The following is a 237250-nucleotide window of genomic DNA, read 5'->3' as shown; positions in this document are numbered from 1 at the left end:
AGTATTTACCCAGATCAAAGTATAACGGACATTAACGGACAATGCAGAAACCTGAACCGGCCCTTAACCCTTACATAATAGACACTTTGAAGGGCATTATCTGGCTCATACGATTGTCACAAAGAAATTAAATCAATTTTTATCACTTAATTGATCCTATTGTTTAGCTTCAAATCACTTTTTTACCAAAAAAATGTGACTATATTAAGCTTTTCTTAATCTTGCAGAATAAAATTAAATCCATATATAGGATAATATACTACCTTTGGCACATTAAAGAACTATTTTTAATTAAATATTAGTTATTTTCTTCTTTTCCAACCCGAAAGAAAGACGACTCTATCTCCGAGGCTTCGCCTTTCTCCCCTTGTGGCTGTTGCCCATTTCATGACATCATCCTAGAGCCAACCTTGGCAGTGTGTCTGCGTTTTGCCCACAAAAACATCTTTTGAAAAGATTGATGTGCATAGTGTGCACAAAAGGTAAAGGCTAGCTTCCTCTGCTAGCTCTACAGAAAAAGTGGGTGTGTTCGCCTGGGGACAGACTTGGCAGCACAGACTCTTCCAGGAAGGGGCCTTTTCTCATTTTGTGATGTCACAATAGGAGAACCCACTCGATTTTGTGGATTGGGGGCGGGTGCTCAGAGAGCATTTTTTTTATAGGAATACCCAGAGATGCATGAATGGATCAAAATACAGCTTTAGGGTTGTTGGTTTTTTTGTGAGGAATGAACATTATAACACACTTAAAACCAAAAAAAGCTGATTTTTTATGATATAGCCCATATGTGTCAAACTCAAGGCCTGGGGGCCAAATGTGGCCCGCCATGTCATTTTATGTGGCTCGTTAGAGCATAAATGTTTTTAATTTCTTAAAATAAAAAATAAAAATTGGTGTGTATTTATTCATGTCTAGGTGAAATTGGACTTGAAATATCGGATTGGGAAACCTTACCATAGAACTTAAACACTGTCCATGTAACACTGTCCATATAACCTAACCTGACGGAATCAAATTTAAAAGGATTAATGCTAGTGTAACAAGCAAACATATGTTTTCTATGTAAGGGTTAATGGCCGACGAAGTGTGCATTATCACTTTTTAACGCACGCCGTGGAAGCTGGCGTCGGACGGTTGCTTCCACGAAGTGGAACTTATTCCATGGTCACTTACAAAATAAATAAATATTAACCTGTTTCTAGTCCTTAATTCCTGGGGGGTTTTCCGATTTGGATCGCTTTTTTTACGAAAAGCTGACTATTTGTTACGTGCACAGCTGCAGTCAAGATTTGCCGATATGAAGCGATATATATGTATATATATGGTGATCGTCCCGATGCGTTAAATAAAGCATCAGTTCAGAGATAAAGTTCACCTCTTACTGCTTGTTTATGTCCAGATGATGAAACTAAATGTTGTTTTAAAGAAGCTGGCGCAGTGATACAGATTTAAGATAGGTGACCAGAACTTATTTTTGGGGTGTGCAGTTATCACTTTTTAATGCACACCCAGCAGCCAATCAGAATCGAGTATTCACCTGGACCATGGTATAAGCATGTATACCATAGTCTGGGCATATGTCTTAACATCACTGGGGTTTTTCTTAATGTGATTCATGGTTACTTTAATTTGTTGTTAGAAGAAGAAAGGCTCCAAGAGCGGGAAGGAGAAGAAGAGGATCTGACAGGTGAGATCACAATGATCCTGGATGTAAAACACTCACAGGGGAATTTCAGCACAACAATTGAGTTCAATGAAACTTTTTTAGTTGTTGAATTAGCATGAATCTGCTGCTGCCAGGACTATCGAAACTCTGTGTCAGGAGTTGCTTGAACAGTTTGCTGAAACAAGCAAATAAGGTTTATCTTCCTTCACAAATATTTTGGCTTCTTACTATCTTATTTGTCACCTGAGTACAAATAATCTATAAATATAACAAAATTCAGAAACATAGGCAAACAAGGCATTTTAAATGACAAATACAACTTACCGTATGCTAAATTTTACTCTTTGGACACAAAACCAATTGTCATCAAATAAAACCTTTTGATTTTGAAAAATGTGAAACTGCAACATGTCACCATAAACACCAGGCAAATAAAATCTATGTAATTCAATTCCTTTAGTGTGGTAAAATGTGTACTTTTTAAAACTCCCTGTTCAATGTGACTACATATGCACAGACACTTCTGCCACACTAACAGTTAATGTCCTGCCATGGTTCCATGCTAAAACCCAAACCAGATTCCTACACAACAGAGATCTGATGATCTTTCTGTTCTGCTCACTTCCTCTTTGCTTTTAAGCCCTTTCCATGACATTCAGCCGATAGCCGAAGAACCTTAAAGTGCAGGAGTAACTCTGCATCAAACTACACTGTGAAATCTCCAGACCTGGTGCTACAACGGAAGAGAGACGCTGGAGAACGGAGAGACGTACCAGATTGAGCAAAGAGACTGTCTGCTGGAGCTGGCCATCAATGATGCTGCACCACAGGACAGTGGCATCTACAGCTATGTGTGCAAAAGCCAGCCTTAAGGTTGTTGGTGCATTTGCCATTTGGTGCATGGTGAGCCCATACTGTTGCTTTTCACAAAAAATAAACAAATAAATAAAACGGCCTACACCCTACAGCACTCTTAGAAGTCAGGAAGCTACAGAAGGGAAACATGAGATGCCAAAGTTGCGCTGTCCGAGGTGGCAAAGTACGAGATGAAGCTTGAGATGAGGTTAGTGCCCAACCTGTTTTTTTAGTTCCATGCTTTTTGTAGTTCTAGAAAAAAATTGCACAAAAACAAATAAAATAGCACAAACAACAGTTTTTTATTGAATACAATATGCTTCCATAGAAATACTGTAACGACTCGGCTGGTACGTCACTTGGGGGAAGCGAGAGTCGAGCTGCCAATTATCTGGCCGAGTTGGAGATCTGTTTTTTCCCATACACCGTACAACCCCGAACAGTGTCAGAGAGGGAGTAGTAGACAAAGATGCAGATTGCCAGATCTCCTTTCTGGCATCAAAGCCCATTTATTTTGAACCCACAAACACCATAACAACATGAAGGTCACCTCTCTTCACAGCTTCCTCACTTATGGTAAAATTTCGCACTTTCCATGAGTCTTAACCCCCAGGTCGCCACAATACTTCAAAAAACCTAACGGACAGACTTTTGACAGGTATTTTTCTAAGAAGGGGAACCAGACAGGATTGTAAACTCTTACGTCTATTTTTGCTATATTTTTTTAAACCTCTGGCCGCCTGAGAGCAGTAAATGCATTAAACAAAACACACCCATCATAAAATTAGCCTTTATGTAGATGACATCTTACTTTTTCTACAAAATTCACCTTCTATCAATGAAACAATAACAATTATTAAGGAAGTCTCCTCCACCTGAGATTCAGTTGGAATAAATTTGTTTTATTATAACTGAACAGTGATGCAGAGCTAACACTCTTTGTAACAATGAAACAACAGTAAAAACTGTCCAGAGGCCTTCAGCTCTTTTCTGTTTGCTCAGCTGTTAGACAGGACAAGTCAGAATAACAAAAAAAGCGTAAAAAACTAAATTATTGGATGTTTAACCCATTTATGCCATGGATTTATTTCCAACTGTATAAAAGATATTCTGAAGTTTATTCTTGGAAAGCTGATGGTAAATGAAGTGGAGTCGGGATTTAAATGGTTTGTTGCAAATTTCTGACATTTTTTTCAAGAGTTTAATGTTTTTTCATACTTAACAGTGTAATAATCACCAGGATCAGCAATGAATGTAAATTATTCATTGATCATTTTTGGGTTCATTTCTCATTTCCTTATTTTCTTTGATGGTTGATTTTTCCTTTTTTATGTTTTTAAACGTATTGTTTTCGGTTACACTGAAAGTAGCCCGACTTTATGAGAAAAAGATGACATTTGTACCCAATGTTCTTGTAAAAGTAACTCTCCAGCCAACCCAACTCCACACTGCCTCCATTAGCGCTGGTTGACTGCATCAATGAAGTCAAATCCTGGTTCACCTCAAACGTTTCAAAACTCAATAGCAACAAAACTGAACTTCTTCTGATAGGCACCAAATCCACCCTGAGCAAAACCAATCATTTCTGTCTTTCCATTGACGGCTCCACCATCTGTCCCTCCCCTCAGGTAAAGAGTTTGGGTGTCAGTAGTCTATAAATCACTTCTCACATAAACAACAACACCCGCTCAGCCTACTTCCATCAATGAAACCTACAACGTCTCCGGCCATCCCTCACTCCTCAGTCTACTGCTGTACTTGAACACAGCTTTGTTACTTCACACCTGGACCATTGTAACTCTCTTCTGTTTGGTCTCCCCCAAAAAACCCTCAATAAACTTCAACTGGTTCAGAATTCAGCTGCTCGTATCATCACACGCACTCCATCCATCAACCACATCACACCTATCCTTCAGCAGCTTCACTGGCTCCCCATTCCATACCGCATTCAATACAAAATCTTGCTCTCTACATTCAAAACCTTTCACAACCTTGCACCTCCATATCTCTCTGACCTCCTTCATATCGTCACACCTGCCCGCGATCTCCGCTCCTCCTCCTCTACCCAGTTTTCTGTCCCTTCCACCCTTCTTGTCACCATGGGGAGCAGGCTATTCAGTTGCTCTGCTCCCCAGTTTTGGAACTCACTCCCCTCTGACCTCCGCAATACTGACACACTCCCTCATTTCAAATCAAAACTAAAAACTCATCTCTTCCAAATGGCCTATTCACTTGAACGGTAACTTTTTTATGTTTTCACATCAATATTTTAAAAAAGTCTATGTAATTAAATTGTTGTCGTTTTAACTTTTTAGTGTATTTTATATACTGCATATATGTTGTACGGCGACCTTGAGTGCTCAGAAAGGCGCCCTTTATTTAATTTTATCGTTATTATTGTTATTATTATTAATACTTTAACCCTGGAAAACACAAAAATAATTTTCTTCTGGGCTTTTAAGCTTAATCTGACATTTTTTGTTTGTTTGTCCATTTTTGAGTGGCAACAATTAAAAGCAGCCAAAAAAATCCTAAAAATAATATAATATAAAAAAATATAAAAATACATTTAAAGAAATAAAATAAAAACTTGAGCCCGTGGGTTTCTACAGGGCTAAATTTTCATCAGAAGCGTTTTAACTTTGGGTTGTAGTTGCCACTCTTCACCGCATGGTGGTGGTAATGCCCGTGAGGTTCCCTGGTTTCAGGTTTTAAAGAGCTTCTGCCCTGCATCTTCCAGGTAACCCAACTGCTCCTGGTTACCTGAATCCGCTGAATTCTGTCAATCGAACCCTGCACTCACCTGATCCAGTAAACCCTTGTGCTATCCTAGGCACTTTAACATTTGTAGTTGGGTCATCTAGACCCACTAGACAGTGCTCTGAACCTTTTTTCTTCAATGATTTGTGATCTTCACTGGTGTCCAAGGATTACATGAAATCTTTCCACCTTTATCCACCCTTGTCAAGGTAGGGAGAACACGTCAACGTATGGGTGGGGTCATCTAAGATAGCACAAGTGTTACTCAAGGGGAACCTGCCTTCATTTGTCACTATTTTTTTTATTCCAGATCGTCAGACGAGCAGAAACTGTTTCTTCGCTGACCTTCATCCTTCTGACACTTCCTTGTTTGTCTATGTTTGTTGTTTACATTTGAGTTTGTTTTGATCGATTCTTGGGACGTCTGAGCAGCTGGAGATGGAAGCAGGGGTGTTTCTGGATCCTGGGTCGGTGGTGTTTTTGGTGATTCCCTGGGGTTGATGTAGAATAATTTCAGTGATTTGCATTTGCCTTAAGAGGTTAACAGTTGGTGGTTTTAGAGGCCATGCTTGGAAAAAGATTTTTTTATTATGAAAGAAATATGTGCATTTCCGCGTTTCTCCTTTTCTTGGTGATATTAACGTTAAGCTTGTGTTGGTTTGTTTTCCCTTCATTTCTGAATCCCTTGCAGTGTTTTTGTTTGGATTTAAAGATCGCTGACTCATCATACCCACTTGGAGATCTGAAAGATTTACGTCTTGTTTGTGAGTGTGCAGGATTCAAACGCGGGCGTCTGGCCCCGTGGTGGCCTGCAGTGACAGTGCCGTCAGACGTGCACGCCTGTTATGAGCGAGCACGCCGAGACTTGTAACCATTCGACAAAAGCAACAACAACCGCTGCGTATCTGAAAGAGGACAAATGATGCATGCGCTGTTCAGCAGGGCTTCTTACACATGTGGAATGCAGCCTTTGTTGCAGAAAACAACCACCAACTGAATTTGGGATATTTATGTTCATTTTAGCCCTCTTTAGTGTAATTTCCATCATGGGGGAGTAACGAGCCATGACAACATGTGTTTTTCTTTTTCAGTCAGCAAACATACGCAGGATAACGCCCTGCATCTTCAGAGAAGGAGACTTTTCACCTGCAAATACTGAGGATGCAGAGACCAAAAGCTGAAATGATCTTTTTTCTATAATCAAAAAAATGGACAAATCAAAGTTAGCATCATCACTTTTGCTTTGTCATTTTTCTAAATCCATTTGTTTGTAATGCACTTATAAAAGCAGGAGCCACCAAAGTGCTGAACATTAAGTCAAATATGAATAAAATCACTAAACAGTAGAGAAACGAAATTAACAAGCTGGCCCACTGGATCTGCTTGCTGGAGTAAAAAGATGAGTTTTTCAAAGTGACCTAAAATCCCTGAGGGATCTGGCAGACCTCACAGAAAAGAGGAGGGCATTCCAGAGTTTGGGAGCAGTAACAGAAAAGGCTCCGTCTCTCCAAAGCTGAGTCCTGGGAACTATTGAAAGGATCTGATCTTCAGACCTCAAGACTCAAAGGGGACGGTTAAAATTTAAAAGTTTCAAATTGTTACGGCCATTGTTACGGGCGGCCGTGGTGCAGCGGTAGGGCGGTCGACCCATGATCGATTCCCGCCTTGCACGCCCATGAGTCGAAGTGTCCTTGGGCAAGACACTGAACCCCACCTTGCCTCTGGTGGTAGGCATGCGCCTGTGTTTGGCAGCGGAGCCGCCACCAGTGTGTGAATGTGTGTGTGCATGGGTGAATGGGTCTGTGACTGTAAAGCACTTTGTCCTTGTAGGAAGAAAGGCGCTATATAAGTATACGCCATTTAAGATCATAATTCAGTTTTTTGTCTGTTTTTTACTTTTAAAACGTATTTTTTTATATATTTTCTTTCAGAGTGAGAGGTCTTCCGTCTTTCTTTTTTTCTGCCATCTTTGTTTGTCCAGAGCTCCTGATTGGCAGCATCATCTTGTATTAGACCCCCCTCTGTTTACCCCTTGTGCTATCTTAGATGACCCCACCCTTACATTGACGTGTTCTCCCTACCATGACAAAGGTGGATAAAGGTGGAAAGATTTCATGTAATCCATGGACACCAGTGAAGATCACAAATCATTGAAGAAAAAAAGTTCAGCGCACTGTCTAGTGGGTTTAGATGACCCAACTACCAACGTTAAAGTGTCTAGGATAGCACAAGGGTTACACAGGCTTTGGTGCTTGAAACATCTGGATGGTTTTATAAATATATCCCACTTTGCTCTAATATCTGAGTCATTGTAGAGTTTAATTTGTTCGTCTTTTCTTTATATCACGTCCTTCATCAATTCCCTGGACCAGACATTTTTTACCCCTCCATTGTTTGCTCTCTGGCATAAGAAAAATGAATTTGAAAAATGAATCACTTAGTATTCATTTAATTTAGATTAATTAGGTTTATACATTAATGGCTGAGTGCCCCTAGGACAGTGAAATAAAATGTAAAGTTTTTACACTCCTGCTGACGTTCCACTAAGTCAAGAGGCTTTTAAAGCTTTACCATCCCCAGAATGTAGATACAACCAAAACTGTAGTAAAAACTTTGGTTTTCTCTGATCGCTCCTTTAAAGCCCAGATTTTATGCTGCACAACAACGTTTATCAGCTTTACGGAAGGGGGATTTGCTAAAACTGTTCATTGTTTATCCTATTTCTATTGAATCTCAAACCAAGTCGTGTTCAGGTCAACATCTATATAGAGGTAACCCTTGTGCTATCTTAGAATACCCCCCTCCCTTTACATTGATGTGTTGTCCCTACCATAACAAAGGTGGATAAAGGTGGAAAGAGTTCATGTAATCCATTAATACTTGTAAACTTTTGCTTTGATTTAAATCTTCAGCCAACCCATAAGTCCACCCCACAAATTGATGAGCACATTTCATTTTTTGTAGCATGTATGCAGTGTTGTATGTTTACTGGAAGTAAGTTGTTTCTGGCTTTAACCCTTGTGCTATCTTAGATGACCCCACCCTTACATTGACGTGTTCTTCCTACCATGACAAAGGTGGATAAAGGTGGAAAGATTTCATGTAATCCATGGACACCAGTGAAGATCACAAATCATTGAAGAAAAAAGGTTCAGAGCACTTTTTAGTGGGTCTAAATGACCCAACTCCCAATGTTAAAATGCCTAGGATAGCACAAGGGTTACATCCATTTTTTAACCCTAAATCCAGATCATATCTTCAGTCTTTTCATTTATTTGCTCCTTCACATCCCAGCTTTGGGAAATTAGACATTTATTCTTCGAACAAACTTCACATACAATAAATTAAATTGCAACAATGTCATTTCAACAAGTTCACCTTCATATGGACGTTTATATCTGACGCCTTTCACGCCGACTTTTTTAAACTCTAACGACACACAGAAGAAAGGAAAACTCCACAGTTCTGTGATAAACATCAGACGGTACAGTATGGAAGGGGTAACCATGGTAACCAACTATCACCTTGTGACCAAAAACAGAAACACGGAAAGAGGAATGACGGTCCAGAAAGAAAACTAAATGGAGTCCAGGGTGGATGTCGGAATGGTGGTGCTTCTACGGAGGAGTGAGGAGGCTGCTGTGTGTGGGGGTGGGTACACGTGAGAGTCCAGCTCAGGCGTGGGAAACCGGCAGGGAGGTCATGGTGTGGGCCGGCAGCAGCGGTTGAAAGATGGTTGAAGAAGAGTGGACTGCAGACACACACAGCACAATTACTGCAGGTCGGACTCACGCAAACATGGAGGTTGGAAAAACGGCGCCATGCTCACTGTCTATGAAGGAGTGCAGGGCAGACAGCATGGACCCCTCCGAGCCGCCGTACGCCGTGTACTGCAACTCCTCCGGGATGGGGGTGGACTGAGGCAGCCGGCCGGACTGCAAGGAGGTCATGGGGCTGCTGGAGGAGTGGTTTGGACTCACGTGCTTTTTGTGGCGTGCTCGGCAGTTCTGGAACCAGACCTGGAGGGGGCACAAAGTGAATGAAACGCTGCAGACGTTCAGATACAGACTTTAAACAAATGTTCCAGCGAAGGAATCACTACAAGCTTCCTGGATCTTCTCCTTACGGAGCTTTTTCTCTTAAACTCTGGATGCCTCAACATGTGAGTGGACCTTGTGATGGCTCACAGACCCGAATCAAACTGTGCCCCCTCAGCATTTTTCCATGAGGAAAAGTATCTTAAGTACTACATTAATCATGAAGTTAATGGTTTATTATGGTCTAAATCCCTCTGAGCCTCTGGTCTGCAACTTGCAGTTCTGGAGCCAAATGGGATTCTTTTACCCCTCCGTGTTACCCCGTCATCTCTGTGGTTAAAGAAATCTGTTTTTTTAAGTAACTGTAAAGTTAAAAGCAAGTGGTGATTTTTTTTAAAGTAGAGTAACTCAAACTTTAGACAGTACGTATTACTCTGCGAGGAAAAGGACTACAGTACCCATAATGCCCCAGCAATCCATCAAGAGGTGCAGCTTCTTAGTTTAGCAAAGACAAATATTTAGACACATTTGGAGGTCAGAAAGTTCAACAAGAATTCCTACTTAAGGCACACCGGATAATCAAGCCGATTTTCTGTTTTTGAACAAAATTTGAGGATTTTAAGCGAACCTTACGGTAGGGGGTCACTTAACTAGATCTAATTTAGTGCTAGTTTGTTAGATCATTAAGGGTATTCCCTTTCCGTTAAGCTTGTGCTGCATAACACGACAGCCAAAGATGGACAAGAGTATTTAATTTATATTTTTGAATGCTCATTTCAACATTAGCTGACCTGAATTTGGTTTGTATATGAATAACAAAATAAATAAATAAACGACGGAGAAAATATTAAGGAAAGCGAGCAGCTGCAAACGGAAAGGGAATATTAAAACTGGAAGTGGCACAAAAATTTTCCCTTGTTATACATTGTTGTAATTTTTATGTAGTAATACAATTCAGAAAATGCTTTTGGACTGTTTTTTTATAATGTCCACGTAAAAAAAACAGTAATAAATAACTTTTAAAAAAATCATACACGATTGGTTTTATCTTACATCCCTTTCTGTTAGAAGCCGTGTCTCTGCTTGTTGTGTTTCTGGATTTATTCATTTGTAACAGGGTTGCTTTTTGTGATGCAGTATTTGGTAATTTGCACCAGGATTTGCTGTTGTGTTTTAGTATTTGTTCACTGGGATTTGTTGTTGTATCTTAAATGTAAGCGTGTCTTTCACCTCTCGACCACCGTATAAAACAGGCCTTTTATTTTGAAAGGAAGTAACGTGAACTTTTGTCTAAAGTCATAAACTATTTCATATTTTTAAAAACGGCTATTTTCTCTTAAAGTTTGTTTTATTTATGCAAGAAAATAAAGCTCATTTATATTTATCAGTAACAATAACCTAAATAGAAATCAGAGTTTTATTTTCCTAAAGGTCGAAATCAGACTTTGTTCAGTGTCATTGTCCCGAACGGCTCTTTTGACGTTGAAGGTCGCAGAACTCTGCTGTGCGGTCACCTGATGCACGTTCATGCAGAGACCTTTGGAAGATGAAACCTGAAAATCCTTCTGACTTGCAGACTGCAGTGATTCATCCCTGAGGAAACTGCTTTTGGGTTCAGATGTTTGTCGCTCATCTGTTCCGTCATCAGTTTAGTCTGACTGACCTGGATGACTCTGCGACTGAGGCCCGTCTCCTCCGCCAGCTTCTGCAGAGTTTGAGCATCAGGGTTGTTGTCCTGAGCAAACTGAGCCTGCATCACCTGCATGGAAACACGAGCAGGAGGATCTATTGTGTGGAAGATAAAGTCCGTGTTGTGATCACTGCTGCTGCAAAAATCTGAGGAGGTTTAAAAGGACATCCATTCAGAACTTCAGAGGAACAACTATTAAGATTCTCTTTAGGTTTTTATCTCATACTGTTTTACTTTGGAGGGAAAATCCTGAATGTAGACTTTCGTTAAAAAACATGAAGGGATTCTAACAAATATAAGAACTAGAAGAAAAAAAGTCATCTGGTCCTGCAGAGGAGAACCGCTCAGATCTATTTTGTTAAAAAAGACAAGACAGTGGCTTTCTTTTTTAATGAAACCTGAATGTTTTTTTTTCTTGCAGTTCGTTAATTTTGGTAAAATATGCCAACATGTTCTCACATTTGTGGCAAAGTGCAAAAAAAACGTTAAAACCGTAAAATGATGCATAAGGATTGAAGTGGAAGAAGCTCAGGAAATCTAAAAAACAGTTTGACAGATGCATAAAGAAACTACAAGTCACAAACCAAAAGCTGAGTTTCCAAATACTTTTGCAAGATATTTAGAGTTTCCGCTTTTGTTTCATCTAAGTTTTCCTAAAAATGATGTTCATAATGACCTGTAGCTCAGGTTGGATGCTGATGATATGATCCAAAGAAGTCCAAAAGTATATCAAATCAGAATAATTATTCAATTTCTTTTATTCATTATCTACAACTGACATTTTTAGTCTTAACAGTCACATGCATGCATGAAGGTCTGTCTTTTGCAGAACTGATTTTATTTTCCTCTTTCTCAGTTTTTAAAACTTTTAATGGTTTCTGTCTGCTTTCACCAGAACCTTTCGGGTTCTGAAGCACCAGCCGTTCTCCCTGTAAGAACCATCATTCGCTGAAGCTGCTCCTCACCTGAGGAAAACGAGAACGTCACATCTTCTGTGGAGATTTTTTTACACAACTTTAAAAAAGTCTTTTAGCTTTCCACTAAAACATTTATATTTTAGTATTTTTTCTTATTTTTCTAAAAGTTTTTTAAATCAAACATTCATTTTTTCATTTAAAATGTCTTTATTTTTTAATATAAACTATTTTAAAATATATATTTCTATTTATTTTAGCAGGTTTACTTTCTCTGCTTTGAGTTTTATTAAAATTAAATGACAACATTTTAATTCATAACATTTTAATCTCCGAATTCCTTTTTTACGATTATTCTATTTTCTATTTTTTCTATTTTGTGTGTTTGTAGTTTTTTATTTTTTGTTCTGATTCATATTAAACTTTTCGTGTTGCGAATGTTTGCATGAAGAGTTAGAATTAAGTAAAGTCTGAATTCGCGTTTTCAGTCCAGAACTCACTGCTTTGTTTTGTCTTCATGGTTACATAGAAAAAGTGAATTTGACAGATAGAATTGTCGGAACAAATGGAGTTCTTTATCATCTGACAGTTAATATCTATAATTTCTATCAGGTTTTGGCAAAAACCTAAAAATAAATTAGTGAAATAGTCTGGTATGGGCGCATGCGCGTGGACGGTTCCGGTACCTGCAGCTGGTCGGCGGTGAAGCTGGTCCGGGCTCTCTTGGAAGGTTTGGGTTGGTTGATCTCTTGCTCCGTGGGAACGGCTCCCTCCATGTTCACTCCGGTTCCTGTAGACGTTCATCGGCATGCATAAACCCTTTGATCGTCCGCATCATCACCGGAGCCCGTTTTTCCGGCTCCACTATCCAGCCGGCTCACCCTTCTCCACGGCCCGCTTCAGGTTGTCCAGCATGCAGTCGTAGTGGATCCGGCAGAGCACCTTCCCCTCCACCAGTGCGAACTCTTCCCCGGTGGAGAGCTGCCTCTTGCAGGAGAAGCAGGCGAAGCAGGCCAGGTGGTACACGTTCCCCTTGGCGCGGCGAACCCAGTCCGTGGAATGGATGTTCCGGCCGCAGCACGCGCACCAGGTGCCGTATCTTCTGCAGTGCACGGGCCACGTGGAGCAAATCAGACACCGGGAGAGCCAGACGTTGAAAACGATGCTCGATCATCATTATTTTATCTAAGCCGGGACTTTGAGGCCGTTTTATTCTTAACAACCTTTTAGGCAATTCAAGGAGGTATTTGTGCAAAATGTTCGTTATTTTACAAAAAAAAATGCGCTGTTAAAAAATATGAATAAATAAATTAATAATAATACACGTTGTTGGACTTTAGTTGCACAGGAATGCAGATTCAGGCCGAACTTTCCGATTTATCCGCTGATGTGCGCAAATGTGGTGCCGTTTTCTGCTGTTATTACATTTAAATACAATTTTTCATTTTTAAAAACGAGAATAAAAGCTCGTGCACATACCGAAAGTAATCCAGTTTGCAGAAAATCTCCTTTTCTTTGATGTAGCAGCTCGCGTGGCTGCCAAGTGAAGTCTGGCACACGCTGCAGGACAGACAGCGCACATGCCAGCACAAGTCGTTAACCTAAAGCAAAGACACGATCAATTAACTGAAGACAAGTGTGGGTCGGCCTGCGCACTCCTGCGCGCGGGGCTGTTACTTCATGTCTTTTTCATCGAAACCGCAGTAATCCAAACGCAAACGCTGCTAAACGCAAAGCAAACAGAAACTTACTTTTAATAAATACTTATCCACTATTTCCTCGTTGCAGTTTGCGCACACGCTCCTGCAGTGCAAAGGCGCGGAGGCCATGGCCCGCGGGGACGCGGCGTCCTCATCCAGAACCTCCAGCGGTGCGCCCTGAGGACAACAAACCAGCCGTTTGAAGATTACGCGCAAGAACGCCTCCGACCTGGAGACCACCGTGAGCTGCGCGTTGTCGGTTCACATCCCACTGACGCTGCAGAGGAGTGAACTACATGGCGGGGAGGCTTTGTTTTTATTTCTAAAACTGCAAAAGTTTGAAATGTGTGACAGAAACGTCATCGCAGCGGCTTTAATTTAATAGGGACAATTATGCTCAGAGGAATCGAACAAGCGGCGCGCCAGCCTACCATGATGTCGCGTCTGGCCTCCCTCGAGCATTTGCTGAGCAGCTCTTCGTCTCCTTTGCAGTCCTCACACATGACGAAAAGCTGCGGCGGGAAGAGGTTGTCGGTTCGTCAGACGGTGGCAGCTGGCTTAAATGCCTCGCGCTCCTTCCCATAAATATCATGCCTTCCACTTTTCACCATGACAACGCCGCCGATTACCGCCATGACATTTGAAACGCCGGGATTGTCATTACTTACAAAAACGGACAACACTCGACCTCATACTTGGCGCACGTGCATTATGTTCTTGAGCGTGCATTTGTGCCTCGGCTGCGGCTGCGCCGTGAACCAACACACCCATTCAGACTGTCAATCACCGAAGCAGCGCGGGGCCCCAAGAAAAAGGGGGATTGATTTATTTAATAACAGCAATTAAAAGACTAAGTTCGCCACAAACGTCTGACCGGGCAACAAAAGGTGAAGAGGTCTCATTAACTACTTGAGTTTTAATTGCAGAATTCAGGAAAGTCATTTTCTGTGACATTTCTGCAAATCCTGAAATCTGCCCGCTAACCGGGGGCCGCCGCTTGCCGAGGCCCGCTCCAATTTAATTGGCCGTTTAAGTCCCCATTTGTTCTGGTCGGAGGGATGTCTGTCACTCACCTGGTCATCGGGTGACAGAGACTCGCGCTCTCTGCCTTTGACATCGCAACACTCAACTTTCGCCTCACTTTTCCAGCGCATATCTGAGTCCCGGACGCGGCAGCACCAGGTTTTCCTCTGCGGCGCTCGCGCGTCCTCCTGTCAGCCAGGTCCTCCTTTCTGCGGGGCGGATCGGTATTCCCGTTTTCCTTAGGCCCCGCCCCCTATTAAAATAAGCTGTTATGAAGTTTCATTTATGAACGTCGGCGCATCAAACTTTCGACATCTCTCTTCGTTTTCCAGCATTTTACGCACACAAATCACAAGTTCCTTATTTCAGCCTGGAGGGCGCAATCAAACTAAAGTATTTTAAAATTGTTTTTTATTAGGCTTTTATTTTTTAAGCAGGGGCACTTGCGTAATCATTTGTGTTCAGTCAGATGTGGTTTATTAACCATTGAGGAGCATTTTTGGACGCAAAACATCAGACTAAAAAAGCCTTCATCTTTGTCCTGCGTTTTTATTCTGTTATTTCCATCAGAAAAAAATATTTTACATGTTTTGGGGGAAATAAATAAATCATAAATGATAAAAAATAAAGTTAATGTCGTTAATATATTTTCGCTATTTTAAATGCATTGTTTGGATCAAATGTCAAACAGAAAAGAGAGCATTAAACAGTCAGCTGGGATAGAAATAAAAATTTCACTGTTATATTTAAAGCAAAACTTTCTAAGTCATCTTTAATGTTAAAACCTGTAAGAGGGCAACCTGTTTGAAGATAATCTACAGTTTATTACAGATGAAAAACATGATATCAGTGGTTTTCTGTACAGTAATAAAGCTGACCTTTATTTGATGTATCATTTTTCAGCTGTTTTTATCTTCTTTCTTATTTAAAAAATAATTTCATTTTAATTGCATACAAATTTCGTTGCAAAAACTAGTTGTTTTTTTTACAGAGAAATGCAAACAATTTTAGTGCAGATTTGAGCTCAAAAACAAACCTGCATTTTTGTTTTCATTTTCAGACAAATTGTTTTGCATAAAGAAAAACGTGTCAGTCTGAACCTCCAGATGGAAAATACAAGACACTGTAATTCAATTCAACCTCCTGAACTGGTGGTTTGTGAGACAAAAGTTCTTGTTCTGTTGGTGCAAAAGAGGTTCCAGTAAAGAAGAACGGAACGTCGCAGTAGCTGATATCCACCACCTGTGAAGGTGAACTATGTGCAGAGAAGGTCGTTCTTCAGGAGAGGAAGAAAATCTTTCTTTTTGTCCTTTTTTTGTTCACAGACCTGCAGTCCCACCCATCGTGCACACACACACACTCACACACACACACAAAGCGAAAGGCTATTTTGTGTTGGGCAGAATAACAGTCCAACCTGCCACAGCATGAGCCTTCATCTGTATCGCTTCATCGCAGAGGGATAAAGGAGTTAGCGTGCCTCCACCGAGATGTGTCTTGTTCCACCTGGTGGAGATGAATGTCTTCATCAGATAGCTCAGCTCCACTGCAGAGGACAAACTCCTTACTGCAGAGTTGTTGATGCTGCAGGAGAACCTTCTCCTCAGATGGCTGCTGTCAGCGCTGAGGGCGGAGGTCAGGTCCAACCTGCTGGAAGATCAGCCCCGAGCTGTGGCAGACCCAGGTGTTTGTCAGTGCAGAGGAGCTGATCCGGCTGCAGATGCAGAGAGATCGCAGCGTTTTACAGTTGTTTTCCTTTTCAGCGCTGCACGGCTGACTTCTCCAACAATTTGTGAGATCTGGACCAGACAAAAACACCGTCTTATCTGTCAGTACAACGACAAACTTGTTTCACTGCTCCTCTGAGGCCTCTGCCGCGCGTGCAGGAGGATTTATTAACACTATATCGTCATGTCTGGCCGGTACAAAGAAACGTCAGAATATGGTTGACTGTTTAGTAAAACATAGAAGACGTTTTTGTGATCACAGATTGTGAGAAGAAATACAAGCTTTGAGACTTTTTTAAAGAAACATGACACATATCTAGGCTGCAATTTAAAAAAAACACTAAAGATTTCATCACTTCTGTTTAAAAAATACGGGGTTTCCATTGAAACTGAACTCTTCCTGCATTTTGCTGATAAAAGCTAAAAATGCTTTACAGCAATACTTTAAAAAAGTGTTTAGAATTTAATCCCATTGGTGATAAAAGATGTCAGAAATTCCCTGCAACAAATAAAAAGAAAAACTAAATTTCAGGATTTTATGAGAACAGTTTAAGATTAACAGGTTAAGATTTCTTTTTTCATGGAACGCCCTTCCACTGTCGCTGCATCAGATTGACTCAGTGAAGTGTTATTAATCCAAGAGGTCAAGACGATTTATTCGGAGGAGCCTTTAGTTCATTTTATTCCTTGTGTAATGTTTTAACTTTTAATTTCACTTTTATAGGCCTTGTTAACAGTGGATTTTACTACCTCTCTAAATTTAGTTTTTATTTCATGCCATCTTTTATAAATCACTTTGTAATTCTTTTTGTGAAAAGTGCTTTAGAAATAAAGATATTCTATATTATTCTATTCTGCTCAGTTCTGCTCTGTTCTGTTCTGTTTTATTCTATTCTATTCTAATCAATATTTTGATCGGTTACAGCATCTGAAGCTGCTTTTAATCTGAACTAAATTGGAGCGAGAAAATAAAAATCATTCCATCAGGCTTTAAACATGGAAGCTGCTTCAGGCTGAGTGTGCAGTTCAGGTCATCTATGACAGTAAGAAATGAGGTACTGACCGTAAACATCAGAAACGATGTTCAAGCAAAACAGTGACTGGAATCATCGGCCTGCTGCCAACACATCGCTGGCAGACGGGCCACTTCATCACCAAACCTCAATAGATGAAAATAACCCAAGTTGGATTGTTTTTAACACAACTACAAGTTTAAAAAGGGACATTATTTCTAGATTATTTTAACAAAGAAAAGAAAAAAACCTCAGGAAAAAAACACAATTAGGTTAAAATAAAAGTACTATGACCCATAATATTAAAATTGCTCCAAGAATATATCCCAACAGGAAAAAACCCAAATTGTAGTAAAGAAATGATCAATTATTCTTCAAGAAATTAATCAAACTATTTGGCAAACTTTACATTTATATATCTGTGTTTCTACATCTTCTTTTACTTTTAATATGTTATTTTTTCAATGGATTTACAACACATTATCTAAGGTTCATATAGAAAGACGTTTATTTCTTTAGTTTGTTTTGTTTTTTAAATATACCTGATTACTGATTAAGTAAAAATGTGATAAAAAATGTCGTTTTTTTCTTTACATTTGAGCCCAAAATGGTCTCAGTTTAGTTTGAAATTTCAGAAAATCTGCAGCTCAGTGGAAAAAGGGGCTCCTTATCTTATATTCCTAAAAGTTCAAATAAGCATGCAGACATGTTTTTTTTTTAAATAAATACAAGTTAATAATGGAATTTGCTGTGCTAGTGTGACAGTATTCCCTGAAGGGGGATACAATTCACTGTGAAAATGGTTGTGAGTTCTGGAATGAAGCAGGGAAGTTCATGAGGACAGATTAATGGAGAAGATTTTTACTTTCCTTTTTTTTTTTTAAAACAACGCCAAAACCCCTCCCGAGCTTAATTTAGCATCACATTCGAATAAGGCTGCATTAGTGGACACGGATGGGCTAAACGAAAATCCACAAAATTCAGGGGGGAAAAATGGGATGAAGATTGGTCCCCAGAGCTCTCTGGAGAAATCCTGTAATCGGTAACTTCCATGTGGACCTTTGCTTTCTGAAGGACTGCAACCTGTCATTTCTTTCATTGAAATCAGTCCCATGTGAGGTGGTTTACAATTGACACAAAGAGTTTGGCGTGACCTTTTCTCCTTCCTGCAAATGGGTACTCACTGAATCCAAAGTGGCAGGGGAGGAGGCGGCGGTGTGGGGGTGTCTGTGTGTTGGGGGGAGGGAGGGGGGTTGAAATCACAGCAGTGAAAGAGGGGTCTGATTGCATTGGGGCAGCATGCGAGAGACAGCAGCGCGCTCAGCCCAATCAGAGCGGCAGAAGCAAAAAAGTGCTCTTATCAGCCCGTAATGACCCACTTGACAATCACACAGGCACAGAACGGCTCTATTTAACGCTGATTGCAAAAACCGCCGCCCCCCCATCTGAGAACGGCATGACTCCTGAGAGATCTCCCTGCCACCCCCCAGCTGAAAGGCCAGACCTTTTCTCGAATGGAATTCATAATCATCCCTCCTCCGTTTTCACTCTAATTGTTATTTTAAGACTGGCGTTGTTGTATTTGGAGCTGCAGCAACGTCTGATTACTGTTTATTGTCAGCACATCCACCTCTGCTCCACCAGCTCCGTCTGACCCTCCTGACACCTCGGCCCTCACGTCCGGCAGCAGCTGGTCGCCTGTCCTTTCTGAGGTCACCGCTCTCCCACTTCACCTGTTTGAGGTTCACGCCTCTGCGGGACCGTCCAAACCAAAGTGACTGTCAAGAATCGCTGTCATTCAAAGCGAATTCAACCTTAGGGGTGAGGATGAATTAGGAGGTCTTGCTCTGACCGCCCAAACTGGGTTTTGAACCCTCGACCCTCCTCAAAGGCTCTGAGGTAAAACAGGTTATTCATCCAGGACTTCTACGCAGAAACAAAGCTGTGAACTGTGTTTGAGCAAAAGTAATATAATATTTTGTGCTTATTTTTTATATTATATCTCGTAAAAATGTTCAATTTATCAAACCTTTTCAAAAAAAGTCAGGCTAAGATTTTTTTAAATGTTTTTTACATGTCTGAACCTAAATAATTTGGTATTTTTTTCTTATGGATTTACCCCTTGTTCTATCTTAGATGACCCCACCCTTACATTGACGTGTTCTCCCTACCATGACAAAGGTGGATAAAGGTGGAAAGATTTCATGTAATCCATGGACACCAGTGAAGATCACAAATCATTGAAGAAAAAAGGTTCAGAGCACTGTCTAGTGGGTCTAGATGACCCAACTCCCAACGTTAAAGTGCCTAGGATAGCACAAGGGTTAAAAAAAAAAGACACGTTTACCATTTATGTTTAAAAGTAATTATAGAAGCCACGTTGCTGTTAGAATTCTTTTGCCTCACTGTCACCTTGAATGTTGTGCCTTTGCAGCCATCAGAGGTACAGATATTCTTATCTCACTGTGGTTTTGTTTAATCTCCCCTCACTTATCTCAGTCAGTTTGAGTCCACAGAAGGAGATGACAGATGTTCATCTTCAAATGATCAGCACTGGGGCCCGAATGCTGGTGGCTTCTCAGAAACGCTCGTGGTCACTGAGGTAACCTCAAACTGACTAAAGTACAATTAGATAATACTGAGAAACGATGGTTGGAAATCTGATGCTGCTTTTTAAATGATTTTCTTCGTGTCTCATCATGTCTCATTGTCTTCCTCAGGTGTTCTGCAGGGTTTAGATCAGAAGAACTCTTCAGAACCGTCTGATGTTTTGTTTGTGTTTTGGATCTAAGGCGATCACGAGGACTTTTCTGACCCCATGCAGAACATTCGGCCCCAGAAGGCCTTCGTGGCTTTAGAGATTTCATCAAATCTGTTTAGATTAAGGAGTGTCAGGTACTGCAGAGCAGCCCAGATCATGATCGAGCCGCCTCCATGTTTCACAGCAGAGGCAGTTTTCAGAACTATCAAGCTGTTGTCTAAATGCTCCAGCTTGGTGCGTTCTAGGGAGTCCCTGGCTGTCTGCAGCCTGTGGACCTTTACCCTCTGTGAAGCTGTGGTCGCAGGAGCATCAAGCTGCTTGGAGATGATCTTATAGTCTTAACCATCAACGCGCTGCTTTGCAAAGTTATTTCTGATCTTCGGAGAAACTGTCCGTGTGGGACTCTGCCATGACCGCAAACAGCTTAGAAGACGCCGGTGATGCTGATCCGAGGAGTTAGCGGAGTTTGACACTTTCCTCTGGTCTTTCGTTGTTTACCCTATTTACAGAAACAGAGTTGGAACAGAATCCTTTATTGAAATTACAGCAGCATCAGATTGGCGCTCCGCGTTCTAAACAGCATAAAGGGACATAAACAGTGGGCTGCTCTTGAAACAGAATAGAAGCATTCAGACGAGACAGTCGGAGCGTCAACAGAGAATGTGTGGAGTTGTAGTGAGGAGTGATTCATGTGCATGTGCTCTGGCCTTCAGGTCTTCTTATGTAAAAACAACTAAATATGACAGTAAACCAGAGGATTCCATGATCACTACATTGAAAAATTAGTAAATAGAGAAACAAATGTTTTCATGTGAAACTAAAACTAAACTCTAATCACTGATATGATGACGAGGAGGAGGGCCTAAGCGCAGGGATGCCCAGTTTAGCTTAGTCAGTTTAGTTCAGCAATCAGCTATTGTATTTTATGACTGATTTGATGTTTTTACCGGTGTAAAGCCTGTTGAGGAGGGGGTGTCAGCATCCTAACACACCCTATTAAATTCTGAGAAATGTGTGTGAAGTTTACCTGTGCACTCCAGACCGGGTTAGCTGCAAAAGGGGTGTGAACTTTTCAGTGAGGAGAGATCTTGGTAACGATTGAAAGATATACTTGTGAAACAGAAAATGTGGATGAAATAAGTCCAAAGTCTTTGGCGGTTCGCCTCTGAGACGTCTTGCGAGCGTAGGGATGACCTTGGGCAGTGAAAAAAACGCAGAGCCCACAGATGCTGATGGTGGTTGAGGTCAGACCATGACACGGCAGAGAACCAGAGGGAGAACCAGGAGAACGGGGAGGAGGTGGGCGGCACCTGGAATGCAGATAAACAGAAACCGTCCACTGTTTGTGAATTTAAAGGCAGGAATTTGACTGGATGTGCAGATAGTGAGAACTTTAGCTATAAGTTCAGAGCGAGGACCAATTGATGAGTGGCGTGTGGCGTGAAGTAATCAGCAATAGTATGATTGTTATTTATTTATATTTGTGTGACTCCCCATTCCTCCCCCCTCAGTGAGGTTCCTTAGTGATTACAAAAGCCCACCTTAACCCACCAGTTAATCAAAAATATGAAATAAGACGCAACTTCCACACAAAATACCAGTTTATAATTTACAAGGATGTGAGATTTTCTCTTTGCCAAAATTCCAAACAAAAACAAAAGAAAGACGTGTTTCACATCAATTAGTCAGGATTTGGAACAATCTATGAAAAAAAAACAAATCAACTTCAAAAAACTGGTTAGAGAAGAACGGCTGCAGAAATACAATCAATGAATCTTATTATTTAATTCCAGGAAACGTAGAAATAAGACACAAACATGCCGGCGACTGAGCTATTCTAACCTGAATGCTTTAATGTAAAGCACAAACATACTTATATGCTACGTAGCAGTTATGCTCACATGTGTTTACACACTGTGCCTTTCTTATATTATTTATTTACTGTTTTGTCCTTTCTCCTAAGTATGTAAAAGGGGCAGAAAAATGTGTTTTTTTCTATTTCCTTTCATTTCCCAGGAATAAGATTCAGGATTTTGTGTTGGATCTCTTTGTTTTTGCTGTTTTATGGAAATGAAAGTAAGTAAATAAATAAATAATAAGTTTGCCTTTTTTTTTTTTTTTTAAACCTGTTGGATTTTTGAATAACTGTGTCAGACAAAAAATCAAAAACAATGTCAGACTTTCGAAAATTGCATTTCTGGAAATGTCTCTATGTGATTTATTACATAATATCGGTGAGCGCCGTGGGGTTTCCGTCACAGTCAGAGGCGTACCAACAGTTTGTTGACGTGAGGAAACGTCAGGAAGAGTTTTTCTGCTCTATTATCTGTTTGACCATCACAGACCAAATGAAAATGTCCCATATATAGTCTGAAAACACAAGAAGACTTATTGGTCCCACATATTTATTGTTGCTTTTGAAAAACAGATGCAGTTAATCAAGTAGCCTAAACTCATCAGAAGGGCTCCAGTGTTGGATTACCTGATTATACAAGTTATGTGTAAGATTTTTGTGTAATTACTTATGAAGTATGAGTGATATTTAGCTCTTTACATGCTCAGTAAATCTTGTATTACAGCAGACTTGCTTATTTTCTGAGCCTCTAAGTTTTTAATGTAAAATCTATAGATGTCTAAGAATATTATTTTCGCTCTAACAGACTAAACAGAACAAATCTGAGTGTTCCTGTTGCTTCCAATGCTTTCACAATATAACTATATTAAAATAAACAATATTGACCTTCAGCTAAATGTTAAATACCTTGCAGATCATTTTATAATAAACTATGTTCTGCGGGTATTATAAAGAAAAATATAAATTCTTAGATAAATCTAAAAGTGAGGGGTTACATTTGTACTAGAATAACAAGTAATCAGTACATAATACTGTTTATTTTCCCAAGTGTTTCAAAGTAAAAGTTTTAAGTTCATGTTATGTATTAATGAATGATCATATTTGCAGTTTTTCCTCCAGAGGAGATTACCTCAGATTAAATAACTTTTAAGATTATCGCTCCTCTTGCTGGTGAACTCTGGCATTCACAAATATGTAAAGTTCCCATTAAAAGAGACTTTAGTTTATCATGAATATGTTCAAAAATGTTCAAAAACACAATAAAGCAAGATAAACTTAAAATGTACACATGGTAATTCTATAGATGTTTTAATTCAATTAAGTTTAATTCAATTTTATTTACACTTCCCAAAATCACAACAACAGTCGTCTCAATGGGTTTTGTACTAATAATTGTAAAACAAACATTAAATCATAAGGATCATAAATATATAGAATTCAATAGGAAAAATCTAAACTGAACTACCTAAACAGACTACCGGTAAACTAAACTGGGCATCCCTGCCATTTGGCCCTCCTTCTCTGTAACAAAAAGCTCCTAAAAAAAGGGGAGGGGGGGGGGTATTCCGGAAAAAAAGAAGAAACCTCAGGGATATCCACATGAAGGAGGGATTCCCTCCCCCAGGACTGACAGGCGATGTACCAGAACCCGTGGACAAGAATTACCTTATCTAACTCTACAACTACACGTTTAAATAGTCCAGCAGATGGGACTCATTCATCCAGAATGAGTTGGGGGATGGCTGGGGGCGCGAGACGAGCCAGAGGTAGGATCCACAGCCAGGTGTAGGAGCAGAGACAAGCCAACAGGAATCTGGAATCGCTCCCACTCCAAGGGGAGTGGGAAAGAGGGACAGTACATGAATCGCACTGCACCAAACAGAGGCATGGAGAACTAAATTACAAATAAATGATCAAGAATAGAGGAGAGTAGAAGTAGGCGAGTTAAGTCAAACATGAAATCACGGTAAAAGTAGTTCTCACATTGACCAGCAGAGGGCGACAGAGGACCTGCACAGACAAAGGCAGGGGTCTGAAACCTGAGGCTCCCCTTGGCTCTGAAAATAAATTATAAAAATAAAAATTTGGTTTATAGTTTTTGTTAAGTCGATGAAGTTTTTTCGTCTATGTTCAGAATAATAGTATTAACTGAGATAATTAAGAAAAATGATGGCAAAATGTTTTATCTGTTTTGGGAGTGATTTATTAATAGAATTAGTTTAATGCACATAATCTCATCTCATAATTTTATTTTATTTAACACAGGGTGCACTTATATACATATTTAAAAGTTATATGTTATAAATAAATGGTTTGATGGCCACAAAAATGAAAATATAGTGAAGTTATCGGTGAAATAATTTCTTCGATTAAATGATTATGTAATGTTTTCATACAGGACGTTGTCTCAGAAAATAGCTGACTCAAAAACCCAAAGTCACAAATCGATTATTATAATCCCCTGAGTGAAAGTGTTCCGCACGCGCTCACAGCCCCGCGTGTTAGTGGGGCTTTGAAAGTGGAAACTGGCTTCGTCACGTGATCTCCCATGGCAACCGGGGAATGTCATCGGCTCCTCGGGGGTAGACGCTCCGGTCCCGCTACCGACAGCGGCTCCGACCGGACTCGGGCCCGGTTTCCGACCGGAGAGCGTGCGCGCCGCTCTGGACCCGAACTAGCGGAGAGGTTCGGAGCAGAAAGCCGCCATGAGTCACCTGAACAGCGGGTAAGAGCGCCTCCGGTCCGGGCAGCCGCCAAAGAAAGGAAACCCGCCGCGGGTTTCTGTACAGAAAACACAAACTTTAAAGTTTAACTCATAAAGTAAGACAAAAATAGTGTAGAAATCTCCGTTTGTTCATTATTTAAAACAAAAAATAAATAAAACTTAAAAAAATTATAAGGAAGGAAACATTAAACGTTTTTTTCCATATTTACACTGTTGTCTTTTAACAGAATGTATTGAATGTTTGTATAACATTAGAGTTAAAGTTAGAGTGTTCAAAATTAATTATAATAACCGATTAGTGAATAATTATTAGATAAAAACTCATATTATGAATGATTAGGCCTGTTTTTATACCGTAAGTGTTTGTTTTTCACTATCAATAAACAAAAATAATATTACATTTATTTTTTTATTTACTAATTGTTTCTTTAATTACTGGTACTTTTTCTGGCGTTTTGAAGTGACAATTTTAGTGATGTCTGTTTTGAAGTAAGAAGCTTTGTCAAACTTCATTTGTGGTCAGTGACTTTAAATTAAAGCAAAAACAAACTAAAAAACAAATATTTTTTTTTATTAAAACACTAGCCAGTTCTTATGAGGGCCGAGCCTCCCACAGGAACAAAAGCAATCGATCTCTTTGGAAAGCTCCACATGGCATTTACTGAGGGTCAAAAGCTCCTAAAAAACTTTGCAACCAGGCTTGAATACAGGACACAAAGAGGAGTTTGCCAGGGTCAAGTGTGCCATCCCCTTTAATTCATGTAGGTAATCAGACCCCTGTAACAGACACTGTATTTGTACCATCCTGTTGTGTTGTACACAAATGCTGGAGGAAATCAAATCCCCTTTGGAAAAAAAAAAGCTTCCCGTGGGACATCCGGGTCAGTGGAAGAAGAATCCTGAAAGAGGACAAATGCTAACATACCAAATCAGTGCAGTAAGATCAGGCTGAATGTGAATTTTGACAGTCACGGTTGCCTGTGTTTGTTTATCCAGGCTTCTTCTAGCCTACAACAGCCTGACGGACAAACATCTCACTGGATACTTCAGCAACACTCGAATCAGGAGACACCTGCTGAGAGCGGGCCTGGTACGTCCAGTTTCCCTGCTCGGATATGATTCCAATAAACCAGAATGTTTTCTCTGGAATGTAAAGCACTTCATTCATTCTAAAGTTTTATTTGGCAAATTCAAGAAGAAAGATGAACCAAAGCTTTGGATCAGGTGAATAACTGCAGATCAGGATCCAAACATCTTCCAGAAAAACCGAGAGGGTAACCACTTTAGCAGCAGGTTCCTCAGATCAGATGTACTTGATTAATTAGTAAGCAGCAAGTGTGAGCACCTTTGTAGAGGCCGAGCTTCGGCAGTGATCTCATTAGGGCAATTGTTGTTTACCGTCGGACTCATGAGGCATGCAGAACATCCAAAACTGTTGGGTTTTCTTCCAGAAGAAACACTTTGGGATTCCATCTCAAAATCTGATCATGAAAAAGCTACACCTTTGATCCTATGTGCCACATTTATCATAGACTAATTCAAAAGGCCTGAAAAATGTGAATTTTTCCTGAAATCTTTTCCCCCAACAGAGGAGCTTCAAGTGAAGCACGTGATGTCAAAAACGTTGTGTAGGAAAGTCCTCTCATTTTGAATTTAGCAAAAACTTCCCCTAACTTTTAAGCAGGCTGGGGCATAAGTGTGCATGGATGTGTCTAGGTGAACAAATCTGTGCAAAGGTTTTCTAGAGGTCTGCGTATGTGAGCATATGTGTACATATGTTAGCATAGGTATGCATATGTGAGCACGGGTGAGCATATGTGAACATAGGCATGCATATGTCAGCATAGGTATGCACAGGTGGGCAAATGTTAGCATAGGTGGGCATACGTGAGCATTGGTTTGCATATGTGAGCAGAGTTGTGCATAGGTGAGCATAGGTATGCAAAGCTGTGTATATGTGAGCATAGGTGGGCAAATGTGTGGATAGGTGAGGTGGATATGGTGCAGAGGTAGAGCGGTCAACCTCTAATTGGAATATGGAAGGTTTGAATCCTACCCTGTCTGCCAAAGTCTTGAAGTGTCTTTGGGCAAGACACTGAACGCCATTTTGGTCCTGATGGTTATTGGTTGGTGCCAGTGTTCGGCAGCGGAGCTACCATCAATGTGTGAATGTGTGGATGGGGCTTTGACTATAAAGCGCTTTGGAGAGAGGGTATAAGAAGGTATTGAAGCGCCACATAAGTATACGCCATTCATAGGTATGCATGGGTGTGTGTATGCGTTTCAGGTATTGTTCCTAAGAACTGCCTGAAGAGTTTTTGTCCGGTTACCTGAAGGCATCTTAATGGATGTACATGTATTGTGTGTTAATATGAGCCCATCTTAAATTAACCCTTTCCTGTCTCTGGGCGGTATCAGATCACCAGGAGTGGGCGCATTGTTCCAGACAAAGAGTACAGACACCGACTGCTCCAGAGAGCCCACCAGAAGCACGTCCGAGAATGCCTGGCCCAAGCCATTTTCCACAAGGTGCTGGAGATGGAGGTGGGAAGTGTCAGGGAGAGAAAAGCAGGCACATGCTGACAGTTCCTCTGTGATTCTTCCTCATGCTAATTTGTCCTGATGCACTCTCAGCGTCTCCACCGGACGGAGATCAAAAAGAAACTGGAGGAGTTTACAAGGAGGGAGCGAGTGCACAAGATCAAGGTGTGCAATTAACATTTAAAAAGCCCATCTAGTGTTATGCAAATTGCCTTTCATAGCATAAACAAACAAAGAAACAAGGAAACCATGAGTGCTCTGCAGATATATATATCGTTTTCATACAAACAGAGTCAGAATTATTACTATCTCCAACAACACTCAGTTTGTTCAAATTACAATGTGGTCTTTTCCATTTTTTTCTCACTTTCCTTCGAAGGTGCAGCACTCTAAAAGGTATGAAGAAGACGTGGTCCGCGTATTGTCTCCCCACCCACCCACAGGTGTCCGAGGCCCCCGCAAAAATGACTCAGGGCCTGAGGGGGAGCGCTCCGAATCCTCTTTGTCTGTGAGCAGGAAGTTCCCGGCTTTACTTTTTAACACATCACAACTTTTAATGCATCTTTGACCGCAAGTAACACAAATCCACGAAAAGCCTATGGCCTGTTCTCAGGTCGGTAAAGTACATAAGAACATGTTCCACATAGCTTAGGTTAAATAAAAAAAGGAACAAAGGTGACTAATTGAAATAAATGAATACAACAAATGTGTCATTATCTATTTAAAAGACCAATTTTATTAGAGAAATACATTTATTTATTTCACAATTTGATGAATTATTCATGTTTGGTGTTGCAGTTTTCATGATTTTATCTGTCAAATTCCCTTATCAAAAGTCAAATGGGCGTGACCTAGCACCTGACTGGTTACCCTGTCCATCAAGGGAAGGTTAACCAATCCAATGAGGCCTTCTTGATCTTGGCGTGTCTTGTGCCTATTGGACTCTGAGGTCAGAGAAGCAGTGGAGCGTTTTCTTTTCATTTGCAGCCACTGTTTGGTTAATATCTCTGTCTGAAAGTTTATAAATTATTCCAAAGACTTCAACCAATCACTATGATCACTATGTGGTCTGACTCAGAGGATTCTGCCTCCATATAATCTGCAAGATCAAAAGTGTATGAGACGGGGTTGCCATAACGCTGGTGAAGGTCCTTCATCACTGCCGTTACATCGTGAATGACTTAGCCCCGCCCACTGGCTTTGACAGGTGAGTTTGACAGATAAATTATTGGAGCGCTGCAACACCAGATCATGTAATGATATATCTATTTTACATGAAAGGAATTTGTGTTTTAATAAATTTAATGACATTTGTTTGATGTTGTATTTATTTATTTCAATTTGTAACCTTTGCATTTCCATAGAAACCAACAAATTCATGAATATTTACTACAGTCCAAGTCCCCAGCAGCTCTACTTTGTTTAGTTTGTGCTTAATAACTGTAAAATGTAAAGAGGTTTCCCTTTCACACCTGCACAGGTCACCCACTGTTCTTAAAATGTGATGTCAGCTGCACAGTGAACCCTTAAGGTCCCATTGGTCTTCTGGATGACATGGAAACCTTCAGTGTTGAAGCCAAACTGAAACCATAACAGCAATCATCACCAAAACCCAGATACATCTGAACCTTAGTCTCATGCAGGGACAGACTCTCCATGTTTGGTTACCATGGCAATGGAAAAGTTTACAAAAAAAAATGGAATCCTTATTTCAATGTATTTTTGGTGTTAATACCAAACAAAGGCTGGTCCTGCAAGCAGATTTTACAGTTCTGATCTGAAGGACGAGTCTGAAAAGCCATTTTAAAACCACACATGAGTTTTCAGACAGAGAAGATAAAAAATAAAAACAATTCAATCTGTCACAAGAACAGGCAGTCAGCTGGTTCCAAATGCAGCGGGTTTGTTAGCTCATCTAAAAGTCCACAAAGCTAAATCTGGATCAGGCAGGCAGGAGTCGATAACAGGCATAAGATCAGCCGATCGAGACGGGGTAGTCAGGATCCAGGCGGGATTTGGGGCAGGCAAATGTAGTCAAAGACAAAACAGGGTCATGAATCAGAAGATATAACACTCAGTAATGTAGGCAGAGTGGTACAAACAATACTTCGCACTGAGCTTCACTCAGTACAGTGCTGAGGTATGCTGTGATTGATGACTGAATGAGAGTCAGGTGTGCGGCATCCAGGAAGTGTATGCTGGGGTTGCTGGGAGATGTAGTGTGTTTAGCACTCTGGGCACAGCTCCCGCCGGTGACCAAAGGAGGAGACAGAGCTCTTACTTCTGTGCACTTTGCTGCTCCTTAATTTTAAACTGTAATGTTTCCAATCTTTTTGTCTTATTTCTTACGGTTATGTTTCGTGGCGTGTGCTGCTGACCTCTTGGCCAGGTCACCTTTGCAAAAGAGAGTTTGATCACAATGGTTTTTTTACCTGGTTAAATAAAGTTTTCTTCATAGGAAAATTTGACTTTTTTCTGTTGTCTTCCTTTGTTTTAAATAGCACAGACTAACTGTGTAAAATCTTAAGCTCCAATTTGTTCTATGAAAAGAAAACATCCAGATCCAGAGTTAGAAACTCTCTGTTTGCTCCAGCCAAGCTCTTCTCGACCAAACACGGCTCCAGGAAAGATGCAGAGGCCGGTGCGCCTGAAGCCTATCCACAGCAGCAGCACCACAGCTTCAGTCAGACGCAACTCTCCTTACAGACTCCATGAGTCCTCCCACGCCAGCAGCCAGCCCCTCAATCGCACAGTGAGTACATGACGGGGAGGAAATGTCTGCCGTTGAATATTACCTGTTGAATTCTGTTTTATTTGAAAAAGAACGAGTCATTTACAAAAAATCCTCAGACTCCTGTAACTTCTGTCCAGATGAACAAGGAGTCCTTCAGAGCTTCAGGCCCAAAGGAGACTTCTTTTGGCATCTCACCCTGCTACCTTCCAGTCATCAACAACTTTGTCACACCGATACCTCCTGTCACGAAGAGGAAAGACAGAAGCTCCGAGATCTCCCCGAGCATCAGAGGTCGCAGACTGCGCAACGCCACTGCCTTCAGTGGAGCAGAGGTCAGTCACGGCCGTCATTCCAGTCCGTTTTTTCGGTAGCAATCCAAAAAGACTGGACATACATCAACAAATCAGAAGAAATTACATTTGTGAAATGCTGAAAGTCACGTGCAAAGGGAGGAATAGAAAATAAGTATAACTGCATAATTCTCAACCAACCAGAAATACATCAAATCATCTGAAACCCTTCACAGACATCTGTGCACACCGACGAATAATGAACCTTATTAGAAACGCACAGACCAAAAGTTTGGACACACCTTGAATGAGAAGGTGTGTCCAAACTTTTGGTCTATACCTGGAAAATATGCTAAATGCACGCTGTGGCTGTGTGACATGACTTTAAGGTGCTCAAACTTGCTGATGAGTGAAAAGAAACAGTATTTGTGATAAGTGAGGACCAAAAGTGTAAAAATAGCTCCAGGACTCCCTGTACTTGAAAATTCCAACATATTTTTGTCTGTGCAGGACCTCCCATGGCTGAGGAGCTCCATCCACCAGAGTCAAGTGTGCATGAACATGGTGTACTTTGGGAAAACGGTGCATCTCTCCCATGACCTGCTGGACCTCAGGGATGAGGTCAAAGTCTTTCAGCAGCACTGTGGAGGAGAGAACCTGTGCGTGTACAAAGGAATGCTCCGCGAGGGAGGTGGGCGCCTGGCATTTGGGAGGGTCTGTGTTTTTGGTCGCTGGTATTGATCTCCTCCGTCTTTCCTCCAGAAACCTTCCAGTTTCTTTCAAGGCGACATAGAGGCTTTCCCTTCAGCCTGACCTTCTTCCTGAATGGGCTGCAGGTGGAACGGCTGAGCGCCTGCTGTGAGTTTAAATACAGGAAAGGCTCTCGTCTCGGTGGGAAACACGGAAACTTTGGCTTTTTGGGCGTGGAAGGAGCATCTCCGTGTTACAAGTAAGATATTCCACTTTACAGGTGGATGTGCTTCAGTGTTTCTTCATCTGACCAATTACCAGTTTGATCAGGTTCTGCTCAAACTGAAGATTAAATGTAGCAATCCCTCAGTCATGAGCAGAAATACTGCAAAAGCTGCTGCAGTTTCAGTCCTCGTCATGTTTGCTAAGGTGCATCATCGCGTTGGGGCTCGACAAAATGCCCACCCCTCCTCCAAAAAGGCTCAAAGGAGGGAAGGGTCCTGAAGTACTTGCCACGAGCCCTAAAGACTCAGCAGAGGTGGAGGCGGACGGGGGCGATGCTGCCTTTCCTTCAGAGTCTAGCCGAGCACAAAACACAGAGAATCAAGACCAAACATTCCTTGAAGAGGACAAAACCAGAGAAGGTAAAACATCAAAAACCACAGCTGACCGTCTCCTCCTGATTAGAGTTACCACTCCTGCCAAACACTAATGTTTTTAATCTAAGATTATGAAGAAGACTTTGAAGCAGATGATGAAGCTGCTGCTGAAGAGGCGAAGGAAGACTTAACTCCATCTCCATCCTCCCAAACTGAAACTCAGGGGAAAAAGAACGAAGCCTCAGAAACTGAAGATGAGAAGGATGGTGGGTGAAAACACAAACTCTTTCAAAGCATATTCAGAATTTTCATGTTTGTTAAAATGAAAAAGTATTTAACCGTCCCCTAGAGGTTTAGAGAAAGCCATTTTTGAAATGTTCTCTTTTTAAAGAAGACATAAAGTCTGACTCAGACTCAAGCTTCTCTGACAGCGACCAAGAGGAAAGCGATGTTGAAGCCAAAAACGATATCAAAGAGGAGGAGAACCCACCCATAGCGGAGCATGAGGAGAAAGCTCTCACCCCAGAAGAGGAGGAGGAGCAGAACCCAGAGGAAACTGCAGAAGAAGAGGCTGCTGCTGTGAACAGCGCTGCAGACAGCACAGAGGTCGAGATCTCCGACCCCAGAGGCCCTTCAGGAAACGAGATGAAGCTCAGCGAAGAGACGCCAGAGGAGGAAAAGATGGCGGAGGAGTGCCACAACGAGGAGGAGCAGGACAGAGGTTATTTCAGAGCATTCAGATCAAACTGAATGTAGTTTGTGAGTCTGTAGCAGCAAGGAGTCGGCGGTTATCCAGAACAGCGGTTTAGTGCATCTGTGATTATTAAAAAGACGATTTTCTGTGATTTTATTCAGTTTGGAGCTACAGGTGTACGTCTTAAAGCCGCCCCGCCAAAGTTTAGGTTAAAATATGTTTTTTGTTTTTCTTTATTTCACAGCAATGAATTAAAACAAAAAAATTTATGGTGTTTTGGTTTAATGTTTAATCTTCATGTTATGATCAATAAAATTTATATTATTTTAATAAAAGTAAAAATAAACAAATGGATAAATAGAATTTAAAAAAATAAATAAAGAATAATAATATTATTAAAGAAACATTTAACAAATAAAATACATCAAAATAAGTTTAAATTGCGTGTTCATGCAGTGAGTGGTTTCCCTTTGCTCTTGACTTGTTGCATAGTTGTTTTTTTTAGGTATAAAAATAAATTTTCTGACTCAGGAACTTTCTTTTTGTTTCTTTCTAAGCCAAATCAGTGCAGGAGAAGCTGGCAGAAGCCATCCTGAAACAGTCTCAGTGCAGCTCCGAGCCTGAACTGAGCGACACCAGCACAGAGGAGGAGGAGGAGCACAGAGATGAAGGCTCAAAGCAGGCCAGCAAAGGTAGCTGTGCCTCAGTAGTGATGTAGGAAGTGATCACAAACATTTTTCGATCAACCCTAATTTGTTCTTGCAGAGGAGGATCCTGAAGAAGAGATGGTCATGGAAGAAACCAAATGTGATGAAGGTGGCTCTGCTGAAGTGTCAGAGGAACAGAAAGAGATTCCTAAGATAGAAGGAAATGAGGAAGAACCTCATGATGATGCCAAAGAGGAGGAGACGTGTGAGGCTGAGGAGGGTGAAAAGGGAGCGGATGATGAAGCCACAGCAGAGAAAGATGAAGCAGAGGAACAGAGTGAAGCTCATCTTCCTGCAAATGGAAATGCAGCACCAGATGACAAGACCACAGATTCAGCTGAAGGAGATGCTGGTGTGGATGCAGAGAATGATGGGGAGAGGAAGGAGGAAGCTGCTGTGGAGACTGACTATCATCCTAATGAGACGGAGCAAAGGCGGGAAAGCGGAGAAGAGGATGAGTCATCAGTTTCTGAGCAACCAAAGCAGACTGATGAGGCAGCTGTGCTGGATAATGCGGAGGCGGAGGCAGCAGACGCGACAATGGAGATGAAAGCAGAGTCCTCGGAGAAGCAAGAGGCCCTCAGCTGTGAAGAGGCACCTGAAGCTGTCACAGAGGGGGAGGCGGACGCCGAGGAAGAAGCCGAAGTCACGGCCGAGAGCTCAAGCAACCAACCACAGGAGGATGGAGACACCACAGCTCATAGAACTGCAGAGGAAGGTGGCGGCGGTGAAGATGAAGAACATGTTTCAGGGGCTGAGACTGGTGCGGAACACAGTCAACAGGAAAATGATGAGCTGGAGGAGGAAAAGATGGTGGGTGGAGATGAGAAAACAGAGGAGCTGAAACCTGGAAAGGAAGTTGAGGAGGAGGAAAAACAAACAGAGTCAGAGGAGGTTGAAGAAGGTGTAAACACAGAGGAAAAAGAGAAAAGTGAAAGAAAAGAAGGGAGTAATGATGAAAGTACAGTTGACCAAAACACAGAAAACTCAGCAGAAAGTTCTGCAAAGGACACCAACGCAGAAGCAGAGGTTGAGGTGGAAGGGGAGAAAACTAAGGAGGATGAAGCTGCAACAGAAGAAAAGGAGGAAGAACCTGAAAAGACTGGAACAAACGAGGGGAATGACATTGATGAGAAGAAGAAAGAGACTAGAGAAAGTGAAAAAGATGAAGATGAAAGTGATGGAGGTGAAGACAGAAGCTCTGCAAATCTGGCTGCTGTTAAAAAAGACGACGGAGCAGAAAACTCAGAGAAAGATGGAGGAGAGGAGAACACTGAACATTATGAAACTGAAAGAAGAGAAGAAACACCTCAGGTTATAGAGGAACCTGAGCTAAGAGAAGAAAGCAAAGTCGATGAAGAGCTCGTTCAAATATCTACTGAAATACCAGCTGATGTCCCCGCAGACGAGGAGGAAACAGCCAGCATAAATCAGGCTGAAAATGTTCAAAAAGAAGATGAAAAGGGAAAGATTGAGGCCAAAAATGAGGAGATTGAGGCTCCTGAGGCCGAAGAAAACAGTTCAACCTCACATGAAAAGGACATGAAAACTGAAGGGCAGGAAGAAGAGGAAGGGAAAACAGAGGAGCCAGCTGAAGGTGAGGATCCCGAGGAAGCTCCTGAAAAAATGAAGGATGAGGTGGTCCGTGAAACATCCACTGTCGTCATAGAAACCAGTGAAAATAAAGGGGATGACAGCTTGAAAGTTTATGATGAGTTTACCAAAATGGGCTCAGAGGCATCAGGTGGAGAACCAAAGGAACGTCCGGATGAAAGCAGAGCTTGTGAGGATGGTGATCAGTCTGATGCTGATCATCAAAACACAACATCAGATCTGACAGAAAAGGACAAAGACATTCATAACTTAACTGAAACTCAGGAAAACCCGGATGCTGGTGATGTGGGCGAAGCAGAAAACTGGCCTGATGAAGAGGAGCAGGTTCTTGACGATGCAGCGGGAGATGATGCTCCTGCTGCTGATGGAGCGGACACAGAGGAGGTGAGCAAAGCCTCTGAGGAAGGAGCAAGTGTGCTGCTCAAACCACACTCTCAACACGGCGAGTCAGGTGACACAGGCCGGAGAGAAGCTGCAGAAGCTCCAGAGGTCTTTGCCCGAGAAGACAACACAGATTTGGTCACGAGCTGGATCAGCGTCCATCAGACCTCAAAGTTTTTCCAGACGTTTGTTGAGCCTCTGGATGATTTGACAGATGCAGTGGTTGCACCAAACTCTGAAAATAAAGAAACAGCACCTGAGCTGCAGAGGTCTCAGAGTCCAGGGAAGCTGGAGGCAAAGTCTGAGGATGAAGAGCACAAGCAGATGTTTAGAGATGAACTTGAGTTCTTGGAAGACGGCTCAGCCAAAACGACACGGCAAGTCGAGGAGGAGACCGAAGCCAAAAGCCCAACGTCACCAACTGAACCAGACGACAAACAGAGTCCAAAGGACATAAAGTCAGAGGAGCTCCAAGGAAGGGGGGCATCTTCTGAGGAAGATGAGGCTGGACCAGCAGAAGGACAGCACCAGGAGCAGATGGAGGTAAAAAGCACCTCAGGTTCTCATCATTCTGCCTCCACCAGCCAACCTGAGAACCAGCTTTCTGAAAATGCCACAGGTCCTGATGCCGCTGCTGTACGGACACCTGAAGCTCCTTTAGAGGCTGAAAAGAATTCCCAAACAGAGGAATCATGGGAAAATGCGTACAGTCGACAAGTGACCCAAATCACTGAGTTCACAACTTCTGTGTCTGTTGATGGAAGCAGAGAGGAGCCTAGAGAGGAGGGGGAAGAAATCCAACGCAAAGGCTTAGAAGAGAGTTTTCTGAACAAAGACATCCAGCAAACTCTACACGCAGAGAAGCTCAGCCCTTTCTCTGTGGATGAAACGCTGTTTGCTCACACCTCATATCCTCTGCTGACCGAACTGTGATGTTTGTGGCGATGGATGACCTCTGACCCCCGCCCTGGTCTTCCGTTTGTGTTTAATGCTTGTCAAAGTCTCGCCACCACTCGTGTGTGATCACCTGTAGCAGAAATTTGGGGATTTTTGCAACAAAATCAAAGACACAAAAAGCCCCCCGTCCCTACCTTTAAAAGACTTTCACAAACTAAACTCAATCAGTGAGACCTCACTAATAAATATCTCAGACCATTGCCCCGTAACTGTCAGCCCCTTCTTCCATCAGCAAACCGACGTTTCCTTCCTGCTGGCGTTGCATCATCAACAGGAGACTTCTCCACTGCTTTCCAGGACTTCCAGTGGTGACTCCCTCCATCTGGATGGTGTCATGACTTTACTCCACCTTCTCAGAGATCCTGAACACTTTTGCTCCACTTTAAAAGAGGTCGCCTAAACCAAAGGCCAATCCCCGGTTAGGCACTCGCACCATTCATCAGCACTACAGAAAGGCTGAGAGAAGGTAGAGGGAGGGCAAATTCATGAGACTCTTGAAGGTTTAATTACATCACCTGTATGGGGGGGTTGCCCCACACGGGTGCTGCAGGTTTTTGGGTTGTCCAGTCTGTGGCAGGTCATAGAGAGGAGCACCTTGAGGCCTTGAGGCTTGTACGGCCACCATTAGGGACGTCCTGAAAATGGAACGTACCATTGTTGTGCATGTGGTAAGTGTATCGTCAAGTATTTGTAAGGCTGCATCACACTGGGCATGTGATGTTCACACTGGACTGTCACTAGTGGATGTACTCACATCTGGAAGAAGAGTCTTTGTGTGAAATATCAAAGCGGTGCAAATTTGGTGAACCTTGCTCCAGGTTTTTTTTCTTCACAGCTCTTTTCCGATAAATGAAAGACTTGGTGTCGTAGAATTCCAGCAAATGCAAACGGCAGTTAATAATGCTTCCTCCATGATCTATTTTCAAACTGTTGGTACTTCTGTGTAAAGAGCCGTCATCCATACGTCGCTGCCAAATCTGAGTTTCGTATTGGTCAAAGTTCAACTGGTTTAATTTATAACGGATACACACGTTCACATAGACTTTTCATTGGAAGTGGTCTCCTGAAGCGACCACTTGCTGAAGGCGGTGTGTGTATGTAGCAGTAGGCTAATGGATGTTGCACACTCTTATGATGTTGACGTGATGGTGTCGTACGGTGTCCTTACGCCTGGTCGTTGGTGAGATCCGAGGACTGGCTCCTTACTGACCCCATGTAATGGCTGCATGCCCGGTGCGTGCACACAAACTACACTCTGATTGGCTGATTTCCTCATTTCTAACAGTCAGGCTACAGCAAGGAGCGCGCACGTGTCATGTGAACAGCGCTAGCGGACTCCATGGACAGTCTGTCAGATCTGAGAGGTTGAAAAAATAAAAAATCTGTACGACACACCTGCGTCTCCCCTACCTCTCCCTTTCTCACCCTTACTTATTGTATGAATGTCCACTACGATCTGTCGCTTGCAGCATGAATGTAGAAAAAATGTTTATGAGCATTTATCCCTACGGGTTCACTGAGCGGTCTACCACCATTTACTGCAGATCACCTGCGTGACCCGTACAGGTTTAACCATTTTTCCCACGCAGACACCTGTATCTGCGTGCAGCTGCCTTTAGCCCTTAAGGGCAGCTGGGACTAAGAACTAAGCTTAAATGTTTGGAGATCAGCATTTTACCAGACTTTCTAAAACTGCTTTTAATACTCAGTAGCTGTTGGTAAAAATGTTTTTCTTTTGTTTCATCCCTGTTTTATTTCCCTACATGTATTATATCGCCCGTCATATTGTTGTGCTTTTCTCCTTTTATTTTTCTTTATATTATTGTAAAGCACCATGGTGCTGCTGATGCTGATGTTGTAAAATGCTTTTGGACGTCAGAGCCGCTCGGCTCAGAGGGACATTCAGGGAACGCAGCGCCTTTTTAATCGATGGAATTCATCCCAAACTTCCTTTATTAAAAAGATGCGCTGCAGATTCAGGTCTGACAGCTGCATAAAATGTTTACAACAGACCAACTCCTACTGTTAATAACACTATGGAGGTATCGGGTACTGCTGCTATCACTTCCACGTGGAACCAGATGCCGCTCACGCTTACAGGTGACTGAATAATTCATGGCTGGCGGACTCCCACGTCTTTAGTCTCCTTCTAGTACATTTTACATTTACACCCATTGGATCCTAGCACCCAAGCTTCTCCTGATGCTCGTAACTGAAACTCCTCTGGACCATCCCAGTCAGTCAGCGCTCTGACCGAGTTACTCGCAGGGGCGGAGCCTGAAGGGGGTTGTTTCATGTTAACACTACCTCAGCTCAAACGTTGATGAATTATGTATTTTTATCATTGATTTAATGAATTTTTAGTTTGTTTAGGTTTGTTGAGCTTCTTTCTTTTTATGTAATCAACAGCTTGTGTGATTTGACCTAAAAAAATAAAAGAATATTAGCAGAGTGACTTCCTTCCTTTTCCTGCTCAAAAACAACCATTTCTTTTACACCATTAGCCTAAAAACAGACAATTTACAATCGTTTTACAACCAAATACTCCAAACAGATGCACTCATCACCTCACATGTTCATAAAAGCACTACAAAAAAAGTTGGTTTTGCAGATTAGTTGCTGTCTTCGAAGCTGCCGCTGCTGCTGAAGGAAGAGCAGAATCTCATGGTGCTCATGGGGTCGGACACATATCCTGAGAGACAGACGAGACCGGAGTTCAGCCTCCTTACTGGAAATGTTGTCACAGTCATTTCAAAGAAAAATACTTCTGTTTTGACAATCGTCATAATAATATTAAACTCGTGGTAACACTTTATATTAAGATTCCTTAACAAGCTTTGTTAACACATTAACAAGCATTATAAATGAATTTATAAGGTGTTAGTAAGACATTTATTAGTACAAAAAGTCTAATAAGGTTTATTAAATTACTTAGTTAACACATTTACAAGCATTATTATTAGGATGTTTTTAAGATGCTAATGATGCATTTACTGATATTATAGGTGCCTAACAAATGTGTCAGTGTTAATAAGCTTAATAAGATTTATTAACAACCTTTGTTAACAAATTAAGAAGTATTATTATTGTTTGGGGTTCTAGTAAGATATTTGTTAGCATTATAGACGTCTCACACAAGCCTAAGTGTTGATGGGCTTACCTAACACGCTAACCTGGGCAGGTAAACTAATGTCCCCATTGGCTAATGAATCTGTCAATCAAACTCATCAGCAAAACAGGCGTGCTCACTTTCAGCCAATTGAATGGCCTCTTAGACTTTGCTTTCACACAGGTGACGAAAAAAGCCCCGCCCATCTTTGATTCTGTACCGGTCGGTCGTTAGCGTGTTAGCTTTAGCATGGCTCCTGTAGGTTTATTGTCTTCGTTCTTCAAAAATTACTGGCTTGTGCAACTTTCTTGTGGACTTTGAAGCAAGGCAACAGTGGTTGAATGCAGTTGGCATTGAATGCAGAGAACTGTCTCCTGGTGATGGGATTTGCAATGGATGTTTCACTCAGGATAGATGCTAATACTTTATCCTATTACTAGCTATGATGCTAGAGTCATCCAACACCAGTCTATATGTTTTTTAATATTTTTTATTTGTCTGAATTAAATTATTATATATCTTTTACAGAACGATTTGTGTATATTTAGTCTGTTTTAATGTCATAAAGTACTTTTTACAATCTTTATGCTTTGTGGTTGTTTGTGCTAAAAAAACGTCCACACTTTAGATGAGGTGCTGCAAAACAATTAATAAACTATTAACAAAGTTAATTAAAACATTTGTAAAGCTTATAAGCAGTTTAGTAATATAGATTTAGAAGACAATGGCCTGACTTTAGATGTTAATAAATCTTATTAACACTTTCAGGTATTTGCAAGACATCTATAATGCTAATAAATATCTTACTAGCATCTTACACATTAATAAAGCCTATTAATTTGTTAAGTTAGTTAATAAAACTTATTAAGCCTATGAACACTTAGGCTTGTGTGAGACATCTATAATGCTAACAAATATCTTACTAGAACCCCAAACAATAATAATACTTCTTAATTTGTTAACAAAGGTTGTTAATAAATCTTATTAAGCTTATTAACACTGACACATTTGTTAGGCACCTATAATATCAGTAAATGCATCATTAGCATCTTAAAAACATCCTAATAATAATGCTTGTAAATGTGTTAACTAAGTAATTTAATAAACCTAATTAGACTTATTGTACTAATAAATGTCTTACTAACAGCCTATAAATTCATTTATAATGCTTGTTAATGTGTTAACAAAGCTTGTTAAGGAATCTTAATATAAAGTGTTACCAAACTCGTAAGCTTGGATTGTTGCAGGTTTGGTGTTCTAAAACTAGAATCTAAGACAATAAAACGATAAAGTGGCATTTCGGAGTAACTCAGACAAACCATTTCGATCGATGGGAGAGAACTGCATGTTTCTTCGGAGTTCCTCCAATGAAAGCCCACCTGAAGCTCGGCGACGCTCACTAAAAATAAAATCCAAATGTCTTCATTATTTCATGTTTCTGCTTTAAAACAAAATTTGAGTATGCATTGGTGCTGATAAGAGGCCCAGAAGCAGAGTCCGAATGTAGAGCCAAACCCAAAACTGTAGAATGTTTCTGCAGGAGCGTTCACTGAATGTTGGAGGTGGGGTCGAAGCAGAAATGTCCCTTATTGCTGATATTTCTGTGTAGAATCATTTGGTTGGTTGTAAGTTAGCATGTTTGAATTTGCCTGTATTGAAAGAAGTGTGGCTGAAAATATACAGGAGAATTAAAATGGGTCATGCTGAGGATCATCAGGATTATTAGATTTTAGTTTTGCACTGCAGGAAGTGATGGAAACGGTGAGCACAGACTTAAAAATAAGTAAAATATTCAATTTACTCTCTTTAAAATTCCACAAAAATGTTAAAGGTTAAATTAAATTTTTGACCATGTGAATATTCAGTGGAAAATTATTACGGGATGGCAGCAGGACCTACAAATTGGCGGCTTTTTGTGTTAAAGTGTGAAATTTGGTGATTTTTACTATTTTGCACAATTTGGGAATAGAATACTTTTGTTCGAGCGACGCTGCCAAGTTAAGTCAACAACCACAATTGAAGTTTTATGACCTTTGACATTGGGAAGAGGCCGCCATTTTGAATTTTCCACATAAATCATCTTTAGTAGCAATGACAAACTAAAAATAGAATTAGAAGTTTGTAGATTCTGAACGGTGTTCCTGCTCCTGTTGCTCGCATATTTTTTGTTGGAATATTGTAAAAATGTCAAACAGGAATCATGGGCGTGGTTAACATAAAAGCCTTTGTTGCCAAGGAAATGTAAAACTTTACTTTTGCAGATTCTTCTAAAAATGACATTGACCTGTTCAGCACCCCCAGGCGACCAAAGACTAAATATATAAATGTTTAATTAATAAATATTGACCTCCATGGATTAAAGGGGTAGATGATATGTGTGTTGGGGGGAGGGGGGTAACAATATTTTCTAAATGTATTAATTAATTTGTCATGATTTACTTTGGTGTACAAGACTTTGATAGCACCTTGCACTCTAAAAAGTGCTGTTTAAATAATGATTGACTTGATAAAAAATAAAATAAAAAAATAATATATAAACATTTATAAACATGAAAGGAAATCCCACAGCGGTTTTGAAAACATTTCTGAACGTTTTTTTTAGGGTTTTGCATTTTGAAAATGGAAAGTGAATTAAACTTCAAAATTATTAATTTTATTTAACATTTTTTATTTGATTGTTGGTAAATAAAAACGTAACCGCTTTTGGTTTACTTGTGCTCCAAACTGGTCGCTAAAACTCCAGGATAAAAACCTGTGAGTAGAATCTAGAGGCAGTCTGAGTATGAAGGGTGCGTTTGATGTGTCACACCTCTGAGTCCAGAAGGCATAGGCGCGGGTATTGAGGGCATGCTCCAGCTCGAAGCGGGAGCGCAGGGCCGCCACGTGGCTCCGGCCGGGTCCTCCTCGTGCCAGGAGGCAGTCAGAGGAGGAGGAGGGCGAGAGGGATCCGCTGCTGTTGCTGGAGGCTGGAGACATGAACTGTAACACAAACATGACCCATCATGAGGCAAAAATGCACTTACGCTGCTGAGTGGATGTATAGGGACTAACCTCGGCGTTGCACAGACATTCCTCCAGACTGGAAACCACCTCAGAAAACTCAGGTCTGTCCTGGAAAAAAAGCATTAATTCAGCCGCCATCTGAGGCACAGGTGCATCGTGGGTAGACAAAGGTGTGCTTTGTTTCTAAAAATAGCCTTTTGGATCTTCAGCTTCACAGGAAAATAACAGAGACCCCCCTCCCATCTCCACCTGACCTTTGTCCTCCAACCTGTTCAATAATTCAGGTGCATTCATTGAAACAGGAGGTTTCAGGAGATCATAACATACCCCCCCCCCCCCCCCTCCGTGAGTCTGAATGTCAGCTAGGCTTCAGAAATTACGTTTTTTTTAAGTTCAACAATAATTTTCTCCATTTGGTTGGTTCTGAACAAATTTTAAAGCAAGAAATAAGTAGTTTGGATCAAATATTTGAAATTAAAGCCACAAGTAGCATTTTGTGGCCTGCAGGCGCCACCTGCCTCCGCTACCCCATTTGACCCGCCCTCACTGGCAGGGCATCTGCTACATGCCCCTCACTCTCGCTTTCTGCCCCTGCCAGCCTGGTCAGAACTGCATGGTATCATTTCATTTAAAAAATGAAAAGGTGGAGGCTTTTCTGTTGCTTTTATCTCCATAGCAACTATTTAAGTTATTGGTTGGCTAGCGTTAATGAACAGGTTTATGTCCTTTTTAGAAGAATCTGCAAAGTTAAACTTTTGGATTTCCATAGTAATTAAGGTTTGTAATTAAACACGCCAACATTTCTAATACGTTTATATTGTATGCCATATCATTTCGTTCAAAGCATTCTAGTAAAACTCATGCGAGCAACAGGGAAATGCCACTTTTACGAGCTCGCCACGCTAACGCCATTCAAAATCGACAAACTTTAGACATTTTTTCCAAAGTAGCTTAGGATTGATGCTCGGGCAGTCAAGAGGCGATAAGTTGAAATCCTTACAGGAGGACTTAACATTTATAGAAGGTTCCAAAGGCCTTTTTTTTTTTGTTTGTTTTTTTTAGTGATGCCAGCCTCTTCCCGAGGTCAAAGGTCAACAAAACTGGTTGTATACTTAACCTGGCGCCGTGTCCGTGTCATTTTTGGTGAACAAAACAAAGGTTTTCTTTTCCCACATTGTGCGAAAATGGTAAAATTTCCCACTTTGTCTCAAAATCACCACCAAGTCATTTGATCATCCCATAATAGTTGTGAAACTTCTTTTGGATACCCCCGACTCGTGTGTTTCGGTTTCGTTAGAGGATTTAGAAATATTTTTTTGAGCCCTGTGAGAGATTTTGATCATTCAGTTTTTGATGGATTCTCCCGCTGTGATGTCATCGTCTTTTTAGTCAAAAGTTCATTTTCACCAGGTACTAGGTGCATATTTTGGTGAGTTATGTATTGTGGTGGTGACATTTTCACTCAAAAGTGAAGAATTTCAAAAAAGAAAAAAACAATCTGGTCCTTAGAGTCCAGCTCTGCTGCAGGACAAAAGGAAGTCTGGATTTGTGAAATGTATCTGCTTCAGGCCCAAATAAACAAAGCTTCTACCCAGAATAGATACATCTATACATCTGCATGTTTGAATGGATAGTTTGCTTTATAAAATGAACTCAAACTAATAAATATTTAGTTTCATTGCAATTTTCATGCAGATCTGCCACAATCTAAAGAAAACAGAGTTTCAGGAACAAAATTATGATGAAGAGGAGGAACAGAGGGAGAAAAGTCCCAGCATGCTCTCTGCTATGGAAAAATATTCCATAACAGGAGCGACAAAAACATCTCAGCTTAATTAGGAGCCTAACGGCTCAGCACTAGGACGTCCCGATCCTGCGTGCTCGGATATAAGAACAGCCTGGCAGCAATACGTCCTCCTGGGAACGTCTCCCCTCTTCTGTCGCCTCTGCATGCGTGGGAAGAATCTGCTGACTCAGCAGCTCTGCACTCTCGCTTTGCCAACAGACGGCATCACATTTTTTTTTTAAAAGAATGAAAGGGATTTTCTAGATCTGTTGCAGTACAAAGTGGAGCAGAACTCTTTCACTGTGCAACATGCAGAAAATGTTAACTTCACGGCTGGAGATCTGGGTGGTGTACCTCTGGGCAGGAGTTCCAGCCCCTCATGAGAAGAGCAGAGATGGGTTTGGGGATGGAGTATCCCAGCGGAGGCCGGATGTGATGGTAAGCCATGTCTGCAGCTGCAGCAGCTTAGAACAGGAGAATATCTGAAGTTTGGTTAAATGTCACATCAGGCTGCTGCTGAAATGAGCCAAAGAGGCACGTGAAGCGTTTTAGAACATGATCATAGGATAGCTGCGGGTTCTCCTAAATTAATCCCCATCAGTAGGTAAACGTCTGTAAGAGAGAATGTGGGAACTGAACTTCTGTTGTACTGTGAGCATCTCATGAAACTCACCTGGTTTCAGGTGAGCAAAGGGGATTTCTCCCGTGAGCAGCTCCCACAGACAGAGGGCGTAGCTGAACATGTCTGCCTTCACAGAGTAGCGCGTGCACTGCGTGAAGACCTCAGGAGCCATCCAGCGCAGGTTCTGCACCACACACAAGAGGAGACGAGGTCAGCTCGTCTGCAGGGGGAGTTCCTTCATTTGGAAAATGAACAAAAGTCCTTTTGATGTAGTCCTACCTTTAGCAGGGTAATCAGAGTACTCAGTTGGGCGATAGAAATGTGAAGCGCCTTAAAGATCTCAAACCAAATGCACAAACCACTCCCATACATCACGCACTTTTATTTTTTTTATGTTTTTCACGGTTCTTTTAAGTCCGATCATCTTCTGATCCGTGTTCAAAGCGTTCCTGGTGGTCTTTTCATTATCATTTTTAGCGCAAATCCCAAAACCTGTGTCGTTTTCTAGGACATAGTTTCTGCAGAGTGGCAGAAGTTCATTTCCCATTATCCTTTTCTTTACACTCTCTCCCGCTAGTTTACAGGCCCTCACACCCCCAACCTAACATAAGCGGTGCAACAAAAACTGCAGCAATATCGTGGCTCTCCAGTCCTCCAGTTTGGATCCAGACTCCAGCTCAGACGAGGAAAACAAAGACGTTCATGGCTCTGTTTGTCTGCAGGGGGAGGCATCAGAGTAGGGAGCTTGTGGTACCGTCCAGCATATTTTCTGCGTCACAGTCTTCCAATGGTATTTTTTCGTGTCCTCCTGACTCACAACGATTTGAAGAAAGAAATACTCAGAAATGCAATTTTTGGCTTAATTTTCAGAAATGCCTTTAGAAAATCAACAGAAAAATAGCACAAGAACCCGTTAAAAACATCAAAAACAGCATTCACACCAGAGCAAGTGTTTAAAGTTCTTAGTCCTTTTTGTTGTACAGCACATTCTGGTGTAGGAACAGAAATTTGAGGTAAAGGTTTGGTAGACTCTGACTCCCACAGCCGTGGTTTTGTGCATTATCAGAGATCAGCTCATGAATCTCCTTATTAACACACTCATGGCCTTTCCTGAAAGAACTACTTCTCGCCAACAGTCCCACCCACAACTGAATTTGTGATGAACTCCTGCCGCTCTGCAGAAATTATGTCCTTGAAAACAACTGTTTTTTTAATTTTTTATTTTGGCTTTAAACTGGATAATCCTTATTAAAAAACCACTGGAACGTTTTTAAAATAGATGAAAAGATCATCGGAGTGGGACTTTGAAAGCCAACTCCTCAGTTCTTCTCTCCTTCTCAGGTGTCTATTTGCTCCAACAGCTGAAGTTCTGATTTTAAAACAAAGACTACCCTTTAAATAATCGACCTTCTGTTCTTCTGCTTTGCTTGAGTTTCACTCCTTTGACAAAATCTACATGTAGTCTGTTACGTTTTTTGTTGTTTTTTTTTTAATAAAATCTTATCAAAGTTAATTTGAAAAAGTGAAAACATCTGCAGGTGAGATGAGGTGTCAGCCAAGCAGACACAAAGCACCACTCATCAGGTGAGACTCACTGAACGAAGCCTGAATACTGACGTATGCTAACCGGAGCGAGCTTTTGTCATAACAAGCGGCTCCCAAGAGAAGCAGCTCACCAATCATCCAACTGCCAGGTCAGCTCCGAGAAACACCAAGTCAGCATTTTTCAGACAAAACTTGCATGAAGCCAGTTTTCCTTTCAGGCTCAGAGGTAGTATTGATGGCAGCAGAAGCATCCTCTCCTTTCCTTTCCACAGTGACCTTCAACCATGGAGGCTAAAGAAAAAGCTAAAACTGTGTGTCCTCGGAGAAGCTGCACGAACCCCGGGCTGCTTGGTCATGTTATCCTCATCCACCGACTGTAGAAATCTGGACTCTGCAAGAGACACAGGAAGGGACGTCGAGGAGTTAAAAGAGTCAGAGGATGAGAAAACACAAGAGATTGTCCAACGTCCGCTTTGAAATGACTGATTCGGGCTACATTTTTGGGGATTTTTGCAGCAAAAAACCGACCAACTTTACCTCCCTCAAGTGAGTTTTTTGTACAGTTGCTTCAGGTTCATTGTGGAATTATTGTGTAATAAAACAAAAAATGTCTATCAAAAAAAATGAAAATAAAAAGCTGGGGTTATAACAAAAACATGAAAATCAAGCATGGCTTGTTAGTTAAAGATAAATTAAAATGGCAAAAGTGGTTCAGGACTTTGAAACTGCATCAGAAAAGGCCCCAAAGAGGAAACTAGACACCAATAAAATCAAATGGAGCAATAACCTACGGAGGGGGTTGAAAAGAAGAAGAGCGTCTGGAACAGAAACCTGGTATTGTGGGCTTTAGAGGCTTCATCCAGCATTATCACAGTCTGTACTGTCTGAAAAGATCCAAACTCACCCCCGAAATCAGCCACCACAGCATGACCGTCTTCATATAGCAGGATGTTGTGACTGGAAGGAAGACGCACATCATGACCAATGGCAGTGGTTACTTCAGAGCCGTGATGCCTCATTAGTGCGGCACCAACCTGTTCAGGTCCCGGTGGATGATGGGCTGGGTGAGGTTGTGCAGGTACTCCATGCCCTTGGCCACATCGATGGCAATGATGAGCTTAGACTGCAGGTCGATGAGTCTGTCCATTGACACATCATTAAAGCGGCAAACACTTAATGTCGGATCAATGGTCGCCACCAATCACCCTCAGCACTTCACGGCAATCAATGGGACAGTCAATAAAAGCAGCACCTGGCCACACATTAGGACTTCATCTGGATCAGTGATGATCCAGAAGGAAAAGCTCCTCTGGATGATAATCAGCCCTGAAACGGTCAGAGAGCCGACAACAGCCTGACCTTTAGTTTCATCTGTACAGACAGTAAAAAGGAGCCTGAATGTGCTTTTATTTTGGGATCTGCTTAGGCCATGCTCCTGTCTCCGTGGCGCTTTTGTGTCTCGCGTGTTCATTTGCATGTCTGTGGAGTGACTTTGCATCACTTTGCATTCATTAAGCATCTCTTACTGTTGGTAGCACTTTTGCATTGAATAATGAGCCTTCACATTTGATTCTTTTATGAAGGAACCTCTTTACATTCCTGTATTTTACTTCTGTCCTTCACAGCAGCTGGGCTTGTTTTGTCGCTTCTTCAGCCATTTGGACCCATTAATGTTATGTTTATGTTCAGTTTGTATGTTATTGTGTATTAATGAATGAATTTTGCTTCTGCCGCTGTTCCCTTGTCCTGAGCTTTCACCTTTGACGTCTCTGACATCAGTAGTAGGTTTTTATCAGCTGTGAGGTTTCTTTTTTCTTCATTCTTCTGGTCATTTTTTTTTACTTTTATAAGACAGAACGGTCCATCACCTCTTCTGCTCATGCAGCAGGGAAAACAAGGAGCCCCCAGAGATGTACTGGGTGACGATTGCAAACTGGCTGGGGTCATCCAGGCACGCCCCGACGAACTGGATGATGCAGGGGTGATTGAGGCGACAGAGGATGGAAACCTCTCTGCAGAACATGTCCACATCTGACTTTGAGCAGTAGGTGTTTGCTCGATAGCTGTGAAAGAGCGAAAACAGATGATTCCATCAGACCGGAGATGGGTGCAGACTCGTTTTTTTTGTTTATGCGCTTGTTGAAATACCGTTTTATGGCGACAATTTTGTTTCTGCATTTGCCTCTGTAGACCCTCCCAAAGGAGCCTAGGAGTGAAATGCATACATTCATCGATAACATGATCTGATTTGCAGGCACGTTAGCTGAAAAGGAAAACTATCAGAGATGGACCCACCAGATCCGATGATTTCGTTAAACTCCAGCTCAGACAGCTGGAGGTGGAAATGAGAAGGGAGGCTGGCCCTGAGCACCAGAACTTCAGCTTTTTCTGAAAATGAAAAAAAAAATCAGTTCATATTCCAATTTCAGAGTTGTGTTGAACATTCACATCCGCGGTTTCTCCAATATAACAGCAGGTATTTATCTGCGACCCCCCCCCACACACACATCTGCACCCATTTCCTTGGCAACAGACAGTGTGGGCAGCCTTGACGCTCGCAGGGATGTGGGAAATCTGCTGCAGTACCTTTAGTCATGCTTTTGATTTTTCCCAAAGGAGACGGAACGGAAACGTAGGATCCATCTGGGGGGAAAAAAAGGATTGTTCAACTGAAGTTGGAGATTTTGTGAATCTGGAGGACCTTTTCTCAGAATCACCTCCTCCTGGCTGAGAGTACTCATTGCATGGAGAATCATCTGGACGCTTGTAGTGTTTCAGTAAAGTCACAATAGCATCGTGACCTGGAAGAAACAAACAGAGCAGGTTTTCGCCATCTTTCGTGACAGCTCAAGCCAAAACCAGCCTACCCTTCTCGTAGGCCCACATCAGGCAAGTCTGCTCGTCCTTCTCCCCGCTGGACCGGCTTGGATCACAGGCAACCAGGTTCATGTCCGCCCCGCTGTCCAGCAGAAACTGCACCAAGCGAATGTGGCCGTGGAAACAGGCGCTGTGCAAAGCTGAGCAGAGTCAAAGGACGGCTGAGAGGCATGGAGCGCGTTTAGATCTTCTGAGCTCTTTACATCATGCTCAGCATGAGCAGACTCACCTGTGTGTCCGTCTCTGCCCTGATAGTTGATGCTCATGGCATTCTGGTTCAACAAAAACTTCACCATCTCCAGGTCTTTGCCATAGGTGCACGCACTGTAATGTGAAATCTTCATCAGTTTTAACGGATCGCCAGGATCAACCAACACATTTAAACAGCTGAACAGAACCTGTGGAGCGCCGTCTCGCTGAATATGTTCTCTTTTGGGAGACTCTCTGGACCAGAAAGCTGAACGAGTTCCTTCACTGCAGCCACTTTGCCATTATAGCAGGCCCTGAAGAAACACAACAACCGTGGCTGTGCCTCAAGTCGTTCTTCAAATGCTGGAAGAAGGTCAAACATTTACAGGTGGAGGGGCGTGTCTCCGTAGATGTTGACAGAGTGAGGTTGAATGTCAAAGTTTCCCTGCAGAAGAAAACGGATGATCTCATGGTGACCGTAGCGTGTGCAGAAGTGGAGGGGCACGTGATCCTCGTTGTCTTGGGCATTGGCTGGTGAAAAGAGCGCAAACGTCAAAGCAACACTTCTCCATCTGTGCAGCAATCAGGTGGCAATTAACCTCCTGTCGGTTCTGAAGAGGGGGAACCAGCGGGCCACGACCAAATTACAGTTCTGAAACAGCTTTCTGCTAAATGCAGGGTAAGGAAAATATACATTAACCGCCACAGTTCAGTTCCATCGACTCAATAATTATCCTCAAGTGATGCTTGAGCTGGATTCTTTAGTTGGTCTAACCGTTAGCTTTGCTTCCATCACCCATCAGCAGTTTGACGATGGCGAGAAAACCTTTGGCTGCGGCCAGGTGGAGCGGCCGGTCCCCCACCTCCCCACTGGCGTTCACATCTGCTCCAAACTTCAGCAGGAGCTTCGTCACCTGGAGGGCAAGTAGTAAGAAGACACGAAACAGTCAGAACATGCTAGTGGTGGTTTAAATGGAAAAGAAATGCTCAGATTTCAGATTTGAAGATGTCTACCTGCTCGTGACCTTTATATGAGGCAATGTGCAATGGGGTGAAGAACACAGCATCCTGAACATTGACATTGGCTCCATGCTGTAGGAGTATATCTGCTGTCTGATGGAAGCAAACGACAAAACATCAGCAAATAGATAGTCGGCCACATCTGCTGGTTGCTTCTTCTCACCTCATGATGCCCTGCCAGCGTGGCCACATGCAGGGCTGTGAGGGCGCCGTACCCCACCTGCTGCACATCGGCTCCGCCGTGCAGGAGGGCCGTCACCAGCTGAGCGTTGTCCTGTGGACGAGGACAGCACCCGGCTGCACTTTTAAAACCAACCTCCATGCAAACACTCAGGCACACCAAACCTGTGCTTGCACTCCACCGTGTGGCAAAACTCTAGAAAGACTCTCAGCCTCACAAAACCACACAAGACAAAAAACACTTTAAGACGCATTCAGTGACCTTGAAAGCAGCCAGGTGGAGAGCGGTGAAGCCGTTCCTGCTCAGTCTTGACGGACGCAAACCTTTGAGCATCAAGGTGCGTACGTGGGCTTTGCTCCCTGCATGAGAGCTAATTTCAACACAACATCCATATAAATAAAGAAAAGAAAACAAGGTAAACATGCAAAAGGAGGAAAACAAATCGAGTGACTTTTTACATTTTTAACAGCTTAAAAGATCCACTCCGATCATATTCGAGTCTATTTTTGCAAGTGTTCTTTCCAGTGGTCTTTTCATTATGATTTACATGTACAGTTGGGATACAGATTCAAGCTCAGACGAGGAAAACAAAGACGTTCGTGGATCTATTTGTCTGCATGTGGAGGCATCAAAACGGGATGGAACAGGGAGCTCGTGGCCCCGTCTGGCGTATTTTATATGTCACAAATACGGTCTTTTAAAAAATGGCTTTTTTTCATCTACTCCTGATTCGAAATTATTTGAAAAAAAAAGAAACATTAAGAAGTGCATTTTTGAGTTTAACTTTCTTTTTATTTGTCCTTAAAAACATGTTAAAAACACCAAAAACAGGATTTTCATCAGAGTGGGTCTTTAGTCTTTGACCTCCATTAAAGGTCATCTACTGACAATACTGTCAGTGGGCGCCACAGCGATCCCTCCTTCGGATTGCACAGGAGTTATTAATAGAGTGCGTGCATGCATACCTCCACACACGCAGCAGAGATGCAGCAGCGACAGCCCCTTCTCTGTCCTGTAGCTCACGTTCACCTTCTGAAAAGCCTCATCAGAGCTGAGCAACAGTCACAGAAAAAGAGATGAAACCAAGCAGAGCCCCCGGGTGGGTGACAGACACAGCACCCTTTCATGGACTTCAATGGTTTTCTCCACTTCTCAAAAGAGCGTTTGTCACCTGAAGGCGAGCTCAAGGTCGGGCAGCTGGCTTTCTGGAAGCTGGAAGTCGTCCTCCAGCTTCTCCATGATCACGGAGTAGAACTCGGCCACTTTCTTTTTCCATTCATCTACACAGCAGCGTTCGCGGTATCAGAGGGAAAAGTTTGGGTTCATCACAGGTCGTTTGAACCAAAGAAAACTCTGATTTGCTGCCCTGCATATTAAACTTAAACTTTTGAATTCAAACAGATAAATTACCTGTACACGTCTGCGATGGTCTGGATTTGTAATTTCCCATCGAAAGGTTCCTTCTGTGCACTTTTGTCCTCTTCGGTGAAACAGAAATACAGTCTGAACTGGGACACAATTACACACAGCTACAGATAAAGGAGGGGGGGGTCATGTTTGTGGGTTAAAATAAACACCCCCTCCCCAACTGGAATGCCCCTCCACTATGACAACTGATCTTCTGGCAGAGTGGAGACAATAATCTCCTCAGACAGTAGAAGTAATGTAGTCATCACTCCGTCTGTGCATGCACAGAATCTGCAAACTCTACACTGAAGTGAACCAACCAGGATTTTAACCAGGGACTTTTCGCTGAGAAGCAAAAGCGCCATCTACTGCACCATCGTGCAACCGTCTGTACATCCCCACAGATAATTATTGTCTTAAAAAACTTTAAACACAGAGTTCAAATAAATAAATAAAGCTAATTTAACTGCTATATGTATTTATTTGTACAGAATCAGAATCTTTTCCGGCACAATTAATTGAAGTTTGTTATAAAAACTTTCACTTCTCCAATTCAGTTTAACAAGTTAACACTCTGCTGAATGAAACCACCAGGACTAAAATTTAAAATTCAACATTAAATTTGGATTAATGTCAAGCAGGTTCCTGTTCTCATTTCTTTATGGTGTAGAATAGTGGATGCAAATACTAGTTTACAGATTTTAACCAGAAGGACCAGATTCCACGTGGATTCTTTCATTTATTAAGAAAACTTTTTTTTTAAACTTCTTAATTTAACAATGTTTGGAACAGAAATGTGATATTCTGCCTTTAACAGGCAGCAAACAAGGAAAGTTTTTTTTAAGGATTTTGTTAAACAGTTCAAATGCAATGTTTGATTTTCTTCACATTTTTATTTATCATCCTTTTATCTCAGTATCAGAGTGACCGTTGTGAGTTCATTCTTTCCTTTTCTATTCCGTTTAGTCCCTTTCGGGGTCACGGGGCTGCTGGAGCCTATCCCGGCCACTTGTGGCCAAAGGCAGGGGACGCCCTGGACAGGTCGCCAGTCTGTCACAGGGCCACATATCACACACCCACTCACACCTATGGACAATTTAGAGTTGCCAATTAACCTATGAAGCATGTTTTTGGACGGTGGGAGGTAGCCAGAAATTCCGGAGAGAACCCATGCATGGAGGGGGAGAACATGCAAACTCCACACAGAAAGGTCCCCCATTGATGTTGTGTTTTTCATGTCCCCCAGCCGGGACTGGAACCGGGGGCCTTCTTGCTGTGAGGCAAGAGCGCTAACCACTTCACCACCGTGCAGCCAACTGTTGCGAATTAAATAAATAAATAAACCGTTGTGAATTTTTATTGAAAATAAAGCATAAACCATTTTGTCCACATTTGTATGAAAACAAATATTTCTGCAGAAACATTTAGTTGTGTTTGTGGGAAAAAGACAGAACAGTGGGTAAGAACTCTGCATCGTAGTTTTTATTATAAAATTCTTGCAAATCCAGAGAATAAAAAAACTAAATTAGTATAAAGAATCTTTAAAGGTAAAATATTTCAAACAAAGCAGATATCTTTTTAATTACTTTAACTTATTCCTCATTTCCCACATAAAGAATGAATTTATCAGTATTTCAAGAACAAAAGCAGCTCTGACAATGCAAACATTTATGCATGACCTAACAATATGGAAGGCTGGATGTCTCACTGTCTCTTCAGCACAATTTCGTCATGTAGATCTTTCCTGAACTTCAGCATCTCCTGTAGATTCTTGCATTGTAGACACTCCTGCATGGAAAGCAGCTGTGTTTTCGCAGGAAGAGGCCTTCTAGACCCGCTGAGGATGGCCTGCAGCATCTTTAGGGACGCAGAGAAGGAGCTTTGCTGATCGGAGCACACAGGAAACAGGCGAGCGTTCCACAGACTGCAGCTGGAGGGATCTCTGGAGAACCTCAGGAGTTCGGCGTCCACCTCCCAGAGGGACAGGCACTCTGACAGGCGCGTCCCAAAAAACATCAGCTCTTCCATGCAGGCAGCAGCATCCACAGAAAGCTTCAAGCTGTCGTTGATCCCAAAAAAGACGGTAACAAACCCGGTTTGCTTCTGGTGGTTCACAGACAGCGAGTGCATGAAGGCCCCATCCGGCACGGCGAGGCCTGGACCAACCCAGCAGCTGCTGATGATGGAGCCCCGACCGACAGAAACACCGGCTTCCAGCCTGGAGTACTCCACCACTGATCCAGGTCCCACACAGCAACTGGAATCTAGAGCGCTGTGCATGATGCAGCAGCCAGAGTAGCCGTCAGAGCTCTGGTCCAGGTGGACGCTGAAGGCAGAAGACAGGAGGCCCAGCTCACTCCTCAGCTCCTCATCCTCAGTCAGGTGAAAGAGGAACTCTGACGTGGTTCCGATGTGATAAAACTTGGAGTTGTTGAGGAGTATTGCGTTCAGGGGGGTCCCCTGAAGAAGACTGAAAATCTTTTGGCGGACGCTGACCAGACTCGTCTCCTCCTTGGTCACGTTTGCGGTGTTGTTCGTGTACTCGACAGTGGCTTCAGGGCCCAGAGCCTGGAGGAAGTCCCCGTATGCGTCGATCTCACAGCTCAAAGGCCCCAGCTCTTTCAGCAGGTTCAGCAGAACGTTTGCCGTATCAAAATCAACATAATACGCGCTGTCTGTGTACACAAACTCAGCATCAGAAACAGGAATCGGACCGCTCCTCCGATTGCAAACGGCACCGCTAGCCTGCATCTGTCTGATGCTCGGCTTGTGGAGAAAACGCAGGCAGGAAACATTCTCCATTTCAGACTGAGAGGAGGTTTCCTGTTGATCCAACACAAACACGCCGTGGGTCGTTCCTACAGAGAGCGGAGAGGGGTGCGCCAAAGCAGTAAAGCCTGGTTTATCAAACCTGACCTCCTCCCCCTCGGCTACGCTATAAAGCTCGATGTCATCCGCGCAGGTCACCAGGATGCCAGGCTTCATTTTGGATGGAAAGTCCACATACATGGCCAGTTTGAGCTCCAGCATCTGGTAAATAGGGTCACCCAGTGGAACGGCCATGAAGATCTTCCCCAGAGCGCTGGCACTGGGCAAACGCTGACTGAAGCCACCTGTAGTGTTCAAAAGAGGGACAAATTTGTCAAATTAATATTAAAAAGATATGCAATGTTGTGTTTCACCTGCTCAAAACAACTGATTACATAAAATATAAAAGTTTTCTTTACGTTTTTAAAAAAGCATCATGAATCAATCATGACATAAGCTGATCTAACAAAAAAAAGGCTAAAAAAAGCCGTTCAGGACTTCAATTACTTCTTTTCCTTAAAACAGATTTTCTCACTGCTTCATGATGGTGTGATCTGTTATTAGTTTATAAAAAATTGAGCTAAATATTATATTTGAAGGGATTATTATATTAAAATTTGCTGTATTTATTTATTTCTTGTTTTAAATTACCAGCCAAGCTTTTTAAAAGAAAGTCAGTGTTTTCTAAAGTTTGGTTTGCATTGGCCTCCATGCAACAGCACAAGTGAAGATCAGGAGTAGTTTACATAAAGAATTTGGTTGATGTCTGCAAGAAATGTCTGCCATGTGCAAAATAAATAAACTAAGTAAAATAAAATATCTTTTCAAAAAGTTGAGAAGTGAAAATAAACATTTTTAATATTATTTTGGAATTACATTTGTCTAGAAAAGACTAAATAGTTCCCAAAAACAGTAGATTTTTTAACATTTGATTTTGATCATTAGAAATATATTAATTTAATATTACACACTTCTGATTCTTTATGTAGCCGAATCATTTATTCATACCAGTTTTGTTCATTCACAAAACTTCTGTTTTGAGAAGCTAAATTCAGATTTTTGCGACAAACATAAATGGTTTAATTCAAATTGAAAATCCATTTAAATCATCAACATTTAGTAAAAGGCATGAACTGTTAGTGGTAAAAACTCACCAGCATGGATGAGGATGACTCTCAGTCTGCTCAGAGCTTCTCCATACACGGACTTCAGCTGCTGCAGCGCGTGCAGGGTGGAGCCGCCGTTCCCTTTAAAATAAAACTTTAGTTCAACCTTTTTCTGGAAAAATCGTGGAGACAGAGGACTGTTAAACCCAATAGCTCCCGTGCAGTCTTACCGATTTTGGGTCCAGGAGGGTCGGAGAAGACCTTGTAGGTGGTTCCGAGAGGAAGCTCTCTCCTGTCGATCTTCTCGCTGATCTGCGCCTCATACGCCTCCTTCTGGCCGCCGTCCACGGCGGTCACCACCACCACGTCCCAGAAGTCTCCCGACTGCACCTCCCGACCTTTAAGAGATTACGGAGAAACAAGAAGCTGCTTTTTGACTGGACTGCAGAAGGACACACGCGCAGATACAGACGCACGCGGGGACTTTGAAAACTCACCGCGCAAGGAACTGAACTTCCTGATTTTTTTCCTCGTTGAGGTAGGCAGCTTACCACCACATACTTCACTCATACTGACCACGGAATCAAAAAAAACAAACTTAAATGACTTTATTTCGATTCAAGTTTCGTTTATTCGAAGCTCTCTGTGACTAAATATAAGCAATTTCCGGGTTTGGTCACGTGTTCAAATTGTTTACAACAAGAACGCATGCGCAGATTGAGTTGTGCGTTTGTGGAGATTAATTTTGAAGATTTTAAACTCAAATTTAGTATCAAAATTATGTCAAATTTTAGTGTAAGAAATAGTATTAAATTATAAATAAAATAGAATCACTTGGAATATTTTTGTTTTTCATAAATTCTACTGGAGCGCTGTTTTTCCTCCTGGCATGTCAAACACGTTCAAACACCAACAAAAACCATAACTCGGTCCTTTTCTTCTTAGGTCCATGCTGGGGACATGCTGGCATCACAAAGACACTGTCAGATAGAAGCAGCTGTGTTGTGGTAAACATGCAAATTCTTTCCTAGTGGTATCAACACAGAAAACGTCTCAAAAGTTCAGTCAGGACACTAGGCAGCTGCATGATTTCTGAGAGAAATTGTCTCCTTTTCATTGTGTCTGTCCCTTTGTTATCTGTTTTGTTAAGCAACAAACTTAGAGATAAAAAAATCTTTTTCTTAAGCCATCAAATCTGAATAAAACACAATGATGAGTAAACCCACTTTGGCCCTCAGGTCTAGTCTTGGTAAATGAATTTGACAGCAGGAGCACCAATCACTGTTTTTAACTTGAAACAAAATGTTTGTGTTACTATGGTAACAGAAGTATAACTAAATCCCCCAAACTGGTAACATACAGATCAAAAACATGAGAAAAGTACATCTTTCATACTTGTTGTCATCACCAAGCACGAATGAGGAGTGAATGAATAATGGACATATTGTAAGAGCTTTGAGCGTCTGGAAAAGCACAGATAAATCTAATCCTTTATTATATATTTTCATGTTAACTAAATGCATTCATATAAAATTAGAAGAAGAAAAATCCATAAGCAAGAACTTTCTTTCTTTTTCCACAAAATGTGCAATCTCAGTTGATTTTCATACATACTGTTGCAAATCCCTTATGGTTACATGCACCCTAATAGGGGTTGACCTGTGTGGGTGCTGCAGGATTCTGGGCTGTCCGGGCCCGTAGATGGTCTTAGAGAGAATTTGCTGCTTAGATACATTTTGCACATTTTCAACGTATGAAATTTCAGTCTTTCATGATACATTCATGATCTACGTGTCTAAGTGTTTTAGATGCAGATGTCCGCCGGGATTTCGGCCGATCAAAAATCCAAATAAAAATGAAAATCTTCACTATAAATTCATTATTATTATAGTTCACAGATTATTATAGCAGCATGCACATAAAAAAAATGTGCATAAACATTTTCTCTCTGTGGGTTCACTAAGCCATCAACGATCTTGATGTTACATGTGTACAACCTGCGTGCCCTGTACAGGTTAGCCCGTATCCACTGGTTAAGGCAGCTGGGACTACTTTAAGAAGAGCGGGCACAGACCGCTCACAGATTCATTAAGCTCATGGGCAAAGCAGAGCAAAAAGAGAAGCACCATCTGTGGATGTCAAGCTGCCTGTATGGTCTGGACATAAACAAGAAGAGTGTAGCAGTGTTCATTGCACATGGCACAGCTAATCCAGGGATGCTGTGGACAGATTTATTGACTCTAACGGCAAAACCGATTGTGTCAGCCAGCATGCAGCATTTTTGCTGCTATAGAGTTTAGCTCTGAGGATTGTGAGGGCTTGGCGGACGCTGCACCGCTGGAGTATGGTTTACCAAGTCTGGAAAGAAGCAATTGACTGAAAAGGCTGAAGAACAAAAACCAAAAACTCTGAAAGCAAAGCAAGCTATTAACTTCTTTAAATCTGTCTCGGTCACAGTCAGGGTGTCTTGTTGTGTCACTCCAGACTCCTTCGTGCTCCTCTGCTGCTCCTGCAGTCTTCACAGCGGGCTGCAAATGCCAGCTCTGCTCTGTTTTTCCTTTAATGCTTCAGGAATGGAAAGAATGCAGCGAGCCTCTGTGGGAGGGAGTTTCAGGTAAATGTAAACGACAGCATCAATCAAGTCCTTCACTTTTGGTTCTACTTTAAGTTTTTAATCTGATATCCATAATCATGTTCATGTACAATAAAAATAGTGGTCTCAAAACAAAAACAACATGTAAACACTGGCTTCTTATTTCTAATACAACATAAAATTAAATGCAGTTTAATTAGTCACAGCTTAAAACTCAGAACACTGGCACTACAGTTGAAAACGTGCTAAAAAAATCAGTTTTTAAATACGATTCATCTAGAAAAAATTAAAAAGGCTCTGAGAATTCTTTTTGGCGTATTATTAGATCAGTAAGAGGCTTAAAATGTTGTGCGGACACGTGCTTCATTGTGCACTATTGCTCAATAATCTTTCTGCAAAAACAAAACAAATCAAAACAAAAAAACAAATCCTTAAACTGGCTACTGTAGTGAAATGAAAGGAAGACAACACTAAAATAATAAAAATCATTCCTTCTGTTGTGACTTTTCTTCTTTTGAAGCAGCAGAGTCCACCACCGCAGTGTCCTCGCTGGTTTCCAGGAAGCGGCTGCAGGCAGAAAAAGTGCAATAAAAGCCAGAGGAGAGCCCGGCAATGTCTGTGGAGATGTATGGCAGGACCCCAGGAGTCGCCTGGTTGTAGTAGGTGAGCTGAAACAAAGACGAAGCGCGTGAGGAAGCAGCCCTGAGTTTGGCGCCGGCCTCAAAGAAACACGCAGAGCTGATGTGGCGAGTGTGCGTGACGCACGCTTCATGCCAACCTTGGTGACGGAGTTGGACTCCTCCCTGATTGTGAAGCCGGCACACTGCACCTCGCCCCTGGTGTAGTCCTCGGTCGGGGGGTGGGTGGGTAACGTGACTGAACGCAGAGCGATCAGATATGGGTCCCTGATAAGGACAAGAGAGGAAGGCTTTCTGAGAGTCATTGAAATGCTAAAACTCCTCTCAAAAAAACAAGTTAAATGACAGTAAATGCAGAGTATGACACTCTTTAATCCAAATGTATTTTACTATATAATATGTAAACTGCTAAAAGTGAAACTTCTAAAACCTAGATGTTTCAAGTTTACAGAACAAACACATTTTAAGAGCTAGATTTTTTTTAAAGTAAAAGAAGAGCTGCTAAAAAAGTCAACATGTCATTTTACAATACCTGGAATCACAAGGTTTCCTTCTAGATGCCAGCAAGATAAAGTCCTTCCCTTTGCCCCCTTTACTGACGGAGGGTGTAACGACCCGATAAAGAGTATCTTCTTCATCTGCCTGGATGATCACCTCACACTGCCTGCAGCAGGTTATCAACCACAAAGCGCCATCAGTATCAGTACACAAGGATTTGCATCATTCAGTCAGAATTTTTCTGGAATACAGAAAGTAAATAAAGGATGAAATGTACGGAGACGGGGTTCTGACATGGGTAAAATCAATTTTAAAAAATCATTCCCACAAAATAGTATTTTGTTCCCAAGAAATAATTAATTTGTGGGAAGAAATATGATTTCGTAGGAACAAAATTTTTTATTTTTTTTTACCCATCTCAGATCCCGGGCTCCATAGAATTGGGAAGAAAGTACATTTATTTTCAACTCAAAGCTACAGATGTTTTTTGGGCTACAATTTTCCTGATCAAAACTGAGACAAAATACAAAAGAGTAGAGAAAAGTTAATCCCAGACTGAATTCAGACCTCCACATTAGAAAAAGAAGACTATGGGACTGGATAAGTCTGTTGGTCTGGACCCAGTCCGCTTAATTTGGTCCAGATCGAGTCCTGAACCTTGCGTTTGGTCTGTATTCAGACTGCCTTCAAGCTGCCTTTCCTGTTTCGTACCAAAGCTTTTAAACAAAACCATGTGACTAATGATTTCTTCAGTCATTGGCCAGAAATTATGCGGGCAGGGCAAAGCAACGAGAGAAAGAATAACAGAAGTCCTGTGGTTTGCAGTCCTTGTTGATCCTGTTGTTTTTCACTGATTTATGACATATAGATTGTTGAGAAAACTGTATGAAAATCAATGTTGGTTTTCAAGTTTGTAGATTTTGAACGGTGTTAGCGCAGCGAGCTCTCAAAAGTGGCGTTTCCCTGTTGCTCGCATATTTTTTACCGGAATTTTGTGAAAATTTATCATGAATCGTTGGCTCAACTTGAATGAAACAACATGAAATACGATATGAACATATAAGGAATGTTGTTAACATAGAACCTCCGTTGCCAGGGAAATCCAAAAATGTACTTTTAATGGTTCTTATAAAACTTACATGAACATGTTCCCCACCCCCAGGCGACCAAAAAATGAAATCATTTCTACGGAGATAAAACCAATAGAAAGAAGCCATTTTGAAAAAAGTGGTTGAAAAAAAACCCAAATTTGTCATGTGAAGCTCAGACCAGGGTGACAGGGGCAGAAGGGGAGGGTGAGGGGCGTGTGGCAGCCGCTCGGCAAACGTGGGGGCTCTGAAGGCGGGGGCATGTGGCGCCTATACAGTGCCCAGTGCAGGTTTAATCATGGCAGCACCCACAGGACAAAAAATATATGTGCAGTTTGGCTCCTGTATTCCTGTTCAGAACTGATCTTCGCTTTTTTTTCTACACACTGCATGGACCTGCAGAGGTTCATGCTTCTGAAAGGAGTTCAGAGACTTTTTCACTCATTTCATTTTGGAGAAAAGTTTGTCGGTTAATCTGTGCTGTCCGTCATGTTGGATTTTCTTGTTCTTTTTATAGGATTGTGAAATAAAAAGAAAGTCCTTCCTGCCAGTGCCCTCACAGACGGCTGTAATGCTGTGAGTGTGCGTGTTACTGACTCATAATGGCGGTCCCACTCTTTTCTCCTCGTCAGGTCTGACAGAAGGTGGAACGACTGCTCTGCTGGAACGCTGACGTACATCTCCACTTTGAAGCACAGCATGTGGTTCTCCTCCAGCGTGTACAGCCTGACCTGCGAATGCAGCACCGGTTTCTATAAATAACCTTCACTTCAGGTGCAGACGTGTGTCAGGTGTGACTCCTCTGAAAGGCTTAGCTAAGAAGGTAGGCTGCCAATAATCCCTTTTATTGTTCTCAGCAAAAGAGGAAACATCTTTATCTACTTTATCTACGAAAACTAAGCAGCGAGTTCACGAGTCGTTTCCTTCCTCATTACAAAATAACCAACCTTATTCTTCTCTGAGGTTAACACCCAGTTGTTTCTGGTGTCCATGAGTTTTAGTGCCGACACATTGTTGTAACTCAGGTACATCTGAAAAACAAAGAGTCTCCTGAATGCACAGCTGTAGGTGCGGCTTTTCCTTCTGTCGGCTTCAATCCTACCTGGTTACTGGGATCCCAGGGCACGGACAAGGACACCTGAGGTTGTTTACAGGAGATAATGTATTTTCTGTAATGAAAGACAGCAGGTCAACCGGAGACACAACCTGACAAACTTTCACTCAAACACTAATTTATTATTTAAAAATCAATAAAAATAAAGATGTTTATGTCAGAAGTCAGAACTCTGTCTCCCCCTCTGGTCACCAACAGACATCTCCAGAGTACATCTCCCAGCAACCCCAGCGTGCACTTCCTGGATGCTGCACACCTGACTCTCATTCACTCAATCAACCACAGCATACTACACCGTCTACTCTACTGAAGCACTGCACTGAGCCACACTAAGTGCAATGTATTGTTTGTGCCACTCTGCCTTCATTACCGAGCGATAGATGTGGACCTGATCTTCTGTCTCCTGACCCTGTTTCTGGTTCTGTTTGCCTGCCGCCTGTACCGAGTCTTGCCTGGATCCTGACTACCCTGTCTCTCCTCTGATGATCCTATGCCTGTTATTAATAAACCTGCTGCATTTGGATCCAGCCGTCTGCCTGTTCTTGTGACAGTCTAACAGTTAAGCAGTCAACTTAAGGTTTATTCTCTTTCACTGTACATGTTCTGCAGGTTTGTGCGTTGGTCATGGGCCGAAGCGCCGAGCCCAACGCTCAAATTGCGACGCAGGATCCCTGGACACGCCTGACGCAGGAATCGCTTTCGGTGTGAACGCAGCTTACAGTCTGGATCAAAATGTGTTAAACTGAGATTTACAGCTCGTCATGACAGCAGGACAAATCTTTAAGCTACTGTCACAAAATGCCACAGTGCGGCGACCTAAATGCCAGTTTTTCAGCAAATTTGGCAGGTGGCCCAGTGGTGGCTGCGCGGTGGCATTTGTAATCGGCTGGCGGGAGTCGTATTCTTATACGCACTTGGGTGGCCGCTGAGGTTTTTGGAAAAAGTTCAAATTCAACAGCGACTGGACATTTTTTTGGCATTCGTCACCCACCGCCCTGGCACATTTGGAGATAGTGCAGTCGTAGTCTGGTGGCAGAAAGGTTGCCTAAATTTACATGTGTCTGTGCATGTAAATTGGGGTTGCTGACACACCACTGTCAGCAACCACCCCCCCACCACACACACACACACACACACCAAATGTGCGCAGCACGTGCTGCGACTGAGGACTTTTTCGCTTTTTTAGGGGAGGAACTTACGTAAATTGGGTGTGCACAACTCGTGTGATATTTGCATCTGAAATAAGAAGGGTAAGCTTGTTTGATGGATTTGTAACAAAATTTTCTTGTGCGCTGAGAATGTGCGAGCAGTGTGCGATTGTGCAAGAACGCACAATTGCGTGACGCATGTCACCCGATTTTGTAATGACGTTATCGCCGCCTGATTGACTGCCGCCAGACTGCCACCGTCTGCATTTGATCTCCAGAAAAAACGAGCAGCTAATTTTGAAGATTTTGCCGATGGCGCGGTGGGAGTTGTATGTGCTATTAAAGTCACTCAGTCTTTCTGAGTGACTTGTAAATTCAAATTTAATCCAACTTCTTTTAAAAATCAGGTTCCTCTGTGACATGAACATTAATCTTAGCAATCATCCTTCTTTGGCCTCTGTGAAGTCCAGTAATGACTGTCCTGCATGTTTGCAAACCTGCCCAGACACTTGTCTTTTATGGCATTCCCAGGTTTTCTGCAGGACTCGAGTTTAACCTGTGTAAACATGCAGGACAGTAGAACCACAGATGGAAAACATTGGACTAGAGGATCATTCAGGCTGAACCCCTCTGACTTGAAAAATGTCCCACAAACTAAGGTAAAGCTAGGTTAAGTTATGATTGTTGACAACAAAACCTGAGTTTTCAACAGGAAATGCCAACCTATCAAGACGGATCTTCTTTCTGGCTATAGCCTCTACATAACGTCTTTTTCCATCCTGAAAAACATAGGAAAACCTGCCATTATCGTTCAACAACATACCTGATATGGAATATCCAGAATGCAGAACTTTAGAGGCAGAAGTATAACGGCGCACTTACCACAGGCTCAGGTCGTATCCGCGGCAGCGTGCAAGGTTTTCTTTCATTGTCAAGCACCTCGAATGTCATGAAGGCACTGTTTATATGTCGCAGAGGTTCTCTGCCCTGGTAGGCCTCAGCGCAGACTCCAACCTCCATGCTACAACACAGCCCAAATGGAAGGTTTTGAAGTCCATTATCATTAGGATGAGCCGGACATTGATGAGCGGGAGCCTGACCTGTGCTTGAAGGAATTGTTAACGATGGCTTTCAGAACCAGTCGGTCCCCGATGTGGGAGGGGCCCCGAAAATGGAACATGTCGATAGTCCTCAGAGTCGGGTGGGCCTTACACAAACGGCTAGATTCAACAATATAAAAAATAAGCATGGATGCTTTGTTGTAGCTAAAAAATTGGATTTCAAACTCAATCAAACGTTCCATCCACCCATGTTCCTCCACTTATCCGGGACTGGGTCGCGGGGGCAGCAGTCTTAGCAGAAATGCCCAGACTTTCCTCTCCTGGGGGGACCCCGAGGCGTTCCCAGGGCAGCCAAGAGACATAGTCTCTCCAGCATGTCCTGGGTCTTCCCCGGGGCCTCCCCCTATTGGGACATGCCCAGAACACCTCTCCAGGGAGGCATCCAGGAGGCATCCAGACTAGATGCCTGAGCCACCACAACTGTCTCCTTTTGATGTGGAGGAGAAGCGGTTCTACTCCGAGTTCTCCGTGGGTGACCGAGCTTCTCACCCTATCTCTAAGGGAGCACCCAGCCCCCCTACGGAGGAAGCTCATTTCAGCCACTTGTATTCAGGACCTCGTTCTTTCGGTCATGACCCAGAGCTCATGACCATAGGTAAGTATTGGAAAGAAGATTGACCGGTAAATTGGGAGCTTTGCTTTTTGGCTCAGCTCTCTCTTCACCACAACGGACCGATACAGCGACCGCATAACTACGGACATCGCTCCATCCTGACTGTCAATCTCATGCTCTGGTCTTCCCTCACTCTTGATCAAGACCCCCAGATATTTAAACTCCTCCACCAGGGGCTGGGACACTCCACCCACCGAGAGATGGCAAACTACCTTTTTCCGGTCGAGAACCATGGCCTCAGATTTAGCAGCGCTGACCCTCATCCCAGCCGCTTCACGCTCGGCCGCAAACCGCCCCAATGCACGCTGGAGGTCCTGGCTCGATGAAGCCAACAGGACAGACCCCCTCTGGCCCCTGGCTGCACCTAGAAATTCTGTCCATAAAAACTATGAACAGAACTGGTGATAAAGGGCAGCCCTGCCAGAGTCCAAAATCCACCAGGAATAAGTCTGATTTACTGCCGGCTATGGGAACCAAGCTCTTACTCCGGTCATACAGAGACCGGACAGCCCTCAATAAGGCTCCTCGGACCCCATACTCCCAGAGCACCCTCCACAGGATACCACGGGGGACAAGGTGGAATGCCTTCTCCAAATCCACGAAACACATATGGACTGGATGAGCGAACTCCCACGAACCCTCCAGCACCCTAAAGAGGGTGTAGAGTTGGTCCACTGTTCAATTTGACCAAATACAGCATCAAAATTCTTTAATAGATAGAAATACATCTATATGTGAAGGGCAGAAGTGAGTGGAGCTGTAAAATCTGAAAAGGGGGATTACCAAACCAGAATTGGTCTGTTGTTTTAGAAGGACAAAGATCTGTCAGTGTATCATATCAAAAACAATCTTTGAGAACGCGAGCTCTACAAAATCTGTCACATTGAATGTGGGGGCCAGCAGGCTCCACCTACTTTTATTGAGGCATCTGATTGGCCAGTATATAACTTGAATACGTTGAACTACAGAAAAAATATAATGAAAAACATGTGGATTATCAAGCAGATATTAAAAAACGGTATCAGAGCAAGAATGGTTATTCTGTCCAATAGAATTATGGAGAAACAGCTGTTTATTTCTCTATAGAAGTCTATGGAAGTTTGGCTTCTTTGAGCCAGCGGCTACTTCCTGTTTGGAATGCCAGAGGGGAGGAGTCACTCAGTCCAGTTCTTATATGCAGGCAATGGTCTAAAATAAAGCCCACGGAAAAGTCTGGCAAAAAAAGAGCAGCAAAAATAGGTTAAAAAATGATAAAGTTGCTGCTTTATAATGACAAAAGTTATTTCCAAGCCACCATCCAAAGAACATGTGGAAAAAACCTGAGGTGTGAAGCTTATGTGAGAAAATCTGCCTGTTTAAACTGCTGAGCTCTGAGAAATGGCTTGATCTCCTTTCAGATTATGTGCTGTACTTTAGACTGCATTCCTGTCAAACCTGAAAATATGTGAGCTCAAATCGATATGCAGAGTCTATAAACGTTATGTCCATCACTGGAATTTTCATGACTCTTGATTTTAAACTAGCTTAACATTTTTCAACAAATGCAAGCACTAAGTGGATACCTTGCTGCAATTGTAGCCACATTCTCCATCCAGGCCATAATCTGACCACCGAAAGTGCTGACTTGGTGGTTGGCGTGAGGAGGAAGGACCAGCTCCACACTCTCCACCCGTGTCCGTTCGGCTGGCACCGCCCCCTCATACTCCTGACATTCTCCTGATGAAACAAGGAGCTTTTAATCAGTCTGAGTTGAGAGGGCCGTATGTTCAAAAACGCCTTGTGTCTGTACCCAGCTGAGCTGTGCTGCTGCTCAGTAGGTCTGTCATAATCTCAGCGTGGATGAGCCTCATCCGCCGCCTCTCCGCAGCCAGGCTGTACTCAATCTGCTCCATGTGTGTGCGTGGAATCACCTGCTTGAGTTGTACCTGTGTGTATCCATAAAAACAAACAATATAAAAATCAGATAAATTAACCCAGCTCCACCCAAACTCTCCCATGTTTTTTTTCTAATAACTTTACCTTCCCAGTTTCAGTTCGCCTGGCAACAAAGGTGGCAAAGGCGTGGCAAACTTTCCACTGCCTGCCTGTGTAAAGGTCCTCACATGTGACCGATATGCCCACCTGACCAGAAACAACCACAGAATTCAAAACATACTTTTCTGAAAGGCAATTAACTTGTTCTGACAAAGGTACAGTAATTCCACCAACCTCCATGCTGGATGTAAAAGCTCTGTTGACCTTTGCTTTGATATTGACAACTTTTCCCACCCTTTAGGAGATAAACACAGGACACTCTTTACTGTCAACATGGAGCTGTGACTGCACTTTACACAGAAAAACCCCTTTCGAATGTGAGACACAATGTTCAACCACCAGCAGAAAGGTGCAAACCTTTAAAACCTATAAACGAAAAAAGAACCCAGACAATGTTGTCTGAAAAGGTTATATTTACTCGTTTTTCAAAAGTCATAAACCTTTTTTTCTTTAAAGAGAAAACTACATTTTAACTCCACATTAGCATTTTACATGTAACAAAAGCCTCTCCTACTCTATAAGTCACTTAGCTGAGGTTGAGCCCACAGCAAAACACTTTTCTGGTTGACATCTTACCCAATGGTGAGCTCAAAATGAATGTCATCCACCGATGCAGTGATGCAGGAACAACCTGCTTGTCTCTCAGCTGAAACGCAAATATGAAGGCCGTGTCACACAGCAACTACATACATTTTGCTCATTTTTTACTTATGACATTTTGGTCTTTTGTGATGCATGATATCATCATAAGTGTTTCTTGCGTTCGTCATTCGACGAAGCGCCCAGATGACTGTCGATGGCTTCAGCCGACGGGTCTTTACGTGAATTCGGTTTTGAGCTGTTCAAAATTTTTGGTTTGTTGAGAATAACACAGTTTACATGTATTTTATGTAGTTTATGCACAATTATTGCGTAAATCTTACGCAATTGTGTGCGATTTTTGCGAGATGGATACGCAAATTTGTGGCTTTTCACGACCGTTTCACGTACGTCAAACGGACTTTTCACGCATGTACCTTTTCTATCGCGTGTACGGCGCTCATATCACGTTCAAATTATGTGATTGACACAAATCACTCATAAATTGCGTATAAACAGCTCACTAATCAAGCACGGTTCACGTTCTACGTTACATTTACATGTTCTTTGCATGGTTTATTTGTACTTCTTCCGTGGTTTTAAAGGGATTTATTTGCGAAACAGCTGTGAAAATTTCACATAAAAGCCACAACTTTTTTCAGTTGTTTCATGTGTATTCATGTTTGACCAATTTTTTATCTGTGCAATATGCACAAAATGTACATAGTGGCGGTGGGACACGGCATTCAGACAACAGGACACAAAAAACTATGAAGACAAAGAGGATCTACCACTACTAAGTTTGGTTAAGATGTTCGGTCAATCCGGTTAGTTAATTTACAAAGTGAAACTCCTACATATTATAGAATCATTACACATTGATTATAATAATTACCGTAATTTCCGGACTACAAGCCGCTACTTTTTTCCTGCGCTTACGGCCTTGCGGCTTATTCAGTGACGCGGCTAATTTATGGATTTAATTGGCGGCCGCCATGTACGTACTTTCGAACTCAGTGAATAGTTTGAATTCTCTATCTAACACCAAGCACGAGGCATTTTTATTCAACACACCTCTAAGCAGCCAAACAGCATGGACTTGACTTCAGGTCTTAGACACTTCAGTCATGGTTCAACAAAACGAAACACGCATGCCCGGCCGCATCCCAGAATCCTTTGGGGCCATTAGACCCAACGTGCACGTGATCGCCGCTACATTATGATGAAGCTTTCAAGTTAAAAGCAATCGTTAAAAGCAGCGTAAAAAAGTCCACCGTCACCAACGGGTTTGGAAAAGCCGGTTTGCTGCGTGACGGAGAGAACAGCGCACGGAGTGAATTTACACTCCATTTACGGTTTCTAAGGAAACCGTAAAAGCGGAATTTTGCTTTGAAAAACTCACAGCCTCCGTGTGAGCTGGAGACATCTTCTCCTGCTGATTGAGCTGCGGGGCCGATGGCAGTCTGATGGCTCCCACACGTAACAACGCACCCGCCCCTCATACACAAAACGTTCAGTATTAAGTCCGATTGCTTTGCACAGAAACGATTTGCTCCATCCACCGGCGCAACGGGGACGAAGTGCTGCTCCTTGAAGCTGCCCTGGCCAGAGGTGTCGGGGTAGATAGGAAGGGGAGACAAGGAGCGCGCGGGGCGGGAGCGGAGCGCAGAGGCGTCCGCGGAGTGCAGAGGCTTCTGAATTCTGACGCACGCGCCGCACTGAGGCGCGCGTATCGCGCTGAGGCGCGCGCTTTTCAGTCGCCGCTGCTTTATTTTACCGTTGTGTTTTCTAACCAGTCCTGTTACTCCCATAACGCTGCTGCGACACAAGCGGAAGGAGAGCTTTTCCCGTTCACCCTCCATGCACTGCTGCTACTTGCTAATTCTTAAACACGTACAACAGAATGGCGAGCCGGGCGTTGGCCCCGCCTTTAGCCCCTAAGACTCATGGGAAATGTGGAATCGCGGATGTAAATTTCCTCATTATAACTGAGGGATGTAATGTTGATTATATGGTTACTGTTTGTAATTTTATGTTAGATACCTAGATTGTCAACAAGTAAAAAAAAAAAATGAAATAAAAACACCATAACTGAGGGACTTGTGAAGAGAATATAGGTCCATGCTGTTTGACAGATGTCGATACACTCAAGTACGTGACCCATAGGCAAAACTGGCACCACCCACAATGTGCTAATAAATCGCACTCACTCTGGGATGCTGGGCGTGATCTGTCAGGATGACAATATCGGCTAACACATGCGCGGCTTGTACTCTGACGCGACTTGAGTATGTAAAAAAGCAGTTAAACACGTGAATATGGGTGGGTGCGGCTTGTAATCGGGTGCGCTTTGTAGTCCGGAATTTACGGTAACTATTGCTTAATTACTGTTATTTTGTTGGTTATATATGTATAGAAAAAACAAAATTCTGTTTCTCGGAATGCTAGAATATTGAAAAAAATAACGGTGATGTCACCATTTTATCAGCTGATTAATTGGCTAAAGTAGTTTTCCATGAATTGCTCTCCATAAGCTACATGTTCAAGAGACGATTGTTGAATTGTTGACATTATGGATGTCCAGAAGACAGTCATCCACAGCCTTCACAAGGAGGATGAGAGCTCTGCAGAGCCACAGACTGATGGTCTCCATGTCACAGAGCATTGATGCAGTCATTCGTGCAAAAGGAGGCAAAACAAAGAAATGAAAAACGTTTTGGAAACCTAATGTTTGTGCTAAAAACATCTTTTTTAATGGATCTGATGTGATCTTCTTATTTTCTGAGAACTATAGTTTATGATCTAAAGGCCATAATCATCAAAAATTACAAGAAACAAAAGCTTGAGATATTTCAATCTATTTATAATAATTAAATATAACATAGGAGTTTCACTTTTTATGATGACTGACAATAAGTTTTGCCGTTATTCTCCTTTATTTAAATGAGTGTGTGAATATAGTATGTGGTCTATAGGTTCCTGTGGAATGAACAGTGATTGTCTCCTACCAGATAAACAGGCAGTGGAGTCCATCCACTTCAGCAACTGGCCCACACTCAGCTCTCCACAGTGGTTGGCATGGCAGGGCATCACAATCTGACTCATCTGCACCTCTGAGGGGTTTCGGTACGCTTCCCCGTCTGCATGGATGAGCTGAGCGTCCGTCATGGCGTCTCCATCTTTCTGTCCTGAAGTCATAACTCACTGCTACACAGAAATACAAAGGGGTCAACTGAATTTTAAGAAAAAATGAACCCATTTGTGTGCAAATTACTTAGCTTTTGATGAATACTAAAGGAATGCTTCATTAAATGAGTTTTTTTTACTTTCAGCTCTGAAAGCTGCCTTCTTGAGCTTTAACCTCAGTAAAATCAATTTATCTCATCAGTACGCAGCATTTTTTTTACCTTAAAGGCCCGCTTGCCGACTCCTCTCTTAAACAAACTTTTCAAACGTTTATGTCTTTCTCAAAGTTCGTCATTTATAAAAGAAGGCGGTGACTATTAAGTACATGAGCTATTTCCAGAGCTGCAGACTGAGGTTCAGGACATTCCTGCACCGCTTTGGGGCTTCAACTCCAGCGAAACGCACGAGCCCCCCCCCCCCCCCCCCCCCCCCCCCCCGTTACGAATGACAGGGGCAGAAGGGGCTTTTACTCTCAAACGTCCTACCACACGGGTCTTTTCAGCAGGTAAACACCGGTAAACATTAGGCTGACACAAGACAGACAGGCTTACTGGTGTGGATCAACACGCCGTCCTCTGTCAACGCCAAGGCGCGCGCGGCCGCTTCCACGCTAAAACCCGGCGGAGCGCGAGCGCTCTGCGCCCCGGACCATGGCTTCTCTAAACGCACGGACGCCCCCTCCAAAACTATTCACCGAGCAACAACAACAACAACCGCTTTATTGCAGAAGTTTCTCCACTGGAGGGAGAAAGTGCACGAGATCCGCGGCATCATGTGGGGTTTTTAAGGTGGACTGAGTGAGTTCCTATGAGAGGAGCTGAGGACGCCACTCGGGAAAATGGACAATCTTAATTCAATTATAACCTGTGTTTTGGTTGTATTTGTGACGTAGTAAACCATAATCACAAAAAGCATTTAAAAAAGTTTTTTTTCAATCACTTTCCTCTGGGTTGGGTGATTTTAAAGATGGATTTTTATTCATTTATTTTTTATTATTATCTAAAAGCCTTAAGCATCTTAAGTTTTATCCTTTCTTATTCCCTAGAGGTTTTATTTTATTCTCTTAACCATCAAAGTATTAATGATTTAGGTTAAATGTAGTACTATCTATTAGCAATCATGTTATTTTGTTTTTTTCTCACGCCAATAATCAATTATATATTTTCAAAGCATGCGCCGTGGTCTTTTCATTATGATTTAGATGTTTTTAGCCAAAATCGAAAATGATGCACAGAAAACTGTTGGCACGGAGTAAGCCTGCCCTTATTTCCCATCATCACCTTGTTAACTTTCTGTCCCCTCACAACCCCAAACCTGACATTATCGCTACAACAAAAACGGCGAGCAATATTGGAGCTATCCAGCTGTACAGTTTTAAGTCAGATGCCAGCTCGGACGAGAAAAACAAAGACGTGTACGGGTATGGATCTAGTCGTCTACAAGTGGATGCAATGGAGTGGAGCAGAGAGCTTATTGCACGCTGACTGTAGGCTATACGTCACTGCAACACTATTTTTTAGACTGGATTTTTTCATCTGCCCCTGATTCCCAATGATTTGAATAATTAAATACTCAGAAATGCAATGTTAAGATTAATTTTATTCATATTTATGTCCTCCGTCATGAGAAAAATGCCACTAGAACATGCTAAGAACAAAAAATATATATTTTCCATTGGTATGAGTCAATTCCTGTCTAATTCCAGTCTTTGTGAATATATTATATGTTTATTTTCTGAATTTATCTTTTTGGAATAAATGAGTAGATTATAATCTGCTTTACTGAATTTAAAATGCATTTATTGAAAACATTGGCAATTTTATGTTGATTGAACATTATATAAAAACATAGTTTTGACACATCAGGAAATTGACATTTTGTCCAAACCAAAAAAAAAAAGTACAAATAACCGGCTAATTAAAGAATAGCCCACTTTTACATTTCCGTGAATTTACAACAGATAATAATTATCTAATGACCACTCTTTATATAAAATGTTGAAAAGGACTTACACTATTATCGAGTTTGAGGATTCCAAAAATTAGAAGTAAAAAAAAACTGGAATGTTTATATTTTTTATAAAACACTGCAAATTTCACATTTGTATTTAACATGAGTCAGAGCGAAACCACAAGAAGGGGGACCTTAAGGCAGCCTGCGTCTTCTCATTGGCTGAATTGGCACTCAGTCAAGCAGGCCCCGCCTCTTCCTCGCGACCACGCTCGGTTGTGGCGTTGGATCGAGGAGGAGTGTGGTTGGAGTGCTTAAGGCTCTCGGCCGCGATGATCTGACAGATGAAATAACGAGAAAAAAAAGAAAGAAAGCGAAGGCGGCCGTCGTCCCTCCGACAGACCATGTTCCCCAAAGGCAAAGGCACCCCGGTGCCGTCGGACAGCCAGGCCCGAGAAAAGTGAGCTCAAACGGTTCCTCCTCTGAATTTTTACCCGGGCTCGCGGTCTGTTGTTCGCTGGACGGGCTAGCTTAGAGGCGATTTCCTCCTGCCGAGAATGGAATTGAATGAACCGCTTGTCTGCTCGCCATTCCTCCTTCGAGCTCCAGTACTCTGCCCGCTCGCGGTTAGACATGTTTTTAGTCAATTTTCGGCTGTTTTTCTTATAATTTTTGGGCGTCGTTTAGCTTTTGTCGTTGACTCGTTCGTCTCCTAATTTTCGCAGCGCGAGCGCGGAAGGAGAAAACAATAACAGCGGCGCGCGACAGCACATTGTTTTCTGCCGTTTGGTAATTCCAGCCCATCAAGGCTGCTGGCGAACACACAACAGGCTGGAGAAGGTTTTTCTCTGTCACATCATGACTTTCATTTTCTTTATTTTCATAGTGCCTCTGCAGCTCCACTGCTTTTTTACCCGATTGTCGTTATGATCATTGTTGGCTGTTTAGAAGCCATTGTTCCCGGGCCTGCACGTCTCCTCCGTCCCTCCGTTTGGGAGTCTAAGACCCGCTGTTCTCTTACGTTGATGTTTTTTTTGTTTCCTGCAGGTTGGCTCTATACGTCTATGAGTATTTGTTGCACATAGGAGCTCAGAAGTCTGCACAGACCTTTTTATCAGAGGTATGTGGAATCTGGGGGGAAGGTCCATCACATTGGGTTCCCCTTTTCTAAATAAAACTCCAATTAATCAGTTAATTCAATTATCTAATTAGTTATTTAATTGACAGATCCGATGGGAGAAAAACATAACACTTGGAGAACCCCCGGGGTTCCTCCACTCCTGGTGGTGGTGAGTCTCCTCTTTTCTGAATGTCATTTGTTGTTGTTGTTGTTTATGCTTCATAACATCACCTGTCTGCAGTGTTTTCTGGGACTTGTATTGTGCTGCACCTGAGAGGAGGGAGACATGTGACCACTCCAGTGAAGCAAAGGCCTTCCATGATTATGTGAGTGAAGCAAAGTGATCTGTTCTATCTTCATTTAGCCCATTATTAAAGTAAATTATATACAGTCCATTCCACTGAAACAAACCAACTAAATAAAAATTCATTTTTTTAAATCAATGTGGGGAAATACTCACTACTACTACTATTCAACTGTCATTGACAAACACAGCTTCATACTAAAATCATAATTTCTGTCAGACTTTTCATTATAAAAAATCCTCCTCATATAATTCATGTTTACAGACACTGTGGGTCACAGTGGTTTATTTACTGGGCTTTACAACCCGAGACAAATTCAAACACTTTTAAGCTGTTGGTGGGTCAATTGTTGCCAACATCAAGCTTTATTGGCTTCTGGGAAAACCGAGCTGATGTCAGCATGTCCTGAGTCAGACCTGTCCAACGCTCGCCCTCTTTGTCCACGCGCCTCTTTCCTCAGTTATTAAGCTGAAAAAAGGTGGTCTTCCCAGAGCTCCATGTTTGTTTTAAGGTGTTCTCTGCTCCTGAGTGTGACCGTTCTCCTTAAATCACAAACGTCCTGCTGTCTTTGTGAATATGAAAGTTGGAAGATGCAGCTGTGCGTCAGGCTCTCCCAGCCTGAATGTGAGCTTTGTTTGGCTGGCATTCCTCCTGTTATGGAAACACTTTTGAATTTGCATGTTATAGTTGTTTTGCATCATCTTATGCTATTTTGAAGAAGGGAGGGTGTTTCCTTTAGCCTCACCCTTTCATGCTTTGAGTCGGTGTTGAAAACTGCATTTGTACGTCAGAGAAATGAGCTTCATTTGTTTGCAAAATTAGACGAATGCTTGATGTAGATTTAAGGACCATAACTAATTTTATCACTTTAGAAAATATATTACCTGTAAAATCATCCTCAGACTGATGGGCTCAATGACCTGATGAGTCAGTGTTGGGTTAAAATGTCGATTTTGGGTATGCTTTCGGCAGATATGGTAGCTGGGGTAACGGACCTCTTCTTTTGCTGGTGACCTAGGATCTGATCTATTTTCAAAGCATTCCCAGTGGTTTTTTTCATTATCAAAATTTCATTTTTAGTCAAAATCCAAAATCCTGTGTTGTTTTCTAAGACAGATGGTTTCTGCTGAGCAGCAGGAACTCATTAGATATCCACCTCTGAGTTGTGGGCGGGACCATTAGCAATGATGAGGCCTGCGCTCATTTCCCATCATCCCTTTGTTTCTCCCGCTAGTTTATAGCCCCTCACAACCTCAACCTAACATTTTCACTGCAACCAAAATGGCGAGCAATATCGGAGATATCCAGTATTACAGTTTAGATCCAGATTCCAGCTCAAACGAGGAAAACAAGGACGGTCATGGATCTATTTGTCTGTAAGTGGATGCATCAAAATGGAGCGGAGCAAGGTGGAGTGATTTTATTTATAAATGTCCTTTATTACCAGAAGAATGCCACAAGATCATGTTAAAACCACAATTTTTTAATGGGAGTGAGTCTTTAAGAAGGGGAACTGCACGTTTAGTTTGAGAAGCAGCCATAACTGGCCTCGGCTGCTTCTATCTTGAGTTGTTTATTTTAAAATTGACTTGTAATATTGAAAAACGGTATTTACTAGTAGCCCCCTCGTTGAAGTATTTGTTGAAATTACAGACAAAAAAGATCAGGAATACATCAGAGAAATGGATGCTATGGTTGCCTTTACCTCAGACCATGTGATACATTAAGCATATGAAGGAACAGTGTATTGCCATTGGATGCGATGTTGCTTGAGAGCTTCTGTGTGGTTAGTTCTCTCTGACATATTGTGGTTGCCCTTTGCTTGAATGTTGGCTCTCTTTGTGATCATTGGAGGGGGGGGTCAAGCCACTGCTCGTCTGTGTGCGTGGATAGCACTAGTCCTTGGACCCTCTCCTTTTGTCTAAGTGGGGGAGGTGAGTTCTGCTCTGCTAACCAGCCCTGTAACCCCCCCCCAGCATCCATACTGGGCTGACTGAACCCCCCCACCCCCACCCCGCAAGGGCTCCGTGGCGGAGCGGCTGATTGATGGCTGTCACAGCGCTGAAGTCAGACTAGAAAAGGAAAAGGGAGTGGCGTTGTGGCATATGCCCAGCATCCACCACGGCAGAGCGGCGGCGGGAATAAAAAAAGAGGAGGGGGGGAGCGTGGAGATGAGAAGGGACGGGGGGGTTGCCGTCCAGTCAGGATGCAGAATGGGCTTTTATGGTGTTGATTAATGGTTAAACATTTACAAGCTAAACATGTTGGCTGGTTGTGAGGGCTCTGTTTTTAGAGGGAGAAGCTGTTAGGAGCAGACGCTCTGGGGTCTGCAGCTGGGTGGTCCTCGCTGTAGCATGAACATCTACATCACATCTCCCTCAGCTTCTTTGAAACACACTTTTAGTCTTCTTTCTGTGTATTTTTCCTTTAAGAGTCATCCAAGTTCTTTCTTTGCTCCTCATGCTGCCCATCCCCCTTGCCCCCACGCCCCCTTTGTTTTTGCAAAAGGAGAACATCCGCCGCCATTCTGCCCTTTTGTAACCCGTGTCAGTGATTCAGGTGTTTGTTTGGCAGAGACAGCTTCATGGTTTGAAGAACACACGTGTTTATATATGCTGAATCATGATTTAGGGGAAGGGCGGTCTGCCCAGAAGCTCCCCCGGGTGATTGTAACGGAGGCCCCAAACCAGAGCTGGTAGCCTCAAGCAAGACAGAGACATCTGCTCGTTTCTGGTAGCAGAAGGTCTGTGTGGAAAAGAGGCTTTTGAGCAGAAGCAGCATCAGGCTGTACGCTGAGCACAGCTGTGGGCTTCAGAGGGATGTGATAAAGATCTGGCATAACATGTCTGGAAACTCACCGTTCACAAAGCCTCTCAGTCTGCCTAACACTTTCTGCTCCTCTGCCAGGGAACATTTTTGTGGTCAATACCTAAATACTTTGTGTGCTTGTGTGTGTGTGCGCGTGTGCATACGTCACTCCAAGAATGGGCTTCCTAAAAGCAGAACAACAAAAGCTAAAGGCTGTTCTTGTCTCATTATATCAGAGCCAGACAGCAGGAGTAAAGAACCATACAGAAATGAAGACCAACAATAGTCCAGACATTCATCTAAAACTGTGATGGAAAGTATAGTTTTATTTAGTAAAAAGTTAATTGATGTAATTCAACAATTTCTGAATAAATGATAAAACCCGCCAACTTAAATGTTGTCAACAATGAATTTTTTTTGTTGTTTTAGTAAATGTAAATTATTATATCTTCTTCAAAGATTTAAAATCAAAGCAACATAACTGCTGCTGAAGAGTTGCCTAATTATTCAGTCACTTGAATGAAAGACAGGCCACTCAAATCCAGTTCTCATTTACAGTCAATGGTTGTACACCAAACTAGCTAACCTGGTCTGTCTCAAGTTACGATTTTGCAGGTGAACCCTGGTGCGGTTCACTACAATGTGCACACAAGGTTGCCTGGTTAAATAAGACCAGAGAGAAGGGATTCTAATCATTTGGAGTAAAACTGTTTTTAATCTGTCAGAATATCCTGGCTGTTCTAAACCTACGTCATTGAATATACATTGAATAAAAACTATATTCTATGCATTTCAAACACCCAGTGTCAGAAATATTTCTGTTCATTTGTTAAAGAGCATATATTCGGGATAACAATCTCTCTATGACGCCATGACACCGAAACAGTCATCATTCCTGTCAGGAGAATAAACTGTCATTTTTTTAAATTCATATTGCAACTCACTAAGGTCACTCCCTCAAACTGACAAGTGGAGCCTCACGTTTTGTTGGTGGATCTCGTCTATCCAGAAGAAGGTTTATCCACAGAATTGTCAAATGTAAACTAGATATTTTTGCATTTTAAGCAAACTGTCATCTGATAAACGAGGGTGTAAACCATCAGAACAAAAGATGTCATCTGTGAATATAGTTTTTTTTATTCAAGATATTCTGGTATAAAATGTTTTTATTACACACATGACTTTAGTGCATGAGCTTTTTTAATCCATCTGAAAATGTTTTTAAAATCTTGATTTACAAGGTTTTAAGGAGACTAACTTAGGCTACGTTCACACTGCAGGGCCTAATGCTCAGTTCAGATTTTTTGAAAAAAGCAAAAAATTTTGCAAGGCCGTTCTCATTTCCAATTAAATGCAAATTTTTGTGACCGTGAAATGACCCAGAAATGACCCGCATGTGTTGGCGTGCAATCATGTTGTGTGTTAGGGAGGAAGGAAAACGATAATAAAAGAAGGCTTCCCCCAGAATAAATGCAATGTACTCTTTATTAACCCGTTCTGGAGAATCCTGGAGAATCTAAGGGTCCGAACGGGGAAGTAAACCCCGGAGGAGGATCTGCCTTGGGTCCCCCGCGCTTCTGACCATGGTCGAAAAGGGAGGGAAAAAAAGTCATGGTGGGAAAGGTTCAACACCACGCTCGGCCATTTCGCTGGAAATTGTTTTTAAAATCACCCGGTTGCGATAAGGGCCCTGGAGTTTGGCCTGAATAGAGCTGTCACCCTAAATATGAATCCAATCGGTGACCTCGCTTCCCTTCCACTGACTGGTCTCAGAAGCACCGTCCGCCATGGTTGTTGTTTATGTTCTAGTTCCCGCCTACTTCAACGCAGAATTATGACGTTTGTATTGTATCGGGTCGGATTCATGTGGCCTGGCCGGTCAGACGGCGGCCACATCTGAAAAGATCGGATACGTATCGGATTCAGGACCACATACCCAATTGGCCTGGGTCGCATTTGAAAAGATTGGATCTGTGTCGTTCAGACTGTCATGAAAAGATCAGGTACAGGTCGCATAGGAGCAAAGAAAATCGGAATTGGGTCGTTTCAGCCTGCGGTGTAAACGTAGCCTTATTTATGTCAAGAGGAAAATCTTAGCTTGGATGCAGATGTCATTGCTTAATTCTTTGGAGGTTGTTTTTTTAATGTTTCATGGTTTGTTGTATTTTAGCAAACAATTTGTTGGTCATAATATTCTAGTGAGTAAATATTTAAAATCCCTACAGACAAAACTGTCTTTTAGAAGATATAAACCTTTTTTACTCTTGAATCTCCTAATGCTATGAGATAATGCCAGAAATTCATCCCTCAGTGGGGAAACTAACAGATTTAGCAGAGACGGTTTGCGTTCACAGCTTCTCCAGTTGTAACATAACTCATTCATTCATCCTCTTGACCGTTTTTCCCTTTCGGGGTCACGGGGTTGCCGGAGCCTATCCCGGCCACTTGGGCGTAGGCAAGGGATGCCCTGGACTGGTCGCCAGTCTGTCGCAGGGTAGAATATCCTCAATCACACGTCCATTCACTCTCACACTCACACCTATGGTCAATTTAGAGTTGCCAATCAACCTATGAAGCATGTTTTTGGACAGTGGGAGGAAGCCGGAGATCCCGGAGAAAACCCACACATGCACGGGGAGAACATGCAAACTCCACACAGAAAGGTCCCCCATTGATGTTCTGGTTCAGGTCCCCCAGCCGGGACTTGAACCAAGGTCCTTCTTGCTGTGAGGCAAGAGCGCTAACCACTGCGCCACCGTGCAGCCCTGTGTAACATAACTGTTGTCTCTAATTAAAAAATTGAATATTCAGCCAGAAGACTGTTCATGCAGGGAGGCTAGTATTCTGGGTCAGGTAAACATAATTTTGCTGGAGACTTGACAGTATTCTTTCAATTACAACACTCGGAGTGGCCCCTCCCCCCTGCGGCATTCCAAAAAGGAAGTACCTGAGGGCTCCAAGAAGCCAAAATCCAATAGATTTCTATCGAGAAATAAACAACTGTTACCCAATCATTCTCTTGGTCAGAATAACCATGTTATTGAGATTTTCATGGTATTTTTTCTGTAGTTCAAATTATTCTATGGAAGCGATTGTGTAGCAAAATTAAAAATAAAGTCAATTCCAAAAATGCTTTTTCATTTTCAAAATCAAGCTGCATTTTTTGACTCAAAATTAAAATGAAAAAGCAATCAGCCAAAATGCTTTTTCATTTCCTTCCTCAACACTGCTCATTCTGTCACTTAATTAAAATGATAAAGAAAATGGTACTTGACATTTCACTTTAAAAAAGTTCTCTGGTAAATGTGTAGCAAAATTCATGTAGAAATGTCTAATTTGACTATTAAAATTGATTCACAGCAATGCTTTTTAATTTTCAAAATGTAAACCAGGGCGAGTCATACCAAAGACTTTAAAAATGGGACCCAATGCCTCCCTGCTTGACACCTACCGGTCCCCCAAGGGGTTGGGTCAAATGTGGAGAACAAATTTCAAATCGTCCAACAACTTCACTCCTGTTTGGAGAGAGTGGTTGCCGCAGAAACGATGGCTCAGTTTTAAGACCAATCACTGATAACTGCTAATGTCTGCCTCCAACATGGCGGCATCTGTATTGCGAAAAAGGCGACTACATTGATTTTATTTGGTTGGAGCCGTAAGTAAACCATTTTCTATGCCAGACGTCACACTTAGTCAGTTCTCAGTCAATGGTGTAAACCTGCTAGAGCAGAGGTGGGCACTCAGGGCCCCATTCCTGCATGTTTTCCAACATGCCCTTCTCTGGCATGTTCTGATTGGCTGGACACACCTGAACCAGGTAATCAGCCATAAGTAGGGCAATACTATTGGATGGACTCACCTTAACCAGGTAATCAGCCATGAGTAGAGCAAGACTATATGGAAATCATGCAGACACACCGGCCCTCAAGACCTGGAATTGCCCACCCCTGTGCTAAAGCCCTGAAGTTAGTCAAACATGTAAACCTCAGAAGTGTTTTGTTGATCATTCTTGTGGACGGACTTGTAAAACACTTTAGTGGCATTCGTGTGACTGTTTTCCTGATGGGTCCCTCTGGCAGATTTGAAGCTGTTCTCTCTCTTAACCCTTTGAAGCATGTTCACCTGATCAAGTCTATTAACTTTTTCTCAGAACTCATTTTTATGTAGTGTACTCGTGTTTTGACACGGGTGGTTGCATGAATAATTTTCTTGTGCATTGAAGTCGTGGTACTAATAAGACATTCAGGACAGACTTGTGTTGAAGCAGACTCTGACAGGCTGATGACTGTGAGGTTTTTAAATGATGGCAAAAGCTCGCTAAACGGGATCCCTTCACATTAACAGACAAGCGCAAAGCAGATTGAACAAGAGTCAACAGAGACCTGAGGTCATCACTGCAAAAACAGGTTTTGATGCAGTAACCCAACTGGAGCAGCAAGAGTGTTTTTAAGTAATTTTAGTTGGCCTAAAGCATATCAGGAGCATATCAGCCATGTTCCTCACCAGGTTTCCTACCAAACCTAATCATGATATTTTTCCTTAAATAATATTTAACAAATTGTGCTAGTCTGGTTACAGCTTTTTCGTGTATTTTAAACACATTTGGACATCATATTATGTTATGTTATATGCTCATACCTTAAGTAAGTAAAAGCTTTTGCAGTTTGATGATAATCTCAGGGTTTTTTTTTCAGCCAGATTTTCAGTTTTCTTCAAAATATAAGAATAGAATAGAACAGTCTGTTAGAAATGAGAAAATTAGACAATCTGTGTAGTTTTTGTGGATGGTTTTGCTCATGGTCTAGTCTGGTTGATATATGAGTTTTAGCTTCATGCGGGCGTTGAGACTTTCATCAGTCAAACGTGATCGTAAGTTGGTCTGAATGTTCTTTAGATGTGAGAGACTGCTCACATGCAGACGTGGAGCCATACATTGTCAGTACACAAACTCACACGCTGCAGTGTTTTGACAATCAGTGCGTCGTTTCACCTCGCTGCCTAAGCCCACTATCCCTCCCCTTTTCCTTCTCAAACATTTGGGGCTCTTTCTCTGAGACGGGAGCAGCAGCTGCAGAGACGGCTATTCGCAGGATTCAGGCTGTTACAAACTTTGTGATAGAACAGATAAACCGATAGTGCCGCAGATTTTTTTTCTCCAAGCACCGCTACTACTACGCCCCTTTGGCATCGCATCGCCCTAGAAGGACTGGTCTAGTGAAACTTTTTTTTAATAATTAAAGATTTGTCTGCGAGCCACATGTGGCCATCAAAAGAGCCAGATATGGCTCGCGAGCCATAGGTTCTCGACCCCTGATCTAGAGTGTGGCTTTAGGGCACCGTATGATAGCATCACCTGTGCCTGTAACTTTCATTATCCTTACGAATACTTCACAATACTTTTGCCACACACACAACAATGATACGTTCCATTTTCATTATGTCCCTTGAGCTAATCGTCAAGGTCTAAAAATATTTTCAGAACAGGGTTATAGATGTTTTGTGAGCTAACCCTAGCTTTAGCATCTTATAAACAGAAATGCTATTCGCACTCGGTAGAGCACTTTGGTAGCAACAGCCTTGAAACTGGTTTTGAAGTCAATGAAATTAACACCGGCTCTCTGATAAGACAAGGTTGCATATAAAGTGGATTCCTGTCTGTTATAAACTACCATTTTTTTATGTCCTATTAAATAATTGTATTTTATTTATCTATCTGCCACGTCTTGAAGTCCTGTCCGAGAAAATACTTGTCTGACATTAAACCGGGTCATGGTTGAATGTTGGTGGATGGGACATCTCATTGGCATAGCATCGTTGTCTAAGGACAACACTGTCTCCAGATCTACACTTGGATTAAACTTTCTGGTTGTTGCTGTAACTCCAGCAAGTTTATCCTCCACTTCTGTCTGGATCCTTTTAAAAATCCTCACATTTCCTGCAGCTTTATATCAGTCCAAACTAAACGCTACACAGAGGTAAAACGAAAGAAGTGGGTGTGTGTGTGTGTGGGGGGGGATTATTGTCTCTCTTACGCAAACCATAGTTGTGTGCCTCGTGGAACAAGCTTTCTTTTTTTTTTCCTTGTGGAACAAGATCCTCTTTGCTAGCTGCCGTTTTCACATCTGCACCTTACGAGAAATGGGAATATCAAGACACCCCAAAAATCTCAAAATGTTTTCACATAAAATAAATCTTCTAAAACAACAAATTCAAACTATTTTATTTAGCGCCTAGCTCTGATTGGCACCAAAGCATTTATTAAAAAATATTTTGATTTATATTCTATGTAACATATACTTTTGTATTTTATTTTTGTTTCCTGTTTATGATTGTAAACGTCTTTGCTTGTGTAGCCTATAAATGCTGTTTTATATACATCTGTGGATTTAACCTATGGTGTAACAGATTAACGCTATATTTTTTCTTTGCTCTTCTTTGATGCACAAACTGTCCGGTTCTCGGCAGAACACGGGTGCACATCCATGTTGTGCCGTTGAAACGGCAAGAATGTTGGGAGAGGAGAAAAGCAGTTCCATTATGCCTGCAGGAGAAATGCAGCGCTGCACACGCATGCCCACTCACTACCCAGCTGCGCAAGCCTGCATGCATTTGAGCCAACATATGAGAACCCTTTTTTAAATGTCTGCAATTAAACAGGAAAACCACAAAACAAGAAGCAATCCTAATCTCGCGTGTTCCCAGATTGAATCTGTGCTCCTGCAGAATCTTTGGAACAGGAATAAGCCTCAGACGGTTGATCAAAACTGCATCTTTGAATGCTTACATTTAATTTTTAAAGACATCCAAACCTGGCATAGATGGAGAATTTTCAGTATGTATATGTTTTTATCAGATTTATGAATGAGACATGATTTTTTTGTAATTAATAGTCACAGATTTGATGGTAACACGTTTGTTTGTCCTTGTTTGTTTCTTCCAGCCAGACAGAAGAAAATGACTGTCAGTTTGTTGTGCGGCTCTGGTTGTAGTCCTGACATCATCCTTCAGCTCACATTTGGATGACTTGTCTGGGCAGTTCTAATCTTGAAAAACAAGTTGTTTTATATGTGCAGCCGTTCTGCTGCAGTTTAACTGAACAGCTGTGGTGGTTTTGTTGGCTTTAGAAATGTAGCAAAGGAGTTGCAGCTTTGAGTTGGTCGTCTTAGAGTAAATATGAGCTTTCCAACGAAAGACGTGCGATTAAATTAAATGTAATAGCAAAGAACAGTTTCAAATTGATGAAAAACATGAGTGGCAGTTTCTACATTGAGTAACTGGGAGTGTCTCACCTGAAGCAGCTTCCTGACAGCTTTGAGAAGAGCCCATAAAGCAAACGGTGTTATGTTCATTTATAAAGCAGGAAGGAAGCTGTTAGATGTTCAATATCTGTAATAAATCTTGTTATCTAATTCATTTCCAAATGTTAACGGTGTTAACATCAATAATAATGTAGTATTTTGAAGGCCCACTCGGGTGAAAATTGTGTTTTTGGTGTTTTTAACATGTACTTATGGCATTTCTCTGACAATGGTGGACATAAAAAGAAACTTAACCTCAAAAGTGCATTTCTGAGCATTTCTTCGTTCAAATCACTGTAAATCAGGAGCAGATGAAAAAATGTCGTTTGAAAAGATCATATTTGTGATGGGAAAAATACGCACAAACTACTCCGCCCCGTTCTGGCGCATCTACTTGCAGACAAACAGATCCATGAACGTCTTTGTTTTCCTTGTCTGAACTGGAATCTGGATCTAAACAGTACGGCTAGAAATCGCTGACATTGCTCACCATTTTTGTTACACTGCTACACAGGACACAGGTCTTTTTATTTTTGTCTCAAAACGACATAATCATAATGAAAAGACCACTGGAAACACTTGGAAAATATATCAGAAGATGATCAGAGTGGGACTTTAAAGCAAAATGCAGCTGAATCCAGTGCCTCTCGCCCAGGAAAAAGGACCGTAAACTGCTTTACAGTGTTTGTTTAAATAAACTATGCTCAGTTAATTCCAGCCAAAAAAAAGGTGAAACTATGAGGTGAAAAACTGTAGCAGATGTGATCTATATTTCTATTCAACTAAATTAATACACTCATCATCCATTTTTCTGAGTTTATACGTTTGCTTTTAGACGAATGCTATAAAATAGTTCATTGTAAAACACTAGTAGGTAATGCGAGTCACAAGTTCATCATTTTCAATTTATCCTTAAAATAAGCTAAAATAAAATTAACACCTTCAACAAAAAAGGAAATGTCTTAAGTAAACAACAAAATGGGTAGTTTTTGCAATTCAGTTTTAATCTCCAAATATTATTTTATTTCTGAGCTTTGGAACTTTTTCTTTTCTCCTTCTTTGTCGTCATGTGAACAGTATTTACTGCAGAAAAATCAGGTGGTTTCTAGTGGGTTAAGCTACCTATCCTGAAAAAAATAAAAACTTCTGATTTTGTTTTATTTTTTTAAACAGTATCACAGAAAATATATAATTTTTCCTTTTAGATCCATTTAGAATCAAATAAAAAAAATTCCCACTTCGATCTTCTGATTTATTTTTCAAAGTGTTCCCAGTGATCTTTTAAATAATATTTATAATTTAACCAAAATCCCCAAATCTGTGTTGTTTTCAAGGACATAGTTTCTGCAGAGCAGCAGGAGTTTGTTACAAATTCACCTCTGAGTTGTGGGGGGGAACTGTTCGCCCCCTACCCCCTTCCCCTCCCTGTTGCTGAGACTTCGGAGCTACACCCGGCATGTTTTCTACATCACAAATACGATCTTTTTCAGACAGCATTTTTTCGTCTGCCCCTGATTCACAACGATTTTACTAAAGAAATGCTCAGAAATGCAATTTTAATCATACTTTTCTTTATAAATGTCCTCCGTCATCAGAAAAATGCCACGAGAACATGTTAAAAACCCCATTTTCTTGAAGTGGGTCTTTAAATCCTATTTTTAAAAATTGGTTTTGCTGTTAAAGGGTAGTTTGCTTCATTTTAACAGTTTGAACGTTTTTTTAAAGTAGGTTTTAGCTCTATTCTGTTTTTCACATTCCATTTCAGTGTTTTATTTCATACTAGTTTGGTTGTGAGGTGAAGCTGAGGTTCCCTCACAGAAGTATCTGCAGCATCCACGCTGCTTCTGCTTGAATGATTTGTCTGTTTTGCACTTAGCTGATTTTTCTGCACCGTCCTGTAACACCACCCAGCGAAGGGGGGTGGGAAACGGGGTGCCCATGTCACGGTGGCGCTCAAATCTGATCAGATGCGATTTTTCCTGCTGGTCTCACTTCTGCTCCCACTGAGGAATTTCACACAGAGCCATGCAGGAGCAGTCTGAGCTGATATAATTAGGGAAGGTGCAGTCGATAAAAGGGAGTGTGTTGGCTGTTGGAGGGGGGATGCAGGTCTGCGTGGAGGCTTTAGAGCTTCATGTGAGCGTGGATGCTGATGTTTGTGATTGTTGCTTGTTTGCCTGCATCTGTGCTTCAGGATGAGCAGGCGGCGCATTAACAAATGGAAGGGAGGGTGGTGTTCTCTGGAAGCTAAACCCCACAGTTCAGAAGACATTAGCTCATCTCAGATTGCTTCAGCTGCAGGGAAGAAAAATTCAGTCAATTAGGAGCGTGTGACCAAAGCAAATGGCACATTAGTGAATTAGGGCTGTGGTTTGAGCAGGAAATAGGCCCCGCTCACCCCTGCTGTGCAGCAGCACTTTGCAGCCACTGACTCGGTGCATCCCACTGATATTTATCTGATCTGCTGGATCCTAATCAGCAGGGCTCAGACCTCAATAAAGACCCCATTAAACCCTCACTGAGGTCTCCAAAAGCAGCAGGGCAGTTTGTTAAATTGTGTTAAGTGTTAAAAGACATTTTGTGGAACTGTGTTCACCTTTGTGCACCAATGACTGTCCCATTTCAAAGATGGGTCTTCTCACCTTTCTTTGATACAAACGTTAAATGATTTTAAAAAAAAAACCAGAAGAAAGTCTTAAAGTCAGCTGACGAAATGAAGCACAGTGGGAGGTTTTCATGTTCTCGTTTGCCTCTTCTTCTCAGAGCGCAGCAGCAGCCCCCAGCCCAGTGATGGGAGGAATGCCCCCTGGTGAGGGGATGCCAGGAGGGCCTATGCCGCCAGGCTTTTTCCAGGTAAGTCATCCAAAAGGCAAATATTTACCTAAAGAACGGTTTTTGGCGCATCCTGTTTTTGAAGTTCAATAGCTTTAAAATCATAATAAATATCATTTTCATGAAAGGACACAAATGATTGAACTTGTTTTCCAACAAACCCATCAGTGTTCGTAAAACCGTCTGTTTGTTGTGTTGCATGCAGCTCTTTCCATCTCTGTGCATGTGCGGCCATCCCTCATTTATCAAGAGTTGTATTCTAAAAATACCCGCCGCGATAGATGAAATCCACAAAGTAGTCAGCTTTAACTATAGATGTTTTAAGGCTGTAAATCCATCACACTTCATTCACTGACATGAACAGACTTTTCTCTCTTGTTTGAACTTTCAAAGTTCAAACTTTTGTAGAAAAAGTCACATGCATCCCTACGGGGGGTGGACCCGTGCAGGTTCTGCGGGTTTTGTGTTGTCTGGGTCTGTGGAGGGTCGTAGAGAGGAGCGGCTGCATCTTAAGAGGACTGCAGGTGTGTCGGGCAGTTCCCTTGAGGCTCGTACGGTCAGCTCAAGGGACGCCATGAAAATGGAACGAACCCTTATCGTGCGTGTGGTATGTGTATTATGAAGTTTTCGTAAGGATAATGGGTGATGCTGTTGTACAGTGTCCTTACGCCACACTGTAGTCATTAGTAAGTTATGACCACAGGTGAATGCCGCACACACGGGTGTGCACGTCATACACAAGTGCCTATGGACGCCTGTAGGATGTCCACACAAACTGCACTCGGATTGTCTAAATTCCTGATTTCTATCAGTCAGGCTGTAGCAAGGAGCGTGCACGTATCACGTGAACAGCACTAACGGGCTCCTTTTGCAGTCCACAGGATTTTGGGGGGGGCTGAAAAAAAATGAAAAGTTGGTACGACACGCCTGCATCTCACCTACTTTCATCCTTACATATTGAAGTGTTCACTACGATCTGTTGCCAGCAGCATGACTGTAGAAAAAGATCATGAACATTTTCTCTCTACGGGTTCACTGCGTGGTCTACCACCTTGATATTTACTGCCTGGCCTGTACGGGGTTAACAAATGTTCACCTCATATGTATCTACATATAAGGTCAGTAAGGCATAAGTCCAGATAGCGCTGATAGATTAACTTAAATCTATCATGCTGAACACAAGACACAGCATATTGAGGAGATCGATTGCAATCAGGATACAGAACACAATACACTGTCAAAAGAAAGATTTAAAAAAATTCTGAAAAGAATATCAGCACCTCAGGAAGTTGAAGTTTTTGCAGACACCTGACTCATTAGAAGCAGAATAAAACTGCAATATTAGCCCCCGAGTGAACCGTGTCAGCCAGTTTACAATGCACTGGAAGCACTGTGAGTCACTGCCATCATTCTAATACCAGAAGACATTTTGAACACATTTGCGCTCATGCTTTTCATGGAGAAAAAGGCGACGGCGTAGGCTTAATTACAGCCCTCACTCTCAGATGAGCAACATTAACATGGTGGTGTTTAGTGTTGTTATGAAGCTAATTGCACAGAGCTTAATTGATGCTGTTAATTGAAGGAAATTAGCACTGATAACACGCTGCATGCAGGAGGCTTCTCAGTGTTTTTGACTGACAGGCAGAAGCACACACATCCTCCCCATCTCCGTCTCTTTTCTTCAGGAATTTCATTTGCTTCTTCCCCTCTGCCTAGTTCCACTTTAACTGTTTGCTGTTTGTACGTTGGCGCATTATTTTTGTGTATTTGGCCCAAAACCTTTGTTCTTGCATTCCAGCTGTCCTCTGGCCTGCAGTAACCCTCTCTCTGCTTTCTCTCGCACCGTCTTTCTCCTCTTCATCTCAACCCCCACCCCTCCTGTCCTGTCCTCCCCCTGCGTCTTAAATTCGAGTGACTCTGCAGGGTCCTCCTGGTCCTCAGGGCTCTCCTCACCCCCAGCCTCCTCCCCCTAACAGTATGATGGGACCTCACAGTCAGGTAAACGCTGCATTTCTTCCTCGCTCCTCCTCTTTTCCTGCGGTTTTGGCGTCTGCACTTACCTGGTGAAGCTTGTGCGTCACGTCATGCTTTCGCCTTCATCTCAGCTTATGCTTGAATTGGGATTAAATGAAACTGCAGTGGATCTTCCACTGAACATGTCTGCTCTCCGTTCAACTCTCAAGGAGCAACTCTGCTTTTGTTGTAGTCCTTCATGTCGCCTCGCTTTGCTGGAGGACCAAGAGGCCCTCCCATGAGGATGGCCAACCAGGTATGTAAAAAAAAAAACTAACTGTTCACAAACATTTAAATATTATTTATCACATATTTTTAATCTGATGTCAGAATTCAATCAGAAAATCCCAATCTACATGTTTTGGTCTTTTATCTGATTTTATTTAGGAAAATTTACTTTTAAAGGTCCTGTTAATTTTGACGTCAGACCTGTTTTTGGTAAACAATGCGGCGCTAACAGTCATAGCGTTAGCTTTGCTAATGTAGGAACAAATATTTCTCCAAAAAAAATGCCTTGTTGTGGAGAAATAGTTTTGTTGACACATGTGCAAATGTAAAACTGTGAATCAAATGGGATACACGCAGATGCATAACAGCAATTATTCGCCTTTTGAGGAGAAATCCCAGTTTAAAGGCCCGTTCACACCGGGACGAATTTCGCCGGCGATTTTCGCCAACGTTTAACGCCTCGTCACTAAACAAAGGGCACCAATGTGAGTGTGCACACCGACGCGCAAAAACGCCACGCGTCAAAGCGTCACTTTTTTAAAGAACGCCTCGGGTTCGTTTTTTTTTTTCCGACACATCGCGTCAAAATCTATTCGACCAATGAGAATGGCGCTTTTGCACACGTGTCTGGAGCTTCTGAAGTTACAGTAAAACACAACTTGGGGGCGCTCAAACACAAAACTGCCTTGCTGAGCACACATACCAGCGAAGAAGATAGACGCCGAGTTGCATCTACACAGCAGCGAAGAAATAATGACGGACATTCTAAAATATCCCCGAACCAAGCACCAGTTGGAGCAACCGGTGCTTGAAATATTCATGTTTTCTTTGTATGATACTGACAAGCGCGTAAATACTTGCTCTCTTCTTCTGAGGGAAAAGCGACTTTAAGAAGCGTAAAGTTGCGCAGCGCCACCTTGTGTACAGGAGTATTTCTGTTTACATTGAGCGCCATCTAATGTCAGGGAATGAAATTGCATGTTCGCTCAGCTCATCGTCAGCGAAAATCGCCTGGGTGTGAACACAAAAAACGTGGCGAAAAACGCTAGCGAATAACGCCTGGCGAATATTCGTCCCGGTGTGTACGGGCCTTTACTCTGAAATGTAATTTTTTATTGGTATCAGATTCAAGTCCCTCTCTGATTATCTTCTGATCTATTTTTCAGTGTTCTTTTTACGCCGATTATGCCATTATTAGCTAAAATAAAAAAACTTTTGTCGTTTTCTACAACATAGTCTCATAGACCCGGTCCATGAAGTTGGATGGATCAGAGCAAAGCGGAGCAGGGAGCTTGTGGCCCCGCCCACAATATTTTCTACATCACAAATACGATCTTTTTCAAATGGCTTTTTTTCATCTGCTTAAGAAATCTAATATAGATTAGATGCTTGGTAAATAGGCTCATTGCTTGTATCTGAATCAGAAGTTTATTCTGTCTTGTGTTCACCTGGTAGCCCCCAGGTGGAGGACCGGGTCCCCATCCCATGTTACCCAACATGGACCCGACACGACAAGGTAAAAACCAGTCTGCAACTATGTCTGCAAAGGATTCACACGGCCAGTTTCTAAGAAAGTTCCCATGAAATTCTTTTGCCTTTTCTAGGTCATCCGACTTTGGGGCAAATGCAGAGGATGGGTGGCCCCCGAGGCATGGGGCCCATGGGGCCTGGCCCTCAGGTAAGGCCCCAACACGTTCTGTTGGTGGTCTTTTCCATGTGTTCTCCATTTTTAAAAGCGTCCCTTTTGAAGAGTGTGTTTGATCTCCTCAGAGCTTCGGTGGTGGGATGAGGCCCCCACACAACAGCATGGGCCCCGGCATGCCAGGAGTAAACATGTGAGCTGCCTTCACAAACAGATGCATGGAAATGCAGAAAAATGAAAGCACTAACAAATGTCTCACCATCCAGGGGCCCTGGAACTGGTCGACCGTGGCCCAATCCCAACAATGCCAACTCTGTGAGTAATGATGCTCAAACAGAACCTTTTCCCGCGTCTCGCCTGTGCAGTTCTAATGTGGGATATGGTGTTATGTGTCAGAGCTGGACAGACCTTCATAATCGGATCAAGATGATCAAATGATGGACGAGTCCGAAAAAGGCTTTAAACTCTTGTTTCTTTGCTTTCAGATGCCTTACTCATCACCCTCTCCCGGCGCCTACGGGGTGAGAACTTTATCCCAACAACATTTTTATTCCACAGAAACCTCAATGCTAAAAAATAGTTCTTCCTTATGTTTGTGGTTGCTTCTCCATAGGGGCCATCTGGAGGTGGGGGTCCTCCAGGAACTCCCATCATGCCTAGCCCTGCAGGTCAGAACTTCCCTCAGCTTTTTAACACTTCTGCTCGTCTTTTGAGACTCACGCTGTGACGTCTGCGCCTCTTCCAGACTCGAACAACTCTGGCGACAACCTGTACACCATGATCAACACTGGACCTGGAAACCGAAATAATGTGAGAGCTCAACCTTATCGATGTGTTGTTAGGAGTTTCACTTTCTACATGTATGTGGTAAGAGCTGCCATCTTTGTCATAGAAAACAACAATTCTAGTTTTAGTTTAGACACTTCAGCTGCAAAACCAGGAAACTGCCCTTCATGAAAACCGTTTTCATACTTTAATTCTTCCTCAGACCTCAGACGTGTTTGTGTTGTATTAACCTGCTCTCGTCTTTCACAACATTGCATAACGGTGGAAATTGGTCGGATAAAACTGATCAATACACACATTATCCTTAGCCGTATCTTGTTGCAACTGAACTGGAAAAAAAAAAAAACTCAGAACAGAGCAAAAACGATGCCGCTTTTCTACAACAAACCTCGACTTTGTTCTTTCCAGATATCTCCATTGTTTTTTGTTTTTAAAATAAATATTTTATTAATTAAAAGCAGAAAAACGCGTGGACAATAAAGCTATTTGATTTGATTTCCTTTCATTAAAAAAAAAAACAAAGTAAAATTAAATATTAGGATAAACAGAAAGTGATAAAGTGCTCGGAAAAGGAATTCTTTCAAGAAGAATCGTATTCGTATATACGCTGAACAAAAATATAAACGCAACACTTTTGTTATTGCTCCCATTTTTTATGGTATGAACTCAAAGATGTGAAACATTTTCCACATACACAAAATAACCAGTTCTCTGAAATATTGTTCACAAATCTGTCTAAATCTGTGATAGTGAGCACTTCTCCTTAGCCAAGACAATCCATCCCACCTCACAGGTGTGCCATATCAAGATGCTGATTAGACAGCATGATTATTGCACAGGTGTGCCTTAGACTGGCCACAAGAAAAGGCCACTCTGAAATCTTCAGTTGTATCACACAGCACAATGCCACAGATGTCGCAAGTTTTGAGGGAGCGTGCGATTGGCATGCTGATAGCAGGAATGTCCACCAGAGCTGTTGCTAGGGAATTGAATGTCCATTTCTCCACCATAAGCGTCTAAGTTATTTTCATGGTTCATTTTCCCACCCGGAAGTAAAACGACTCAAAATACGGCTTTGGGTTTGTTTATGGTGAGGACCAAGGATAAACAACCCAAAAGTTTATAGAAGCCCTTAGTCTGCTTGAACTGTTGATGCTAACATTTCAGCTAAAGTTTTGATTTAAGTCAATTTAAGATGATTTGTTACATTTGGTCGTATACTGAAAATGTATTTTTTTTATTTTTAGTAATAAAAAAATGTTTTTATACAACGTTTAGTTAAAATTGACCAGAAGTGGAACTTTTCTTATAAAAATTAGAATTCTTACATTTTTACATTTAAAACAGATTTTCCATGGAAATATAAGAAATAGATTTTAAAGAAAAGTCCTAAATGATGGTTAGATGCTGCGGCACGCCGTCTGCTGCTTTAAATCAGCCTGAAACCTGCAGCCCTTCTGTTCTACTCTGAGTTCCTTGGCGGTTGAAGAAACCACTGCTGGGTTTCTTCTGGTCCAGAGTGTGCTGGGAGTGCGTCCGCCTGTGGATGACCCTCTTTTACGTTGGCTCCATCACAGTTCACGTCCAACTCTTAAGAAACATTTGGAACGGATGAACAAACTAAATCAGATCCACCTGGAAGGACAGCGGGGCCACACTGGCTCTGATAAGTAATGATGCCTTTTCCTCTGGCAGTTCCCAATGGGCCCCGGCTCTGATGGGCCCCTGGGAGCCATGGCTGGGATGGAACCACACCACATGAATGGATCACTAGGTAACACACTGCTGTTTATCTGCTCTCCTCATTCTAAGGAGAGGAGTGAAATCACAGAAACCCATTTCTACTTTTCTTGTCGTCTCTCCTGCAGGATCTGGTGATTTGGATGGAATGAACAAGGTAACGGCAAAACCGTCCCGTCTTCATAATCCGATCTGTGGTGACAAATCAGGATAAGCTTAAAGTGAAGGAAAAAGCAAAAAAAAAAATAGACAAAAATCTGAAAACAGTTAAAAACTCAAAAGTATGCATTGTAAACGTGACAAAAATATTAGTTACTAGTAACTTGAAAAAAATACTTTGATTAAAAATAAAAACTATAGACCTAAAACTGTTACCGAATGTTGTTTTGAATTGACATCTTCACTTTAAGTTCTCAATTTACAGTTTTAGACTTCTTGTTTTTGCCTCATTTTATGTGTGTGTGTGTGTGTGTGTGGGGGGGGGCTTTGAGCACATTGGCTACTGGGACATGATTGACATCTGGTTATAGAGGTTGTGGTGACGTCATTTTCACGCCAGAACAGCGTTTGTTGTTGTTGTCGTCCCTCTGATGTGACCTACAGTAGTGATGATGCTCTTCCAAAGTTTGGTACAGGAAATGACGTCACCATAACCTCTATCACCCAATGTCCATCATGCCCCAGCAGTCGCCAATGCATTCAAAGCCCCGCCCCCACATAAAATCAGGGCAACTACAAAAACACAAAACCTGAACTGAAACTGTATATTGAGAACTAAATGTGAAGAAGAAGAGAAACAAAGAAAACTTGACAAAAGCAAAAATTGAAAATGCAGCGTTCGCTCAGCTGATCGCAGATTTTTTTCAGTGTAATTTAACATTTTTCCGTCTCTCCTGTACAGATTGAGATGTACATAAATCTTTAAACACGATCAGACCTTTTACATTCTATAATCCAGGACTTATTTTTCTATGAAGCTTTGAACTTTGAAGGTTTAAAGGAGAGAGAAAAATGTAAAAAGGCTCTACAGCTTTAAAACATCTGGAATTCTACTTGGCAGATCTGACCTGTCGCAGGTTATTTTTAGAACAGATAAATTAGGGAACAGCAGCTAGAAATAAACATTTTCTTCAGTTTGGTTACCAAACAAGTTTTCAGTCAGTATTTCTTTAAATCGACATTTCTTTTCCGTTTAAAGTGACTTTGGAGTTTAAAACTGTTTTCAAATTATTTAATTTTGTTTTATTCAAATTTACAGTCGGATTTTTCATTCACCTAAACCTGTTAACACAGAAGACGCCTAAATAAGGCGTTCTCTTTGACACACCATAACCGTTTACACAATCGACGCAGAAAAAAGTGGCCTTTTGTTTCGGGTTTGTGACCTTATGCAACCCCGATATGCAACAAGTTACTAACGTAAAGCGGTTGCATGAAGGCGCTTTTCTCTGCGTTGGAGTCCTCTGGAATGGCGTTTATTGCATACACGGTTGAAGAGTGAGGCTAGTCGAGAGAATGTCAACACACTCAACCTAAAGCTCCGGTTCAGGAGGCTTACGCTGATCTTAATGTGAGGTGAAGTGCTACACATAGAAAGAAAAGAAGAAAAAACGCCTTTTTGTGTTCTTCTAGAATTCTCCAAACAATTTAAGTGGCATTAGCAATCCTCCTGGGACCCCACGGGATGACGGAGAGCTAAGTGGAAACTTCCTCCACTCCTTTCAGAGCGAGAACGTGAGTGTGTCTTCTCATCTGTCGCAGTTCGTCACAAACGCCAGACAAGAAGTCAAGTTTCTTTTTTAACACTTTGAACACGTCTTTCTGTCTAAAAACGGCATCATCGTAATTAAAAGACGACTGGGAACGCTTTGAAAATAGCTGATCTGAGGGGGACCTTAAGTTTTCGCTGTAAACCTGCGCGCAGCAAGACGCCATCTCTTCATTGGGACTCGAGCTGCCGTTTGGGGTAACGTTCTTCCTCTTTGTTTCCTCAGTATTCTCCAACCATGACGATGAGCGTGTGATTTTACCCCCTCAAGCCCCCGCCCAGCATTATTGCCACCATTCCAAGGATCTGAACTCACAAGGCCAAACACTTCAGCGCCAAATCAGGGACACGCGCCATTTCACTTCCACACTAATGCCAGAGAAAGCGAAAATGTCTGGCGTCTTCAGCTCCTCACTCAAAATGAAGGACATCGTCTCCCATTTCCCACAATCCCACGGTGTGACAAAACCAGCTTCTGAGGCGTTTGTGGTCTCTGTAGAACCCGCCCCGCCCACCCACCGGTCTCCCCAGCGAACCAGGAAAAAAAAGGTTTACCTCTCGTGCATTCTCGTGACGGCTGTGTGGTGGGGGGTGCAGGAAATGTCAGCTTTTGTCTCTTAACACTGGAGAGTGTGCTTATGCATTGTGAGCTTGGAAAGTCATTGTTTTGTTTTACTTTTCGCCGTGCTTTCTTTCCCAAATGTTGGGCAACATAGGACTTTAATTCCACCTTTAATAATTATTGTAATTACTCCCAACCCCCGCCCCCAATACCTCCTCCACTTGTTAAGTTTTTCCTGCTTAATAGGTGAGAATTAATGAAAGAAAAATGATTTTTATTTGGACAGACTGTCAAAATAAAAGCCATATTTATTTAAGTGAAAAAATCAGTGATTGACTTTTATTGTGATGGCTAGCTGTCAAAATAAAAGCCTTATTATTTTACTTAATTAACAGAAAAGGTGATGGGTTTTTATTGTGATGGTTCTCTGTCAAAATAAAAGCCATATTTCTTTCACTTCATTAAAATAATAAGTGATAGACTTTTATTGTGATGGTCCAATATCAAAATAAAAGCATATTTCTTCAAGTGAAAGAATGAATGATTGACTTTTATTGTGATGGCCAGCTGTTGGAAAAAGCCAAATAAATAGAAAAAGTGGCAGTTTTTTGATGTAACAGTTTGCTGTCAAAATAAAAACTCTGTCACTGATATTAAAGAATAAATATTGTAATGGCCTAGTGTCAAAATAAAAGCCATATTTATTTTACTTAATTAAAAGACTAGGTGACAGGCTATTATTGTGATGGTCCACTGTTAAAATAAAAGCCATATTTTTTTTCCTGGAGTGAAAGAATAAATGGCCGATTTTTATTCCGATGGCCTACAGTCAAAATAAAAGCCACAGTTACTTCACTTAATTATAGAAACAAGTCATGGGCTTTTATTGTGATAGGAAGATGTCAAAATAAATTCCATATTACTTTAACTTAATACAATAAGGGACAGATTTTTATTGTGATGTTCCCCTATAAAAAAGCCAAATTCTTCACCAATTAAAATAATATGGAACCGACTTTTATTGTGATAGTCTGCTGTCAAAATAAAAGCCATATTTCTTTTACTGAATTAAAAAAGATTTAGTGACAGACTTTTATTGTGACAGTCCAATGTCAAAATAAAAGCCATATTTCTTTCACCTAATTAAAAGAATGAGTGACGGACTTTTATTGTGATGGTCCACTATCAAAATAAAAGCCATTTATTTCCCTGAAGTGAAAGAATAAATGACAGACTTTTGTTTTGGTGGCCCGCTGCAGTGCCCAAATGGTTCCCCACGGGGTCACCTGGGACCCCTCCATCGGCACAGCGAGGGAAGCGAGTGCATGAGTGCTGAGGGTCTGTGTACAACATACTACCTAGTGCTGCTCCTCTGTATGGACACCTGCTTTAAGATGTGGCGTGTATCTTTACCTGCCTGTGCTTAACACTCTGTGCTCTTCATCCTGGTCGCCCGCCGTCGTGTTGTCTGTTTTCCTTCAGTTTCGATGAGACGGCCGTTTTAACGTCCTCCATCATGGTTGTTCAGGCTTCCCTCCTGTATCACCCCCCCCCCCCCCCCCCCTTGCCCACCCATATATTTTTTATATTTTGATACAGACTTTGACTACATATATTTGCCCCAGTTATCCAGCTAGTCAAAGCTTTTTAAACTGATTCTAGTAGGCATCAATATTAACTTAGCAGCAGTCTTGTAAATGTGATGAACAATTTGTTTTATTTTTTTTTCTGTGAACATTATACACATCTGTTCTATGTTGCCTTTATTTGCTGAATTCTTTTTAATTTTATTTGAGGAAAGATTGCTTGTTAATATAATTTTACAATAACTTATTTTACGGTGTCTCTTTTATGGATTCCCAAACTTTTGTTTTTCCATTTTTACCTGATGTTAACCTGTGAGACGCATAGAACCGAGCGTGACGCCGCCATGTTTAGTCTTTGGTTGAGGGTGCAAATCTGCAAAAAGGAGTTGATTCTGGCGCCGTGCCTGGCTGTCTACAGTGCAGCCAGAGGATGCAGGATTCAACGGCGGTCTACGCCGACTAAAGGAAATCCTGGAGCACGAAGGCACCTTTATGACGGAGGAAACGCTTCTCAGTTTTCCGTCTCATCAAGCTTCCATACGCGAGTTCAACCCGAGAAGGAATTCACTGATCGCCGCCGTCACTCCTGCCTCCAATCAGCTGAAAGACATTAGATCTAAATTTGAGTTTTTTTTCTTCTTTTTCTGTTGAAAGGAAAAAAATTGACTTCTAGCAAACATCAGGCTTATCCTTACCATAGAATAGATTCTACAGAATTTGTAATCATTTATTTAATGTATTGATGATGTAGACCTCAGATTCCTGATTTATTTACAGACGCCTGACGTGCTCCTTGCTCAGCTCCAGGAAAATCCAATCGGATCAATATAATGAGAATTTAACAAAAGTTCAAGGAACTGATTGGAGAAAAAGTTTTTTTAAAAATGACATAACATTTGCAAGTATTTTTCCTAAATGATCCCACAGCGCCCTCTTGTGGCGAGGACTAAAGCTGAACGTTTCTGAGCTGAAGGAAATGGATCAGCTTCTGGTCTGGATCCAAAGCTCTCCAGCCATAGAACCACAGCAGAAGCTTCAGAAAACATCTGGTTTTACTGCCTTCAACAGACTTTAGATTCTTTTTTTTGGTGTTTGTCAGATACATTGAGTAAAAGTTTCAGTAGATGAAGCTCTTTATTGCTCAAATGACAAAGATGACAGAGATGATGATACAACACAAACTGGAGGATGGCTGTAAATGTTCTGATCAGAACTGAAGATTTTCCAAAAACCCAGAGAACTTTGACAAAAACATTTCTTCTACAATAAAAGCGGAACATTAAAGCCCTCAAATCAGAAAAGGTGGGTCATTTTTTATAAACACTGATGTTGAAACTTGTCCTTAGATAAAACGGTTAAGGATTAACTTGGATTAGGATCAAGAAATGGGAACATCATGTCCTGCAGCAATAAGGACTTTAAACCAGTTTTATAAAAAGAAAGGGCCCTTTAGTGTAAACTAGGAACTGAGGGAAAATCTTCATCCTCCTAAACGTGATCTTCGTTTCATTGGATATTAGTTTTCCTGGATTTAGACTTTATGTAAAAGCTGCTTTTAGAGGAACGGAGTTACCGTAAATGATAAATCTGTCTTCGACACCCTGGAGACCTAACTTCCATCGACCTGAGTGAACCGTCTGTTCCTCTACATCCAGCTGCAGAGACCCGGGGGGGTTTAACCTGCAACCTTCATCCAGAAACGTTCGGCCCAAACAGTTTGAAAGCAGGCAGGACTTCGGAGGTCATGTGAGACTGTTGAAGCACCAACACCTACAGCAGCGTTCCATCACAAAAGCTTCAGGAAATCTTTGTCATCTGGAGGCAAAATGTTCTTACTGGAGCTTCTCCAGGACGGAGCGAACCTCTTGAGGACTGTAGCCCCACGGCCCAATCCCGCCCTGAGGACACAAAGGAAGCTTTACTTTCAGCCCAGTTCTATACATTCCTGCCTTTTTCACACAAACAACACTTTTCCCTCCGTGACTCGGTTTTCTCCTCAGCAGATGGAAAGATACAGACTTGGTGAAGTTCCTTCATACCTCATGTTTAGGGTTGAAGGTTAGTGGAGATTGTTTTCTGTCTAAACCTCACAGAATTCAATCGTCTGGATAAATAAATAAAAAAGCAAAAGGTGTTTAAATACGACGTTTGAAAAGAGAAAGATGGAAACTCAGGCGTGGAAACTAAGAAGTTTTGCTCCAATGGTCAAAGAATTCTACTCCTGGTTTGATGAATCCTGGGTTGAGAGATCTGCAGATACTCAGGGTCTGTGCTCAGCAGAACACCTGACCTCAGGTACGGGGTGAGTGGGTTTTAAAGACCCACTCCGATCTCAGTGGTCTGTAACCAAAAACCTGTGTGGTTTTCTAGGACATAGTTTCTGAGGGGGGCAGGAGTTCATCAGAAATTCCTGTCACCTTGTGACCCGCCCAACATATCTTCTACATCGAATACGATCTTTTTCAAACAGCATTTCTTCGTCTGCTATTGATTCACAACAATTTGTGAATCAAATAAAGACATACTCGTAGATGAAAGTTTATGCTTAGTTTTCTTTACATTTGTCATTCATAATCAGATGATGCAAGACCAACATTTTCTTCTGCGCGGCTCTTTGAACGGAGGATGTCCAGTTTTCGTCCTTCAGGCTCTAGAGTTCTGTGTTTAAGCGGCTGTGAGAGTCTGAGCACATCCGATGCCTCACCTTATACACCACCTTCCCCGCCTGCAGCACGTACAGCCTCTCGGGGTGGCTGCCGTAATGGATGGCCGCGGCGTTGCTCATTTCATCAACGACCACGGGGCACAGCGGGTCGCTCTGGACCAGGATCCGGGCTGCAGACAGCCTCTCCTCCAGGCTCTGGTGCTGATTGATGTCATAGTTGTTGCCGAAGGCCCAGCCATCTTAAAGACAAACAGAGGTTTATGTTTTTGTTGTCATTATTTGAGTTTTTATCATTTTCACAGGAACAACGCGCATTAAGACGCCAATCCAACAGTTAACTAAAAGGCGTTTTTTTCATCTGTTCTGCCTTGACAGCTGGTAAATGTGTCCCCCTTAAAAACAAAGTCAAATTAAAGCTGCGAGCGGCGTTGTGTCAGGCTCAGTCCCCGCCCCCTTTTTACCAGCCTCTACACACCTCTGCCACCCTGGTCAATGCAAATTAATGAAAAGTAGAAAAAAAAAGACATTTCTTTTTGTTTCATATCCATTGCAACCATTTTATTTTTGGTCGCCCGGGTAAGCTCCATTTATTGTTTTATTAATTTTCAAAATGCAAATAAAAACTCAAAAGATTCAATTTGTTTGTTTGGATGTTTTAAGAAGAATTGGTGCTTTTATTCTCGCATGTTTTTTCATCTTTGCATCAAACTTAATTTATTTGTTTTTAACTTTATTGAACAGCACACAAAGGTACAAATCACACCAGCAGGTCGACTGTCAGAAAGCAACAACCAATGTTATCTTAAAAAAAACAGAATCCATTGAGTATATAAAAAGGTAACAGCAACATCGTTAAGCAAAAAGGAAATTTTACAAGTAAGAAATAAAGATAACAAAAACAAATAATAAATAACATATTAACAAAACTTTTCTCAAGATCAGGATTAATCATCAAGCAAAAAAGCACATCTTGTTCCAGGGTTACATGCCATGGATGAACAAATCTTTTTACATTGATAAATGATTGATAGATAAATCCAGTGAATTTGGTTGTCGTTTTTTTTTAATCTGCATGTATGTCAAATTTAGATTGGAAAAGTAACAATTTAAAACTATATTCTATCTTCTTATCATCAGAGTTAAAATATGTGAGAATCTGTTGGAAAATTAAAATTATGTTCATGTTTGGTTCGATGCTTATAAATCGTTTTAATTGGATCCAGAATTCAAGGGAGAATTTACAAAAAGCTGAAAAACTGATTCAGGAAATCAGTTTAAAAAACTACAGAATTTTAATTTAAATTTATTTGTGGGGTAAATGTTGTGTAGAAATATTTTTTTCTTTCATTTTGGTACTTATACAAAATGCTTTTTATCATTTAGGATTGTTGCAATCAATTTCTACTTAAGGTTTTTATTTTATTACATATTATACCATTTAAAGAAAAATCATATTCAGGTATTCAATAAGAACAAATCGCAAATATCAAATACATTTCTCCTTCAGGTGTTATGATTCTGTTGTTGATTGATGTCATTTCTGCTCACCTGAGGAATGCGCCTCTGCGATGTAGATGACCAGAAAGTCCGCCACGTCCCGGAAGTCCGCGACGAGCCGCTTGAACTGGTCCAGTGTGAACATGAAGGGGGGTCAGGAGCAGCTCCCGAAGCTGAGCACCAGCGGCCTGCCACCTACACAGAGGGAACAGGGTAACGAGGGATCAGGGGGTCGAACCCCCAGCGGTTCGCTCGCTCCACACGCACCTTTCATGAATCTGAGGATGCTGGTCCTCTCCGTCTCCATGGTGATCACAGGTGAGTCCGGGGCGACCCCACCCACAAAGGCTTTCTGTCTGATTGAGCGGCAGATGTTGGTGACGGCTTCTTTGATGAAGGCTGCAGTCAGGAAGGTGGGACCCCAGTCCTCGTACCGGAACCGGGGATTGTAGGTCATGGTGCTCTTCTCACCCATTTTGAGCTGCAGCTTCCTGACTAAGGCAGGTGAGATGAGGTGCAGGACCCTCAGGGTGACGTTGAGCGTCAGCAGGAAACAGAGCATACCTGCCGCCCGCAGGCAAACCCCCAGGTGCTGCAGAACCCGCCATGACTTCTCACGGAGCCCCATTTCTGTCTCCAGCAGCATGCCTTCTGAACACAGCTGTTATAGGCTGGGAAACCCCGCCCACCTCATACCGACTAGTGTTGCCTTTAAGGTTACTTTAAATGCTTGGATTTTTAAACACCGAACCTTAAACTGTCCGTTGTCGTGTTAAGCAGGAAGATATTGTGTGTTTTTTAATTACCAATTCAGGGATCACGAGTGGAAACTTTGAACGAACACATTTCTAAATATAACATAACAGTTGGTTCAATCAGCGGCAGAAGCAGGAAAACGGACATGACCGTATTTGGAATTCCGGGTTTCCGCCCGCCGCGCGCCTTTGACCACGAGTCTGGTTATGTAATATCAGCTGCGGCCACTCAGGAGATTGTGACTTTAGAAAACAAACAGAAACGTGAGTGTAACGCTTGTTTAGAAGGTTCTGGTTCGGGTCAAGTTCTTTCAGGGTCTGCTGCTCCAAAATCCCCCCACGCCACGCCACCCCCAGGTATTCCTTTAAACTTGATGCGCGGGAAAAAGAAAGAGCGGCTGCTTTTGTAACACCTTACATCGCTGAGCGTGTCAGGACTTTTAGCGGAGGCCCGACAGGAAATTTGTACTTTTTCTATTTTGTTTTCCTGTCAGTCTTTATTTTAGTTTCAACAAATAAAAACGTCTCATATTTAAGACAAAGATGTGAACATAAAGTGTTTTAGGAGGAAAATATGAAAATTCCCCCACGAATGATTCACTGTCAATCATTGATCAATAATTGAAATTATCTTTATTTGCTTGACTGCAGGGGGATCCATGACTCCAATCAATCATTTCCCTGCTTAAGAGAATAATCAGGGAATAACTCTAACCCATATTTGAAGAGTTCTGCATGGTAATCATGTTTCCATGTTTGAGTTCATAAAATCATCTCAGAGGAAGTCTCTGCTTCATCTCCCGCAGTGAAAGCTTCGTCTGAATCTAACACCCGTGTTTCCATCTCTGACAGAGTTTGAAGCCAATGTATGGTGTCAATTCAGCGCCTAAAGTATTCTGCATCAAAACCGTAAAACCGCGAATCAAAACGCTAAATGCATAAATTGAGAACCAAGACCCACAATTTGCAACCAAAAGCTATAACCCAAAGCACAATCATATTTCTCAGGTGCCGATTTGTTTTCTCCTCATTCTGAAATCGTCATTTCTAGTTGCGGTTTCATTTTAAAATTGTTTTTTTAAATTCACACTTTTATTTTTTTGAGGTGTGCTTTTATTTTTTTCGGTTTTGATTCTAAAACCTGTCGACACGTAAAAACAGTGTCAACTCAGTCAAGGGGAGGGGAGGCGGGACATCTCCAACATCCAGAAGCTCATTGGCTACGGATTGACGCCGAGTCTTACGTCAACATACCAATTTTGAAGTTACCGGTAAGTTTTTCATGTTTTTCAATTATTTTACTATATTAAACGATCAAACGTGCACTTTATGTAACCGGAGGACGCCAGCACAGTCAGATGAGCTCCACCAGTAGCTGCTAGTGAAAAAAGATGTTACAAAAGTAAGATGTTGCATGAAAAACTATCGCCATAAACAATGTTCTCCAGTGTTAGCCATGCTAGCTAGCTCAATGCTAGCAGGTTTCCGGCTCATTTCATGACTTTTACGGATTAAACAAAGTCCATTTTTTACGACAATGTCAGGATCGGTCATGTCAAACCTGGGAATAATTACCCGTGAATTGTCACTAGGATTAATCAAATATTATTCAGCACATTTCCTTGTGGGATTCCATTATCCACTACGTATCTATTAGAAAAAGACTTTCCTATCCTAACTTGAACATATGCATTAAATAAAAACCCCTTAATCCAATTATAAATTCTTCCATGATGTCCTAACCTACCTAATTTTATCAATAAACCCTCTTTCCAGACCGTATCATAGGCCTTTTCTATATAAAAAAATACTGCCACCAAAAATTCTTTATCTACTTGGGCTTTCCTAATGTCTGCTTCTAGGCAGACTACAGGGTCCATTGTCCCTCGAACTTTCCTAAAACAATTCTGATATTGGGACAAAACATTTTTACTTTCCAGGTTATAATACAATCTCTCATTTATCATTCTTTCCATTATTTTACCAACATGTGATGTGAGTGCTATGGGCCTGTAATTTTCTGGGCTGCCCAGATCTTTCCCAGGTTTTAATATAGGAATTATCACAGCCTCTTTCCAATTAGTCGGCAATTTACCTTCACACCAGATTCTATTACATGTCCAATAATTTCAACTTCATTTTCCTACCTAAATGCTTTAGCATAACATAACTTATGCCATCCCTACCTGGTAATGTAATTCTAGATTCATGCTAGATCCAATTCGAAGTAGGTAAACGGAGCATCCATAGCTGTCAAAAAAGTGTTTCCATCAAATTCCTTTTAGTGCCGTTCCCTAATTTCATCTCACTTCCCTTTCCTATATCCCAACAAATTTTCTTACTCTGACTTCTCACAAAGGTTTTAACCAACATTTCAGTTTTATCCATATCTGATATCACCAGCTCATCACCCATCTTTAATACTGGATATTGTAACTCCCTTCTTCTACCCTTCATTTTACTAATCATTCCCCAAACCGTACTAACCGGAGTTGTTCGACCAATTGTATCACAAAAACCCCTCCAGTACTCCCTTTTCTCCTTTTAAATAATCTTTCTCGCCTGTGCACAAAGTCTCTAACAGTTCAACAGATTCTTATATGAGTCTGTTTTAAGAGTTTCAAACCCTTATTCCTATTTTAAATCTTGCAGTCTTCAGTCCACCATGGAATATTTCTCCTTGTCATAGTTGCTTTACTTCTTGGAATTGTCTTTTTCGGCCGCTGAAATTTTTACATTTCTAATATTCTTTTCCATTTCTTCAGCAGTACTCTCCATTCTAATGTTTGAATATTCCTCCTCGCACATATAAGTAAATTCATCCCATTTTGCTTTATGAAAAAGCCATCTTCCTTCCCTTTCATTAATTGATGGTTCCCCATCTCCACCAACCCTAGAGAAAACCAGATAATGGTCTCTCCCTATTGTGCTGTTGTTTACCTCCCACTCACAACACGCTGCCAAGACATTTGAAACAAAAGTGAGATCTAGTGCTGACATGTTCCCTGTTCGAACATCTATTCTTGTTTCTCTCCCATCATTGAGACACACCAAGTGTAATTCATCCATCAGATCCTCCAATACCTCACCATTATTAGCATCTGTCACCTTCCCCCCCATAATGTGCTATGTGCATTAAAATTCCCACAAACAATGATATGCCCATTGTCCAGATGAATAATTGATTTAAGAAGACCGAGATCTAACTTTTTGCATGGATTATAGTAATTAATAATATACAATCTCCCCAGACCAATATAAATTTCAATGCCAATAAATTATTCTTGTGTTCCTATTTTAATCACCCTGTAATTGAAATTAATAAAGGTGGCACAACCACCTCCCCGCCATCTACTCTATCACATCGGATTCCTGTATATCGGGAAATTCTAAAATCTAAATTTGGCCTTAACCACGTCTCTTGAATAAATGTAATATCTGGTTTTTGATCCAAGTCATCTATACACTTTAAAAATTCCTGTCAATTTGGCAATAAGCTCCTTGCATTCAATTGTAATATAAGAACCATTTACTATCCCACACTTCCCACCTCTTGACTAGACTAGGCACTTAGGTTGTTCTGAACCTCTTCCCATGTTAAATGGTGTATACTTATACTTAAATGGTAAATGGCGTATACTTATACAGCGCTTTCTACCCTCTTTCGAAGACCCGAATCGCTTTACAGTCACAGTCCCATTCACCCATCCACACACACATTCACACAGACATTCACACACTGATGGCAACTCCGCTGCCGAACACTGGTGCCAACCTCCCACCAGAAGCAAGGTGGGGTTCAGTGACTTGCCCAAGGACACTTCTACACATGGGCGTGCAAGGCGGGAATCGAACCTGCAATCTTACGATCATGGGTCTACCGCCCTACTGCTGCACCACGGCCCCCCACGGCCGCTAACTCATTAATGTCCAAATGGTTCACTGCCACTTTCACAATGATTTGTATTCTTTCCGTTTTCGACTTATTTTCCATTGTTGCATTTATAACTCCAGCAACAAACGTGACCAGTTTCTCTAAATCTAACCAAACTCTCCCCTCAACATTCCTGTCCTGTGTACTATATGACACCTCGTGTACGACTCCTGTCTGTCTATCAGAACCTCTACCAACCATTTTGACTGAATGTGCATATGAAATTCAATGTAGTACTCTTGTTTTTGAGTATGGACTTCTCTTCTCATGACCTGACAGCCTGCATACACAGCACTATGATCCCCCCACAGTTACAACACTTTGGTTTAAACTTGTTACCACAGGACTTATAGCTTGATCTTCTCCACGCCTGGGACACCTCTGCTTGCCTTTACATACAGCAGCAGTGTGTCCAAATCTCTGGCAGTGAAACATCTAACAGGTTTAGGAATGTATTCCCTCACAGTGTATGACACGTATCCCAGGTACACTCTATCCAGCAGGCTCCTTCCCATAATTTCCAACATTATACTCTCAGAATCCCTCCTCACACCATCCCGAAAAACACTGAATCTCCTTGCTTCTCTTATTTCTGCCCCTCGTAGGTTAGCTTTGAGTTCTGTAATGGACATCTCCACGAGTATGCCCCAAATCACTCCTTTCGGCCCCTGACCTCCCAGTCCTACCTTGCTCATACTAACAACTTTATGTTTCCCCACTTCTCTCATTTTACAGGCCCTGTCCCTTTGCTCCTCAATTCTACAAACAATCAACAGGTTCCCATCTCTCAAGACTTTAGCGAGTTTAATATCCCCCACTTGATTCTTCAGGATAGTCATCAGTTTTATCGGGCTCGAAGAACACAACCCTTGTCCTTCAGAAAATCTCAGGATGACTTTATAGCTATCCCCTCCCTCTTCATCACTGTCAGTCGGGCAGTGGCGGTTCTACCCTGAATTACTCCCCGGGCGAGACCCTCCTCTGCCCCCCCCCCCCCCCCCCCCCAATAGAGTCACTTTGTCCATTTATTGTAACTGAAAATACAGTTAGGAAATATTTAATCAAACACAAATAATCTGAAATAAATATTATAAACTACAAATCACACTAATAATACACTAGAATAAATGTAACTGCAGCACTAAGAACAGAAACACTAACTAAAATCTAACCTTTGTGGCCTTCCTGATGCAAGCTTGTCAATAACGTCATCATATGAAATCTGCTCCCCCCCTGAATGATTGATACTAACAACAGCAGGTTAGTGAGTTGCTCCTGAGACATTGGTGATCTCAGGTATGACTTGATCAACTGGAGTTTTGAAAAGCTAACAGCAGCAGCAGCATCAGCAGCAGCATGCTACCATCACAGCTTATTTAACATTATGAACTAATATACAACAATAAAACACAACAAAAACTTTGTGTTACAGCAGAGCAGACAGACACACGAATCATTACTAATGTTACAAGTTAAGGCAGAGCAAACATTTAAGAATAAATATCGTAAAAATGACGTTATTTGCAATATTTGGGCCTACTTCAGTTTTGATCATGATAGACCAAACGAGAGATTTTTCCTCTGCAACGTTGTTGTTGTTGTAGGGCAGGTAGCATTCAAATTTAGAAAACGTACATCTAGCTATGCGATATTACCCTTTTCTTTGTCTCTTTTCTCCTCTTCTTGTCTTTTCTTTCTAAATTGGGCACCAGCTTTGACCTTTTTTCTCCATATTTCAGATGTTTCTGCATTTAGCATAAATGTCCTGACATAGGTATCAAGTCTGTCGACTAAACCAACTGTCATCTAAGTGAAGAATTTTTTTTGTTTTCCCATTTTTTATTTGGGCATTTCACACAAAAATAACCAAAAAAGCATGATTGTTTTTATACCTTTTTTATACCCGCAGCCCCCCCCCTCCCCCGTTCGTCAAACATTTCCAGCAGGAGCGCGTGCAGCTGCACCCAGGGGCGCCAATTCGCTACATGGCGGCGCAATTTTTATTTTTACTTTTTCATCAAGCACTGAGCCGCGGCCCGCGACCGTTGCCCCCCTGGAAGAAGATCCAGCCAGGTTTTGCGCATGCGTTTTGCGCTCCGTGCTCACCTCTCAGCCTGCACCCTTCACCCCGCGCCCCCTCCCTTCTCCTTCTTCACCCCGCGCCCCCTCCCTTCTCCTTCTCACACAAATTTGCGTCTACTTCTCAAAGACAAGAGGGAGCGCAGCTGCGGGGCGGGGGCGCCGCCAGGTTTAAGGCTGTTACAAACTCTGTGATATAAGTAAACCAATAGTGGTGCATAAAGTATTTTACAAGAGCTGAGCCGCTGGCGCCGCCCCTCCGTCATTTTTCCGCCCCGGGCGATCGCCCGTATGGCCCGTGCCTAAAACCGCTACTGCAGTCGGGATTACCCGTCTTTGTTTTCTAGCATCAGCTCCATCAAAACTATTGCCCGTCTTTTCTCTCCCTGTTTCAATTCCAAAGCTCATCTCCATGCAATCCTCACTTTCACATCCCCTGTCGTCTTTCCACTCATTCCCAGTCACAACACAGCTGTGCCTACCCGCCGCTGATTTAGCGTCCAACCTCGATTTAGCCATGTCCCCTGGCTATTTTTCGAAGCGCCTTCTCGCGTCTTGCGTCACCCAGTCCCCCTCCACAGCTCACTGTGACCAATGAGTTATATCGCTAGAGGAGACATCACGTGATTCCTCATGGGAGGAGAGCACCACCATCTTGGTGAGGTCAAGTAACTGCTGCAGTGCAGGCATGTGAACACATTTTTTTTTACAAAATGTCAGTTCCTCCGGACCTTTTTCGTCTGCCTTGCCGGACTGCGTGGCCTCCCGGCCGTCCTCCAGACTCATCGTCTTGGCCTGGCTGGTGTGCCCAGCCCGACCTCCTAGGACTCTGTTGCCCGTCAAAGTTTGTCCCCCGGGCCCTCTCCTCCTTGGTGGACTTTTGGAACCTCGGTGCGTTTCCTTGAGGTGCGGGTACCGTCATGGTTTCGGTTTCTTTGTATTGATTTTTACTTTCCGTTTTGTTTTTGTCATGTTTGAGTTCAGTTTTATTTTGATAGGTTTCCTGTTTTGTCATGCTTTTGAGTTTTACTTCCCTGGTCCCAATCTGTTCTGATCATGTTCACCTGTGTCTTGTCAGTCCTTTTTGTATTTTAGTCTTGTCTCTGCCTTCCTCTTGTGCTGGTCCATTATCATCTCTTCCGTGACTGTCTGCTGCCATGTTTTCATGTCCCCGCAGTAAGCTTAGTTCTGTTTCCCTGCTCTGCAGCGCTTTTTGTTAAGTCAATAAACCCCTTGCCCTGGAACTGTGTGCCTCCCGTCTCTGCATTTTGGGTCCTTCACGTTCACCAACCCTCCCTACCTGACAATCCCAGATGGATCACTGTGGTTACCAACTAGTAATATAGTCTGGCTGTTCAAAAAATGTTGTGGAAACAGATTTTGATAAGACTGGCCAGACAGTTTGCTCAAAACCCTAGCATCATACCATCTGTGTTACACCAAATTGATCACTCACATGAATCAGTAGAGTATTTTTTAGGGTAAATATATTGTTGACTTTTGGACTTATTGTTGACTTATAATAATTTTATTATTATTATTATTATTAGGTATTGTGTTTTTATTATTTTATTATTATTATTTATTGACTTACTATTGAGTTATTATTATTATTGCCTTATTGTTGGGTTTTTCTAAATAATTTAAATCACATGTCAAAGAGGTCTAAAGCTTTTAAATGTTTAAAATTATTTTTTAAAAATGTTTTGTAATATCTTTTGATTGGTAAGAAAGCCTGCAACCTTTCATTTTTATTAAAGTTTGAGCTTTTAAGGCTGACTGTTTCTCTTATTTAACAACAACAAATTATATATATATATATATATATATATATATATATATATATATATATATATATATATATATATATATATATATATATATATATATATATATATATATGTCTCCTCTAGAGATAAAACTCATTGACTGGGATGTTACTCTCTGTTAGGTAAGTTAGGTCGATGTGGAGGAGAAGCGGTTCTACTCCGAGCTCTCTGGGTGACCGAGCTCCTCCCCTATATCTCTAAGGGAGCGCCCAGCCACCCTACGGAGGGAGCTCAATTAAGCTGCTTGTATCCGGGACCTCGTTTCTTCAGTCATAACCCAGAGCTCATGACTTTAGGTGAATATTGGAACAAAGATCATGAGAAGCATAATCAAGGACCCAGTTATTTTGCCCCGATTGGCATCACTGGGGCCCCACTCTTGAGCCAGGCCTGGGGTTGAGGCTCGCAGGCAAACACCTGGTGACCATGGCTCTCCCCAAAGACCCCAATCGGGCTCAGCCCAGAGGAACGACGTGAGACCACTCTCTTATGGGCCCAACACCCATAGGAGACTTCAAAAGGGGTCGGTGCAATGTGGTTTGGGTGGCAGTCAAAGGTGGGGGCCTCGGCGGCCTAAAACTTGGTCATGGAACTTGGCTATTCTGTTTTAGTGTTAATTTATTTCATATTCTATTCTATCATAAGGCAATTTGAAAGCTTTTTCATGCTACTCTGGATTTAGAATTAACCTTAAACATTGGTTTACACTGCCTCTCAGCACTGTTCATATTTTGCAGACTTAAGATCCACTAGGTGGCGCCGTGGATCCACTTTTCCACGGATTATCCTCAGATCAGGTCTTTTGGCGCTGATTGACCAATTTAACGCCAGATCCGGGATAACAGAACGATTTGGATCTGGTTGGTCTGCGCGTAAAAACATCAAATCTTTGTGTTTGCTTTTTTAACAGTTCAAAGGATTTTAGGTGAAGTAAAACGAAATTCTTTTTAAACATCTGAGTGTTTTGATTCGCTCCGATAGGACTCCCGCTCCTCCTGTGCGTCTCCGTGTTTTGGCTCATGATCCGTCCCGGATCTTCAGACACTAAAATCCAGCCTCCTTGGAGAAACCGGCGCTCAAAGCACAAACCGGAAAGATATCGGTAGAAACCTGAGCGCTCCGCCTGCCCAGCGGAAATCCATATTGGTGCAACAGCATCTGATCATAACTGCACCAGTTGCTGCGCCAGTGTGATCCAGATCTTTTCCTCCCCCAAAAGCCCTCCTGGACCCCGCAGCCGCTCCGCTTCTGTCCCATTAAGGTCTGGAATCAGAGGAGGAGGAGGGTGGGATGCTGAAGAGTGATCCCCCGAGGATGCTGCCCATCAGATCCACAGAAACCTTCCTGTTTGGCGCGTCATGACGCGCGCTCGCGCTCTCAGATCCTGTTAACCAAAGTGCAAAAGGTAGGTGTTACCTGCGGGGATTGTTGGCAGGATAAATGCCGTTGACTCCGTCTGCAGTGATTGCTATCTATGTGCACAGGGGGCATGTGAGGCGCGCTCACACTGCACACGGGACAGTTTTAAATGCAGAACCTCTCATCAGTGGTCGGGATGGTCAGCCACTGTCAGACCCCAACCTTCCCGGACTTTGCCGGCTTGGCACTCTCCGTGTTTGGCGGCAAAACGGAGATCTGCGGCCGCCGCGCGGGAAGCGGCGCCTTTGGATCTCAGATGTGCCGGAGCCCGCCGCACCACAGCGCGGGTCACGGGAACTGCGCCAGCCCGAAGAGACGCACTCTGTCCGAGGAACGGACGCACCTGGCGGGCAAAGGCGCGCGCCTGAGCCTCCCTCTGCCTCCGGGTCACGGTAGGGCTCTGCGAGTCACGGATGTAATGAATATAACTAAATAAATATACGTTTTTTATTTATTAATTAACGCATAAATTCAATTACAAACAATTTGTTTGGATAAATACTGATTAGGCACTTAAACTACGAGTCTGAGAAAACCAAGCTTTTACGCATCGCCCGATCCAGATTTGTTTGTGATCAAAGTACCGTTCGCGCTTTGAGATGGTTCCATAATTGAAAACAGAACTCTTATGGAATCATAAATGAAAACAGAATCAAAGCCTGATGTGTCAAACATAAGGAGAGAAGGGGGTCTTCCAGAGAAAAGGCAAACGTGCCTGCAGAGAGGGGCCGCAGTGGATTCATCCTGATCAGACAGACGCCCACGTGTCTTTGCATCAAACATCTTCTTTCTCGCAGTGAGAAGTGGGTCTCTGCATGGGTTTTTTTCTGCAAGCATGTCTGCTGAACGTGTGCTGCATGCTGCGCCTTCAGCATCATGAATGAATCCTCTCATTGTTTCAGTAAAATGCCTTTGAACTCGTCTCAGTTCGAGACGAGTTTGAGGATTAAAAGAGACTTTTGTTCGTGTCTTTACTTCGATAATATCAATAATTTGTTTAACAGAACAAATGGAAATAATAAGTACAGTTTTGAGTGTAACAAAAAAAATTGTTGGGTAAACATAATGCAATTATGGAAATTATTTCCATTTTTCCAATATTGCAATAGAATAAGAGTTATGTTGGTGCAACATCATTTATTTATGTTGCTGTAAGAGGACGATAAAGGTGCAGTTTATATTTTTTATAAGTTAATGGTAACTAAATCAAAAATGATCTGACATTATCTTGTTGAGTCATTTCAACTTTACCTCTAATGTTAGATGTGACTTAACTACATGGTGTTCCTCTCAAACTTTAAATTCAAGTAATTCATGCAAACCCGGCAATACTAAATTCATTTCAATCAGTTATTCTGAACTGGTTTTATTACCAACAACAGCTTTTACTACAACGAGGTCACCCTCCTCTCCCTTATTCTCATTCATGGAGCAGAAAGAAATAAACACAACAGGATAAAATAACAGGACAAAACAGAGTAAAACAGCCAGACAACAAACCCCCACCCTTAAATCCCAATCCGCCCAGACAGACGGATGGTCCAGAACTCAGCGGCCTGCATCATCTCCTCCTCCATTAGTCATATCACCCCGGTTCTCCACCAGCTGCACTGGCTTCCCATAACCTCCAGAATCAAACTCCTCCTGTTTACCTTTAAGGCCCTCCATAACCTGGCTCCTCCTTATCCCACCAACCTACTCCATATCAAAACCCCCTCTCATTCTCTTCTCTCCTCCTCTGTTCAGTTCTCTGTTCTTCCGGCCCGACTCGTTAAAACAGAGCCTTCTGCTGCTCAGCTCCCAAACTCTGGATTTCCCTCCTCTCCTGATCTCTGTAACATAGACTCCTTACCAACTTTCAAAACAAAACTCCAAACTCATCTGTTTAATTCTACCTTCTCATTCTGATTCACCTTAGATTTTCTGTCTGTTATCGTTTATTGTGTTTTTAATGAATCATTTTGAACTTACTGACCTTTGAAAGGCGCTTTAACCCTTTTGCTATCCTATGGGGTCCAGATGACCCGATCCTTACATTGATGTGTTCTCCCTACCATGACAAAGGTAGATAAAGGTGGAAAGATTTCATGTAATCCATGGACACCAGTGAAGATCACAAATCATTGAAGAAAAAAGGTTCAGAGCACTGTCTAGTGGGTCTAGATGACCCAACTCCCAATGTTAAAGTGCCTAGGATAGCACAAGGTTTACAATAAAATGAACGATTACTATTATTAATATCATTAAAAGCTCTATTAGTTAACGGTTACATTGTCACATGGACATAATTTAATAATGTCAAAAAAACATAAATTATGATGGTTGTGGCTATTTTTTAGATGTCCATTAAAAAAAAAAAAACGCCCGGCTGAATTTAGGCGTATAGCTGCCGTGTTTGTGTCATTTTAAATCTTCTGTTCAGTTTCTTTGGGTGACCTCAGGACTCATCAGTCTTTTGTTTTCGCTCATACAAACCCCAGTTTGAGGACAGATCTGGATGTAAAGCTGCATTCTCAGCCATGTGTGGATGACAGTGAAGGGGGACCTTTGGCAGTGGAGAAGTGATTTTTGATGTGGTCTTCAGGTGCTTTAGCACGATTGAAGGTTTGTCTTATCCTAAATTCTGAATTTATGCTGTTTGGGATTGAAGCCCCAGGAACTGGATTAGAAGCAGATTAGATCAGTAGAAAGACGAAACATGATCAGAAGTTTGAGTCCAGAACTCTGATGATCTGAAGGGAACCGTGTCAGAAACCTCCTTCAGGTAAACGTTTTTGCTGTTTAGCATCACTTCAGAGAATTTTCCTTTAGATGAAGCCACACCCGCTGCTCATGACGGTTGGCGGGGAGCAGCAGCAGAAGATCCTCTCAGCTCTGCACATCCCCTATGCCATAAATACATGAGTGCCCACCTGCAAAGAAAATATTGCTCTTGCAAAGAAAAACACTTGACGCCCCTTGAGGAAGAAGATGGGGCTTGACAGAAGTGTGTATATTTGCATCATTTGATCCGCCGCTGACGTTTCTCCTGGCTGCAGCCGTCCTGCTCCGTCTGGGAGCTAATTGGGAGAAAATGTTTGAGTCCTCAGAGCAGAACGCCCACTCTCAGATAAATGAAGAGGCCTGTCTGTTGATTCAGCTTTTAAAGACATGAGTAATGGACTTTTGGATTTGATCATTATTGGAACTGTTTACCTTACTTTGGCTGCAGGCGGCTGCTTTTTGCCAACACATACATCATGGAGTTTTCTCTGCACACTCTGGATGCATGCTTACCTGCACGCACAGCCGCGTTTTTCAGAAAGTCAAAGAATCCTCGCTGTGACATTCCCACAGCAGATATGCACACTTCACATGCAGCCCACAATGCTCCCTGAGCGGTTTCCTGTGTTCGTCTCTCTGGTTCCGTTTGTCGACGTCAGGCTGCAGGACCACACTCTGACCTTTGTGAGAAACAATCAATCATCATGAAGTGGCTGCTTGGAGCTCCTGCGCTGTCTGGAAAAAATCACAAAAATTGAGTTTTTATAGTTTATAACTAAGATCAAACATATTGAGACAAAATAAAAATGTATGAATCCAAAAACAAAGCAAAGACAATATCAAAACTGTGTGAAAAATATCTTTAAAAAACAGGTGAAGCTCCACTAAACAAATGTTCCCAGGCCTCATTCCATCACAATTAAGGGTCAAACTCTAGTTATGTTTGTTTTAACAAAACATAAACGATAAAAATGTTTTTTAAATGTTAAATTTTGAATGAAAACTATAATAATGGGGGATCTGCATGATGTGATTGGAAAACTCCCCTATAAGAGAAAAGCGCTTTGGGGGAGAAATCAATTCTGATCAAACTCCATGCTTTCCTCATCATTTGTGTCAATTTTTTAAATGGAATTACAGAAGACTGTTTTATTGAGCCTCATCAAATCCAGTTGAAAAGAAAGACATATTTATCGTCTTGGTCAGAAAGTCACTAGTTGTCGCTTTCAGCTATTTGGATTTGAAAACCTTCTTTTGGGCTTTGATGAGATTTTTTCTAATGGTTTGAATCTTTAGATTTCTGTCAAATGAAATGTTTATGTAGCTACAAGTCTGGGAAAACGTTTGGTTCTGCCGTTTCAGGAGGTTTCGAGTTTCTTTCGGTGCGTCTGGGCTAACATGAGGCAGATAATTGCTTTAAATTCATCGGTGGTACAAGCAAAGAAAATATTTTTTATTTATACTGGATTTCAGATTTTATTCTAAGCTCTAATAAAAAACTATTCTGCTGGAAGTTAAAGAGTGAAAATATTCCATTAAAGCCAGTGATTTTAAAAAGTTTAATGTTTTTTTTTTACTTTGTTCATTGATGTTTCAAATATTCTTATGTTTTTGTCACTTTTGTGACTTATTACTAAAAGTGTCTGTAATTTTGAGTGACTTTCCTATCTTTTGGTTGCCTCAAAAAGTTTGACTTTTTAGAAAATGAGTCACATTAAAACTGTGTGTGTGTGTGTGTGTGTGTGCGTGTGTTTAGCAAATGTTTTTAATAAAATAAGAAGCTTCCCACTAAAACTCAATAGTGAAAAATAACCCGAGTTAGGTTGTTTGAAATTAACGTTTTCTGGGTTATCTTAAATCACAAACAAAAAACACAAATTTGGTTTAAATTCAAACCAAAATAACCCAAAAAATTATTGTTCAAAAAGTAATCCAAAAATACATCGCAATATGAATAATTGGGCTGAAGAAACAAGTTCAAGTTTCTTTAAAGGTTTTTTTTAATCCAAAAACAAATTGAAATATTCTCATAGTCCTTTAAAAGCTTCATTTGTATGTCTGACATTTTTGTTACAATTTTTGTAGATTTTGATGATTATAAATTCCTTGTTGTGTTAAAACCAAACATCATCCACGAGCGGCCGTGGGGCAATCTCCCGATCGTACAATTACAGGTTCGATTCCCGCCTTGCCCGCCTATGTGTCGAAGTGTCCTTTGGCATCACACTGAACCCCACCTTACCTCTGGTGGAAAGCTGGGGTTCGGCAACCATCATTGTGTGAATGTGTGTGTGAATGGGTCTGTGACTGTAAAGTGCTTTGGGCCTTCAAGGAAGGTAGAAAGACGCTATACAAGTATACGCCATTTACCCTCCAGGAGCTGGTTCAGCTTTACTGAAACTATATCTAGATGAATCAGCACGTTTAATAGTAACATCCTCCTCGTGGTATTTACCTCCGATTCCCATGAGGCGAAGGCTCGGCCAGCATGAGCTCAGCTGTGAGTTATGAGGGGGTGCTGCAGTTGTGTGAAGCGTGCATGAGGCCACAGCCTGCTGATGATTCTTCTTAAGTCTTCCCGTAAACGTCTGCCTAGGAATGCTGGGTAATGGAACAAGAGCTGGTGCTGAGTCACCAGAGACGAGGTGAAGATCTTCATCTTCTTCGCTTGAATCTCTCCGTTAGATCAAAAATGGTTAAGGATTTTTGTGGAAGCTAAAGATAAATGCTTCACAGTGAGAGGTGACGGACTAAAACTCACCTTCTGCTGTCCTTTAAGGTCAGATCCTCTTATTCTAACCATGCTGATGGCTCTTTATTTAAACCAAAGGCATTCTGACTCTCATTTTGCCAATAAATCCAAATATTACACTGGAGAAATCTGAAATGCTTTGAGTAAGTGTCGAAACATCTCTGCAATACCAGAAGAATGCATTCTGCACCTCAGAGTAATCAAGAAAAAGCTGCAGTTGGCTCAGAAGCGCCTGCGTGATGGGTTATTTTTAGCCCAAGGCTCGCCTTCAGAAACACTTGCAAAAGTTTTCTGCACTTTTTTTGCTGACGGAAGAAAAAAATCTGCCAAATCTTCTGAACCCTAAAGGCTTTGTAGAAAAAACGATAAAGAGAGATTTCCATTTTCCTGGACACAGCTGGATGCGTGTCTATGGAGCATGCATTACTCATGCATTTTCAGACGCAGTGACTCCTCCTGCAGACCTCTCTGTGTGACTTAACTCATGGGTAGATTGTTTGATTTAAATCTCTACTGTGCCACTCGCTGTTCTTGGCCCACTGACGTCCATTTTCATCAAAGAAGAATCCGCTCCAGTCCGGCTGTGGCTGTTGAGGCTGCGGACTCTGTTGGGCTCAGAGCTCGCCGGGTCCTCACAGAGCTAAGGTCAGAGGGTCGACAGAGGAAACGTACCGGCACTGACCTCCAGTCACAAGGAGACAGGAGTCCGTCTTCTTCTGACTGACTATCTGTTTTTTCTGCGTTGGATGTAAGACCGCTCGGTCTTTTAGGGCTTGGAAATTCGATGTTTAATGAAAATGGCTGAGTCTTCATTCTGCGCATTTGACCCCTCCCCCGGGGCATCATTGAGATACAGCTGCACTCTGGAACCATTTGGTGTTTCAAACCCACCAATCCAACCCCTTAATGCTTGCTGAGTGTCCAGCAGGGAGGCACTGAGTCCCATTTTTATAGTCTTTAGTCTGACTCAGCCATAGATTGAACTCACAACCTTCCAGTCTCATGTCCTTATCCTCCGCTTTAGGAAGGCAAAATGTGTTAGACAAAACAAACTCTGGTTCTCTGTTTTGGGGAAATCGACATGTGCAGTAAGCGTTAGTGGAAGTAGCTAAGGTCCTATTTTCAACTGCACATACATCACACAGCTCCGTACCTGGAGCCCATACTGTCAGCAGATTCACTCCAAACCCATCTCCAGTTGGAAGTGTGAACTCTGGAGCTGAAAGTGTCTGAACTCCTCCTTTAACGAGAGCCGTTATGTTACGGACTAATCAGTGGGCCAATCAAACTCTGGCTTCAGCCGAGTGCTCAGAGACAAACAGGCAAACATGCTGTAGCAGAGGCAGTTTTAATGCCTTCATTAGTGCCGGGGGGAGAGCAGCCAAAGCGCTTGTTTTATCCTCCTCCTTGTTGTTTCTCGGTCTCTGCCAGGAAGCTGCCATGGGGCAGTGCCCAGCAGCTCACTGCACCATTGGCTGGCACTCTCCCACAGGACTATGAAAGACATTATAAAGTCTAATAGTGCAGTTTATGTTCTTTATTAGTGCTTGTTAATATGAAGTTCTGGAAGAATTAGTGATCCTGGCTCATATGCACTGCATTAAGTTGCTCACCAGGACTAATAAGCGGGGAAACGTAATGATGGGATGACGGCTTGTTCAAGAAAACCGTTCTTCACTCCCGCCTGCCTGGGAATGTTGCTGGAAATGAATCATGAACCCAGAGAGAAAGAGAAGTTGCACTTCTTCACCTGATGGATTTGGGCTCATATGCTCATTCTGTATGTGTTTTGGCAAATACGCTGGAAAAAATGTCCTTCTCAAGGTAAAAAATATAGAAAACAAGATGCTTTTCCTTGATAAGCATTAAAAAAAAATCTGCCAATGGAACTACCAGAATTTCCCATAGAAGATTTCTTAAAAGACGTTGTGATTTGATCTGCTCTTTTAAGACAAAATGTAATCCTTAAATTAGCTATAAAGCCTCATATTTAGGTATATTGTTTTGATAATCAGAAATAAAATGTCTTAAAAGAAGCCTTTATTGCTCAAAAATAATTTCATATCTTTAAAGATGGCATATTAACACTTTCTCCTCCAAATATCTTCTATTTTAAGCACCACAATTGTCCAATTATTCTTATTTCTAGACAATATCTTAAAAGTAAGACTGGGATTAAACATAAAAAAAAGTCTGAGTCAAAAAAAAAGTTTCAGTTTTCATTCTGCATACAAGTCTGTTTCTTGAGACGAAACTACTCAGCATTCACAATTGTGTACGGTAAAAATAATAGAGTTGTTTTATTGGAAATATTGGTTCAGATAAGATGTTTTCAAGATCAAATGACAAAATATCCAAGATTTATTTGTATTAAAACTAGTTGCACCTTTTTTAAAAGTTCCTGGTTAGTTCGCTTTGTGTCATACGATATTTAAACCAGAAACAAAATAAAAATACTCTGTGATGTTTTGTGTTTTTGTGCACGTTTGTCACTCAGAACAGAAAATACGTTTTAGGATCCTCCCACAAAATGACTTTAAAATAAAGCGGTGAGTCAGCATTGCTTCCATCCTGCAGAGCATAGTGCAGCCGCTGTTGCACAGCAGAGCTGATGTCGTGTCGATTCGGATTCAAACAGGACAAGCAAGCGTGTGTTGACCAGCGGGGGCTCTGGGGTTTGGGATGCTTTGTCTTCATTCAGGCTAATGCTGTGAGAAGCAGAGTGGAAGAAGCTGGGAGCTTCGCCAGGCAAAAGCTGCATGTTCATAAAGTTTGGGGGCTCCGTGCCAGAACTGTGATCTGCAGCGCTTACGGCTGTTTTTACAGACTATTTGCAGGCAATTTTTTTCTGTAGCTGTTTTTCCATAGACTAATATCAGAGAAAGAAGATTGTATCTGAGATAAGAAGATGTAATTTTCCACCAAAAAACATAGCAGAAGACGCTTTAGGAGTTCTGTGAGAATATCTTCTTTAGGACTGTTTCCCATGATGCATTTAAACCAACAGAAGGACATTTACACTTTTTTTTAAATTAGTTTCACAAATCTTTTAACAAAGAATGTTTTTCCTTCATTATTTACGCCTAACATCCGAATGAACAATTTATATTTCAGTCAGACAACTCTTGCAGAAGAATATTTATTTCACGACATCTTTAGGTTTTCACAACATCTTTAGGTTGACATTCACAATTTGATTCACAACTTCGTTTTGGCATAAGGCTCCGTTCAATTCCTTGAGACAATTATTTTTCCATACAATTTCGGGTAACAACCCCCGTAACGGAGCCCACAGGTGGAAGCCGGGGAGGAGGGAGGGGCAGAGAATGAGCGCTGAAGGTAAGAGAGAATGAACAATTGTACACCTGACTTAAATAGGACGCTAAGCAGGTGGGTTAATTAACTGACCCGCCCTAGGGGAGTAACCTGCAATTCTGCCGAGTGTCTGCCCGAAATGCGACGAGTCGCTATATTAAGGACACAACAGAAAACAGTTTCCTAAAGGAGACATCATGATTTTCTTTTTGTTTTATAACGAGATATTTTAAACATGATGCTATAAAAATCATAATATTCCATTTTGTATGACTGTTGTTTTTCCCCAGCCCCAATAAGACCAGGGTTTTATATACCTGTCTCTGATTTACTGTTTAGAATTAAGGTTATCAGCGTTGCCCACAAAAAGATTTATCAGACATAAAGTAAAAGGATAAAAACTTGTTTCTTGTTCTTAAAGAAAGTTCAAAACAGGAAGCAGTGGATGCAGTTTATTTTTCACACATAAAAGGTTTGCTTTCACTTTCATGTGAAACAACATTGAACATCTTTGTGAGGAACCTATAGGTCATATCACACAGCCACTATGGACATTTTGCGCATATTGCACGGATGAAAACTGGTCATACATAAATAAATATACATAGAAAAAGTGAGAACGGTTGTGTCTTTATGGGAAATCTTCACAGATGTATCACGGGTGAACCACGTTAAAACCACGGAAGAAGTACGAAAAACCATGCAAAGAACATGTAAACCAACGTAGAACATGAACCGTGTGTGATTATTGCGCTGTTTACATGCAATCCATTAGTGATTTGTTGAATAACGTAATTTGAACGTGATATGTGCACCGTATACGTGATATAAAAGTTTTACATCATTGGTACATACTGGAAGGTACTGAAGACAAACCTGTGGTGAGAACGGGAAAGGCATCACCTAAAGAAATATAACAAAATGAGATCATTCCAAGCAGCTGTGACCTTCTCCAGAAGAGCCCAAGGGGGCGGGGCATCTAGGAGAAGTCACAGCAAACCTGCACAGAACAAAGCAAAAGTGAACACAAAGAGTCAAACCTTCATATTTCCATTCTATTTCTGTCAGCCTATCAATAAAACTGCTTCCTTCGTGTCCTGGAGGGGGCAGACTATACTTTTCTGTAAAGATGCTTGCAGGGTTTACAAAGCTGGAAACATTTCACCTAAAACTGAAGGGGAAAAAGGACTTTCTTTTACAACCCCTTTCAACCAATCTGTGTCCATGAAGAAGGTGATAGCTCTCACAGTAAATCGAATAAAAAAGTTTAGCTTTGCCCTTGCTGGTTAGGCTGACCTATCAGAAGAGGCCCTTTCTGCATGGTGGTGGAAGTATCAGCCAAACACGAAGATGAGAACAGAGCAAACAATGTTTGGAACATGCCATTTTTGAAATGAAAAGCTACATGTTAAAGCAGCATGGTGTGGTCTCTCCTTATGTAAGAGAGAACATCTTGTGTGGATAGACTAAACCTGACTTGTTCTTTCTTTACAAGTCAATCGTCTGATCCGTCTTTTTTCCCCCAATATTTTCTAGTAAAACTGCATCTTTTTGTGATTGAGACTGACAGAAAAAAGTAACCTGATACGACTGGAGCCTTTAGCTGTTGCAATGCGGTTTCCTACAAGACAAAACTTCTCTTCGGGTGATCCAAACCCTCGCCTCACAGACCAGCTTGTCTCTTTGCTCCCAAAGTTTCCACTGGAAGCAGCTGAGACATCTGTTGTCTTGAGAGGTCTGTCTGTTTCCCTGGTCGGCTTCAAATTCTCCTTAAATTCATTTTCCTTTCCTGTCAGAGTATCGGAGAGAACCACTTTGTCGAGGAGATTCCATAGTTTGTTCTTCTTCTTGGAGCTCCATGGAATTCATTTGCTCCTTTGGTAATTTGTGGACTCGTGTGCTGAAAGTGTGTTCACTATTACGCCTTCATTAAAAAGCTAAACGTTCCCTTTAGGACCCAGAAGTTGTTTTTTCTGACATTTGTCTCAAAATCATGTCACATGACGGCGGCTGGTGTCGGATTGAAAGTGGAGGCCAAAGCCGAGTCAGAGCAAAAAAATGTTTGATAAAAGGTAAATGAACTATGCTGAGAAGTGTTTTAGGGTTTTGGCTTTTGGTTGAAGACTTCTTGTTCTAAACAAGTCTCCAAACAGAAGTGTTTGCACGTCTTCTTTGAATGAGGTATGGGAAAGTGGCCGTTAGAACATGTGATCCAGTAGACCAGTTCACAGATATGTCTGGGCGTGCGCAGGGTCAAAGGTCAAAGCCTCATCGGATGGCAAACATTTCAACCGCTACGCCAAAGCCCTTGTGATACGTATTCTAAGAGAAAATAGCCTGTGGAAACGTCATCTGCCTGTTGGTGGGTCAGTTAATGAACTATGGGGGCATCCGATGCCACACATGATGCAGATTTCTCTCATCCCAGGTCTATGACTAAACTTATAGAAATAACATTGATAGGTTGTGATTTTAAGTAGAAGACAGTTGTTTGTTTCAATATTAGGCCCACATCATACATTGCTTTAATAAATCAGGGATCTGTACTATACTAAGAACCCAAAAATATATACTTGAACTGTTTGATTTATTTAATTCAGTAAAGGCATACACTATTCACTATTTCATTAACCCTTTAACACCTAAACTTTAGCTCCAGTGTTGACGTTCTTTTGACAACGGAAGCTCTTTAACCGATTATGCGAATATCGTAATTCCAACGGATTCTGCAGCCAACCTTGGACCAACCAACCTTGGACTGATATGCAACTCTTTACAGCAGTGAAGTGATTACACAGTCAATGTCAACCAGCTGAATCTGTCATGCAGAAAAGCAGCTTCTCGCCGTTACGCAACACTTTACCATGCAGCCAATATCCAAAGACACTTTTCTCCGCATCAAAATCCGCTGATTCATGTTGATCGCAAAAACGGCCAAAGAGCTGCAGCATGTCAAGGAGTGTTTAATTTAGGTGTCGCCGCCTACGTCTCCGGTGTTAAAATTGAAATTCTGATATTAAGATAATCTGAAAATGCTTTACCTTAAAGTTATTGAAACTTGACTGACAGTTAATATCAACATTGCTGACGATGTCACTGAACAGTCTGTGCTTTACGAGCATCTATTCGCTATTTTGGTGCAACTGTTGGCAAAGAGGTTCACCTAAAAGCACAAAGCAATCCTGTTGCAGTCATTCTACAGGAAGTTGGCGCCCGTTGTGATATTTAAAAACACAACAAACCGAGCCCCTGGCTTCTACCTTTGTTGACTTTTGCACTTTTATGAGGCCATCACCTTTGACCTTTCCCAGAATTCAATAGGCACTGTTGTTTGTGGACTGGTCTACAGGAAGGCAGGTTGTAGCTGTTTTAGACAGCTGCACCTCCTCCCGACCAGCCTGTAGGAGAAAGCAGAAGCCATCACGAGGAACTTCCTCCAACTTGAAAGAGATTTTGCTGCGATTCTTTTGATCCACTCAGACTCTCGGCTTCACACAGCTTCAACAATCCAAACACTTTCTCACAGCAGGAAATGTCTCATGTGTTTCCTGGGAGCTTTTGACAGGAATATTGCGGATGAGTTTCTTGGCGTTTGCCCCAAAACGTCGTCGCTGAGTCACAGAGTGACAGCAGATGAGCCGAGAGGGACTCCTCCCGTCTCCTTCTAACTAGCCAGCTCACAGCCCAAACAGACCAGTAACACTAAAAAAGACTTATCAGGTCTTATCAGCTGTGATTTAACCATGAATCTATTTGGAGAGGAACCAGGCAGCATCCGAGCCTCGACGCCCAGGTGCTGAGAGTTTGGCCAAGAGGCTCTCTGCCAGTTGGAGAACTCTCTCCAGGATTTATTTGCAGCACTCTCCCTGGACAAATTATTTGATTCTTCTTCCACAGTTGGTTTTCATTTAGACTTTGACCAAATCCAAATTTAAAGCACGTGGGCTGTTGCTGTTCCTTTGTGTTGGGACTCTGTCACGACACCCAAAACACAGGTTTAGCTCTGCTGCACGGATGTTACCTTTACCCCCAACCTGAAATGGCACGATCTCAGATGTCAGTTCTGGTCCTCAGAGCAGATAGTAGGCCAAGAGTCTGCGTTCCGCCCGAGCGCCTCGCACTTTAGCTGACCTGAGTCCAGAACATCAGAACTCCACGGTTCATTTTCAGTCTCCATGTCGGGACGGCGCAGTCAAAACAGCCCGTCGCTCCGCAGCGTCAGCCCTCAGCTCAGTTCAGATCAACTAACAAATACCTGCTGCTTGTTCCATGACAGCGACGCTCTGCTGCAGCCGGGTGGTGTTTCCTGTACATGGAGGGGGGCAGCTGACGCTCAGATTCTCAACAAAACATGTTAGCTTAATGGTGGTGAACAAAAAAGCCCTGATACAGTTTACTGTTTAAACTGAAGATGTCAACAGCTGCGTTTCAATTACACATAAACTTTATCAACATTCTACGAATGTCGAAAAAACACAATTTCGGAACTAAACTGTCTATTAAATCATAATTATGCTAACAAACAAAAACCAAATTAACACAATAGGTCATTCAAAACCGTGGTGACGGATGGGAACAATACTTTGATGGATGAAGCCATATTGAGAAATGGTGGTTGGTGGTTTTACAGAGGAGCTGTGCATCCAACAATTCTGCATGACACGCTCAACCTTTTATGAGCTGTGTGATGCCGTGGGACCGCTGGCAGCCCCCGGTGTGCAGCGCCCAAGGCAGCAACCATCCAGTTGTTGGTGATGTCATTTATTTGAGGAAAACTGTTTCCATTTCACCTGCAAACACCTTTCATCCTCCAACCACTGCTTTTGTTACTTTTCACGTCTTAATGTTGGATTTTTCCAACATTTGTTGTGCTAAATACATAGTAATAATAATCTGATCTTACAAACGAGACTGCTGCATCTGTGGACAGGCTAAACGGGCATTCTTGAGTGTAGGGTTGTTATCTGATGCCAGCGCATGTACCTACTGAAACCAAAATGGCAAATGATCTAAATCTGGTGAATCTCGCTCCAGGCTTTTCTTCCTCAGCTCTATTCTGATTTATGAAAGACTTATTATTAATTTCTCCAACATGATCAATTTTCAAAAGGCTAGCACTTCCATGAATTGAAAAGGACACCATCCATGCGTCACTATCAATCCAAGTCCCTGATCAAATTTCAACCTGGTTTAACCTTCAACCCGCTGTCAAAAACTAGCCTAGTAACACTTCAAGAACATTGAACGTGGAAGCCCCAAACGTGCATATTCGCAGGTTTACTAAGACTTTTTGTTGGGAGTTTCCTAGCTAGGCGTGAACGTAGCATAAGGCTTAAGCCATTTGGTGTTTTTAGGTGTGTTTGGAAGACTCATGACCTGCGATGGAGACCAAGCTTCTTTTAGTTACTGTAAAATGTCATAGAATTTTATATATAATATTACTTCTGTCAGATTCAGGTTATTTGTTTGAACATTGTGAATTTTTCTTTCACTAAAAAAAGGGTGCCAACATTTTTTACCACACATGAATAGCAGATTTACACACTTGTTCAAAACCATTTTATCATTTCTTTCATGTTCAATGCTAACTCATCAATTCATTTTAGTTTTAAAAATTCTAATTCTGATTCTTAATAACATTTTTCTGCGTTTCACTTTTTAAAAAAAATTGTTTTCAACAAAAGTTGTTATTGGAAGCTCCATTTGTCGTTACGTTGACGTCTCCTGGACAACGGTCAATCTGGATGCTAACGGTGCCTGTAAACACCAACGTTTGTAAAGCCAACTTTAGCAAGAAAAAGGGTCAGAAAAACAAAGTCACCACAAAGCCCCAAAACCACACTTAAGCTAAAGTTAACAGACCTTATTAGCCTCACCCTTGATAGCTTTGGCTATAAATGTTGATGCATATTTTACGACGGTGTACAGTTTTACAGACCCGGACCTGTCACATGACACCCCATTATGAGCTCCTGTAAAGATGACTGTCTTCTGCAAGCTCTGAGCCATGAAGGCCCGGAGGCTCAGCATCTCTAAACGACCTCGCCAGCCTGCCAAAATACACTCATTTAGCGGCACAAAAAGACTCGCACTGAAGGCTGCTCATGTTAAAGTTGATGTGAAAGGCTAAGAATTCATATTTCACCTCAGATTTCTTTTACGATGGCTTCTTTCGATTTTTATTAGCGAGGAAACGAGCATTTGCTTTTCAAAGTTCTTCAAATAAAAAAATGACTGACTTTGAATCGACTTTTTGTAGACGTCCTTGGAAAATGGCTTGGGGTGAAGAGAATATTTTTGAATGGCTCATAAAAATTGTTAACAAAGACTGCCAGGTTATGGGAAAGGTTTGACGCCTGGTGCAGACCAAAGACCTTCAAACTTCCTCCTCCCCCTGTGGGCAAGCGCATGGCTTAAACACACATGATCCAAATCCAGGTGACTAAAGACTTTCCCAAGCAACCTTAAAGAATCTGAAAACAAAAACATATTATCTGAAAGTTTATGCGTTAAGAAAGGGGCACCACACTTCAATGAATATTCAAAACAGTTGTAAATACGCCAGATTTTGCCAGATCTCAATCTTTAGTCTGCTAACACCTCAATGTTGTTGAAGAAATAAACAGATTTTCAGAGGAAGAAACTACACATAAGAATATTAAACATTTTTTAAAAAGCAGTTTTCAACAATATGACCCTATTAGAAATGTGGGCGTGGTTAACAAAAACCTTTAGCGTGCGATCAATGAATGGCCGTTCTGTACGTAGAGCCTGCAACCAGACATAAAACTTTACGATGCGTGAACACAAAAGTTCTAAACGCGGAAGCCCGTAATTTGAGTTGATGCGCGTTTACATCGACTTTTCATTGGAAGTGGCTGTTTGATCGTGGGTCGGCACGGCCGATGTGTACCTTCAGGGGCCTTTACCTTCAGGGTGTAATGTGGGCCATATGATGCTGCTTTGATTCAATATTTCTTCCACTAAATCCAGTTTGTATTCACTCTAACGCACATCTTAAATCGGGCGTGTCCAAAGTCTGGCCCGCAGGCTCCTGTCAGAAAACCAATTGTCAATCATTTCTGGTCTTTAAATATGAAATTCAGAGTAATTTGGGTAAAAAGGTATTTAGATGTTTTTCTGTTTTAAGTGAAGAAATGAAAATTATCCAATTGCAAGAACAATTTTATTAAATATTTCATTTACATTTAATGTTACTATAAGGGTTCAAAGAATTCAGGCTCTCACGCTTTTTCACCTGACCAAATCTGTCCGTCTTTGCCAGAAGTTTGGACACCCATGTCCAATAGTAATGTCACTGAACATGTTGGAAATGAATAAGAGATTGAGATCAATTCCATACTGTGATATAAATCACAGTATGGAATAAACAGGGACGTATGGCAAAGAGGACGTATGGAGAGCAGGAATCATAACAAAAGGATTCCTATTGCAGCCGTTAAAGGGGAGCGGGGGGGGGGGGGGGGTAGCGGAGGTCTTCAGAGTCTGAACATCTAACCCGCTTTGGCAGTGGGGATATATTTGCTCGTAAAGCTCTCTGACGGTGGCCCTGTCTGCTCTAACACACGGGGCTCCCGTCTGTGTAAATATCTGAGCATCAGACACATAAGATTGACTGTGTTTCCATAGGTGGCCACAGTTCTGGCTCTGTGTGGCCCCGGTCCCTGTGACTGCAGGGGCAAAGGCGCTGTGCCGTTCCTTCAGAGCGGCGGCGGCCAGCAGCGAGCTCTTCCTGAAGATGAATGTCACGTTCTTCACTCGCTTTGATGTGAGCTTCTGCAGAAAGTCCATCTCTGTTTTGTGTGTGGGTTAAGACTCCCCACAAAATCAAATAATAGCATTGCTAACTTCCTTAGGTATGTGTGGTTTGAAAGCTCAGTAGGTTTGGCTCCCCTCCTATTTATTTAGTATTTTTATGAAAACCCAAATTCTGCTTCGCCTTTTGAGTGAGGAGGAGCTCTGCAGACAAATACATTTTTATTTGCTTTTTATAATGTTGCTTATCTTTTTTTTGAAGTTTGCATCTGAGTTTTTATTCACTTCCTGAAGTTTCCATCATTATAAAACTTTTTCTGTTTGTCCAAAGTTTCCAAACGCTGTCTGAGAGTTTAGAGCAAACTTTCCTACTTCATGAAGATCTGGGTAAACTTCTCAGATTCAATCCATCAAATCCTTTTTCAAAAGTTCTGAAAAGTCAGACGTTTGAGACCAGTTTTGGAGAACCTGAAGTCCTCACCACGCTTCAGATGTCAAGGTTTGTGGATGGAGCCTCTGCTGTCACAGTAACTAAAACCAGTTTTTTCTCAAACAACTTAAGCCTGCATTGCCCCCCTCAACCCCTCCATCTTGGCCGACTAATATTCTTGCGGGCACCGGGGAGAAGCTCTGACCCCGTCCCTGATCAGAAACTTCAGAAAGGCAAAGCAATTATTATTCAGGCTTTGAACGTATCCCTTTTGCAGAGCGTCGTTCCGTTCTTCTTCCTGCTGGAGAGCAACACAAAGCAAGAAAAGACCAAGGAAGTGAAACTGGAGTCCTGCTCTGGTTCCCCAAACATCTGGTTTAGGCCTCATTGCAAACAACAAGCCTCTCCTCGGAGAGCAGATTGTAGGTAGGAGAATAATCATTATCAAATGTAGCTCCATCCAAACCAGATCTGATTACAACCACTTTAGTTCAACTTCTTTGTTGGACCACCAACCATCAGGGATTTTTCTCTAAATGTTTTTTTTAGCCCTGCATTATTTCTCCTCTGAAGTGTTAAAGAAACACAGCAATCTCTCCCCTTATGGCTAAAAAAACAGCAGGGGGTGGAGCTGGGCCAGGACAGTACCTTTCAGGCGGCACCTGATGCGCCCGTCGCGTAAAAGTACTCTCATGTTTTGGGGTTTTTTGGTCACTGTCACTACCTAGGAATGTCCTGCATCCAATCAAATTCTCTTCCAGAACCAAGCGTGAAGTCTGGGACGGTGAATTTGGCACCACAATGGTGGTGAGATGAACGAACAAACTTTCCCCGCTGCAGAGCATCATGGAACCATTTGGTCTAAAAGCAGATGTTTGAGTTCATGTCATTCAGGAAGAAAACTCAGCAGCAGCAAATTTCACGAACAGTAATTCCTTTAAAATTAGCGAGAAATCCAAGAATATACAGAGGTCGGTTCATGCCATCCAGACTAAAACAGTGACAAATCAAAATTAAACACATTAAACATACTGTAACAGTGTTTATTTAAAAAGTGAATCAAATGTGTAAAAAACAAAATAAACATCACGTTTTCTTAATTTGTTTTTATCAGAAATAAATTTTTGTTATGTAATTTTATTTCTTTACGTGCTAAATTCAATTAGTTGACATTTCTTGATCTCATTAGTACCTTCCAGATGTTTCTCCTCAAACAGTCTCACAGTGTTTGTGTTTGGTGGATTCTTTCACTGATGTTTGCGTTGCAACACTCTGAGTTCTGTCTTTTCTCTGCATTTCTGTAGATGATTTGCTGTTTTTGCATCATGCATCCGGCGTCATCCATGTTTGGCTTTAGTCTTGGCTTATTAAGGCAAAAGCTCCTCAGGAGAACAGAAGTGAGGGATTCCTGCTAACAAGAAATATATATTTTGATTGGAATGACTGTCTGCAAAATGTCTCACGTCTGGACCTCCAAAGATCAAGAACTAAAGAAAATTAAAATCAAAATTGCATTTCTGAGTATTTGTTTATTCAAATCGTTGTGAATCAGGAGCAGATGAAAAATAGCAGTTTGAAAAAGATCGTTTTTGTGACGTAGAAAATACACTGGGTGGAGCCGCAGTCGTCCTGCTCCGCTCCGTTCTGATGCATCCACCTGCAGACAAATAGATCCATGAACATCTTTGTTTTCCTCATCTGAGCTGGAATCTGGATCTAAACTGTACGACTAGAAAGCTCTGATGTTGCTAACGTTAGGTTGGGACTGTAAGTTAGAGTATAGACATAGGGATGATGGGAAAAGGAGGAAGGCTTACTCCACACTGACAGTCCAGCCTAACGCTCAGAGGTGATTTTCTGATGAACTCCTGCTGCTCTGCAGAAACTATGTCCTTGAAAACGACACAGGGTGTTTTGGATTTTTTTAAATTTTGGCTAAAAACAGCATCATCATAATGAAAAGACCACTGGGAACGCTTTAGACCAAAAGATAATCGGAGCGGGACTTCAGACATGTAAGACAATCAACTGTTCATTTTTCCTTCCCTGTTCTTCAGTGCCTTTTGGCAAACTCTATATTCTTATTTAAAAAAACAACTTCTAAACAAAACTGAACTTTATTAATTGAAGTATATTATTAATAATAATTATTACTTTAATAATAGTCATAAATTAGTCTTCTGACATAATTTTTCTTGCTAACATTAACTACTGTATTGTTTGTTTTTCTGCACTTTCTATTTTTGTAATATTTCATAATAAAAACCGTCTGAAGAACCTTCTTCACAAACCATTTAAAAAAAACTTTATTGACAAAAGTCAAACGAAAATTGGCTTATTAATGGACAATTCTCTGCATTATTTATGTTTGTCTTTTTTTTTGTCTATAAAAGCAAACTTATAATCTAACCCCTTCCTTTCTTTAATTATTTAAAAAAAAAAATTCTGTTATGTAAATAATTGTTTATGGTTCTCCGCATCATTGACTACGTTCACACTGCAGGCTGACACGACCCAATTCCGATTTTTTTGCCCCAATGCGACCTGTATCTGTTGTTTTCATGACAATCTGAACGACAAAGATCCGATCTTTTCAAATGTAACTCAGGCCACTTGGGTATGTGGTCCGGAATTGATACGTACCCGATCTTTTGAAATGCGACCCCCGTCTGAACAGCCAGGCCCCATGAATCTGACCCGTACGTCATCGAGACGCTAAAAACGTCATAATTCTGCGTTGAAGTAGGCGGGAACAAGAACATAAACATCACCCATGGCGGACGATGCTGCTGAGACCAGTCAGTGGAAGGGAAGTGAGGTCACCGATTGGATTAATATTTGGGGTGACAGCTCTATTCAGGCCAAACTCCAGGGCTCTTATCGCAACCGGGCGGTTTTTGAAAAAACTTCCAGCGAAATGGCCGAGCGTGGTGTTGAAGCTTCCCCGCAATGACTTTTTTTCCTTTCCGACCGTGGTCAGAAGCGCGGGGGAGATCTTCTCCAGGGCTCAAAGCGGATCCTCCTTCAGGGATAATTCCCCGTTCGGACCCTCAGATTCTCCAGGGCGGGTTAATAAAGAGTCAATAGCATTTATTATGGGGGAAGTCTTCTTTTATTATCGTTCTTCTACCTCCATAACACATAACATGAATGCGTGCCCACACTGCCCCCGTCATTCCCTAGTACCCCGCTGCACGCGCTCTCTCCTCTCTCTTGCACACATGCCGCGCGGCCCCAACACATACACATTCCCATTCCACAGCAGTGGGTACAGACGATCCCGGCTCCAATGCCTTCTTAAAATGAGAAGATTGTTATTGTGCTGACTCCTTTGTTAAAAATAAATGTAATAATGCAAAAAGAGCTCCGCTGTTGACAACACTGTTGTTGACATCCATTGTTAACGTTAGCTACTTCCACATACAACAGTGACGTCGTTCACCGTTGAGTAGTCTTCTGTGCATGCGGGTCACTTCTGGGTCATTTCACAGTCACACAGGAGATCACAAAAATTTGCATTTAATTGGAAATGTGAACGGCCTTGCAAAAAAATCAGATTTTTTCAAAAAATCGGAATTGAGCATTAAGCCCTGCAGTGCGAACGTAGCCATGGAGTTTTTTTGTGCAAGGATGTTTTTTTTTTCAAACTTACTTTCTGCAAGACAAAACATGTTGGTCCTTAAAACAAAGACCCTCAACCCTTTCTTCCCCTTTTCTTCAGTGTTTTTAAGCAAACTCTCTTATCTCAATATAAGATAAATAAATCAAATTAAAATTATGAAGTGTTTTTGTTTAAGCAGCTTAAAATCATTAGTTCTTTTCATCATAGACATACATCTTCCTTCTGTTCTTGATAACATTAACTTCTCTGTTTTTTTGTTTTCTGAAGTTTGCACGTGTGTGGTACTGTTTATAAAAACTAATTGAATAACTTAAAACTACTTTATTGATGAAACAAGTCACACCAATATTGGATAAAGATCTTTTATGAGGTTATCAGTTAGTCCTTGCAGCCCTGGTTGGATGTAGGCCATCACAGACGTCGTCTTCTGTCCTGAGCGATCCTTTCCCGCTGCCTCCAGGTGTGACCGCTCTGCTTAACGTCGGGCTCCAGCCTCTTTCTCCGCGTGTTCCTTGGTCTTCCTCGTTTTCTCTTCCTCCTTGGGGGCTGATGGGTGATGCTGGATGATGGTTTCCTCAGAGATCAAACCTCATCTTCTCTGGTTTATTCTTTGTCAGAGCTCTTTGTTGCTGACGAACGTCTTGTGTTTGTTTCTAAAGTGTAAATCTTTGTTTATCCGTCAAACGTTTCATTTTCTGCTTTCATCTGCCCTCCACACTGATATCTCGTCAAACCGCCTGCTGCTCAACACGGTTTGACTCCAGCGGCGTTTTAGAGTCCAGATGTGGGAAATGTTGTCCAGAAGTGTCTTTCCCTGATTTGGGTTTCGGTTTATCTCCTTCGTTGAGCATCGTTCCCATCAGAGACCTAATCAGAAAAATGCTGCAGGTTCTCGCATCAGAACAAAGATCTGTGTCCACATCAGAGAATCTGGTTCATCTTTTCAGATCTGATTCATTGAGACAAAAGTCTCTTTTCTGGGAGTTTTGAATTATTTTGGGAACAGATTTTGAATTTCCTCTTGTTTTCATGATGGAAGAAATGCTGCAGTGGGCTTTAAACATTGTCTTTGCCTTTCAGTCATTCATCTAAACATAAAAATGGGAAAAAATGTAAAAGTTTTTTTTTTTAATCCCCCAGAATCAGCGTTAAAGTGAAGCATCAGTTATAAATGACCACAGTTTGACAAGTTATTTTCCTCTCCCAGCCACCACAACTTCATTGCTCCAAGTTTGACAAAGCCGTTCGTGGCCATGTGGGCCAAGCGGATCTGGTTTCAGGGCTGTTGTGATATGACCCTGAGTGGGCTCATTGTTTGACGAGGAAAATGTTGCTTCTGCACTAAATCCAGGTGTTTATTTTTCATGTCAGGTTTATACACACTGGTTATTCTCCCGAATGAAGCCCAGCAAACACGTGTGGGCGCACAAACGACACAGAGGCCTGCAGAGTCGCATCTGCAGCCGTGGATTCTGGATCCTTCAAGTCTTTTTCGGTAATTTATGCATCTGTTTGTTTTTGGAGGTCTGGAGAGACCCTGACCCACACAGCCTTCCATCTGGGTCTGGAGGTCCCGTGAGCCCACATTCAGGTCTGAAGACGTCTGTCTCAGTGTTCACCGGCTGTGTTAGCACGTTATGTGCGGTCAGCTGCAGCAGATTCTTCTTAAAGCTGGTTTGTTGATGATACTTTTTCCTCTTCAATTAAAAATCGTGTTCTAACCGAAGAGTTTATGACCAGAAAATCCTTTCTCCCTCTGAGGTCCGAGTGCAGACATTGTTCCTCAGATCTTTCCTAAAAGAGTCTCACTGTCATAATTAATTTACTTGCCAGAAGCATGGAGAAGGTGAATGGTGGCGTTCTGAAAAGCTCAGAGTTTGATCTGCTGCTGCAGGTTCTCTTCCTCTGGGCAGGACCAGGTGCTGCCACCAGGTGGTGACACTCACAAGTGTAAAGTTAATTATGTTAATGAGCGAGCCTGTGAGGGCTGATGAGCTGCTGCTGAACATTCTCAAGGCTCCGTCAGATGTTCTGCTGAGCTCAGTCTGGTTGCAGAAGTCGGGAGCATCCTCTCCACCCATTCAGCAGAGTTTTAGGTTTGCAGGGTGACCTTTTCACTGAGAAGGTCAACAGGTGCATGCGCAGAACATGGAAGACGCCGGACATCAGAAAATGAAAAACACCGACGTCTTTCTGCTTCAGTGTCTTCTCTGCACCTGCTTTCAGAGGAGCTTCCTCCCTAGACTTTATTTTTCATTTACTTGTGCCCCCAGGTTTTAATCATTCATCCATTACTAAGTAAATAAATAAGTTTCTGGCCTTTGCTGCAGACACAAATATAGACGTGAGTTATGAGATTCAGGGAAGCTGGGAAAGGCTTTACAGCCTAATGCGCAACATCTGCAGTGGACAAGACGCACCACCAGATCATCCCACGATGAGGTCCTGCAGCCGGCTGCTCCGCACTCACGTGGCTGGAAAGAGGGGGGGGGTCTGCTAGATGTTGGGCAGACACCTATAAAATCATCATTATTATCAGTTTAGGTGCTGAATGTTGTGATTTATGGAGCCAAAGTGGGGCTGCTTGAAGTGTCACATAAGATTTCCAGAAGCATCTGTCTTGTGGTTTTGGCAGCTCGTGGTACCTTCAGCTCAGATGTTTGCATTGCTCTCCTGGCTTACCGTTCTCTGCCTCTCTGACCCCCCCGCTTCCCCTTCCCATCCAGCGCACCTCCAATGGTTCCCTGTCCCGTCCGTCCATCCATCCGTCCGTCCGCCTGCACATCTGCTTTTCATTGCACGTCTCCGAGGACTTGAATGCATTAACCGCTGGCACAAGTGCAGACTCACTCCTGCACTTAACGCAACACTTGGGTGACTTAAAAGGGAGAGGCGAGAATTATAGAAAATGATGTGTCACCAATATAAAAAAATCACCCCAGATTACCACCAATTACATGTAATAATGCTGTCCAGAGCATCTGTTTATCAGATGGTGCCCGGGTCGCTGTGTGGAAGGATAATCACACCCTAAAGACGAGAGGCAGAACGTGTAGCTGGGAGACCGTGAGATGGTCAGTGCAGTTCAGACTGGAATGCTTTGTATGCTGATGCAGTCGGAACGTCCTGGGATAATAGCCATGCTGCACAGAAGGGGCGGAGCTCCACTGGATTGGAGACACATGTCTGCTCTGCTTTATTAGTCAGTTATTAGTCACCGAGGGCCGGAGGAGAGTTTTCCTCCACAGCACAGAGCTGCTGAACTTGAACGTGACTCCGATCATTGAGCCTGGAGGCAACCAGGATGAGTGTGGCGTTACAGCAGCCCCGTCTGAGAACCATTCCCTGAAACTCGCTGCGTGAAGTGGACCCTATATAAACATTCATGTCATATAAGACACACACATTTCTGAGACCCAAACTTTCTGTAAAAAAATCCATTTTATGCAACTTTGTCCTCGTCCTGCTCTGTCCTTATTCCACTAGGGGCAGTAGAGCAGCTTTTTCTGCTAATTGTAAAATGGCTGCTTCCGTGAAGTTTTAAAAACACTTTGGGCGGGAAAAAGCTCATTTTTAGTTTTTATGGTAAGAATTACTCATCTGTTGTTCATTTCTTTGTATGACTACTTACTATATTGAAAGAATACAACAGAGGAATAGGGGACCAATAAAAGAAGAAAAACAAACAAATATATGAAAATAAAGTCATAGAATTATGAGGCGGGGAAAGTCAAAATGTTACGAGAATAAAGTTGTTCTATTGTTAGAAAAAATCTATAATTTATGAGAATGAAGTTGACCATTTAGTTTTCAAAATGTCATAATTTTACTTAAGTGCTTTTTAAGAAAAAAAATGTAACGCTTTAAAAAAATTATGTAGCTTTTAAAAAATAATCGAATATTGACCGTTTAATTTGTTAAAAACAATTCAAAGAAATAGGATGAAGGTCACGCTGTTCAAGAATCTAAATGAAACTTTTACATTTTTAAATGAATACTATTGTTTCATGAAATTACAATATTATTTTAGAAAAAGCATGACCTTCTTAGAATTAATAATTTTAAAAATCATACATTTCATTTCATAAAATTTGTACTTGTTTCTCATATTTTTACTACTTTTGTCTTATACCAGTATATGTGAGTTATTTTGCAATAAATAAACTTGTAACGTGTTTTTTTTGTTCAAACATTTTAAAAGCTAAATGTAGTATCTTACTTGTATATATTTTTTTAATTAAAACGCGTGAATCATTTTTAATACAATTCATTTCATTCTCACATTTATTATTTTATTTTATGGTGGCCAGAAAACTCCATTGTACAACATTAATATCATCTATATCTTCTTTTTTTTTTAAATTGAACTGCTAAACTCTATTGTGCATTTGAGTGTTGGATCTGTTGACGTTGTTGCGTTTTGGATGTGGAAGCAGGAGGAACAGATGACATCCATCATCCGTCTTCTGTTCTTGTGCGTGTCGGCGAGCTCCTAGGCTTACTGTCATTCTTCAGTGATGCTCGCTGAAAGAAGCGCTCTGCTTTAATTATACAGGAGAGGAGGCGGGCCCAGCAATTGATACCACCTGATGCCGTTTATAGAACGGAAGATACCACTTTACATGTAACAGAGTATAATTAGACACCATTTTATAAACAAGCTCTGTTTTTTGCCTCTTCCAAAAGGGACTTTTACCTTTTTTGTGTATGTGTGGGGTGGGTGGGGGGGCTTCCTGAGGACTAATAACTGTAGACTCCTCACTTTTGTGCGTCTTTAGCTCAGTTGCTGACATCAGCAGCTCTTTGTGAGAACGTGCCAGCACATCTGCACACGTTCTCCCTGTTTGAAACTACACTTGCCCCGGGGGCTTCTGGTCCTCTTCTTGCATCCCTGATCTCACCCCCACCCCCCCTTTTTACGGCTTCTCCTAATTGGGCTTGAGTGTTTGCAAGTGTGAATTTTGAAACCTTTTTCTAAAGTCCTTAAAAGTTCAAAAGTTCTAAAATAAATAAAACTGTAGTCTGGATCCATCAGAGAGGCTGAATTTGTGCCAAAGGAGATGTTTATTATTTTCCTGTTTCCTGCTGGTTTTCACTCAGATGTTAGTTAGTTTGCCTTTTCCTTTTCATCAAACAACCAAACAGACAAACCCAACATATAATCTAGATGTCACAGCTTCCCTTTGTTGCTCTGCTCAAGATTCACACTACAATTATGGTAATGAGTGACAACCTGGAGTTAAATAAATGCAAAGGTGCCTTGCTCAACAGACTACCCACAGGAGGGGCTTGAACACAATGGGCTGCATTGACCCAATGTTCTAATGAGGACATTTGGGCTTCATTCATAAATGTCGTCAGACATTTCTTTAGAAACTCCCACAGAAAATGGGAAAAACCCACCTGAAGTCCTCCCACCTTCTTGTTCTTTGGATCAGTCCTGGTTCTTCAAATTAAAGGTCATGCCAGCTGTTGTTATTGGAGACTTGACTTCCTCTGTGGGAGTTTGTCATCAAATGCAGGGAAAGTTTCAAATGAAGGGTTCAGTGTCTCTTTAACACATGGGCAGGCAGAGCGGGAATCAAACCTGCAATCCTCAGATGTCGACCCCTCATCTGAGGATTCCTCCTCTGTGCTCTCCCCCCACCTCTCACTCATGGTTTATTTTTAAAACAAAAGTACAAAAATATGAATGTGTCTAGTGTAACCCTTGTGCCATCCTAAGCATTTTAATATTGGGAGTTGGGTCATCTAGACCCACTAGACAGTGCACTGAACCTTTTTTCTTCAATGATTTGTGATCTTCACTGGTGTCCATGGATTACATGAAATCTTTCCACCTTTATCCACCTTTGAGAACACGTCAATGTAAGGGTGGGGTCATCTAAGATAGCACAAAGGTTAAAGACGTTAATTCCTTCTGCTCTTTTCCATTCTGTGTTCATTTACTGTAAAAAATACATAAATGTAGTTTTAACCAGAAAGTTCAGTGATTCCACCCGCCCTAACAAAGCCTGTCACCAAAAGAAGCGCTCCTCTCAAACACACCTGATTGATAAGAACTGCATGCGCCTGTGCTTTTTTCCCATGATGCAACAGAGAAGCTCAGAAGTTTTATGTTAAATAGGATTTTATTTTGGTTGCATTCTCTCTCAGAACTTTAATTGTTGAACCTGTCATAGAGATGTCTCTGTGTCATTCCTAAAGTTTGTTAGTTTATCTCACTCATTTGAAATAAATTAGAAATGAATGAGTTAATCTGAGCACAACCAGACCTTCCGAGTGGAGCTCCAGCTGGAGTAAGAGGAAAACTTTATTTGTTTAATATATGTCATCTCTCAGATGAGCTCAAGAACCGATGATTGTGTAAAAGACCGAACAACCAACGTGGAAACTTCAGCACACACTTTAATGTCAGCCAATCTGAAATCTACGGAGCCCGTGGCCTGACATGGCTAGAAAAAAAATACTAATTCATTCCCACCAAATATTTGTGTCCTTTTACACACCCCATATTTTCAACCGGAAACAAACTTAAATGCTTCCTGATACATCTTTATTGTAAATAACATAACTGGTTTAAAGCAATAATAAAATGAAATGTTTCCATTCACTATAGCGAGGTGATTTCTAAGCCGGGCAGCTGGCTGGACGACGGACAGAGAGCCGCTGTGGTATGGGGTAGCAGGAACCTCGGGCATCCTAAATATTATGATATTTTTCTTATTTTCATCTAGACAATAATAAATAGATCCCTTAATTTGATTCTTGTTTTTATTTCTCCCCTCTTAAATTAATGTGGGTCACAGAGACATGGGTGTAGCGGCAGAAAGCGGCTTTTGCCGCAGGATGGAGAGGATGTGAATGAGCCCAGACATAAAAACTTGATTACCGATGCTTCTGTAGAGCTTTTTAAAATAAATAAATCTAAACATGTTCCATGTCTTCCAATGCAATGTAATGAGACACACACACACACAGAAATGTGAAGGTATCTGCTGTAAATCCAAGTATTGCTCACATCCGTGTTTTTTAATTACTTACCACGTGAGTTGGTTTGTGTTTATTCACATAAACGATTTAATAGAAATAGTGTATTTAAACATTTTGCAAAGTGTCAAATCTAACAAAGTAGATGAGAAGATTTGCTTCATTTTCCACAAAATCGGGGCCAGAAAAAAGACTGTCTGACAAACTTTAAGAATTTCATTTATTTTGAAAAGTTCTTCGTTCGAATGAATTAATATTTCAAGGGAACGATTTAATCATTCCATGGGAACTTATTATTATTTTGTTACCCTGAAATGTTTAATTATTTTTTACCCATTTCTGGTCACCAGATGTTTCATTTAGCCTGAACTTTCCTACAGTAGGCGGGGCTGACGTTGGACATTTGATGAGGCTATAGTTGCTAAAAAGTAGGCGGAGATGCAGATTCTCCAAATTATCTAGCAGTAGGTGGAGCAAAAGTTTCTAACAGTTGGTGGGGTCCAAAACTGAAATACAAAGACAGATTACGAGGTTCAAACAGATGCACCCTTTTCACCTCAAACTAACCCCAGAAAAGGACAACGATTTGTGATTCGCAGTTTATTTCCGATAATTGGAAAATATCAATAATAATAATGTAACTGTTTTACACTGGAATTAATGGGGACTGTTGCATTTGTAACAAGCCAACTGTCACAGGCAAAGGCCTGCCCCCCTCCCAAAAGAATTTTGTAAATTGCTTGCAAGCGTAACTTATTTAATGAAAAATACCAGAAAATGAAGAAAAATTTTAAGCTTCTAAGATCATTTCAACAAAATTCTTGTATGATTTCCCCTTATTACTAACTGTACGAAGCTGGTTCTGTTTCTAAAAACAATGTCAATAAAGGTTTGTTTCAGGATCTCTTTTCACTCGTCCTTCTGCAGTTTTTGCGTCTTGCGTTTCACCCGGGCGATGAAACGGCATCTGGCTTCCGTTCATGATCAAACTGTGCTGTAACTCACTGTGAAATGTTCAACGCTGGATTACCGCGGCGCGTTCAACATAAGCTGAATCTTTGTTTGGGTTCCATCCAAGCAGCCATATGCTGTTGTTTCCCGCTGAAGCGTGACGGATTCTGTTGGAGCACAAAAGCCTTAAACTACTGCAGTCCCAACTTTGTGCAGAGAGGCGGATAAAGTCCTGAGACACTCATTTAACACGCTTATCTAAGTGTCTTGGACCTTTTCTTTAGGATGGACACTAGAGAACACTTATGGCTTTCAGGACCGCTTTGACTCTCAGAAGTTTTTGGTATTTCTGCAGTTTCACGATGAGTTCATCCTAAAATAGTCCCGCAGAACCATCTAACGAAAAGGGTGCCAAAGGGTTTCACACTCTTTTTTGTTGTCAGGATTTAATCCTGACAAACATTGTCGCTGCATCAAAATCTTGAAGCTTCTTTGCATAGGTCTGTGTCTGAAGGCCAAAAACAATTTATTACCGACGAATATCCAAAGGTTATTTATCACAAGAGAGGAAAAATACAATTTTAGGGAAAAAGATAAATTTGTCATACATAAAGCACGTACAAATAAAAAGAGATTCTGTGTTTCAATTTGTGGAGTGAAGTTGTGGAACAGAACCAGTAAATGCTTGAAACAATGTCCAAACATAAAAGAATTTAAATATAGATACAGAAAGATGATCATGGATAAATATGAGCAAATACAAAAAAATACAGAATGTCAGCATTTATAAATCTGCATACTTTGACAATACGTTTTGTTATTCATTTGCATGTTGTTTGGAAATGAAAATTACATGTATATATGTACATATACACTTGGGTAGGGCCCTGGACTTTGATGGTGGGAAAGTAAGGGCTTAGGGTAAAGGGGGGTGAGAGTTTATAAGATTTTTCTTCTTCTCACTCCCTTTTGGACTGGTGTTTATATCATTTTTTTTTTTGTTTTGTTTTATATAATTTACTTGTCTTTTTCTTGTTTATTTTTTGTTTTTTTGCAAGTTTAGCCTCGTTTTTGTCTTATTTTGTTATTTTACACTTGTTTCACTAGTCCAAAATAAAAAGAAAAAATGTGAAATGTGAAAATGTGAAGGGCAGTGGCACAGTTTATGACAGTTGGGGCTCATGCACGCAATTGAAAGATGAAACATCTTATCTGGCTTCTCTGTGTCTCTAAAATCTGACTTTCTTCAGTAAAGCACTTGGCTTTACTTCAGCAAACTTTCACACAGAAACCCAGATGTGTTGCCTGACAGTGCAGCAGACAGCCCTCGGTGACGCGGTGCTAAGTGAAACCAGCGCCGTTCCTGTCGTCCGCAGTGATGAAGGACTGTTTGCGTCGCCTCTTTGCCTCTTTCCTTTGTGTTTTCACGTTGACCCATGACAGAGCAAAGGCAGAGGAGAGCTCAGCGACTGCAGGCAGAATGCGTGTGGAGATGTTCGTCAGCAGAGTCAGTGTCGATGTCCAGACTCCTGAACAGTCGGCCTTTCTTTCTATGTTTATTCTTCTCCATCTGTTACTAATGTTTGTTCTTTCCCGTGGTTTTTTCTTCTCTTTTAATTCACTTTTTGCTCACATTTTCATGACTGTGTTAGTCAACTTTAGGAAACCTTTCAGTTTTTTGTCTTTTTAAATGTTTTCTCTCACATAAAGTCTGTTTAGGTTTTATGTTAATAGTTGATAGTATGCGATAACATTAACAGTAACATAGGAGAAAATTTAATTGGCAAATTGAGTTAAGAAAGTTGGAACGGAGGATGTGTGGAAATATCGGCTTACGCTTCACGACCAGGTCCTTCCTCCACTTCCTTTCTGTCTGTTTCATCTGCAGATTTTTGAGTCCAGTCACAAAAATCCTTTAGTTTGTTAAAGATGTAGTCTGGGTAAATACTACGGATAAGATCATAGGTTTTCTTCTTCCTTTGCAAACTATTAATTCATTTCTTTTTGACAAACTTCATAGTTAATGGATTTAATGTGTCATGTACTGTACGTGTAAGTACAAATATGTCTATTTATGATTATACTTACAGTGTATTAGTTTTGTTTGTTTATCTTCTTTTCTAATCTTTTATTTTGATTGCTTGAAATAAACTAATTCTAAACCAAACCAAAAACTCGATTCTGATTGGCTGCAGGGTGTCCATTAAAAAGTGAAATGGACGCCTGAAAATGAAGTTGCGGTAAAATAACCTGAGTGTTCACTTTTATTCCTCTGGCCTAAAGCCAGTTTGTAACTGGAACAACAAAAACCTGGAAGTTTATGTATAATTTTATTAGTAATTGATGAGATAAAAACTTTTTTGATCCACATTTATTGATCAGAATTAATTTTTCTTCAATCAAAGCGATCCAGAAAACTACCTCTGGACTTTGATTTCTTTGAAATAAACTTTTTCTTAACCATCTGGACAAAAACAAGCGTTAAGATGTGAACTTTCTCTCTGAACTGATTATTTGGATCACTTAAAGGCCTATATTATTCTTTTCTTAAACATTTCAGAGTAAACGATATCCATATATCTGATCATATATTACCTTTGGCACACTAAATAACGATTTTTTAAATTAAATATTGGTTATTTTCCTGAGCTCTTTTCCTATCCAGAAGTAACATGATCTTACTGTGCCATTTCATGGGCGGCACAGAAAAGGAAAGCGTTTAGTCGATCACCGCTAGTTCGAAGGAGAAAGTGTGTGTGTTAGCCTGGGGGTGGAGCTGGCAGTGCAGACTCTTCCTGGAAGGGGCTGTTCCTCACTTTGTGATGTCACAATATGAGAGCCTATGCTCGTTTTAGTGGATTGGGAGGGGTCGGTGCTCAGACAACAGGTTTATGGAGAAATACTCAGAGATGCGTGAATGGATCAAAAACACGCTTTGGGGTTGTTTATAGAGAGGAATAAACATTTTAATACAAATAAAAGCTCAAAAGGTTGATTTTGCATGATATAGACCTTTTGACATGATGTTTAGCATATAAACCTTTTCCCTCTGCTGGCTAGCTCCTCATACACCAGCAGCAACAGAGCAAGAGGCAGGTTCTGTTGCTGTTACCGCAGCAACATAGCAAGTAGTATTAATTATATGAATATTTATTTATTTCATAACTAACCATGATATGATAGTCTTCAAAACTTAATTTCTGATAATGGACACCTTTTGAGGCATAATCGCTTACATAATGCATACCCCGTCGGGCATTACTTGTTACTTCTTCTACTGGTGAAGATGTTTTCTCAGCATCTTCTGCTTTTGTTTTTTAAAGACTTCCTGAACAGCTCACGGAGACATTTTTTGGGTCTCATCCAGCAGGACGTGTCAGAACTTTTCTCTAATGCTGCATTTTGATTTTTTTAGTTGTAATTTGGATCAATAAAATAACAAATGGGACGCCACTAATTTGGCTAAATAACATCTTGAAATCATTGAACTGAGAGTTTTTATAATAGATGCTGTTTGAGTGAGCTGTGCGTCATTCCGAATGAAAAACTGTAGCTCACTTCATTAGATAACAGAATCGCTTTGTGGCCCAAGCTTGATTTACTACTTTTTGGAAGAGTCACCTTCAGATGCTGGTAATGAATCTGGGAGATTCATCTCGATGAGACTCAGCCAGAGAGCATTCAGAACCTCACTAGAAGCTGAAGTTGCAGCCAACAGTCAGTTCTCTGGAGGAAACTCGCAATATTAAAAGATTTTATGGTTTCATTAAAAGCACGGTTCTCATTTTAGATTGATACTTCTTCCAGGACAGAAAACCAATGTTTGAGTGTGATATACTAACGTAGTTTTTAAATTTAGGACTTTTAAGATGTCAGTGCTGGAACCCGGCACCAACAGAATCTATGTATGAGCTGGATTTTTCCTTCAGAACTTCCCTCTGATGGAATCTGGTCTTTTCCCAGTGAACGGTTTCTACTGCTCGGAGAAGGATGCAGATGCACAGCCGGGTGAGGCTGAGGGCACCCTGATGCGCGGTGGGCAGAGCCTGGCGCTGCCTGGGGGGGGTCAGTCCAATGCGCTTTACCCTCACAGCCTCCACTGCAGCAGACCTGGAGCCGACCTTCTTCTGCAGGACGGCCCTCAGGACACCAGGTAAACTGTCATTATCAATCCCACATGTGAAATGTCTTCCTCTGGCGCTGAAAGTTGTTGGGTGTAGAGTTACCGTCGTTACGGTTTGCTCTCAGACGGGTTGTAATGCAAACTTAAACAGAACCTCAACATTTATGGATCATTCTGTGTGCAGGTTTTGAAATCCGCTTCAAATGTGGGGTTTTTACCTTTTTCTTTGTCCTTCACTTCCTCCTGGAGTGCGACTGGTTTTCCCTCATGATGTTTCCTAATATTTGCTGGACAATTTAGCAAGAAATAGTTTGCCTCAGCTGGGTTTGGGGGTCTTTTATTAAGACCTAGGATGATAAAGTCAGTGAACATCTTTCTTCAGCCAGCTAGCACTGCTCTTCCCCTGCGAGCTGAGGGGCAAAGATGATACCTGCATGGGACAAACTGGAGAAAAGAGGGCTGTACTCACATCACTCAGGGGCTTTGGACAAAATCCATAATGAGCCAACTGACAGGAATGATTATGTAGGAGATCACAGCGACGCATGGAGAAATATGAGCCGGCCTCCCCATTGAGCGCGGCAAAGATTCCCACCATAATACACAGTATTGTAAACGGTGAGCCTTCATGGGCTTCAATGATGCCACCAAAACAGGTGACTCCTTATTTACCCTCCATGCTGGGTTGGGTTTAACCCCTTTGTGTCTTCAAAGCCTGTCGGACGGACACACTAGCCCGTGGCCTCTCGCTCCGAGTCACCTTCATACCCTCCCCCTTGCTCCATTCTTGGTTTTAAATGCCCATTCATTGAAAGACCAACTGCTTTAAGATCTTGTTTCAATTTTTTCATGAAATCCCTTTGGATCAAAGCACTTGATGTCTACTTCCTGGTAACGTTGCTGTCGTGTACTTTGGTGCTCAGAAACAGAGCAGGACACTGAAGGTCCTTTTGGACAAAGTCAATTTTAGGTAAACTGAAGGAGGAGGAGGAGAAGGAGGTGAGCTGCAGGTGGGAAGGGGGGACAGTCTGGCGTCTGTCAACAGGTTCTGAGCTAATGGAACTCATTCCCTTTGTTTCTGTCCCGACAGAGGCTGCTCTGCCTTCCACGGGACCCCAGCAGGGGCCTCGCCAAGCCTCGGCTGCGGTGCCAACAGGGGCTGCTCCTCTGCCGCTTACCCCATCAAGCAGGAGAACTCAGCCGGCTACAAGATCTCTGGAGCCCATGGCCCATCCCAGACCGGCTTTCAAGCCTGTCGGGCCAGCCAGGGGTTGGAAGCGTCAAGAGACGGGATGGTTGACGCTGCTCGCGCTAGCAGCAGCAAGCGAGCGTGCGCACTGAGGTCTTTGGGTAGCGGCGTGTCAGGAGACGCAGCACAACCTTTTAATAATGAAGATGGCTCCTCCCCACTGGCTTTGTCCCCAACAGACTCCCATCATTCAGCACGGCCGCTCAGTGCCAGCGATGTGAAGAGACGCTGCCTGCTGCTGGCCTCTCATTCCTCCACCGCTGCAGGTTCCCCGTCAGAGGCCGGCGCCGCCTCTGACGACCTCAACCTCACCGCCATCCTCTGCTCCTCCCAGATGTCCATGGTCGCCGGCGTCTGCGGGTTCCAAGCTAACGTCTCGCCCTGCAGCACCGGCTTCTCCTCCACTTCCTCTTCCTCTTCTATGTCCCCACCCTCTGCGAGCTGCCCACAGGGAGCCTCCCAAAGGCCCCCACCGCGTAGGAGCCCCCAGCAGGCCATGCTACAGGAGAGCTGCCAGCTGTCCTCACCTGGCACCTGCCTGTTGTCCCTTTCCTCTTTTTCATCCTCCTCTTCAGAGTCATTGGTGGAGCCGGAGTGCCAGAGCTCGGGGCTTTGCGAGGAGCGGGGCTCCGTTCCGCGGGGCCGAAGGGCCGGAGGAGTGGGAGGAGCAAGAGGCTCCGACGGCCTGGGGCTGCTGTTGACTGGGACCATCATGTCCGGGACTTTGCATCCAGGAGCTGAAGTCGGGGGGGTTCTGGATGGGGTTCCAAGGTCCGGGGCCGCACTGAAGCAGGAACCCCTGGATGACTTTTCCCCCAGCGAAGACGAGCTATTTCAGCACCACTACCAGCGCCACCATCATGGTCCCAGTGGACATCTGCGTCAAAGTCATCATACGCCTCGCTCCACCATGCCCCCTCCTTATCACTTACACCAGTACTCCGGAGCTGGCCCTGGGGGGCCACTACACCCCCAGAGTCAGCCAACAGCATCTGCATCCTCCCTGGGACTTAAAGCAACTGTCAGAGGCCGGCACGTGCCCCATACTGCCCCGGAGCGGGACGAAGCAGAAGGAGGAGCGCCGGCGGAGAAGCAGGTGTGTCGCTGGATAGACTGCAGTGCCGCCTATGAGCAGCAGGAGGAGCTTGTGAGGCACATAGAGAAAGTCCACATCGACCAGCGCAAAGGTGAGGACTTCACCTGCTTCTGGGCCGGCTGCATCCGCCGCTACAAGCCCTTCAACGCCCGCTACAAGCTGCTCATCCACATGCGGGTCCACTCTGGAGAGAAACCCAACAAGTGTATGGTGAGTAAAAAAAAAATCAGCCAAAGTTTTAACCAACCACATAGGCACGCACCACTTGTAAAACATCAGACACCAAACATTTAACCTCTTCACTACCACATCATAAAAACATAAAAAATCCACCAAAAACTACAATTCCCAGAGCCGCTCCCCTCCACATTTGGTTTCTTGAAAAGCAGTAAATGTCCTCTGTGGACACCAAAAGAAGTTCATTCAGTAAAACGCAGCGGCTGGGAGACATTCAGGTTTGGAAATGTCCTCTACAGAGGACAAATCTGCATTTCTGGTCAGGAGGATATCAAGGGTTTTTATTAACAAGTGGTGCATCTAAATATATAGAATAAAGTATAGTTCAGCACAAACAAATGTCCTTTCTCTCACAAGACTAGATTTACTTCTAGTCTTTTCTTTTATTTACTTAAAACTTTGAAAAAATGTGTTTTTGGGGAAACATCCAAAATGTTTTTCATTACCCCTGTGAGGCTGTAGATCAGGGCAGTTCTGTCCTCAACAGGTAAGGCTCCAGTTTGCCGAGCACTCGCACCGATCAGCGTCGGGCTGTCGTTCTCCTGCTTCTCCTCAGAGATGGAAAGAGCCGTCCAGCCTCTGACAGCACTTCTGTCCAAACACGCCGTTAGTCCGCAGCTTGTGCAAAGTGAAGACACGTTTATTTTCAAGAGCACTCCGTTTTTTCAGAGGGGACTTGAATCAGCAAAGGCCAACACATATGGTTAACATAACCAAACAATGCCTACACTTGATCCTTTTAAATGGGAGCTTTAAATGTTTAGCTGTCCCACAAGTATTAAATGCATTGGCTTCATATCCAAGCTAAACATGAGGAGAAATGTAGTAGTCTGGAGCAGGGAGCCGCAGCGGGACAGTCAGGAACATTTGCAAGTCTTGCTCAATTCATGGCCTTACCCAAAGCCCCCTGTCAGAAGTGGTCCTTCTCAAAGCAAGAAATAAATCCAAACCCTGACAGCAGTTATAGAAAAATCATCTGCGATATTGCTGCAGGATGCCTCTCTCCCCAAATCCCAGAAATGTAATCTGAGGTGTGACTCTGACGCTGAGAGCTCTTTTTGTGTGTTTGTTTTCCCTGGGATTCAGTGAGACACTGGTGATCCTCGCAGACACACATCTGCAGCGTTATTGAAAACACAAACTCGCCTGTTTCGGTTGCTCTCTCACGCCTTAAGTCTTTCTGCGAAAAGAAACTTGGAAGTAATTTACTGGGCCGGCATCGTTAATTCAGCCTTTAAATCGTTTGACAAGCTCACACGTGTCTGTTTTGGTTGTCAGTCACTCTGTTTAGCATTAAAGTGTCCCTCCTTCGTAAGCAGTTATGTTTACACGAGAGGCAGCGAGCAGTGAGAATGTCTTTATGTTACGTTTCTGCGCAGGAAAAGGCTTTTAGGGACGGAACATGCAGCCCAGCATTTCAAGCACATTGGAGTTGTGTCTACATCCTGAAGCTGCTGAATGTCAGTGGAAAAATGGATAGATGTCTAATTAAAAATTAAATATAATCAACTCTTTCTAATGCCATAGCATCGATTCTGTGTAAAGTTCCATTTTTGTGCTGCTTTTACAAACAAAACCGGAGCATGAGATATCGTTGAGCCTAAGTTAATGCGTCTGATCGGCTGCAGTTACGTGTTTGTTGACTCAGAACTTCATCAGAGGAACCTGGAGGCCTGAAGAAACACAAACTGACTGGCTGTGTGTTTTTGTTTGTGGTCTACACTTAAGCTTGTAGTCAGCAGAGAGGAAAACTCTGTTTCCCTGCATGCATCTTCCACTCGATGTTTTGGTCTGAGCTTGTGGGCCTTTAACCTCCAGCTCTGAAGCCTGTTGTGTTTGTTGAGCTCATGTAATACACAAAGGCATTTAAGTCTTTGAGCCACTCATATGGAGGAAACAGATGAGACGTTCTGTTTTTGGACCCAACTCCCGCAGAAAAAACAGAGCTGATCCTTTTATTATCAGAGGCAGCAGCAGCTTCCAGCAGGCTCTCATGGAGAGACGTCCAGACATAACACATCTCGCTCCTCTTCCTCCCTCTTCCTCGTGCTGCACAGTGTAAACTCTTCATCTTGATGCAGCTGCACAGCATTTGTTCATGCTGCGCGTTTTGGCAGCAAAAAGTCATTATGGCAGCGCACAGGCCGCACTGCGACCCCTGCATGTGCCTGTCACACTCTGTACCTGGATACCACTTCCCGTCTGTACGGCACATCGGCTCTTTGTGCTTGAAGACGGCCGAGGCTCATTCAGGTTTCTGTTCAACTTTCACAAAGTTTGTTTTGTTCCCACCAATTAGAGCTGGGTTGTTGTGCAGGGCAGGCGAATGCTCAGGGACACAGAAGGAAACAACATAATCTCTCTGCAATATCCTGTTGTGTTTCATGCCTAATTCACTTGTTGTTTTAGTTTATTACATTTTTTTCCCCACGTCTGCATGAATATTAAAAATATATCCATCTAGAGAGGGCCGGTTATGGTCCCGGACGGAGTTATTGCTCTTCTTTGTCAGACTGCAGGCTGATGGATTTGTCTGAAGGCTGCACTTTGAGCCACGAAGGTCAGAAAATTTCTTTGTAAGCCCCGGAGATCTGCAGGAGTGTCTCCACGGCAGAGTAACCCCGGGCAGCGGGGCAACATTACACAACCTGTTCAGGTTGTTTGGACACTTCTGGAGGAGACCGTCGAAGTGAACATGTGGGCTTCATTTCATTCAAAGCCAGTTAAAATGTCCTGTTTCTTTTTTTTGAGAACAGATCGTTTGAAAATCTGTCTAGAATTTTTTTTGAGCAAACAGCCCTATTTATAATTTAAAACAAACAAAATAGACAGGAGTTGTCCGCTCCCTATTCACTGTCATCAAAATGGTGAAATGGCCAGTAAAAATGAAAGCTGTGAGTGGTGTGGTGTGTCCCACAGGCCCTACCTGCCCTTTTCGCTCCCCCCATTATTACCTGCCCCTCTGGCTGAGCGGCTCCTTCAGGCCCGTCACTCTCCCTCCCCCTCTGCCCTTGCCATCCTGTGACAAATTCATGACATTAAAATACTTTTTTTTCAAAATGCTTGTTTTTATGTTGGTTTTGTCTTCCGCCGTAGAAGAATCGGCAAAAGTAGACATTTTTTATATTTCCTTAGCAACAGAGATTTTGGTTAACCACATCCACATTCCTAATATGTTCATATTGTGGGCTATACCCTTTTGTTCAGCTTCAGCCAGGGATTCATGTATTAAAGTTTCACAAAATGTGCAGGCAAAACACTTTTGCGATCTTGCCACACTTATGGCGCTCAAAATCAACATTTTGAACATTTTTTCCCAAAGCAGATTCCTAATGATGCTCGAACGAGGCGATAGATTGAAATCCCCAGGAGGACCTTAAATTTGCAGCTGGTACTGAAGGGGATTTTATTTTTTTCAATTCAAAATGGTGGCCTTTTTCTGAGGTCAAAGGTCAACAAACCTTTGCTTGTGGTTTTAAAACAGGTGAATTTTCAAGATCGCTCGAACCAAAGTTTTCTTTTCCCATTTTGTGGAAAAATGTAAAAATTGTAAAATTTTACACTTTGCCAGAAAATGGGTCTTGTGGCCATCCCATAATAATTTCTAAACTTATTTACTTTTTTTTTTTTTTTAACTACAACCATACAAGACGGCAGACTATTCTTTTAGTTAACGTGGGAAAATGGCAGAAAACAGAATTTCTCAGGCCTGGAACACAAACATAAAGACTCACGGAGACGATTCCAGAGTTTTCACTTAAAATGCTGCTTTTTTCAGCAGTCAGCTCAGGTGCAGCAGAAAAAACACGGAGCACCATTAGCTAATTAAAGGTGATGTTGAGCACACGACCCAACTTTTCCTCTGAATGCCGCCTGAAACTGGAGCCGGTGGAGTGCAGGTGGGGAGTGACGCTGATGTCAAAGCGTGCGCCTCTCACTCTTTTGGCCGTGTGTGCTGGCACTTCTTACTGCCTTTCGCTTTGACTTTAAACCTTAAAAACAAATGTCTCGTCATGGCAGGTCTTAAATTTAGAAAAATACGGTTTCGGATTAACAAAAATCTGGTTTGAGTCCATAAAATAAGGAGCCATGAATCAGAGAATTCAATACCTTTCATCAGAAAAGCTGTCGTTTCCTGTCTGATGTCTGTCAGAACTTGGTTCATTGGTGTTTGGGGACTTTTATCTTAATGAGTCTGTTTGGCGTCTAATTTTATTTATCTTTGCCTCCATGCCTGCTATAAAAAGATTTTTTGGTCACCTGCCATGTGCTGGGTCCTGCTTTTTTCCGCAGGTGTTTCTGCTGAAATGGTTCATGTTCTAACTTAGATTTAGAAACAAACTCTTCCACTTTGACCTTGTTTCTCTGTTCCAGAGGTTCTGTGATCTGTTCCTGGGCTGTTTTGTAAATCTTGGTTTCCTTCTGTTCATACTTCTTCTATCCGAACTCTGATTGGCTCAAATGTTTTAACTCGAAGCCTTAGGGGTCTGGCCTCAAGCTTGGGTTTCCTAGTGCATCCACTCCAGAGGAGGCTGGCAATTGTCTTGAATGTTGTCCTCTTTTCTTGTTGCAAAATGATGAACTCTAAGTGGTTTGAAAGGGCTCTCATAAACATCTCCAGATTCGTGTGCAGCAATTTGTTTCTCTGATCACTGCTGCTGCCGCGGGCATTGTGTGAACACGCACCTGAATATTCCAGCGGCTCAAATGGCCAAAAGCGTCTGCCTCAGAGGCCGTGTCACACAGCCACTGCGTAGATTTTGTGAGGATGAAAATTGTTCACACATGGATGTAGGTGGAAAATGTGAGAAAAGTTGTGGTCTTTGTGAGAAATTTTCCCAGATGTATCACGGATGAACCCCATTAAAACCACAGAAGAAGTACCAATAAACCACGCAAAGAACACGTTAACCAATGTAGAACACAAACCACGTGTGATTATTGAGCTGTTTATGTGCAATTCATTCATGATTTGTCTGTCAATTACATAATTTGAACGTGATATGTGCGTCGCATACGCGATATCAAATGTGTACATCTGTGGTACATGCGTGAAAAGTCCGTTAGACATATGTGGAACGGTCGGGGAAAGACACAAATCTGTGTAGGCAACTCACAAAAATCACACTTAATTGCGTAAAATTTTTGTAATAATTGCGTATGAACTACATAAAAATGCGTAAACTGCATAATTCTTAACCAGCCAAAAATCTTGAATGGCTCAAAACCGAATTCACATCTAGACCAGTCGGCCGAAACCGTCGACACAATTCTGCGCACATCGACAAAAGACGAACGCAAGAAACATATGAATCATGTTGATCACGCATGTATCACGAAAGACCGAAATTTCATACGTGGAAAATACACGTGTAGTGGCTGTGTGACACGGCCTATAGAGAGGTCTGCGCAGCCTCTCGGCAGCATCTGCAGCTTCTCCATTAAGAAGCAGCGAGCTGGTTCTTTCTGTCAAGTTTTTAGGAGCTTTTGCTTGCCTTTTCAAATGTTTGTACCTGCTGTGCTGCAAATAATCCTACAGAACATCAACTCGCTACAACAATTTTCCCAACTGAACTTACGGGGCGATGCGGGCTGTCTGCAGGTGAAAATTGGTCAAACCTGTACGGGCACACAGGTGACCTGCAGAAAATATCAAGGTGACCGCTCAGTGAACCTGCAGGCTGCAGGCGACAGGTCACAGTCAACTCTTATCTGTTCATAGGTGCTCCACTTAAGACGCAGCTGCTCCTCTCTATGACCCTCCATGGACAACCCAAAAACCCGCAGAACCCTCTATGGGTGCATGTGACTAAGCCTTTAATAGAAACCAGACAGCCCTCATCTGTTCATCACACACATATTTGATCCAATAGGAACAAAGCAGGCTGCATATGGATCATTTACAGTGATCAGGGTCAAGAGGGGAGGTGGTCTGTTGAGGTCCAGAAAACAGAGCCTCCATCAGGATGTTTGCTCGGTTTGCACTTTTAGTTCCAATATGGCGACTCAAAAAGACCAAAGGAGGATCTGACAGAAACGGTTCTATAAGCAGTCTCCAACATATAAACTGTTTGTTTACTGCTACTAAGTCTATAAGCTGTCCTCAGTCACATCAGTGGCTCGCCACCACACCAGTGAAAGCAAGAGCGCCTCATGTTCGTATTGTGAAAGTGCTTGCAGATGCCAAATGTTTCTGCCTTCGGATGAAAGCCCAGAGGAGATAAATGTTGCTTGTCTTTCTTGTTCAAAGACCTGAGCCAGCAAACTGCCAGCTTTAGAGATTTTTCCAGTCAATCTCCTGCAGTAATGAAGTTCTGCATTCAGCTCTGCTTTGCAGCATTCAGGTTTGTGTTTACGCCTCGCCGGAGAGGAACCCCATCAACCTGAAGGACTTCATCCTTCTGTCGCTCAACAACTCAGACCCTGCAAGCTTCAGACAATGTTAATGCGTACATGATGAGGAAACGATGCCGTTCCTTCCAAACACAACAAACCCTCTTGGCCTTTTTGGGGGTTTTTCTTAGCTGCATTGAACACACTGCAGTGTGAAGTAAAGGTCGTGTCACACACACACTACGTACATTTTGCGCATATACAGTACACGGATGAAAATTGGTCATACAAGAACCTATGTGGAAAAAGTGAGAAAAGTTGTTGTTTTGATGTGAAATTTTCACAGATATATCACAAAGAGAATGCATAGATCAACGTAAAAACCAAATCTGGCCCAAAATTTGGGCGTCAATCATAGAATTTGAACGGGATATGTGCACAGTGTACATTATATATAAGTTATACATCGGTGGTACATGCATGAACAGTCGGTTGGACAGATGTGGAACAGTTGTGGACAGCAACAAGTTTGCGTATGCGTCTAACAAAAATTATGCACAATTGCATAAGATTTATGTAATAATTGCAAAATAAACTATGCAATAACGCATAAACTGTGTAATTCTCAACCGACCAAAATTTTTCAGAAGCTTAAAACTGAATTTATGTAAAGACCCGTCGGCCAAAACCCTCGACAAACATCTGCACACATCGACGAATGACGAACACAAGAAACACTTATGAATTACATAAATGAATCACAAAAGACTGAAGTTAAATTAAATTAAATTTAAATTTAAATTTAAATTTAAAAATTGTTGAAAACGTACGTAGTGGCTGTGTGACACAGCCTTTAACCTAAAAGGCTTTTAGCACAAATGATCACGTTTATGAAACGCTCTTTGATGTTTCTAGGAAGGAGATGATTTCAGACAAACGACTGCAGTTTGGACTAAAATAAATCTAAAATATAAATTTACTAGATATGTTTCGGAAAAGCAACCCCCACCACCTTCTGTTCCTGAAATACTGCAGTTCCTCACATTACCACTGGAGGCAGATATGAGCAGCTTCTATTTGCCCCACTACGCTAAACATTAGATTTCCACACTCCAAAGAAAATATTCCTCCTGGTCACAAAAATCCAGATTTTTGTTGATTTATTTTACTCTCCCTAGGGTATTTTTTCTTAGGGTTCTTTCTAATTGGCAGATGGGTGGATAGGTAGACTCATAGGTGCACTCAATAAACATTTACTTGGCCAATCCACTTCATTTCTCATTTTTGCCACCATTTAGATCTTTTGTGTGACATGTGGGATTATTGGTCCAGGTATTTATGTTTATGTGTTGCCATTGACCGTATCTGAGGACTGGACTGACTGAGTGGGACGTCACCGTGGAAAATGGTTTACTTCCAGCTCCAACCGAATGAAGTCGATTCAGTTGATGTGATGTTGGAGCCAGACGTTGTCAATGAGCAGTAGTTGGTCCATGTCAGTCTAAGTCATCGTTTCTATGGCAGCCACTCTGGCCAATCAGGAGCTTGTTAGATGGCCAGATCCCACCACTTGAAAGCGGGATACACAAAATCTGTTATTTCAAACATTTGGAATGTTGGACATGGGGGCCAGCAGACTCCACCTACTGTAATTAAGGCATCTAATTGGTCAGTTTCTAACTTGAACTACAGAAAAAATATCATGAATAAAAAGAGGCTTATCAAGAGGATGTTCAAAAAAATAAATCAGATCCAGAATGGTTCTTCTGACCAATAGAATGACAGCTGTTTATTTCTCTATAGAAGTCTATGGAATTTGGGCTTCTTGGAGCCACTTCCTGTTTGCAAAACCAGGGGGGAGGAGTCACTCAGTCCAGTTCTCAGATACAGTCAATCATTTTATGTATTTTCATATTTCCCACAGTTTTTCTAACTTTAAATCTCCAGTATTTAACATAAAAATAAAAAACAAAAAATCCAAACAAAGCTGTGAAAACGTTGATTATTTTTGGAGCAACAAAACACTTTATTCATTTCTGACTGGAAATAACCAGAATTGATCCAATCTCAGATCAGAACTTCTCAGGGATTTCCATTCAGAGACATGGAGTAATCAGTTCATTCTGGACGGTGTAAATCTGACTTTCACAACGACAATCTGGAGTTCTGACAAACATTAGGACACATCTTAAAACTCCAATTTTTTTTAGTCAGTTTCCTTTTTGACAAATAATATTTTACCTTTTTCCAGAAAAGTTTCAGCAGCCAAATATTACCTTCTGGATTAAAACAATAAAAAGTGGACTGATGGTCTTCTCTAGCATGTTGTTTTTGAGATCTCCACTGTTTTAAATGTGGTTCATGATACGAGTTAAGTGGAACCGTTCCACAGCTTGTCTGAAAAAGCAGATCTAAATTAGATTGATTTAAACAACTGACAAGACTCAACTCTCTTATTTGGGTGCGTCAGCTTTGATTTAAACTCTCAACGGCAGGATCAAGAGCTTTGGTTTGTGCTCTCAGAAATAAATCACAGCCATTAAGTTTCCTGTTTTCACTACATACGTGGTGAAGGATTGCGATCAGGAAGTCACGCTGCAGACGGAGGGCTGCAGCAACTTTGCTTTTAGCTTCCTAACCAGGTATCAAAGTGTGCAGGGTTTGCTGCATGTGATGCACCGTAATTACATTTGTCTGGAATGCAGTATTTTGAGTTTCCCCATTTCCTCCACATTTAATCTCACTCTGGTATCAGAAAGCCGAAGAGCCGTGGAGGACCGCGGCCGGGCTCACGTTGCACAGAGATTGTGTCATAATTTTGTCCCATCCAGAACCTTAATTAGTTTAACTTCTCTGCTGAGCCAGATCAGTTTTATAATACACGGTCGGGTGTTGGGGTCTCCAGCGGGTGCCGGGGGGGTTGTAGGTTACAGACACCATTCCTGCAGCGGGACGATGTGGCAAAATATTTTCTGTGCTAAAATTACATTTGAAACATAAAAGAAAACATTTTTTCTGCTGTAACGTCTTTGCAAAAGTGACTTTGACTTGTTTGGCGTCACGGTCCTCATATGCTATGTGAGCAAAAACAACATGCACACACACACACACACACACACATTTGTGTCATACAGCGCAAATCCTCTCTGGAAATGTATTCATCAAATTAGCTTGTTGATGGTTTTCAGGATTTGTTTTATGGATGTCAGCATTACCTTCCTTTTACTTGATTCTTTTTCTTTATAAATCAATCAACTGATTAGAAAGGTCATTCCAGGTGAAACAATAAACTTTCCTCAAGAAACTCAGACAATTTCATTCGTAGAAAATGTAAAGAAGGCATATGGTATTTGCTGCACAATGTGTGTAGTGGTTAGCACTCTTGCCAAACAGCGAGAAGGCCATGAAGATTCATTTTGTGTGGAGTTTGCATGTTCTCCTCGTTCATGTGTGAGTTTTCTCTGGTGTCGTCCCACAGTCCCAAAGCATGCTTCAGTGGTTCATTGAGGTGCAGTAAGTTATTCTGCATTCATGTGCTGTTGAAAGTTTTGTTGTTTTTCTGACGTTTGTGTGCATTGTCCGAGTCGGAAAAGCATTTTTCCGATCTTTCCAACACCACGTTAGCATTTCTCTAAGTTTGAGTTCTTCTCTGAGGGACATCAACCCATAGGTGCAATTGGCACTAAAATGAGAAGAAAAGCCACAAATTTTGAAATAAAAGCTCCAAAATGTTCTGATGTACATTCATTTTCAATCAAAATTTCAATTCTATTAGGAAACCAAATTAAATTTATAAAAACTGTGGGCCCTGGCTATATTGCGGTTTATCTTTAACCATCTCCCAGATTTCAAACATGGCGAGTTATTTTTAGAAGATAACTCCTGCGATATAGAAGGGGACTCGGTAATCATTTTTCTGCTCCCAGTAGAGACTTAAAGACCCACATTTCTTTTTCAGTTTTAGGGGATTTTGAAGCTGTTTTTATGTTCTTTTCTGGGGGCCATGGTGCAGCGGTAGGGCTGCCGATCTCTGATCGGAAGATTGCAGGTTCAATTCCTGCCTTGCCTGCAATGTGTCAAAGTGTCCTTGGGCAAGACACTGAACCCCACCTTGCCTCTGGTGGGAGGTTGTAGCCAGTGTTCGGCAGCGGAGCCGCCACCAGTGTGTGAATGTGCTGTGACTATAAAGCACCTTGGGCCTTCGAATAGGGTAGAAAAGCACTGTACAAGTATTTACCTTTCACTGCTGCTTGATTTTTTTATTATTTTAAAATAAAAAGTGGTCTTCTCTAGCACGTTTGTTTTTGAGCTTTCCACTGTTTCAAATGTGGTTCGTGATAAGATTTTCTATCCAGCAATGACCGCTCTCAGCTCCATTTTCAGTAGTTTCAGGTCACGTTTTGAAGCTCAATTGAACTTTTCCAAGAAAAAAATTAATTCTCTCGAGGATCAGAACTGATTTTGGTAGACAATGTTCTGCCAATATTCGCCCTCTCCCACTCAGTCAGAGTTTAGTTTTCACATGTGTCGCAGCTCGTTCCGCTTTTAAGACGATTTCTTGCATTTGTTTGGTTTTGCTGGTTCATCAGTTTTAAAGAGGCCTCTTTAATGTCTTTTACCAAATAAGAGTGGAGCATTAATGTAAACCGGGACTACATTAGTCTCTGGGACAAAGCACCACCGAGGACGGGTTTATCCTTTCGCCCTGACAGCACACACCACGGCAGATTAGCCCAGATATATGTGAGAACACACTCGCTACCGTATAAAATAAACAGCCAGAGAAGTTTGGGCAAATTACGGAGAGAAAGACATGTTTACATTGGGGGTGTCAGGTTTAAATTATGTGCTGTGGTGTTCTGTGGTTTGTATGGCGAGTTTAATTTGGATGTTTGTGAAGAGAAGTGAAGGCTGAAAGAGACGGAGCCAGACGGCCAATCCAGCTTCCCTGACGTCTTTGCAGAAAAATGACTCTGGTTGCCCAGAAGTCCTCACAAAGCGTTAGCCATGACAAGGTACTGGGCATGTGCGAATGGAGGACCTGACTGCGTTTTCAAGCATTAAACTGCAGAAACTGTTGCTTTAAATAGAAGTTAATGTTAGAGAATGTATACAAATATCAAGTTGGTGTCCTCATAACACGAAGGTCAGAAGAACTTGAGGGGGAACAAAGTTATCCAGTTTATTACCAGCGTAGGTTCTGATTGTGTGACCCTGAAGAGCTGGCACTGCGGAGATGCTGACATTTAAGCCGGGATTTACCTCTCCCCCGTGGAGTTTTACGTCTCTGCTTCACATTGAAGCCCCCTTCTCCCCGTTAGCTTTTAAAAACATCTGTTTCCTGTTCAATCGGTTCAGCTTTGCATCAGTTTTACATGGATGTGAGAAGGTTTATGCAGCATTTAGAGGCAGATTGCTTTGGTTATTCTTGCAGGATTACGGGGGAAGTAAAAAGCTTTTAAGTGGAAGCATATCCTTTTGTTTTCCCTGGGTTTGACCGGCTTTTAATAACAGCAGTTTCTCATGCTGTGTCACATAACAGCTGTCACAGAGGCTGCAGGAAAAACAAACCAGGAAAGCATCATTTTTGAGGTTATTTGTGTTCTTCAGCAAAGCCGAACAAAGCCTTTAGTTTATCTTAACCTGTGGAGGGAATTATTGTGTTTCAATCTGAACGCTGACACCTGGTGACCGAACGCCGGTCTACCTGTCAAAGCCACAACTCCACCTGGCAAAAATGAATGTCTGATTTATTGGAACAAACCACGCAACCGGAAGGGCGAGCCTGAAACCGAACAAATCATAAATTCAGCAGCAGACGTTGGGACACGGCGGCATCGCAGTTGCACCATATTTTTTTTAAGGCAGCAAGTATTTTACCCAGAAGGCTTTGTGGTCTGGTGCCAGTCCAACAGTTGCGTAAATGCACTTTCTTCTGCTTAACTTTCCTTGAGTTCCTGCGCTGGTGTTGATCATCATGCCACGTTGACCTATTGTTTAATTTTTCTGGCGTGTTTTCCATCTCAGTGTCAGAACTTCTGGCATCAAGGTATTTGGCTTGGAGGGTCTGTGAGCTTCTGCTGTGTTTATTTGTTGTCATGTAAGAGTTACAGCAGACATTAAACTCCGGCAGCTGTGGCAACGGCTGCTCTCTGTGAATAACCCTTTTAGATTTTCATTCTTATGGATAGGAGAGAAGTTTTTGAGCCCCTGGTAGTCAGAGAGGAAGATTGTCTCTGCCTCATCGTGAAAACGCGGCGCAGACGACATGAGCAGAGATGGAACCAGATGCGGTTCCAGAAACATTTTGCCGTCATTTGACAAAAGAGCAGAAACTCTGAAACACATTTGTGGTGTTGGAAAATGCCTTCTGGTTTTTTGGCTAGAGCCTATGGATCAGTGGTTGACCATTTCTGCTCTCCAGAGTCTAAATACTAAAGCCAATTGCCATTCTTAGATCAGAGTTTGATTTCTAATCTGTCACACCTAAAGATGCCAATTTCCTAATCAAGAAAAGAAAGGAAAAAAACAGAAAAGCATGATGGGATTTGTTTGTCCAAAGTTGTTTCCAGCGGGAATGAGGAGGATGACCAAAGGTCAACCGGGAACCAGTAATCGGTTGCTGCTGCTGCTGCATCCATCGCTCCTCAGTGGTGCCAAAATGAAATGGAGACTTGAGCAGAGTGAAGCTCACAGAAGTACAGGGGCTTATGGGTAGACATGATAAAGGCGGGTGGAGAACTGAGGCAGGTGTGAGTGAAAGGTGCTGAATAGATGGAAGCCTTGGTGTCAGCGCACGCCGTAGCTCATGGCTCCGTCCGACAGGATCCGGCATAGACCGCCAGTAACACAAGTCGAGCTGCCGGCTGGGAACACAGATCATGTTCTGGATTTTGGTTGCGTAACCCCCAGCCAGACCTTTTCAGGGCGGGTTTGGATGCCGTGAATGGGTTTATAATTAATGGCCGTCCGTTTGGAAGCTTTGAATCCCGTTCTCATCAGAAAAGGAGACTTGTGGTCCAGCATGATGAGGATGGACGAAGGATGAGAAGCAGCCGAGAGCGTCAAATGTCTAAAAGTTCCTTTTCTTCATGAGTAAGAGGCCGGAACAGATGTCAGGAGCTGAAGAGCCTTGATTTGGTTTTGATGCTCACAAACGTTCTCAGTTTGGGGCTTAAATAGACGCAGAACATCTGCTTGTAACAGGAGTCTGCTTCATCTCAACATCTGGCTCCTGGTTATGTCACTGAATCTGCAGCTGAAATGAAGACGTTCCTGAGATTCTCTGAAGCCATGGAGGAAAAATAAACCGTTACTCTGCCATTTTACTGGATTCAAGCTGAAACTTAGCACGCATCACTCTCTTACCTAATCTTCACCTGGTTTTCCTTTTCCCTTCATCATGACGGAGCAGTAAACTCCAGTTTGGAGGGAAGTCACATGATCATTGGAGGGAAGGCCTCTGAATCCGAGCAGTTGAAGTGTTTCCATGAAAACTCTCTGGTCACGGTGGCCTGCTCCAGCTTCAGGTCCATCACTGCACTTCCTCCTCAATCTTTTACAAATGAGAGGACCGAAACATCTCTGCCGGCTCATTAAGGGGGGACGCTCCCGTCCACTCATCATAGGAGAGCTTCCTGTTGTGCCGTCGTTTTTAATCTGGGCCCAAAACTGTTCAGGCATGAGGGGCCACATGGCTGTTAAGAACAATCTCTTTGCTCATTTGCATGACTACTTCCTCCGAACAATTTAGCAGCTGAGTTGGTGCATCTAAACGGCACCACCCCCGCCCCGAAAGTGTGTTTTCTGCACAAACCAAGTGTTTGCAGGACAATTAGTGGAAGAAATAATCCCTTTTACGAAGCAGACGTGTTTGTAAAGAAGGAATAATTCCGACAGCAAGCGCAGTGGAAATGATTTGTGTAAACTGAGTGTTGTTTCAGCCAAGCTGCCTTTAATTTTGCAGCATGATGAAGTTCATGAGAAACCTGCCTCTCCTTGGCTGTCTGGTTGAATCATATGGATATAATTTCATCCATTTACGTTTCTGTGCTCTTTGCTGTGGTTGCCACAGGGCATTTGGAAGCGGGTAGATTAAACGCACATGTCCCCCCCCCCTCCCCTCCCAACAGATCCTGAAGTGTTGGTGGTTTTCCTCTTTGGTCAATGCAGAGAAAGACACCGTGATACAGTGATAAATCTTTTTTTTTTTTACCTTGTAATGTTGAACAGCCTGTTCTGAGCACGGTCACTTTGTTTCTCCCTCAGTCATGTCTGTCAGGCTCTACTCGCACTGATTAAAACTATTCAAAGCACAAAAATGCTGCACAGTCTATTTGGTTTGTTGCATGCAAACAGAGGAGGACCCAAAGGAGACCCTGGTTTCTGCAAACACTTCATCTTAAAGTTGTTGGGAAAAGTTACTCCTGTTGGTGATGATCTTAGCGGAGGACCACCGTGAGACATTCACATTCCAGAGATAAAACGTTGCCCACCTTAGTCACATGTACCTGTACAGGGGCGTTGACTCAAATGGTTTGTGTGGGTTTTGGGAAATTCCGGGTCCGTGGAGAGGAGAGCCTGCGTCTTCATGGGAGCGCAGGTGTGTCTTGCAGTTTCCTTGAGGCTTGTAAGACCACCTCAAAGGACATCATGAAAATGGAACGTACCATTGTTGTGTGTGAGGTAAGTCTATTGTAAAGTTATTAGAAGGATAATAGAAGTTACACGCACTTATGACGTACGGATGATGCTGTCGTACGGCGTCCTTACGCCACGCTCTAGTCGTTACTGAGGTGTGAGTACTGGCTCCTTACTGACCGCACTAATGCTGCACGCACGGGGTGTGCACGTTATACATACTGTAAGTGCCCGTAGGACGCTTGTCCTGAGTCTGTTTTCAGACTCTACGTACAAAACGTGCGGCCATTGAAGGTTAAACCGGATTAACTTTGACCAATCAGAGACATGGATTTGGTAATGATGTATGGAGGGCGTCCATTTCAATTCACTAAAATACCAACCATTTGAAAATCAATCATGAAGGAGAAATGAATAAGAAATGTGGTTTGTGTCCAGCTGTAATTCTTTGACACAGAGTCTTTCATTTATCGGAATAGAGCTGAGAAAGAAAAAGCCTGGAGCCTGGTTCACCAGATCTGTACTGCTTTGACATTTCTCACCAACTATGAGTACATGCTAGTACAGTATCGTGTAGCAACAGTCCAGTGTGGACAAAAAAAAGGTTTTTCTCTCTACGGGTTCACTGAGCGGTCGACCACCTTGATATTTCCTGTACAGGTTTAAGCATTTTACACCCGCAGATGGCCCTTATTCACCCATATGGACAGTTTGAACCTCAAGGGCCATCTTAGAAGGAGGGTCTATAAGTCTAAGGCAGGGATGCCCAGTTTAGCTTAGTCTGTTTAGTTTAGCAATCAACTTTTGGATTGACTGCTTTTATGTTTATGTTTTTGTATATTTACCGGTGTGAAGCCCATTGAGACTACTGTGCTGTGATATTGGACTTTATAAATAAAACTGAATTAAATTGAATTGAACTTGAATAAGGTCTGAGGTTTCATGTGACAAGCATTATATCCAGCCATAACGGCTGGTTAAATCCCATCATCCATAGCTCCTGGTAATGCTAGAGGAAGGCTGCAGACTGCGGCCTTTTAGCTCTTTGCAGTCAGACGTCTTTTCCCACAAAGGTTTTCGCCCACCATGATCAGCTGTCTGTCCTAACCCTAACCCCCCCCCCCCTCCAACCACGTCGGGTCCCTGTCGCCTCGTCCTCCCCAGGGCTTCAGAACGCCACTATCCCACCGTAGTATCCTCCGTTCCATTGCAGAATGGGAAAAGGAAAGTCAACAAATTTAAGGCACAATTTCTATGATTAGCAGATTCTAAATGTTTTCTTAGGTAAAAAACACTTTTTTTTCAGCCACATTTTCTCTCCAAACAGTTTATTTTTCACTCAGCTCTTTATGGATGATGCAGGACTGCACGGACACACAGTACATTCCTGTAACACGTCTAATAATTGTTCAAGGTTTGTCATCTTTTCAGCTCCGACTGAAAACATGAATCTGTACCGACTCCTTTAAAAACAAAAAGAATAAAGTGGAATTCTGTTCATTGAGGCCATCAGAGAGGCTGCAAAACATTTTCAGGGATTCGTTTCACTGCAGAAATCATCTAACACCACGTGGACAGTGACGTCTTTTTATTTTCAGTTCCAAACGGATGAGTTTCTTCAGGAACCTTTGGTGAAATGTCACGCCTGCAGATACACTATTTTCTTGGATTCTGCAGTGAAACGTGTGCTGAAGAAAAGAAAGAGGGGAAACAGTCCACAGTCAGGAAACTCACACATTTGTCTTTTTGTTTTCCAATCATCATTGCTCCAGAAAGAGCTGAAAGTTTTAGAGTAGAGACGTCCTCATGCAGTCAGCCTTTCCTGAACTTTCCCGCCTCTTTGTCGCACGATCAATCCCAAACATCTAAACCAAGTCCAGTTTCAGAACCCGACAACACGCTTTTGTAAGAAATAGGTTTTTTTTTTCTTGATGTCAGTGACTGTTTGTTTTTTGTTTGAATTTGAAAGGATGAGGTGTTAATAACTAATGTGATTTGTGATGTGAACAAATATCCAAAAGCAAAATAGAAAGAGGAGAATTTTTAGCTCAGCTTTCCTGAAAGCCTATTTTCTTAGCTGTTACATTGCTTACATTTCTCTGTACATTTCTGATGTTAGAGTAGAAATATTAGTTTAAACAGCATAAAGAAAAAAAGGAAACAATTATTCAACCCAAATATTCTGATAAATGTTTAGAAACGAGTGGAAACAAGTGAAAACAAATCTTTACAAATATGTAATAATTCAAAATGGCTCATGGTGAAAGGATAGATTTGTTTCTGATCAACTCCCATCAGCCTTCAGACCGCCATAACTGAGCAGATTAAGACGGACTTCCTGAGCCATACAAACCCAGAGCGCCACGGGGTCACCTGAAGCAGCTCCACCATGATGGGCTTCACTTTCACCTTCATTAAATGGAGTCTGGGTGAACACCAGGCCCTGCTGGTTCTGAGTGAGGGAATGAAGGAGACCACGGCTGTTCTGAGTCCAACTTCTATTCTGAAATTAGCAAACACAATTTTAACACTGAAACGTAATTTCACAGATCCGCTCTGACATTTGAGGTGAAACCATTTGGCTTTAACCCGTTTTCCGTTCGAGCCTGGGACTCCCTCCACAGCACTGCTGCTCTGTCCTTCAGGGGCTTCTTCTGCTCAGAGGAGCAGACACGCGAGAAGCTTCATGAATGATTCACCTGTTAACAAATCTGTGGAGCTCATTGGCTGAGTGGCTGGGATCAGGTGAGCTAAGCTCCTCAGATATGAGCTTGCTTACAGTCACTGTCACCTGTCAGTCTAACGCTCAATACGCGCCACCCCACTTATCTCACGCTATGCATTACAGCCCATTAACCCTCGCTCTCAGCGAGCACGCTCCAGTTTCCCCTGCAATTAAGATGACAGCGTGGAGCCACAGGTGAGCCGTCCAGCTCGCTGAGCTTTTTTCAGCAAAGCCTTTCAGAGCGCAACTCTGAGCCGTGGAAAAAGGCTTTTGTCAGCGCGCCCCTCCTCCTCAGAAGTGGGCAGGTCGTGGTGTGGAGTGATCGCCATCTTTACCAGTGGTTAAAGGCCTGAAGGAAATGGATGGAGAACATATTCCAGAGTCGCAGAACACACCTGAACCCACCGCACACTCATTCTGTTTGTATCTATGCCCGCTTGAAGCTGTTCATTCTGCCAGAATGCTGTAAAGCCTCTTCTCCACCCCCACAGTTTGAGGGCTGCAACAAAGCCTTTTCCCGCCTGGAGAACCTGAAGATACACCTGAGGAGCCACACGGGAGAGAAGCCGTACCTGTGTCAGCATCCCGGCTGCCAGAAAGCGTTCAGCAACTCCAGCGACCGAGCGAAGCATCAGCGGACTCACCTGGACACGGTCAGGAACCTCTCTGCTCTTTCCAGGGGGGGTCAGGCCGCTTGACGCTCACTTGGGTGTTGATGCACATTAGACATTTCACTGGGATGTCACAAAGTCATAGTTGGGCTGATGTCTCACCTAATGACAGCAGCAGGTATAAGCTCCCCCCCCTCTGACCCTGCAGGTACAAACAAAGGCTGGATAAACAGTTTCAGAGTAAGACATGAATATTCCCACCGCGTTCATGAGTTAAAACAGTTTGCCTTCTTGTAAAGTGAACTCTCCTCCAAGCTACCTGTTTCCATATCCCGACAGCTTTACTTGTCGTCCAGTGAGCCGTGAGGCATTCAGGCTCCTGCAGGAACCATTCAAAGAGCCTTTAAGCATCAACGCAGCTTAAAACTGAAAAGTTTGTTTATAAACCCCCCCAAACAAATACTACTTACTTTTTAATACTTTAGGTCTTTGAATAAACCAAGTCAGTTTGCTTTAAGTCAGCATTTGATTTGAAGAAATAATTAGAAATGTTTTTTACCTCAATCTTTGCCCCCCTAAAATCTGATAAAAAAGCAGCTAAATCTAAACAGGATTGTCTAAACTGTAAATTTCTTCTATCCACCCATTTAAATAAATGAAACAGACAGCTGTGGAGCTCATGTCATGGATTTTTGCAATGTTTCCCTCCTTATTTGGGCTTTACTTTCCATCACCCACATTTTTCACTCAATTATTTTTTTTTTATCGTGTTTGTTTTGTTGAAATAGCAAATTTCTGAGCAAATGAATGCATAGTGCAAAGGCAAGAAAATCTGCTGCGGAAATGTCTTTCCTGTTCAGGTGAATCAATGAGAAACACCTGTACCTGCAGGACAGAAGGGGTTAGGCTTTCTGCCTGGAAAATTCTCAGGTTTTATGGATGGGGACACAAATGAAGCTATTTTTTTTTGTCAGCTTTTCTTCAGAACAGCTTTCATGTTGCAACAATTGTGTTGCAACTTCTTCATGAGGCGTTCGTGTCTCTTAAAAAAGTAACGGAAAGAGTTTTGTTGTGTAATTTATTTGTTTTGCTGCTTGTTTGTGTCAGAACAAAGTCACACATATTAGACAACAGACTGACAACTGAACTCTTTTTCATAACTCTTCTGTCTTTATTTTGTTTTTGACTAAAGTTCATTTTTTTAAATTAAAATTCATGTTATTTATTTAAGTTCAATGTTTCCTCTTCAAAATTGCATTATTGATTGAGCTTTAATAACATCCAAAGTAGTAGAAATATGTGTTTTCTGCTGAATTGTTCTCTGGCTCATCAATTCTTTTTTTCCTCTTTTCCTCCTGTCAGTTTCAGCTGAAAGGTAGGACTTGAACTTTGCTTTTCCTTTAACACGTTTCAGATTCTCCACTCTGTAATCGGGCGCCATGCCTTGTCATTTCTGTTTCAGTCGTTCCTCTGCATCTCTGCTCCAGTTCCAGTAAATGCATTCCCCCTTAAAAGCTGAGCTGAAACCTGTCCTGTCCTTACAGAAACCATATGCCTGTCAGATCTCTGGCTGCACAAAGCGCTACACGGATCCCAGTTCCCTTCGCAAACACGTCAAGATCCACTCGGCGAAGGAGCAGCAGGTGCACAGGAAGGTGAGAGGAGCGCGGCGTGGAAGAGGCAGAAACGTCCTCAGATTTTCTCTGTCTTTTAAGAAATAAATATAAAGCTCTGATTATTAAGACTATTTTTAACAGTTTGACTTCATGCATTTTGTTTTTTAGACTTTTGTTCAGTTTTTTGTACGTTTTTTCCTATGATTTCAAAGCTCTAACTTTGAGGAAATGTTTGGAAAAAGTGAGAAACTGAGCTGAGGTAAGTCTCCAGCTGTGTCCAAATTGGGGGCAGTGGTGGGGGAGTCTAACCTCTCAATGACTATACAGCGCGGGACTCTCCAGTGCCCCAGATTAAAATGATACTGCTTTATTGTTAAAGAGCAAATATAATGCTACCTCTATGTCGGAGTAATAAGGATGAAATCTAGTACGATTTATGAAGGAAAAATGTACTGACTTTTTTTTCTGATGACAAATCATTCAAACGCAATGCATTGTGGTCTATATTCACCAATCTAGAATGCATCAATGCACACTGGTTTTTCGCAGAGACTTCCAGGACACTGGTTTTCAAATCCAATTCAATCCAATCCAATCCATCTTTGGTTTTTATCACTGACTGTGTCTGAGAATTGGACTGAGTGCCCCCCCCCCTGCAGGAAGTACCTGCTAGCTCCCATAGACTTCTATAGAGAAATAAACAGCTGTTACTCATTTTGTTGGTCAGAATAAACATTCTGGATCTGATACATCTTTTTTCTGTAGTTCAAGTTATTCAAGTTATAAACTGACCAATCAGATGCCTCAGTAAAAGTAGGAGGAGCCTGTCTGCCCCCACGTCCAACATACAAAACGTTTCAAGTGGTAGGGGTGTGGCCTTCCAACAAGCTCACTCCTGACTGGTCACAGTGGTTGCCATGGAAACAATTACTCCTGCCAATAAGCGGCGTCCGTATCACAAAAAAATGGCGACCAAATTGGCTTCATTTGGTTGGAGCTGGAAGGAAACCATTTTGTATGGATGGCATCAGTCCAGTTTCTTGATACAGTTGATTGGTTTTCACTGTGATAAAGAACCGGTTTGATCTGAGTGGAGGGTTCTTGGACCTTTGATTGTAAGTTTGAATAAAGTCAGAGGAGCTACCACACACGTGATAAAGTCTGGTAGTTTTTAAAACACTTTTAAAGTTATTGAAGAGACAAACAAATTGGAAAAGGTTTTTATAGTTTAGGCTATTTCGCCTTAAGTCAAACCAAAAGTAAAATTAATGTAGCTGAAGACACTCAGAATCTTTTCATCAGGCGTCCTGAAATCCCTAACTTGAAGCTGACTGTTGAAGTGGGCGGGGCCTCATCGTTTTGAGTTCTGGGGGCGGTGTTTGGGAGTATCTTTGACAATCATTTCTCCAGGAACCTATTTGAGCACATTTCATCATCCACATGGTGAAAAGGCCTTTCTCTCTGACTGAAAGGGGTAAAAACCGCAGAGAAAGGGCTCATTGTTGTGGAAAGAGCTGGATAGTAGCAGGCTGGATGATGTGTTCCTTTGCTGTGCATGCTAAAGGGAAACACATGTTTGCTTGTAGCTTTGTTAATAGGCTGCAGCGCAGAATGCCGCAGCAGCCAGATGTTATGGACAAATGTCAAAGAAACACTCTCGCTCCACTCGGAGAGTTGGCCCAGAGAAGAAACCTGTTAGGAGTGTCGCTGTGGAGAAAACAGAACCCTAAGCCCGAGTGATGAATGCTCTGCAGTGTTCTCCTCAGGAGGACACGTTCACTTACCTTCACTCTGTATACAATACCTGCTAATCAAAGCAAACAGCTGGAAAGCTGCTAAACTGCAAGTCCAGTCAAAAGCTTTGTGAGTTCAGTGGTACATGAACTGGAGATCGAATTATCCCTCAGCTCGGCTTATGGCTGCAGACGCTCTCTGAGTGGATGTGTCCATCAAGTTTTGGTGGAACGTTCTCACTCACAGACCAACGGCTGAAGTCAGAGAGCAGCGGTCGCCCCACTGCTGTCGGAGGCTGGATTTACAGGAGAACAGAACTCATCCTGTATTTGACACATCAGATGTTTCAAGCACCAAACTCTGATGTCAAATGATTTAAAGCACCAGAGAACAGCAGTCTAATGACAGAATGAGATCAAAAAATGAAGGAAGTTTGCAGTTTTTTGGTTCACATTTTAAACATTAATCAGCATTTTCTTTTACTCATTTAAGATCCAAACATTTCCAAAGCTTTGTTTCATAAACAGAAAAACATCTCTACAATAGTTCTGTACATAACTGTGGATGATTCAAACATAAAAATACCTCCGTTTCTCTGTTCATGTATAAAAAACTCTGCACTCTGGTGGGCAAACGACGTTTATATGCACAAAACATGTTTACATGCACAATGTCCACAAGTTTGAATGTTTTTGAAGTTCTGCATTTGCTGGTTTATGAAAACCAACTCTATTTGTGAATCTCATTGCTATTTTTTAAGTTTAATTATCGGATCAATACAGGGGCGGAGCTACAGCCCCCCCTAGCAAGAAGCCCCCCCGATTTTCGAGTTAATATGTGTTATTTTATATATTTCCCCCAATTTTACTACAATACTGAAAGTATGGAGGAATTAATGCAGAATATGGAATATGAAGGCACTCTTTACTCTGTTCTTTTTGTTTGGTTTACACCTACAGCTGTAGAAAAACTCAACATGAGGTTTTCTACAAAGTCAATAACGATTCCTAGGGACTTTGTTTCATATACGAGTTTGATTTCTATCCCATCAGAATTAATTTCTATAGGAATAAATCTTCTTTTCGATAAAAACGTAACTTTTTCCAACAATTTTTTTATCATGTTAACGGACGATACCTCCTCTCTGTCTCTGACACGTTAGATTTCATATTTATGAAGTGAAAGTATTTTCAGTGTATTTTTTCTATTATTTTTCTTCTCTGTAAACTTCCCTGATCTGCATCTGCTGCTGCAGTGATCCATTATGTCCACGTTCACATGAAGCCCAGCTGACGGCATCCTCAGGTCCCACAGGAGGAGCAGAACCCGGGAGAAGGAATCACAAACCCCTTTTTCAGTGCTGGAGAAAACAGAAAGACATGGTTCTGATTAGAAGCATCTTCATCGCTTTGACGGACGGCTTTTTTAATGACTTCAAATGGACGTCAAATCTAACCCACAAATTCAGGCTTTTCGGTTGGAAACTAACGTTTTCTCCTGGAAACGAGGCAGAAATACAAATTATTTCAGTGTTGTTTTCTAGTTTAGTCCAATTGTTTCCAATAAAACTGAGTTGTTGCATTTTAGAACAAAATTCTAAATATTTCACGAGTGGCCAAAGATGTAACTGAATCATTTCCATCTGAATGTGTGATTTTTTATGTGTTAAGTTTTGTGGGGTTTTTTTGTGGTTTCACCTCACAGCTGCGGCCATGCCCCCACCTGGAGCAGGACGTCCTGAGCAACTGCCTGTCCATGCAGCAGCTCCAGAGCTCCGCCTCCTCGCAGCCCCCTCCTGCGCTGGCAGCAGACATCTACGCAGGTGCTCGCAACATTTGTGTTTTTACAAACCAGGCGGAGGAGAGTGAAGCTCTTGAAGCTGAAACGTGAAATCGGAGTCCTTTGTGCTGTAAATGAGAATGCTGGAGCGTCTGCATCTTCTTCCAGAACCAGAGACTCAGGAACATCTATACGTGATTCAAAACAATCATTTCAGTCAGACAACTCATGCAGTAAAGAAGATGTATTTCCATATTTCTTTTAGCTTGGCATAAGGCTCCGTTCAGATACATAAAACAAAGATCTCCATGGAAAACTTTGGGTATTAAACTACCACTAACGGAGCTCACAGGTGGAAGCCGGGGGGGAGGGTGGGGTGACGAACGCAGAGCTCGCGGAAGTGGAAGAATAGGGATTGGACCGCACACCTGGAACTTAAGTAGGACGCTGAAAAGGTGAGTTAATTAGACTGAACCGCCCGTGGGAAGGAGTAACCAGGTAAACGCACTGCTTAAGTTGCCTGCCTGAAATACTCCCAGGGTTGTTCATTTCTGCAAACTAAACCTTAGCAGATATCAGAGATTTGAGCTGGAAGTCTTTCAGGAAGTTCACTGGCTATAAAACCAAAGACTGTGGAAAGCAGAAGGCATGGATCCACAGCTGTAAAGATAAAGGAGAAAGTAGGTTTTATTGTTAACTTTGTGCAGAACCTGATGTGATGGGAATCGCCAATGACCCGCTGCTTCTGATAGTTGATAGTTGCTGTTGAGCATCAGATGCTTTGAGAAAAAAAATCCTGAACAAAAAAGTGAAAACTTTAAGTTCTGTGCAAGATTTTTCAGTCATTAGAGCCCCGCGCCCTTGAAAATTGTGTTTTTAACATGTTCTTTTTGATGGTGGAGGACCTGTATGAAGAAAATTCAGCTTAAAATTGCATTTTGGAGTATTTCTTGATTCAGGTTGTTGACTGTACAGCTGGATAGCTCTGAAATTTTTGTTGAACCTTTAATGTTAGGGTTTGAGGGGCTGTAAGCTAGCAGGAGAACATGTAAACAAATGTGTGAAGGGAAGTGGGGCGGGGTGGCTCCGTGCAAACAGTCCCACCCACAACTCAGAGGTGAATTTCTGATCAACTCCAGCCGCTCTGCAGAAATTATGTTCTAGAAAATGACACAGGGTTTTTGGATGTTGGCTGAAAACGGCATCATCATCATTTTCAACGCTTTGAAAACAGATCAAGATGATCGGAGTGGAACTTTTAAGGTGCAGAACATCCTCCATCCTGTGTCCAAAAAGGCTTTAGTGTCTTGCCTCCGTTCGGTGATTTCAATGTAAACATTTTCATTCATAAATTTACATTTTTATGGAAAAAGCCAGCAGATTAGCGACGGGTCACCTGTAAAAGGAGCCGAGCCCTCCATGCCTCTCCATCCTCCATCAGAGCTCTGCACTTCCTCTCATCCTCTGTCGCTCCTGTCATCTCTCAGACGTCTCTTTTCTCTTCCATAGTCATAAATAGTTGTGGATTTCCCCGGAGGTTTGCGTTCATGGCACAAAACGCTGCTGAATGACGCCGAGGTTTCTACACTGTGAAGCTGAAATTTAATATCCAACGATAATTTCTCCTCTGCAGCCCTAATGACTTGCTCGGGGGCTGAATGCAACATGACTGACAGCAATGGGGGCTGAAACAGTCGAACCGTTTCAAATGCGGGCACAAAATTCTGACCATGTCTGAAAATATTGAGAGTATTTGTTCCAAAACATAGAAGCGGGCAGTGAGAAGAGTCCAACTGCCAGAAATCACAGCAGCTGGCAGAGCCATCACGGATTCCTTGGTGGTAATCGACGGCCGCGAGAACATTCCTGCAGATCCACTGTGGCGATCCTGTGAAAAGCGTGCCCGCAGTGCCTTTGGGCAAATAGGAATATCACACACTGCTCAGCTTAGCTTTAACTGCCTGTTCACATTTTTATGAGCGGCTTAGCCGCTGGAGTGTGTTTGGTTTTGAAGGAGGACGGGTTACAACATCTTGCTTTTGTTGGCTTTGTAAGGGAACCACACTGCTTGTCAGAATAATGCTGCAAAAATCTTAATCTTTCACTCAAAGACGTTAAAGTGATCAAACAGATCCCTGCAGCTCCTGTTTGAGGATCCGTCCATCCGAGCCCACAGTCAGCGCTCAGCTTCTCACAGGGAGCCTGTTGGATTCTAACAGCTGGACTTTTCTTCTGCTTTAGTTTGGAGCTCCCAGCCAAAGTAACCAGAACCGTCCCTGAAGATGTTGCAGCCTGGATGGAATTCCGAGTTTCAATTTCCACACGTTTTTCTGGATGAATGGGATGCAGGTTTTTGGGCAGGAATCCCACCTTTAGCAGTTGTGGAGTGAGTCATGTTTCCAGTCAGAGCCTGTTTTCCTGTTTATAGGCCTGTTCTTATTCACACGTCTGCAGTGGAGCTTACAGGAACCTGCGTTTTATGGAGCATCATTAGTGTCTCCTGATCAAGCGGCGGAAGGACTCTTCAGAGTTTCAACTCAAACGTTTAACACTCTCCTGCTGCGACACTGACTAATGCCGCTTACCCATAAGACCTCTCTGGCCTCACTTATGGTATTTGTGCCGTACTTTTTATCAAACCCTCAAGACTCAGTTCCAACAGAACCGATTTGGACTGGACTTTACCGTGACCAGAATCCAGACCACTGATTGGCTAAAGAATATAATCATAAACAGGTTTGTTGGTTTTTAATCCGATGAACGACAACTTTGAGAACGGGAACACAGCCTGCCGGGGTCTTCTGCTGCTCTTCGTCTATAAAGACTTTCATATCTACTTTAGACACGGAGTTTAAGAGTCTCATTGATGTCTTATCTGGGTTTTAGCAGGGTCTCATCGATGTCTCATTAGTGTTTACTAGGCTCTTATTCATGTTTTATCATGTCTCCTGGGGGTCTCAGTGGGGTTTGTGTGTGCTTTAACAGTTTGATTTCCCTGAAAGCTGGAAAACTGGCCTGGCCTGACCTGAACTGACCTGGCAGTTTTCCATTGTGATGAGACACATCAAAAATGGGAACACTTGTCTCTTCAGGAAGATATTCTGGGGAGTTTTTGCCCACTTCAAGAGCGGCCTTGGTGAGGCGGTGGGGCGGTTGACCCCAGATCGTAATATTGCAGGTTCGATTCCCGACTTGCACGCTCATGTGTCAAAGTGACCTTGGGCAGGACGCTGAACCCCACCTTGTCTCTGGTGGAAGGTTGGCCCCACCCTTTACTGTGAATGTGTGTGTGAATTGGTGAATGGGTTGTGACTGTAAAGCGCTTTGGGCCTTCGAGAAAGTGCCATATAAGTATACACCATTTACCAACCAAAAAGCCAAAACACTGACCCTTTTTGCTTTTCCTATTCATTTCCCCATTTCTACAGCAAACCCGCCTACTTTCAGACTAGATTTTAAGGTCATGTAAGCTCAGCTGAGAGGCGTGTGACAGGGCTGCAGAGTGAGACTGCATAATGGAAAAACGCCAAAAAAGACCTCTCCTAACCTTAGATTTTATCTACACTTAAGATCCACCATAAATATTCTGAAAAAAATCCCCCACACAGTGAAAATCGCAGCATCAGATTCGGCCCCCCCAGCATGTACCTGGTGTCATAATGAGGCCAATGGCAGCCATTATTTGTCCACTGTTTGGCTGCAGATGTTGGGGCTAAAGGGGAAAACGTTTAAAGTCTGTGATTGATGATTTGGGGATAATGAATCGAGCTTGTAACTGTTTCAGTGTGCCGTCCGATCAGGCCCCCGGATGCTTCCTCTTCACAGCAGCTGGGCATGGAAACGGCAAAACCAGGAGTAACATCTTCCTTTCATCTCCTTCTCCTTCTCCTTCTTCTCCGCTTCTCTGCTGCTTCTTCTGGAGAAGCTGAGAAAAAGATCAGGAGAACAAACAAATAATTTCACAGTGATTCAGAAAAGCCCGTAAGGGGATTCTGACTCTGCAGAGTTTGTTGCTGAGCAAACATCTGGATCCAGATTTTCAAAGTTGATTGAATTTTACTGCAAAGTTAGAAGTCCAAATAACCCTCCAACCATTAGCAGAGACATGGATATGGCTGTGAAACTGAGCAAAGCAAAAAAAAGCCAACATTTTTACAGATCTTCTCACTTTCATCCTAAAATTTGAAGTTTTTACATTTTTCAGTTTCTGGCTAAACCAAGAATTTGAAAAGAGAACAAATAAAAAAGACATTTATACTTTTGCATAGGTTTATGTATTTTTATTATATTTAATACATATTTTTAACAAAGGGAATATAAAAAAATGTTTTTTTAAAAAGGATCTTTCAAATAAAACAGGTTTCATAAACAGAATATAAGTATTATTTATTAATAATAACTTATCAAGCTCATGTGAAATTTGTTTTTAGTTATATATATTTTACTGTTAATGCTATTTCTGTCCCACAGCCGCTCTGATCTGACAGGATCAGGTTGTTTTCACAATTCTTTCTTAATGCATCTTTTAGTAAAAATTGTAGGTAATTGTCAAGCTAAACTAAACTGACTAAGTTGAACTGGACATCCCTGCCCTTAGACCCTCCTTCTTGGTAAGGAAAAACTCCTAAAAAAAAAAGAAGAAGAAGAAAACTCAGGGTTTTACACATGAAGGAGGGATCCTCTCCCAGGACGGACAGGCGATGATTTAGCTTATCAAACTCTACAACTACATGTTCAGATAATGTAGCAGATGGGCTTCATCCAGATTGAACTGGGGGACGGCTGGGGGTGCAAGAAAAACCAGAGGCTAGTTCCATGGCCAGGTACAGGAGCAAGTACAGAGTACAGACAAACCAAATAGAATCTGGAATCACTCCCCAGGAGGGGAGTGGGAAAGAGGGACAATACATGAATTGCACTGCACCAAACAGAGGCACGGAGAACTAAAGGATAAATGGATGATAGGGGAGACTTTCCCCAGCTTCTATCTTCTAGCAGCCTACTAACAACTAATTGTTATTGTTATTGAAATGTAATTAAAACATTTTAATAAGTTTAAAATAATCTCTGATTACTAGCTAGCCTGGCAATAAGCCTGTCCAAAGAGGAATGTTTTGAGCCTAACTTTGAATGTAGAAACTGTGTCGGCCTCTCTTACATGAGCTGGGAGTTTATTCCATAAAACAGGGGCTTGGTGGCTAAACGCTCTACCTCCAACTGTACTTTACTAATTCTAGGAACCACAAGCAGTCCTGCATTTTGCGAGCGAAGTGTTCTCATTGGATGGTAAAGGACTATGAGATCTTTAATATAGGACGGGCCAGTCCATGTAAGGCCTTCTAGGTTAGCAGGAGGGTCTTGAACTTGATTCTGGAATCAACTGGGAGCCAATGGAGCGAAACTAACACAGGAGTGATGTGATCTCTTCTGTTAGTTCCTGCTAACAATCTAGCTGCTGCGTTCTGAACAAGCTGGAGAATTTTTACAGAACTTTTAGGACACGCTGCTAAGAAAAAGTTAGCAGCGTCCTGTCAGGATGTGACAAACGCATGGATGAGTTTTTCAGCATTTCTGATCTTAGCTATTTTGCGCAGGTGAAAAAATGCAGTTTTACAAGCCTGTGATATGTAAGTCTGAAATGATAAATCCTGGTCAAATAAACCCCCAAGGTTTCTAACTGTGGGATTGGGGGCTATACTTACGCCATTCAGGAAGACTATCATCAGATAGGGCAGACAGAGCATCTCTGAGGTTTATGGGACCTAGTAAAATGACCTCAGTTTTTTCTGGGTTTAGGAGGAGGTTATTAATTGTCATCCAGGTCTTGATGTCTCTGATGTGGGCATGAAGTTTGTCTATATGGTCATTCTGGTCAGTTTTAATGGATACATACAACTGCGTATCATCGGCATAACAGTGAAAATTAATGCTGTGTTTCCTGATTATGTTTTGTTTAACAAAAGGGCAGCATGTAAAGTATAAACAAGATGTGTCCTGAAACTGAGCCATGTGGGACTCCATAGTTAACTGGAGTGCACTGAGAGGAATGTCCATTTACATTAACGACTGGTACCTAATGGATTAATAGGATTCAAACCACTGGAGGGCAGATCCTCTGATCCCTATGTCATGCTCTAACCTTTGGAGTAAAATACTGTGGTTGATAGTGTCAAAGGCTGCACTGAGGTCTAACAGGACCAGAATAGAAAGTAGTCCCTTTTCTGAGGCCAATAAGAAGTAATTAGAGACTCTAACTAGTGCAGTTTCCGTGCTGTGGTGGGGTCTAAACCCCGACTGAAAGTCTTCAAAGTGGCTGTTGTCCTCTAGGTGGCGGTAAAGCTGCTTAACTACAACTCTTTCTAGGATTTTTGTAATAAAGGGGAGGTTTGATATTGGTCTATAGTTGGCCAAGATGCTAGGATCCAAACTGGGCTTTTTCAGAAAAAGTTTAACAACTACCAGTACATGTTTAAAAGATTGTGGCACAACCTGTTTCTATAGAGGTATTTATTTTAGTTCATGTGGATTCCTTAATTAGAGGGAAGGTTTCTTTAAAAAGAGCTGCCACTTTGAAAAAAGTGTTTTGTTTTTTTATTTGTCTTATGAAGCTCTGAACAGGGTGGCGGTCCGTGAGGGCGGGTCCAAAGGGGGCAGTGAGAGCAGGGGCAGATAGCATCTGCGGGCCACACAGCGCCACTCTGAGCTTTAATCTTATCATTTATCTTCAAGCTTGTTTGAGCCCAGAGAAGAGGACAAACCAGCACTGGAAAAAAACAAATTGGCTTTGTTTGTTTACAGGTCTGTATGCTGACTCCAACACACCCCATCACAGTGCCTCAGTAGAGCTCCTCGCCCCCAACCCTGCCTCCATCACTGACCTGACCCCCCGACAACATCGACTAGACCAGGACCTTGAAAGTCCTCATCATCTGTCCCCACTGACGGCCATGGATGGAACGAGGAATGGGTGAGTTCTTCATGAACAATCGTTGAATGTGGGAGGGGGGCATTGATGCAAATACCATGAAAGAGTGTTTGTGAATCCAATGAGGAACCATGGAACATGGGGTCACATGACCACAGCCGAGGACGTCAGTGCTTTAACCACATCTTCACTGAGGAGCTCCACAGAGTCCAGGTGTCTCTAACCTGCTGTAGATGTTTACGTACCGTTACTGAGAGGTTCATTGAACGATTAAAACAATAAAAACTAAAAACATGAATTTTTTTAGATCAAAGGATGTTGTAGGAGCTAGTGTCAGAGGTTTCAGCCTCATTGCCACATTGAAGCCTTGACCAAATATCTGTATGTATCGTTTACAATGCAAGTAAGACATGGTTGATGCTGCGAGATCGGGTTTATTTATGGTGAAGCGCTTTACATAATCATCGGTAATCACGTCTCCATGTCTGGGTTCACGACATCAGTCAGAGATTCTCTAAGGTGAGAAACAGCTTCGACTGCAGGAGCTGTGTCTGAATGACGGCCGCTTTAAGCTTTATTTTCGCCTCTCTGTGACCCAGTCTGACCAGTTGCTGTCAAACATTGGAACAATGAAGGAAAAATAAGAATAAAATGTTATTATAGTCTCTATACAAAGAAGAAAAATGGCCTAAAGTTCAGGGGGAGCACGATCAGCTTCTCCTCCATGTTGGTTTGAGGCTTCACCTGCTGATCACATCATCAACACTTAAAGGGCCAAAGCTGAGTTCCTGATTTGTTGATGCGGTGCAAATTCTTCACCAAAGTTCAGCTCTAAAAACTCTGGAAAGCATCGGGATGCCCATGACGTGCTGCTGCTAGACCACCACGCCTCACCGGATGCTCGAAACGCAACACAGGACTTCCTATTGCGTCTAAACCTGGACTTAACCTTAAACTAAACGCCCCTGATGAGCGAATCATCTTCGGTGTGAACGCGGCTTTAGGGATTGGGAATTCATGCAACTATAACTAGTGAACCTAATCTACATGTTGACTAACGATACACACTCAGACGGATGCAGGTTTTTGCACACCAGGAAACCACGAGGGTTTCAGTAATATTTTTGTTAGCGAATTTAAATGGTAATGACAAACTTCGTCTCATAGCCACGCCCCATTCTACTTATGCAACATTACTTGACGAAAAAGATTTTTTTTTTCACTTTTCATGAAAAATGGTGGCTTGGACGCACAAGGCACGATGGGATCATGACGCACTGCGTTATAGGATAGTCATCTGCTAAAGGTCCTAACGGCAACGCTGCAGTGTAGGGGTAGAGCGGTCGACCCCTGATCGGAAGATCCCAGGTGCCGTCACCGCCTATCCAGTCCATGTGTGGAAGTGTTGTTGGGCAAGACACTGAATCGTGCAATGCTCCTGGTGGTTATAGGTTGGTGTCACAGTTCAGCAGCGGAGCCGCCATTGCTGTGTGAGTGTCTGTACGTGTGTGTGCATGGGACTGTGACTGTAAAGCGCTTTAAAGGATGGAAGAAAATGGCCATAGAAGTGTTTTCAATGAACCATCTATGCATGAATGTCTGCTGCATGCATAATGCATATCTGTAAACATCTAAACCGCCATCATTTAGATGTCAGTTGTGTCTGTGCTCAGTGTGTTCCAGCTAACAGATAAGACTGAATAAAACACCTTCCTGTAGGAGACATAAAAAACGTTTGGCCACTGTCAGAGCCTGTTTTGTTTTTTCCTGTGTGTGACGCACAGCATGTTTCCTATTAGTGCTGCTGATTTCCCCCGAGAGCCTGCAGAGCGCAGGAACGGAGCCTGGCGTGGTCAGGGGGCGGGGTTTGTTCTAAGCAGAGGTCCTATTGGCACAGCGTGCAGAGCAAAAACAAGCCTTTACGGTTTAACAACACCGAGAACGACAGGATGGCGTAAAGCAAAAGCCGTCGCGTCCCATAAACGTGTTTGGTTGAAGTGAGCAGAGCGGCTTCCCTGCTCCGAGAGCTCTGTGGGTGGGGGGTCAGGACACGTAGAGTGCTCCAGGAAACACACATGATTGCTTGTGATTATGAGGTACAGCAGACGGCTTGACATCCAGCACAAACACCGCAGTGGAAACGTCCGCCGAGCCGCGCCGGGCCTGCGAGCATCTGGAGGGCCGCGTGTTGTTTCAGCTCCTGAAGGAGAACGAAGGCAAAAAATGACCTTGCGGTTTGTGTGCCTCTTTGCACGATTAGCAGTGCGAGGACAGACATGGAAAAGTGAAAAGGACCCGAGTCAGAGACCCGGCCGGGGTGACATGAGGGCTATGAGTGGAGGGTCTGTTGATGAGGAACATCTAAAGGTGGTGAATGTGGGTTTGTGTGGTGAGAATCCACTTTTCCTCAGATCTATTAACTAAAGCTCCACATTGTGGTCTTTGCTGCATCATATTTAACTTTTAGGTTTGCTGACAGCTTGTTATTGAAGGAATTGCAGTTGAAGTCATTAAATCAAGAAGTGCTCCTGTCTGCAGACACACAGACTTTGAGGGCGTCTCACGCCTTCTCGGCGTGCAGCTGCTTCCGCCACCGCCGCTCAGCCGTTGTCGACTTCCACTAAAGGTGAAATGTTTGATTTAGGTATTCAGGCTTCAGCCAAAGTCCATAGAGGCGCGGTGCTTGTTTTTCCCAAACGCTTTAGCTGGACATTAAACATTTTGACAACATTATCAAAGCGCCCCCGCCTGCGGAGCGGCGGCCTCTGACCTCACGGCTAAATGTGTTTACTCTGGCTCCAACGGGCCATTTAGACCCGTTTTGTAAACACAGAGTGTCATTTTTCTGCGGCTGATATTAAAGACCCGCCAGTCGAAATTCATTGTGGCGCAAGTGCGAGTCTGCCCACCCCATCACAGGGGCAGCCGCTCAACCACAGCAACCCGGCTCACAGAAAGATGGGTGTAAATGTTGTCATTCACTGCTTCACCCAAATGTGGTTATATAATTGCAGGGAGCGGGGGGGCTGCTGGCTTCATGTGTATATTGATATTAGAGCCCCTCTGCAAATATTAGTCTGACTCGGGTTCGATTCCACGGCTGTGATTGACACAGGCTAATTGAATTAGAGTGGCAGCACAGAGCTGCATTAAGAGCTGCAGCTCTGAAGGAGAACGTTCACATCTCAGACCTTCACATTGTAGCACAGACACACTGGCAGGTTGAGCTACTAGACAAGAGGAAAAAGTTACCCAAGAAAGAATTTTTTTATACCTTCCCATCTCATATCTCCCCATCTCGAATGTTCCTATCTTCCAAACTGAAACCTTCTTGCCAGTTTCATCCTGCAGAGATGCTGTATACTGAACAGGGAACTCTGCTTTCTGCTTTACGTTGTTCTTCATTCCATTTGCGGTCAACAGGTCTGGATATGTGGACCAGTCACACGAACAATTAAGTTGGAGAAACGATTCAGATGTTTCACAGGTTAAAGATGGTCCTTCTGAGTGACGGCTTCAGCTAAACTGAGACTCCGCCGTCTGACTCCCAGCACAGTTCAGCTCCTCTAACCAGAAGCAGAAGCTTTCCCACCGATCTGCACCTTCTCATTCATCAAAGGGGGCTTAAAGGTTTGCTTTGGATGGGGAGGACGTCAGAGTCCAAGAGGGAAAGGGTTTGATTCCCAGTCCCAAGTGGGACAGCTAGTCCCAGGTGGAGGAAGACGAATGAGGGGCAGATCAGCCGGTTCATCACCCTCCGGTTTATCACCCTCCGGTTCATCACCCTCCGCCCTCAGAGCCCATGCAGCCTCCACAGGCAGAAGAAGACATTTCTGGGCTTCAGTTGAAGCGATGAGCTTCAGAGCAGCTTCAGGAAAGGCGTTTAGTCTCCGGCGAGCTGTATGGTATTCCTCAGGCTTCTCCTTGTGAGTTTCTCCTCACCAGTCATCTTTTCTCCAGGTAAAACCCCACAGCAGGAGTGGGTGGCCTGACTGGAGAAAGCAGAAGGATCAGGGAGGATGAATGTAAGGCGACAGATTCATGCGACACGTGGAAGCTTGCCCTCATACCTGGACCTGGAGCAGCAGGCGGGCCAGAGATTAAGGAGGGCAGCTGGCAGTGATTAGCTGATGATTCACTTTAGCTGCACATAGAGGCAGCTTGTAAAAATATGAACAGTATAACTGTTTCCTGAGTTTGTGCTGACAGCAGCTCCTGGGGGAGCGCGGCGCTCTGCAGGAACACATGGCCACGCTCTGGGCCCGAGCCAGCATACGAGTTAGCCAAACGCGCCAACGGCTGGCCTCTTCCTTTGGCCACAGCAGCATCGTCAGTCTAGAACACAGAGATGAGCTCACAACAAAAGCAGCTATTCCCTCTTCCTTTAAAGATTGAGGCTTCGCTCTGTGAAAAATTCATCTTTTGTTTTTTTTCAACTCAACAAGCTGAAAAAGTTCCAAGAAGTTTTAGGTGTAAAAGAGGAACAGAAAATATTCATTTTAGCTCCTCTTAACATGCAGCCTGTTAGAATTTCTTATTTCTGGTCTCCTGTTTAAGCAAAAATGTCAGCCGTTAACAAAAAAATTTGCATGAGAACAAAAAAACAAAAACACACGGTGGCGCTAAAGCAATGAAAAAAGGCCTTGACAAGACATTTGAACCCTTACAATTATGCAAAAACATTTATTTTCGCTTGTGAACTTTTAAAAAGATGAATATATATATATATATATATATATATATATATATATATATATATATATATATATATATATATATATATATATATATATAAATATATATACATTTTTGGTGAAATTACAGGTAAAAGTTAAAAAATATATATTTTATTGCATTTATTTACATATTTTCTAAATGGGCATTAAAACTGTTTTTATGTTAAACTTTTACAGGATTGTGCTTTAGAAAGGTCACATCAGTTAACTCAAATGTTTTTTAACTCAAAAAAGGTACAAACTGTTCTCAGAACAATCCAGTAATTTTCCAAAACATGTTTGTTTACGTTTTTCATTTTCTGAAAAAAGAGGCACAATTATAAAATACATGTTTCTAATGGCTGAGTTTGTTTATATCAAATCAAATCAAATCAAACTTTATTTATAAAGCACTTTTCATATAAAAATATAACACAAAGTGCTTTACATTAAAACACAACAAAATATAAAAACAAGTATTGACGAATTAAAAATAAAATAAAAATTACTAAATAAATAAATAGGGCCTCCCTCCCCGTACCTAGCCCCCCACTCCTTTCACACCTCCCACCCCTTAAGTGATGGCAAGGACAATGAGAAATAGGCTGATCACAAAAACAGGATGCTGGAAACGCTAATAATTGGAACCTCCCCCTCCGTGAACAGCCGCATAGACAGCCAAATGCAGCATCACAGGCGGGGACCGCTCCACCACAGCTAAGCGGTGATGCAGGTCCCCATCCAGAGCTGCAGTGCCTGAACAGCAGCCGACCCAGAGGGAGAGGATCCAGCTGAGGAAGCACCGGAAATAAAATTGAATAAAAATGAGAATAAACAAGTAAACATATTGATAAAAACAATAAAACATTAAAATAAAGTTAATTAAAATAATGCGTTAAAAATCAGGTTCAAGTTCATAAAACAAGATAAAATGGATAGATAAATAAATAAATAAAAATAAAAAGTACATACAAATAAATAACTGAATAAATAAATAAATAAAAGTAGTAAAAAATTAGCTAAAAGCCAGGTTAAAAAGATAGGTCTTAAGCCTTTTCTTAAAAGCATTAATGCTCTCTGTGGCTCTCAGGTCCTCCGGCAGACTGTTCCACAAACGGGGGCCATAGTGCTGAAATGCAGCCTCTCCATAGGTTTTAGTTTTTACAGTTGGAATGGTTAACAGACCAGTGCCAGAGGATCTCAGGCTCCGCGAGGGTTCATATCTTACAAAAAGAACTGATAAATAAGAAAGGCGCAAGACCGTTAAGACATTTAAAAACAGTTAAAAGTATCTTAAAATCAATCTTGAAGCATATGGGGAGCCAATGCAGGGATTTTAAAATTGGGGTGATGTGAGCTCCCCTCCTGGTCTTTGTAAGAACTCGTGCAGCAGAGTTCTGGAGAAGCTGAAGATTCTTAATGTTTGTTTTTGGAAGACCGGCAAGCAGGGCGTTACAATAATCAACTTTACTCATGATAAAAGCATGCATTAGCATCTCCATATTCGCAAGAGAGAGCAGTGGGCGGACTCTAGCCAGATTTTTGAGATGATAAAAACCAGTTTTAACCACCTGTTTTATATGGGGGATAAAAGTTAGCTTAGAGTCAAAAATAACACCCAGGTTTCTGACTGTTTCTGAATGACTTAATGAAAGTTGCTGCAGCTTCAGAAACTGTTTCTCCCTCTTGGCTTCAGGACCAGTAACTAAAATTTCAGTTTTCTCCTGGTTGAGCTGCAGAAAATTATTTGCCATCCATAATTTCACATCTAAAATACAGTTAAAAAGTGCTTCTATTGGTCTTGTGTCATCAGGAGACATAGCTATGTACAGCTGGGTATCATCAGCATAGCTATGAAAACTGATGTTGTGGCTCCGGATGACATTCCCCAGAGGAAGCATGTAAATGTTAAAAATGTTAAAAATATGTCAAATTTATTCGAAAGTATATTTTTGTAACAGAAAAAATGTCACTGTTGTCAAAGAGAGTAACTATAGAGTGATACATTTCTCAAAAGATAAACACAACATTTTCCCAAACAAACTCCAGAAAAACTCTTCATTACTTGAGTTTTTTATTTTTTATTTTTGCTGCTTAAATGTTCAAATGTCCTCTTCAAAATAAAAGCCTGTGTGAAGTGTTTTAAGCGGGCATGCTCAGTGCCAGCTCCTGAGTGCTGCAGCGGCGTCCCTCATCATGCGTGGGCTCCAGCCAGGCCAGCAGTCATACGAGGGCCCAGTCGCCTCCAGCTACACGCTGTCATCACATTCATGCGGCGCTTACTGCAAACCATATGCCTGAGCGCTGCGGCGGCGCTCCGTAACACAGCAGCAGTTCAGCATCTGCAGCCAACAGCAGCTCCTTAATATCTGGAGAGGGGATTGGCCAGCTTCAGCTTTAAGGGGTGTCTGTTCACCACGGAGTCTGGATCCCAAACCGTTTCATTAAGTTCATGAAAAACTGTACATTATTACACCACTTTAATAGGCTGTGTTTCAGTTCTGCATCTGAAGTTCACTGGAGTTCCTCGATGCTCCTCTGTTTCTGTTTTTCAGGATAAAAAACTGGTTTGGTCAAGTTTGCGTTGTTGTGTTTTTGCTATGACTGAACCTAGAATTAAATAAGCTGATGGCTGATGTTTGAGCTCAGAAAAAAAGTTATGATGTCATATTTACCACATCCTGAGGAGACTTCCTGTTTATAGACATGGACTGATTGGATGCATTTAATCAACAGATTATAATTTGTTCATCGTCTTCTTTAAAGCAAACTCAGAAACGTGTGACGAGGAAAAGTTCTGCAGAAACAGAGCAGGTTCTGGTTTGGATCTCCTTGGGTAAAACCACATTCAGAACAGCGAACAGAACCTTTAACTGCATCAGGAGGCTAAAACAAAAGAAGTTTCCAAAGGCAGAACAGGAATCGGAAACTGATATCTGAGGACTTTTGCCCCTCTGACTGCTTTGCCGTAATTGCACGTACGTGCACGCCCACCTTTTGTTGACTTCCGATCGTAGTGGGGTCGGAGGTCGATCACATGTGGAGAGATGACGTTTCCACACGCCTGGACTGTTTCCTGTCATGTATGTTCTCTGAGTTTAAGATCCGCTCCAATTTAAACCATGTTTTTGATGTTTTAATAATATAAGAAAATTGAGCTCAAAGCTGTCTGAGTATTTCTTTATTCACATTGTTGTGAATCAGGAGCAAGTGAACGTTACATTCTAATGCCGGATTTAGATTAACAAATAGCTTGAAATGATTTGTTTTCTCCTGTTTTCCAGAGTTTTAGGCTCCCTCCTGCCTGCCGGGTTAAAGGCAGATCCTCCTCTGGAGAAACAGCATTCCCACCTTCATCACAAACCATATCCTCAGTACCATCATCATCATCAGACAGCAGGTGAAGGTAAGACTCCTAACAACCAAACTAAACGGAGCAGAGCGGCTGCAGTTTTTGTTCTGATCTCAGTCTGGAGGAGAATCTGGAAAACTTTGAGTTTCTGCTCTAAATGATCCTTTTAATTCCAGTTTGAGCAGCTCTGGCCTGTTTTTTTTAAATACTGAACACAATGAAAAGGAGGGGACTGCGTCCTGAGGCGCTACAGAGCATGCTCTGAAATGAGATACCTGGATTAGCTGACAGACAGCTGGCTCATACGTTCATCTGCTTAGCTGTCCTGATGCTCCAAACACTATTTCCATTGCGGAGATCCACAGTGAATCAAAAAAGTATTTGATCCTTTTCTGATTTTGTAGGTTTATCCACTAACAAATAAACTGACAGTCTGTCCTCCTGATAGTCCGTTCATTTGAACAGAGAGATAGAAAATCAAAAAAATGAAATTTAAAGAATTTATCTACATTTATTTGCATTTGATTGAGGGAAAGAAGTATTTGATCCGCTAGTAACCATTAAGAGTTCTGGTTCACACAGACCAACTAGACTGTCCTCATCAACCTGTCACCTGAATTAAAGACACCTGTTTGAACTGATCACCTGGAGAAAGACACCTGTCCACAGAATCAGTCCATCAGTCAGACTCCAAACTCTCCAACATGGAAAGGCTAAAGAGCTTTCAGTGGATTTAAGGGAGAAGATTGTAGACCTGGACAAGACTGGAATGGACTACAAAACTACCATCAAGAAGCTGGGGGTTACCATGACAACTGTTGGTACAACATGACAATCAATCCACCTTTAGGTCTGGGGCACCAAACCAGATCTCACGGGTGGGGTTTCGTGAGAACAGAGAGAAACCAGCCCAAAACAACACGGCGGGAGTTAGTTGATGATGTCACAGCAGCTGGAACCACTGTCACCAAGGAAACCGCTGGTAAGACTTTGGGAGAAGGTGCTGTGGTCAGATCAGACCAACATGGAGATCTTTGGCATCAACTGAAGAGAAATGCTGCCTATGACCCCAAGAACACCATCCCCACTGTCAAGCATGGAGATGGAAACATTATGGTTTGGGGACTACTTCACCATGTGGATGTGGGGGTGGGCGGAGCCATGTACCGTCAAATCCTGAGTGAGAACCTCCTTCCCTCCACCAGGAGGTTTTTAATGGGTGGATGAGTCTCCCAACAGGATCATGACCCAGAACATAAAAGACAACCACGGAATGGCTGAAAAAAAATCACGTCAAGGTCATGGAGCGGTCCAGCCAGTCTCTGGACCTCAGTCCGATAGAAGAAGAGTTGCTAAGCAACAGCCAACAAATGGGAATGTTTCGTTTGCCAGGAAGAGTGGAGCAGAAATGCTCCTGATATGTGCAGAAACCTGATTCTCAATCAAGAAACGTCTGCTCGTGAGGGCAGAGCCAGAAAGTACTAGATCTGTCCAGCAAGAGGGCTCAAATACTTATTTCCCTTAATGAAATTCTAAAAAATGTAAACAAACCTATTTAATGGGATTTTCTTGATTTTCTAGCTCTGTTCAAATGAACGAAATCAGGATGGGATCAAACACTTCTTCCCTCTGCTGTCACTCAGTCTTCTCTCCAACCTGTTGCTTAAAGCTTCTCCTGCGTTTGACTGAGACAGAGACGCTGTGGACACATCTAGGTGGAGGCGGAGTCAGGAGGAGCACCCCGATAGTGCTGTGATGTTTTCAGTGGAGGGGGGCGTTGCCCTCGCAGAGGATGGTGTCCGGCTCCTGTTTTTCTTTGACATCCTCCCTCTCCTCCTAGAATACCAAGGCAACTTTCAGAGCTGTTTCCACTTTGGAGACTCCTACAGGATGGAGCAAGCGGTGGATGGTGTCCACGCCCCCGGAGACTCGCACCTGTACGCTTCCCATCAGCACAACGGCTTCCACATGCCGGCCAGCAGCACGGGCTCTGCAGGTGAGGGCGGTTGGAGGTGTGGCCCCGACTCTCTCCTGGACGGTTCCTAACAGCGGCTCTTTCCTGTGTGCTCCAGGCTTCGGTTTGGTGCCGGAGCTCCAGGGAGGCGCAGGGTGTCCTCCGTTCCCCTCCACTTCAGAGGACAACCTGTTCTTCCAGGGGGGCAGCTTTGACCGCAGCTTGAGCCACATGTCGTCCGTCTACACAGAGACATGAAGCGCCCCTGGAGGTGCTCACACATCTGCAGAGCTCTGCTCTCACGTCCCTAAAAATGTCCCCGATCCATCCGAGTTCAGCGTGAAACTGCTCTTCAACAAACCGCAGACGACGCACGCCAGCGAGATCTCTCTGATTCTGATTCAAAACCATCTTTATTGGCAAAGATCTCCACATTTATGGCATATTGAAGGACTTGGTGCTATAACCATCACAGCCCTCTGGGAGTCTTCACCTCTAACATCTAAGAACGTCAAGAATCTGTTCTCCTGGAGGAACTTCTGGGTTCTCTCCAATCTACAGCTTTCAATCTACTTTAGACTGAAGTGTAGTCCAGAATATATCATGTTGCAGTGATGTTTAAATAATGCAAAAAAAAAGGGGAAATTTCTGTTTTTGTTGTTTTTCTTTTGATTTATCTCTGCAGGGGGAGGGAGGGAGGGGGGTCTGGATTTTTAATTCTGCAGGATTGCTGATAAAAAATTGACCTCTCATCATTATTATTGTTATTAAATGTATAGATGTACAGTTTGTTTACAGCGATTCTTTGAATTTTCTCAACAGAGGAAATAAACGGTGGGCTGACTGCAGCTGCGTGCTCCTTCTGCCCCCTAGCGGACACAGAAAACACTGCATGTGGTTCTTTTGCTGTCTGTAAGCTTTGGTCTCACTCCTTCTTCTTCCCGCTGACGTAGCTCTGATAATAGAAGTTGCTGAAGAGGATGATGAGGGTCACGCAGTAGCCGAAGACCACGGCGTTCATGGAGTCTGGGAAGTCGCAGTGGGTGAACAGGTTGTAGCCGGTGTGCAGGAGGAAGAGCAGGAACTGCAGCTGCAGGGGTGCATGGGAACAGCTCAGATTTGCCGGGAGTCTGCATGCATACGGATCGTGCGGAGGTCGGGAGGCTCACCAGTTGCAGGGAGGTCAGGTATCGCTTCCACCACAGGTACTTCTGCATGTGGGGGCCGATGGCCGCCAAGCCGTAGTAGGAGTACATGATGATGTGGACAAAAGTGTTCACCAGGCCGATGAAGAACGCTGCACAAGGTGGGACGTGCACAACAGGGATGTCAGACGTGCTCAGCCCTCGTGAGGGCTCGTCACTGACAGCGGTCGGACTTACATTGTCCTCCGGCTACATACTTGACCCCCGCCCACCAGTTGAAGATCATGGTGCCGTGATGGTAAACGTGCAGGAAGGTCACTTGATTGTTTTTCTTCCTCAGGATGAAGAACAGCTGCAGGAGAGAAGCAGGTTGATCCGTTTTGAGGGTCATGAGGAGCAGAAAAAAACATCTACATGTTACAGGTTGTAAAGAACCACAACATTAGTTACCGTAGTTACACAGATGACACACACATACATGTGACATTGACACCAGGAGGTTGAGGCTCTGTGCAGGGCTCTTGAGAAATGCTATGAGGACATGAATGACTGAATGTGTCACAACTTACTTCAGCTAAAAATAACAGATTTTTTGTCTCTGGGGCTAAAGAGAAACGTTTGGAGGTCCCAGCAGAGCTTCAGTCTATTCATATAAAAACCACCAACCAGGCCAGAAACCTGCGTGTAGCCGTGGACAAACACTTCAATCAGTCACAAGATCAGCCGACTGTCTATCCTCTTACAAATGTTTCAAGGATGTTGGTGAAGGTTCTTGTTCATCCAGGCGTTGAGTTACTCAATATCTTCCTCATTTTCATTCGTTTTTCAGGTATTAAAGATCTGACGTCTAAGCAGGAGAAACGAGTCCACGTGTTCGTCTTCAGCGTAACGCTTTTTACTCCATGACCAGAAACTGCAGCTGATTCCTAAATCTGCTGACTGAACCCAGCAGTCCTGTTCTGATGACAGACTTAAAAATCATGTCTGTTTAAAATCAATGTGATGCAGCAAAAACATGGAAAGATTTTTTACTCTAATCTCAGCTCTCTGGATAAAGTTTGTAGTGTTTCATCTAACGATTTTTTTTTTATTTATTCATTTGTTTAAAATGTAAAAGCTTGCATACAAATGGTTGTGAGCAGCATTAGCGTTTTTCTATTAGAGTCCACATACTGACTTTTTTGGGGGATTTTTGTAGACTTGTTGTATTTTATAAAAAAACTCTTTTGTTCTGACCCAGAATGTACCAACCAGACCTCTCCCCTCATCTGGATCCGGTCTTTTGTCAGTTCTTAGCGTCCAAACCTAAGACCTGAATGCAGCTTCTATGCTGCACAGATCTGGAACAGACTTCCAGAAAGCCTCAGATCAGCTGAAACCGTTGATGTCATTCTAGACTGAAGACCCACCTGTTCTCAGCTGCATTTGATTGGTCTGTTTTCAAAAGTTTACATCCGTACTGTTACTTTAAGATGACTTTAAATTCATTTTCACTTCCTTTATATTTAATTTGACGTTTCTATTAAATATTTCTTTGAATCATCGTCGTCACCCTTGTTCATAAAGCGCTTTAACACATTTTAAAATCGAACAAAGTGCTCTTTCACGGGACTAAAACAATCAAAAGTTGAAGGCAAACCTCATGTTGGAACAAATGCTCGGCTATAAAAATGAGTCTCGAGTGGAAGACGCTTGTCTTTGGCGGCAAAGCGTTCCAAAGCGTCGGCGCGCAGATAGAAAGGTTTTGTGTGAAGCACTTTGAAGTGTCTGACCGTGTCGCTGAGCTCGATGACCTTGGAGAAGAAGAACCACCAGCACACTCTGGCCATCTGCAACAACAGCGCATTCAAACAGGTGAGAAGCTCCACTCATCAGGTGACCGGTGTCTGCAGAGACGTCTGTACCCTCATTGGCAGAGGACGCGTGCTGTAGTCCACAGGCTGACAGAGGAGGCTGTAGTCTGAGAGCCAGGAGGTGACCAGGAACTGAAAGACCAGAAAAGCAGTTCAGAAAAATGGCTGTTTGCCTTTGTGAACGTTTGTTTTCTGATCCAATGCTGAGCTGAAGCTGGCTTCTGCTTGTGGCTCTGTGGTGGAGTGTTTGCCCTCCCACTGGGAGATGGTAGATTTGAACCATTGACTGGATCAGAGAACTGGGCTGAGCGAGTGTGGAGTCACCCGTAGAAAATGGTTTATTCTGGCCCCAACCAAATGAAATCAGTTCAGTTGCCATTTTTTTCCATGATATGGGCGCCGCCATGTTGGAGCCAGATGTCGTCAGTAAGCAGTGATTGGTCCGAGTCGTTTCTATGGCAACCACCCTGCCCAATCAGGAGTGAGCTTATTGAAAATCTGTCAAACGCTTTGAACTTTGGACATGGCAGCCAGCAGGCTCCACCTACTTTTATTGAGGCCTCTGATTGGTCCGTTTATAACTTGAATCAATTGAACTACAGAAAAAATAAGGCTTGTCAAGAAGAAGCTAAATAAAAGGTGGAGGTCTGTGGGATTTGGCTTCTTGGAGCGCGCAGGTATTTCCTGTTTGGAACGCGGGGGGGGGGGGGGGGGGGGGGGGGGGGTCAAGCCTTAATGGCTTCCTGATTGACTGCAGCTCTCCACTCCTTCAGGGTCACATGATCAGTAAACCAACTGTCACTGTGAGCTCAAGGTTCTGAAGCTCCTCCCCTTTCTGAGCAGAGAACCAATCCAACAGTTTCCTGCACAGGCATCGAACACACACCTCGTAGAACATGTATGCAGACAGGCCGACCATGGCGAAGTTGTAAACCATGAGCACCACCCTGAGGTCCACGGGTTCTCTGGACTTCATCAGGCGAGGCCCGGCCCAGACCACGCCCAGGTAGACCAGGAAGATGAGGAACACCTGGACCGGGGAGTAGACCAGCAGCCACGGGTCCGTCCTCTTGTCTGCAGCACAGAAAGACGTTTGTGGTTCATCTCAGGAAACATCTCCAGCGTGAGTGAGAGCAGCAGCTCTGACCTTTAAACCTCATTCATGTCACATCTGCCTTTCTGCTGCTGCCTGTAGGGGGCGCCAGAGAATCATCTACCATTTAACCTCCTCTACACCCATGAACCTCCTCTTTGGTCTCCTGGTATCTCCAACCTCAGCATCCGTTCCCCAACATCGTCCCTGTTCCTCCCCTCAAACGTCTCCATCTGCTGCCCTGCATTGATCTCCAGAACATCTACCGTGATCTGTTCCTCTGATGGATTCATTCCTGATCCATCCTGGTCAAAGAGAACCTCCACATCTTCATCTCTGCCTCCTGCTGTCACCACAGTCTTCTACACCTTTCCTTTCATCACTCCTGGATCCTTCCAACCTGCTGCTTCGCCTTCTTCTCTGGACTGTGGACTATCATTAGAGGTACTCCACCTTCTCCACCTCTGCTCCCCGTAACCCCACCGTGAAAAACCTCTTCTCATTTCCGCACACATACTTGAACAAGAAACAACATGTGATCAACAGTCACGTTCCGTAACGTGCGCAACCTTAAAAGAAGGAAAGATCAAACCTCCGTTCTCCACGATCGTCTGGTGCAGAGAGACCACATTGTTCCACACAGCAGCCATCTGCAAACAGCGGACAAAGTTCTGGTTCTGAAAAGGCTTTCACATCTGGACCAGGAAACCAGTTGCTGCTTCTCACCTGGTTCGATGCCAAAGTTCGGGTGACCGAGCTGCAGAAACCTTTGATCACCGACAGAGTTCACACACAGCGCCCCCTGCTGGCGAACAACGGACACCGCACTGCTCTGGAAAGGACAGATTCGTTTTTTTAGGTCAAACTCGGACCACTTCCTGTGGCTCGAGTCCCTGAAGTGCGCGTTTTGGACACCAGGGGGCGCTGTTTGACACATTGATCTAACTTTAACTAACTGTCAGGGGATAGTCTTTTAAAATATCACATTTCTGAATATATAAAGTTAGATTTTATTTAATTACATTTACTACCACTTTATTTTTTCCCAAATATTTCCAAAGGAAAAGATCTTCCTGCAACACTGATGCTGAAATTTGTTTTTTACCTGTAAGGACACCTTGGGTGCCCAGAAATGTGAAATAAATATTATTAAATTTATACAGTAAAAAGTTCTAATCCTACAAGAAAAAGTCATATATTTCAGGGGAAACACGTCAATGTAAGGGTGGGGTCATAGGATAGCACAAGGGATAATCCAACACTTCCTGTTTCCTTTACCAGCCCAGTGGCCTTGTGGTGAAGAGTCCATCCTGAGACTGGAGGATCGTGAGTTCAAATCCAGCAGTCAGTATAAAGGGGCTCTATCGGGAGATTAAGTCCATGCAGCTAACTGCCCCCCCCACCCTCCTCTGGGGGTGGGGGGGGCAAGAATAGAATATCCTTGCATATTTATCATCTGCTTTACACAATTTAGCGGAGACAAATAAGAGAAAGCTGCAAAAATATAATCTCTAACGGGAACATAAAAGTGTCGTTTATGATGAAGCTTAACCCTTGTGCTATCCTATGGGGTCAAGATGACCCATTGACGTGTTCTCCCTACCATGATAAAGGTGGAAAGATTTCATGTAATCCATGGACACCAGTGAAGATCACAAATCATTGAAGAAAAAAGGTTCAGAGAACTGTCTAGTGGGTCTAGATGACCCAACTCCCAATGGTAAAGTGCCTAGGACAGTACAAGGGTTATGAAATCAACCCAAGTTTCTTTTACGCGTTGCAGAATTACAACAGCAATATTTTAAATGAAATAAAAATAACAATTATAACATTTTTAGAGATACAAATTCTTGGCCTTCCACTAAGTCTTCTGCCCCCCCATAGAAAATGTTCCTGGCCCCTGGTAGGATGTCACACTTATTAAGAATCTCACTGAATCTACTTGACCTTTTTTGTAAATGTAAAACTTTATTTTCATGAAAATACAACCAACTTTACCATTTTATTTTTGTAAAACTCTTTTTTTATGATCATCGCACAACTTTGTTCTCAAATATAGGTTTAGTCGTTTATGGCTTTGTTAATAAAGTTTTGAATGAAAGTAGTTGAGACCTTATAAGTCAGTGATTGAGAATGCAAACATAAAAGTCGCAACGTTTGGTTTTAATAAAATGTTTAAAAAGTGATGTCACACTAAAGAGCATTATGGGACATTTTAGGATCACAGTGATTGAAAACTTTACACCAACAGCAGAACCGCATCATCCCTGAGGCGGTAACAGGATGATGATGTCATCAAGCAGCTTATGAGCCACTCTCCTCCTTCAACGTCTTGAAGAAGGAGTTGAGGGGAAGCTGTCTGGCTCTGCCCATCGCTGCAGCCGCTCTGGATTTCTTTGACGTCTTCACTCTCTCGGCGTTCTTCGAGGGTTTTTCCTCCTGCATCAGACACACACAGAATCGTCTGGAGACTGCAGCGCCGGAACAGATCTACATTCAGCTCCGGCTCCAGATCCGTCACAATGAGGTCAACACATCGACCGAGCCTCGTACCTTAGGGGATTCTTCCAAACCAGCCCGAGATTCATAAAGCTTTAAGATCTGAGGGAGAACAGAAAAAACATCTCAGAGAAGAGCACATTTATTCAGAAACATCAAAGGAAATCTGGACTTCTAGACTGCTTGAAGTTTGCAACAAATAAATATATATTTTTTTTATTCACATTCCTATTTTCTTTCATTTTTTGGTGGGTTTTAACAATTTTATCACTAAGTAACAGTGTTCTGTTTTTGTCTTTTTTAATGATAGATGCAATTTTATCTGGTAACAAATGAGTTTTCATTTCTTTTTTTTTCGTCGTGCACTTTTCCTGTATTTTTATTATTTTTACTGCGACCCATGAATCTATGATTGTGGCACAGACCGGGGACAACTTTCTGAACTTCATTGCAGCAGCGACAATGACAGTAAAGATCCATCTAAAGACGGCAAACCCAAATGATCAGAGCGGGACGAGTGCAGAGAAGAAAATCGTCTCTAAATAATTAACCGTTTTCCGCCAATGGAGACAAAGATCTGCAGTTTCATCAAATGAGACATTTGACGCCTCTGCGGTGAAAACCAGGACAGGCTCAGACCTTCTTCAGCCCCGTGGACACGGCGGCGCCCTGCAGAGCAGAGCGGGTGAGCCACTGCGTGTTCTCCGCCTGCACTCGGGCGTCGCTTCTCTTCAAGCGCGCGCTGTAGACCACGTACGTCTGGTGGATGTGGGAGAAGACGTGAACCACCTGCAAAGGAGCAGGAAACACCGCACAGAGGCGTAAAGATGGCTTCCTGGTGGACCACAGGTTGGTGATTTGCGTCGGGCTTACCTCTCCCACGTGCCGGAGGAGGCCGTCGCTCACGTCGGCGTTCAGCGTTCTGCTGATCTGATGACACAGCGCCCTCCTCCGCTCAGCATCGGAGTCTCCGTCCTGCAGCAAGAGACTTGGAAACTCCCACAGACCTGCCAGAAGACCTGAAAACAGCCCCACCTTCAATCCTGAGGAATCCCCATCCACCAAGAAAATAGTGTCTGAAGGTCCAGAAGGGTGCTGGAGTCGGGCTCCACCCCCAGGAATCCCGCTGCAGGTGTGACCTCAGACTCACCTTTGTTTGGTCTTTGCGTGAGCAGGAACTCGTGGTCGTCCTGCTCCCCGGGTCTGACCACCACGCAGGTCAGAGTCCGCTCTGCTCGGGGCGCCTTCTTTACTGGCTTTCTGGGGAAGTTCTGAACACCCAGACTATCGTCCCACGGCTCCAGGGGACACAGGGGACACGTTCCACCTCTCACTGAAGATGAGGGGGAAGACGTCAGACCTTCATCGTCAACCAACAGAAGCTAAGAGAAGATACAGCAGCCTTACTGCAGTCCTCCACGTCCAGCACCTCTGAGACGCTTCTGTCCGTCCTCCCCAGAAGCTTCTTGGTGTTTTGCTCTTGTTGGACTTGGACCTGCAGAGACACGACGACGGCATCAGCTGGAATTCACAGCAGCTGGTTCCCGCCTGCAGCGCTCAGGGCTTCGGATGAACCTTCTGATGCGAGCGGCAGTGGGCCCGGACGGGACAGCGGCTGCACAGAGGTCCTTTGGGGGTGCAGACTCGGGCTCCCAGCTCCATCATGGCCTGGTTGAAGTCTCCAGGTCTCTCTGAATCCACCAAGACATTGGCTAAACCCCTAAAACCGAGAAGAACCCACTGGTCTTTTTGAAGCATGTGTCAACGTCTCAACTATGTTAAATAATAAATCATCAAGCAGTTTTGTGTTTTCACAGGATTTAGACAGAAATTCTTCCAAAAACCATGTAGATGTTTACCACAGAGCCTGATTCGCTGCAGGACTTGTGCTGTCGGCTCCGATTGCTCTGAGCCGACACAGAACCCGGGTCACGTTTCCGTCCACAACTCCAGCAACCTAAGCAGCACAAGTCTGTCAGGTTGTGGGAAAAACGGGAATTGTAGCTCACATCGGGATTATTCTGAAACTCTGAGGATCCGTTATGGAGCATTGAAGCAAAAGCCAGCGGTTCCACTTCAGCTGCTTTGGTTCAAGTTTTTCTGCTTCGGTTTTGTTTTCAACAGAAAACCCAAAGCAGTAAAAAAAAAACACTGATGTTTTTGACAAGTTCTTTGTTTCTGATGATGGAGGAGGTAGATAAAGGAAATTAAGATCAGAGTATTTCTTTATTCAAATCATTTTGAATCAGAAGCAGATGACAAAATGTGATTTGAAAAACATCACATTTGTAACGTAGAAAATATGTCTTTGTTTTCTGAGCTGTAATCTGGATCGAAACTGTCCGGCTGGATAGCTCTAAAATTGCTGCCATTTTTGTTGAACCGCTAATGTTAGGTTAGGGGTGTGAGGAGCTGTAAACTAGCTGGACAGTGTAAACAGATGGATGATGGGAGGTGGGGGCGGAGTTGCCCCACGCCAACAATCCCGTCCCACAACTCAAGAGTTGAATTTCCTCCTGCCGCTCTGCAGAAATGTCCTAGAAAACGACACAGTTTTTTTTCGTGGCTAAAAACCGCATAATTATAATTAAAAGACGACTGGGAACGTTTTGGAAATAGACCCAAAAACGATGGAAGGTAAAGAAACTCGTGGTCTGCTTCCAGAACATGAGTGGGATCTTCTCCTTCTGGTCTGTTTCAGTGCAGCCTGAACATCTTTTAGCAGACAGGTGAGCTTCAGCGCCCTCTGACCCACCTGTCCCAGGGCGATGGAGGCCACCGCTGCAGCAGTGTAACGGCCCACACCCGGCAGCTCCTTCAGCAGGTCATCGACCGTGTGAGGCATCTGTCCCTTCAGCTCCGACACCACCTGAAACAATAACCATCACAGGACCTTGCATTGGGAACCCCTCGAATATTTGGGTGTTTTTTTTCAACACCATTTGTCTAAGTGTCAGCATGAACACAGCGTGATCCTGAGGAACTAGAGACCTTCTGTGCCCCCTCATGCAGCCGCTTGCCCCGAGAGTAGTATCCAAGCCCCGCCCACATCTGGTTCACTTCCTGGACAGACAACATCAGGAATCTACTTTGAAAAATAAAAAAACGACATGTTAAATGGCAAACTACAACAGTAAGCGATCGATAATTACCTGCAGGGTAGCAGCAGCCAGATGCTGCACAGTGGGCCACCTCTGCAGCAAAGACGCACAACATCGCACACAGATTAGTGTCAAGACAAGCGCTGAAAGTGAAGACGTCCTCTACCTTCATCCATCTGTTGTAGTAGTCTGTCACTGTGGCGACTTGCGTCTGCTGCAGCATTACTTCAGAAACCCACACTGAAAAGACAGAAAAGTGATTATTCCAGACAAGAAGCTATGAAAAAGGGGGCAATCACTTTTCAGGGGTTCTAAATGACCTGCATAGGTCCGGATGTTGACGTCTGCCTCGGTTACAGCCTGCTCAAAACAAACCAGGACGGAGACATCAATACTCTTCAGGTTCCATTTTTTAATCAAAATAGGCCAATCAAAACCAAAAAAAGAAGATTTTAGAAATAAGAGAACACTTAATTAAGTAATCATAAAAACAAATATTAGGAAATCCAAAGGTTTGGAAAATGTGTAATTGAAGAAAAACATACTTCTATACAAATTTTTAGCTGTAAAATGAAATTTTATTCTCCTTCAGAAAAATTGGATTTATGAACTAATAAAAACAATACCAAACAAAGACTGAAATGAAGTTTTCTTTGTTTTTCCCACCAGAGTTCTCCATGGCAGCTCTCGCTTCTCCCTGTCGTACCAGCTCAGGAGCTTCCGACGCAGCTGGACTACTTCTGCTGGATCACAGAAGCTGTGGTATGAAGAGGGGGAGGCTTTGGGGGCCTCTTCTAAAAGGAAAAGACAACAAATCTGACTGACAAGCAAGAAAAAGATGTCATAACGACTCGAACAGCTTCATTCAGGGCAAATAGGAACAATAACGTCCTTCAGCAGAACCCAGCTATAAGTTAAACATGAGCCGACTGGACAAAAGTTGGTTTGAACGAACTGGTTGTTAAATCGGCCAGAAAAACGTGTATAAATTATTAAGAAATCAGCGCCGAGCTGGGTTCATTTTTGACTCCCACCTCCTTCCACGGCTGTCTTCCGCCGCTTCCGGGTCGAAGTCTTCGTCTCTTCAGCTTCTGATAAAAGTTTCTTTCCTTTGATGGAAGTTAAACGTAACCTGCTCATCTTCTGACTCCAGAATAAAATACGTTTTTCTCTCCAAGCACGTTGTTTACATCGTCAGCTCGTTCAGCTCCCGCCATGTGGAGATTGACCAATCCGGAGTAGCGATATTATGACGGAAATAACTACGGCCCTACGTCATTTCCGTTAGACTTTATTTCCTGCGCATTGCATTCTGGGTTGAAGCCATTAAACAGTGAAAAGAAAAGGATATCACGGTTTTTTTTAACAGTAGCTGAGCTATATTTTGAAGTTGTGTTATGAAAAGTGTAAAACAAAACTCTTCTTTAAGAAAGTTATATTTCTGTACTGTATTTTTCAATCATTTAACAAAAAATACGAGACCAAAAATTTATTGAAATTCATACGTGCACTTTTTATCCTATGTGCTCTTTTGATGAATGTGATATAATTGATTGTCTTTTTTCTGTGCCCAAATTAGACACTTTATAGGAAAATTTGCAAGATTGGATATTTAAAATTACCCCAAAATGCACAAGATAAGATAAGCAACAACAAAAATGGGAGTTGGAGCAATGGAACATTCAGTGGAACACTTGGAATACCCCTCGTTAAATCATCGACTGTGCCTTGGTTCAGGCCATTGTCCTGATCATCAACGCTGCCTGAAGTCTGGTGGATCAACAATTCTACTCTGAATTTTGGAGTTCAGGCTCAGGTGTTTTCACAGTCAGGTCAGGTCAGGAAGAAAGCTTGCAGTCATCCTATCATTCTGTCTCAGTGAGAGACATTCAACAAAAATCTATCTCAGCTTTGGACTCTTTTGGCTACACGTATACAAGCATTTTTACTTTTAACAACTTTGAACAGAGTGAAGATTCCTCCTAGTGGCTCTTCATTTAATCTTTATTTAATTAAAGACTAGAAATTAAGAAACTATTTGTCCTCACAAATTCCAATCCCTTGGACACAAATAGGATTTTTGTTTTGAATGCGTGAATTGTTTTAACAGTCTTTAGGACGTGAGGCTGAAATGAAAAGCTCCTCCGGTCAGCAGTCAGACAACACCGTCCAAAACTGTAAAAAATAAAGGTTTTATGATTAAATAAGGTCATAAATAGAAGTTGAAGCAAAGCACACAAAACAGCACCTGGATCAATGTGGAGATGGTTTGATAGCAGAACTTCTGCTTGTCTTTTATCCATTTTCATGTGTAAAGTGTCTGCTTTGCTGTGCTGAAAGAGGGGGGGTTAGGGTTAGTGCTAACGTCAAGCAGCTTCCACAAACATCTAGCAGAGCTTACAGTGAAGGCCGCAAACAGCTGGCTGCCCATGACTCTGCGCACATGAGCTCCAACGCTCGGATCTGAGCGTACAAAGTGCTGGAAACAGGAAGACAGAGAAAAGAACGGTCTTACATTTAAAGGTGTTTTGAAACCGTCCAGCTTTTGTTTAGCTCTGCTGTGCGGCATGTGCTGTCTGTTTTTAATTTGGTGTGAGAACAGAACAATGGGCTTTACTGAAAAACACATTCCTGCTCTTAACAAGGAGCAGTTGTTGGTACCAGCTGGGAATTTCCTCCATCATAGCTTCATCCTGAAGCATAGCAGCCTGAAGGAATTTTTGTGTGGCTGTAGAGCTCACTATAAACCACAGCAGGGCCAAACATGTGCCTGTGTGTGCGTGCATAATGAGCACACACACAGTACCTCTAAGGCGAGGCTGGCTTGGATTTGGGCCTCGCCGTGTTCTTGGTTCCCCAACGCATACAGGAGGTTTGGAACGACTCCAAGAGAAAGAAGCTCACGAGAAATCTCCTCATCTTCCTCAGCCAAAGACCTGCGGCGAAGATCAGAGCCTTGTTTGGATTGTTCACAGCACGAGAAACAACATGTAAGTTCTGCGGGTGAAGGCGTGTACTGATGTACCGGATCGCTGTCGCTGCTGCAGCTTGTTGGACAAAGACGGCAAGCGATCCGGTCACCTCAGGTTCTGGTCCATGAAGAAAAAACAACAGAAACAAACACAGTCGGACGTCACATGATCTCCATGACATGTTGACTGGTACAGTTCAGGATCTGGCTGTTTTTATGAATTGATGATTTCTCCTGTTGAAATGACTACATTCACATTTTATTGTTGTTTTAGATCAAAATGAAGGTTAAAAACAGTTTTTGTTCCTCTGATGCTGAGAGAACCACCTCACCTCTTGTCTCTTCCTCGACGGGCTTCAGGAGAGCAACAAGTCCAGAGAGCAGCTTCACTCTCACACCGTCACCCATCAGGTCTCTGATCAGATTACAAGCTGAAGGAAAACCAAAGGAACGGTTAGAGCTTGACCCAAGAAATCAAATCAAATCTTCAAGCAAAGTTTTAAAGGTTTCTCTTCAAATCTAAAAACCCAAACCCCGAAAGGTTCTTCTCCTGACCTTCATCCTGGACATCGAGGTGCAGGGACCTGAGCGTGTTCAGCAGAGGAGCCACAATGCCGTCATGTGCTGGACCCAGTTTGAGCTGCAGGAGGAATGGATCATCCTGGTCATTCTCTAGAGTCCGGCTCTGACTGGGAGGAATCTCCTTACCTGTACGGAGCGTAAGGTTTGCAGCAGCAGCAGCTGGGCTCTGGGCCGGACCCGGGTCAGGAGGCCAATCAGGCTTCTATAGATCTGGTCCTGGTATTTGGGGTTTCCATGTGACAGGGACTCCAGGAGAGCCCCTGCAGCGTCCCCTCCGTCCGAACCCACCATGCAGTCTGATAAGATTTCCACACCTGTCATTATGTGCAGGTGATGCAAAGATCAGTGTAGCAGAAAAACGGAGCTGAGATGCTCGTTTTTAAAGTGAACACCGTTTACCGTTATGCTCACAAATAAACTCTTTGTATTTGCGACCAGCATCTGAGATGTTCAGCAGAAGACGAAGAGCTTCCGTCTTGTCGTCATTTTGGACCTGGGAGCTGCTGAGGACGTCCAGGAGGATGACAACGCCCCCGCCCTGCAGGAACTCCATCAGGTACTGATCGCTGTCAGAAGACGTGGTCACTCAGAGCTCAGGAGCGAAGCTTCAAACAGGTGATGGTGCAGCAGGTTCACTCACTGGTTGGAAGCAGAAAGAAAAATCCCAAGAGCCTTCAGCTGGAGAGCCAAGAAGCCTTCAGCCGTGAATCTGTGTTCATCTGTGAAGGCCGTCAGAACAATTCAGAGAAGAAAAGGAGAAAAGCGGAATGGAGGTCACCTGAATCCAACAGGTGACCCATGGAGGCTAAGCATGTTTTTACACTATCTTTAAGAAAGATGTTGATGATTTTCTCGCAGTTTTAACGTTTAGTGCAGACATTGTTAAATAAAGAAGACCAGTGAAGGATGTTCTGACAGAAGACAGACGTCTGGATTCCAGCAGGAGACAAACGTCTCCATCAGCTGCTGCTGAAACAGCAAAACCTGCAGGATACGAGACTCTCATCCAGACGGTGATCCGAGCCAGAAGCAGGCTGGCGGTCTGCGCCAGGTCCACTTCCAGCTCGTAGAACGTCTTCCTCGCGTTTCGGTTCAGAAAGCTCCTCAGCAGGCGGACCCGAACCGGCCCGTCGCCGCGGTCCCACCGGCGAAGAAAGTCGAGCGCCCTGCCGAGGTTGGCCTGCTCCTCCGGGCTCGACATGGTTCCTGCGGCTGCGTCTCTTCTGGGGACCCAACAGGCGGAAAAGCCACGAGAATCACGACCACCACAGAACAACAATGCTAACGGTTGCCTAGCAACGCACCACAAACATCTATCTCTCTATCTCTCTATCTCTCTATCTATCTATCTATCTATCTATCTATCTATCTATCTATCTATCTATCTATCTATCTATCTATCTATCTATCTATCTATCTGTCTGTCTGTCTGTCTGTCTGTCTGTCTGTCTGTCTGTCTGTCTGTCTGTCTGTCTGTCTGTCTGTCTGTCTGTCTGTCTGTCTGTCTGTCTATCTATCTATCTATCTATCTATCTATCTATCGACTCTGAGAACGAGTGAAGAAAAGTGAGTAAAGATCAGAAGACAGACGTGTTTTCCATGAACAGATCATATTTTAAATAACCCACATACAAAATATTATAACATTTAGTTTCTGACTGAATCCCCCATTTAAAAAAACCAAATCTAAAGAGAAATGAACGTTTGTAACTAGTTTTTAAAATATTATATAAGTCTGGAACACCTCCTAAAGTGCCCCTCACCAAAACCTATGCTCAATTCAAATGTCAAATAAAACAGTTACCATTGCATTTAAATTCTTTAAGGGTCTGTATTTCTTGTAACTTTATGAACATTAGTTTTAATAAACAAAAATATTTCAATTAATTATCCATGGAACGTGTGTCCCATAACATGCATGCAGCTCTGTTACCTTAACATTTTTATCATGGTAGAAGAAGAATCTACCAGAATCACACGATGGATTTGACATCATCACGCAGTTTTTTCCAAGAGTCGATAGAGCAAAGGGATCTCCTCACTTCTGTTTGTCACAGTTTCACAACATAGTTATTAGCCTTGATGGGTTCTGAAATTCCTCCACCGATCTTCTCCAAACTCTCCAGTCCTGCTCGGACCTTTGAGCACAGACTGGAGAAATGGGCTGTAGTACAAGGAAACCCATCTGTCCTGAAGAATCCTTTAGGGACCAGAGTCATCCATCATTCAGAAAGATGTTTGACATGTTTTATAAATATTGAGATGTAAACACATGGAGTTGTTTACAAAATTGATCCTTTCTTTTTCTATTTTTAAAGGGAGTACATCCTGCGTTGTAGGCCGGCTGGTCCCCCACTCCTCCTTCCAGTCCTCACGCAGCCACAGAGCTGAAGGACGAACTTCAGTTAGTTAAGGCTTCCTCACAGTTTGCAACATTTTGAGACAAATTTCTCACTTTTTTTCCACATTCAAGTCAGAAGATTCTGTAAATAAAAGCATACCAATCTAAATGCTGCTAATAAATATTAAAATAAAAGCTAAAACAAAAATAATGACGTCTGAACTGTGTGATATATATATATATATATGTGATATATATATGTGATATATATATATATATATATATATATATATATATATATATATATATATATATATATATATATATATATATATATATATATATATATATATACACACACACACACACACACACACACACACACTTTTTTTAAACCAATTGTTTTATTTTAGAGCTAGTGTGTGTGTTTATTTTTGGTCTGTGAATATGTGCACACAAAATACTTAGCTTTCAAGTTATTAGTATTAAAATGCAGATAATAAAGAGTTTGGTTTCTTCGGTTTAGACAAAACACTTTAGTACTAAAACTCCTATTTAACATTTAAATGCATAAATCAGCCAAATAAATAGGATAGGTTTAGGATTTAGGTTTAGGGTGTACTTAATTTATCTTATTTGATTTTATAGATATCCCTTTAGAGGCGTCAACTGGTCAATATTATTATTTGGCTTCATCTTTTAGATGTAAGCACGAGAATTGAAATGTTTTTATTCTTATGGTTAACTTGTTGAATCATTTAATATGCACCTTATCAAACTGTGGTCTGTAGTTTGACTCCCATGATGAAAAATGTCAGAAATCTGAGGTACAACCACCCCCCCCCTCCGGCTTCACGCGCTTCTTTTCAAAGAGAAAGATGTGTTCGTGGTAGCGGGGCAGAAACCCGCATTTCAGCTGCACTTTGACTCCGCTTCCAGGCTGCGCCAAAAATTCCCGCAGGTCTTCGGGACCTTCCGGTTCTCCAGAGCAGCAAAAGTCGCGGTTTTCTGGGTCGACTTCGTTGTCCTCGTGCCGGGGGCTCGCGCGCCTCCCACCCGGGCTCTCCCGCAGCTAGCCTGATAGAGGCGGGCGCGCGCGGGCGGAGGAGCAGGGAGGGAGGCGCAAAGGGGAGGGGAGCTGACATTAAAGCAACACAACAAGGAAACTCGTCCGTCCGCAGAGCCGCGGACGCTCCTTCCTTCCTGAAGACCAGCTGGAGCCACGCGCGCGCTCACACAGCGGCTCGCGCGCCGGGAAAGAGTGGCCTCGCGCCGCGGTGGACCCAAACGCGTTCAGAGAAATGGGTGAGAACAATTAAGCGATTTTGGTTGTTTGGGGGAATAAATGAGGGGGGCGCGTGCAGGCCTCTTCCGGCGGTCAGAGCTAAATGAGAGGGGAAACAAAGACTGCCGCCGCGCGGCTGGAACCAGCACCGTTTGAAGGTTCTTCTGATCTGCTGAGGGGACGGGTGGCTCTCCTGTTCGCGGGATTTGGTCGTGAATGATGCTGCCGTGATGGGGCGGCTCTCACTGGGGGGTCTTTGTTATTACAGCGGTGGATTTCTGCTGACTCAGCTGTCTCATTGGTCTCTCCGTGGACCATCCACGCCTCCAGCTCCTCATGTCTGCATGTTTGTGTCTGCAGGCTCTGAGCCCCCAGGCTCTCCACAGGTGGTGGAGGATGGTGGTGAGGAGGATGAGGAGGAGCTGAGTGGAGGAGAGGAAGGAGACCTCCGGTCCAGCTCCGGCCGGGGCTCCCTGCTGACCAGGAGAGGCATCACGCTCCGGGTGCTGCTCAAGGACGGCCTGGTGGAGCCGGGCGATGGCGTGCTGGGCATCCACTACCTTGTAATTACCCGTCCTGTCAGAAGAACCGAGGAGGTCCAAGGTTCTGTCGCAGAGACGTGACTTTTCTTCTGCTCTCAGGGGAAGAACTTCGTAGGCGACCTGTTGAATGATGGGAAAATCCGTTGGGTGGAAACGGGTCAGATCTTCAACTCGCCCAGCGCCTGGGCAACTCACTGTAAGCGTCTGGTTAACCCGGCCAAAAAGTCCGGCTGTGGATGGGCGTCTGTGCGATACAGGGGGCAGAAGCTGGTCCAGTACAAAACCACCTGGCTGCACAAGTACCAGCCCAGCGCAGACATGGTGAGAGGAGCAAACCCAACATCTCTTCTCCAACTCTAAGGTCCAAAGTTTGACTTACTGAAAGACGGAGATTTGCATGTAGAACTGTTAGATACGGAGGGTGGAGGAGGCGCTCTGGAGGCTGAAGCTCCTGCAGATGCTGCAGGAGAACGTTCTCTCTGCAGATGCTGCAGGAGAACGTTCTCTCTGCTCTGTGTGGCTCTGATGGTCTGAGACACTGAAACCGAAAAGGAGGAACTGAACACAGGGCCTTTAAGAGGCACAATCAGGAAGTTACATAAGAGCTTTCAGTTAAAGTAATGGAGTAACAAACTGTCAGGAAACGGCGAAGAACTGAGTTCTGATTCTTCCATCAGCTGATTTCCTTTGGAGGTTCAGGTAAAAATACCCAGCATTCCCATCGGCTTTTCGCGTCCAGACTGTTCCGTCATGGAGTCTAACCCCTGTCAGATAAACATCGTACCAGTAAATAAGATAATTTAATGTTTTATACTTCAGGAACATCTAAAACAAACAATAGGAAGGGGCGGGGCTCTGGGAATTGGAGTTTTTAATGGATTTAAAATAATTTGACTGGACAACATTTTTCTTCTTTAGTCAGAAGGATTTTTTCCTCTCAGTCATTTCAAAAAGTGAAACTTTCTAGTTTAGATAGAAATATAAATGGAATGAAATATTTCAAGCTTTTATTTGTTGTAAACATGATCTTTAGATCATAAACTCTAGTTCTCAGAAAATTAGATCACATCAGATCCATTAAAAAAGATGGAATCTCCTGGTAGATGTCTGCTTCAGAAAACCTAGTGGACCAGCAGACGAGACTCAAACCATCAGTGACCGTGGAAACTTCACTCGTGGATTCTGTGCCTCTCTACTCTTCCTCCAGACTCTGGGACCTTCACCCCCACATGTAATGTAAAATAGACTTCCATCTCCGAACAGGACTGTGGAGCTTTGAGCTGCAGTCCAGTTCTGCTCCTGCTTAGTCCAGGTGAGACGCTGCTGACGTCTCTGGTTCAGGAGAGGTTTGACTGCAGAGTCCACTCCTTCTGATGCTCCCTGAAGTTCTTGAATGGATTTGTTGGCATTCCTCTCAAAGCTGCCGTTCTCCAGAACTTTCTCCTGGTCACACTTTTTCCTTCCACGCTTGGATACAGCTCTCTGTGAACCGGCCGGGTCCTTGTGGCTCATCCTCCTTGTTAAGGCTGTGGAGGACTGTCTTCTGGACATCTGCCATCTCCCTACGATTGTGTAGCATCCAGATACAAGCTGAAACATCTGTAGGTGTTTTTGGTAGATCAGCTGGTGAGGCGGTGACATCCTGAGTTTCCATCCTTTTTATTTTCTGAGAATCTGATTTTTTTCCTGTAAACTGGAACCATCTTACTTAAACAAATGACAAAGTGATGTGAGGGAAGTATAATGATTCTATATGACGAGTTTCACTCAAATATAGAATTTTTTTGTCATATTGACATTTATGAAAGGCTTTCTGGACCACAGAAGCATAAAGTGTGATTATCCTCCATCATCTTTTTTGTTCCTTGCCATTCCAGAGCTTGGTGAGCGAGGAAGATGATGACGAGGATGAGGAAGAAGGGAAGACTGCGGTGCAGGCAGACGAGAAGAACAAAAACGTCAAGCCTGGATTACATGGTGTGTTTTTCCCCTCATCTGCTCTCCTCTCACCTCCCGCCGTCCTTCTGTGACTCATGTTCATCCTCGCGGCGTTGCAGACGTGGTCGTTTCCCGACGGACCGACCGAGAGAGGATTCCTGTCAGATACTGCACCTTAGGCACCAGGGATGCTGCCAAGTACGTCCTCCTGCGTCTCCACTGTTTTGTCCTCGACCTGAGCCTCAGTGTGACCCTGTGACCTCGTGTCCTCAGAGATCCGCACACGTTGGTGGAGTTGTCGGCCTTCTCCGCCATCAACAGGTTCCAGCCGTTCAACGTCGCCGTCTCCAGTAACGTTCTGCTCCTGATGGTGGGTCTCAGCACATTCCAAACACGGGCTGTGGGTTTTCAGGGACGTGTTGGAGGATAAGGTCTCTGATGTTGGACTTTATAGGACTTCCACTGTCATCTGACCACCAGTGAGGTGGTGGGATACCTTGGAGGGAGATGGGATACTAACACACAACGTAAGCGGAATAAATCCACGGAGATCCAGTCGTCCCCGTCTTCATCAGCATCATCTTCCTTTTGCTTGGTTTCAGTTCTGACCATCCTGAGGGCTTTTCCTTGTCGGACCAGGCTGGCAGACAGGGAGTCTGCTTCTGCTGTGGAGGAAGAGGTGAGACCCGAGCCGTGGCTCCATCTTTTCTTCAGCAGAAATAAGGAGAAAAGCCGTCTTTTAAAAAAAAAAAAACAGCTGCATGTGGTTAAAATTCTGGGAAATAGATTTTCAGACTATTAGATAGCAAATATCGGCTATAAAAATCCTAAAACATAGTCTGTATCCATAAAAGGATTCAAATTAATTCCCACCTGCAGGCCGCAGACCAAAAAACTACACACGTTATTCTCGTTTTGTTAATATTCTGAATCGGAAGGATGTTTTCTTTTGGAAAAGTACCAGATTCCGTCCACCACATCGGTCTCTGACCTTTGAAGGATGTCAAATCGTTCTCCTCGCTCGCGTCTGGAATCCATCCCTCTTTATCTCTGAAAAGACCGCTAAATTAAAAGAAAAACAGGAAAGTTTCTGTGGGCAGAAAAGAGTCAGAGAGGAAACAGAAAGAGAGTGTTTGACTTTAAAGGGGGGAAAAAAAACGTATTTAACATGAATCTTACTTAAGAAAATGGATTTATTGTTTGTTGTATCATTTGTTCCAGCACACCTGATCTGCACAATATGCAGGACAGACAGTGTAACGCTAAAAATACACTGCTAATAAAATTTCATTCACTGTAGATTTGCATTTATTGCAATAAACGGGGATCCACCGTTTGAATAACTTTATTAGCAGCGTCCCAGTAACATTAGACAGCAGGTTATTGAATATTCTGCATTACTATTATGGTCTGCGGGAACAACTGTCAAAATAAATCCATATTTGGGGTAAAGACTCCTGGTTTGTAGATTTCTTCTATTTTGAAGTTGAAGGCTTTTCTTGTGTTTCCTCTCTGGAATTTTTTCTACCTAAAGAAACTTTCCAAATATTTGTTTTCGTTAACTTTGCTAGCTTGGGGCTTTCAGTTAAGCGGTCACAGCAGCCGCTTTAAGAAAGCAGTGGATGGATTTTTAACACGTGACTGACCGAGTTGACATGAAAGAGTCAGATCATGATAGAGAGAATCCAGTTTTTCAAAATAAAACTTCCTTCAGAATCAAGTTAAAAACAAAACGGAAAAAATGTATTTTCTCTGCTGCCTGATACCAACTGTCCCCCGGATCGGTACCGGTCCACAGCCTGAGGGTAGGGCACCACTCCCCTTAAATGTTCTGTTTTTATTGTAAACACCAAAAAAACATCTTCACACGTCGTATGACGTCAGAAAATTGACCATTAAACAAAACATCAACTGTTAAATGGATTAAATCAATCCAGAGTTGTTCTGCGATTCTTCATCTACCTGATGATGATGAACTAAACCTCTCCTCATTTGAAATGTTCTCAGCTTCCTGTTCAGTGTAATGAAGCTGGTGTGTGATGCTGCTTCAGATCTGTCAGAACTTGTTCATGCGCGGTCTGTCATTGGTGGGCTGGTACCACAGTCACCCGCGGGGTCCGGCGCTGCCGTCGCTGCAGGACATCGACTCTCAGATGGACCATCAGCTGAGGCTCCAAGGATCCAACAACGGCTTCCAGCCGTGTCTGGGCATCATCTGTGGTCAGTGCTCCTTTGCACGCACGTACTGAAGTGCTGCCGCCTCCCACATCAGTTAGAAGTGAAAGAGATCAAACTGTTGATGGAGATAAGTGCACAGATGTTCTCCTGGTGGTTCAGATGGTGTTTATCTGCAGCTTCCAGTTAGCGCATCAAAGCGCTGGAAACAGACTGAGTTTAACTTCCGGGCTGAAGTATCCTGTGTTTACTGCAGGGACGAGGTTTTGTTCGTATTCAGAAACAAATGAATGGATGTTCTGGACGTGTTATGAGGGAATCGGCTGAGCTGCTGCAGAGAACGGCTCAGAGTTGGTGGCACTGCAGACAAATTCAGGACTTTTAGGGACAGAAATGAATGAAGGCTTCGTTACTACGATCATCGTTAAGCTTCAACTTTTTCAGGTCCTTATTACCACGGAAACCAGGGTGTTGCATCTACAATAACCCCATTCTGGGTGGTGCCCCCGCCTGAGGTAAGAGCGCAGACCTTCGTCGTGGTTCCTCGGTTCTGGAAACATCTGCTCATTCTCCTCCCTGCCAGCAGCAGCGGCCCAACGACTACGGGATCCCAGTGGCTGTGGAGGTCACCTACGTACAGGACAACTTTCTGACCAGCGACGTTCTCAACGAGATGGTACGGACACTGCCGCACAGCTCCGACGTGCTGCTTCAGGTCAGGCTGTAAGGGATTCTGTATGATCTCAACAGATGCTGCTGGTTGAATACTACAGAGCAGCGCCTGACTTGGTCCAGTTCCACCAGTACTGGTGTCCCGACACAACCATGATGGACAAGATAAAGGTAGGAGGTGTTCGGGGGTTTAAATACCCGGCTGTTGGGGGAATGACCGATGCTCTCCCGCACAGGGTTCTCTGAGTTGCCACGCCCCCAAAGACCAGGCTTACTCGCAGATCTTGGAGCACGTCTACAGTCAGCTGAGCAGCGTTCACTGATGGATCCAGCCATCAGTGAACGCTGGTGACGCATGCGCCGTTGAGATGAAACGCACTTTGGCGAGGAGCTGCTGGAGGTCAGACTGCCTCCCTCGTCATGAAACCAGACTGAGAACTGAACAGATCCATTGGAAACAGGTCAGAGTTCTTAAAGAGGACCTACTCAGAACCATGTAGCCTGAATGCTTGTCTGTTTGATCACTAACCTTCAGGACCTACGGACCGACCTGCAACAGTATCTGCTGGTGTGGTCAGATACTTCAGGTACGGTCGATGTAAACTGTTTTTGTGTAAATGTCCATGTCTGTAGGCAAAGGTTTGAGCTGAACTGTTTAGTTCATGTTTGTGTACGTTAGGGTTTGGGTAAAGTTAGATACCTGTGTGTGCTCATCTACTGCCCCCCCCCCATCATGTTGGTTTGGACGGACACGACCTCATGACCTATTCTGTATTTATTACAAACCGTGGATCCTTTAAGTACAGCCATGAAAGCTCCGCCTCCCGCCTGCTGATGATCCACGAGGCGTTCAAATACACACTGGAACTATTTGTTTGTTGTTGAATTAAACCATCTGTATGTTTGGTCTGTGGTGTAAAAAAAAAAGAAGGAAAACATGAAGAAAGTCTCGAGTTTTGTTTTATTTGTAAGAATTTGTAACACAAAGAAGACGGAGGAAGCACGAACAAATACTGTGATAATAAAAGGCAAAATATTGCAGTTAAATATAGTTTTCATAGCAAAAGTAAACAGGCAACTTATATCTAACAAAAAACACTTTAGAGTTTCTTATAGGACCACATGCAAAGGTTAATCTGATGGTTGTAAAGTGTTGTATATAAAAATACTCTAGAGAGCCATAGTGATTTCATGTTATAAAGGAGAGTAAGACTAAAATACAAACATTTAAAAACCACATCTGGATTTCTTTACAGAGAAAACGTAAACCTAAAGCTCTGTTTAAGACTCAGGTGATCATCAGATCCAGGATCTGCCTCTAGTGTCGTCCAGGAAGTAGAAATATGCTCCAACTGTGACACCGGAAAGTGCAGGCAGCCGCGGTAATGGGGTTGGCTTTTCCGACGGCGCTTCCTCGAAGCTCGTCTTCACCCGTCGACTAACCCACGCGGCGCTCAGGGGCGTAAACATTTCAAACAGGGGAGGGGTAACAGTCACAGAAAACGGATAAACTGTCATCGTCTCTCCACAACCCTCTGGAATCTTCTAGACTGAAAGGATAGTGTTCTGAAAAAGAGGTTTTCCTTCTCAGTCGAGCCGTCTGTGAATGCAGTCCAGAACGAGGAGCCGGCCTCGTCTGAGCAGCCAAACCGCTGCGGCCATCAGTCGCAAAACAAGACAAGAATCAACGAACCGGGTTCAGAGTTAGGCTGAGGTGGGCGGAGTTTCACAGACTTTCGGTTGTGAGGTTAAACAATAAAACGGCAGTCAGAGACAAACTTAAAGATTTGCTGCCAGCAGCATCCTCTCTGAAGGGACTATGTTAAGGCGGTCTCTAGAAACACGCCAAAACGAAAATATGGCTGTTAGCACCTGACCAAACGCGTGCTGAAGCGATTCTATTGCGTTTTTGGCTCCACATCCTTTACTGAGCAGAGTAACAGTTACTACTCCCTGTGTTTATGGGTAACGAGAACCGGCTTCAACCAGTTACCAAAACGTGCAACATCTGCATGTCTGTCTGTCTGCTCTGAGGAACAGCCCCCCCCCCCCCCCCCCCCCCCCCATTCAGGCTGAAGGGACTCCAACAGGGAAGCTGACGGTCTGCCGTCAAAGTCCTACTAACATTTGGGGCCAGTTTTTTCCATGAGGATGTGGTTTCAATTTTTCTGTTTTTTACAATTAGTCCAACAAATCAAATCCAGATTTTTGTTGAGGGGACGGCAGTTCCCAGGCATGCCACAAGGTGGCATCTAGGAGCACACTTCCATCCACGGGAGGAAGAAAAACTGCAATGAACCTTTCACTTCTCCTGCTGAATGGTGGCATTTTACCCACAGCATTAGGGGAGGGGGGCATGCTGATGTCCCCTCAACAACTGCAGTGATAATAATTTAGATGCATCTATAAACCAACATTATTGCTTATGTGTCATCAGTCCTAAAAATAATGTCTTCCTGACGATGGGCCTGAAGGTGAAAATGGAACCTGCCTGATCCTCCTTCCCCCACCCCGTCTGACCCCCCCCAATGGCCTTGTGTCTGTATTAGTGTGGCAGCGGCACCAGAACCTCCACGTAGTTCAGAGGGAAGAACCCGGACTGGCCGTTCAGCATGCCCTCATACCAGTTCTCATCGATCTGGTTGGTCAGGGTGATGACGTCCCCCTCGTGGAAGCCCAGCTCGCCCTCGTTCTCCGGCTCAAAGTCGTACAGTGCCTTGCAGCTCGGCTGCTCGGGGGGGGCTGAGAACAGAAGACCGGGAGTCAGGCACCCGACAGAAAACACATGACCCTCAAAAAAGCCGCAAATCCAAATGTTCACTTCCATAGAAAAGGTCCTGTTCTTCTCTGCACTATATTTGACTTAATCATTTATTGTGGAATCAATTTAAGTTACATTCTTCCTCTTTAATTCAATCCTAAAGACAAATATAAAGAATTCACATCACTTCATGATCTTTGACATTTTAGAATTGAAAACAACAGATCAACGGAAACATTGATGTGACGGTGAGTTACAGGTGATGAACGAGACATTCAGAGGCCGAGGGACAGAAAATTCAGGTGAATTCCTTCAATCTGAATGTAGAAAATCTCCTCTTCTTTATGATGTTCCTCAATATAAACTCATAGAAAGCTTTTTTCTGATGAAATTTGACCTGACAGGAGAAGAAACATCCTCCCTTTGCTGCTCCTTTTTAACAGCTGGAGCTCTGGAGGAACCTGAGCCAAACGTACATAAATAATAAAAACCTCCACAAAGGTGAAGTTAGGATGTCGCGTTCACGCTGAAGAAACCTCTGAGCCACAGAAGCCAAATAATCTCCTGTCTGCTCACGTTTATGCTCCTGATTTATGTCGAAGGCTTCTGTGTTCGTCTAAACATTTAGAGGTAAACAGAGATAATCTGAGTAAACGGCAGTGCCTCATCTGTTAGAATCCCAGCGTTACTGAGCAGCAGTAACCTCCACGAGTTCTAACAAGAAGAACATTTACCCCGAACCAGGCAAACGCTGCGGCATCCTGCTGTCACTGTGACCTCACACAAGCCGGCCTTCTACTGGAAAACAGTTTGGTCTTTGTGTCGCGCCCGGCTGACACAAATGTTACGCCTGACCTGGGTAAACACTGCATGACACTGCAGGGTAAAAAAGCGGAAGACTCCGAGGAAGAGGATCCACTCTGGAGGTGAACCTCATCGACACCCCCAAATATTTCTGTTCAGATTCTGCAAACTTCATCCAAGGGAAAGGTTCACGTCTGAACCAAACGTCTCTGTTTGGTGTGAAAGCCTGTATCTCCACACGCAGCCAGTAGGTGTCAGTAATTCACAAAAATCTGTTCTACACGACACAGATGTACCATCACCCTCTGTTGTCTCTCAGACGTAATGAGGAGCATGCAGGCGTTAAAGGATTCTGAACCTCCTTAGTTATGTCTGACAGTCAAAGACGAGGCCACCACACGGAAAACCAAACGTGTGGAAGACAGCGGTGGTCTCCGGTGGGGATCCCACACTCTTCTATGGGATAAAGCGAGCACAGCCTCACAGACGGGAGGGTGTGTGACGTCACAGGAGGAGAGGAACATGGAGATACATGTGCGCCGCCAGCTTTCTCCATCACGCATGCTCACATTCTCTGTCAACAGTGATGTGGAAACACTCTGGGGTATCTAAGTTCAGCATCTGCAGGAATGAAGAGCGTTTGTGTGCTACAGGCTGGCTGCTGTTGAACAATCGAGACAGCAGAAAGTGGAGCTCGGTTTCTGTTCAGAGGCTCTGCAGCTCTGAGCATGAAGAAACAGCTGGAGGATGTTGTCGCTCTGGAATGACAGATCTTTCCCACATTTCAAGCTTCTTTCCACCACGGAGACAGAAGGATGAGCAGAACTAAGAGGACGTTTTTGGTGGTTTTGGACCTCTGGTGTTGCTGATGCGTCCTCTGGAGGTGTTGAAGTCTCATCACTGAAGGAGGAACCCTCCACCAAGTCCCAACCAGACCATCCTTACCCTTCTCCGTCCACGAGATACAAGTTCGAATCAACTCTTTGACTAATGTTTTCACGGTAACAAACTCCGCTTCACCTCATTCTTCCTCAGAAGCTTCCTACCTGGGTTACGTGAAGGGGGAGGAGCCATCGTAGTCGGGTAGCCTCCGTTTGAGTGACTGTTGTCTCCAAAGTCAAAGATAGGTTTGGGTTTTGGCGTGTATTCCCGTCTCGGTCGCGATTGAGCTTCATTCATTCTGTTCAGAAAGATTCCTGGATTATAATCTGGGATTATTTCACAAATTATTTTAATTTGACAGAGAAAGCTGCACGGACCGCTCCCTCAGTTTGTCAGACAGCTCCTCCAGCACCTGCACGGCTTGTCGGTGGTACTGCAGCTGGGAGTCCACCAGAGCTGAGAGCTGGCTCACCTGTTCGATCTGCACAGGTGGACACACCTCAGCACAGCGGTCACAGGCTGACACTCAACATTTTGTCAGAAACAAAAACCCTGTTTTCAGGAACTACCAGCTCTGGTGTGTTCGATCACCAGAACTGGAAGGGTTTAATTAACAGAAAGCCAGTTTACTTGTAACATTATGACCGTTTAAGCCTCTTTGGATGCTGCATCAGAACCTCAAATGGACTACAGAGCAGAACAGTCCTCACGTCGGTCTCCAGCAGGTTGTACATGCTCGTCTCAGCCACGTCCTTCGACTCGTGAAATTTCTCCAAGGCCTGTCGGATCTCCTCGTCCGGGATTTTGCCCTGGCGTTTCTTTTTGTAGTCGTAATCCAGCCGACGGCCTTCCAGCTTCTTCAGATGATGCTGAAGTGGACGGAGAAACATTTCAGACGCTTTTTAGGAATTAGAATCAAACTTTTGTCGTCTGTTCCTGAAGCTTCAGAAAAACCAAAGTACCTGAATCTCTCGGAGGTCTTTGTCACAGAGTCCTTGTAAAGGATCAATAAAGTTTTGTTTCACATCGATGTCCAGGGAGTCTTTCACTTCTGCCAGTCTCTTCATGGACTCTCCAACATCTACCAACGCTCCACCTAAAAAATCGCAGACGCACATTAGAAGCTCGGAGTCGCTACAGGCGGAGTTTCATCCATCGAGCAGCCTTCTGGTCGGCGCACACACATCAGGGATGTTCTGAAACAAACATCTCACCAAAGTTGGTGTCTTCCCCGAGTTCCCTCCCATACTTGGCCATGCATTCTCCTAGCAGCCCCTCGGCCTGGGGGTAGCCCGGGTTCTTCACTTGACCGCGAATCTTGGACATGGTGTTCAGCATGGACAGTTTGGCTCGGGATGCTGTGTAGGGAACGTAGGACTTCAGGCTGATATTGTTCAGGTACGTGCATGCCAGCCGCTTTTCTTCTCACCTGGATTAGGTTGTAGGTACTCTGACGTTTTGGAGATCACCTCAGCAACCGCCTTACTGGTCACATCTACTTTCTACAAAACACACAAACACGTGACAGAGGAGCTCCGAAGTCGGGAGAAGGTGGGTGAAGTGAGATAAAAGCACAGAAGAAAATGTTCTGGTGAGACGTCGAAACATGGAGATTTACAGAAGCAACAGTCTGCTTGTAGACTTCACTCTTACCCGCTCCAAGTCTCTGAAGTCATCGTCTAGTTTGGTCCCTTCTGCGCCGCCGACTTTCTCACTAACCATCTGGAGAGAGGAGCAGTACAGGCGGAGGTGACTAAAGGAGTCACATGGTTTCATTACAGCATGGTTTAGCTCAGGCGCCTTCCTGTCCAGACCAAGAACCCGATCACCTCGCCTGAGCCTCTGATCATCTCAAAAAGTCTTTATAGAAATCAAAATAGAGAACAGCTTTAACAAACTGACAAAGATGAAACCTGTACATTCAATAGGATTCAGGTATCTGTGATCACACAGCATAAGGACTTTGAACAGCAGAATTCCCAACAAACTCATAGAACACCAAAAAGGAGAAACAGCTTCATTGAGTCTAAAGGCCCGTACACACCGGGACCAATTTCGCACGCGATATTCGCCGATGTTTAACGCCTCGTGACTAAATAAAGGGCACCAATGTGAGTGTGCACACCGACGCGAAAAACGCTACGCGTAAAAGCGTCATTTTTTAAAAAACGCCTTGGGTTCGTTTTCTTGGTTTGACGCGCCGCGTCAAAAACTATACGACCAATGAGAACGGCGCTTTTGCACACGTGTCTGGAGCTTCTGAAGTTACAGTAAAACACAACTTGGGGGCGCTCAAACACAAAACTGTCTGGCTGAGCACACATACGTCACAGCGAAGAAGACATACGCCAAGTAGCGTCTACACTGCCGCGAAGAAATAAGACAAAGAAGATGCACTCACTGACGGACATTCTAAAATATCCCTGAAAACGCTCATGATACATTTTCAGCTCTTGTATCAATCGATAAAACTCCCAATGTTCTTCTCTTCTCGTAACTATCTGATGTACCCAAAATCGGCGTCTTTTCCGGCGTCTTTCATCATTCAACAGAACAATAATTTCTTCATCGCTGGAACTGGAGCTAGAGCTACTGGTGCTTGAAATATTCATGTTTTCTTTGATTGATTCTGACAATCGCGTAAATACTTGCTCTCTTCATCTGAGAGAAAAGCGACATTAAGAAGCGTAAAGTTGCGCAGCGCCACCTTGTGTACAGGAGTATTTCTGTTTTACATTAAGCGCCATCTAATGTCAGGGAATGAAATTGCATGTTCGCTCGGCTCATCATCGTCATGGAAAATCGCTTGGGTGTGAACACAAAAAACGTGGCGAAAAACGCTGGCGAATATTCGTCCCGGTGTGTACGGGCCTCAAAGTCGTGTTCTTGGAGCAGCTGGGCGACCTGACTGATGTCTGAAAAGGTCCTATCAGCAGCAGGAAGGTCATGAGCTTCAGCCCTCATCAAAAAAAAAAAAAAAACTATTGAGGAAAACAAAGAATTCATTTTTTTGCCTCGATGTTGAACTATTATGCCCTTTAGCAGGAATGGAGGAAGGATTTCAAACCGACCCAAAAACCCACTTCGATAAAAATCCTGTTCTTGTGGCATTTCTCTGATGATGGAAAATTAAACTTAAAATTGCATTATTTTAGTATTTCTTTATTTACATATTTGTGAATCAATAACAGACAAAAAAAATTGTATTTGTGACGTTAAAAATACACTGATTGGGCCACAAGATCCCTGCTCTGAGCTCTCAGCAACGGAGAGGCGAAGAGGAGACGGGGTTGCTCCAAACCAACAGTCCCATCCACAACCTACCACTCTGCAGAAACTGAGTCATAGAAAATGACAAGTTTTTTATTGTCTAAAAACGGAATGCTTTGACAACAGATCAAAAGATGATCGGAGTGAGACTTTAAACGAGACCTGGGAAAGGCTTGGAGGAGCACATAACATCTGCGAGCAGCATCCACAGGCCAGCCCTCACAAACTGAGCAGGAACTTTGGATCTCATCACTGCCACCATCCTGTAGACTCCTGAGCTTCCTGTGAGGTCACTTCCTCTTAAGCTGAAACCATCTCTGTGTGATCACTGGTTGGACCAAAAACCATTCAGCTTCTCTCTGGAGATCTCAAAGCACTCACTTACCCCCATGACTGTTTCATCAGGTCATCTGCTCTGATAGGTTAACAAAGTAATACCCATAAGACATCACTACAATTTATGAGTAAAATGTTTTAATGTACAAAAAAACAACTCCAACTTTGACATAAAGAAATAAACTCTTTATCAAATGCAGCACAAAACCTGACTGAACGCCGACATTTGCTTCAGGTTAACTGCGAACCGTCCAGGGTAATCCCACCTTCACCCACTAGCAACCTGTTCTGCTGCTCCAGCAAACATGGAGGCAGATTTCACCTAAATCGCCGTCAAAATAAAAGAAAAAGCAGCACAAAGAGTTTGAATGTTTAAAAACGTACTCTGGTGAAAATGATTCAGGTGTTTCTAACATGTTCTTGTGGCATTATTCTAATGATGGAGGACATATAGAAAAAAATTAAGTTTAAAATTGCATTTCTGAGTATTTCTTTACTCAAATTGTTGCGAATTGAAAAAAGATCGTATTTGTGACGTAGAGAACACGCTGGGCAGGGCCACGGTCTTCCTGCTCCGCCCTATTCTCTTGCATCCACTGTCTGAGCTGGATTCTGGATCTAAACTGTGGATAGCTCTAATATTGCTCACCATTTTTGTTGCACCACTTACGTTAGTGAGGGGCTGTAAGCTAGCAGGAGTGTGTGTAAACCAGACATGTCCAAAGTCTGGCCTGTTGGCCATATGCAGCCCACATTAAAATTTCCACCAGCCACAGGCGCCCATCATAAAAGCAATAATATGCGCCCAACAGCATTTTCTACCAAATGTATGATGTCTTCATTATGGTTGGCCAAATTATGTTATAAGCCATTTTAAACCTGCACCAACACTACCACGCAACTAGGGATGGGCTGATGTAATTGTATCCGCCCAATACCGATAATTCCCCTGCAACTTTGGCCGAAAGTCGATACTTAAGTGTCTACAGAAACACAAAGTTTAGATTTCCTTTTTGTTTATTAGAAATGCACAACAGCAAAGAATCTCATGGGAACAAGTATCACTTACAACCTTCGTATAAATATATATGTCAGCATTCAGACCATTTATTGAATATTGGACATAACTGTAAACCAATACCCCCCACCCACCCCCCCATTGCCAGGGATCTATTAGGAAGAACATGGACTTCTATCAAAAATAACATTTACCTGAAAACACTCAATTACTGACAATGACTGTGAACGGTGGCGCAGTGGTTAGCGCTCTTGCCTCACAGCAAGAAGTCCCGGCTGGGGGACATGAAAAACACATCAACATCAATGGGGGGGCCTTTCTGTGTGGAGTTTGCATGTTCTCCCCGTGCATGCGTGGGTTTTCTCCAGGCTCTCCGGCTTCCTCCCACCGTCCAAAAATATGCTTCATAGGTTCATTGGCAACTCTAAATTGTCCATAGGTGTGGGTGTGAGTGTGAATGGGTGCGTGATTGAGGACATTCTACCCTCCGACAGACTGGCGACCTGTCCAGGGCGTCCCTTGCCTTCACCCACAAGTGGCCAGGATAGGCTCCAGCAGCCCCGTGACCCAGGAAGGGACAAAACCGGAATAGAAAATGAAAAAAAAAAGGACTGTGAACAGTAGCCCCCAATCTGTGAGGAACAAAAATACCTTTCAAAAATGAAGTGTTTCTGAAAACAGAAGAATATCGGTAGATTTTTTTTAAATATCAGACCGATACCGCTAAACTTAAATTACGCAAATATCAATACTGGCACCGATATATGGCCTATCCCTTCACACAACCCTGCTTTCTAGGTCATTTCTCAAATGTCTACTATATATATAAAAAAAAAATGTTGACCGCGAGGGCCGCTGCTTTCAGAACAAGTGGAAATTAGAGTATTTGTTAAGTGAAAAATAAAACAGTGTCTGCCTAATATGCCAAGGCACTGACTGTTTTAAGGAGTTCAATATCAAGAGACGCTAAAGGACGAGACATTCAACTACACCAAGCTAACTGAGAAAGAACGGTCTTTAAAGTCCCACTCTGATCATATTTTGATTTATTTTCAAAGTGTTTCCAGTCATCTTTAATTATGGTAATACCGTTTTTAGCACAAATTTAAACAATCTTTTCAGGACATAGTTTCTGCAGAGCGGCAGGATTTTATTAGACACTTGCCTCAGTTGTGGGCGGGACTGTTGGCGCAGAAGTAAGCCTCCGCTAATATCCCATAATGATCTTTTTTACACTTTCTCCTGGGAGCCTACAGACCAGGGGTCGGGAACCTTTTTGGCCAGGAGAGCCATAAACGCCACATATTTTGAAATGTAATTTCGAAAGAGCCATACAATAATGTAGTGTCCCTTTCCCACACTGAGGCACGGAGACTTAACCTCTTTTAAGGTTCTTAATTCTGGTTACTGCAGACCACAACAAACGCCGAACAATTAATTCAGCAGCTCCTGAATCTCTCCCGCCGAGACGAGACGAGAGCGCGTCTCCCAACTTTATATTCCCCTGCTCCCGCTGCAGCCCTCCCCTTTCCCTTATTCGGCCCATAGCTGAACCCCATTGGTCCAAACTACCTAACAACAGGCTGAGCGACAGAACTGAGGGCCAATCAGATCTCTGCATGATCGATGCGTTCCATGAACTCCAGAACTTTTAAAGCGGCCCAACAGCCACCCAACTCAGTCCGCGACAATATGTTTAAAACTAAAATACAAGTGAATGTGTGCATTTGATGTAATTTCAACATTTTTAAAGTACAATAAGTCTGTGGATTCTTTTTAATAACATTGTTATGCTGTTTCTAATAAATGATGAGTATTTCTCGTGGTAGTTTTGCTGATGGTCTAGTCTGGTTTACGTGGTGAGTTTCTGCTTCATGCAGGCGTTGAGACTTTAAACGTGATCTTAGGTTGGTATGAATGTTTTGTAGATGTGAGACAGACTGCTCACATGCGGACCTGGAGCCAAACACACATTCACACGCTGCAGTGAGTGACAGGCAGTGGGTTTTACCTATTTACAATCCCTGCGCGATTCACCTGCTGCCGGTCCCCACAACACCTCAGCCCCACCCTCTGCTTTCTCCCTCACACATCCCGTCCCCGCAACTGCGCGCTCTTTCTCAGAGACGGGAGCGCGCGGTTTTAGGCACGGCAATTCACAGGTTTCCGGGTGGTACAAACTCTGTGAATTAATAGACAATTTTAAACTTATACTAGTGCTGGCGCAGATTTGTCTCTCTAAGCACCGCTACTACTGCGCGCCTCTGCCATCGCATCGCGCACGAGAAGGACTGGTCTAATGAAGAAAAAAAATTTGAATTAAAGATTTGTCTGCGAGCCACATGTGACCATCAAAAGAGCCATATATGGCTCGCGAGCCATAGGTTCCCGACCCCTGCTACAGACCCTCACACCACAAGTTAACATTAGCGGTGCATCAAAAATGGCAGCAACATCGGAGCTATCCATTTGTCTGATAGTGGATGCATCAGAATGGGGCGGAGGTGGAATACTGTGGCCCCGCCCATTTTTGTTGTATTACAACTTAATTTACCAACAGCATTTTTTATTCTGCTCCTGATTCACCATGATTTGAATAAAGAAATACTCAGAAATGCTATTTGGATCTTAATTTTGTTTATATACGTCTTCCATCATGAGCAAAATGCTACATGAATATGAACGTTTTCATCAGAGAGCGTCTCGAAATATGAAATTCCCAGCAATTTTGGTAAAAATTAATTCAGCAGTTTTTCTGTTTCACATCAAGAAATGTCAGATAAAATGTCAGACAGCATTTCTAAAGTACACTAAAATTTCCATTTAGGCACAAATATTTGCTTCAAATTTCCATTTTCCAATTCAATTTTGCTTCCACTTCAAATATGAGGCTAATATTAGAATAGTAGCTCCCTGTTTTACTCCAGAGACTCAGTTAGCAGATGTTTGTTAAATTACTCCTGTAATCAAGAAAATCAAAAAAATCATTTTTGAAAAAGTGATTGGTTCATTTAAAGCAGTAATAAAACATCCAAACAGGAAGAGTTCATCACCGGCTAACCTTTAGCTGCATTTGCTGCTTTAAATATGAACGCAGGCTCCTAAAAACTTGGTGAGTCTTTCATAGTTAGATGATTAAAAACCAATCGGTGGATTATGCCGCACGTATCATCACTAGAAAAGAGTTTCATCTCAACCCAGGTTGATAACTTTAATCCTTTCAGAGCGAACTGCTTTAACCTCATGATCACGACGCCCACATCAAACCACAGGAAGGGTTTCAGGCTGCCTTTAAGCTGTATTTTGGGAGAGTTAAGAACAAATAAATGTAAGATATTGTAATCGGAAAAACCCAAAACCTTTTGTCCCTGCTTAATTCCAAAGATAAACAAAAGGGACATGACAGCTGGATGGATAATTTAGGCTTTAACCGTTCATATTTGGAAGAATTTATTTTGAAGGGAAATGCAGCCGTGCAGAAAGTTACAGCTCAATAACCACAACGCAACACCTTTTGGCATGTTCTGCTTTGCATGTCTGAGCTTTTACAAGAATGCAAAACATGACATGCAGAGAATCACGCACAGTCCTCCACTCTTATCTCAGGTTTGTGTATAAAATCTAAAAAAAAAAAGGGGGGGGGGGGTCAGTAAAATGCAGGAAACAGAAAAAACCTGTAATTCCTCAGAAACAAAGCACAGATATGGTTTCTCCAGCTGACTTTCCTCATGCTCTGAGGTCTGTGGCATGTTATCGACCAACCAGGAATTTTGGCAAGAAAACCAACTGCAATGCAGTCAGATCTGTGCCCCCCACCCCCCACTCATGCATCCTCTCCCGGGTCAACCATCAGAAACAGTCTCAGTTCTCCTGACACCGCTGAAATGATCAGCCCGGACCGTCCTGACCCTCCAACCCCAGCTTTGGTTTCCGAACCGACAAAAACCCAACAGAGTCTTCCTGACAGGAAGCAGAAAGCAAGTGAATTTCCTGCTGAGAACAGCAGGGGGTTGGGGGGGTTCCTCCCATGACTGGGACTCTAAATGAAAAACAGCCGCACCGACTCCGAACTCCACAGAACCGAAAAGAATTCCCCCGACATGATGAAGGGACGTTTAGAGGCGGGGGTCCAAAGGCTTCGCCGCCCCGTCCCGAATGTGATCAGCTTCTGGATCACAGACAGAGCTGAGATTATATACGGCTGAGCCCGGATAATCCTGAAATCTGACCCGACTTCAGAACGTCTGCATGAAAAACTGAAACCCCAGAGTTTGTCAGAGGCGAGGTGGACTTTTCAATTTGAGGCAAAAAGTTCAGCAAAGTCCAGATTAGCCTTTCAATGACTAAAGTCAACAAACGTAAACAAAACACCACATTATCTGTGACAAAACTCAACATTTTAAGAGTAAAATCACGACGGAACCACGTCAGCACCGTTTTTGATGTCAGAAACACTTCGTTGTTTGTAACGGAGCGCTAGCTTGAAATGCTATTTGGAGCTAGCAGCTAACGGTTCGCATCGCGGGAAGAAAAGTTTTGCTAACCTGACTGGCTTTATAGAACTGCTTCTTCAAACCCGCCACAGACATCTTCCGTCCCGACAGTCTTCCGCTACCGAGATGAGGTGGAAATGCAGAAAGTTAAAAAGTTTATTTAAAAAAAAAACGATCCAGTTCAAAATAGCGCTTCGGATGAATCATAGGACGGATCCGCCGTCACTCCTGGTCGGGACACGCCAACTGTCCACGTCGAGAGATTCCTCCAAATGTCACGGCGGAAAAGGGGTGCACAGTGTGCGGACAAAGACTACCCGGTCAACGCTGTCCTCTGTACGGACAACGAGAACACGTAAAGACCCAGACGTTCTTCCAACAAGCAAATCTGCAGCAGTCACTGACGAAAAACCACAAAACCACAAATACACTGAACCGTTTGATGTTGCACAGCTAGAGTTGTTGAGCGGGTAAGCACTGTCCCCTGCTGGACAGAGGTGGTACATGCCTCACTTTCTAGAAGAAAACGGGCTGCGTTCACAGCACCTCGGAAAACTGGGACTTTCCTGAGGTCATCCGAGATGAGAAAAAAACAGGGTCAATATTTAATCAGTGAATTGTTGAATTATGTTTAAAAGAATAAATAAATAAATAAATAAATAAATAAGCCTTCCCTACTTCGTTGACAGTCTAAGAAAGTAAATGTTTAACTCTTTAAAAGCACCAAACACAAAGTAAAAATAGACCAAAAACAACTTTTAAATGCTAGAATCTCAAATTCATATACATTTTCAGATAAAATCACGTTAGTGAAAGAGAGCATAAAATCAAACACAAACAGGAAATCAGAACAATCATCTAATTCATAGAGCAAGCTGAAATAAAGATTTAGTCACACTAAAAGAGAGTTTACAACCAACAAAAACCTTTCGTGAATAAAAACGGCTTGACCTACATAGAAGAATCAAATCAAAGATACTTATAACTGAATAAAAGGCATCAGTTTGTCTTCACAGTCACAGCCGTTTAGTCCGGAGTCTGACGTCACAGAGGAGGATAATGATTTTAGTCAGCAGATAAAGCATGAGATTCTTCACGGTGAATTAACATGTATTGACTCTTGTGTTGGCAAATGCTTTACTTGCACTGTACTGAGCCCTACTGATGGAATCCTCAAACTTTAACCCTTGTGCTATCCTAGGCACTTTAACGTTGGGAGTTGGGTCATCTAGACCCACTAGACAGTGCGCTGAACCTTTTTTCTTCAATGATTTGTGATCTTCACTGGTGTCCATGAAATCTTTCCACCTTTATCCACCTTTTTCATGGTAGGGAGAACACGTCAAAGTAAGGGTGGGGTCATCTAAGAAAGCACAAGGGTTATGCATCATTGCTGCAGATCTGCATTCCATCAAAACTATGCATGATGCATCCATTAAACCCAAAACAGTATAATTTTATTTTAAATGCAATTTGGTTGTTTTTAAAAAGGATTTTTGTACTTGTTGCTTCCAGCTTTAATGCACTTGGTCTACAGTGAAACATCACTTCTCAGATTAACAGAAGAAAAGTTTCAGGGTTTTGGCAGCATCTGTGGAAGCCACAAATTGCAGTAGCAGTAAGTGCAGAAAACCCCCCGAAAAGTTTTCCTTTTTTCTCCCCATTCCTTTGCATTAAATAATACATCTATCTATCCATCTTCAGGACCCACTGAAGATGGATAGACCCCCCCCCACACACATACACACACCTAGGGGCAATTTAGATTCACCAATGAACCTATCAAGCATGTGTAACATGTACACACGAATGAGGAGAACATGCAAACTCCACACTGAAAGGACCCAGCCAGGATGTGAACCAAGAGTGCTAACCACTACACCACCATGCAGCTCCAAAATGAAACAACAAAAAGAAAAAAAATTGGAGTAAAGAAATACTTGGAAAAGTTAAACAGGAAATTCTGGTTCCTGAAAAACACTTCAGGCAGAAAGGATGCTGTCGATGCAATATGGTAGGACTTTGCATCCTTTCAGTGACAGCTGTGGCTTAATGCATCCGTCTTCACACAGAAGCTTTCCTCCTTTTTGATCTTTCCCTTTTTACCTTTTTTTTAACTCCTCTGATTTAAAAAAAAAACAGAAACTGAGTAAAGGTTTTGGTTTTTATGCAAACATGTTTAAAGAAATACGCTTTTCTGCTTGTAGAAAGTAATATATAGAAAGAGAAATAACATAAATAAGAATAAAAGCCACAATCTTCATTACAACTGTAAAAAGACTTTATTACATTCTTCAACCACAGACAGAATCACCATTGTGCAATAATAACACATCACTGTGTTAAAACCTCTTGATCTTCATCACCCTGTCATAAATTATTTCATGTTAAAATCTACACTGATTTCAAAGAACTGTCTTAAAATAAAGTAGAAAGGTCACAGAGAGAAGGATCATGACATAAGAGAAACTTTTAGTGAGACACCTTTTAAAAAAAATAGTTACATCTCTGCCGGACAAAAAGGACACTAAACAGACGAGAAAAGAAACAAAACAAAAACAGTGCATAAAAGGGTGAAAATTTTGAAACGATGAATCACACCAACACAAAATTCAAAGATTACATTTCATCTTTTATATATTAATTTAGATCCTAATGAAGCTATGACTCAAACTCAAAGAGGATCCTGCATGAGCGCCAGGAGGAAACACGTCCAAAAACATTCACAATAACATGAACTGTACACAGTGATCAAAGCCTTGAAGGTCTTCAGTGTTGTGCTGACAGAGAGCCCAGCTATCTCCCCGAGCGCCTCTGAGCTCGGCGCCAAAAGTGCCGATCGAACCGGCGCTCAAAGTTTCCTCATCAGAAAGTGCCGCTTCTGACTGAATTTTTGGTACCGTCTGGTTTTAGTGCTGCAGCGGCGGTCAAACCACCAACGTGCCAGGAGCGCCGGGAAAACGTTATTGCACAGTCCCTCAATGCCACTATCCGAAGTCAACGCCAGGGCGGCTCCACCTTCTCAGCGTGAGAAGGCGGAGTGAAACAGCACTGTTCCAGCAGAGCTGACTCCACCCACATTCAGCTGTCGACCAAATATATATATGTATATAAATCATCCAGTGGAGCACCTTTCTGTATCTCTTTTCTTCAGAGTACATCTGATCCGAGTCTGGACTGATCGGTGAGATCCAAAAGACCCCCACCCCCCACCCCCCACCCCCCCATATATTTAGAGTGGTTATCACTGGCCTTTGAGCTTTCACCTCTGATTGTTCTGTATTTGCAGAGCCTGATCTCAGGGGGGTAGCTGACTTCTCTGTCACCTTTGTGTTGCGTCATGTAGTGTTCAAAAACAGTGAGGTAGTGGGGGGGAAGGGGGGGGGACCTGAGCACTGCTGCACCTTCCAGTGAGTCAGGAGAGGGTTTGGTTTCACAGATCCAAGTTCTGCTGATAGACTGTTTTCAAATTGAGGGAGGGGGGGTCGATCAGAAAGTCTCATATGTGTGAGACAGAAAAATGGAAAATAAAAACTGTTATTTCAGTTACAATCAAGTTTTAAGAAGAATTTGCAAGAGTAAATTTTTGAATTTCCTTAGCAACACAGATTCTTTAGCCACGCCCCCATTCCTAATATATTCATATCGTGTCTTATATTGTTTTGTTCAGCTTGAGCCAACAATTTCTTTAATTTTCACAATAAACTGCTTCAAAATTTGCATTCTGTGGAAGGAATGCAACTTTTGCTAGCTCCCCACACTAGCCCCGCTCAAAATCCGCAAATCTCCAATTCCAACATTTCTTCCCAAGCAGCTTCCCGACGATGCTGAGGAGACGATAGATCAAAATTACATTTGTAGATAGGCCTAAAAGTGATTATCTTGGGAAATTCAAGATGCAGCCTTTTCCAGAGGTCAAAGGTCAACGAAACATTGGTGGTGGATCAGGGGTCTGCAACCTTTAACGCTAAAAGGGCCATTTTTTGCAGCTTCTTAATAACCAAAACCCAACGAGAGCCCTTAAGACCCACTTTACTGTTTAAAACATGTGGGTGACTCTTTGAGTTTGAGGCAGGGGTTAAACTTTCCCTCAAAGGGGCAGTAAGAAAGAAAAAAATGCAAAAACAATCTGGTCCTTCATTCCAGGACGGCTGTAGGACAGATTTAATATTAGAAGATGACGCAATTCATTCATCAGCGCAGTTACTAGGAATTTTACTCATTTGAAACTGACTTCTGAAACAATGGAAACAGGTGAAAGTCCTGGTTACAGTTGAAAATGCCTCACAGAGAAGCATCATCAGTCAAACATCAGACAGTTGGACTTTCTATTTACTGTAAATCCAACACCAGTTTGACCAGTTTTTCTCAGAGCAGTTAATTAAATAGGAATGATGATCTCACCGGGCGAGAGCAGCACTGCAGCGCTGAAGAGAGCCATTTCTTCCTCTGTCATCTGTATGCGGCTCAGGCTCTTCGCCAGCTCGAAAATGGCGCTCACCAGGTCGTCGCAGCCTTGGGGGCAAGAGAAGAACAGAGTAAGCAAAGCAGAACACAGAAGGTGAAGCTGAAGCAGGGAGCTCATCCGTTCCTAACACTTCTCTGAGGGAAAGGGAGGGGCGGCGGACTCACCCAGAGCTTTGAAAAGCTGGGCGCCGGCAAACTTCCCATCGAAGAACAAGGTATTATTGATGGGGTTGTAGGCGCGACACATCCGGATCAGAAGAACATCCATGCACCCTGGTGACACACAAAAGTCCAGAATGAGCACTGCAGAAACTGCATCTTACGAACATAAAAAGATCGTTTTTCTTACAAGAAATATGGTCCTGTAAGAAAAATAATAAGTTTTTAAGCATAACATAACTTAGTTTAACAAAACCTGTTTTAGTCATTAGGCTTGTTTGATTCAATTAGGAATTTTCTGTAAAAACACTATAAAATAGAAAAACTAACAATCCCTGCGTTTGATACGTGTGACACTTGTTCAGTGGAATTTAATGCAGAGTTTACTGGCAAACATTAGGATCGCCTCTGTGTCAGTTGTCACGTGGATCATCACCTACAGATGAAACGTAGACCTTCTGAGGATAAGTGGAGCCTCTTCGGCAGCCACACACTGATGGCGCGTGAATCTCATACCCATAGGGAGGGGAAGTGAACCTGCCATCTTCCGGTCAGAGGTCGACCTCGTTTCAAATCTGTCATGTTTTCATCCAAATGCTAAGTGTTCTATGACAGATCATCACACAGGAATTTCCTCTAAAGTTTGGACTAAAAATGCATTGCCAGCCTAATTTCCAAAAGCAAAATCTCATTCTCGTCTGGGATTAAAATTTTGAACGGGCCGTCCTGTTCGCCAGCTTTTTTTGTTGTTTTGAGGCGACTGCCCTGAAGAAGCTGCAGGATTTAAACAAAGCTGTTCTCCCACAGAGAACTTTTTAAACCATCCTGCAAGCATGTGATGCTGAGAAGTCAAACACCACTTGAGAGCAACATGACAGCTATTTTTATCAGAAGACCACAGTCTGCCCGCTAATTCCGTTCCACTCAGCTGTGGGAGCTGCGAGCATCGGCCTGCAGGAAGTGGTTTTGTCGTCGTGCACTGACCTGCTTTCAGGAGGATGATCTGATCGTTCTGACAAAGGTCCATGAATCCAGATATGCGCTTGGCAAACTCCACTATGTACTGGATCGCATTGGTGATCTGAACAGCGCACTTCTGCCACATCGTCTCTGCAGACTGAAAGAGAGAGAAAAAACACGACTTAGACAGGAGAAGACTGCAACCCACAGGATTCATGTTCCCTTCTAATCAAAAACATACGTCTCAAAACTCCAGTTTATCTCTAGAAAGGCTCAATCCTTGACCAAAAAGACAGAGTGTATGAGAATGTTCTGACTTACAATCTAAAGATTACCAGCACTTTTTAAAAGATAAATCTTTACTGTTTTAACAGTGCAGTTGTTCTGAAAAGAAGCCATTTTTCAAACACAGAGAGCCGCTCCTTTCCACAAAACTCCACCAGACCACCCAACAATCCACAGAACTCGTACAGGTCAGCCCCCAGAATGCTTTAGATACTCACCCTGCTGATGTATGAGTGCGTCTCCTCTGGATTGTAGAAGGTCCAGGCCAATCTCCTCAGCTCCTCCGTGCTGAACTGACTTGTTTCAATGTGGGACTTCACCACGTTCTGAGTTATGCGTTCTATGTGAAGGAAAGTGCTTATTAGAATCTTTCACATGTTAAAATCACACAAAATTCTTGGAATTTTAAAGAAATGTTAAAATTACTGACCTATTTCCATCTGGGAGCAGCCTTCTGGTACCGGGTTAAGGATTGCGTGTGAGAAGAGTCCAGAATCGTGCAGCAGCTGGTACTCGTGCTTGATGCTTTGGTTTCCATCAACAAAGTCCAAGTTGGTCTGCTCTGGTGAGCTTTGCAAGGAAGAGCTGCTGCCGGCGCTCCCGTCCAGCATGTCCAGGTTGCAGTATTCACCTTGATCCCCCGGGGTCAGGGGCAGGTCAAAAAGCAGGCCTCCTGGCAGTGTGGGGATATCGTCTAGGTCGCTGAGCGTGGTGTTGGAGCCTCTTCTGCAGTTGCGGCCGTGGTCAGCCAGGTCAGCATTCTCCTCACGTGCGCCGACCCCGGCACACTCCTGGGACTGCCGGTGTTTCTGGACCTCAGCATACAGGCTATCTCGCTGCTTTTTGGACATGCGGCCAAATTTCACAGCTGCAACAGGAAGGCCAGAAAGCTGAACCACCAGAATGTCTTCTGAAGTTATAAATTTACTTTGATAGAACATATGGAACCTTAAAATTCAGATAGACGGAGCCACTAGACTCACCATCGCGGCTCATGCCCAGAGCCAGACACTTCTGCAGCCTGCAGTGCTGGCATCGGTTCCGGTTCGTCCGGTCAATAAGGCAGTTCCTTTGTCGTGAGCAAGAGTACATAGCATTGTTCTGCTGACTGCGTCGAAAGAAGCCCTAAAACACACGAACATGTATCTTTACTGTCAGCACTACATGATCATTTGATGAGTGTGATGGTTTCTTTATGACCTGGCGGCTGCAGGAAACCACTCACCTTACAGCCTTCACAGGTGATGACACCATAGTGAATCCCTGAAGACTTGTCCCCACAGATTTTACACGGGATTACTTCTATCTGAGCTGAAAAAGTAACACAGGAAAAATATTTCAGTTTATTTAACAATCTGTGTTCAAGTGCCGCACAAAAAAACAACAACAAATCAATCAATTCATCCATCCACCAACCAACCAACCAACCACCCAACAACCACCCAATCTATCTATCTATCTATCTATCTATCTATCTATCTATCTATCTATCTATCTATCTATCTATCTATCTATCTATCTATCTATCTATCTATCTATCTATCTATCTATCTATCTATCTATCTATCTATCTATCTATCTATCTATCTATCTATCTATCTATCTATCTATCTGTCTATCTGTCTGTCTATCAAAACAGTCACTATAATCCAGTTCAGTCCTAATTTTATTTCTATTATAATAATGGCGTCTTTACTGAAGCAACAGATGGCATGAAACTGATTTTAACTCAATTATAACTTTCAAATTATTTGTTTTAAGTTGGATTTCATAGATTTTTTTGTTATTATATTCGTTGTTTTGGTCAAACTTTTACTTTATGCTGCTCCGATGTTGAAACAAACCCGACAAAAACCTTAGAAACAATAATTCATTCATTCATCGTGCAGAGAACAAAAGATCATTTAGAATATTTTAAAAACCAAAAACAAACAAAATGAAAATGATTCCATTCAGTGTCTTTGCGTGTTAGCATTGTGTTTGAGGAGTAATAGAAACCACACAAGGGTCAAGTTTAGGTGTGCATATATTATTGGCCTTGTTTTTACTGAGGTAGCCTTAGCGCTGTTACCCAAGAACCGCCTGTTCTTTTCATTATGCTGTTTATCTAAGTGGCCGGGCCTCCTTCAGCCCAGAATAGCAGGTCAATTGCATTAGCCGAGACCTGGGGTTATAAAGTTTCACAGCCCCGTCTTCCTCAGCTGTTGCCCTACCAGCAACATGTTAACAAAGGCGCATTGTGGTGCTGCAGGGAGCTGCCGGTGACTGTTGGCCCGGCCTTTCATTGGTCCACAGCTGCAAACGAGTCCAAAAGTGCTTCTGCTGAATCACACAGGGCTGCTAAATCAGAGCAAAAGCTTCAACTGGTCCTTCAGAAGAAAGCCACTTTGATGAGTGACCCTCTGTGAACCAATCACATGAGTCAGTCAGCGATGTGCGTCACACCAAAGTCAAAGCAAGAGAGGCTGACGAATGACCCCGGACTCTCGATTAGGGCCAACAAGGTCTGCGTTTTTACGAAAAAACGTATCTCTGAATGAACAAAATGGAGAGATGGAAATAAAAACAGCTGATGTAAGAAAACCTCCTTCTCCCTCTTCCCTTTATCCTTTCCTCCTCAAGGCCTCACCCCTCCTGCCCCCGCCAGCTTGTTATATAACTGCTGTCTGGCTGAATTCCATGAAGGCACTCATTCAAAGGGGCTGTTGTCGTAGCAACTGGGACAAACCCTCCCCACCTTCGAGCTCTCCCATTGGCTCGTGGACACCAGGCCTTGCCGGACACTCGCCGTCTCACCTGCCAGTCAGCTGAGTGATAGAGATCAGGGCCAGCGAGCAGGAAGTGCTCCACTGACACAGTTTCCCATTCAGCTGAGGGGGCGGGGCTTGTGACCACAGCCTGACAGGCAACATGGTCTGATTTCTCACGGGTTTTAAGGTGGAGCCGTCAAATGAAACCAGAGCAGAAACTTCCATTTCAGTTGAAACACTATATAAAAAAAATCCCATAAAAGTCAAATCAGTGATTCATCCACATATGTTTATGGAGATAAAATGACAGTTTTATGTTTCCTAACTGTCGGTTATTTTATGAATATTTTAGACTTAAAAATGTGTTTAATCCACTTTTGCTGGCGTTTGCTCTCTTTTGTTTTTTCGTTTTTGCTGTAAAAGAAGAACGAAAGGCTTAATCAATGGCGTAATTAATAAAGTAAAAGAGACAGAAATAATCAGTTTTCTTCTTTTCGTTCCCCTTTCATTGACACAAAAAAGGAAAAACAGGTATGAGTAAGTTGTACGGTTTGTTTTTGCAATTGTTTTGTGGGAATTAAAGTGGTGAAGGACATAAAACTCTCAGCATCTCTCCAGCTCGGGGGTGAAATTTCAGCAGGCGACAATCATAAATCTATTTTTGTTCCAATGCAGTCGACCATATCATATTTACGGGCACTCTCCATGTCTGTTAGATAACAGATGTTGCACAACTCCCATCACTACTGCAAAGGGAGCAGATTTCAGTGTCAACAACACTGTGATCATTTTACCTCAAAGGGGCAGAACCCAAACTTTTGAAGCGTTTTTGGGGCGTATTGAAACTGCTCCTTCAGCAGGTTCTGATCAGATTCTTCATGGGATGTTTGAGCCCTGAAGTTGTGGGCAGAACTTCAGCTGAAATTTGGTGGAGTGGTTGAAACCCCAATGCTGGAAAGCTCAGCTGCTCTGGTCATTCACTTTGTGAAAAATGTTACATTTATAAAAGGATGATTGAGTCAGACCTGGGGAAAGCTGGCTCTCACACACAAAAACAGACAGATTGGATCATAAACTGTATTTTACACGACACAGAAAAGAGTTTGGTGCCAGTTTGTCCTTCAAAAAAAGTTATTCACATCTTTCAATCAACCGTTTCTCATGGTTGTTGTTGCAATCATCTACATAGACTTTGTCCTTTCAAACCAGCTTATCAAACAGAGTGCAATATCCTATTTACCCAGCAATTTTATATCACCTGCCATACTGTACACGTAACCCGAATTTCAGACAGGGTTTAATACAAATATAGCTGTCATACAGAATCGGCATCCTGCAGAACAGGAGGAGTCGGTGCAGCGGAATTTTATTCAATTCCAATGCAGGAGTTTGTCATCACATAGACATTCCTCACATGATGACTTTATATCTTCTAGACAAATGGCCCAAAGCGCTTTACAGTCACAGTCCCACTCACACACACACGTCAAACACTGCCGCCAACCTATAACCACCAGAGGTCAAATGGGGCTTCAGTGTCTTGCGCAAGGACACTTCAACACATTGGTGGGCAAGGCATGAATCGCATCTGCAATCTTCCGATAAGAGATCAACTGCCATACCGCTCCACCACAGCTGCTACAAGAAAGATCTATTGAAGTGAACTCCTCCCAGAACACAAAGCAGTGTGCAAGTGTGAAACCAAAAGCTCGCTGGAAATGCACCAAAGGCTAAACAGTTTCATGGAAAGACTCCGACCCACTGGACCTGATTTCAAATAGAGCAAACCACTTACAGTAAACATGCATTAAGAAAGACATTTTCTGCTTTTTCATGCACAGAACTACAGCCCCCCCCCCCCCCCCCCCCCCCAGAAATGGGGCCATGTGCAGCAATTCTGAGCTAATAATCAGAAGAGAAAAAGTGCTTTCAGTGCTCAAAGTCTAAACCCAGAAGGACCGGAGCCACCCAGTCAAAACCAGGATAAAGAACATTGCTCAATCCAAAGTTTCCACACAGAGAGGATTGTGCTGCAGCTATCAGTCACCTTGAATTCTCTCCGCTTGTTCAGATGTCGCCGTCTTTATCGAAATGACACCCCGTTGGGGCAGCCCAGTCTTAGCTGATGTCAAAGATGAGATTTTACTAAACAATCTCCTGCCTCCCTGCTATCACATGTGTTTACATTTTGCATGTTGAAGTTAAAGTTCTACTTTCGAAGTGGCTTCAGACACGAAGAGCACACTGACATCGTGAACTTCAGGGGTTCCTTCCTAACAAGAGAGGAGCTGTGAGGCTGAGAGCTGAGCTCTCCTGCTGCCATAGAACTTTCATTTGGTAAGAAAGATTTATTGGGCTGGGATTGCGTTGCCGCACACCTGCCAGACCGCTTCATGCAACAAGAATAGACATGAGAAAAGATGAAAATATTAACAATGACTTAATGAAAGAGTGAACCCCCTCCTGAGATGGAATTAACACCTTCACATTCACACCTGTCTGTCCTTATATGGTTGTTTTCTCAAAAATCGGATAAAGAAAGTCTCCCTGTCAGTAAAGCTCCACTCTGCAGTAACTTTAGCTGTAAAGGAAGCGGAACCTGCAGGGCGTCTTGGTTAAGTGTGTCCTGGCTGTGCGCATATCCTGCCTGCCACATCCGAGCAGGATGGTCTGATGATGCTGCCAAATGCTAAACAAATGCAAACATTTCTGAGGGGCAAAAAGCCTCAGGGATTATATGATTCTAATCTCTGATTCAGCAGCTGAAAAAAGTCAAGAAAAGTGATGAAGCCTTAAAAAAAACTTTTGTTTTGCGCAAACTGAAACGGTTTCATCTGTGATGACAGGGGGGCCTTCACGCACGCACGCACACGATGTAACCGTCATTGACAGAAGTAGGTCAATGGACCGCGCAGACTGACCGCCATCCATCCTGTTGGTAAAGTTGAAAACACGCAGGCTGCCGCTCAAAGTAACACCTCAGCAAAAGAACACAAAATTATAAACACATGGGGAAAAAAGATTCCGTCAAACTGACCAGAGACTTTGACAACTTTTGGAATAAATGGGAATGTTGGTTTAACAGAATGGATGGCGGGAAACAGAAGCTTCTTGTTTGTGGTAAACAAGTGTTGCCAGCAGGTCTTAGTGCGCCTGGAGCGTCCATTAATCACTCCGCTCACTGCCTCCCCCCCTCTGTCTTACATAACTGGAGTCAGCGGCTCAACTTGCGAAAATTAAGCGGCTTAAGCTGCAACTAGGTGCATTTCTTCAGCGCAAAACCAACAAACAAACAAACACAAAGTAAACAGACGTTTATGCTTCAGCTCATTTGTGATTTGAAACGGTTTTCCCTCAGAATCCTTTGCGCGTTTGCGCAGCCCCCGACGCACTTTGGACCAGGAGCGCCGCGCCTCCCCAAACAAGCGCTAAGTTTGTTGTTTGCAAGAAACAGCAGAAGTTAAGAAGGAAAGTGCACAAAGAACCTCACCTCTCATCTTCTCGGCTGGGAAGTTCAACCAACTCTTCGGAACATGGAACTCTGCGCGGAAAAGAAAGCAACGAGCGCAGGGAAGGGCGCAGTTATTCGCTCCAAAGCGACGCACAAACAAAACTGTCACAAACAGGAGTCTGCATAGGAGTGAGCCTCCCTTTCTGAAGGAAACGTCTCTGTGGTTTTCTAGCGTATTCCCTCCGATGACGCTGGAGCAAACACGAGCAGCTTCTCCTCCTGCGAGTCTTCACAGATCTGCTGCTCCCTGTAACCTACTTTCTGCGCGTGGACTACACATGATCCTCACCGCCCGCCTCGTGCCCCGTGAGCGAACGCGCGCACCACCCTCCGCGCGCTTTAAGGAGGCTCTCGCGTGCGTGGGAAAGTGTGGCAGTGTGTCAGTTGTGCCCGGCACAGTCCAGCGTGGGAACCGTTTCACACCAAGCGCAGATTTCTGTTGGTTCGGGTCGGGACCGGTGGATCCACGGTCCTTTAGAACCTCCACCAAAAACCAACATTTCCACTCAACCTCCCCGCAATGAGCTGAGCATTTAAATTAAACATGTTTCCAAACATCAAAGTTAGAAACACAAAGACATAAATAAACGAACAAACACAAATTTAAAAAAAGATCTTATTCCAACACTGATACACAAAGACGTGATTCATTTGTAAACTAATTCATTTACGTTGATGAATTTCGTATTAAATCAGAAGAAATCACTTGTGGCGTTAATAAAAAGCGGCATCAAGAAGTCACGTCTCACTTTTCATTTGGCTTCATGGCGGATTTCAGGAGCTTTGATTGTATCACAGGATTAACAATCTCTAATCTTTGCAAATGAGTTTCACTTCCATTTGATTTTTACTTTTTATTTTTCCTAATCTTTAAGTCACGGGTAAAAAAACAAAGCGTGTTTATTTAGCCAGTTTTGGTTAAAAAAAAAAAAAAAACAACAGTACAAAGTCTTTCCATCTCTCCGCACTTTGGAAGCGGTGCGTCTTTGCGCAGAAAGGAGAGCAGTAAAACCCAGCTGGCACGCGGCAATCTCACAAAAGGCCAATCTTATTGATAACAGCTCTGATGAAAATAATTGATTTGCAAGATGGGAAAGACGACAAATGTATCATGTAACTTAGGCACAGTTATGAAATGAAGAGAACAGAGAGATTATGGTAAGTGGGTTAGTGGAGCACGCGGAGCCTTCACTCCCGCCTCGCTTGGCGTTCTGGGTGCGTGTTTGCTGCCTCTCCTCATTCCCACCTTGGATGTTTTTGCGTCCGGTCGTCTGGAAAAGTCTTTTCTGGATCTTGCGTTTTTGTTTTGCGTGTTTGTGTCATTGCGCTCAGATTTTTCTGATTCTCTAAAAAAGAAGACAAACACTGACATATATGCTGTTTTCTGAACATAACATAAACCAGAAGTCCTGAAAAATTGTTTTCCTTCATCGGATTTTCCAAAATTCCGTCTCCAAAGCGTTTATGTTGGTCAGTGTGATTCCATTGTGATACTGGTCTGTTGTGTGTGTCTGAGGTTGTGTTGTATTTTACACCACATAAAATACATACATCCACTATCTGGCCGTGTTACTGACCCCATGACCCTCAACATTATGTAACCATAGCAATGCCCAAATTAGAACATTGAGCATGGAAAGAAGCAGGAGCTTAGAGGTTCATGCATGCTCTCAATCAGCTTTCCAGATTAGGGCAGATGAACGTGTGCGTGCGTGCATGTGTGCATGTTAAAGGGACTAAGACCAAACCATTCCAACCCCTAATGACTGTAACACACAGGTTAGGGTGAAGATCCTTTCACAGTCGGAGGTGTTTCTGCTCTTTCAAAGCGCGCTGAACAAAAACACTGATGATTTCTTGGCCTCCTGCCCACAGAACCTAAAGCCGGGCCCACAGAGAGGATTATTTAAGGATCCCGGGCCGGCTTCTATAATCCTCTCCTCTTACAGACTCTTTACTTTCTCCACTTGCAAATACAAATTTCTAACATTTACATTTTTTTGAATTGTGGAAAATTTCCGCCTGAATCAAATCGTTTCAATTCAATTTTATTCATATAGCCCAATATCACAACATAGACGTCTGAAAGGACTTCACACCAATAAAGAAACAAAGTTAACTTCTCAGTTCAGTTCACTCTGCTTTGTAGTTACACCACAAAGGCTGACATTGTGCCTCGTCTTTCCTGTTCCTTTAACTGTTGCACTTTTACTGAAACGGGTTTTCAACAGTTTCTCAAAGAAAACAGTAAAATAAAAAACAATAACATGATAACAGTATGTTTAAAACAAATTAAAAAATCCTTTAAACTTTCTATTATCCATCCATACATCTATGCATCCATCCACCCATCCATCCACCCATCCATCAATCCATCGAATCCAAACATCTACCCTCCATCCATCCAATCATCCACCCATCCATCGTCCATCAATCCATCCACCCATCCATCCATCCATCCATCCATCCATCCATCCATCCATCCATCCATCCATCCATCCATCCATCCATCCATCATCCATCAATCCATCCACCCATCCATCCATCCATCCACCCATCCATCCATTCATTCCACCCATCCATCCACCCATCCGTCCATTCATCCTTACATGCATCCATCCATTATTCATTCATCCATTCATCCATCCATCC

General features: G+C 42.8%; 13 protein-coding genes and 3 long non-coding RNA genes across 28 annotated transcripts; 7 read left to right on the top strand and 9 right to left on the bottom strand.

Annotated features, from left to right (window-relative positions):
- Positions 1–8576: 8576 nt before the first annotated feature.
- LOC100049403 (LIM/homeobox protein Lhx8) lies at positions 8577–14872 on the bottom strand. Of its 4 annotated transcripts, none has more exons than XM_020702226.3 (9): positions 14696–14872; positions 14054–14134; positions 13674–13799; positions 13402–13523; positions 12804–13021; positions 12609–12712; positions 10982–11077; positions 9111–9300; positions 8577–9032 (listed from the first exon to the last, which is right to left on the bottom strand). In XM_020702226.3, the coding sequence occupies exons 1-9, from the start codon at positions 14774–14776 to the stop codon at positions 8956–8958; spliced, it is 1095 nt and encodes a 364-aa protein (XP_020557885.1). In that variant the 5' UTR covers positions 14777–14872; the 3' UTR covers positions 8577–8955. The 4 variants fall into 4 exon arrangements, with proteins under 4 accessions (XP_020557885.1, XP_020557884.1, XP_078801860.1 ...); XM_020702225.3 differs by having other exon boundaries at positions 12804–13024; positions 14696–14871; XM_078945734.1 differs by lacking the exon at positions 14054–14134 and having other exon boundaries at positions 14696–14870.
- A 9684-nt stretch (positions 14873–24556) lies between these two features.
- On the top strand, positions 24557–38384 carry erich3 (glutamate-rich 3). 5 transcript variants are annotated; one of them, XM_078945727.1, is made up of 14 exons: positions 24557–24726; positions 25723–25816; positions 27145–27255; positions 27361–27432; positions 27653–27775; positions 29861–30019; positions 30139–30333; positions 30802–30982; positions 31054–31240; positions 31411–31625; positions 31709–31846; positions 31972–32301; positions 32832–32966; positions 33040–38384. In XM_078945727.1, the coding sequence occupies exons 1-14, from the start codon at positions 24707–24709 to the stop codon at positions 35907–35909; spliced, it is 4830 nt and encodes a 1609-aa protein (XP_078801853.1). In that variant the 5' UTR covers positions 24557–24706; the 3' UTR covers positions 35910–38384. The 5 variants fall into 5 exon arrangements, with proteins under 5 accessions (XP_078801853.1, XP_078801852.1, XP_078801851.1 ...); XM_078945726.1 differs by having other exon boundaries at positions 27647–27775; XM_078945725.1 differs by having other exon boundaries at positions 27145–27270.
- tnni3k (TNNI3 interacting kinase) lies at positions 37853–51816 on the bottom strand. Its single transcript, XM_004067677.5, has 25 exons — positions 51676–51816; positions 51437–51545; positions 51231–51316; positions 50527–50624; positions 50248–50358; positions 50079–50177; positions 49840–49978; positions 49451–49595; positions 49274–49378; positions 49105–49199; positions 48866–49015; positions 48716–48799; positions 48585–48641; positions 48294–48386; positions 48147–48204; positions 47867–48061; positions 47033–47137; positions 46903–46955; positions 46337–46389; positions 44505–44637; positions 44186–44295; positions 42094–42153; positions 41852–42021; positions 40362–40441; positions 37853–38625 (listed from the first exon to the last, which is right to left on the bottom strand). The coding sequence occupies exons 1-25, from the start codon at positions 51713–51715 to the stop codon at positions 38546–38548; spliced, it is 2508 nt and encodes an 835-aa protein (XP_004067725.1). The 5' UTR covers positions 51716–51816; the 3' UTR covers positions 37853–38545.
- Positions 49593–53019, top strand: LOC144991854 (uncharacterized). Its single transcript, XR_013655511.1, has 2 exons — positions 49593–49743; positions 49868–53019. It is a non-coding gene; the product is annotated as an uncharacterized LOC144991854 (long non-coding RNA).
- Positions 53014–56288, bottom strand: fpgt (fucose-1-phosphate guanylyltransferase). The gene is made up of 4 exons (XM_004067819.5): positions 56084–56288; positions 55817–55984; positions 55635–55727; positions 53014–54785 (listed from the first exon to the last, which is right to left on the bottom strand). The coding sequence occupies exons 1-4, from the start codon at positions 56154–56156 to the stop codon at positions 53377–53379; spliced, it is 1743 nt and encodes a 580-aa protein (XP_004067867.1). The 5' UTR covers positions 56157–56288; the 3' UTR covers positions 53014–53376.
- LOC144991853 (uncharacterized) lies at positions 55985–61892 on the top strand. Its single transcript, XR_013655510.1, has 5 exons — positions 55985–56124; positions 56532–56593; positions 58700–58842; positions 61036–61226; positions 61716–61892. It is a non-coding gene; the product is annotated as an uncharacterized LOC144991853 (long non-coding RNA).
- Positions 58237–70954, bottom strand: acot11b (acyl-CoA thioesterase 11b). Of its 3 annotated transcripts, none has more exons than XM_011473302.4 (16): positions 70750–70954; positions 70021–70219; positions 67010–67079; positions 66608–66668; positions 66419–66520; positions 66189–66324; positions 65962–66115; positions 63766–63885; positions 63548–63686; positions 63389–63444; positions 61506–61572; positions 61351–61434; positions 61001–61134; positions 59350–59481; positions 58958–59084; positions 58237–58847 (listed from the first exon to the last, which is right to left on the bottom strand). In XM_011473302.4, exons 2-16 carry the CDS (start codon positions 70208–70210, stop codon positions 58665–58667), a joined length of 1755 nt encoding a protein of 584 aa, XP_011471604.1. In that variant the 5' UTR covers positions 70211–70219; positions 70750–70954; the 3' UTR covers positions 58237–58664. The 3 variants fall into 3 exon arrangements, with proteins under 3 accessions (XP_011471604.1, XP_011471608.1, NP_001155124.1); XM_011473306.4 differs by having other exon boundaries at positions 70021–70216; positions 70750–70938; NM_001161652.1 differs by lacking the exon at positions 70750–70954 and having other exon boundaries at positions 58665–58847; positions 70021–70210.
- Positions 70955–72360: 1406 nt separating this feature from the next.
- On the top strand, positions 72361–97086 carry ssbp3b (single stranded DNA binding protein 3b). Of its 2 annotated transcripts, XM_004067671.5 has the most exons (18): positions 72369–72608; positions 73196–73268; positions 73376–73437; positions 73510–73594; positions 86443–86532; positions 88438–88512; positions 88721–88783; positions 90211–90271; positions 90360–90433; positions 90526–90590; positions 90664–90712; positions 90883–90918; positions 91011–91065; positions 91143–91207; positions 92879–92957; positions 93052–93080; positions 94556–94657; positions 94918–97086. In XM_004067671.5, the coding sequence occupies exons 1-18, from the start codon at positions 72553–72555 to the stop codon at positions 94945–94947; spliced, it is 1149 nt and encodes a 382-aa protein (XP_004067719.1). In that variant the 5' UTR covers positions 72369–72552; the 3' UTR covers positions 94948–97086. The 2 variants fall into 2 exon arrangements, with proteins under 2 accessions (XP_004067718.1, XP_004067719.1); XM_004067670.4 differs by lacking the exon at positions 88438–88512 and having other exon boundaries at positions 72361–72608.
- Positions 97087–97954: 868 nt separating this feature from the next.
- Positions 97955–103090, bottom strand: dio1 (iodothyronine deiodinase 1). The gene is made up of 4 exons (XM_004067818.5): positions 101269–103090; positions 101053–101196; positions 99544–99743; positions 97955–98737 (listed from the first exon to the last, which is right to left on the bottom strand). Exons 1-4 carry the CDS (start codon positions 101645–101647, stop codon positions 98672–98674), a joined length of 789 nt encoding a protein of 262 aa, XP_004067866.2. The 5' UTR covers positions 101648–103090; the 3' UTR covers positions 97955–98671.
- On the top strand, positions 102015–110717 carry LOC144991855 (uncharacterized). Its single transcript, XR_013655512.1, has 3 exons — positions 102015–102113; positions 102918–103027; positions 110580–110717. It is a non-coding gene; the product is annotated as an uncharacterized LOC144991855 (long non-coding RNA).
- Positions 110718–110817: 100 nt separating this feature from the next.
- Positions 110818–186976, top strand: glis1b (GLIS family zinc finger 1b). 2 transcript variants are annotated; one of them, XM_023953837.2, is made up of 11 exons: positions 110818–111003; positions 111083–111409; positions 143580–143769; positions 144830–146294; positions 164511–164672; positions 166175–166285; positions 169685–169802; positions 176558–176726; positions 184684–184805; positions 186592–186747; positions 186824–186963. In XM_023953837.2, the coding sequence occupies exons 2-11, from the start codon at positions 111127–111129 to the stop codon at positions 186961–186963; spliced, it is 2916 nt and encodes a 971-aa protein (XP_023809605.1). In that variant the 5' UTR covers positions 110818–111003; positions 111083–111126. The 2 variants fall into 2 exon arrangements, with proteins under 2 accessions (XP_023809605.1, NP_001157276.2); NM_001163804.2 differs by lacking the exon at positions 110818–111003 and having other exon boundaries at positions 111204–111409; positions 186824–186976.
- A 123-nt stretch (positions 186977–187099) lies between these two features.
- elovl8b (ELOVL fatty acid elongase 8b) lies at positions 187100–191658 on the bottom strand. Its single transcript, XM_004067669.5, has 8 exons — positions 191523–191658; positions 191389–191446; positions 190590–190777; positions 189755–189835; positions 189623–189679; positions 188088–188202; positions 187875–188002; positions 187100–187795 (listed from the first exon to the last, which is right to left on the bottom strand). Exons 2-8 carry the CDS (start codon positions 191444–191446, stop codon positions 187631–187633), a joined length of 792 nt encoding a protein of 263 aa, XP_004067717.1. The 5' UTR covers positions 191523–191658; the 3' UTR covers positions 187100–187630.
- A 1280-nt stretch (positions 191659–192938) lies between these two features.
- mutyh (mutY DNA glycosylase) lies at positions 192939–201272 on the bottom strand. The gene is made up of 25 exons (XM_004067817.4): positions 200945–201272; positions 200590–200658; positions 200349–200515; positions 200076–200263; positions 199923–200007; positions 199700–199798; positions 199422–199485; positions 199203–199332; positions 198798–198875; positions 198645–198729; positions 197431–197592; positions 197063–197190; positions 196717–196756; positions 196563–196636; positions 196448–196489; positions 196287–196358; positions 196051–196164; positions 195155–195252; positions 194871–195015; positions 194703–194790; positions 194446–194628; positions 194169–194314; positions 193935–194084; positions 193350–193397; positions 192939–193235 (listed from the first exon to the last, which is right to left on the bottom strand). The coding sequence occupies exons 1-25, from the start codon at positions 201148–201150 to the stop codon at positions 193101–193103; spliced, it is 2796 nt and encodes a 931-aa protein (XP_004067865.2). The 5' UTR covers positions 201151–201272; the 3' UTR covers positions 192939–193100.
- A 1881-nt stretch (positions 201273–203153) lies between these two features.
- Positions 203154–209848, top strand: mpnd (MPN domain containing). Of its 2 annotated transcripts, none has more exons than XM_004067667.5 (13): positions 203154–203595; positions 203936–204138; positions 204217–204438; positions 205995–206094; positions 206175–206253; positions 206329–206425; positions 206510–206582; positions 206658–206734; positions 208107–208275; positions 208675–208745; positions 208817–208906; positions 208981–209073; positions 209139–209848. In XM_004067667.5, exons 1-13 carry the CDS (start codon positions 203592–203594, stop codon positions 209223–209225), a joined length of 1365 nt encoding a protein of 454 aa, XP_004067715.1. In that variant the 5' UTR covers positions 203154–203591; the 3' UTR covers positions 209226–209848. The 2 variants fall into 2 exon arrangements, with proteins under 2 accessions (XP_004067715.1, XP_020557880.1); XM_020702221.3 differs by having other exon boundaries at positions 208814–208906.
- On the bottom strand, positions 209845–222952 carry sh3gl1b (SH3-domain GRB2-like 1b). The gene is made up of 9 exons (XM_004067666.5): positions 222518–222952; positions 215003–215071; positions 214779–214851; positions 214564–214707; positions 214312–214445; positions 214060–214218; positions 213727–213830; positions 213514–213647; positions 209845–211644 (listed from the first exon to the last, which is right to left on the bottom strand). Exons 1-9 carry the CDS (start codon positions 222560–222562, stop codon positions 211448–211450), a joined length of 1059 nt encoding a protein of 352 aa, XP_004067714.1. The 5' UTR covers positions 222563–222952; the 3' UTR covers positions 209845–211447.
- A 3206-nt stretch (positions 222953–226158) lies between these two features.
- On the bottom strand, positions 226159–234923 carry rorca (RAR-related orphan receptor C a). Its single transcript, XM_078945728.1, has 8 exons — positions 234578–234923; positions 229563–229648; positions 229321–229462; positions 228768–229205; positions 228556–228677; positions 228077–228209; positions 227099–227206; positions 226159–226981 (listed from the first exon to the last, which is right to left on the bottom strand). Exons 1-8 carry the CDS (start codon positions 234582–234584, stop codon positions 226848–226850), a joined length of 1170 nt encoding a protein of 389 aa, XP_078801854.1. The 5' UTR covers positions 234585–234923; the 3' UTR covers positions 226159–226847.
- Between the last annotated feature and the right edge of the window lie 2327 nt (positions 234924–237250).

This window comes from Oryzias latipes, chromosome 4 (genome assembly GCF_053564925.1).
Source record: "Oryzias latipes strain Hd-rR chromosome 4, Olatipes_Hd-rR_3.1".
NCBI lineage: Eukaryota > Metazoa > Chordata > Actinopteri > Beloniformes > Adrianichthyidae > Oryzias > Oryzias latipes.
This window is presented reverse-complemented; position numbering and strand designations above follow the sequence as displayed.

Excerpts from the sequence above, each read along its gene's own strand:
- LOC100049403 (XM_020702225.3), bottom strand. The coding sequence starts at position 14,776 with ATGCGCTGGAAAAGTGAGGCGAAAGTTGAGTGTTGCGATGTCAAAGGC. Across the intron at positions 12,713-12,803 it reads GAAGCGGGCCGTGGAGAAGG|GAACCGGAGTGAACATGGAG; the intron begins GTGAGCCGGCTG and ends GAACGTCTACAG. Across the intron at positions 9,301-10,981 it reads TCAGTCGCAGAGTCATCCAG|GTCTGGTTCCAGAACTGCCG; the intron begins GTCAGTCAGACT and ends TGCCCCCTCCAG.
- erich3 (XM_023954085.2), top strand. The coding sequence starts at position 24,707 with ATGAGTCACCTGAACAGCGG. Across the intron at positions 24,727-25,722 it reads ATGAGTCACCTGAACAGCGG|GCTTCTTCTAGCCTACAACA; the intron begins GTAAGAGCGCCT and ends TTGTTTATCCAG. Across the intron at positions 27,776-29,860 it reads GCTCCGAATCCTCTTTGTCT|CCAAGCTCTTCTCGACCAAA; the intron begins GTGAGCAGGAAG and ends TGTTTGCTCCAG.
- tnni3k (XM_004067677.5), bottom strand. The coding sequence starts at position 51,715 with ATGGGAAATTACAAATCCAGACCATCGCAGACGTGTACAG. Across the intron at positions 42,022-42,093 it reads AATGTCTGTGCAACGCCGAG|TTCATGTCTCCAGCCTCCAG; the intron begins GTTAGTCCCTAT and ends TTTGTGTTACAG. Across the intron at positions 38,626-40,361 it reads CTCTCCCATCGATCGAAATG|GATATGTGTCCGACCCCATG; the intron begins GTTTGTCTGAGT and ends TCTGTCTCTCAG.
- fpgt (XM_004067819.5), bottom strand. The coding sequence starts at position 56,156 with ATGAGTGAAGTATGTGGTGGTAAGCTGCCTACCTCAACGAGGAAAAAA. Across the intron at positions 55,985-56,083 it reads GAAGTTCAGTTCCTTGCGCG|GTCGGGAGGTGCAGTCGGGA; the intron begins GTGAGTTTTCAA and ends AATCTCTTAAAG. Across the intron at positions 54,786-55,634 it reads AGTCATCCTCATCCATGCTG|GTGGCTTCAGTCAGCGTTTG; the intron begins GTGAGTTTTTAC and ends TGAACACTACAG.
- acot11b (XM_011473302.4), bottom strand. The coding sequence starts at position 70,210 with ATGACTTCAGGACAGAAAGATGGAGACGCCATGACGGACGCTCAGCTC. Across the intron at positions 67,080-70,020 it reads CTCCACTGCCTGTTTATCTG|CTGAGAGACAAGCAGGTTGT; the intron begins GTAGGAGACAAT and ends TTTGCGTTTCAG. Across the intron at positions 66,116-66,188 it reads CAGCAGCACAGCTCAGCTGG|GAGAATGTCAGGAGTATGAG; the intron begins GTACAGACACAA and ends TTGTTTCATCAG.
- ssbp3b (XM_004067671.5), top strand. The coding sequence starts at position 72,553 with ATGTTCCCCAAAGGCAAAGGCACCCCGGTGCCGTCGGACAGCCAGGCC. Across the intron at positions 73,595-86,442 it reads CAAAGGCCTTCCATGATTAT|AGCGCAGCAGCAGCCCCCAG; the intron begins GTGAGTGAAGCA and ends TCTTCTTCTCAG. Across the intron at positions 88,513-88,720 it reads TGATGGGACCTCACAGTCAG|TCCTTCATGTCGCCTCGCTT; the intron begins GTAAACGCTGCA and ends CTTTTGTTGTAG.
- glis1b (XM_023953837.2), top strand. The coding sequence starts at position 111,127 with ATGCAGAACCTCTCATCAGTGGTCGGGATGGTCAGCCACTGTCAGACC. Across the intron at positions 166,286-169,684 it reads AGCAGCAGGTGCACAGGAAG|CTGCGGCCATGCCCCCACCT; the intron begins GTGAGAGGAGCG and ends TTCACCTCACAG. Across the intron at positions 169,803-176,557 it reads GGCAGCAGACATCTACGCAG|GTCTGTATGCTGACTCCAAC; the intron begins GTGCTCGCAACA and ends GTTTGTTTACAG.
- elovl8b (XM_004067669.5), bottom strand. The coding sequence starts at position 191,446 with ATGGCTGCTGTGTGGAACAATGTGGTCTCTCTGCACCAGACGATCGTG. Across the intron at positions 189,836-190,589 it reads CTGCATACATGTTCTACGAG|TTCCTGGTCACCTCCTGGCT; the intron begins GTGTGTGTTCGA and ends CTGGTCTTTCAG. Across the intron at positions 188,203-189,622 it reads TCATCGAGCTCAGCGACACG|CTGTTCTTCATCCTGAGGAA; the intron begins GTCAGACACTTC and ends TCTCTCCTGCAG.
- mutyh (XM_004067817.4), bottom strand. The coding sequence starts at position 201,150 with ATGTCGAGCCCGGAGGAGCAGGCCAACCTCGGCAGGGCGCTCGACTTT. Across the intron at positions 199,799-199,922 it reads CCTCGATGTCCAGGATGAAG|CTTGTAATCTGATCAGAGAC; the intron begins GTCAGGAGAAGA and ends GTTTTCCTTCAG. Across the intron at positions 194,791-194,870 it reads ACTGCCGCTCGCATCAGAAG|GTCCAAGTCCAACAAGAGCA; the intron begins GTTCATCCGAAG and ends GTGTCTCTGCAG.
- mpnd (XM_020702221.3), top strand. Across the intron at positions 206,254-206,328 it reads GGCACCAGGGATGCTGCCAA|AGATCCGCACACGTTGGTGG; the intron begins GTACGTCCTCCT and ends TCGTGTCCTCAG. Across the intron at positions 208,746-208,813 it reads GGGTGGTGCCCCCGCCTGAG|CAGCAGCGGCCCAACGACTA; the intron begins GTAAGAGCGCAG and ends CCTCCCTGCCAG.
- sh3gl1b (XM_004067666.5), bottom strand. The coding sequence starts at position 222,562 with ATGTCTGTGGCGGGTTTGAAGAAGCAGTTCTATAAAGCCAGTCAG. Across the intron at positions 214,852-215,002 it reads ACTTCAGAGACTTGGAGCGG|AAAGTAGATGTGACCAGTAA; the intron begins GTAAGAGTGAAG and ends TGTGTTTTGTAG. Across the intron at positions 213,648-213,726 it reads TCTGACAAACTGAGGGAGCG|AATGAATGAAGCTCAATCGC; the intron begins GTCCGTGCAGCT and ends CTTTCTGAACAG.
- rorca (XM_078945728.1), bottom strand. Across the intron at positions 228,678-228,767 it reads CTGCTCCCAGATGGAAATAG|AACGCATAACTCAGAACGTG; the intron begins GTCAGTAATTTT and ends TCCTTCACATAG. Across the intron at positions 227,207-228,076 it reads GATCATCCTCCTGAAAGCAG|GGTGCATGGATGTTCTTCTG; the intron begins GTCAGTGCACGA and ends GTGTGTCACCAG.